At 38.9% G+C, this 288358-nt stretch overlaps 8 protein-coding genes, 1 long non-coding RNA gene and 4 pseudogenes across 16 annotated transcripts; 6 read left to right on the top strand and 7 right to left on the bottom strand.

Annotated features, from left to right (window-relative positions):
* Positions 1-63074: 63074 nt before the first annotated feature.
* ndufa8 (NADH:ubiquinone oxidoreductase subunit A8) lies at positions 63075-69846 on the bottom strand. Its single transcript, XM_088356026.1, has 4 exons — positions 69647-69846; positions 66659-66822; positions 64985-65150; positions 63075-63386 (listed from the first exon to the last, which is right to left on the bottom strand). The coding sequence occupies exons 1-4, from the start codon at positions 69689-69691 to the stop codon at positions 63249-63251; spliced, it is 513 nt and encodes a 170-aa protein (XP_088212152.1). The 5' UTR covers positions 69692-69846; the 3' UTR covers positions 63075-63248.
* A 226-nt stretch (positions 69847-70072) lies between these two features.
* On the top strand, positions 70073-91336 carry morn5 (MORN repeat containing 5). Of its 2 annotated transcripts, none has more exons than XM_088319623.1 (5): positions 70073-70305; positions 72182-72329; positions 73126-73237; positions 75297-75424; positions 91097-91336. In XM_088319623.1, the coding sequence occupies exons 1-5, from the start codon at positions 70259-70261 to the stop codon at positions 91310-91312; spliced, it is 651 nt and encodes a 216-aa protein (XP_088175749.1). In that variant the 5' UTR covers positions 70073-70258; the 3' UTR covers positions 91313-91336. The 2 variants fall into 2 exon arrangements, with proteins under 2 accessions (XP_088175749.1, XP_088175750.1); XM_088319624.1 differs by having other exon boundaries at positions 75297-75428; positions 91097-91299.
* A 2519-nt stretch (positions 91337-93855) lies between these two features.
* lhx6a (LIM homeobox 6a) lies at positions 93856-130002 on the bottom strand. Of its 2 annotated transcripts, none has more exons than XM_088355959.1 (9): positions 129682-130002; positions 127959-128021; positions 126120-126302; positions 124568-124689; positions 102715-102935; positions 101037-101137; positions 98969-99064; positions 98715-98889; positions 93856-95394 (listed from the first exon to the last, which is right to left on the bottom strand). In XM_088355959.1, exons 1-9 carry the CDS (start codon positions 129748-129750, stop codon positions 95315-95317), a joined length of 1110 nt encoding a protein of 369 aa, XP_088212085.1. In that variant the 5' UTR covers positions 129751-130002; the 3' UTR covers positions 93856-95314. The 2 variants fall into 2 exon arrangements, with proteins under 2 accessions (XP_088212085.1, XP_088212086.1); XM_088355960.1 differs by having other exon boundaries at positions 102715-102932.
* A 2701-nt stretch (positions 130003-132703) lies between these two features.
* Positions 132704-152725, bottom strand: rbm18 (RNA binding motif protein 18). 2 transcript variants are annotated; one of them, XM_088355994.1, is made up of 5 exons: positions 152616-152725; positions 146327-146453; positions 143251-143337; positions 140386-140483; positions 132704-133172 (listed from the first exon to the last, which is right to left on the bottom strand). In XM_088355994.1, the coding sequence occupies exons 1-5, from the start codon at positions 152720-152722 to the stop codon at positions 133001-133003; spliced, it is 591 nt and encodes a 196-aa protein (XP_088212120.1). In that variant the 5' UTR covers positions 152723-152725; the 3' UTR covers positions 132704-133000. The 2 variants fall into 2 exon arrangements, with proteins under 2 accessions (XP_088212120.1, XP_088212121.1); XM_088355995.1 differs by having other exon boundaries at positions 143257-143337.
* Positions 152726-154197: 1472 nt separating this feature from the next.
* mrrf (mitochondrial ribosome recycling factor) lies at positions 154198-183757 on the top strand. 2 transcript variants are annotated; one of them, XM_088356002.1, is made up of 7 exons: positions 154198-154324; positions 159779-159958; positions 160023-160175; positions 167979-168097; positions 175932-176023; positions 181130-181289; positions 182475-183757. In XM_088356002.1, the coding sequence occupies exons 2-7, from the start codon at positions 159781-159783 to the stop codon at positions 182550-182552; spliced, it is 780 nt and encodes a 259-aa protein (XP_088212128.1). In that variant the 5' UTR covers positions 154198-154324; positions 159779-159780; the 3' UTR covers positions 182553-183757. The 2 variants fall into 2 exon arrangements, with proteins under 2 accessions (XP_088212128.1, XP_088212129.1); XM_088356003.1 differs by lacking the exon at positions 154198-154324 and adding an exon at positions 154390-154422.
* Positions 183758-189683: 5926 nt separating this feature from the next.
* LOC148350507 (U2 spliceosomal RNA) lies at positions 189684-189963 on the bottom strand (annotated as a pseudogene).
* Positions 189964-189998: 35 nt separating this feature from the next.
* On the bottom strand, positions 189999-190088 carry LOC148350506 (U2 spliceosomal RNA; annotated as a pseudogene).
* A 12711-nt stretch (positions 190089-202799) lies between these two features.
* On the top strand, positions 202800-210660 carry LOC148350505 (uncharacterized). The gene is made up of 4 exons (XR_015853045.1): positions 202800-202904; positions 205142-205238; positions 205327-205380; positions 209380-210660. It is a non-coding gene; the product is annotated as an uncharacterized LOC148350505 (long non-coding RNA).
* Positions 205870-219261, bottom strand: LOC148350504 (programmed cell death 1 ligand 1-like). Of its 3 annotated transcripts, none has more exons than XM_088356088.1 (7): positions 219180-219261; positions 216775-216835; positions 216436-216698; positions 212714-212810; positions 209415-209678; positions 208084-208191; positions 205870-206687 (listed from the first exon to the last, which is right to left on the bottom strand). In XM_088356088.1, the coding sequence occupies exons 2-7, from the start codon at positions 216827-216829 to the stop codon at positions 206608-206610; spliced, it is 867 nt and encodes a 288-aa protein (XP_088212214.1). In that variant the 5' UTR covers positions 216830-216835; positions 219180-219261; the 3' UTR covers positions 205870-206607. The 3 variants fall into 3 exon arrangements, with proteins under 3 accessions (XP_088212214.1, XP_088212213.1, XP_088212215.1); XM_088356087.1 differs by lacking the exon at positions 219180-219261 and adding an exon at positions 216955-217111; XM_088356089.1 differs by lacking the exons at positions 208084-208191; positions 219180-219261 and adding an exon at positions 216955-217111.
* Positions 219262-219340: 79 nt separating this feature from the next.
* On the top strand, positions 219341-236875 carry plgrkt (plasminogen receptor, C-terminal lysine transmembrane protein). The gene is made up of 5 exons (XM_088356260.1): positions 219341-219447; positions 220520-220621; positions 227327-227457; positions 227976-228085; positions 236438-236875. The coding sequence occupies exons 2-5, from the start codon at positions 220541-220543 to the stop codon at positions 236716-236718; spliced, it is 603 nt and encodes a 200-aa protein (XP_088212386.1). The 5' UTR covers positions 219341-219447; positions 220520-220540; the 3' UTR covers positions 236719-236875.
* On the top strand, positions 224296-224471 carry LOC148350503 (U2 spliceosomal RNA; annotated as a pseudogene).
* LOC148350502 (U2 spliceosomal RNA) lies at positions 224747-224922 on the top strand (annotated as a pseudogene).
* Positions 236876-241527: 4652 nt separating the features above from the next.
* Positions 241528-282489, bottom strand: LOC148350500 (tyrosine-protein kinase JAK2-like). Of its 2 annotated transcripts, none has more exons than XM_088355369.1 (24): positions 282224-282489; positions 270281-270545; positions 266541-266664; positions 266347-266467; positions 263540-263685; positions 263167-263458; positions 262886-263005; positions 257082-257239; positions 256903-257014; positions 254726-254912; positions 253218-253339; positions 252931-253065; positions 252762-252849; positions 249787-249914; positions 249572-249710; positions 249354-249505; positions 249102-249252; positions 247339-247472; positions 247088-247277; positions 246894-247018; positions 245416-245588; positions 245234-245351; positions 245038-245151; positions 241528-242223 (listed from the first exon to the last, which is right to left on the bottom strand). In XM_088355369.1, exons 2-24 carry the CDS (start codon positions 270519-270521, stop codon positions 242116-242118), a joined length of 3378 nt encoding a protein of 1125 aa, XP_088211495.1. In that variant the 5' UTR covers positions 270522-270545; positions 282224-282489; the 3' UTR covers positions 241528-242115. The 2 variants fall into 2 exon arrangements, with proteins under 2 accessions (XP_088211495.1, XP_088211496.1); XM_088355370.1 differs by having other exon boundaries at positions 263167-263434.
* Positions 282490-288358: the final 5869 nt, after the last annotated feature.

Below are 288358 nucleotides of genomic sequence, written 5' to 3'. Positions count from 1 at the left end.
TTTTTCATTTGTCATGTATTTTTTTATGTGTTGTGTATTTTGTTATGTTTATTGTCCAGTATTTTTTCGTGTATATTCTTTCATTTATTTTGCTGTGTATTCTGTTGTGTATTTTATTGTGTATTTTTCATTTATTTGTCTTGGATTTTGTCATGAATGTTGTCATTTATCATGTTGTTTATTCTGTTATTTGATTGTCGTGTATTGTGTCTCGTATATTCTTTCATTTATTTCGTTGTTTATTCTGTTGTGTATTTTGTCGTGTACTTTTTTCTTTATTTGTGTATTTTGTTATGAATTTTGTCATTTTTTATGTTGTTTATTTGGTTATTTATTTTCTTGTGTATTTTGTTGTCATTTATTTAAGTGTTCATTTATTTATATGGCATATATTTGAAGGTTTATTTCTCCTTATCTTTATGTCTACATATGGCAGGATTAGTCCTCTATATGCTTTCTCCTAGCTGAAAATAACAAATAGGTTCCTTCTCATGTGTCACGGCTATCAATTCCACCCCTGTAACTTGAACTTCTTTTTGTAAATTATTTAACCAAGGAAACAATAATAGGAAAAGCAAGGAGTGAGAATAGATGAGCACATGGGCACAACAAACACTTCAACCCAATTCAACCCAAGCACCCCCAAAAATCATTTAAACAATTTTTAAAACTCAGTTTTCCTCAATAAAGGACAGAATAGGCTTTCATAAAATGATAAAAAGGCTCGATAAAATTTAAATAAAGTAAAACAAAACAAAAGTGTAAGCAACGCAGCTTCAGAAATACTCCACTGTCTTGAATTGGTTCAGTCCGTTTGATTCCTAACACTGTTATCACCCCCTCTCCCCGCTCCCCTTTCGCTCGGCTAGTATCACTTGCGGCATAGTGGCGTAGTCTGTGGAGGCTCCCGTGTATTACTGTGAGAGTATGTTACTATAGAAGTCGATTGTGTCATAATTCAATTAAAAAAAGGAGCAATCAATTAATAAAAACGGCCTTAAAACAATATTTAAAAGAATAAGAACGGCTTTTTAAAATACATGAATGTAATTTACGTGAATCCATGAAAAACATCTTCCATTTCCCACAAAGATTGGGAAACAGTACGAGAAGTTTATAAGTGTAAATGGAGGGAATTAGATCCATGCAAATGAGCTCAGCATTGAAGCAAGGAGCTCATTTGCGAGAGATTACAATTTCAATGAGATGCAAATATGCCGCTTCCATCATTTGCGTCATGACCCTAATCATGGCAGCAATTTTCCCTTTTTTTTTTTTTGCATGCGACACGTAAAAACAGGTTTCTCTCGACTGATTTTTCCCCCTCGCGATGGACATACAAAGAATTGATGACAAAATTAAAAACAATTAAATAAATAGGTAAAAGTACACATTAAAAAGGACATAATTCGAAATAAAAATTGAAGTGCGAAAAGTCAAAATTAAAATACCTCCCTTCAGCTTAAGATGTGATTTTAAGGTTCTGTTGGTAGTATACAAAATCCTGCATTGACTTGCTCCCTCATATCTTTCAGATATAATTTCCCCCTATGTTGCGGTCCGGAGCCTTCGCTTTGAAAATGCTGGTCTACGAGTGATCCCAAGAGCCAAGAAGAAATCCGCAGGTTCCAGAGCGTTCTCCATTTGGGCCCCGGTGCTGTGGAATGCTCTTCCCCCTGAGATTCGCTCTGCAACCTCCGTGGAAATGTTTAAATCTAAGCTTAAAACACACTTATATTCTATAGCTTTAGATGAACTGTATTTTAATGCTACATCCATTGCAACCTGGTCATCCTATAGGGGCGGGACTACCTCATGTGCGGTCCCTTCTCAAGGTTTCTTCATTTTCCTCATTTTGAGGCTTTTAAGTTTTTCCTTGCCCTCATGTATGTTTTAGATCAATAGTCTGTGGTTTGCAATAATCGGTGGTCTGTGCAGCCCTTTGAGACTCCTCGTGATTAAGGGGCTATACAAATAAACTTGACTTGACTTTTTGAATGGGTGACAAAATTCAAGTGAAAACCAAATACATTTATTTGACATTTATTTATGTGTGAATATGTAAAAAAAATAAGTTGTGGATTTTATTTTCAGGTGTATTTGTTTGTGTTTAATTTCTAAATTGTATTTTGATATACGTTTTAATTTCCATTTACTGTTATTTGAATGTTCTATCTATCTATCTGTCTATCCATCTATCTATCTATCTATCTATCTATCTATCTATCTATCTATCTATCTATCTATCTATCTATCTATCTATCTATCTATCTATCTATCTATCTATCTATCTATCTATCTATCTATCTATCTATCTATCTATCTATCTATGATATTAACCCTATTCTAATTTCATCGTATTTCTCTCCAAATTAAATAGAATTATCAATCAATGAAATAAAAATAAAATGAGACATCTCATTGAAAAAAAAAACCCATTTAATTTCTTAAAATGAAGATACAGTATAGTGCAGTCTGTACAGTCTGTGTAAACCAGTAAATTCATTATGACATCATATCAGCAGTATTCCCTTTCTGCCAGAAGAGGGTAGCAATATTCCTTTTTGAAAATGGTTGCCAACCTTGCAAATTATATTCACTACATAAATACGGTACAAACGTATACTGTGCAATGCATTCACATGTGTACATGATTGTAATTATGTACATCTCTAGTAATGATTAGAAATGATTAATATGTTGTATCAGATAATATATTCTAAATCTCAGTCTTAAAAAACATTGTTTCAAGAAATCAATACCACTAATATATTATCAAAATACAAATTTCAGCACACTCTATGAATGGATGTACTATTCTACACATACGTCATTTAATTTAGTCATAAACACAATAGGATGGATTTTTATTAAACAAAATAGCGAAATAACGTCAATTCCCATCCTGGATTAGCCCACCCGACTATCAAATGATCCACAATAGCCTTCCTTGCAGTGGTATGCAAGATACATTTATATTTATATTTAGTGGTCATACTACGCTTGTTACTGTTACTTGTTACTGATTTAGACCAATGTTTCCAAAAACAAAGACCGGAAAAATAAAACTGAAAATGAATCAAGGATAGGAAGAAAGAAAGAAAGAAACAAAGAAAGCAAGAAAGCAAGAAAGCAAGAAAGCAAAAAAGCAAGAAAGAAAGAAAGAAAGAAAGAAAGAAGTAAAGAAAGAACTAAAGAAAAGAAAGAAAGAAAAAAGAAAGAAAGATAAAATGAAGGAAGGTAGGCAGTAAAAAATAAGTAAAGAAGTAAAGAAAGAAAGAAGTAAACAAAGAAGTAAAGAAGTAAGAAAGATATACAGAAAAGAAATAAAGAAAGAAAGAAAGAAAGAAAAAAGAAAGAAAGAAAGAAAGAAAGAAAGAAAGAAAGAAAGAAAGAAAATGATACAGAGAGAAAAGGACAAAGAAAAAGAGAAAAAGGACAAAGAAAGAAAGAAAGAAAGAAAGAAAGAAAGAAAGAAAGAAAGAAAGAAAGAAGTAAACAAAGACGTAAAGAAGTAAAAAAAAGACATAAAGAAAAGAAAGAAAAAAGAAAGAAAGACTTTTTCGGGAAAAAATATTGAAAAGTTTTGTACCTGTTCATGCCTACCCAATCTGATGTCATAGCCCGTTCACCGTCAAATCCCTTATTTATTTTTATTTATTTTTTATTTTAAAGCAGTACGAGAACTGAGGCAAGCATCTCTTTATTCACAGCTCTCGCTTGAGTTTTTTTTATGTTTGTGACGTTTGTGGTGAGTTGGTTCGGATGTAATACTGCATTTAATCCACTGTTTTAAATAAACAAATTGTGAAGACATTAAATTCCGTATTTTTTCTGTTGTTTGCGATTGAAACTATTGTGCTTTGAAAATACCCCTTATCATCCGTGATTATAGTTCGTTCTGTAGGTTGAATGATAAAGCATAGTAGCTAAATATTTGGTGTTGATATTTTTCACTGATCCGCCCCACCTGAGAACAGTAAACCTGGATCCCAAGCCAAACTGAGTCTAACATGTACGCTCAAGGCCAAATATTGCACAAATTAGTGGAATAAAACAATAATAACGTACTGTTATGTTAGAATACTCCTTTTTTATGAAGACCTCAATTTCAAAATAAGATAAATGAATCGGTCAGTTATGTTTTAAGAGCCAAGAATATTTTTGATGCGTCGAAATAAAAGGACTTTCTCCCTCTCTCCCGAGGTGAGGTCAAACCAAAACTCGCGTTTATCCCCTAACTTTGACTTCCTGCCTTTCTCGCGTCTCCCTCCGACGGAGTTTAGACAAATAAACGAGTGATTAAGCGAGCAGGACGCCAGGATACTCCTTCTGACCCCACTTGACTCCCCGTGGCCCCTGTCAAAAGCCATCTTGTGATCCCTTCGTGGCGCATGCCACTTGACACCAAGGGGCCACGCTGAAAACGTTGACAATCGGGTCACGTCCATCCAAAAAAGAGAAAAAAAAAAGAGAAAAAAAATAATTGAACGGGATTTGCAGGAACGGAGCTTGAGGGAAGCTTCTCGATACCTTCTGGAGTGATTACTTCCTGTTTGAGTTCGGGTGCTGCCTTTCGCTTTCTCTCGTGGACAAACGTGAAAACTCATTGGCAGGAGTGAAAGGTCTTCCTCAATTAACATTACGAGTATCAGTCGTTTCTTATATTCTTTAAACCCCATTGATAAGTTTATACATTAGTAGACACTCGATATAAAGAGAGAAGACATCAATGGATTTTGAACTTCTAAGGAGGGGAAGATAAGTGTTCAGTTAAGGAATTCTAACCCCTTCTAGAGGACCCACCTGAGCCCTTCCTTTTTATTACATAGTCTAGGTTAAAAAAGCATATCCGCCCTTAGAAGATGTGGTTATCAAAGAATTGCAATTGTCATGAACCGGAACAGGATCAGGACCCAAATGCGTGTTGTTGCTCACACAAGCCCTTTATTTTATGGGAAATGGCGAGTCATGTACATTAGGCAGCAGTTTGGCGTGGAATGATAGGAAGCCACAGGCCGACAAGATCGATACCAATTGCCCGAGCAGATATCGGCCTGATGGGGTCGATACCGGACAGGATGGGACGGATAGGATTGATATCAAAACAGGATAACGAAAATAAACAGGACAAACTAGACCGGAACGAAACTGGAAACCGATATTAAACAACAGGACAGACAGGATAGATATCAAAACAGGATATCAAAATTAAACAGGACAAACTAGACGGGAGCGAAACAGGAAACCAATATTAAACAGGACAAAATAAACGGGAACAATGCCGGACAGGAAACAGGAACGAGTCAAAACCCACGTCTTGCGGGGCAGAGGTTCGTATATATATATAAATATATATGTATATATATATATATATATATATATATATATATATATATATATATATATATATATATATATATATATATATATATATATATATATATATATATATGTGTATTCACTGATCCCCTACCCACAAGGCTTGTCGACACATCACATTCTATGGTGTGTCTTGGGCAAGTACAGCCTGGCGGGGCCCATCCCCTCCAGGCAGTTTTTTAGGGGGTTGGGGTTTGCTCCCTCACATGAAACAGATAAACAGTACTGATTTCCATGTTTACCAGTAGCAGGAGAAGCTTCCTGATCTGACTCAGATACAGCACCTTCATCATTTGGTCGCCGTTGTTCTTCAGTGCAAAGCACCATTCTCCTCAGAAATGTGAGAATACTAATGTGGTGGTGGTGCTGCTGGATCCTGTAGACCTATTGTACAGGAACTATATCAGCTTTTATTATAAATGGATTTTTTCAATGCAAACTAGAAGTTCGAACTAATGTTAGGAACTTCAGCCTGGTGTCAAGAGACCACATGCAGAAAACTAAAGTTGTGGTTTTCTGTTGACCAATACAACGCCCCAAATAAGTGAACTGAAACCTGAAGAATTGGCTGATAACACAAACATGTGCAAACAGGTGGCAGCTGAAGTTGCAGTTCCCTGTTGACCTATACAACGCCAAAAAAAGGTATAAAAATCTTGCTTCAAAATCTCACAGAGGCGACTGCTTAGATTGTCAAGTTTAATAATTGTATTGTGGTGGTCTCCAGAATATATTCTGTCAATAAAAACTTCTCGAGAAGCAGTTCATCTTACGGCCATTAAATTTACTCATCACCCAAAATTCAAGATCAGAATACACAATCCTTCGATCCCTTAACTACTAGGATCGTAGGGGCACCATTTCCTGTGGTGTGTCTTGGGCAAATACAGCCTGGTGGCACCCATCCCTCTCCAGGCAAACAAATGTTTCCACCCGGTCTCAAACCGAGATCCTTTTTGCGTGGTAGAATGTGCTAACCACTGCACTACGGAAACATTAATACTAGATCGTAAATCACTGGGGAAAAACATTTGGGTATCATACGCATTGCATGACTTTTGACTTTGTGACAATGAGGTCCCTTTAAAGGCTCTTAGTTTCTTAATTTTGGGCTTTCACACTCAGTAAAGTCGTTTTGTTTGATATATTTTTGTATTTTAAAAGATGTTTTTAAATGATTAAATAAATAGCTGGATAAATAAAATAAAATTAAAGGAATCAATGATTGAAAATGTCTGTGTTTTGTTTGTTAAAGCTACATCCATTGCAACCTGGTGATCCTTTTTATTTTATTTTTACTTTTGTATTCTATTTTATAACTATTTCTTATTTTATTTTTAATTTTACTGTTTGATAACATCCGTTTTGGCCTGGTCATCCTGGAAGGGGGATTACCTCATGTGTTGGGGTTAGGGTTCCCTTCTCAAGGTTTTTCATTTTCCTCATGCTGAGGTTTATGAGTTTTTCCTTGCCGTCATGTAGGTCTTAGATCAGGGGATGGTGTAATAATAGTCCGTAGCCTGTATAGCCCTTTGAGACTCTTTGTGATTAAGGACTATACAAATAAATATAACTTGACTTGACTTTAAAATAAGTCCCTTCAAATGTCAAATAAGCTCCATTTGTCACGGTTGCCATGCTGCAGCTCGTTGACATATTGGCTTCCCTGCTATTTAAACCCAGTCCTATCACTCTCCTGTTGTCAGTCCGTCTGAGAATTTCCGTGTATACTAGGCAAGCCTTTTTCGACCCTGACTCCCGCCGGTCCCGTTTTTTTGCTCCCGTTTGTTTCCGGCTACGACCTGTTTTGATCCTGACCACGTCTGCTCTCCCGTCCCAGCTTACGACCCCATTTTGTTCCCGACTAAACTCTACTCTCACGCTCTGGCTCACGACTCGTTTCTGACCCAGACCACGTCTTGCTCTCCCAGTTCCGGTTTCCGACCAGTTTTCTGCCCCTGACACCGCCATCGCTCGCTACGGAACATCCACTTCCGTGTTCGGATCACAATCCGGGCACGAGAGCGACTTGCTCCCCACGCCCAGTGAACACCAGATCGTGGGCGCAGCCCCTCCTCTCTCTTTCAATGAAACTTGTGGTAAACATCACGCAAGTGGGTCCTGTTTCCGTTCTGATCCTGACACCATTGAAACATACATAATTCCATGAACTGGCTCCATTAAAAATACAGAAAAAAATCAATATATAAATATCAATGAGAACAGAAGAACAAAAAAAACATATTTACTCTGTGTGTGTGTGTGTGTGTGTGTGTGTTTTTCCATTTGTTTTCAGACTTCAGACGGATGGTTTCCAGGGCCCCTATGCACATTTTTGCCCACCAGCTATTTTCTGATAAGATACAAATCAGTGGGCAAGGAAAAAAGCGCTTAAAACAACATATGTTAGGCACTCTTAAAATCCTCCCCTGCCTCCCTCTGTAGCCTGAGTGCTGTTTCTGCGTTTGAGACGGTTTCCAAAGCGATATTTCAGATATGCATCTATAAGTCGAGACGTTGAGTGGATGAGAAGTTGAAAGGAAAAAGTGATGTTGCGTGTGTACCTTCTGTTTAAACAGGGATTTGGCAAAGTACCCAGCACCTTCCTCATCTTGAGTGAGCCGATGCCTTGCCCAAGAGCACACCTCCCCTCGACTTCCTCAATTCCCCACAAAAATCATTTAAATCAGGAAGCACGAAACTTTGGATGGTCTCATTATTTTTTTATGAATGTGCAAAACTCTTTTTTCAAAACATAATTACCGTATTTTCCGTTCTGTCAGCCACGTTGAATTATGAGGTGTAAAAAAATAGTATTTTGTGCTGTGACGGGCCGTGAGGGTCTGCAAAACCTTTTCCGCTGGCCTACAAATATCTGAATCATATGAAGTTATTATTGAGGAAGATTCACAACATCTCTTCTTTAGCATAAAGGGAGTCAATAGATTAATCCATGGTCTCAACTTGAAGCATGTTAAAGGGTGCCTAATCCATGCTATAATGAAACAAAGTAAATATATATGCATTGTTTAATGCTAATATTAGCTGGCTGAGGTAAAGAAAGTGTGTAAAAGTAAATTGTTGGGATGTCACAGAGAAGTCAGCAGTCTTTAAGGTTACTGATACAAAGCATCGTCAAATTTTCTGTGGCAATCGGCATTAATTGACCGACTATTGTGTGTTATTTTTAGAAAGGCTTTAGTCTCTTGCTGGCTTCACTTTGTAAAAAGATATTCTTAGAATATTTTATGGAGAAAAAAATATGTCACGGGGAAAAAAACCGTTTGTTCTTTGTCTAAATTGTCCCTCAGTTTTGACCATAATGTTATTTAGTGAGTATTTGTTTTCTAAATGTGTCAATAATATATACAAAATTCCAGTGAACCCAAGAATTGTGAGTTATACCCGGAATAATACGGTAGTCGTGATTTGGAGTTAGCGGAGGAGACATAGAAGACTGTAATGACATGGCTAATGCGATTATTAGATGTTTGTTTGGAGGAGACGCTCGGCTTTCCTTCCTATGGGGCCACTAAGGAGCTGGCAGCCGGCTTGTTTTTGCCTTGTTGCCCAAACCGGCCCCTTTTCATATTCATGCAAAATGCGCTGCAGCTTCTACTCAACATGTTTATGTGCGTGTACTCGTTTTTGTTAACTTCTTAGAGGCATTTGCAGGATTTTGACGATCATTGTGTTGACCGAAAGTCCTTGTTGGGACATTTTGCTGGTCCTGATGTGAATAGAATCCTTTTTCAGTAATTAAAACTTAAATAATTGAAAAAATGAATGTGTCACGATTACCCATTGCCCTCACTTGTGCCCGTTCGTTTGGCGCCAGCTGCTCCTCGTTGCCTGATTGGTTCCCCTCCTGTTTAAACTCAACGCTTCCATTCACTTCTTGTCGGTCAGTCAACGAACCTCCGCACATGCAAGGCAAGCACTATTTGACTCTGGCTCCCGTCCTTACCTGTATCATGCTCGTCTGTCCCGATCGTCTCCAGCTCCCTGACTTTTTCCTCGCTTCGACCACGTTCTGATCTCCCGTCCCAGCTACTTGACTCAGATCTGCCCATCGACTACACTCCGATCGCCCAACCCGGCTACTCAACTCATTTCTGCCCATCGACCACGCTTCGATCGCCCGTCCCGGCTACTCAACTCGTTTCCGCCTTCTGACCACGCTCCGATCCCGTGAGCTCCCTGCTCCTCCTGCCCAGTGATCGCTTGCTTTCCCATACCTGACTTCTCAGCTTCCGCAGTAATTTTGGTTGTGAAACGTTACGCTTTTGGGTCTATTATCTGGTTCTGGTTCTGACAGAATGTATGTATTATGACAACAATAGTTCTCTTGGGTGCTCATGGTGAAACTGACTGCTATGTGGTGTGTGTTGTCCGTCATGCAAGTATCTTTGGACCTGCTACCTCAGGGGGTCCTCTCCGAGGCAGCATGACCACCCATTCTTTGGTGTCCTGATCCATGCATTAAAAAGACAAGGTACGGGAGCTTGAGCCAGATGCCTCCGGCATCAAGCTCCCACTTGTCTGCCCTAACTATGAGAGGTGCAGTCTATGTCGTTTTGTGTTCTTTTTAAGATATATAAATACTATATGTGATTGTATCACCATTTATTTAGTTTTTGTTTGTTTTTCACCATCCTCACCGACTTATCTATTTATTCATCTCATAGTTTTTTGTTCATAAATATAAATCCAGATTGTGATAGATTTGCATAATATGATGGTGACAGTTATATAATAGCATATGAACAATAGCATGTCATGGTTGCCAATTGCCCTTACTTGGGCCCGCCCGTTTGGCGCCAGCTGCTGCTCGTTGCCTGGTTGGCTTCCCTCCTATTTAAACTCAATGCTCTCATTCACTCCTGGTCAGTCTGTCATGAACCTCTGCACTTGCCAGACTTGTATTTTGAGGGGGGACGGAATCCATTGTGTGGATCTTTCACTGTGCAACACTCAAAGGCGAGACTGTATAAAAATTTAAATATTTTATATTTATGTGTCTGCTGAGGTTTCTCCAACCAAAATCATTGACGGGTTTTTTTCAAGAGTTGACGTGAAGATTTAAGGCTGTCTGTCATTTTGACGGCTTAGAATTTGGACCATAAACCACAACAGCGGTACGCACATAAAACAAAGAAAAAGAAACAAAGGAAACTGATGGGTGGATTAAAAAAACATTATTATAAAAATATCAATATATTAGGCCACTCCATAAGCATTGTGGTGCAATCTTTGCTTCTTGTACCAGCTCAGTAGCCTAGATGGTAGGGCGCCCGCTTTGAGACTGGGAGGTCGCTGGTTCGCGCCTCGGCCGAGTCATACCTAAGACTTATAACATTGGTTAAATGGCGGCGCCCTCTGTTGGCTGCGGCTGCATCGGCTCGCTACAACGGGTCAGGTGTATCGACATTTCGTTCTGTGTACATTGTTACAAAGAATGACAATACAAAGGAAATTATTATTATTATTATTTATCCTGACAGTATTTTCTTTAGTACATGTTTACACTGGAGTGCCATGTCTAATTTCATTGCATAAAATATATCGCAACATTGATATCAATGACAATAAAGACAAGTCAATTCAATTCCATGCGCCTTATACTCCAGTGCGCTTTATATACAATAGAGGAGAAAACTAGTTTTTGGGGTTGTGCCTTATAATCTGGTGGGCCTTATTTTGCGGCAAATACGCTAGCTCAAAAGTCGTTAATATGAATCTGCAAATTTGGTAAAACAATCACTATTATTTTTTTTACATTACGTTGTTTCTTGCCTGCCGAAGTTGTCAATCAAAACGGCCTCAGAGTGATGAATATGCACAGGGCGTCTTCCTCCTCGGCGGCGGCGATGGCTGCGGAGGCCCGGTAATTGCCGGTCGTCAGGGGTGGCAGGAACGGTAATTTGCATCTCGGGGATCCTGCAATCAGACTTCTATTCATTAGCGCGCCTGCCGCTTCATCTGCTGGCCACTCAGAGCTGCCAATCTCCAAAGCCGGTGCAGGAGGGGGGGCAGGCGGCAAATGGGGAAAAGTTTCAATTACAAGCCGCGGCCGCGCCGAGTGGTGTAACACGTCTCACACCCTATATTTAGGCGGGGTTTTATGCAGGTGATTGACTGCCGGCGCTTTGTGGAAGGAGAATTGGATGAAGAAAGCTCAATGAAAGCGTATAATGGCATGAATGTTCAATCACCGAGCGAGGGAGCGTGAAGAGGGGCGGCGACGGCCGAGACAAGACACGGACGATTGTCACTCAAGGCTATTGTCTCGTGGAGATGACACTAGATTTGATTTGCTCGCTTTGTCGCTACGCCGCGCTAACTGCTACGTACGACTCGCCGTTTTAATTCCGTAGACGCCCGTCAAAGGGCCCCAGGCATCGAACCGAAAGTCCAACGATATCACGGTGCGGTACGCGGTACTGCCCTATGCCCAGTCTGGAGGGCATTGCCAGCTCTTGCTACCTCAGCAGAGCTTAACACATCCTGAAGGACCCCTTACACCCCAGCAACCATTTTTTCGAACCGTTACCATCGGGCCGACGGTTCAAATCCTACCAGGCCATAGCGAACAGTCTGAGAAATATCAGAACATGAAACCACAAGAAACATAGGACATGTGGAACACAGTTTTCAGTGCAATACAGTGTCCCAGTTATTTATAGTTTGTATTTTAAATGTGTTATATATTAGATATGAGTTATATCCGAGGTCAAGACTTTTAATTTTTGTATTTATCATATCTTGAATTTGTATATTTCCCCAACTCTAATTTCATTGTAGCTACACAATGATAATAAAGGTGTCATGAACCGGAACAGGATCAGGACCCAAATCCGTGACGTTTCTCACACAAGCTTTTATTTTACGGGAAATGGGGAGTCATGCACGTTAGGCAGCGGTCTGGCGTGGAAAGACAGGAGGCCAGAGACCGACGAGATTGATACCAATTGCCCGAGCAGATATCGGACAGATGGGGTCGATACCGGACAGGACAGGACGGACAGGATTGATATTGAAACAGGATATCGAAATTAAACAGGACAAACTAGACGGGAACGAAAATTGGAGAGAATGATAAACAGGACAAAAACAGACGGGAACGAAACTGGAGACCGACATTAAACAGGACAAACAGGAACAATACCGGACAGGAAACAGGACCGAGTCAGAACCCCCGTCTTGCGAGGCAGAGGTTTGTTGACGGACTGACAACCGGAGAGTGACAGGACTGGGTTTAAAAAGCAGGGAAGCCAATCTGACAAAGAGCCGCAGCTGGCGCCATGGCAACCGCCACAAAAGGTGATTCCGATTCTGATATAATGTTCAAAAAATGTTCTGGTTTCGTGCACATTCGTTGGCTCTTACATTTCACTTGTTTAAAAATCTATCTTTAACATACAAAGCTTTTTTTTTATCTGGATTACAAGCTATCCTAAAATTCAAACTTTAAGTTGCGACTTTTTTTCCAAGCTTTCGACCCTGCGGCTTATGCTATGATGCGGCTAATTTATGCATTTTTTTAACGGCCGCTAGGGGCACCCGAGCAAGGTAAGAGTGAGACCGGTGGAATATATGTTCTGAGATAGTTTAATGTAACTTTGCGCTTCGTGCATGACTAAAACTAGCATGAACCGACCCTCATCATGGAAAAGGTGTCAATCAAAAGGGGAGGACTAACTACCAGATTGGGAATAATTGTATGAGTCTGAATACTTGTACATGGAAATAATGTGGCAAAACAAACGGATTACAAGAAGCAACGTCCAACAAAGCAGAAATGTTTAAGGCGGACTTCTATTTATCTGTTGGCATTATCATGGAGTAAATACTTTACATGGTTGGATTATTTGGATTGTCCTTGATGTAACGAAGCCATTTTTGTGGACATTCAACGAAGTTAAAGACGGCCAGGGGACGTAATGGCGAGTTAAAAGGGTTTTATAGTATCTTGTTTGAGACAGATCGTGATGTTTCTCTGATGAGTATATTTTAAAATAGTCATCATATCTTGAATCCCAAGTGTTCAAGCTTTTAAACGATATATGGCATGACGAATTTCAGTGACTGGTGACATTATAAAACATGTATTTGTTTATTAAAAGTCTGTCCGGAGGGTCGTCGGAACGTTAAGGGGTTAGGGTACTGTATATTATTAAAACTCTGTGTACCTTTCTTTATAAATATCTCATGTCTCAATGTGGGCACATGCGGCCTATAGTCAGGTTATATTTGTACAAAATGGTTTTCCTTTAAAAATGTGCTGGGTGCGGCTTATAATCAAGTGCGCCTTATAGTCCGTCGTACTTTTTTGCTACATTTTGCTGCGACTGATTTTGTTGCGGGGGTTGCATTCCAAAAAGGACATACAATAGTCAAAATCCCACCACTGCATAACGCGCGATCAGGGATGTCAAACTCAGTTACTCACACTCTAAAATTTCTGTTCTGAGGCAGGCCGGATCAGAATCTCCAAATATTTAGCTTTGCTTTCCAGTATAAGGCTTTGTCGTTCACACTACATTAGTAATGTACCCTAAATATGACAGTCACTGATGATACAGTATATTTTATATACACAACACATTTTTCACAAATAGTGGTGAAAAAATATTTTCATGTTTGGCATTAATTGTTTAACTAGTTAATTTCAATGGTTGAATGAAGTTTTATACATGGACCAACTAGCTTTGCTTTATAAACTCAATACTGCCTTCTAGCAGCCGGAGAGAGTATTTGGTTTGTGTGTCGAGGAGTCCATATTTTTTGGCAATAGAAAGCATTTTCCTGTGTTTCGGTGATTTTATCGTTCCAGAGTGTTTTGCTGACATGATGGCTTTAAGAGGAAATTAAAATGAGATTGATTAAGCTGTTTTATGTATGTACACATCTTAGACTGCAACATTATAGACGCACAGACGGACACAGGTCAGTTTGTAGCCAATCAGAAGAGAAAACACAATGTGCGATGAAAATTCGCCAAATAGGAAACCGTGAAAAGTAAACAATGGTGGCATCTCTTTTCTAAAAAACATGCATCCTAAATACAAAACACCAGGGTGACATCTGGAAACGTTCATGACAACCTTTAAAGGATAAATAGTTTCTTATATGTATTATAACACCATAAAAGGAACATAACAGGGTGTTTAACAGTACTCCATTTAATATTTACGAGGTACTCTCAGTATTTTTCAGCCACAAATCAAGCTTCTCCTTTTTTTTGATGATTATTATTAAGTCACAGATGCAGCTGCCCGAGGCTCTCTTACCCCTACAAACCTTCATCCCTCCTTGCACTTATTATTTAAAGTTATGTTATGTTGGCTGTAAGTTGCTGCTAAGCCTAATCTCATGCACTGCTACTTATTGGTTTAAGAGAAAGATTAGTCATGTTAGCTGTGTTAAAATTGTAATATATTTACTGTAAAATGTATGAGTTGCTGCTGAGCCTAATTTGAATTCCTGCATGGTTAGTTATTTGATTAGTCATGTTGGTTGTGTTGAAATTCTGATTTATTTACTGTAAAATGATTCAGATTTTAAAGTTTCATTTAAACTTTTAAGGAATGTTCTTTGTTTAAGAAAAAGACATTGCTGTCAAGACCAGAACAGGAGGAGGACCCAGATGCGTTACGTTAACTCACAAGTGTATTGAGATAAAAAGGAAAAACAAGCGCCAGCAATCCAGTGCTTGCTGGACGAGGGAAGCAAGCGGTTCACGGGATCAGGGTGTGTTCGGAAAGCGGAAGTGAATCTTTCGGAGCGGGAACACGTTGCGTGGTCAAACGGGGAAAAAACGGGTCGTTAGCCGGGACAGGAGATCAGACCGTGGTCGGGGTCAAAAAACGTGTCGTTAGCCGGAGACAAACGGGGAAATCAGGAACAGACGAGTGGAAAACGGGTGACAAAACGGGACCGATCACTATTCATCAGCATATTCAGAGCGAAGGCTTCGTACCGGACACTTGTTACATACACTTACCCAATAAACTGCCCCACATGTCCTATGTGTAGAATAGTTCTTCTTCTCTTTGCGAAAACAAAATGTATTCACCCTGATTTTTGATTGACAATGCACGAGCGGTTTTGTGTTTCAAATATGTCAATGTTAGTATTGCTATGACAAGGTCAATCAAAGAGGTTACATCTAGTTCCCACCCGTGTTGGAACATATAAACCTGCGTTTTCTTTTACGGTTTTCATCCAAGATTCCTAATATTGTGACTGTTGAGGCCATGAACCGCAGGATTTCTGGAGCTTGCTGGTGCAGACGCGTAAATATAAACCTGTAATCAATGCAAGGCAAAATTTGTGACGGCATTGTAGAATAATAGCCTATGCTTATTAAGTACAGTATAATTACACTGATTAAAGACAACACATCAATGTATTAGTCTTTTCACAGCATGGGCGGGAATAACTAAGGTTTCATGATTTGTTTTATCGAATGCATTTCCATCAGGTTGGTTGGATTAGGGAAAATGTCCCTTAACGCATTCAGCAGTCCTACTTTTGTGAATTTGCAATATTTTTTGTCCCCTGCCCACTACCCGAAGATGGCAGGGATGGGCTCCAGTACCCCCACCCCCCTACTGAGGATAAACAGTGCAGATAATGGATGGATGTTTGCTAATATAGAGCAGATTTCTTTTTTTTTTTAAAGGGGAAAGAAGAGAAAGAAGCATGCTCTCTGAAATATAAAGATACTATTAAACATGTTCATGCAAATTACAATACTATAATCATGTGTATTCTGTTTATTTTTTTCGGCGTATGTCAAGTCATGTATATTTGTATAGGCCTTAATCACAAGAAGTCTCAAAGGGCTGCACAGACCACAGACTACTACAGACTATCATACAAAATTATAAATAAACATGCATATATCGTTATCAGACCAATAACATTGACATAAGAATATAGATAACATAAACAATAGATAAAATAAATTCAACAATAAAAATAAATGCACAAAAATACAATTAACAATTAATGAACGTTGATGTTTTCCAATCGAAAAAAAAAATCAAAGTGTTGACAAATGATGTAACATTTGAATCCATTCAATAAGATAGTATTTTGGACCTCGATTCCAACTCGGAATACGAAAAAATGGACTATAACCCTGGAACTGGTCACTATGAAACCCAATTGATGTGCCTTTAAACAAAACTTAAGACATTAAAACAGGGGTCGGGAAAATTTTGGACTCAAATATTCGAATGTTATTTTATTTAAGAGAAATTGTTTAATTTTTCATATAAGTTTTTTTTATTTGATAATCCCAGCACTCTAATAATAATAATAATAATGCATTTTATTTAAAAGCGCCTTTCAGGCCACCCAAGGACACTGTACAAACAATGAAAGAAAAAAAAATACAATTTAAAAAGTTGTAAACGAAATAATAAATAAAAACAAGACATAAAATCATAAAAACATAAGAAATGGAGAAGCTATGTGTTGTAGGCAGTCCTGAACAGGTGTGTTTTTAGACGGGACTTAAAAGTGGAGAGAGGTGTGCAGTTTTGGAGGTCCGGAGGTAGATTGTTCCAAAGCTCTACTGTGTTGCTTTTTCTCTGATGACCATCCAAGAACCCCATAATAAGTGAATCCCCGCATTTTCGCTAGTGTTACATCTCTTCGAAGAAAGTGTCGTTTTAAGTGAATAGATTTTTGCACTTTATTTATTGTATTCCAATTCAATTGTTTTTAATAAAAATAGTTGATTGAATGCTAGAAAAATGCTAACCAGGGAAGTACTTCACAGTAGACTGTTTTGGTGCAGGAGCAACTAATATTTCAATTCGAGCATGCTATGAAAATAATTCCTGATCATTTAAATGTGTTGAGTGTTTTAAAACTGTTTATGGATCAATGATTTTATTATTGCTACCGAACTTTTTCTGCTTTTCCTGTTTTCCAAGACTGCGAGGGCTTGTGTCAACAATGTCCCTTTTTTTCTTTTCTGTGTTTCAATTTTTCCTTGTCAGGTAAATAAATGTAGCTTAGTATCAAACACGTGCCTTATTTGTTTGTGTGCCCCTACTATTTAACTTCTGGAATGATAAAACATTTTCCATATCAATGACCTGAAAAATCGACAATTTAAAACTAAAATTAAAATAAGTTTAGAGTATTGCTTCCTTCATGAATTAATTCGGGTTGGAAACTGTGAGCACAACCTGCTGGCCTATTCGGTAACCACCGAATTATATTCAAAATTAAATAAATATGATTTAAAGCAATTTACTCAAGAGTATCATAATCAAAGATCTGTTTGCCAACTCAGCCAGTCTAGCATTGCTATTCCAAAAATAATGAACTTAGTTAATTGCTTCAAACGAAAAATGCAACATCTCTCCTGCAAGCTGCAGCGCAGTGCAGTGGTGCCACCAGAGGTTGGCCGGGGCGGCCAGGGGTGGCCATGGCTACCCCCTATAAATGTGTTGGCCACCCCACTAGCCACCCCACTTGTCAGTATATGATTAGATTGTTGTAGCATCAGTTATGCATTTCATCCCAAATGCACACCTGGAGAGCAAATTGGGCTATGCACATTAAAACATTAGCTCTTGAAATCATTATTAACAATATTCGTTCGTTGTTCGTTGGGGTTGTCCATCGATTCGATGATGACCATCTTCTTTTATTTGTGAGTCTGCTGATGTTTGAACAGTCCGATCCTGGATTGAGACTCAGGTAAAAGAGGATACCTGCGCAATGACGGTTTTTAAAGTGGCGTAAGGGGTGCGCTTTCCCCAACGCCACTATCTTGATTGTAAAGAAGATGGTTCCAGTGGCAAGGGAGACCCTAGACGACCGGCATCTTTCTACAACTGCAGGCGGCTAACGGGATCCATGTCTGTAGGAAACTGCCTCAAAGCGTGCCGCCACCAGCTTTTGGGATCACTCTTAGTCTGGACTCTACCCTTCGACTTGTTCGGCTTGGGTAACCCTACCAGGAGTACGAGACTCCCGCCGACATAGCTGTAGGGGTCATGGAGACGCTCAAAGTGCCCCACCACGATAAGGTGGTGATCCGTCGGGACACATTAACAATATTACACAATACACAAAGGTACATCAGTAGCCTTGTCATTAAGTCTTTCTGATAGTTTTCCACTGATTGTCTTACTTCAAGAACCAGAAATACTTAGATTCTGTGTGTCACCCCAAAATTTTAAATGGCCCAATCTGGCCACCCCTTCGAAAGATTTCTAGAGGCGCCACTGGAGTAGTGATTTGGAAAACTTCAAAATTGTTGCCTCAGAGCTGAAGATGCAACAGAAGGCATGCATGCAGCTTGACACTGCGCTACATATAGCAGATTGAGACTTCCAAGACTTTGTTTCACTGGAACCAGGCATCACATTCACGTGCTACACTTTTCGAGGACAGTGCTGAGGTTAATTCACTGGCATTAAAAAAAAGTACTGTTTCACCTGAACTTTTTGGGACTGGAAGATGAGATTTTAAGGATACAAGCTGTGACATTGAGCTGAAGTCCAGGGCTCATGGACAGTTCTGGGACTTTCTCACAGAAGACGAGTACTACAACATGAGGAAATGTGCAACCTCCTTGACTGCATTATTTGGCTCCACATATAAATGTGAGTCAGCCTTTTCCCATATGAAGATTATTAAGTCCAAATACCGTTCCACTAAGTGTAATGGTCATTTGGAAATGTGCTTGAGGTTAGCTAAGAGAACCTACTGTCCAGGCTCTACATCACTGGCTGACTCCATTCAGTGCAAGTCTGAGGTAAGATCTCGGGCGCGAGCCCCAACCTGGCTTAAAAAGTCAATCATTAAACTGGGCTGGGCCTGGCTTTCCTTTCACCGTTTTTTTTTTCTCTTTTCTATTTTCCGAAATACACAATTCGGCGTTGAAGGTTTAATTTCGGTGCTGCATTTCGAAGTGCACACTTGATTTGAGGGACTCTGCCTGAAGTAAACTGCGTACTTCAGCTGAAACGCACACTTTGGCGTCAAAACCAAAGTTAAGCTTTGGGTTTACTCCATGTTCGGTCCCTCAAATCTAATCATCCGGTCAGTTTCGGAAGGGTTTGGACAGTTAGGAAATAAACTATTAAAAGTGTATTGTTTACCAAATTGTTCGAATTAGTTATCTGACTCCATTAACCAAACAACATGCTTGTTTCTTTATGGAAAAATGAACAAGATACCGGTTTTTCCACTCGGGGGCAGATTTAATTTCTTAAACAATAAACTAAGTGAATTCCATCGAATTAGCTGAATTGGCCGAATTAGTGTCGCTCTTCGTCGAGCCTTTCTCTCTCTCGATTGGCCCTCTTGATCTTCTGATGTTCTTCCGGCCCACGCCTTTTTCCCAACCTGGCGTATTTGCACCTCCCATGGGCGTGCTGACTCCTCCCATGGGAATGCCGACTACTCCCATGGGCGCATCAGGAAAAAAAAACCCACGTGGGCTCCACGGCTCCTCGAAACTCAAAACAACAACAAGTGTTTATCAAAACAATGCCTGACATCCTTCGTCAGCGCCCTGTTATCAAAATTCCCCAGACAAAACACTCCGCACTTGGAACGGCGTGACCTGTCATCGAACTTAAGCCTTCTCTGTGAAAAATCTTCATTGCGTTCAATAAATGTAACTTGTATAAAATCCTTTATAGTAAAATGTATAAAATATAAAATCCTTCAGGACTTATATACCTGCGGGCCGTGTCAAGTCCTGCAGGAATGTTTAGGCCCGATCTTATGTACTGGACTACACATTCTAAAGAAGAAAACAGCACCATCTGGTGGCTGCCTCCCTCTCCACAAGTGGCACCAAATGACCACAATCCCATCCCAACTTGACCCCGAGATGAACTTAGGCAAGCTGAAGGGGGGAAATGCCCCAATTCCCCACCGGACTGAGCTCGCTTGATCTCAAATCACGGCTCATTCCTTCACACATGAGCACATTTCCTCCTCTGGCTCCTGACAGCCTTTTATTGCCTTTGCACGGCACCTTTCCCAGAAACAACATTTTTTTTTAAAAAACGACTTTGACGGGCCCCTGTCAAATTATTAAGGACGCCGCTCTGATGATCCTTGCAACTGGACTCCGGGCGAGCCTTCTCCAGATGACTGCAATAACACTATTACATTAGCCATCATCATGTCAAAACAGCACCCGCTGTCAGCTGTCAGAATCCCCCCCACGCACCCTTTTTTTTTTAACCGCTCGGCTGTGTAAAGACAAGAGAGCAAACGGTTGGGATGGAGTTGAATTCCTGTGAAACGTTTGGAAGCTGCTGCAACACCTTGACACGCACCTGTCAGGAACCCCGAGCGGCGCGTGTGCACGTGGGTGGGGGGATCTCGGTGGGTGGCAAAGGAGAGCGATGGCTGCTTCTGACAGGAGCTATTTGGCTAATCCAAAACAACAGCTGTAAAGAAGGAAAGGGGGAAGAAAAGGATAAAAAGAATAGCTCCTCTATGTAAAAAGGATGACCGTATAACTCAAGGTTTCTTAGTAGTATTTTACCGCATTTGTGCAATTTCTGATTCCACATATCGCTGACCACAAACGCAAAACATTGAAAGCAACGGGAATCGAACCCGGGTCGAGGCTCACCGACAAATCCTAATCTATTGACCACCAGCGTTATAGTTCAGTGTTTTCGTAACTGGTGGGCAGGGTTGGGTAGGGTTACTTTAACTTGATCACTTTCAATTACTTTTGGATTACTCCGATACCAAATATGCTAATAAAAGACAACAGAAACTAAATATGAATAAAATGATGACTCACAACACGTGGTAAGCTTTCTCTCCTGGCTTTGATCTCTTTGATCTCCGGCAAAACTGACATAAAATGCAACAGAAACAAAATAAAAATAAATCCAAACAGCTTCCCAACATCATTTTTGCCGTTCCATGTATTCCGTTACTCCCCAAGCCTGCACAAAATTGAGTCATTTTGTTCATATTTAGTTTCTTTTGTCTTTTATTAGCATACTTGGTATTGGAGTAATCCAAAAGTAACTGAAAGTAATCAAGTAAAAGTAACCCAACCCAACCCTGCTGGTGGGTTAACGTGTAGTGGGGTTTAGCCTTGGCGAAAAAATTCGGAGAAAAAAAAAGTCAATGACACTCCTCAACAATAGATGGCGATAATGCCCTGCTTGATCTCTTCTTCCTGTCAATCGGTGCCGTCCCGGTTGTGTTTGAGCGGGCCCACGTCAAATCACACTTTCTTCCCAACCAGAGAAGATTGGTGACGCTGGAAAGACTGATGACCTCCAGGAAACTCTCACACGGGTATGTGAGGTCAGAAACGCCACTTGCATGAGGGCACCAACCATTGCCAAAGAACTGAACAATGAGCAATACCCCCAGAATGGGGGTGGGTGGGGGTGGATGAGAGACTCTGGAGAATGGATTTAACGGCAACGGCTATGGCAAGAACACAGACGACCCAGACGCCTTACCCAAACCACACTAGCTGGGGGATGTGTGAGGAGCCACTGCGGGAAAATCTGCAAAAACGCCAGGGGACTCATGATACATCAACCCAGGAGCATCTGTGGGGAAGGGGAAAACAGATGCAGTGCATGGTAGAAACACTCAGTAAGACGTAGGAGGACCGCAGTCAGGAAGCACCCCACAGTACAGGAGACCTCCCCGCATCTACCGCACCCCTCGACCACAGAGTCCCATCTCACACAACCCTGGCAGGGGAAGCCGGCTCTGGGTTAGGAGGGAGCAGTTTAGCTGGGGACCAGGAGAAGATAGGCAGTGACTGGACATCACTGCCGGCCCATCAACTTGAGGGCCTTGTGGTTCAGGGTCGAAACGCCCAGTGACAGTCGGACACCACCTGACAGAGCCGGCCCAAGGCATGCGAGGGAAGGGGGGCGGGGGAGACAAAGAGGGGATGTGAGAAAGAGAGGACGAGAGAGAGAGAGATAGAGAGGATGTGAGAGAGAGGGGACGTGGGATAGAAAGACAGGATGTGTGAGAGAGAGGACGAGGGAAAGAAAAAGATGATATGAGAGAGAGGGGATGAGGGAGAGAAAGAGAGGATGAGAGAGAGAGCGGAAAAGAGCGAGAGAGAGATGATGTGAGAGAAAGGGGACAAGGGAGAGAAAGAGAGGATGTGTGAGAGAGGACTAGAGCGAGAAAAAAATGACATGAGAGCGAGGGGACAAGGAAGAGAAAGAGATGATGTGAGAGAGAGGGGACGAGAGCGAGAAAGAGATGATGTGTGAGAGACGGGATGAGAGTGAGAAAGAGATGATGCGAGAGACAGGGGAGGAGAGCGATAAAGAGAGAAAGTGAGAGAGAGGGGGCAAGAGCGAGAAAGAGAGGATGTGCGAGAGGACAAGAGAGAGAAAGAGAAAATTAGAGAGAGAGAGGACAAGAATGATAGAGAATATGTGAGAGAGAAAGGAAGAGGGAAAGAAAGATATGATGTGAGAGAGAGAGATGAGGGAGAGAAAGAGGGAATGTGAGAGAGAGAGGACGAGAGTGAGAAAGAGAGGATGTGAGAGAGAAGGGACAATGGAGAGAAAGAGAGGATGTAAGAGAGAGAGGACAAGGGCGAGAAAGAGAGGATTTGAGAGAGAGAAAGAGAGAGGATCAGAGCGAGAAAAAGAGGATATGGGAGAAAGGGGATGAGGGAGAGAAAGAAAGGATGTGGGAGAAAGAGGAGAGAGACATTGAGAGCGAGAAAGAGATGATGTGAGAGAGAGAGAGAGAGAGAGAGAGAGAGAGAGAGAGAGAGAGAGAGAGAGAGAGAGAGAGAGAGAGAAAGAGAGGACAAGAGCGAGAAAGAGAGGATGTGAGTGAGAGAAGGGATGAGGGAGAAAAAGAGAGGATGGGAGAGAGAGGACGAGAGCAAGAAAGAAAGGGTGTGGGAGAAGGGGATGAGGGAGAGACAGAGAGGAACTGAGAGAGAGAGAAACAATTGCGGTTAATTTTCTACTCACGAGCCATAAGTTTCCGACCCCCGGTTCAGCTGTTTAACACCAAGCCGATTCCTCATTATCATCCGCCGACTTTCAGGTCTTCCCCTCCTCTTAAAGCGACAACGTCACAATCCTGCCGTGTCATACGGAGGACGGCGATCCCGGGTGAGGTCACGTCGTCGGTGGGAGGTGCGTTCGAGGACGGGCGGTCTTTCGGGACTCGGGGCCCATTAGCGTCCCGGAGGCAGGTGAGAACGATTACGCGCGGTACGGTCACGCATGTACTGGCCTTCATTAAACATCTGGTTGAGTTTTGACCGAGGGGGAAGCCGCGTTTAGGGTGGTCCTCTCCCCTCCGACACATCAGCCCCGTTAACGCGGGCCAGGTCAGGCGTCTTAACATGTCCTCCGTTGCCGCGAAGAGACCACTGCTCGCCCCGTGACTGCATCATTAGGGCCACATAGTGGGGTGCACTGCGGGTCGACCATGCGGCCTGAGGGCCAGTTTAGGCCCGCCAAGGGTTTTAATCTGGCCCACGAGACGACACCGAGAGAAGTGCGAACGAAAAATGAGCGGTGGTTTTTAATATGTCCATTGGATGCGACTCACAAGAGAACTGGAGTTGTATTTTCTCTTTCTTTTTATTTTTCTCTCTCTATTTTCCCCTTGCCTTCTTTTTCTTTCTTTCGCTTTTATTTTTCCCTTTCTCTCTTTCTTTTTCTTTTTTTCTCTCTCTCTCTCTTTCAACCCTTCTCTCTTTCTTTGTCTCTCTTTTTTTTCTCTATGACCATGTCATTTTTTCTTTATCTCCTTTATAATCCCCCTCTCTTTTTTCTCTTTCTTTCCCTATTTCTCTCTCTCTCTCACTTCTTCTATTTTTTTCTCTTTCTCTCTCCTTTAATCCCTCTCTCTTTATCCATCTCTCTGTTTTCTTTCTCTTGTGGAATTTGATCTCATTTTTTTCTTTCTCTCTTTTCTAATTCCTCTCTCTTTCTATCTCTTATCTCTCTCTCTCTCTCTCTCTCTCTCTCTCTCCCTCACTTACTCCTCTCTCTATTTACGGATCTGGTAAGATGAAAATGTGTGACGGCCGACTGTTCAGCCTGGCATTCTTTGAACAGTCTTTAATAAATTCACCTTCCGTAAAGGTTTGCAGTGCTTGGCGATCAGGGTCCCAACCTCGTAGCTCGCCTTTCCAGCCTTTTCGTTTGACCTGCAGGGTCCTGTGAAAATGCACTGGTGTGCCGTTAAAACAGCTTCCAGTTGCTTCACCTTTTCACAGTGTTCGTTTTCAGTTGGCTTTTTCTGGTCAGCATGTTTCAATTTTCACTTGTCATGGAAACAGCGGCATTCACAGTCAACTTTCCTTTTTTATTGAGAGTGGCCCTGTCGGAAATGGGATGTGCTATAATTCTCACAGAAAGCCAAGGGCAAGGTGGCCAATGGACTACTGCCATCATCTGGTAAAATTGAGTTTTTTTATATTAAAAAAAAATTCCCCAATTTATTGTGTACTGTCGTCAACATAACTGGCGGGCCACATATCATTAATTTTACGACAGAGGCTGCGGGCCAGTAAAAATTTAAACACAGGCCGTAACTGGCTCCCGGGCTACACTTTGGACAAGGCTGATCCAGAGATTATGGACAGTTTTTGGTCTCTTTTGAAAGGTGAGACTCTGAAATTATGTTCCAAACTAAAATAATCACTGCAGTGCTACTAACAAATAAGAATCCAAGTTGGAACACACAGAAGTAGTTTTTGTTTTCGCCTGAATTTGGTTTTCACAATTAAACACTTGCATATGAGTGTAGCTTTGGCATATTAGCTGGAAAACAGGTTAGACAATAGCTTGAAGCCTTACCTGGTACCTTGTCGAATTGGATCATAATCTGAAAAACTAAACATTGTGTTTTACTCATTTTTCTAAGGGTTGGTTTAGGGGTTTCCAAAAGTGGTCATTTGAAGACAACCAGTTTACAACATTAAATCTTTTGCAAATGTGTACTTCCCTTTGGAACTGTTTAAATCTAGGCTTAAATTACTCTTATATTCTATAGCTTTTGAATGACCTATATTTCAGGTTGACAATATCTGTGTATTATTTGTTATTGCAACGTCAGGTGCAGCCTGGTCATCTAGGAAGGGGGATTACTTTATGTGCGGTCCCTTCTCAAGGTTTCTTCATTTACCTCATGTTCAGGTTTTTGAGTTTTTCCTTCCCCTCATGTAGGTTTTAGATCAGGGGATGGTGTAATAATCGGCTGTAGTCCGTACAGCCCTTTGAGACTTCTTGTGATTAAGAGCTATACAAACAAAAATGACTTGACTTTAGCCATGTTTTTAGACATTGTGAAAGTGTTGTAAATGTTTGACTTCTCTTTTCCAGAAGTCAAATTGATGATTGTGCGTAGTAAAGGTGCGTAAAAATTAATCACAAAATGCTTTGCACACGTTTAATATACGGCTCTGATTTGAATACACACCGAAAAATTGTATGTTAGAATTTTTATTAGCTAACAAATGTGTCAATCCTCATTCAAATCCGTTACTACTGGCTGACGATATTAAGACCTACAGGAGGCAAAGTCTATAGGATCTGTCCTCTTTATTTAAAGATCCTAATTTATAGTGTTTGAACAGTTTCGGCCCCCTGCATGAACACACACTCACACAACACACCAACACACTTAACTTCCCATATTAATCCATGAGCTCTAACCTGGGGTCTTCTTTAAAGTCACTTTAGGAACTTTAAACATGCTTTCATGTCTGATTGGCCCTGAGTTCTTTAGCCTGAGTGTATTACGCATCCATGAGCGTGTGTCTTTGCGTTTGTGTATATGCGTGTGTGTGTTTGTATGCCTAAGTAGCAACAGATGCCGCTTGTGACCTCAGAGGCTTCCTGGAAATTCAAATTTGTCAAAACGAAGCAGGAATAAGAGAGAAAGAGCGGCACTTTAGGTAAATGTAACTTAGAGGACACACACAAAAGCACGGGCGAAAACGCACACTGTGAACCGAGCTTTTTGGGTTGTGTTACATGACCTAAGAATTCAAAGATTGTACACATGCAGCGTCGTCGAGATGATAAAATGACACTGGGGAAGTTATTTTGCAATGATAGCCCCCTCGTTCAGTTTTTTTCACTCCTGTTTTTTTTCGATCAAAACAATGGTACAATGCAATATCCAGTTCATTGTATTTAAATGAAAACGCTATTCTACGCTCCCCTACTTACGACAATTCGACTTACAAAAAACGGTAGGTACAAACATTGTTTTCGGGATGTCGACAAATATCCGGACATTGCTGTAAGTTAGATTTTGTATTGTGTGCACCTTTTTCTGAATATAGGACAGTACTGTAGTGCTTCTTTCCGCCACTACCGGCGTGTGGTGGCGCTGTGAAAGGTCACCCAGCATGCAACCTGAAGAAGAAATCCGTTTCCTCTTCCTACTTCGTCTGTAAACACTCTATACTGTATCTCCAGCGCGCTAAGAACTTTGACATTTGTAACGTTATATATCTCGTGCATCCATTCAATATGGTTGGTGTAAGGTTTAAAGAAGAGGCAAGCCGTTTCTTTTGAAATGAAAGTGGAATAAAGAAGCTTGATGCGGTTGAGAAAATGGTCAGAATGCTTTTTTTTCGGCCACTTTTTATCGCTTAACTCTTGAAGCTCATCTTCCAAAAGTTAGTTAACTTTATTTCTCTTCATAGAGCATATTATTTTATTTTTATCTTTTAGTGCAAAAAATGATACAGGTTACTTATACAAGCCTTTAACATACTTATATAAACTTTAAGATATTTATTTAAACCTTAAACATACATTCAATACAAAATATAGCTGTGAGAGTATTACTGCATATTCTAGTGCACCTTATATAACAGAAAATACAGTGTATAAAATTAGAAATGCATTTTTACAATTCATTGAAACTGCATACGATAACTGTTCTGCCTTTGAGGAACATGTAGTCTTTGAGTGCCCTTTGGTGGTTAACATGTTAAATGTTTGTGGCTGTAATTAATCAATTATTTTGATTGTAAATTATGGATTTATCTTTTTTTGCAATCGTAGATCTTACTATAATTTTACTTCCATACACTTTATAGTGCAAAAATTACGGTACTACAGTGGTACGTCTTTTTATGAGTTGAATTCATTCTAGGGTCGTGCTTCTAGCAAAAATTGCTCGTGTAACAAGCAAATTTTCCTGATATGAAATAATAAAAGGCTAATCGGCTAACTCTCAAAAGCATCAAAGTGAACGCTAAATCGCTTTAAACCACATACTCGTGATCACTAAAACGCATTCAAAAAGTAATTAAACAGAAAAAATACAATAATAAGATAAATAAGATGATGTTAACGAAAAAAATGCGAGTTTATTATGAGCCCAGTGGGGGGTGCAGTTTCAAGGGGTCACAGAGATCGCAAACCATGTTTTACGTATTCTTTTACCATCATTTTACAAGAATATATATATTTTTGAATACCGATCTTGTTTTGCCCATTTCGACTCTCATTGGATCGCCTCTCTCACTGGTAGCAGACAACAACGTGATCGTAGATTGCTATTATTATCGCGTTGTTCTACATAGTCTGTCCTGCTGTGAGTAAATAGGTGCCGTGTTACATTCGCAATCATTGATAAAGGGAGAGAGACTGTTGATAATACGTCAGAACTTACTCTGCACTTACAATTAAAGTTACTGTACCTTTAAACCAACATACACACCAAAAACGTAAACGTACACACAGTTTTTATCATCTCTTTTTCTTTTGCCTGTAATAGTTTGCATGTGCAAACTGTACAAGCTGATGTCGGAGGTAAGCAGTCACTGACAGTGAGTGGTCTCGAGTGGTCTTTAACGTTAGCCTCTGCGACTGCTAGTGAACTGCGTTTTCCTACATACAGCGAGCAATATTTTTCTCTAACAAAAAAAAAACAACCCTCGTATACCAAAATTATAGTGTTTAGAGCAGTGGTGTCAACTTGTTTTAGCTGGGGGCCACAAATGCGATTAAAAAAATCTCACGGGGGCCGGACTAGTACGTTTTAGAGAAAAAAAGAGGGAGAAAAAGAGAGAAAGAGGGGGAAGGAAAGAGAGAGCGATAAACAGATAGGGAGAACAAGGGAGACAGAGTAACAGTAAGAGAAGAGCAGAATTGAGATATGAATGGAGAAATAAAGAAAAAGAAAGAAATGAAGAGAGAAAGAAAAAAAGAAAGATAAAAATAATAAGAAAAGTGAAACGACAGAGGAAGAAAGCAAAAGAGTTAGCAGGGGGAAAAGAGAGACAGGGAGAGAGAGAGATCAAAAAGGGGAGAGAAAGAGGGTGAGAAGGAAAGAGAAAAAAAGAAAGAAAGACTATGACAGCGTAATTTTCAGAGAGAGGAAATAGAAAGAGAAAGAGTTTGAGAGTGAGAGAGAACTAGAGAAAAGAGAGAAAAAAGAAAGAGAGAAAAAGAGAGAGTGAACTTGAGAAAGCGAGAGAGAAAGAGAGTGAGAAAAAAATAATAAAGAAGAGAGTGAGATATAGAGAAATACTACCACAGCTGTTTTGCAAGTGTTAACTGGCTTGGGTGACATCCGGTGGAAATATCTAAAACGACAGCTCATTTTTCTCTTTCGCTTCTCTCACTGTTGTCTTACGGGCCGGATTTAAACCATTGGCCCGCGGGCCACCAGTTTGACAGCTGTGGTTTAGATGTACCACTGCAGGTGATGATGAAGAGACTCTATTAAATGTGACGCGGGATAAAAAAACAAGGAAAAAGGAAACCTATGCTATGTTACATCATGGGAAAATAATAAGAAGGCCTGCCGTGGAATTGTTACTTTAAGTCCCTTTTGATGAGGGACAATTTCCCGCCGATTTAATGACAGCCTATTAAAAAAATAAGTTGCAAAAAAAATGACTTTGGGCCCTATCTAGCGGCGAGGCCCCGAAAAAGTACGATCGGTCACAGTGATATCACCTCTTTAAGAAAACAAGCGGAAACGCGTGCCATTCGCTCTCATATGCGACCAATTATTTCACAGGGACGGGGGGGGGGGTCGCACCTTTTCAGCCATTAGCCTTTTAGCGTCGGGATCATACTGAGGGTAATAGTGACTAAACACTGAATAAACACATTTGGCTAATAGGTCATTCCGACCTGAGGCGGCAAAGACGATTGGTTAATGTGGGCGTTCAGAGCTTTTGGAAAAGATGAGACAAAATAGAAGGTATTTACATCAAAAACTGAATCATTTAAAAGACAGAGAGTATGATTTAGCGCCTCCTATTGATATATGGGCGTACAAAAACTTTCTCATACTCGCTGTGGGCCTACACTATTTCTTAAAGGGACAGTGTGTGTTAATCGGGGCTTCCTGGTGTTAAAAAAAATCCTCAACACATGATTGTCGGCCATCTTGTGGTTAGGGATAACACCCAAAAAACAAAAACCTCATGAAAGACTGGGTGAAAAAATGGCAATTTTGTCACCTTGAGTCTTTGTAGTTGAGTTTGTTATCTTCCTTGTGCCTTGTAGCACTTGTTTTCGGTTGCACTGCACAAATAGTGGGGCGGGCACGGGCACGTTTGACTTCGGGGTAAAATCTCTCCAGCTGATCCTTATGTTGTGTAAAATAGAAATTTCTCAACCTACAAATATTGAAAGATTTAGTTTATATGATTGTATATTCTCATCTCATTAGCCGTACCGCTTATCCTCATTAGGGTCGCGGGGGGGCTGGAGCCCATCCCAGCCATCTCCGGGCAGTGGGCAGGGGACACCCTGAACTGCTTGCCAGCCAATTGCAGGGCACACAGGGGCAGACAACTCATTTGCTCATTCACACCTAGGGACAATTTGGACCGGCCAATTCACCTGAAATGCATGTTTTTGGATTGTATATAATTTTCCTTTTTATTTAAATCAATCTTGTCTGTTTTCATTTTACCACTAAGAGGCGCTAAATGATACACAATGTCCCTTAGAATGAAAAAATGGTTCCTTTGTTGAGGTTTTTGAGTTTTTCCTTGCCCCCATGCAGGTTTTAGATCAGGGGATGTTGTATTAATAGTCTGCACTCTGTAATAGTCTATTCAGCCCTTTGAGACTCATGGTGATTAAGTTATATACAAATAAACATGACTTGACTTTAGCCATTTTTTGAAATTGTGAAAGTGTTGTAAATGTTTGACTTTTCTTCTCCAGAAGTCAAATCAATGATTGTGCGTAATAAAGGTGCATAAAAATTAATCCCAAAATGTTTTGCATACTAATTAATTTCGGGTCTGATTCGAACATTTGTAAAAAAAAAACTCATTCATTAAATTAAATCCAATATTGATTTGTTAATAAGCAAACATGCGTTTTTGTAAAAAGTCAAGAAATTAGCCTTTATTTTAAATGAGCCTCACCAAAAGGCAGTTGACATATTTGCCCTCCATTTTGCTGCTACGGGTACCCAAAGAACTCAAAAATGAGTGTGGCTTGGTCACTTTACTAAGCGTTTTATTATATAAAGAGTCAAGTCAAGTCAAGTCATTTTTATTTGTATAGCCCTAAATCACGAAGAGGCTCAAAGAGTGGTGTACAAATACAGATGCTGCCCTACTTGCGAACGAGATAGGTTCCGAATGATCATTCGTAAGTTGAATTTGTTCGTAAGTTGCTTCAGTGCTATATTTTGTATGTTTAAGGTTTATATAAGTATGTTTAAGGCTTGTATAAGTAACCTGTATTGTTTTGTACTAAAAAATAAACATTTCATAAAATAATATGCTCTATAAAGATAAATATAATTGAGTTTAACCTACTTTTGGAAGATGCGCTTCACGAGGTCCCCCTTCATGGTAAAAAGAGGCCAAAAAACAGTGTTCCGACAATTTTCTCAACTGCATCAAGCTTTCTTATTTACTTCAATTTCAAACTAAAAATTAAAGAATTCATAAAATAATATGCTTTAGAAAGATAAATAAAATTTAGTTTCACTTACTTTTGGAAGATGCACTTCACAAGGTCCCCCTCCCCTCCGTGGTAAAAAGAGGCAGAAAAAAAGCATTCCAACCATTTTTTCAACCGCATCAAGCTTTCTTATTCCACTTTCATTTTGAATGAAACGGCTCGCCTCTTCTTTACACTTTACACCAATGGATGGACGAGGAATGAAATGAAATGAAATGATCTGCATTTATATAGCGCTTTCAAGTCAATGACTTCCCAAAGCGCTTTACAATGTGCTCCACATTTCCCAATAGCGGCCTTGTATTGCAGTCATGTAAGACGCTAACCTGCTTATTGGAAGTATTAGGGGTTCAGTGTCTTACCCAAGGACACTTCGACATGTAACACGGACGAGCCGGGATTCAAACTGGGATCCCTTGATCCCAAGACGAGCGCTCTACCTCCTGAGCTACTGCCGCCCCTAACGAGATATTAAACACTAAAAACGTCAAACTTCTCAGCGTGCTAGAGATACAGTGCAGTGTGTATACACACAAACCAGGAAGTAGAAGCCGGATTTCTTCTTCGGGCGGATGCTTGGTGACCTCTCACAGCGCCACCACACGCCGGCTCTACAGTACTGTCCTCTACTCGGATAAAGGTGCACACAATACAAAATTGAACTTACAGCAATATTTTTCGACATCCCGAAAAAAAATGTTCGTATGTGCCGCTGTTTGTAACTCGAATGTTCGTAAGTAGGGAAGCGTCTGTACTCTTTTTTTTTTTTTTTTACTGAAGGAACCAAGTACCAAGTATAATTTGGAATTTTCCACGTGCAGCAAGTTGCACAAAATTCCAAATTTAAGTTACTCAAATAACGGGTTCTTCTTTGAGCTTCGAAAGGCACCGCACTGCTCAATAGAACAACAAAAATAGCAACCTTGAGAAGGAAAAAATGATACTACTTTTAGTTCAGTGTTGTTTTTGATTATAGCTTTTCAGTGTTGGATGCTGTGAACTGTTTTTTCCCTTTCTCCCATTATCCCTTTTTTTTTGCCCAGGGGTGGGCAACTATTTGGAGTGGCGGGCCGCATCGGGGTAAAAATATAACCAAGGGGCCGATCTTGGGGACCTTTCCAATCGATTTCATTTGTGAACAAATATAAATGCAGATATCTACATGTGATATTTCTTCATTTCCGTTTTTAAATAGATTAGTTTCATCAAATTGGTTTTGAAACACAATGAAAGCAATTTGATATTTAGTTTTGTACTATTACTGCAGTAGTATTTTTAAAGTGTTTCTGCAGTCGGGATTTTGTAGTATTACTGTAGTGTTTCCTTTTGTAATATATTAGGAGTATCTACACAGTAGTATTTTTTTAATATTTCCATATTTGTATTGTTGTAGTATAGCTTTAGTATTTCTGTACATTAGTATTACTGAAGTTGCATTTTTGTAGTATTTCTGCCGTAATACTTCTGTTGTAGTATTTTTTGGTATTTCTGTCACAAGATTTCGGTAGTCATATTTTTTATCACAGTACTACTGTACTGATGTTTTCAAGGTTTTTTTTGTAGAAATAATTTTCAAGTATTTCTATGTACTATTTTGGTAGTATTTATTCTTGTATTTCGATAGTTTTTGTTGCACTTCTTTGTTATTTTTTTTCATATTGCTGTATTTTTGTAGTATTTCTGGTGTAATATTTCAAAAGTAGTATTTTGGTATTGTAATATTACTTTAGTAGTATTTTTGTAATATTTATATAGTATTTTTTTCTTTTCAGAATAGCAAATTATGTATTATTGTTTCCTGTTCAGGCACTAAATTTGGTGTATAGTTTTGCTGTAATTTTGTAGTATTTTTGTAGTATTTCTGGTGTCGCATTTCTAAAGCAGTATTTTGGTATTATAATATTACTCTTGTAGTATTTTGTAATATTTATGTAGTAGTATTTTTCTTTTCAGAATGAAAGCAAAATTATACATTTGGTCCTTGTTTTAGTTACTAAATTTGACATGTAGTTTTGTACTATTACTGCAGTAGGATTTTTAAAGTGTTTCTGCAGTCGGAATTTTGTAGCAATACTGATTTTTCCTTTTGTAGTATATTAGGAGTTGCATGTTTGTCGTATTTCTGCCTCAAAACCTCTGTCGTAGTATTTGTTTGTATTCCTGTCATATTTTTTTCTATCATGGTATTATAGCAATGGTGTTTTTCTAGTATTTTTGCACAAGTATTTTTCAAGCATTTCCATAGTATTATTCCATAGTTGTTTTTGTTGCTGTATTTACGTAGTAGTACTATTGTAGTATTGCTCTATTATTTATGTCCTATTACTGTAGTTGTATTTTTGTAGTATTTCTGGTGTAATATTTCTGAAGTAGTATTATGGTATTATAGTATTACTCTAGTAGTTTTTTGTAAAATTTATATAGTATTTTTTTTCTTTTCAGAGTGAAAGCAAAATAATATATTCGGTCCCTATTTTAAGCACTAAATGTGATATTTAGTTTTGCAGTAATTTAGTACTTTTTTGTAGTATTTCTGGTGTAAATTTTTTTTTTAAAAAGTTGTATTTGGGTACTATAGTATAACTCTAGTAGTATTTTTGTTAAATTTACATAGTATTTTTCTTCTTTTCAGAATGAAAGCAAAATAATATATTCGGTCCCTGTTTCAAGCACTCATTTTGATATTTAGTTTCCATAATTTTGTTGTATTTTTGTAGTATTTTCGGTGTCATATTTCTAAATTGGTATATTGGTATCATAGTATTACTGTAGTAGTATTTTTGTAATATTTATACAGTATTTATTTTTCTTTTCAGAATGAAAAGAAAATAATATATTAAGTCCCCGTTTTAAGCACTCAATTTGATATTTGGTTTTGCCGTAATTTTGTCGTATTTTGGTATTATAGTATCACTGTAGAAGTATTGTTGTAATATTTATATGCTATTTTCTTTTTTCTTTTTTCAGAATCGAAGCAACATAATATATTCGGTCCTTGTTCAGGCACTCAATTTGGTATTTCGTTTTGCAGTCATTTTGTAGTATTTTTGTAGTATATCTGTTGCAATATTAAGTCGTATTTTGGTATTAGAGTATCACTGTCGTAGTATTTTTTAATATTTATATGCTTTTTTCTTTTTTTTTTCAGACTGAAAGCAACATAATATATTTGGTCCCTAAGCACTAAATCTGATATTTAGGTTAGCAGTCATTTTGTAGTGTTTCTGTAGTATTTCTGGTGTAATATTTCTAAAGTAGTATTTTGGTATTAGAGTATTACTCTAGTAGTATTTCATGTTTATATCGTATTTTTTTTTCTTTACATAATGAGGCAAAATTATATATTCAGTCCCTGTTCAGGCACTAAATATGGTATTTAGTTTTGCAGTCATTTTGTAGTGTTTTATAGTATGGTGTAATATTTCTAAAGTAGTATTTTGGTATTATAATATTACTCTAGTAGTATTTCATGTTTATATCGTATTTTTTTTTCTTTACATAATGAGGCAAAATTATATATTCAGTCCCTTTTCAGGCACTAAAAATGGTATTTAGTTTTGCAGTAATTTTATACTTAGTTTTTCTGTAGATGTATTTTTGTTGTAGAAATACATGGACAGTGGGCATAAAGATGGCACCTAAAAACATTTTTAATGATTTAATATTATGTAAATTTCCATTATATTTAACCATTTTCAGTCCGTACTTTACCCACCCCAGCTCCAGCCAGAAAGCTACCGCTGTTTTATTTAATTTCTGAAAATTTCCACGAGATGGGTAAATAATGAATGATGTTTTGTGGAACTTCGGTCCGGCTGAACAGCGGTGAGACATGTTGTAAAACTGCTTGAAAAAACCCAAAAACCCCTCCAAACTCAAACATGCATTTTGCGTCTCTCGGCAGTGTTGTTTACTTTCCGCTGGCGGAACTATCTGGAAGCGTTTGTCCGGGGTTCTGCGCTCACTGGGAAGGATCAAGCGATCCCCGTTTTAAACTATTTTGATATCGGGCCCCTGTGGAGAGTCGCTCTTTCCTTGAGAACACGACTTGCCTTTGCGCTTTGGGGCCGGCTTTGGGCCCCGGTCGATAAACACGCTCTGAGATCTCAGTCCGTGTTGTGGATTGACAAGTGGAGAAACTGCGGTTGGGGGGGGGATAACCCCTGCCCGAGATCTCACGACTGTGGAGGATTCCAGGGAGGAGTTCTGTAAAGATGAGTGCTGAAGGGAAAAACATATACAGTAATCCCCTCACTGTATCGAGGTTTACTTTTCGGGTTCCGTATTCTGATTGGCTTAACAGTCGCCCCCTCCCATTTTCTGCCTGTGTCTGTTGCACTCTAGATAGATAGATAGATAGATAGATGGATAGATAGTTAGATAGATACTTTATTCATCCCAGCAGGGAAATTCACACTTCCAGCAGCATCCCTGCGCTGAGAACAATACAATAATAAAGCAAAAAGAATACAATATACAAATACCCAATGTGACGTGCTAATACCCAGTGTAGCGTGTTATATAGAGTATCCAGATAGTGCTACACAGAATACATATTGCAATACAATTCGGTAATATGCAATGTAGGGGGTGTGGTTTAATGTGGGCCTTTACTCTGCCGGGTGGAGTTAAAGAGCCTCATGGCATGAGGAAGAAAATATCTCTTCAGTCTGTCCGTGGTACAAGACAGTGACAGCAGTCTGTCGCTGAAGCTGCTCTTCTGTCTCGATCTAAGCTGTACACATATAAGTCTTTGATAAACCTACAGCACGTGCAAATATTTTTCAATTTCTCTAAAGCTATCATGGTAACAAAACTCTCTGGACCAACTGCAACCAGGCCTAAAAGGCAGAGGAAGATACTTTCTATTGCCAACAAAGTTGGACTATAGAACCCCTATGGATCAAAAAAGCAATAAAAGCAAGATTTTTTTTTAATTTGTTTTGAGAGACCCAAACCATCTATTTTAGGACAACATGCAACAAAACCTCCAAACTGCTATCCAGACAAAAACTAATTATTCATCACAGCTTATTACACTGTGTGACATTTGATGATTTCATAAAATCTACGAAATAATAATAATGCCAGAACCAGAGCCTGTGTCCCATATCAATATAAATATACCACTTAACGTTTGTCTCCCTCCCACAGTTACTCAAGAGTGTTGAGGCTCATTTTGACCATCATTTTTTTGTCTTAAATTATAGTTTTTAGGTGCGAACAAAGTTGTTTCGTGAAAATGTCACAAAATACTGCAAACAAGGATATTAAGGTTGTTACCTATGGTGCAGACAGCGCTGGGCAAGGGGGAGGAGGGTGCCCACTGTGCGTATAGCTCTGCCCGGTCCTAAACCTCACTCACTCAAATTGTTCTGGGTGCTTTACCAGAGTTTTTGGGTGTTTACAATTTTTTGTGGGTTTTTATCATGAAGTTCCTCAACAGTGAACATACATTGTTCAATACAAATATTAAGGATTCTTAAGCGACCGAGAGCTCAAACAGGGTCTGTTGGTGTGACACCTTGATGGTAAATTGTATTTAAGACTGTGCCCTATACTTTATATACTGGACCGAATTTTAAGAACAATCAATGGTGCGATATAGTAGCAAGATTATTTTTTATGTTAGAATTTGGAAGTACAGGAATTATTGGTAAAAATAAATGTTTATAAAGTTCATAGATTCCCTAACCACTGGGGTCATAGGGGCACCAGTTCCTGTAGTGAGTCTTGGGCAAGTACAGCCTGGTGGCTGCCATCCCGCAGTACTTTTATTAGTTGTTTGCAATATTACTTTTACAACACTTTTTACTGTTTACGTAATGCATTGGGTCTTAAATCAATACAGTAGTGCGATAAAAAGGCAAAATTATCTTAAAAATTACAATTTGACAGTGTAGAAGATATTTGTAAAGAAAAAACACTTTATAAAGTTTAGTAGATAGATAGATAGATAGATGGATACTTTATTCATCCCCGTAGGAAAATTCACACTTCCAGCAGTCTACCCTGTTGTTTATTAACAGATTAACATGATGCCCTAGGGGTGCTTGTAGCAGATTGGATGACGTCACACGCTAGTCCAAAAGTTCGACATCCCTGCGGCAGATGGAAATATTTTCTTTGTGTCCAGGGATGCACCACCTCGTGTTAGCAAGTCCGCCTCCTCTCTGATTCCCGCAGGCTTTCATGTCTCTGTATAGCGGCGCTGAAGCCGGATAGCTCCGGGTGGCTACACGTTAGCATCCGGAATGCTAAACGTGAGCCACGTTTCCGCAAAACACAGCAACTGCGCTCCCTGTGCGCTTCGATGTTTTCCACCAGCACTCGTTGGTCTTATTTGGTAGTGAGTTCACATTTACCATGATTACGGATGGTACTGAAGACTTATAACGCCGCTAGCCACTTAGCTAGCTCCGGCTCTTCTTCTTCCACGATAGGCCCCTTCATCACGCCGGCACGAGAATTCTTCAGGGCAAGGAGTTGATTCCTTGAATAAACGCATTTTGTGCGCTAAAACCCATGTCCATAGGATAGAAAGTAATCCAAAGTGTAGTTGTCAAAACGGGAAGAAAAACGCCGAAGATAGAAGCAGACAATAAAACAACAAATCACAAAAAGTGAGAGATAACAGGGGAGCTGCTGTAAAGGCAGCCGCTCGGTGGCGGCGCCGCTTTGAAGATGAGTACTTTTATTTGTTAAAAATGCTTGAGTTTGTAAATTGGGTTTGTTCTTTTGTTTCTATGTATAATAGATTATTTAATAAATAAATCAATGTAGGTTGTCTAGTGTGCCGCAGGAAATTGTCCAATTTTAGCTTTGCAATAAAGCATGACATTGTTTAAGATCTTTTTTTCAGTAATCAACAGAGTAACTGTAATATTCATCCATATCGGTAGGTGGCAGCAGATTATTATTCTTCTCTTTCTATATACTCATTATCTGCTCATCAACTAGTACAGGGAAATGTATTTCATATTTTATGTTGCTTGATGATGCTGTTTAGGATAAAACCTGACAAAAAATGCACTTCATAACCCCAAATGTTGATTATGCCCTGCAAATGCGAGTTGAAGATCTTCTGTTTTTTAAAAAAAAATACATTTGAGAAGTGGATTTTATTACCCATTATTCAGGTCACAAATTGTATTTAAGGTAGTAAAGAGGATCCTGAAGTCGAACCAGTTGAGAACCATTCCACTAGTTCACTAGGGTTCTAGACGACATATGATTAGGATAAGGTAATACTCATGGTTCCACATTGTGTAATGCTGTTTTGGCTTAACTATTTCCCATAATGCTCCATTACGCTGTGGTCCCACGAGGAAAAATAGTGTGATGATGAGATAAAATATAATTCTCTTTACTTTGCCATCTATAATCTTACTGGTTAAGCGGTTAGGATTTGGTGCTCTCATCTCTGCAATTCCAGGTTCGATTCCTGTCACAGTCAGTGATATTTCAAGTCAGGTCAAGTCACATTTATTTATATAGCCCTTAATCACAAAAATGTCTCAAAGGACTGCACAGGATTACAATTACACAATTACCTGATCTTAAACCAACATGCGGGCAAGGAAAAACCCAAAACCTCAGCGTGAGGAAAAAGAAAAACCTTGAGAAAGGACCTCACAAGTGGTAATCCCCCTTCCAGGATGACCAGGGTGAATCACAATTAGCATTACTATACACAAGAATAGTAAACACTAGGTAACTTGTTGAAAATTTGTCCGGAAAGTGCATGACAGCAGCGACGCCCCCAGCCTGTAAACTAGTCCAGAAAGTCTATGACGGCCACGACGCAGTTTCCCATCTCTGCCAGCTGGTCCATGCAGGCGTTCACATGCTTCAGGTCAAACGCTGGTCCGCTGACTCATCTCCAAATCGTCCTTCTCCTTCGTATCACCACCATACAGGCAGTCAGAAAAATACAGGAGAATACAGAATATGAGGTGGGCATCAATCATAAGCTTTGGAATAGAAGTGTGTCTTAAGCCTCGATTTAAAAACTTCTATTGAGGTTACAGATCTTATCTCCGGAGGCAGGGCATTCCATAACACAGGGGCATGGATGGAGAACGCTCTCGAGCCCGCAGACTTCTTGGCTCTCGGAGTCACAAGTAGACCGGCATTTTCCGAGCGCAGACTCCGTGCAGGAACATAGGGGGAAATCAAATCAGAGAGGTAAGAGGGTGCAAGTCCATGCAAACATTTATATGTTAATAAGAGAACCTTAAAGTCACATCTTAAGTGGACTGGGAGCCAGTGCAAGTTGGCCAATACAGGAGTAATATGCTCAAACTTTTTGTACCATACTTTTGGCATAACGTGCATCTCACCTTTTAGGGTAATAATAATAATAAATAAGGTGTAAGCAACAAATAAGGCAAATTTATATTCTTACTGGCGGTTGCCGACCACCGCAAATAATATATAAAATGGCGTCGGTGGGGGGGCCACTCATCAACTGATCAGGCAGGCCACATCTGCTATACAACTTTCAACAACGCAACTTAGTAAAACGACATTAAAGTGATCAATTATCAACACTATCGACGCTCATTTATAAGAGAAAGGAGCGCTAATTCGTCTGCGTGTCCTTTCGGCGAGTTTCTGCTCCCTCCTATTTATTTTTTCGCTCTGTGTTGTTTTCTCAGCGTTGCAATGCATCACTTGACATTACCCAAGCAAGTTTGAGATGCGGCGCATCAGCTGAAAGCAATTTTGGTCCCGAGCGCAGCTGCCAGCCGGATAAGACTTTCCTTCTTTCGTTTACTTTGAAATGTTCCTTTTCTCTCTCCCCCCCTCTAAACTTCCAAAATACACAAGGCGGCCAAATTGCTGACATATGTGAGATGAGGTAGGGGGGTGTAGCAGGGCTCCTGCATTTTTTCATCATGCCCCCACTACGAAAAAGTCCACCTTGTTTATTTAAAGAAGGCTGAACACTTTAGCGCTATTAAGCAGCATGTCATATAGTAAACTAAAGGTTTCCTCTTAGGAAAAATCCCTGACGGTTTATTTTGCTTCAACAAAAAGTTGGTTTTGACTCCATGAGCAAGTAAGCAACAGCTCTGTGAAGCGAATGACACCAAAGCCAAAAAGTCAACCTGGAAGTGTTGTGTCTGTTGTGGGTTGTCTCCCGTGGAGAAACCGTCCTGCCATAAGTAGAAATACATGTATGAATGAACCAATCAATGCCTACCTACGGTTTGGTAAAACATACACTACGGAAAAACATAATGTCATGGCTCTCTTGAGGTTCCAGTTATTTCTACAACTCTGATTTTTCTCTGATAGAGTGATTGGAACAGATAGTTCTTTGTCACAAAAGACATTTATGAGGTTTGGTTATTTTACGACTGTATTATGGGTTAACATCTGCTGGGTCAAAAACATACATACAGCAGCGATAATATTTGGTGGCATGTCCAGTGTTCATTTTACCTCTGAAAAGTGATGGGTCCCGGGGACTCGCATGCTCAAAAATCTATGGGTCCCAACAGAGATCTATGGGTCCCCAAAATTTAGTGTTGTCGTGGTTGAAATCGTAAATCTGCGACAAATCTCATCTCATCTCATTAGCTGCACCGCTTATCCTCAGTAGGGTCACGGGGGTGCTGGAGCCCATCCCAGCAATCATCGGGCAGTGGGCAGGGGACACCCTGAACTGGTTGCCAGCCAATCGCAGGGCACACAGGGACAGACAACTCATTTGCACAGTCACACCTAGGGACAATTTGGACCGGCCAATCCACCTGAAATGCATGTCTTTTGAATGTTGGAGGAAACCGGAGTGCCCGGAGGAAACCCACGCAAGCACAGGGAGAACATACAAACAGGAAGTCCGGTAGCTAGATTTGAACCCACACAGGAGGTTCCCAAGATCTTAGAACTGTGCCGCACACGCCCTAACCACTGCACCCCCGTGCTGCCCTCGGCGACAAATATATAATATGAATCCATATATTCATTCAGTTTTAATCATCAAATTATTAATTCATTTTCTGCATCAAATTATTGTTGGTAATATACCGATTAAAGGGATAACCACAAACCTGTCTTTTTTTAAATTTTCTCCTTTTATACTTCCTTTTTTTCTTAACTTCTTTATACAACATAATTCGTAATATCGATCATCAAAGCAAGTGAGCCGTTTGAGAGCCGGCTCTTTTTAATGAGTTGAGCCAAAATAGCCGGTTCTCTAAAAAAAGACGGACTTCCTTTTACTACATAACGAGATCTCGTCAGCCGAGATCGGCGTGCAGACGAAAACTCGAACCGCGAGACCAAAACAACATCTGCCGGATCTGCCTGACGAAAAGTTTGGAGTGCAGTAAATCTTTGTTAAAAAAAAGTAATCGGGTAATAATGACAATTTCGTGGCAAAAAAGTTGCGTCCCGGGGACGCACGTCGATTTGAGACGATGCGTCCTCAGCAAAAATGATGCGTCTAGGACCCAGGGACGCGGGCAAACGAGAACACTGTATGTCCCTTGGCCATCTTCACTTCAATTAGGTGCTTTTGGTAGCCATCCACGAACTTCTTGCAAGCTTTTGGTTGAATCTTTGACACCTCCTCTTGACAGAATTGGTGCAGTTCAGTTTTTGTTTTTTTTTCCAAGATGGCGGCGCGTATGTACGCAGTGGCTTCACGTGTCTCTCCAGTTGGTATGGACTTGTTTCTTCAGCACTGTCCACAAGTTATCAATGGGGTTTAAGTCAGGCCATTCTAAAATCTTGATTTTAGCCTGATTTAGCCATTACATTCCCACTTTTGATGTTTGTCCTGTTGGAACACCCAACTGCGCCCAAGACCAAATCTTTGGGCTGGTGACTTCAGGTTATCTTGAAGAATTTAAAGGTAATACTTCTTTTTCCTTATCCCAATGACTCTCTAAAGCACCAGTTCCATTTGTAGCAAAACATTTTTCATGTATTTTGTCAAGTATACTGACACAACAAAATGCTCTACTGTAGTGTATTGTGTCTTGTATAATCAGGGTTGGGTAGGGTTACTTTAACTTTTTTTCTTGTAATATTTTCCGCATAGTCGGTCGCATTTGTGTCGTGTATTTGTCGTGTATTTTGAAGTGTATTTGTTGTGTATTTTTTCCAGCATTGTATCGTGTATTTTTCATGTATTACGACTCATTTTTGATCCCAACCACGTTTGTTCTCCTGTCCCGGCTTACGACTCGTTTTTGATCCCGACAATGTTTTGCTCTCCCGTCCCGGCTATCGACCTGTTTTTTCCGTCTTCGACACCACGATCTCCCGCTCCGGAAGATCAACTTACGCATTCGGAATACGCTCCGATTCCGTGAGCGGCTTGCTTCCCGCGTCCAGCGAGCGCCGAATCGCTGGCGCTGCCGTTCCTCTTTATCTCAATAAACTTGAGAGAAACGTTACGCGATTCTGTCCACCCTTTGTGCTGGTCGTGACAATACTGACACAACAAAATGCTACATTCAATTTTTTTAGATTCATCACGTATTTTGTCGTGCATTGTGTCCCGTACAATTTTGTGTATTTTGTTTTGTATTTTTTGGTGTACCTTCCCGTATATTTTGCTGCATATTTTGTCGCCTATTAGGTTGCGTGCGTATATTGTTTCATCTGTTGTCATCCATTTTGTCATGTTTTTTGTCGTTTATGTTGTCGAGTATTTTATTGCGTACTTCCTCGTGTAATTTGTCGCATATTGTTGAGTATTTTGTCACGTAATTTGTCGTGTATTGTGTTATTTATAACATGTATTCCCCCGTGTAACTTTTTGCGTAGTTGGTCGCATTTTTGTTGCGTATTTGTTGTGTATTTTGAAGTGTATTTTGTCGTGTATTTTTTCCTGCATTCTATCACGTATTTTTTCACGTATTTTGTCAGGTATATTGTCAAAACAAAATGTTATATGACCAAAATAAGCAACATTTTTAAAAGAGAAGAGATCTTTTAACTATGTAATTTTTCAACTATATAAAACAAATGCTTTATATAGACAACATCAACATCTTATTTTAAAAAAAAAATTCAATTAAAAAAGGTGCCAAAAAGAGAAACATTTTTTAAAGATGGAGGACTTTGAAAAATATTTGAATTTTTTTTAAAGATTTGTAGTAATAATGCTTAAAATATGCAACATTTTTCAAAGCGTTTTTAACTATATTTCTGTTTTCATATGAATTTTTATTTTAAAAAGCAGCATTTTCAAAGAGTAAGGATTTTTTTAAATAGATTTGTATTTGTTTTCTAGTAAAGTGCTAAAAATAATCTTTTAACTGATATTTTTTCTCAAATATATTTGCTAGTGAAAAGAAAAAAAGGACTTGAGATAAACAACATCCATTTTCTTTTATGTTACTATTATGATTTTTTTTTGCATGTTCTTTCTAGTAAAATGACAAAAAAACGTTTAAATAAAAAAGAATAGCTCTTACTCAGAGATACAAACTTATACTGTATAGGCTATTACTTTACCATTTGGGAAATGAAAAAAAAACTTTGTGCATGAAATGTAATGATGTGATACTAAAAATTTCGGAACGAAAATCGTTTTCCCCAGTGATTTAGTGTCATGTCCAGCATGGTCGCCGTGGCGACCGGCTGGCCCCGCCCCCTTGGCACCGGCTGTAGCAGATTTTCTAATTTGCGTGTGTGCTTCTTAAGGGATTGCCGGTTGCGGGTTCATTGCATTACTTTGCATTATTCTGTTCTGTTTGACTTGAGGAAACCTGTACTTGCCCGTTCTGAGTAAAAGCCTGTTTTGTGAGTATTCCTAGACTGAGTTCCTGTTTGCCTGTAAGCCTGTTTTTGTTTTTGTCCCTGAGTGTTGGACGACTTTTATTTCCTTAATAAAAGTAACTGATCGTTAACGCGAATGAGTTCACTCTTCCTGCCTCCTGCCTCCGATCTGGTCCGGTCCCGTGACATTTAGGATCTAAGCATCAGTATTGTCACACATTTCTGCACATCAATGCTGTTCATCTATGAAAAGCTGGATGACGCTTAACATCGAAAAACAACAATGACCAAATGATGAAGGTGCTGTATCTGAGTCAGATCAGGAGGCTCCTCCTGCTATCTGTAACCATGGAAACGATCACTATCTGTTTTATGTGGTGGAGTGAACCTGTACCCAAAAAAAAGGGATAGGCACCTTCAGGATGTACTTCCCCAAGACACACCTCCAAAGGTGGTGCCCCTACGACCTTGGTGGTTAAGAGATCCGTGCACCGAGCCGTGCGTGCCTGACATTGGGACAAGATTTGTTTTTTTGTGAAGTGATTGTAATTATCGGTTGGTTGGATCCCTTAACCACTAGAGTCTTAGGGCACCATTTCCTGTGGTGCGTCTTGGGCAAGTACACCCTGGTGGCACCCATCCCAATACTGTATATCTTTTCTGAGAAACATCTTATATGAAATGTAATATTTCACAATATGTTGGTGGGTTTCACCATTTCTCGAGGCAAGAATTTGACACGGCACAGAAATGCAAATAATTAATACCATGTAGCCCACCCAAGGACTCCCAAAAATGTCAGTAACGATAAAAGATCAGAGAGCACAGAAAGGCAGAACAAATACTTACACAAATGATGATGAAGGCAGGAATTTTAAAAATGATACAGTGGAATTATAGGTGAATATATGGCCTCCAATAATTTGCTGGTCACATTATGCACATACAGTGAAGAAAATAAGTATTTGAACACACTGCTATTTTGCTTCTTCTCCTTAAAAATCATGGAGGGGTCTGAAATTTTTATCGTAGGTGCATGTCAGCTGTGAGAGAGATAAACTAAAAAGAAAAATCCAGAAATAACAATGCATGATTTTTTAACAATGTATTTGTGTCGTTTGCCGTTAGTCCGCTTATTAGAAGTCCACCTGCACTCCATGTATCATCCTGAATCAGATCCACCCCATACATTCAGTAAGACTTGAACTTGCAACATGGCGAAGACCAGAGACACTAGAGAAAAAATTGAACACCTCCACGAAGCTGGAAAGGGCTACGGAGGAAATGCCAAGCAGCTTGGTGAAAAAAAGAAATCATTAGAAAATGGAAGAAGCTAAACATGACGGTCAATCTCAATCAAAGTGGAGACCCATGCAATATATCACCTTGTGGGGTCTCAATGACTCCAAGAAAGGTGAGAAATCAGCCCGGAACTACACGACAGGAGTTGGTTGATGACCTGAAAAGAGCTGGGACCACCGTTTCCAATGTTACTGTAGTCAATACACTAAGACGTCATGATTTGAAAGCATGCATAGCACGAAAGATTCCCCTGCTTAAACAAGCACATGTCAAAACCCGTCTTAAAATTGCATATGACCATTTGGATGATACAGAAGAGTCATGGAAGAAGGTTCTGTGGTCCGATGAAACCAAAATAGAACTTTTTGGTCATGATTCCACTAAGCGTGCTTGGAGAAAGAAGAATGAAGAGTACAATCCGAAGAACACCATCCCTACTGTGAGGAATGGGGGTGGTAGTATCATGTTTTGGGGGTGTTTTTCTGCACATGGGACAGGACAAGGTCACTGCATTGGATGGTGAAAACTGCATGAGTACAATACAGTGCCTTGAGAGCGTGTGCCACGATGTCTTTTTAACAAAGTGCATACACTTTAAATCTCTTTGAATGAGTACAAATTATATAACAAACAGTTGTCAATCCTTCAACATGGATGGAGATGCATTGGCCTTGCAACAGTCATGTCTACTGTATACTACGAGATCGCAAAACCAGAAGAGACGTGGGAAACCCTGTAGTAGTATTAACTATGACTCAAAGCTCAAATAAACCTAAAATATTTATGTAGAACCCTTCTTCATGAATTTGTATCCATTTTTAGCCTTATACTAAACTTAAAGGTGTGGTGCATAGTTTGAGGTGCCCTTAAAAAGTTTAAAATCAATTATTTTCCCTATTGGAATAGAACAGAATAGAATATACTTTTATTGTAATTGTTACAACATGGGATATATTGTGAATACGAAATTGGACGTGGCACTCCAGGTCCACATTTTACAGTAAGGATATAAGGAAAACAAAGAGATAAAGGAACAAAGAAGATGTTTGTACTGTCCTTGTTGTTAAGTATTAAGACTATTAAGTATGTCTTAACACCTGAGTTCAAAGAGCCATTATATATTTCATCCAGCATGTCTATCTGCCTTTATCTTACATTTAACCTCGGTGTTCACTGGAGAAAAAGGGGTGGGGGGAAGAATGTGATTTTTACACACGTGCTCGCGGTTTTCTTTTATTCTAGGATGTAAATGGTGAAAGTAAGAAAAGGACTGTTTCAAATACAGTCCAAATGCCAACCCTAACCCCCAAAAATGAGAACGAAAGAGCTGAGTTGAGCATTTCAGAAATTTCACATACTTGCACGCGCAACAAAAAGAGATTAACAGCGGCTGCAATGATGATTTCAGCCTGAAGACGGCGCCAGCAAGTAGAATAACGAAATAAAAAATATAAATGATATAAATAAAATATTATAAATGATTTATTAAAGAAAAACAATTGCCTTAAGGGCAACACACAACCCGCCTGGCTTCGTAAGCCACTATACCTGACTAAATCTTGCAAGTGGGAGACACAGCGCCCACTAGTGAGGTTTTTGGAAGCTTAAGAGGGTAAAACAGTACTCGGGAAAACAAAGACAACAGCCTGTTCTGCGTCATCTGAGGGGCGTGGAGGGAAGGAAAGAGGACTTCTCCAGGGGCGGTTGGTGGGGAAGCAGAGAGGGAAGGTTCCTATGACTGATGTTGGGAAGCGACTAATATACCTTGACATGCGTAGGAAACCCAAAACTGGGTGTCCGATAGGAACCACCCAGAGGAGTTTGTAGCCCGAGCCGCCGCGTGTCCTCTCTAACTAGTACTGTTTACACGAGTCCCCGGCCGAGGAATGCAAAATATACCTTGAAGAAACCGCAAGCACAACAGCATTAACGGCGCATCGGCAATGGAAAACAGTCAACTCCTCTAAGCTAGCAACAACTTGGATGCAATTTTGTAACCAGACCCTTTTTACAATTATAGCATTTTGGGAGTACAGTATTTCTCTAGCCATAATGTTGTAGTGTTGCTGATTATTGTAGTTTTGGTTTTGTAGTATTTTTTGTAGTATTTCTGCAGTTCAAGTTTTGTTGTATCACCATAATATTTTTGTAGTACTACTTGAGTTGCATTTTTGTGGTATTTATGAAAATGCATTTTGTAGTATATTTATAGTATTGCTGTAATATATCTGTAGTGTTTTTGTAGTATTACTTGAGTTGTATTTTTGTGGTATTTATGAAATTAGATTTTTTTGAGTATTTCTGTACTATTTTTATAGTATTGCTTTACTTTTATTTCATAGTATTTTGTAGTATTTGTACAGTAGTCTTTTTGTCGTATTTACCATACATATGTTTGTAGTATAACTGTAGATTTTATGTAGTATTAATGTAGTTTTATTATTTCCATTGTAAAATCTTTGTAGTATATCCGTAGTATTTTTTTTTGTATTACTTGAGTTGCATTTTTGTGGTATTTATGAAATTAGAATTTTGGAGTATTTCTGTAGTATTTTTTTATAGTATTGCTTTACTTTTATTTTATAGTATTTTGTAGTTTTTTGTAGCATTTGTACAGTTGTCTTTTTGTAGTATTTCCCATTTATATTTTTGTAGTATGACTGTAGATTTTGAGTGGTATTAATTTAGTTGTGGTATTTCCATAGTAGAATCTTTGTAGTACATCTGTAGTATGTTGTAGTGTTACTTGAGTTGTGTTTTTGTGGTATGGTTGTAGTATTTATGCAATTACATTTTTTGGTAGCATTTCTGTAGTATTTTATAGTATTATTGTACTCTATTTTGTAGTATTTTGTAGTATTTCCAAAATATAGTTTTGTAGTATAACTGTAGATATTTTGTATTATTACTGTAGTTGTATTTTGTAGTATTTTGTCGACATATTTCTGTAAAAGTATAGTTACAGTATTTCTCTATCTATATAGCAGTATTTTTTAACAATAGTGTTACTGAAGTGGTACCTTGGAAGTATTTCTGCAGAGGTATTTTGAAGTATTCCCATACTATTATTTTTATAGTATTACTTTAGTCATAATGCTGTAGTGTTAGTGTAGTATTACTGAAGTTTTTGTTTTTAGTATTACTGCAGTTGTAGTTTTGTATTATTTTCCATAGAAAAATATTTTTAGTATATCTGTAGTATCTTTAGTATTACTTGAGCAGTATTTGTGTGGTATTTTTGTAGTATTTATGGAATTAGATTTTTTGTAGTATTTTATAGTATTATTGTACTCTATTTTGTAGCTTTTTGTAGTATTTACCATGTATATTTTTTGTAGTATATCTGTAGAAATGTGAATTTCCCTGCGGGGATGAATAAAGTATCTATCTATCTATCCATCTATCTAGAATTCTTGTAGTTGTTGTTGTTCTGTATAATTATTTTTATAGCACTTCTCTTGAATATCTATGTAGCAGTATTTTTGTATGATAGTGTTACTGTAGTGGTACTTTTTAAATATTTCTATAGAAGTATATTAAAGTATTTCCATATTTTTGTATTTTTTCCCAAGTATTTTTTATGTTACTGTTGTTGTATTTTGTAGGATTTCTGTAGAAGTATTTTAAAGTATTTCCATATTAGCATTACTGTACTTAATTTTGTTGTATTTTGAAGTATCTGTGCAGTAGTCTTATTTTAGTATATCCCATATATATTTTTGTAGTATATCTGTAGAATTTTTGTAGTATTACTGTTGTTGTATTTTGTTGTATTTCCGTTGTTATATTGCTGTTGAATTAATTTTAAAATACTTCTCTTGAATATCTATGTCGCAGTATTTTTGTATTATAGTGTCACTGTAGTGGTACTTTTGTAGTATTTCTGTAAGAGTATTTTAAAGTATTTCCATATTTTTGTAGTATTTCTTAAGTATTTTTATATTACTGTATTTGTATTTTCTAGTATTTCTGTAAAAGTGTTTTAAAGTATTTCCATATTTGTAGTATTTCTGTTGTAAAATTTCTGCAATAGTATTTTTGTACATTATCATAGTTTTACTGTCGTAGTATTGTCGTATTATTTTTTGTAATCAGAATGAAAACAACATACTACGTACGTCATCCCCTGTTTTTTGAGCACTAAATTTGCCATTTAGTATTGTAGTAATTTTGTAATATTTTGTAGTAATTTTGCTGTAATATTGTAAGCTACCGCTTAATGGGAAATGAAAAGGGCAAAGTGACTCCTATGTGGATTTGAGTCAGGGCTGATTTTCAGAAAGTAGCGCCGCTGACGAGATGGGAAAGGACAGTTGGGAAACAGGAAAAAAGTTACTCCATTGACAGCCAAAATACTTTGTTTTTACAATCTGTATGACCAAACCAAATACTTACGACTTAAACTGTTGGTACTTAACTTTTATAAAGAGATGTTTTTAATGTAGGCCCGATAAAATACTTTTTCTGGCATAAGGAGAACAAACCGTTTTTGTTAGGTAGAGCTAAAAGCAGGGGTCTGGAACCTTTTCGACCTAAAGAGCCATAATAACAAAATATTTTATATTTTTCTGAGATAGAGAGAGAGAGACATATATAACGACCCTCAAGGTTTCACAGTCACTCGGTTTATTGCCTGCATTCTGTAAACAAAACAATACAAAAGTCAGGGCATCTGTTCACGACTGCAAAAATCTAAAACATTAAAAATACAAAAACGGGACACCACTCAAGAGGCCGCACCTCATGGCGCGTTTGCATCAAAACATGTTGCATCATCGTTTCAAGCTGCATTACTTTACTTTTAATTTAGTGCTTTTTTTAATATACGTCAGTGAGCGCAACTTATATATCTTTATATACAAAAATAATTTGTGAAAGCAGCTCTTATATCTAGCAAAATATGCATTTTTTATCAAACTGATATTGGGAACATCTTACCTTCAGCGCAACACAAATTAGCTGAAGCTACGGCAAGCGCTGAAGCCCATAAAGTGCCAAACGAAAAAGACAGACGCAGACGCCCATGACTTAACAATTGAATGAGGTACCGGAATATTACCAGTAATACGCGACCCTAATGAGGATAAGCGGTACGGCTAATGAGATGAGATGAGATGAGACAACAAAAACACAGATTTTGTGAGAATTCAAAAAAAAAATCTAAATAATCAAATTTCAACTCTGTTACACATACAATGTACTTTTATACCCATTTTATCAAAAACACCAAATCTGCACTCCAGACACTCAAATATATTAGCGTATTTTACTTCACTGTGTGATGTAGATGATTTAAAACATTTATGAAATAATCCGCCATACCCCCAAGGCCACCAGCTCCCCGAAACTGGGAGGTTGTGGTTCAAGCCAAGTCATACCTAAGACTTAAACATTGGTACCCGTTGCCTCCCTGCTTGGCGTTCAGCATTAGGGGTTGGAATTGGGGGGTTGGGTCACCTAATGACTCCCAACACCTCAGTTGGGTTGAACGAGGGGGCTGGGAATCCCCTCCTCTGTATCAATCTCCCAAAAAAGAGTCAGAAATGACTCGAGCCACCTCCCAATAGGGGGATATGGCTGTGGTATATATATATATATATAAAATGAAATAAGAATGTAAGAGCTAATCATATTCAGTTAATTGTGTATTTCTCTGTCTACTATGTTACAAATAATCCTGATGAGTTTGACCTGTATTACAATTCATTTTCTTCTTTTATGTACTATTTTTTATCCGAAAGACATGTATGACGTCATCGGTCATTCCTGCGCATGTGCGAACTTTGAACCGTAGATGTATGTGTGACGTCATTGATACTTTCTGCGCATGCGCACGCTTTTGAACAAAACTTTGCTGCACCGCGGGAAACTTGTGAGACGGTGAGATTTTTTGAATCCGTCTGCCCACTGCGCAGTGAAATAAATTCTAAAACTACATTTGCCTCTCTTACTAATCACTCCAGTTTAACCTATTACGAAAATAATAACCCCAACAAAGAATAATGCAACCTCCCCGTGTGGAGTTTGCATGTTCTCCCTGTGCTTCCAAGGGTTTCCTCCGGGCACTCTGGTTTCCTCCCACATTCCAAAAACATGCATTTTAGGTCAATTGGCCGGTCCCAATTGTCCCTGGGTGTGAATGAGCGAGTGAGTTGTCTGTCTCTGTGTGCCCTGCAACTGGCTGGCAACCAGTTCAGGATGTCCCCTGGATGGGCTCAAGCACCCCGTGGCCCTACTGAGGATAAGCGGTGCAGATAATGGATGGACCGATTTATTTATTAGGCTCCTTGCAGTGAGGTCAGGATACTCCCGTTTTACAGACCACATTGTCGATTTCCCTGACAAGGCAGCCTGTGTGTGTAAAACCCCAAAAAATGAAGCGAAGGAAAGAATGACGCCAAGTTGCAGCTGGCTAAGGTCTGTTTTGTCCGACGAGATAAAGCCGAGGGGATGACAGCGTGAAGGCAAATTGGTTCTGACTTAGAGCAAGAAAAAAAGGGGGGATCGGATGTTGGCACGCAAGGAAAACGAGCGTGCGGTCGATTCGTACATGGCCGCGGGGACAGAAGGGATGGGCGGGACGGAGCTATCGGTAGAAAAGCGATGAAGGTCCTGGAGTGGAGCCAACGTAAACACGTCGACCCTCGAGGAACCGCGCGCACAAATGAGCTTGTATGTACAAACATGTAAACACTTAAAGCTGCGCATTGGAAACGCAATGCAGAAAGTAGAAGGCGAGCTCCCGAACCGCAAACTTTCGAGTGTTAATCCTCGTGTCGTTTCGTTTCATCGCGTACTTCACGTGAGTCTTCTTTGCAGTAATACCGAGAAATAAACATGAAGCCTCCCGGAAAGAAAGGGAAAAAATGGACTGATAGATTTTTACACATGTGAAATAAACAAACCGGGAGATTTGGTGGCGCCCTGCTGGAAATGAATCCAACTGGTGATCTCACGAATTCAGGGGTTTCTACCATGCACCCCGTGGAACAGATGAGGTCTGCCAGGGGTTTTCATCAGGCCTGTGACACCGTGCTGAGAGAAGCGCAAGAGAAGAATGAGCCGCAGTTATGAAAATGTCCACTGGATGTTGCCAAAGCCAGGCGCCACTCACAAGGCAACTGTAGCTGTATTATCTCTCTTTTTTCCCCTTCTCTCTCTCTTTCTTTCTTCCTCTTGTTCTCTCTCTCTCCCATTCTCTTTTTCTCACTCTTTTTTTCTTCATCTTGTTGTCTCTTTTTTTTCTTGATCTCTTCCTTTCTCTCCTTTTCTCATTTTGTCTTTCACTATTCCCTCTACCCCTGTCTATCTTTCTCTCTCTCTCTCTTTCCCTCGGTATCTTTTTCTCTCTGTATCTCTATTTTATTCTTTATATCTCCCTTCCTCTCACTTTCTCTCTTGTTTTCACTTTTTTCTTTCTCACCTTCTCTGTCTCTTTCTCTCTTTTTTGCCCCCTCTATCTTTTCCTACTTTTTCTCTGGCTTTCTTTCTCGCTTTCTGTTTAATCTACTAATCCGGCCCAGTGAGAATGTTTTTTCTACCAACCTTGAATGAATTTGACACCCCTGCACCTACTGTTAAGGGTGGGCGGATTGATCCAAATATCGATATAAGTACTTGGATTGGATCGATACTACTGTCCTGGGATCAGTACTGTCTTCCCACTTTAACAAGCACCAACATAATCTTGTTAAAGGACATTGAGGTTATACATACATTATAACGTTCATATTGGGTCCTATTGCTGACTTTACTTTCCATATATCGGAAAATCGAGGGTATTTCAGTCGTGTTGTTGACATCGTCCAACAGTGTTTGCATTTACGTTGCATTGATGCTTTTTTCTGACTGTCTTGACTTTTTTTCTAATTGTTGTAATATAAATAATTATTTTAAAACTTTTGTATTATTGCTATTTAATAAAAGTTAAAACTTTTAGTGCCAAAAATCTTTGTGTTGTGCTTTTGTAATTATAAACTAATGCGAGGGGGTTAAATTACTCAATGATTATGAAATTTCCAAGGAAAAAGTATTGGCGTCTGTATCAATCGATACTACCTTGTGTTTACTCGGAACAGATCGATACCAAAATTCCAGTATTGACCACCCCTACTAACTGTATTTGAAAAAAAAAAACGAAATTCCCATCACAAATGCTGAGATACTCCAGTAAATGTGTTTTCCTTCTCCCGCGTGTTTGTTTGATTCCGGGTAGTGAGAACATAAGTCTTCAAAATAAAGGCTAAAAAGGATTAGCAGTTCCTTTGAAAGTTTTATTTACAGAATATTCTGAGCATGCATGAGCTACAGTCAATGGCTGTAGGAATTCAATGCAATGATGATGCTAATTACGCTTAGGCTAAAGCTAATGACCCATCATAGATTAGTTTAAGAAAGCGTGTAAACTGTAATTGGGGGCTAGCTGAGCTCCTGGCAGCTTTGACGTCATCATCCCTCAACATCTTCTCTCAAAATGGCCGTCCTCAGAGAGGGATTGAACTCATATTCTACAGTAACAGATGAGTGATGGCCTGATATTTCTGGGAGGGGGGTGACTTCCTCTAAATATCGAAAGGAAAGAGGGTGTGTGACGTCTCCATTAATGTGTAATCGAGCGTAGCTGGCGTGCAAAACGAGCGCCCTCCTTCTCAGCCAAGGTGGACTCGGTGTTTTCTTAAGCGAAGAATTCAAAAGTGTTTGGCGAAACTTTACGGGCAAACAGCGTCTGCCAAGCGTGTCCGCCTGGAATGCAAAACATGAGTCACGGCCCCCAAACTAACACCTCTGCAAGCATTTTGGAATGGCAAGACTGAGATATTTGTATTCCTTTCATTCCTACTGGGTTAAAATAAATCATATTGTTTGCAAAATTGACATTGTTTCCACATTCAACTTCAACAATAAGTCTCGAAGGGCTGTTAACAATAGAAAAAAAGAAAAAAAAGGAAAGAAGAAACCTAAAGAAAAGAAAAAGAAAGCTAAAGAAAGATAAATAAAAAGAAAGAGAAAAAGAAAGAGAAAAAGAAAGAGAGGGATAAAGAAATTGAGGGATAGAGAAAAAGAATCACAGAAGAGAAAAAGAGACAAAAGGAGAGCATGTATTTATAAAAATAAACTGGCAACGCTTGAAAAAGATAAAGTAAATAAAATCACTTTAATATAGTTTAATGTAGATTTCTTGTGAATTATTTTTCTCTTTGTACCTTTGGGCTCCATGGCCGATCACACACTCGCCGGTTTGCTTCAAAACAAATGCCTACATAAAGAAATCCATGCATAATATAACCAGTTCTGCTACATTGGAACCCGCCTGCTCTCTTCCTTGTGCGAGTGGTGGGTTGTGGAGGTGATGGTACTTGTTTGGCTTCATAAGAACCCCCGGCATGGTAGTTCAAAGCCAAGTGCAAAGGGGACATGAAAGTAGCACACAAGATCACAAAGGCCAAATGGCAAGGAGTGTAAACAGATAAAACACTCCTCCATTTTAGGCTCCGGCCTCAAGTGTACCCTTAGTGGGGGCTCTCAGCGTTATGGATTTCGTCTCTTTCCCTTTGCGGAGCAACATCTGCCAGCCTACACCGTTTGGCGCCCATCACCAATCCAAACATTGATTTAATTGCAGCGGGGGTGACACGAGACATTGGGAATATTGACAGGCGTGTTACAAAGCGGCTGGCATGTTTGAGTATTTTAGCGTGTGCGGCTCCCAGGCGGGCTGTTGCTTTGTGAAAGCCCCATATTGTATTTCTTTCCTGTGCCGGAGCGCGTTTCCTGTGGCGCTGGTGTGTCAAACGACGATGACCCGCCGCTTCCTGCAAGACGCATGGAGGCCAGGACTTGCCACGAGCCCCGGGGGCGTCTCGGCCAGCCGCCCGACATGGAAAGACCCCCTCTGCTGCTGTAAGAACCCTTCCAAGGGATCCCCCCCAATTTGTCAACAATATTGTGAGCAGTGTTCCCTCTAAGCTGCGCGCGTGCGCAATTGCGCACCGCTCGCATATTCTCAGCGCACAAGAAAATCTAGCCAGCGCACAAAAATGACTAATTAAGAAGCGACTCAAGTCAAAGTTACAGTGCATGAAAGTAAAAATACAAGGGTTCCCCTGACGTTGTGTCCTAAATGCGGTATTTTGAAGTCGAGTCGAAGGAGAACGAAGTTGAGTAAAGTTAGTAGAGTTTGTCGAGAACCGGCTTCTTCGGCTCGGCTCACTGAAAGGAACCGGCTCTTTCGGGTCATAAACGGCTCTTTGGGTTGTTTTTGCTTCTTTAATCCCAACATGACCAAATATTATGTAAAATGATGCACAAAATGTCTTAAAGGAAGGGGGGAATAAAACAAAAAAGAAAAAAATACCAAAATGAAAAAGTAGTGAAAAGCTTAGAAAAAAAGAAACAAAAGAAAGAGAAAAAAGAAGGAAAAATTTAGAAAAAAGCCAGAAAAAAAGAAAAGAAAGAAATGTAGGAAAAAAAGTAAACAGAGAACAAAAAGTAAGAGCTCGGAAAAAATAGACACAATGAGATATTTTTTAAAGGAATTTAAAAAAAAAGTAGAAAAAAAACACGGAAAAAGAAGAAAAAGTTTGTGTTGCATTCAAATAATTTCCAATTATATCAAGTGAATCTTGTTGCCAACATTGTACTTCCACTAAAAAATGTGATTAAGTACAGTTCTGTATCTTGCAACCGACTAAATAAGCCCCCAAAAATGTTAATATTATGCCACAAAATATATCAGGAAATAAAAAGAAATGGATATCTTGTGAAAGAATTGTAAGAACAAACGACGTTTGTAGGCCGTACAACCTTTCTAATAGAACATGAGTCAATTCATTCAAAAGGGAAAAATAAATTTGCATTGCCGGAAACTCAGCAAAATGTAACTTGATGTCGAGTTTTGGACATGTTTGATAATTAATTGTCTTGCCACACTTATTATGGTAGCTCACTGTTGTTTCAAGCGCTGCTCACCAGCTTTGTGTGAACGCTCAGACCCGTGATTAGAGGGAACATTGATTGTGAGTAACGCGTTACAAATGACTGCTTTCTATAACACGTACTGTAACGCTTAGCTTAACTGTCGTTACAACATACCTGTCAACCTGTACGGTTTTGCCGTACAAAGTACGTTAATTATGCATTTTATGACGTGTAGGTACGAGAAAATCTGTACGGAAAGACACAAATTTGTCAATTATGGGTACCATCCGGTATACACCGACTATCACGAAACGGCAAATCAATCAAGTCTAACGAGTTCGCCGCGGAAGCCTCTATCTCGGTATCATTTTTTTCCGTTGCAAACGAAGCGAGCTGTTTGATGTAGTGAAAGGAAGTCCGTCTCTTTTTAGAGAACCGGCTTTTTCGGCTCAATTCATTAAAGAGAGCCGGCTCTCAGACGGCTCACTTGCTTTGATGCATTATATTACGAATCGTTATTGTTGTATAAAGTTGAGAAAAAAAGGAAGTATAAAAGGAGAAAATGAAAAAAGACAGGTTTGTGGTGATCCCTTTTAATCAGTATATTACCAACAATAATTTAATGCAGAAAATGAATAAATAATTTGAATAAGAAAATGTATTATTCTACTGAAATATATTTGCATGTATTTTTTCCTTCTACAGTGAACGTCCAAGCGACCTAATTTTTGAACTTTTTTTTAATAATAAACCTCATTCGTGTCGAGCAACTCGGGATCGCACAACAAAATGTTAATTAACAATATATATGATATAATGAAACACATGTACAATATAACATGTTAAACTACATAAAAAAACACATTTGAAAAAAATATATGGTGTAAGATTATTTCTTATACTGTAAAAGAAAATATGACAGTCTGTAAAGGCATGGAACCCTGGAGCTTGACAGGTATGTTACAATGTGGAGCGTTACTTCGCTACTTCTTAAAACCAAATCACAATGTTTTCTGTTCTTTAACTGTTCCTTTATAGCGTTCGAAGCAGCATGAGACCCTCAATGCACCAGCAACACAACGCTAATCACTATAGATTCACCTGAAACTCAACCTGGTTCTTTTATCTTAAACGCTCGCTATACTAGAAACAAAAAGCAGGAGACTCTGTCTTCTATTTTAACTATTTATTGGATGCCAGAATAATTCAAGACACAGCTTTGTTGCATTTTTTTCAGCATGATGAGGAAGATGTCTGTCTTGTCTAAGATAGTTCCTAGTCTTATTCTGTCGTCTGAGATTCGATCTGCAACCTCAGTGGAACAGTTTAAATCTAAGAGTATGTTCTATAGCCTATGAATGAACTATGTTTCATGTTGACAATATCTATGTAGTCTGCTAATGCTAAGTCCGTTGCAACCTGTTTATCCTTTTGATTTTATTTCTATTTTCTATTATACTTAAATAATTTTTTACATATTTTTCAATTTTATTGTTTGTGCATGCAACATTCATTGCAGCCTGGTCATCCTGGAAGGGGGATTACCTCATGTGCGGTACCTTCTCAAGGCTTCTTTATTTTCCTCATGTTGAGGTTTTTGAGTTTTTCCTTGCCCTCGTGTAGGTTTTAGATCAGGGGATGGTGTAATAAGTCTGTAGTCTGCATTTTGAGACTCCTTTTGATTAAGGGCTATACAAATAAACGTGACCTTGACTATGTGAGACTCAATGGTGGTAACTAGTCCAAACTGTATAATGTGTGCAAGAGTACATTTAAGATAGTAAGACACCAGGCAAGGACAGTCACAGCAACCTAGCCGGTTAGCTCAAGTCTTCTATCCAATATCTGATAGGCCTACTCTAACAATCAAGTCTTTCATTGAGGGTTTCTGTGTTTAAAGAAAGGAACAAAATACAGTACCTGTGGTGCTATCTCAAGTAATAAGTACGAGGGACACTGAATTTCTCCCTACTGATATTCTCTCTACCGTTTATACTGTACTCGCATTCAAGCCATATTTATTTCTATAAAATACTGAAATCAGAGGGCGAAGTTTATATGCACATATTTGGCTGTGTCATCAGTAGCGAATGGTCATCAATGCGTGGGGAGGGGGCGCGGCTTATACAGGAACAACAATATCAATGGGGCAGACGGGAGCACAAAATTAACGTTAGGAGTGCCTGATTTTGGTCTTTTTATTTATAAATTATCTTGGCAATCCACCGTGCCTGGACATGACACAGAAATTGAGAAGGAATTCTTCAGGAGGCTTAAAGACAAACAACAAATGGATATGGAGTGTCTCGGTTGTGTTACTTTGCAAGCTCTCGAGTTGCACAAGTCAAGAAATGTGAAGGGTTCACCGTTTCCACAGGTAAGTATACAGATGTATTTCCATTTTCAATGTGACTTTTTAAGCAGTTTTATGGGGGTCGGCTTCAGTGTGAATGTAATTTGTAGTAGATAATTCCTTTCAGAGTATAGCGCTACTTTTGGGTGTCAGTAATCTGGGGTGGTAACACACTTACTGTTTAAATTAAGTAATCAACAATTGTAACTACCGGCAATTACTTTTTTTAAGTAATGCACTCAAGACTGCTTGCCAGTGCCACATCTAACTTTTCTTGCCTTCGCCCTCTATACCTCCCCCACTCGTTCTTGCTGCCCTCCATCCACACCTCTTTTCCTCTTTGGATTCAATCTTCCCTGCCTGGGTCATAAGAGGTTCTGTCAGACATTTCCCGTGCACGTTGTCGATCCAGACCACACCTTGTCAAGGGGATTTTTTTTTCAAGAGTCACGCTCAATGCCCACATGGGAGCAAATAATCGGGAATAATTTTGAAAAGGAGGCTGTGCCTCCCCTGTCATCATGCGAATATAATTTATATAAAATATATTCAATGGTTATATTCAATCAGTGGGAAAGTTCTTTGTCATCTAAGTTGAATGAAAGAATAAAACTTTATTTTGAACATTACTAGAACAAAAACATGTAAACTAAACAAATAAACAATGTTAACGAAAAATGTCCGAAAAGGAATATGCTTATTTAATCCTACCCCCCCGACTTCCTTAATCATTGTGTCTTACAGCTATATCTCTTGTGTATTTAAATTTAACAACCACCTCATGATTAGACATATTTACATAAGCAGTCACTTGATCATCATCACTATTTTCACTGTCATCGTTAGCATCATTGCCATCTCTGTACATTTTCAGCATACGATATTATAAAAGTATTATGATAACAAAAGTTCTCATTGGTGCTCATGGTGACAACTTACTATTTCTTGGTGTGTGTTGTCCATCAGTCTTTTCTGACCTGCTGCAAGAGAGGGTCCGGCCCCAGGCAGCAGGACCAAGAGTTCTAAACTGTGGATTAAAAAGATAAGACATGGGAGCTTGAGCCAGATGCCTCCAGCATCGAGCTCCCACTTGTCTGCCCTAACTATGGGTTGCGCAGGGAATTTTGGGATTTTCTTTTTCAAAATTGCTTTGTTCACAATATGAGTATTGTTAATAAAATAGTGGTACCTCTACTTACAAATGTAAATTGTTTTGGAAGTAGCTTTGTAACCAGAAATCTTCGTAAGGAGACACTTTTAAATGTAAATGGGCTAACCTGTTCCAAGCACAGCTAAAGTAGTTTTTTTTAAATAAATTATAAAAGACCATAAGAACCTGTAACAATTAGACATAGATTACTGTGGAATAAACATAAAACTGAGGCATAATGTAAAAAGAAACAAACGTTAAAGGAAATAATCCAAATATACGTTTACCTTTTTGGCTCACGTTTCTTGAGAAACTGATCTAATTACGTCTGCTTTTGCCGCCTTTTGCCAATCCGTTGGAAATCAGCGAGGCAGACATCATAATGAATGATAGCCTGACTTTTCAACACTTTTTCTGGGTGATTCCTTTCCACAAATGACCAAAGAAGTTTTGTCTTTCATCCGGGTTGATTGAATGGTAGCTTCGTCCTCCACCTTGTCTCTGAACTGACGGTGACATGAAGAGCAATGTGGGATCCACGCAGCCAGTTTGTTTACCTTCGGGAAACTCTTGGAGCACCCCACCCCTAGTTTTAGATCCTTTCATATGAAAAAAATCTATACATTTTATATTCGAGATAAAAAATAGAGATTGTTCTTTAGCTCTAATAAATCAATGAGGGACAATTTAGATACCAAACTTACACATAAGAGATTAAACTAAAAATGTCTTTTACATGAGAGCGACAAGCACACTTTCTACAGTGGACATCTGAAAAAATTGTCCCCTAACAGAAAAAAAGGGATTAAAGGAAAAACACTTTGATTTCTTCTCCTCCACATTGATCAAATATTCCCAAATGTAAACTGGGCCTCACCTAAGTTCTTTAGCCAGAATCCACACCTTGTACAGGTCACCTGAATACAGTGCTCACTTGGATGTACCCAAACATATCTCAAATAAACTGATAATTTAGTCTACTCAGCACATTTAGTGCCATTGACGGTCATAGACGTCAAACTTTCACTTTTCGTCTCACAGTCCTATTTCCAAAAGCAGAAATTGTTTCAAAATCCACCGAGGTCACCGACAGTTGAAAAAGTGAACCCTGCACTACTTGATATGGAAATTTTCAACGAGTATGCATGTGTTTATTTTGATCCAGCGATGAAGTCATAAGGACTACGAGTGCGTTGCTGCAGAGCCTTCAACAGTCTGCATTACAGAGACATCTCCAAGTAAACACCTGTGAGCCTTGCGTATTCAGCTGCCAATTGGAGGGTTGCGATCATTCCCTGTAGAAATCAAAAACACGGCAGAGGTTAAAGAGTTAATGGGAACGATGACTTGGAGCTCGGGGGAGATTTCGCTCACATTTGTTGTTCAGGTCAGGCTTTCGATCGGCTTCTTTTCCCCATTTCATTTCGAGGTTGTGCCTTTGGGCCTGTGAGCCCGGGACACAAAACAAGTTCTCGGCACATCTCCTTGGTCAGGGTTCTCAAACTCAACTGACTTAGGAACCGCCAGAGCTAGGGTCTGGTTGAAACTGGGCCAAATTGCGTTTTCCACCCAAAATAGCTCGGATAAAAACATTCAACTGTTCTCAAATAGATTGATTTATCAATTACTTCAAATAAGATCTAAAAATGAAAAAAAAACATTGACAATTAATATAAAAAGAAAACAAGTAATAGATGAATCCATATTTTGTATTGGCTCCACTTACCTGAAAGGGATAGTGTGTATTTGTTAGACCATTAGATGTCGCTGTATGCACTACATTATACAGGAGTTGGCAACCCAAAATAATGAAAGAGCCAAATGTGATCAAACAAAACCACAAAAAGGTTTTATATAAGCCTTTTATATAAAGGAACTCAACACATACTATATATATCTATATTCTTTGGAAAACATTAAGAATGTTTGTGCCATTTATGTCCTACAGAAACCATATCATTTTCCATTTTTAAACGTTTTTGCACATGGGCCGGGGAGCGCCCAAGAACCGCATGCTGCTCCAGAGTCGCTTGTTGCTGACCCTTATTGTAGTTTAACAGAATATTTGTTTTAAAATGCACGAGGAAGAAACTACTGACCCAAATGAAATAAACCACAATATTTTTTTCTCTTTTTGCCTGGCCATTTACAAACACAAAAGGGAAGCAAATGGGAAAATAAGAAAGGGAATAAAAAAAATAAAATATGAAGGCAAAAAAAGGAAAGAAAAAAAAAGAAAAATTAGACTAAAGAAAAATAGAAAAAAATAAAGAAAAAAACTGAAAAGGAAAGAGAAAATGAAGCAAAAGAAACAAAAGAAATGAAAAAGCAAGAAAAAAAGGGGGAAGACAGGGGAAAAATAAAAAAGGAAATGCAAAGGAAGAAGAAAAAAATTAAAGGAACAATAGAAAGAAAAAGGAGAAAAATAAAAGTGACAAGAAAGTGTGAAAAAAAATTAAAATAAATAAAGGAAATAAAGGAAAGAAATGTTTTTGTAGTTATCCGTGGTAGCAAGATGGTTGAAAATTATGTCAGGTCCCTTTAAGTCGGGCTCACGTTGTTTAAAATAAAAGAAAACTTCTCAATCTACAAGTATTGTATTCATGCTTTTTTTAGATCAATATTTTTTATGATTTTTTTTTTACAAATAAGAGGTATTAAATAATACTTGTTATCCCTTCAAACCAAGGCTCCCCACTCTCCAATGGTGGTACCCACAGGCACCAGGGAGCCGACTAAGAAGACCTGAGTAGCTAGAGGACAGGTCCTGGAAATGGCTTACCACAGATGGGTCATTGTGATTCTCTAAGAAATCAGAATTCTAAATGGCGTAATAATTTAGTGGTCGACTGAGCTTTTTTTAACTTCTAATAGACACAACCTGGTAATAACATATTAACAACATAAGATGTTATTTTAGTACTGTATGCCATAGTGGCAGCATTTCAAGATCATCAATAACAAAAACTAGCCTGCAGATTCAAACATTGGTGACCCCTGCTTTAAACATTTGTATTGAGGCGGGAGCCTCAAATGGTCATACCGTGGGCCACAATTGGCCCCCTTAGCTTCCAGTTTGAGGCCCCTGTCTTAAGTGCTTCTTTTTTTGCACTCGGGGTCAGGGGCCAGGAAGTGAGTCGATAGAAAAGAAGGAAGCAGAAGCGGCGCTGTGTGGTAGTCGCCCTTGGTCGTGACCTTCAGCCCGGCTCTTTATCAGACTGACAGCGGGCGATCGCGCGAAGCGCAGTGACGTGAGCCAGCGCAGAAGTTCAAAAACACATCAAAATTCCTCTAAATTGACATTTTTTTATTTGGTGACATTTACAGACCTGGGCAGGAAAGCCGTATGAATCACGCAGCTTTCCTTCCATGAAAAGATATTTTACGGCGACGGTGGATCAAACAGGGGACAGAGTGCTGGTGTCAGCACACTCGGCTGTTTTTGAAGGGGATTCTGACCTCACCAGGGCCAGAAGAACAAACGGCTTCCATATTTGGAGGGCTCCAGTTTGCCCTCGATGGTCGGGTTGGGCTCCGGGCGCGGGCGGGAGTAGTACGGGTTCTCGGGTATGGGCCTCGAGGTAGAAACCTTGGTCACCTAAAAAAGAAAATCAAAAAATAATCGGTGAACATTCCTTTTTCATGTCGGTGATTATATGGATATGCCCTCCTTCACCAAAGACACATTTGAGTGTTTCTTCCAAGTCTATAAACTACTTCAAGGTTTCTGCAGCTAAGGAAAGATGAATCAATAATTTTAATGCTGTTTGAAATTAAATTGAAGAGAAAGTCGAAACAAAAAAACCACACAATTGAAAAAAAAAGCACCACGCAAGTAAGGGGCAATTTTAAACAAGTGTTTAGCGAGTTTAAAATATTTACAAAGGTGCCTCGTACACACCACCTGGCGCAACTTTTAGTCATGGCAAAAAACTTTTGTCAGACACTCTCTTCTCATTAAATAGACAATTTTCTAAGGTCCAAAGTAAACGTCTCTGTCCAAAGTTTTTAAGTGTACAGACGCTGCCTTACTTAACAACGAGATAGGTTCCAGGCGATCGTTCGTAAGTTGAATTTGTACGTAAGTTGCTTCATAGCTATATTTTGTATGTTTAAGGTTTATTTAAGTGTGTTTAAGGCTTGTATAAGTAACCTGCATTGTTTTATACAACTAAAAAAAATATTTCATAAAATAATATGCTCTATAAAGATAAAGATTAGTTTAACTTACTTTTGGAAGATGGGCTTCAAGAGGTCCTCCCCCGTGGTATAAAGCGACCAGTTTCTCAACCGCATTAATATTTCTTATTTCACTTTCATTAAAAAAAAAAAAAAACCACCTCTCCTCTTCTTTACACTTTACACCAACCATATTGAATGAATGCACGAGATATTAAACAATAAAAACGTCAAAGTTTTTAGCGCGCTAGAGATGCAGTACTGTAAGTATACACACAAACTAGGAAGAGGAACCGGATTTCTTCTGAATGCTGGGTGACCACTCACAGCGCTACCACACGTCAGTAGCGGCAGTAGGGCGCACTACAGTAATGTCCCCTACTCGGAAAAAGGTGCACATGATACAAAAAACTAACTTAAAGCAATGTCGGGATATTTTTCAACATCCCAAAAAAATGTTCGTATCTACCATTTTACAGAAGTCGAATGGTCATAAGACATGCGTCTACTCTGAAAGGGCTGACTGAAACCACATCACTGTGTTCATAGTTCTGTCATTGTGTTCACCAAAAAAATAGTAATCTGCTGCCACATACTGGTATGGATGAATGTTTAAAAAATTGGGCAGTTTCCCACAGCAAGTACACTAGTTGAAAAACACTGGTTTAGAGAATTGTTATATTGGAAGGTGCCACATTCTAAATATTTTACAGAAAAAAATCCCACTAATTCCTGATAAATATAGAATTGTTTTTTTCTCTGTAAACTGAAACAACTTCCTGAGCAAGCCAAGAAAGTCACAGCAATCACGAGTTAGACTTCTGTCATTTTCTACTTCAGCTTTCTTAAGCGTTGCGAACAAATGCATCGACTGACCCAGGAAAGAAAGTCAGAGTGGCAAAGAGGACAAAAATGTGTGATTTTATGAAAAGTGCAGCTAGGCAGATGCAATCAGAGGCTCCTCCAATCAAGGCAAATGCCGAGCGTTTAACGGGAGCGCTTGTTAACCGGGCTCACCTTGGACAAGTCTCCCAGTTCAGGTCGCTCCCATCCCAGTTTGTCCAGGACGCAACTATCGAAGGCTTTCTGTTGCGGACGGCAGCGGCGCAGCTCCGTCAGATCGGTGTAGTCCAGACAGGTCCAGTACTCGGTGAAGGACTCGGCGCAGTTGCCTTTGATTTGCCTGATGAAAAACGTGGAAATAACTGACGGCTTTCACTCCGTCCGTTCCGGAAAGAAGTGATACACTCGGTGACTAATAGAAAATAAAAACCTTTTAAACAAACAGGACTCTACTTTGGATTGATCTCTTCAACAATCAAAATAAAGCAAACTTTTTAAGATTGTGTATTTGGCCATTGAAACCAACAAAAGATTGAAGATTTGCAGAAGACTTGCTACACGTCTAACAAATTTGAATCTTTTTTCAAAAAGCAAAAATATTTCAGCACTACTTTCTGGGACCATTTCTAGGTATAAGAATTGCAACAATAGAAGGGATTCAAACTCCTCTTATGAGAGGAGACTCAACAAGCAAAACATTTTTGAGGCAATTTATTTGCCAGCCAAGCAAGTGAGTTAGTGGAAAGCAGGGAAGCAAGAGAGCAAATAATTTATAGAGAAACACTGTAGAGTTAAATAGTGAGTCCTGTTTTTTTCCCTCATAAAATCGGAATGATACATAATTTAATTAGTTAAAAAGGGTGAAATACACCATTTATTTGTTAACGGGGACTATTTTAAGTGATTACATTCAAACGAAAAAATTATTTAAAAGAAAAAAATGCATATTCCTAACATTTGGATCAAGCAAAACCTGATGCTACAAAATTAAATTAGGAACCTTAATAATTAATCCTCATCCATCCATCTATCTATCTACCCTGGTCATAACACCCGACAGGGGCGACCGACAGCAAGACAAACACATACACAAAAACAAAGAAAAGAAAAAAGGAAAAAAGTAGCAAAAACACAAAAAAATTGACCACAGCCAACCCAAATGCCCAAACACCCACTCTTCTGTTCAATAGAAGGGCCCAATAGCTTTCACTGGTTTACCCCTGCCGCATCATACAGGTGCCCTGCCCGTCCCTTAGAACAGTGATTTTCAACCACTGTGCCACGACACACTAGTGTGCCGTGAGAGATCGTCAGGTTTGCCGTGAGAAATTATCCAATGTCACTTTTTAAAAATTACAATTTTATAAAACATTTATGAATCATTTTCTGCAAATATGTCATTGTCAAGTGCTGTAAAAACTGGGGGTATTTACAATTATATGGTAATCAAACATATTGTTCAGTGTAATTTTATAACATTTTTGGTTAGTGGTTTGCCGCAAATGTTTTCTAATGTAAAAAACATACCCTGGCTCAAAAAAGGTTGAAAAACGCTGCCTTAGAACACGTCCAACATCCCACTATCCTTTCACAACATCTCTCCACTCATTTCTATCACCAACAAGAGCTCTAGCTTCACTACATTTAGAATTCATCCCTAATATGTATTAAAAAAACAAATGGGAAGCCAGACGATACTTGATACAAGACTAGGAGAAAAATACGGAGATTTGGGTAAAAGTATAAGAGGGTTTTGACAGAGATCAATATATCATATCTTTTTGTTTCTGCATACAAGACAAATATCATTATCAGATTGGGACGCCAACGCTGTCGTGCAAAACGTACCTGAAAAAGTTGAGCGCACATTCGTTGACTTTCCGCCCTTCTTGGAGACATTTGCGAGGGTCCTTTTCTTCCCAGCGACAGAGCATGAACTCTTTGTTGGGTTTGTCACATTGGGAACCATAATGGTGCGCGGCCCCCTTTAGCACCGCTGTGGAGACGGTGATCTGGTCGCGCATACAAAGGTGTGTGATATAAATTTAACGTCCGCCTGAGTTATACATGCTCATATCTACCTATTCATTGATAACGTGCATACCAAATATGCGTGGGGGTTAAAAAATCCAGAAAACACTGCCAGGAATCTGAGATTGATCAGTATTTTACAATGCAGCTAAGTAACTATAATGTCAATCTGAACCAGGGGTGTCAAACTTAATTGCACAGAGGGCCAAAACTCAAACCAGGATAAATATTTATTGAATACACTAAAGCTAGACTTTGTTTTAAAACAAATGTGAATTGAAAAAAGACAAGAATATTATTCCAGAATAAAGAAATTTGTACATTGAATAACTTAAAATATTTTTCCCTCCATAAATATATCTCCTGTCAAACATATAAAAACTCAAAATATATATTAAAAAATGTAAATGTAAATAAAATTTCCGCTTCAAACCAAAAGTTAGTGCTTTTAACATAAATATGGATTTAAAACAGATAGAATTGTTATTCCAAATAAACAAAGTTAAAAATTAAATAAGTTTGCTCTCAATAAAACTATCTCCTGTCAAAACCATTAAAAAAAGAGAATGAAAATATAATTTTTTTTGCTTTGGTGCAAAATATATGCTGGATCCTCATATTCTTTTTCAACTTTTCAACTGTTTACTTGTCTGTATCTTCTGCTCCACATTCAAGTTTTTCAGCTTACCCTGATGTTATGTCTTAAGGTGCCGTTAAACATCAAATTCTTTAATTGCGGCCTTATTAGCTCCACCAAGAAGACACACGGGATGACCAGCAATGTCAGCAAACACATTCAGCCTCCCATCTGTTTTGAAAGGCTGTTTTACGAATCAACCTGTTTGCGGCCATTGTGAGGGTTTAGCATCCGTGTAATCCACAGCAACATTAACGTCACCCTGCTTTTCCATTTAGCCTTCCATTACATCATGATAGATAATGTAGAAGCTTTTCCCTGGGCATTTTGTCTCCTCTTCCCGCCACTTAAGACTCCCTATTAATGCACCTATTGGTCTTATTTTTCAAGTGGCTGACGTTTTGTTTGTCAGTAAATAATTTTAAAACTGTCTGCGCTTGTCAGGCTACAGCTACAGTATGTCACAAAAGTGAGTACACCCGTCACATTTCTGAAGTGAATGCATCGTTATGTTTAATTGAACAACACTTAAGAAACATCTCTTTGACGCAATGGAAGGTAGTCTGTGTTAAGCTTATGTAGCAGCGTAAACTTATTTCCCCCCTCAATAAACTCAAAATATAGCCATTAGAAGCTAAACCCCTGGTAACAGAAGTGAGTCCACCCTTATGTGCGTAGCCACCATGGTTTTGCTGAACCACTTTAATCTTCCTGGTCATGGATTTAACCAGAACCTCACAAATTGCCACTGGAAAGCTCTTTCACTCCTCCATGACAACATGACTGAGCTGGGGGATATTCAAGATCCTGTGCTTCTCCACCTTCCGCTTGAAGATGTTCTATTGGGTTTAGATCTGGAAACATGCTTGGCAAGTCCACCCCCTCTACCCGTGAGCCCTTTAGAAAAGCCTTGGTCATCTTAGAAGTGTATTTGGAGTATTGTCAGACATTGCCCTGTGACCCAGTATCTGGGAGATGGGGATCATTCTCTGCTTCAGTTTTCCACAACACATACTTGAGTTTTAGTTTCCCTTAATGAAATGCAACCTCCCAATTCCAGTCGCACTCATCCAGCCCCAAACCATGACATTCCCAACACCATGGTTGACTTCATACCTGGTTGTTGCCACACATGCTTCACACCATCTGAGCCAAATAAATTAATCTTTGTCCCATCAGACCAGATAATATTTTTCCAGTAAGAAATGACCTTTGTATCAAATTGATGTTTCTTGTGATGTTCCATTAAACATTATAATAAAATATCTGTAGAAATGTCAGGTGTGTACTCACTTTTGTGACATAATGTAACTTGATTGAGGCGGGAGTGTTTCATAGAGCCGGGCCATTATAGTAGATGTATATAAAATGATTTCACGGGCCGGATATAATTGTAAGATCCAAACCAAATTCCACCTTTAAGTAGGGGTCAACACCTTGGTGAGAGAAGGTACCAGGTAGTCCGCTATCACACGAGTAGCTCGAAAATCTGTTATGAAAACAGCTCAACCGTGATGGGTCACTGCCATTTTCTCAGAAATTTAATGTTTACCCTGCACAATAAATCAACGCCATGATCAGTCTTTTTAAATACGTGATCAATTCTTCCAATATTATTTTAAAGTTAGCCTATGATGTATACATGTTAATCAGTCAGTGCCCAGAGGTGTTTTATTGGTTGACTGAACCTATTTCAACTTTACTCCTAATCATCACAACCTGGTAATACCATGATAATATCAGTAATTACAGTCAATGTAGGTTATTTTAGAACTGCATATCAAATTGGTAGCCCTTGGCCATAATTAATAACATAAGCTCTCCACTGCTTTAAAGGTTAAGAAGACAAACTTCCAATAAAATGCATAACGTCTCATTAGTTGAGCCATGCTAGAATAAATTCTACAGCATGCATACTTTTTCAAAAGTGAAGTTTATTTAAATGCACGATTGCGATGACATATTTCAGAGCTATTTTCTATTTGCAGGAAGACGGTTTGAACGATTGCACAGTATAATTTAGTCACTATATTTCGAAGGTCAATGACAAATCCGTTTTGTACTGTTGACTCTAGCAAGTTTGGGACATTTAGTGTCGGGTGTTAGCCGCATTGCTAAAATGCTAGCTTCGTGTACCCGTTTAAATTTCACTCCACACCGTCGCTTACCTCGTCCACCTTCAGCTCCTGCAAAGTAGGGATTTCGACCGACATGGCTGCATGCGTGTGTGACAAAACACACGCGGAGGAACCGACAACGGGGACGGAACTTTCAAGGTCTCCCCGTCTGGCTCAGGACGAGCGACGGAACCGAATAGAAGGTCAGCTTTCTCTTCAAAAGTCCATTGACTCGGCGGCGCGTTTGGATGACGTCGAACAAGCGACAAGGCACGGATTGGCGCATGCGTGGTTGTGATACGAGTAGGAAAACGGTTTTGTTTTTTAAAAATATATATTTATCTAAAATTAATTTGGTTACATGTAAGGATAAAAATTTGCTCAGAAAAAAAGTTACAATAAATTAAAAATATCACTGGAAGATTTCTTTCTTCATTTCACATAACACTGACTTTGGATAGTATGTTGCCATGGTAACAACATACACTGACAACCTTGTGACAACCCTTTGGAATTGTTGAATGTTTGAGGCATTTATGCACAACATTGCAACTATTTTCTGCATTCTTTCTTTTAAGTAGAAGCACTGGTTTTAAATCATTTGTGTCGATGAAAGTAAAATAACGTTTAAGGAGATTGGCCATTGGAAGAGGAAGAAAAAAAATGGAGCTGACGGGAAGCAGTTATGATGGTCCGACTCTAAATAGCAGGTAAGTAAGCAAATTATTGATGGCCATAGTGTGGGTGATTGTGATTAGCATTAAATAATTATTGTGTGTCCCATTTTGGAAAAATGTGGCTTCTAATGTCATGGCATTACTTTTCATTGTACTGTTATTTTAATGCACTTACTACATAGGCCAGGCTACAAGCCTTACACTGTAGATATTTGCCTATTTATCCCGACATTTTTATTTTTCTCATATTTATTATTTTTCTTAGGGTTTTAAATATTTATCCAGGAGTGTTACATCTAATCTTGTTGTAAACAATGGTCTCTACATTCCTGTCAATGACAACAAAATATTTATGATAGATAGATGGATGGATGTAAGGTTGGATGGAAGGAATTATGGATGGAATGAAAGGAAGGATGATAAAAGGAATAATGGAAGAAATGCTCGGTGGATGGGTGGAAGGATGGAAGGATGGATGGATGGATGGAGAAATTGAGTTATGGAGCAATGGAGCAATAAAAGGAACACAGGAACTATGGAACAGACGAACAGAGGAAGGAAGAAAAGAAGGAAATAAAGAAAGAAGGCAAGAAGGAGAGAAGGACAGATGGAAAAGAGGAAAGAATGAAAGAAGGAAAAGATGAAAGAAAAAAAAAGGAAAAAATTAGGAAGGAAAGAAGGAAAGAAGAAAAGAAGGTAGGAAAGGAGTGCAGTTATAGAATGAGGGGGGAGGAAGTTAGCAAGGTTGGAAGAAAGAATGGAAGGAAGGAAAGTAGGTAGGAAGGAAGGAAAGAAGAAAGGGTGCAAAGAAGACAGGAAGGATGGAAGGATGGAAGGATGGAAGGATGAAAGGATGGAAGGATGGAAGGATGGAAGGATGGAAGGATGGATGAATGGATGGATAAATGGATGGAGCAATGGAGGTATGGAGCGATGGGAGGAACACTGGAACAAAGGAACGGAGTAACAGGGGAAGGAAGGAAAGAAGGAAAGAAGGAAAGTGGTAAAGAAGGAAAAAAGGAAAGGAATGAGTGCAGTTATAGAGTGAGGGAGGGAGAAAATTAGGGAGGTTGGAAGGAAGAACGGAAGGAGGGAAAGTAGGAAGGAAAGAAGGAAAGAAGGAAAGAAGGAAAGAAGGAAAGAAGGAAAGAAGGAAAGAAGGAAAGAAGGAAAGAAGGAAAGAAGGAAAGAAGGAAAGAAGGAAAGAAGGAAAGAAGGAAAGAAGGAAAGAAGGAAAGAAGGAATGAAGGAATGAAGGAAAGAAATAAGGAAGGGTTGAAAAGAAGGCAAGAAGGGTGGAAAGGAAGGCAGGAAGGAAGAGAAAAAGAAGGCAGGAAGGAAGAAAGGAAGAAAGGAAAGAAGGAAAGAAGGAAAGAAGGATGGATTTAGGAAGGATGAATTTAAGGAATTATGGATAGAGAAATGAAATGATCTGATCTGCATTTTATATAGCGCTTTTCAAGTCAATGACTTCCCAAAGCGCTTTACATTGTGCTTCACATTTCCCAATAGCGGCCGTGATCTCTGCAGCCATGTAAGGCGCTAACCTGCTTATTGGGGGTATTGGGGGTTCAGTGTCTTACCCAAGGACACTTCGGCATGTAACACGGACAAGCCGGGATTCGAACTGGGATCCCTTAATCCTAAAACGATCGCTCTACCTCCTGAGCTACTGCCGCCCCAAGAGGAAGAAATGTAGAAGGATGAAGAAATGATAAATGGATAAATGGCAGGATGGAGGGAGGGAGATTTGGTGGGAGCGGGTAAGTGAGTGAGTGATTAACTTTCAATGATTGTGATGTATTATTCAGAACTATTGTGATAAATTAACCTCTAGTACAAAATGAATAAAGTTCAGTAATACTACATGCTCTCCATTCCTGAATATATGTCATTTTCTTGTTGGCAGGATGGAAGGAGAAGGGGAATATACCTTTCCATCCGAAACAAGGTACGTAGGTCAGATGAAGGATGGTATGTTCCATGGCGCGGGGGTGCTGCACTTTCCCAATGGAAGTAAATATGAGGCCACCTGGGAGAATGGCATTGCGACACAGGTGTGTGTTTTGGAACGTGCGTGTTTGTGTGCCCGCAACTGATGTTTCGCATCCGTCATACTTTAATATCACATCTGCTACATGTTATAGCAATCACTCATCATTCTTCCAGCGCCGATTAGGTTTCCCTGTCTTTCGCTCGCCCAAGGTGTATTGTGGCTCTCATGCGTTTACAGCAGCAATCATTGCAATTATTATCATCAATTCCGACGAGGGTCACCTCAAATGATAGTCACGGTGAACCGTGACTAAACTTAGCCAAGACTTCCCTGCACCTGCAATGATGCAACTGTGCTAACCCCAAAATTCAACACGGTGAACCTGGGATATGTAATGCAGATTCAGTCCAACCTGGATACCCTTACTTAAAAAAAAACTGGAAAAAAATAATTGATTTAATTAGGAAATAAGACAAATCACCCCAAAAAACACACAAATTTCTTGATCAGTGAGCACAAATATTGTCACAAGTGAGTAAAAAAATTACTCTTCAAAAGCCCTATTCAATTTTTTAAAACTCATTGATGAATGGATGGATCTACATGTTGATTTTATTATAATCGGTTGCAATTTTCATTATATATGTCAGGACCAGAAAGGAGACAGGACCCACTTGCGTTACGTTTCTCTCAGTTTTATTGGAAGAAAGGAAATGTTGCACCCACGATACGGTGTTGCGCAACTATTTATCATAATTTTCCACGTCAAAAGTACTTGTACATATCAAAAAATTGAATCAAATAAATGCTCATCTGTTTGAAGTTTGATCAAACCTTGTCATTCCTTACCAAATAAGGGTGCGTTCACCTTTGCTGACGGGCTGCCGTACCAGGAGAAGGACTGGGATTACTGTGACGGAAACGATAGACGCTTCTACACTGAGAGATGCAACGGCCTTCGACCTGCAGGTTCACCTTTTCTTATTTTACCAGACATTAAAATTGGAAGTTATATTATGCCTTCCAACAAGTCAAAACTCGGTATTTACACCATCCGATGGTTCGTAAAATCGAATTCAGTAACACAATTAGGGATTTTTGATACTGTATCATATTTTTTCTTTTACCAATACCGATATCAAAATTTTGAGTTGTAATCTAAACAAATACCATATACAAATTTAGTACCATTAGTACATAGAATTAATTTCCCCTTTGAAAAAAATACCTTCCACAGCATTTTTCTTTTATATTTACCATTCCTTCACAGTAAAATATCGAATGTTGACTTAACACTCTCGTAGATTCACCGAAGTTGACTTTTTAAGTGTAAAATCATACTTACTCAGTACCTTTAAACAAACAATGGAAAATGAACACTTGAAGAGTCAACATATGGTCTTTATTTAAAGAATTAAACTGGTGAATTTACTGCTTCCAGGGTCTCAAAATAGTCCAGTTGCAGGTCATGAATGCAGTCTTTAGTGTTCTGGAAGTAAATGTGTCCAAATAGGGAACCACAGTTCTGTCTCCAAAAAGACACAGTATCTGTGATTTCAAGAATTTTCCCATAAGAGAGAAATTTTGGAATATTGCCACAAAGCAGGACGGCACGCAGCGCAGTGGTTAGTGCGTATGCAGCACAGTTCTGAGTCATGTGATCAAATCCAGCTATCAGCCTTCCTGTGCGGAGTTTGCATGTTCTCCACATGCATGCGTGGGTTTCCTCCCACATTCCAAAAACATGCATGTCAGGTTACTTGGCAGGTCCAAATTGTCCCTAGGTGTGAATGAGCGAGAGAGTTGTCTGTCTCTGTGTGCCCTGCGACTGGCTGGCAACCAGTTCAGGGTGTCCCCTGCCCACTGCCCGAAGATAGCTGGAATGGGCTCCAGCACCCCCGTGACCCTACTTAGGATAATCGGTGCAGATAATGAATGGATGCCACAAAGCATTTATTGTGGTTCCTTTCTAATTTCTACACTTCAAAATGTCACGGACCAGGAACGGAGACGGGACCAAATTGCGTTTGTTTTACTCAGTTTTATTAAGAAAGAGAACAGGGCTTGCATCCACGATCCGATGATCGTCGGTCGAGCGAGGGTAGTCGTTGGCAGCGAGAAAAACAGGTCGATGGCCGGGGCGGAGGAGCAAAAACAGAAACAGGTCCAGAAAAGAGGTCGGCAACAGGTATCAGGCAGGAAACAGGGCAGGATGGTGTCGGAGAGAACAAAAGCTTGCCTAGCTGAGAGCATAGATTTGCAGACGGTCTGATGGGTTATTTTCGAAAGAAGGGAGTTTAAAAAGAGTCCAACAGCCAATCAGGTACCGTGGCTGTTGGCGGCAACGGGGCTGCCACAGGTGCCCCGAGTCAGTAATCATGACACAAAATAAATCAACCTTAAGAAGTTTCACTATGAAAATTTTCATGGAGTGTAATAATATTTGTTGATTATTTCATATTGGATACATTTAATTCTAGCTTATTTTACATAATTCCCTGTCCTGGAAAGAATCCTCTCCCATGCTTTCTTCTCCAAGGTACAGGATGGGTTCTTTTACCATGCCAGTTTGAAAACTGTGAGTTAAAAAATATTCTCAAACTTAAATGTCCACAAGAAGGCCGACAACATTGTGAGTAACGATACCAATACCTGGCATGAGTACTCACCCATCCCTAATCGAAAACCACTTTTAATGAGATCACAATTGTATCATAGCTGCTCAGTCCAATTACAGCTATGGTACAGATTATAACTGACTGGTCATTAGCTAAAATACCCGCCACCCGGAGATAGTTGAAAGTTTCCCTTCTTATCTTCCACTAAGACACTTAATGAAAATGCTGAATTTGATAGGCCAACACAACATATTGTTTTGGCTGACTTCAGCTTTTAAATCAAAGGGCTAGCTAGAACTCTTAACAGCTAAGCTTTTGAACCACACTCGACTGCTAAAAGATAATAAAGTTGACTTCACTTTGAAGATTGTATGATGTCATGTTTTTGTGTGCTTGTTTTTTCGTAAAAGGTGAATCCCAGCTGACAGACCTGCATCCTCCTCGTGTCATCCCTGACGGATGTTATGACTGTGGAGATGGTTTCTATGATCCGACTACTAGAAACATCACTGCCTATGACGGCACCTTCCTCAGAACAGTAGGTGGGACTAAAATGAAGACGAACTGTGTGTAATTAATGTGTTATAACTAGGTCATTCTGTAATTTAATTTGAGATTATTTTACACCAATTTTATGAGAGCCACCTCTAAAAGAGTCAGCATGTCAGTTTAGGGATATTTGATACCACTTTGTTTTCTCACCGATACGAGTGTGTCACGACCGGTAGGCACGACAGGCAGGGGACCAAAATGCGTAACGTTTCACACAATGCTTTATTAAGGGATCGGGGAAATCGGGGCAAGAGGAAAAAGGGAGCAATCTGGTGCTCGCTGGGCAGGAGAAGAGGGAAGCCCTCGCGAACAAAGCGTGGTCGGAGATCAGAACAATTCGGGTAGCCGGGACAGGAGAACGGAGCTTGGATCGGGGATCGATACAGGAAACAGGTCGGGATCAAAACGGGAGCCAGAGTTAAAAGTGCTTGCCTTGCATGCGGTGAGGTTCGCAGACGGAGCGACCAGGAGTGAACGAGAATGACGTGTTTAAATAAGAGGAGGACTAATTAGGGAACGAGTGGCAGTCGGGGCTGAACAAGTGAGCACAGGTGAGGGCAATTGGCAAATCATGTCAGAGTGTTAGTGTATTCAATTCAATGGTAGTCACTTTGGAGAAAACAACGACAAATACCACTAATACTTTTGATTTATAGTCAATACCAGAAACAACTGTAATTTAAGAAAGGCCAATATATGGTAGTTATTGACTAATATGATTTTTAAAAAAAATACTGTTTACCAATCCTTAGATAATCCCTCAAAGGAAGTCGCAAAGTGTGATAACAAGGAGGCCGCATTTCAATCTGTTAGTCTATATTACTGCATCGGGATTAATTGTTTTTGATAAAAAAAAAATCTGTTCTCATCCATAAACTGAAACTTATCAAATAATGGGCTCGCGCTTGTATTCATAATGCTCTTGTGCATGGGACACCAGTACAATTTTCATTTAGTTATTAACTCCAAAATATCGAATTGGCAAGGGATCAGTATCAATGGATCTGCACAACTGAAATATCGGTATCTGTATCAGAACGTAAAAATGGGGTATTTATCCTTAACCTTGAGGGAAGGCCAGGTATTGGCTCTATGGGCCGAACTGGTGGGTGGAGGGGATGGTTAAAGTATCAATCAATCTATCTATCTATCTATCTATCTATCTATCTATCAATCTATCGATCTATCTATCTATCTATCTATCTATCTATCTATCTATCTATCTATCTATCTATCTATCTATCTATCTATCTATCTATCTATCTATCTATCTATCTATCTATCTATCTATCTATCTATCTATCTGTCTGTCTGTCTGTCTGTCTCTCTGTCTGTCTGTCTGTCTGTCTGTCTGTCTGTCTGTCTGTCTGTCTGTCTGTCTGTCTGTCTGTCTATCTATCTATCTATCTATCTATCTGTCTGTCTGTCTGTCTGTCTGTCTGTCTGTCTGTCTGTCTGTCTGTCTGTCTATCTATCTATTTATCTATCTATCTATCTATCTATCTATCTATCTATCTATCTATCTATCTATCTATCTATCTAATTCATACCAAAATAGCTAATAGCCTAATGCCTCTTTTATGAGTCCACACTACACAAAAATGTGTGATTATCTTTAAAATGTTTGACCTTTAAGGAACAAATTGATACTACAATAAAAGCTATAAAATAGATTAACAGTTATTGTCCCTGGCATTGACTCTGTTCTTTCTTCTTTATTTGCCTTTGCTTTCATTGAACGAGTGTAGACTGGCATAATGTTTTAGTGGTTGACTGAGCCAATTTTAACCTTAATTCTTCTACCTAAAGCCTGGTAATAACAAGTCATGTCATGTCAAGTCAAGTCATATTTATTTGTATAGCCCTTAATCACAAGGAGTCTGAAAGGGCTGCACGGACTACAGACTATTGCAAAGTACAGACTATTATTACAACATCCCCTGATCTAAAACCGACATGAGGGCAAGAAAAAACTCAAAAATCTCAACATGAGGAAAATGAAGAAACCTTGAGAGGGACCACACATGAGAAAATTCCCCTTCCAGGATGATAATAACAAATAATACACAGATATTGTCAACGTGAAATATAGGTTATATAAAACTATAGAATAGAAGTGTGTTTTAAGCCTGGGTTTAAGCAGTTCCACTGAGGTTGTAAATCGAATCTCAGAGGGCAGAGTATTCCACAGCACCGGGGCCTGAATGGAGTACACTCTCGAACCTGCGGATCTCTTCTTGGCTCTTAGGATTCTTAGTAGACCAAATCTGAAATAATAACATACTAACAATGTACTAATGACATGACATGTTGTTATTTTAATAGTGCATATCAAACTGGTAGTATTTTGCGCAAATCAGTAACAAAAAAGTTGCTGACCCTTGATTTAGAGGGCTGCTTCCCTTCACTGCCTGATGTACATATAACTCCTTCTCTCTTTCTTTTTACAACCTTCTTTTTCTCTTTATTTTTGTAAGCAGGGATGCTCCTATATCCTGTACATATTTATTTTCCAACCCGAGGAAGTGTAGGGGCATTTGTCAGTGCACGTGTAAAAGCTGGATTTATTGCTTTGTGGTTTCCTGTCCAGGATGCAATGATGACTGGACACGGGTAAGAAAACCCCCCCATTCCAACGCGGGGAACATCTCAAGTAAAAGAAAAAGAAAAAGGAGAAAAGGAGCTTGTACAATTTGCTGCTGAACGGGTGTAGGTAGTTAATATTAGCTCTATTTACCCTTTCTACCTGAACAAATTTGATGAAATAAGCACCCCACAAAAAAACTTGATCCATTTCACAACTCCTCTGCCGCCTTGGTTACCGTTACTAACACGGGCAAACATTCCCGCCTGGCACCTTGCCAAAATCCAGAACAATAGGATCAGCAGGCAATATTCCCCTAAGAGGTTGCAGGTTATTTTCGGAGTAGACTCTCAGAGGAGACGGTAAAGTTGGAGAAAGTCCCATGTGCGAGTCATAATAGGTTCTTGAGTCTTTACCTCCGAGTTCTACTTGAGTCCTAAGTGACTCTGACAAAAGTCATTATCTGAGCTGTTAACAAGTCACTGCACTGAGTTGTTGATTATTACATGGGTCTGTCATTTGTTTCCAAAATCAGTGCATGAAAAAATGGTGATTTCCTCTAACCAGTATTCTGCTCATGTATATTATCTTTGAAATGTAAATATTAGCCATTTAATTTATTTATTGAATAACAAATTAGAAATTGCTTCAGTGACAAGAGGCTTCAGGCGTCATTGCTGTCACACACTTTCTGGACAAATTTCAACATATTACCTATTGTTTTCTTTTATTGATGTTCATGTTTTGTGTGCTGTTACCCAATGCTAAATCTATTGCAGCCTGGTCATCCTGGAAGGGGGATTACCACTTGTGAGGCCCCTTCTCAAGGTTTCTTAATTTCCTGGTTGCTGAGGTTTTGAGTTTTTCCTTGCCCACATGTTGGTTTAGGATCAGGGGATGGTGTGATTTTAATTTGTGCAGTCTTTAGAGACATTTTGTGATTAAGGGCTATATACTGTAGATAAAAACGTGACTTGACTTGATGTGAGGTTTGCGTCTGGTGAGGCACAGTCAGATTTAGAAATGATTGAACATACATCTGCTGCTCTGTTGACTAAATATGTCAATAGATAGGTAATCGTCCATTATGAAGAAAAAGTCTGTGCAAAGAGAAGAAAATGACTTGATAACTTCATTTGCTGTTAACTTGCTTATACTTAACTAATTCTGTTGTTTCGGGCTGAGGTGTACATCTAATCAGATTCCTTTGTCATGCTATTGCTAACTGACATGAGGCAAGATAATTGCGTGCCTCACTCTGCATCTGCAGACACTAAGCACAGCAATAGATACTAATTTTATTCATACAATGTATAAAGGGAAAATTCAGCTATTTTTAAAAGAAAATTGAAAAATTGTGAAGTTGAATGAGAAAGAACTTAAACATGGTTTTTATTTTACATTACCATGATGAATGCAGCACAGCGGAAGAGTGGTTAATGCGTCCGTGGCACACTTCTGAGGTCATGGGATCGAATCTACTGTGCAGAGTTTGCATGTTCTCCCCGTGGTTGCATGGGTTTCCTCTAGGCACTATGGTTTCTCCCCACTTTCCGAGAACATGCATGTCAGGTTGATTGGCCGGTCCAAATTGTCCCTAGGTGTGATTGAGCAAGCGAATTGTCTGTCCCTGTGTGCCCTGCGACTGGCTGGCAACCAGTTCAGAGTGTCCCCTGCCCACTGCCCGGAGATGGCTGGGATGGGCTCCAGCACCCCGGTGACCCTATTGAGGATAAGCGGTGCCTCACCTGTTTCCCCTCCCTGTACGTAACTGCTCCGTATTGACTTACTATTCTTATTTGACCGAAAACCATGGCCTCTGTGTCGAGTAGAAAGTTGAAAAAGTTAGAATCAAAATCACTCAAAACCTTTAGTGAGACAGTTTCAAATGAGCCCATTGTGAAGTAATATTGATCATCAATCAAACATTGTCAAAGCAGAAAGTGGAACAGAATGTTTTCAATAGTTTAAAATATTTTTAGTTATGTAAGTGTTTTGATGAGCAATTTCCTTATCATTTTACTCATTTCAGTTCAAATAATTTATACCTTTACAGTGTTCATTTTACCTCTGAAAAGTGATGGGTCCCAACAGAGATCTATGGGTCCCCAATATTTAGTGTGCTCCATGCCCTTACAAACTGTCGTATTTTCCCTTACAAAATACAAAAAAAAAATCTTTTTTTTTTTCAAACATGTTTATTTATGTAGTTTAACATGTTATATTGTACATGTGTTTCCTTGCATCATATATATTGTTATTGAACATTTTGTTGTGAGACACTGAGTTGCTCGACATGAATGAGGTTTATTATAAAAAAAAGTTCAAAAATGAAGTCGCTTGGACTCTTCACTGTAGAAGGAAAAAATACATGCAAATATAATTAAGTAGAATAATACATTTTCTTATTCAAATTATTAATTCATTTTCTGCATTAAATTATTGTTGGTAATATACTGATTAAAAGGGATCACCACAAACCTGTCTTTTTTCATTTTCTCCTTTTATACTTCCTTTTTTTCTTAACTTCTTTATACAACATAATCATTCGTAATATAATGCATCAAAGCAAGTGAGCCGTTTGAGAGCCGGCTCTTTAACGAGTTGAGCCGAAAAAGCCAGTTCTCTAAAAAGAGACGGACTTTCACTACACAACTCGAACTCGAGATCGGCGTGCAGACGAAAACTCGAACCGCGAGACCAAAACAACAATGACGGATCTGCCTGACAAAAAGTTTGGAGTGCGGTAAATCTTTGCTAAAAAATGATACTGACAATTTTGTGTCAAAAAAGTTGCGTCCCGGGAACGCACGTTGATTTGACACGGTGCGTCCCCAGCAAAAATAATGCGTCTAGGACGCAGGGACGCGGGCAAACGAGAACACTGGCCCTTAAATGTGCATTTTTAAGAAGACTGAGGGTTGTTCATGGGAATTCTTTAGGATATGCAACAGACCATTTAAAAATAGATGGCAGCCGCAAGTGGCCCCCTGGTCTTACTTTATACACCCTTGGTTTAAATTTTAGGCAAGACTGAAGGCCATCTGCGAATTGATTAAGATTCATTAATCTTTGTCAACTGTGCTGTTTTAAAAATGTTTCAAATTAAAAGCGAAAAATCGTTTACTTTTAAAAAAAGATTATGGAAGAGTTGAATTTCTATCCTATAATCTGGTGACGAACTCAAAGACTCCTTCATTTTTTTGGCGTTTGCTCGCATGACTGAAAAGCAAATTAAAGGTTTGGACCAGTTTCTCTTTTTTTTTTTTTTTGGGCCAACATGTCAAAGTGGCTTTTAACAGACGCCTCAAACTACTACGCAAATAAATGAGCTCCGTACCGTCAAATCTAACTGGGCCACTCTGTTTGGCCTCAGAGAACAAACTGCACCTACTAACTGATGAGTGGTCGGCAGCGGGTAGCAAATATTGACATCGGCTTTGTCTCTTGAAAGCGACAAGCTACAACAGCAGCGACTTATACTGATATACAGTAAATAAATGAAACAAGTGTCAATGTCAGATTTGTTTGAGTGAATAGAAGCCTTTATGACTATGGAAGATTGGATTGGGCTGCTCGGAGTGGTCGGGAGCTGCAGTACACAATTTGGCTGCAAGAGGGTGTTGGAGACCCCGCAAAAGCAGACCACGTGAAAGATAATATTTATCGATTTTGTTGGTGTACATTGGGGGGAATTGACAGGAAACCTAGCTAAAGAGACTTGCGGAGGCCTAAAGTACAACAACAATTGGTTTAGGAGCCTATAAGTCACATACAAAAGACACACTCACACACACAAATACATCAGTGTATATAAAGTAATTTACACCAGACGTATTTAGATAGATTAGATATAAAAAGACATGAGATGAATGTCATATACTGTTGTGTATTTCAACTAGTGTGCCCACACTAGTGTGCCACAAGACCATGTCTAGTGTGCTGCTGGAAGATGCCCTTATTTATCTTTAAAAACATGTCATTGTTCCGTATCTTTGCTTTCTTCCAGTGATCAGCCATCATACTGTATCATTCATCAATCTCATGGCAGGCGACAGCTATTATTTTCATTTTTATATCGTAATTATCTGCTCATAAGGTAGTACAAGAAAATATAGATGCTGATTTTGTATACAGTGGTAACTCTACCGACAAATTTAGTTCATTCTGGGAGAAGCTTCGTAACCTGAAAACTGCCTATATATTCTTTATTTCAAAATATTTTTTCTTGGCTCGAAAAAGGTTGAGAAACACTGAGATCCTGCATTCAGTTTTTATTTACTTCCCCTGCCTGCATTGTTAAGTCATCTTTAATGTCCTAGTGCTGAGGTTTTGAGTTTTCCTTGCCCGCATGTTGGTTTAAGATCAGGGGATGGTGTGATTGTAATCTGTGCAGTCCTTTGAGACATTTTGTGCTTAAGGGCCGTACAAATAAATGTGACTTGACTTGACTCGTCTATAGCTGAATATATAAGTGAATAGTTATATCTAAAGCCCCACTGTGTATTATACAGTATAGCACTCCCTAGTGGGGAAAAAATTCAAGTCATTTTAAGTTACTATGTTTTTTTTTTTTTTTTGAAAGAGCACAAACACATGTGAATGGTGGGTTGGTGGGTAGATCCCTTAACTGCTAGGGTCGTAGAGGCACCATTTCCTGTGGTGAGTCTTGGGTAAGTACAGCCTGGTGGCGCCCATCCTTCTCCAAGCCAACAAACGTTTCTACCCGGTCTCAAACCGGGGACCTTTCGCACCATCATACTCACAAGGATTTTTTTAAAAATACTCTTAGGTTTAGAAATGTGTATTTAGAATTAAATTGCTTGAGACACTTAAAAAAAAAAAAGAAGAAGAAGTTGACATGTTTTAGCGGCGTATTTGTACAGTGCATGTGGAATTTTGCGGGGTTAAGTTGTCAGATGTAGGCATCAGCTACTTGTCATCTTCTACTATGTTATTTTTAACCTTTTTTTAAGGGAGCCACTGCTAGCCACTTGACTGCAGTCTGTGGCTGTCCACAGTCAGATGGAGGCAGGTTAGACTGTGCCTCACCTGTCTGTATGGAAATTCAAGATTAAAAATATAATGATTATATAAATGTATTCTCTGCTAAAAAATGTTTCTCATTTAACTTCACAATTTTGGATTTTCCTTTTCTAAATTGCTTAATTTCCACATTATATCATGACTATTATTATTGCAATTAAGATGTAACCTGCAGATGCAGAGTGAGGCAAGCAAATCTCTTGTCTCATGGCTGAGGGCAATAGTGAGACCTAATATTCTGATTTGGCACACACCTCAGCAACAAACAATAGAAATAATGATAGTCTTGGCAAGATAACAGCAAGTCAAGCCATCCAGTAATTGTTTTTTTTGTTGCATGGACTTTTTTACATAATGAAGGATTACCTATCTATTGGTGCTTTTATTCAAAAGGAGCAGCACATTGACTTTATTTACAGTATAAGTTAAGGGTAAGACATAATTGTGACGATGCAAATTGTGCGTAACACCATCAGGGGGCACATTGGACAATACGAAGAACTGTTGTCAGCTGTGCGCAGATGAAAAACTCGAGTGGTAGAGTCATGTCAAAAGATCATCGGGACTGTCCAAGATGATTCTTCAGGGCACGGTCTTAGGGGGCAGGAAGAGAGAGAGATCGAGAAAGAACTGGGCCGACATCATTAAGGAATGGACTGGTGCCGACTCTGTCACAACCCAAAAACAGGCCAGGAACCGTCAACAGTGGAGAAAGCTGTCCAGAGTTGAGTCCTCATTGGTGCCCCGACAACCTGGTTAAGGAATATCTGAATCGAGAACCGTGAAGAAAATAATGTTTTTTTTCTATGTTACAGTTTATATATTGCTTTCTTTTTCTGCCGATCAAATGATGAATTAGATGTTGGTTGGTTGGCGTTTAGTTGGTTGGTTGGTTGGTTGGTTGCTTGCTTGGTTGTTGGATGGTTGGTTGGTTGGTTGGTTGGTTAATTGGTTGAATCGATCCCATGACGACAAGAGTCATAGGGGCACCATTTCCTGTGGTGTGCCTTGTGCAAGTATAGCCTGGTGGCACGATCCGTCTTTAGGCTAGAATAAGATGGACTCTTGGTTAAGTTTTTTGTAAATCTGACTGTGCCTCACCAGACACAGACCTCACCGCATGTCACTGCTCTCCGCTAGCTGCTGTTGTCATGATTAGCTTTTTCAGGTTAAGAAAACTCACTTCGTCTTACTGAGTTACTCGCCTTCCACAGCTTTAAGTTTAAGCTTTGGAACTGGTTTAGTGCAAGTTGAGACTAATCTGAAAACAGATGTCAACAAACTCTTTTGGTAGCAGCATCTCAGGCAGCTGGATGGCTACCATATTGTTTGGCGCACTTTCCTGTTTCTGGAATAAGCCCTTCCCTTAGAAAGGCCTTCCCTGTGAAAAGCATTCCATTGCCAACAAAAACACCTCTGGTGACTTAACCAAAGGCCCTCCCTTTGTCTGAGGTGTTCCGTGGACAGATAACATCAACTTAGGCCTTCAGAAGTGGAATATTTGAAAAGCTGGCTATACATCTGCGGACGTAAAACACAATTTGGACAGAATCCAAAGAGCGGTCGTGCATGGATGATCATTTCAAAGATGTGTATCAGAGCAGACGTGCTTTTGTTGTGCGATATGATCATCGAGGCGAATTCGGTACAGATGACTTACACATGTACTGTTTCATTACGCGTGTTGACGTTCAGTTTCCACGATAAGATTCGGAGAGTTAAAACACGGAAGCACATGTCTCTGTTTATTGTAAACTGAATAAAATCAAACTTCTTCAATATTTTCAGGTGTAAAACATCATTTTTATTTTGACTTTTCCAAAGTTAAATCTTTGTTTAGTGACTAGAAGCAAACCATAGTCTGTGTACAATGTATTTGTCGTTTTTTGGTCTGTCATACGCCATATGTCATCAGCCCTACAGCCGTTTTGTATGTGAATGGCAGACAAAATTTAATCCTTGGCCAGTTGTTTTGTGTCGTTCAATTTGAACAAAATATCTGTCGTCTCTGTATCACCGGATCTTAGTATACTATTGGTATTCTGTCAGAAAGTTCTCTTAGGGTCTAATAACAATTGAAGATATTGGAGTAAGAGATTTTGGTTTAACAGCAAAATCCTGTTGACTCACTCAATCTGAGCATTTAAGGCATTTCTTTTTAAGTTTTAAGTACAAATTGTGTTGATTTGAATTAAAGCCTAAAAGCTTTGACTATAAGTTAAATCTAACTTTAATGCAAGCTTTAAATCAGGTTTAAAGCATTAACTGTTAAAACCAGCTTTGAGGTTTTAGTTAGACAGCTAAGCTTTAATGCTATAACTGAAAAATAAAGCTACTTTGAAGCTGGCACTCAGCGGTTAAAGCAACTCTAAAGCTTTAAACCAACAGCTAAAGCAGTACTAAAGTTTGAATTTAACAGCTTAAACAGCTTTAAAACTGTCTCAACAGCTAAAGAACATTTACAGCTTTAGATTAACAGCTAAAGCTGTTTGTTGCTTTGTTGTCTGAGTTAAAGTCAAGTTAAGTCATGTTTATTTGTATAGCCTTTAATCACAAGGAGTCTCAAAGGGCTGTACAGACTATTATTGCACCATCTCCTGATCCAAAACATACATGAGGGCAAGGAAAAACTCAAAACCTCAGCATGAGGAAATAAAGAAACCTTTTGAAGGGGCCGCACATGAGGTAATCCCCTTACCAGGATGACCAGGGTTTAATTTATGTTGCATGGGAATCAACAAACAATACACTGACATTATCAACGTAAAATATAGTTCGTTTTTATACTATACAATATAAGTGAGGTTACAGATCGAGTCCCATGGGCAGAGCATTCCAAAGCACCGGGGCCCAAATGGAGAATGCTCTTGAACCTGCGGATTTCTTCTTGGCTCTTGGGATTACTAGTGGACTAGAATTTTCTGAGCAGGAACATTGGGGGAAATGAAATCATCTTCTGAGTTAAAGCATCAAAGCTTTGTCTTTGACACAGCTAAGCTGTGTCACTATGTAATACTATCTCTTTCAAGCACAAAGCTATAAATCTTTGACAAATTTACAGTTTCTATGTGTCCTGAATATTTTCCTGTCAGCTGTGTCCTCAATTTAAAGTCCACCATACTATTAGAGCACAGGTGTCAAACAGGCGGCCCGCGGGCCAGATCAGGCTCACTAATGGATTGAAACCGGCCCGCGAGACAACACTCAGAGAAGCGCAAGAGAAAAACAAGCTGCAGGTTGAAATATGTCAACTTGATGTTGCCAAAGCCAGGTGCCTCGAACAAAGACACTGTACTTGTATTTATTTCTCTCTCTCTTTCTGTCTCTCTCTCTCTCTCTCTCTCTCTCTTTCTATTTCTATTTTCCACCCCTTTTCTCCCACTCTCTGTCTCTCTCTTTCACTCTCTGTGTCTCTCTTTTTCTCTTCCTTTGTTGCTCTTTGTCTCTCTGTTTTTTTAACTTATTTTGCTCTAACTTCCTTTTCTCCTTTTCTCTTTCTCTTTTCCTACCCTTCACACTTTCTTTTCTCTTTTCTCTCCTTCTGTCTTTCTATTTCTCTGTGGATTTCTTTCTTCCTCTCCCTTTCTTTTCCCCCTCTCTCATGACTTTTTATCTTTTGTTTCTCACGCTCTCTCCCTCTCTCTCTTTTTCTTTCTTTCTCCCGCCCTCTCTCCTTTACCTTCCCTCTTTCTCTTATTTCTTTATCTCTCTTTTTCTTTCTCTTTAATCCGGCCCCCGACAGAATGTTTGTTCTATCGTGAGGCCCCCGAGTTAAAATGAGTTTGACACCCCTGTATTAGAGGAAAGGACCATTAATGTATCTATTTGTCTATAACGCGAATTATCTTTTTACTAAAAGAATAAGTCAAAGTTTGAGTCCGCGTTATTCACGAGGTTTTATATTAGTATAATGCAATAAATGTGCAATGATAGATCCGCCGACTGTTTCAGTTTCATGGCATTTTTCTTAGACTATCTTAACTCTTAAGGGCACTAATGATGCTCGAAAAATTCAAAGAATGATGAACATGAGATTGATCAAAAGTAAAACTGCCCTAAATCTGAGATCAATAACTCAGAGAGCTTTAACTTCCTAGTTAACAGAGGTTTACAGCTGTAAAGTTATGGAGTTTGAACTTTAAAGTTAAATTCTAAAGCAATAATCATCGTTGACATTTATGTGAAGCAAGAAAACGTGAATACTTCCTAGCCACCTGTGTCCCCAATTTAAGCCAACCTAAATCGCCACCATCTAATCTGAAGAGGTACGATTACTGAAGACGAGAACGGGGGTCAATCTAATCATCATTAATGCCGGTTTTAGGGGTCTCCTCTTGACCCGGTGACGAGGTACATGCAGGCCATGGTGATTACAGTTCGCAGCCACAAAGACGGACGGAAAATGTTTGCAGCTGCTGATAAGTCCAATTGGCCAAGCCCACCCCAAAATCTTTCCCCTCCTGATCAGGTAGGAAGAAGATTGGGGGAGTTTTGTGCTTCAAGTGGCTGTTAGCGTTGACGCCCGTCGCTTGCAAATTACACACAATCAGTCGTCAACCGGGACCTGCTCCCCCTGCAAGCCGCCACAATGAAGCAGCACCCCCCCACCCCATCTTGAAACCTCACACGCGCTGCAACCTTTCGGGGTGAGGCCCGCGTGGCGTTCAAGTGCATGCAGCTGCACGCGCTCCAGAGAAGGGTGACTTCCCCTGCAATTAGCTCCACATTTCACTTGTAACAATCGACGAACTGCAGCATTATCTGCTCCTCTGGCAGTCCTCCTTTGGCAGAAGACAAAAAAAAACAGCAAAAGAAGGGGCAGACAATTTTCTGGGGGGTTATTGTTTATGGGTGTCTGAAGTGGCTGTGAGAAGTTATTTTCTCTTAATTGTGAGGCTTATCTTGATTTGACAAAATTTACCGGTGACCTGAATGGCACTTCACTGTTCAAGCTGCCTTTTACACACAAAGTGACCTGCGTTTTTAATTTCCAGGCTCGGTCGCCATTATGCTTCCTTTCATGCCGCGTGTGATTACGATTCAATTTACCGGCCGATAGATTTTTAAACGGCGGTCAAGCGGAAAACGTTTTTCGGGAGGCCCCGCCAAGCTTAATTTCATGTACAGTCAGCGAACCCCCCGGCAGATGCGGGGGATACATTGTAGGCCCACCTGCTGTATACGTGAAACTGCGATTGAATATCCGGCATCACATCGTTTTTTTTTGTAACTTGCTTTTAATGATTCCCTTTTCCTTTTTGGAGATACGACAAACAAAAGGGAACAAAGGCGAACTTGTTGCGGTGTTAGGGAAAATCAACCAAGTCCTTTTCAAATTTCAGTCTTCCTTGTTCGGAGGTGATGGCCTTCCATATTTTACAGTCCATCCATCTGTCCCATTTGTCCTTGAATTGGGTCTCCTGTATTCTTATCCAAAATGTCGTCCTCTCCATTGCTAATCATTCTTCCACAGTGTACACCCTTTGCTCCACCGTTGGGAACTCTTGTTAATATTATCTCATCTCATTAGCTACACCGCTTATCCTCAGTAGGGTCGCGGGGGTGCTGGAGCCCATTCCAGCAATCACCGGGCAGTGGGCAGGGGACACCCTGAACTGGTTGCAGCCAATCGCAGGGCACACGGGGACAGACAACTCACTCGCTCATTCACATCTAGGGACAATTTGGACCGGCCAATTCACCTGACATGCATGTTTTTGTAATGTGGGAGGAAACCAGAGTGCCCGGAGGAAACCCACGCAAGCACGGGGAGAACATGCAAACCCCGCACAGGAAGTCTGGAGCTGGATTTGAACCCACGCAGGAGGTTCCCAAGACATGAACTGTGCCACACATGCGCTAACCACTGCGCCGCTGTGCTGCCCTGTTAATATTCTTGTTATTACTTTGTTTTTGTTTTTTTTTTGCTACCGGTACCACCAACGATAAAATCTTGCCTCAAGTGACCAATCCCGATAACATATATTTCTTATTCACAGCTGGTGCAAAACTGCTAGCTTCATAGCTTCTGCCTAACCACAATTTTGCCACTTATTTTTCCTTGCATCCGTGTAGGTTTTAGATCTGGGGATGGTGTAATGAAACTGTAGTCTGTATAGCCCTTTGAGACTTCCTGTAATTAAGGGCTATACAGATGCCACATATTAAAAGTTGAATTTGTTCGTAAGTTGCTTCAGTGCTACATTCTGTATGTTTAAGGTTTATATAAGTATGTTGAAGGTTTGTATAAGTAACTTGTATTGTTTTGTACTAAAAAGTAAGCATTTCATGAAATAATATGCTTGATAAAGATAAATAAAGTTAAGTGTAACTTACTTTTGGTAGATAAGCTTCAAGAAGTCCTCCTCAGTGTAAGGGAGTGGACGAAAAAAACGATCAAACCATTTTATCAACCGCATCAAGCTTTCTTATTCCACTTTCGTTTCAAAAGAAACGGCTCTCCTCTTCTTTACACTTTACACCAACCATATTCAATGGATGCACAAGATATTAAACAGTAAAACTGTCAAAGTTCTTAGCGTGCTAGAGATACAGAGCAGTGTGCATACACACGAACTGGGAAGTAGAAACTGGATTTCTTCTTCGGGGTGGATGCTGGGTGACCTCTCACAGTGCCACACGCCGGTAGCTGCGGAAAGAAGCACTACAGTAATGTCCTGTACTCGGAAAAAGGTGCACACAATACAGCAATGTCCAGATATTTTTCGACATCCTGAAAAAAATGTTTGTATCTACCCTTTAGCGTAAGTCGAATGGTCGTAAGTAGCGGCGCGTCCATACAAATAAACATGACTTGATTTGACTTGCAGAATTTATATTCGTATACTTTGGTTTAGAGTATCCTTATACAGCTTCGGTAACTGTCTCCGAAAAATAATGTTCGAAACTAGAGCATTACAGTTCATATTTACTTTTTTCATCAATAATAACAAAAAAGTCTGTAATAACAAGACTTTGTAATGAAAACCATAATACTGGCTTTACAGAGACATCATCACAGTCCAGAAAATCATTGGCTGCTCTTCGCCCAGTCTGGCAGACATTGCTGGCTTGTGACATGGCAGCAGAGCCAACAACCTCATAAAGGACTCCTTTACCCTGGCTATCACTTATTTGACTTGGTGCCTTTTGTTAGATGCTACAGGTCCCTTAAACCCAGTATTAACAGGCCACCCTAAATAAGCACACAAGACTGGAAGTTATACAGCTTGCCTAAGTATAGAAAAATGAGTGTTCATATTTTATTTATTGACTTATTTTGGAAATATGTTGCTGCTAAATTTCATACTTTTCATTGCACTATTTTTATGATGCCTTTTCATTTTTTTTCTTATCTTATTTTCCTCTATGAAGCACCATCGTGTAATATTTAATGGCACTGTCTAACATGAACGAAAACCAGTGCCACATAAAAACAAGTTGCCAGACAAACATGGCAGCGACTTTAGGTAGGAATTCCACTATACAAAATAAATTAAAATTTCTTGACCTATGACATTTTTAATCAAAATTGACATTGGTATGATAGTATTTTTGTCTCGTATTCCAATCCGTGTTTTTTTTAATTGATTGGCATTTCTTGTACTAAATGTTGCACACTGCCCTTTTAAGGCTTGTTTATCCGTCTAATTTTTCTGTAAACAATGTTCCCTAGCTGGTTTTCAATGAGAATTAAGACACTCCTATTTTTATTATAAATATCCCAGAAAGTGCATATGTATATGTTAAAGGGTGTGTTCATTATGTCAAAATATGCCACTTAACATTATACAGAGTTTCAAAACTTTAATTACAGTATTTTCCAGGCTATAAGGCGGACCCTCAAAATATTCCTTTATGAGATATTTTTTGACATATATAGAGAGCAATGGAATACAGTAAAAAAAGAAAACCTACATATTAACAAATCTTGATTCAGAATTAAATTGTGGGTCTTTCGTTGTGTGACTGGAATTCAGACGTATTGTTAACAAAAACAAAACAATGCCTTTTTTTTCCCTTTTAAAGATGATTCAGAACACGAGTGGATCGTGGGAACCTGTCGAGTGGCAGAAGATCCGATTCCCGAGCTCTTCCTGGAAGAGGATTACTATGTTTTCGACATGGAAAACAACGAAACAGAAAACTTGGATGAAACCAACATGGCATGAATACGGTAGAACCAACATTGTAATTAAAGACTTTTTTGTGAAATACAAACTTGTTACACAGCTTTTTTTCTAGTTCTCCATGCGAGTTTATGTCTGACAGCAATCTTTCGTAGTTCTCATTGAAGAGTTAATGATATATTGCTCTCTGGCTTTACTTTCTATTTTTCCAGTTTCAGGAGAAAAGTGTTCACAATTCTAAACCGATTACTTACGTCCACAGTGACTTGTTGCCAGGAACATTTCGATTAGACCCCTAGATTCCAATGAAAAGAATGTTGGGTTTGTATTCATTTGGATTGAGCCAGTGTTTTTTAACTGGTGTGTCGGGACCCATTTTCAGTCGGTCGTGACCCTAAGCTTTGGCAAAATAATGCTAAGAAGAAAAAAACACAGATGGTCAATAACACTCCTTAACAGTAGATGAAAATAATGCCTTGCTTTGTTTCTTCTACCTCTTTAGTCAATTTGCATGTTTGGGAGGGACCACATCTCATTTTTCAGTGAGTTTGTTGGTTGTATTTCCTTTTTTCTGCCCATAACAACGGGTCCCAAGAAACTAGTGATAAGGGGAAGAAAAAGTTGAAAACAGTGACAGGAGGAAAAGATTGCAAAATGGGAAAATGGTGCACAGGTGTCTGCCATTGAAGCACTGCTGGAAGATACAGTGAATGGTTTATAGATGTTGTATTTTAAGCTTTTTAACCAATATAATTGTCTTTTTTAACTACATAATTATGAATGATCAATGTTTGGGTATACACTTTGTCAATATTTGGATTCACTTTTAATATGTGGCTAGTTTAAAGCAGTTTAATGGGTCGCTTATATGCGAATATTTACAGTCCTTGCGGTCATTTAGATTTTGCTTGTCACTATGTTTTTTGGAGAAAAAAAAAAGAAGGTAAATATATTCTACTCTTTTTCTTTTAAAGTGCACAATCATTTCATTGGATACAATCGAGAAGTGGAATTTCTTTCTCGATTTGGGTTGTCGTTAGGTTGGAAGGGTTGGTCCTGAAACGAGTTGAGAACCAATGCTCTAAACAGTCTTATACAAGAAAAGAGTAAAAAAAAAAAAAATGTGAAGACCATGTATTTATTAAATACTGTCGAAAACACTATGTACAGAGTCTTTTTAACTTTAGATTTTGGAGCAAATCTAATCAGTCTTATTATTATTATTATTAGACATTATTTTGTCCAAACATAGACATCTTGTATTGTGTATTTCTGATCGCATCCTATACGCTCAAAGTTTAGTCAAAAATCGTAGTCATTGTAGTATTTACCGTGTCCATTGTTGTCCAAATGTAGTCACTATCTTTAATATAATTTCCTAAAGATGTGTTTTCAACACTTTCAGAAAGATTTTTTTTTTTTTAATGTCCACATTCCAACCAAATACACACCTTTTTGGGCAAAATTTGGAATCTTTACGTGCGCCATTTGAGTATGTGTATAGTGAACATGTGGCAACATTTACTATCAATCTAGATTTGTTCGAATGACACGGCGGCAGCAAGTTGGACAAGTGGTAAGTAATTACCTCATATAGCATTATAATGTTGTGGGAGGGCCTTGCCACCAGGGGGAGTATAATGCAGCAATGCGAGCTGAAGAAGAATGTCAAAGTAAGTAAAAAAAAAAATAAAAAAAAAAAATAAGTAATTAAAACATTTCAATGACAATGACAATGGTCTGCATTTATATAACACTTTTCAGGTCACTGAAGACCTCCCAAAGTGCTTTACAATGTGCTTTACACTTACCCATTCACAAACACACTCACACACCGATAGCGGCAACAGCAACCTTCTTATCGGGGGCATTAGGTGTTCATAGATTCGTTCATGGTTTATCAAAGGGTCTATAGCAGGGATCTTAAACTCACCAGGATGACACAAATTAAGGCGGAGGCCTCAAACTAAGTTAAAGGGACAGTGTTTATTATTTGTCGTGCCACCAAAAACGAGTGCTAAAAAGCACAATGGAAGAAGCCAATATACAGAGACTCAAAGTCACCAAATTACACCTTATTACTTTTGAAATAGAATGAATAAAAAAGAAAAAAGAAAGAAAAAAGGACTAAAAAATAAAAAAATTAAAATCCAGAAAAAAAGGAAAAATAAATAAAATAAAAGAGAAAAATGTTTTTTTTTTGTTTTTGTCTATTTTCCTCTTTCATTCCTTTATTTTCCTTCTTTCCTTTTTCACTTTTTTTTACCCTACTTTGCTTTTTAATTCCCGTTTTCTCCTTTTGCCTCTTTTTTATTTCATTTTTAATTCCTTTTTGGGAAAAATCTTTTTCCCTTTTCATTGTCTCCTTTTAGTGAAAGGCTGGGTATGAAAATTGGGGAGAAAGAGGTGTTTTTTGCTCACCTTCAGTCTCCGGAGTTATTAGTCTTCCTTGTGTGGGAATGTATTCTTGGTCTACGTGTTTGATATTAGCCTCATTATTACAATTGACTCACTTAAAAATAGTGAAGTAAACAAATTGTTTTTAAGTTCCTCCAATTCGCCCAAGATGAGAGTAGCCTCTAGAAAAGAAACAAGCCAAGGCTAATAAAAAGATGTACTTCAACAAAAACTGTATTTCCCAGAGATTGACCACAAAAGTATCACATTCTGTTTTATTGCATTCGCTCACACAAAACATCATCCATGTCTATCAAATAAACTGTGTTTCCGTTTCATTGATGTTTTTTTTTTCATTTTATTATACAAAAATCAAACAAAAAGTGCTTTACAGGGATTTTTTTTTCATCTTAATAAATACAAGAACATTGAGGTTGACGTTGGATCTGTTTCTTTACACCAGTGGTGTCCAAACTCTTTCATCGAAGGGGTCACGTACATATAAGTGCCAAATTTAACAAACACATCAAATACCATGGGTGTGTTCTCATTCAATATCCTTATTTAAATTTTAATACACAGAAAAAAGACAGTGTGTGTTATGTAACACCTTATTTTATATAAAAAAATATTGATTCAAATAATAAGCAAAAAATCATGAACTATCCTGTAGTTGTGAATTCCTTAAAAAAATCCTCAAAATATTTGCCTTTAATTTACATAGAATGAGGCTCACATAGAGGGAGCAGACATAATTGTCCATTTAGCTGCTATGGGTGCCTCCAAAACCAAAAATCTAGCAAAAACATGAGAAAAAAAATAGAAGAAAAACATTATGTTTGGTACTTTGAGTCTCGTAGTCTGTATTCTTCCTTATGCTTTTTGGCACTCGTTTTTTTGTTGCACTAAAAAATACAGCGACATCTAGTGGTCAAATAATACACACTGTCCCTTAAAAGATTAGATTAAAATGTAAGAAAAAACATAAGAAGTAATTTTTGGAGTAATTTTAAAAATATTCTATTCTTAATTTTTACTATAGGCTGTAGGTCGCTGAAAATTTTTGGGCGGACCATAAATTGCCCCCAGACTTTAGTTTGGACACCCCGCTTCACATGACGGTCATGGTACAAGAGTACATGATGCACAGAATATCCCCAACACACGCACACTCGCACAAAAAGTCACATCTTACTAATAAGTTCCATTTTTGTCCGTTTTGTACCAATACTGTTGCACTCCAAGCAAAACACGGCCATTTTTTTTCCACTTTTAGTTTAAAGAGTATGCAGTCTGTTTGCAGAAACCTGGAATTTCCATACCAGTCTGTTTTTGTGCTTTGCGATTATCCTTCATTTTTCGGTCTTTACATCTCGACGCAAACAAAGTTTTCTGATGCAACGAGGTTTTGTTTCCGTGAGTCATTCTGCGTCGATTTCGTGTCCTCTAACTTCAGTTTGAATCCCCAAAAAGGACTAACCTCCCCCTTCCCCTGACCCCCAAAACTGGACCCTCCAATGGCCTCAGTAGTTCTTCTTGAGTCACATCCACGCTTCCAATCTCCGGTGGTACGCGTATGATCAAACGTGACGTATATGGGGAAGGGGAAAGGATTCTTTTTCACTCTCTGATGCACTGCACGGGCATTGCTGATTGAGGGTCAAAGGTCAGGGGGCGCAGGTTTGCGTTTTCCTGAAAGGTCGGGGTCTTCGGCTGTGTGTTAGCGGCTGAGGGGAAGTTGGGGCAGTGTCATTGCTTGATGGGGGAGACTCTGCGAGGTCAACACGGAGAAAGGGTGACCTGAAAAACACACAAAACTACTTTAAATTTGTGATACACTGACAAATGAACAAGGGTTTTATTTACCGAATATTCCGGAGCATAATAAGCACCTCAAAACCTCAAATTGGCCATACATTTAAAAGGGCACTTTATAATCTGGAGCATCTTACATACTGGAAAATACAATGCATAAAACTGGAAATACATATTTAAAATTGAAATATACTGCATATGGTAACTGTTCTGCCTTTGAGAAACACAGTGGTTTTCCAGTGTCCTCTTGTGGTTATCATGTTAATTGTTTGTTGCTAAAAGGAAAGCGCACAACTTTGACAATAGCCAGGACGCCCACTTTCAACGTTTCGTACAGAATTATGTCCTTTGTTTGAACTGTTGTTAGCATGTCTTAACTTAGCCTCGTTTAGAAAATATCTGTATGGTTAGCAAGCTAATGGGACTTTTTGTACTTTGTTTTTAGTTTTATGGTGACCTTATAACAGGGCCATTGCTAGCTATTTGGGTGCCCCAAGCACAAATGCTTCATGGTTCCCCCCACCACAAAAAAAATAATTGAATTTCTCAGTGCAATTTATTTATTTCCATAACACTGTCAACAAACACGAGAATTAAATAAGTAATTTCCTTTTGTTTGTTTGGATTAATTAGGTGAGGACGTTTTAATTTGTTGTTTTGGCAAAATATTCTTTTTACATGCTTTGTATTAACAATTTACTGCTGTAAAAAGAATATTTTACATAGACAACAAATTCATTGGTACTCACCTTATCGGTCCAAAACTTTCACTGACAGTCTGAACCTGAGAGTTAAAGCATGCCTCCCAGTGACACTTTTCACTATCTGCCCAACACTATCAACCACTATCTGAGTTTGAGGGCTTTCTTTAAAAAAATGCGATTACCAAAATGTTTGGTCTTTCTTTTTTACAATTTTGTTGTATTCGAAGCAAGGACAGTGCGCCCTTTAAAACAGTGCACCAAATGGGTGTAGAAATACTGTACAATAATGAGCTTTTCTATTTTAAAATTGACTACCGGCAAGCGATGCATGAGCTTCATTTTGTTTCTTCTTTTTCTTTTTTCTCAGCTCCAGACTTTAGTTGCCATTTCAAGGCCATGTTCGCACAGGTGTTCACTAAATTGCAAATGAGCCATAATCGAAAATACCACTGGGAGGGGAGCGGGGCACCCTGAGACTGGAGATGGGCCGGGGCACAGAGCACATTCACCTCTTTTCTCTGGAAATTTGGTTTATGCTGCTTTTGTATTGTTTAACCATATTAGCGCATATTATTAACACTTTTAACACTTTACACTTTTTTTCCACGACCCTAATTTCTTTTGGTGCACTCCTGGGTACTTGATGCCTTATGTGCGTTTCCGGGGCTACGGCCCTGCCTTACAAGGCCAATGGTCGCCATTGTTTGGATTGCCAGCAAATCAACTAAAGGAAGATTGGTTCTTTAGGACATCATTCACTAGCTGTCTAGCTGTCAAAAAGGTGGATACTTCGGAATGACACCCCCTAAGCATGATGTTACCACCCCCATACTTCACAGTAGGGATGGTGTCTTCAGATTGTACTTTTCGTTATTCTTCCTACAAATACGCTTAGTGGAAATATGACCAAAATGTTCTATTTTGGTCTCATCTGACCAAACTACCACACAGTAATTTTAGGATGAATTCATTTTAGTAATGAAACCAGATGTCATAATGTTAATCATTGTTCTATGTAATAAATTATTTCAATTCAAATGTATATATTTCATTTTTTATGCATTCCTGGTTCCTACTCTAGTTTAAATTCCATTCACCTGATAGTCAAGGGTGCTTTATATATTGTAATACTGTGTATCACAGAATACTTTTTTTTTTCAATTTATATTTGGTGCTTCTTAGAGTGCAGAAAACATGGTATATGTAATTTTAATAATATCATCATAAATAATTTCAATTTCTACATTAGTCAGTACTATTTTCATGCATTTGTTGTCAAAATTAGACAAGTTCAGTTCTTCTTAATTCCAAACTTAAGTACCGGTAATCACCGACACTGACAAAGACTACTGGTACCATTAATACTTCATTTTTTTAAATAAAAACTTAAAAATTGTACAAGTTAGCATTGTATAGTTTTTGCAATTTTTATATTCAGAATCCTAATCACATAATTGCCACGAGAGGACAGTCAATACTGGTATCAGCTACAATCACAAGTAATGATAGCTAAAAGTCAGATATCATGCTGATATTGATACCATTTGAAATCAAAATGTTCTTTAACCCCTTTAATTTGTTTTTATTTGCACAATGTGAATCATATGTATTATTATTATTATTATTATTATTATTATTATTATTATTAATATTATTATTATTGATAATATTATTTTTCTTATTTCTGATATAATATTGGACACCTGCAAAAGAGACTGCATTGGATAGAGTGTACGTTAATTAAGACTATTTGACATGATTACCGATATGCATCACCTGTGCCCGCTCCTTTGGCGCCAACTGCCTTGGACTCTGATTGGCTCCCTGTCCCTATTTAAACCCACTCTTGTCTGTCGCCTTTTGTCAGTCCGTCTGCGAACCTCAGTTAACACTAGGCAAGCCTTTTTCGACCCTGACTCCCACCTGTTTTTTGCTTCTGTCTGTCCCCCGGCTTCGACCCGTTTTTGATCCTGACCACGTCTACTCTCCCGTCCCGGCTTTTGACATCTTTTGTCCCAGACCACGTCTACTCTCCTTTCCAGGCTTACGGCTCGCTTACGACCCCGACCACGTTTTTGCTCTCTTGTCCCGGCTACTGACCTATTTTCCGTTCCCGACACCACCATCGCTCGCCACGGAAGATCCACTTCCACGTTCAGAGCGACCTGCTTCCCGTGCCCAGCAATCACCGGATCGTGGACGCAACCCTTTCTCTTTCTTCCAATAAAACTTGTGAGAAACGCAATGCGAGTGGGTCCTGTCTCCGTTCTGGTCCTGACACTATTATTGCTCATTGTTTGTTATTTTGACTATTATTCCTCACAGTTATTTGAAATTTTGACTATTATCTACTGTTTACATCATGTCGCTATATGATATAAGGTTCCTGTTCTTTTTTTCCACATCCTTTTGGGCGGATCTGCTTTTGGGAACCAGGAAGATTTACTAAAAAATAAGGGCTCAGGAAAGGAACTTTTAAACAGATTGGAATTTTCCTATACGAGGGTTGGTTTGTACAGTCCTCTCCTGTTCTCCTTGCAAGATGTCTCTCTGTTTTGACTGTTGTTTGGAAATTGCAAGTGAAAATGTCAAACAACGTACTGTCGATGTATCCATGTAGGGCGACCATTCGCGCCCGGTCAGGACTGCCGAAGGGGGAGTAATGAAGTTCATCGGGCAGCGACGAGGGGATCCTGGAGTGGGGGTGACCCTGGGGCCCTCCGCTGTTCTGGGGTGTGTGCTTTTTGTGTCTTGCTCTGCAGTTTTGAAACCACACCTATGAAGAACGATGCAGCCGGATATTACGAATCACGCTTTCACAAAACTGTCTTTTTTTTCCTGTATCGGGTACTCACTTGTATAACTCGTCTGCTGAGTCCCGTCATGTCGGCTAGTTTTTGTAACGTTTGGGCATCTGGGTTGTTGTCTTGGGCGAACTGGGCCTGCATGATCTGTAAAGAACATAAGGCGGCAATTGAATGTAGCACTAATACAATTATATATGTCAAGGGATGTTCGATAGCACAATTTTGGGGGGACATACCGAAAGAACATAAAGTTCCTGGATAATGATAAATTATATTTATAAAGAAATTGCTTTATCCTTCCCCATTTAGGTTTTTGATGGTCAAATGGCCACCAGGTGGCGGTTATCACTAGTGTAAGCCTCAATGGCAACTACAAATACCTTTAAAAAAAGTGCTAGTATCTACACCAGGGGTCTCCAACGCGGTGCGCGCGAGCACTAGGGCGCCCCCTTAGGACAGCATAGGTGCCCGCGGACTTGTGTTAAAATTAGCTCACCAGTGCAAGGTCATGGTGATTTTATTAGTAAAATGATTTTTTTAGTGGTTGACTGAGTCAATTTTACCCTACTTCCATATATTATCCTGGTAATAACATAGTAACAACATAGTAATAACATTATAAGTTGTTACTATACAAATGCAGATCAAAACGGGTGCCCTTTGTGCTAATAAGTAACAAAAAGTAGCTCTCAGCTTAAAAAAAGTAATAGATCCCTGATCTACTCCATTACTAATAACCTATCAGTACAGATCCAGGGGACATATCTTTGTGAAATATTGCAAAAAAAAAATGGGAAAGATTATGGGAAATTTGAGACCACTGTAATGTTATCATTCTTCTTAAAAAAAACAAAAAAAAACAATACAGACGCTCCCCTACTTAGGAACCATTCGACTTACGTAAAAACAGTAGATACGATCATTTTTTTTCGGGATGTCAAAGTATACAGACATTGCTGTAAGTTAGATTTTGTATTGTGGACCTTTTTCCAAGTACAGCACAGTACTGTACTGCTTCTTTCCGCCGCTACCGGTGTGTGGCAATGTGAGAGGCCACCCAACATCCACCCGAAGAAGAAATCCGCTTCCTCTTCCTAGTTTGTGTGTAAACATTCTATACTGTATCTCCAGCGCGCTAAGAAGTTTAATGTTTTTATTATTTAATATCTCGTGCATCCATTCAATATGGTTGGTGTGAAGTGTAAACGAAAGCGGAATAAGAAAGCTTGGTGGGGTTGAGAAAATGGTCGGAATGCTTTTTTCGGCCACTTTTTAACACGGACGGGGACCTCTTGAAGCGCATCTTCCAAAAGTAATTTAAACTCAGTTTTATTCAGCTTTATAATCCATATTACTTTATAAAAGGTTTATTTTTTACTAAAAAAACATACAGGTTACTTATATTGTTGTATGAACCTTAAACATACATTCCATAGAAAATATAGCACTGAAGCAACTTACGAACAAATTCAACTTACGAACGATCGTCCGGAACTCGTTTGTAAGTCTGTAATACTTTAAATTGTTCAATATAATATTTTGTATGTTTCATTAATTTTTCTTATTTTTATTTAGTTATCTGGCGGCACTTAGATGGTGGTTAGCGTGCAGCCCCACGGTGCAGAGGTCCAGGGTTTACTTCCAGCTACTGCAGCCTCCCCGTGCGGGGTTTGAATGTTCTCCCCGTGTCTGCATGGGTTTCCTCCAAGCACTCGGGTTTCCTCCCACATTCCAAAAACATGCATGTCAAGTTAATTGGCCGATCCAAATTGTCCCTAGGTGTGAATGAGCGAGTGAGTTGTATGTGTCGGTGTGCCCTACGACTGGCTGGCAACCAGTTCAGGGTGTCCCCCTGCCCACTGCCCAAAGATAGCTGGGATGGGCTCCAGCACCCCCGCAACCCTACTGAGGATAAGCGGTGCAGATAATGGATGGATGGATTGAATTGGACAGCAAACCTAAGGCAACACAAAAGGTGGGCCGTGGTCAGCCCTCAGGCCATACTTTCTATCTTACTCTAGACTCCCTGATACAATCTTATGAAACATTTAATTTGTTATTTCTGTTTTGTTCCTTAATAAATGACAATACAAAGTAAAGGAAAAATTTGCCTTACCTGTAGCTGCTCAGCAGTGAACGATGTCCGGGCCCTTTTGGCCGGTTTGGGTTGATTGTCCTGTTCCGTCGGAACTGCTCCTTCTAGTGTAATACCGTTGCCTGAAAAAGATGATAAAAAGCAGAAAAATGGTTAAGTACAGTACCAGTAGCCCCAAAAGTAAGCTTCGGTCACAGTCCATGTTTTTTCTTTTGACTGATCCTGTTTTATCCCCACTCCAAATAATTACAACCCAAGAATGAAAAAAAATAAAGTGAAAGAAAGAAATGACAGAGAGAAAAAAAAAGAAAAGATAGAGAAGAAAAAGAGCAAGTAAGAAAAAAACCGAGAGAGAAGTAGGATGTAGGGTTAAATAGACTCAGTCGTGGAGTGGTTAGCACATTTGCCTAACACACAAAATGTCCTGGTTCGAGACCAGGTTGAAACATTTGTTGGCCTGGAGAGGGATGGGCGCCACCAGGCAGTACTTGCCCAAGAAACACCACAGGAAGTGGTGCCCCTACGACCCTAGTGGCTAAGGTATCCAACCCAAAATTCAGCAGAAGGACCTAGACATATGGATACATTTGATTAAATCTGATACCTCTTTAGGTCTCTCTCTCTCTCTCTCTCTCTCTCTCTCTCTCTCTCTCTCTCTCTCTCTCTCTCTCTCTCTCTCACTCTCTCTCTCTCTCTCTCTCTCTCTCTCTCTCTCTCTCTCTCTCTCTCTCTCTCTCTCTCTCTCTCTCTCTCTCACTCTTGACCTTTGTTTTTTTTTGGGCCACACACTTATAGGTTCAACGGTAAATGGTCTGCATTTACATAGCGCTATTCATGCCACTGAACACCCCCAAAAACGCTTTACAATATGCTTCACACTTACCCATTCAGACACAAAATTAATATTGAAGAAATATTGCAAAAATCAAACTACAGGAATACTCCAAAAATTCTACAGAACTACAACAGAGATTGACTGCAGAAATTCTACAAAAGACAAAAAATATTAAACTTCAGTCATACTACAAAAAAAATATCAAACGTATTTCAAATTAGCGACCTAATATATCATTTTGCTCTAATTGTGACTGTTTCAAAACCAATTTGATGAAACTAGATGACTATTATATGATTATGATAATGAGATAAAAATCGAATGTTCATTACACACGAATAAATACAGAACTCTTGCCTGCACAAACTCCGCTTATTTTAATTCAAATGCGCCACATTGACAATACTGCCCTCCCTCACCACAGTTGTAGTCATTTGTTTTGATTTCCCCAGTTATTCATCCCATCACAACTAGTCCTCTTCCCTTTATTATTATTGTCTCCCCCTTGGTTCTTTGCTAGTTTGTTGTCTCCCCCGTCACATTCCAAGCACACTTCTATTGAATTCCTGCCTGCTTGTCTGGATTAAGAGTACCCACTGATAAACTGTTGGACTGTCGCTCTCACTGCTTGGATTTACTGGGACACCAACCCATCGCCTGTCTCCTGGATCTTGAATGTCGCCTCGGGTGTTCTGGATACTGTTGCCTCGCTACCTGACATTCTAGGTACCAAACCCTTTCCGCATAAAAGACCACCGTTTTTGCACTGCGGACACCAGCCCAAGTGGCCTGATTAAAAAGCCTGTCAGGCTAAAATTTTAAAAATCATCAGCTTTGCTGTTGACAGTCATTCCATCTACTCACCGCTCTCAGCCGCCCGCTTGAGGTTCTCCAGCATGGTGTCGTAGTGGATCCGGCACAGGACCTTTTCCTCCACCAGGCCAAACTCCTCCCCGGTGGACAGTTGCCTCTTGCAGGAGAAGCACGCGAAGCAGGCCAAGTGGTAAGCGTTGCCCCTGGCACGTCGCACCCAATCACTGGCGTAGATCTGACGCCCGCAGCGGGCGCACTTAGTACCAAACCTACTGTGAGGGACACAAGAAATGAAGCGCTGAGGCACGGTAAACACCGAAAATCTGGCACGATTATTATTATTCATTTATGTCTTCATACCTGTCAACCTGTACGCTTTTGCCGTACAAAGCACGTTTATTATGCATTTTAAGACGTGTACGACGTACGGAAAAACGCAAATTTGCCAATTATGGGTACCATCCGCTATACACCGACTGTCACGAAACGGCAAATCAATCAAGTCAAACGAGTTCGCAGCGGAAGCTTCTATCTCGGTATCGTTTTTTTTTCATTGCAAACAAAGCGAGTGGTTTTATATAGTGGAAGGAAGTCCGTCTCTTTTTAGAGAACCGGCTTTTTCGGCTCAACTCATTAAAGAGAGCCGTCTCTCAAACGGCTCACTTGCTTTGATGCATTATATTACGAATGATTATGTTGTATAAAGAAGTTAAGAAAAAAAGGAGGTTAAAAGGAGAAAATGAAAAAAGACAGATTTGTGGTTATCCCTTTAATCAGTATATAACCAACAATAATTTAATGCAGAAAATGAAATAATAATTTGAATAAGAAAATCTACTTAATTATATTTGCATGTATTTTTCCTTCTATAGTGAACGTCCAAGCTACTTAATTTTTGAACTTTTTTTATAATAAACCTCATTCATGACGAGCAACTCAGGATCTCACAACAAAATGTTAATTAACAATATATATGATATAACGAAACACATGAACAATATAACATGTTAAACTACATAAATAAACACGTTTGAAAAAAAAAATATGGAGTAAGATTATTTTGTATTTTGTAAGGGAAAATACGACAGCTTGTAAGGGCATGGAGCCATGGAGGTTGACAGGTATGTGTCTTGGTTGTTTTTTAATTGTATTTCAGATTTTGAAACTAGTCATTAATTAACAATCAGTTACTTTAAGAAAATTTTGATTTTTTTTTTTATACCAGTTTGGTTTCCAACTGATACCGAAACCTTGTGTCGATATCATCAACACTTTCAATACCTCTCCCAAAATAAATCCCTCTAAAGTTGACGTTAGTCAAATACGACAATATTGGTAGACGTTGCCAAAATGATACCACAAATTGTTGCCATGTATTAGTCCAATATCAATGCTGGGTATCGGTGCTCACCTTTATCTAAACTTAATATGTTCTATAGAGAATCTAATTCAATAACCGTTTAGTATGTAGTGCTGCATTGATATCAGTTACTATAGTATCATTTTATTTTACCATGCTCAATCTTTGTTGTAAGAGTCCAAAAAAAGGAGATATCAGATATAAGAATCAATGAAACATGAAAACTTAAAGGGACACCCTGTATTATTTGACCACAGGATGTCGCTGTGTGTGTAGTGTAACCAAAAACGAGTACTAAAAACACAAAGAAGATTACAAGTGTTCTTCTCATTATCTTGCTCATCCCTTTCAGGTAGCAGCAAGATGACCAACAAATATGTCAGCTCCCTCTTGGTGAGGCTCATGATATGTAAAATGAATGTAAATTTCTCGACCTATGAGTATTTTTTTTCATGTTCTTTCATATGATAATTCATGTGTTTTTTCTTATTATTCCAAACAATATTGCGTTTTATTGAATTAAGCTTCTTTATCTCTAGGGGGTGCTAAATGAAGTCAATTAATGTATCAGCATTGATTGATTTGGCAAAGTCGTCATTAATATTGCATCAAAATTTCAAGTCAAGTCATGTTTATTTGTATAGTCCTTTATCACAAGGAGTCTCATAGGGATGCACACACCACAGACCATTGCAAACTACAGACTATTATTGCACCATCCCCTGATCTAAAACCTCCATGAGGGCAAGGAAAAACTCAAAAACCTCAGCATGAGGAAAATGAAGAAACCTTGAAAGGACTGAACATGAGGTAATCCCCCTTCCAGGATGACCAGGCTGCAACGAATGTTGCATTAACAAACAATAGAATACAAAATAAATAAAGTATAATGTAAAATAAAATAAAAAATACAAATATCATGCTCCTTTAGAAAATGTACGACTTTCTAGCATTATATAACAATATTTTCTTGACAAAACTCCTCAATGTGTGATTAAAATTTCTTGACATCACATTTAAACACATAAATGGCAACACATGATAATCGTTGATATTCTCACACACACAGTTGGCATGAAGGACACCATTATTAGCTATGAGAGGGTCACAACCAAATTGTGACCAGAGCGTACTGTCATGATTGCCGATTCAAGGCAACTGTGACTGCCCAATTGGCGCCAACAGCCCTGAGAGCTGATTGGCTAAGAGACTCCTCTTAAACCCCCGGCTTTCAAGAAGACGCCGTCAGATTGTTGCGAACCGATGCTCCCAGCTAGGCAAGCTCACACTTTCAGACATTTTTCCTGCCCTGTTTTCCTCTGCCCGTTGCCGACCTGTTTCTGGACCTGATTCTGCCCTGTTCTGCCATCCCGTCATCCGACCTGTTTTGCCTGACACCTGTTGCCGACCTCGTTTCCGAAGTCGATACCGTCCTTGCTCTCCCGCTCCGGCTAACGACTAGTATTCCTGCAAATCTACGACACAGAAATGCCACTTCCGCGTTCCCAGCCACCTGCTAACCTTGTCCGTCAACCATTAGATCGTGGAAGCAAGCTCTACTCTCCCTCTTTATCAATAAAACTGAGTAAACAAACGCTACTAGGTCCGGTCTCTGTTTCTGGTTCGTGACACGTACTACACGTAATACCTGAAGACCTGCTTTTTTTTCTTTACCGAACTTTGACATGTTAGTATATAATTTAAGTCAAGTCATGTTTATTTGTATAGCCCTTAATCACAAAGAGTCTCAAAGGGCTGCACAGACCACAGATTATTGAAAACTACAGCCAATTTTACACCCTCCCCTGACCTAAAACCTACATGAGGGCAAGGAAAAACTCAAAAACCTCAATTTAGTATTTTTTCTTGAACTCAGAACAGGAATAGAGCGATGTCTGAGAATACAGAACAAAATAAATGACATCACAGCGGGTCTGTAACTGATAGCAACACTGAGGTCAGGCGGCATTATACAGGAAGCATTTGTATACAGTATTATATGTATATTAGATCGTTTTGTGCACAAAGTTTTCGGAAAGAGAACGTCAACATGGCAAAGAGGACAACAAGAGATTAACTGAGGACGAAGCTTCAACGAGCCGTTCATATCTCATGTAAACACGAGCTCTCGAAGCCGTAAATGCGTGTGAGGACAGAAGTTGACAAACACGGTGGTGACGGAGACAGAGCGGATTGCGCTTTCGTGGTTTTAGAGACGCCAAAGTACAGAACACGTTTTATACGTTAATGGGGAAAGCTGTTGTGCAGAGGTCTCCAACGTTGTGCCAGCGGGCACCCAGGTGCCCCCCAAGGAGAGCTGACCTGTTCTGAAAATAGTTCACCTGGTCATTTTGATTTTCTAGTAGAATGTATTTCTATTTTTTAGTTTGACTGAGTCTCTTTAACCCAATGAACAGTAATTTATATATAATTACCTGGCAATAACATATGAGCAACATAATAACATTATTCTACTAGTTGAATCCCAAAATTAATTCTACTAGTGATCCCAAGAGCCAAGAAGAGATCTTCAGGTTCGAGAGTGTTCTTCATTCGGGACCTGGTGCTGTGGAATGCTCTGCCCTTTGAGATTCCATCTGCAACCTCAGAGGAACTGTTTAAATCTAGGCTTAGACACACTTCTATTCTACAGCATATCAATGACCGATATATTTTTTTGACAATATCTGTGTATTATTTGTTAATTCTACATCCATTGCAACCTTATCCTTTCAATTTTATTTTTTATTTTATATTATACTTTAATTATTTTATACTTTATTTGTAATCTAATTGTTTTGTTACTGCAACATCCATTGCAGCCTCATCATCCATGTGCTTCTCAAGGTTTCTTCATTTTCTTCATGCTGAGGTTTTTGAGATTTTCCTTGCCCTCATGTAGGTTTTAGATCAGGGGATGGTGTAATAATAATCTGTAATAGTCTATGGTCTGTGCCGCCCTTTGAGACTCCTTGTGATTAAGGGCTGTACAAATGAACATGAACTTGACTTGAATTGTCACGATACGTTTTTTTAGTAACGAATAGTAGCTGCTGAGACCCCTGCTGTAGTGTTTTCTGCAGTGCAACCGAAAACGAGTGCTAAAAAGCACAAGAAACAATACAAACTACAGAGACTCAAAGTGACCATAACACATTTGTTTCTTTCTGCATATCACTCCCATTTCACAATGCTGGTTTATACAGTATTGGTTTTAAATATACTGTTCAGTGAAAATATGCCCACCTGAAGTCGAGCTACTTCATAGCCGACTACAAGAAAAAAAATCGGAAATCCTTTAATTTATTTGACTTCCCCATCCAAGATAAACAGATCCCACAATGGCAACTTGACACATAGCTTTTGTAGATGACACGAAAATCAAGGCTCATAGTACCCACTCCTGCTACTCGAGATAAAACAGCAGCGAAGGACACAAAAAGCATCGAAAAGCTAGGACGGCTTATGAGACAAAAGCCGAGTGAAGGAAAGGGTGAATTACAGATGGCGAGGCTTGTCTGGGAGGGGGTTGCGGTGGGAGGGAGTACGAGGGCCGCCACTCGAGTGGGTTTTGGCAGAGAACCAGCCCACTCAAGTCCACTCTGTCTGGGATGAAAGCCCGCTGTTGTGCCCTGGATCCTCACAAGGATTTTTTTTTCGTGGCTTTTTTTTTTGAGTGCTCCATCCATCCATAGAACCTTTATATAAATGACCTTAGCGTGCTTTGAAGGTCATACTCATTTCCTGAGGGGTGGGAATGTCATGTGGCCGTATCAGGTGGAAAATCTGAATAGATAAGGAATTTGCAATGTCCAATAGAGTGAAATCGTTTTGGGGGATTCAAATCCTGTAGTTATTTATCTGCACTTTGGGAATGTACATTCAGTACATTTTCTGAGTTCATGGTTGACGGATCACTGAACCACCAGGGTGGTCGGGGACCCACTTTCACGTGGTGTGTCTTGGGCAAGTAGAGTCTGTCGGCGCCCATCCCTCTCCAGGCCGTTTTTGGGGGGTACGGATTTGCTCCCCCACATGAAACATTTATTACTGGTTCCCATGGTTACCAGTAGCAGAAGAAGCATCCTGGGCAATGGCCTATAACATAGTGACCTTGCGGACTTGTTCCATGACTTATGAGTACAGCCATTATGATTTTCTTGGAATGCTGTTGGAAGTGTATCTTTTCCAAATTGTAAATTGGAAAGGCGTATGTAAAATTAAATGTTGTACATTACTATATCAATCTGTTTTATTGTGTTTGTTGATCAATACTGTGAGAACTCAAAAACAGTATTCACATAAATGGATATTATGAATTATTCTTGAGATTTTGTGTGTATATGTGTTGTGAATTAAATATATAGGCGATTATGTCAACTTATATATCTGCTTCATCAATTATTTCATATCTAGTTCACTTACAGTACGATATCATTTTATTCAACTAATATTCATGTGTTTATTATATTTTCCCCCCAATATCGAGCAATCATTGTTTTGTCCCCACCAATATTATCTGATTACTTAAAGAAAAATGCGCTATGTCCCCACCAATGCCAAACCTACACCCATGATATAATATAGCCCTAAATTTGGATTTCCATGATGTCAGGTGAGGCACAGCCTCCCCTAACTGCACGTCACTGATAAATTGGTACCAGGGTAGCTTTTAATATTTGAAATGTGGTAATCTAATCTTAGTGTGAAAAAATCATATGAAATGATATACCAGGTAACAATGAATAAATAATTTCACACATAAGTCTCACCAAAGTATAAGTCACTCCCCCGGCTATACTTTGAGAAGAACCTGCGACTTATAATGTTAAAAATAGGGTAATTCGATTCTATGGCCCCTGAGACACATGTCAAGTCAAGTCATGTTTATCTGTATAGCCCTTAATCACAGGGAGTCTTAAAGGGCTGCACAGACCACAGATTATTGCAAACCACAGTCTATTTTTACACCATCCTCTGATCTACAACCTACATGAGGGCAAGGGAAAACTCAAAAACATCAACCTTAGGAAAATGACACCTTAAGAAGGGACCGCACATGAGATAGTCCCCTTTACAGGATGACCAGTCTGCAATGGATGTACACAGATATCATAACATGAAACATAGGTCATTCATAAGCTATAGAATATAAATGTGTTTCAGGCCTAGATTTAAACAGTTCCACTGAGGTTGCAGATTGAATCTCAGGGGGAAGAGCATTCCACAACATCGAAGGCTCCGGACCAGAACATCGTTTTTTACATTTTATAACCTAGAAATCGGTTACTCAAGACCCTAACACCACATAAGAGTTAAACTGTACTTGAATCTACCACCCCATCTTACAATCAAATAATTGGATGGAAATGTCTTTATTGTCATTGATTTCAATGTTGTGAAAAATTGTATGCAACAAGATTAGACATGGTACTCCAAGGTAAACGTGTAATAAAGACTTAAAAGATTAAAAAATGACTGTCGGGATAGATGGACAAAGATATTTACTACATAGTGGCAGTGCTTAGGAACCGGTGCAATGAAAGAATACTGCAATCCTAAACAATGCTGCAATCAAAAATGGTGCAATAACATTTAGGAGCAACAAAATTTCCCCAAAAAGTCTTTCCATGAATAAGTACTACAACTCCAGGTCATGTTAACAAGCCCCTGTGGTGACATTGAAATAATTTGAACCAATTTGCCAATGTCACTGCTGATTTTTTCCAATAAAGCAATTCTGAATACAATTGGACTTTGTGGTTTATGCTCCCGCTTGCTGGAGTATTCTTTGCGATTGTTATGGAGTTCTGCAGGGGTCTGGAACCCACGGCTTACCAGCCATATTTGGCTCTTTTCATGAGTACATATGGCTCGGAGATAAAATAGGACTTGTGTAATATGTATTTTACTGCTTCATGCTTAGTCAATTGTCAAATATGCAAAGCAGAATTGGTGGTCCAGTGGTAGAATTCTTGGGTGCCACGCAGGGGGCCCGGCTTCGATTACCGGCCAATGCACATAGTCTTTTGAGAAAAGTATCTATCGATCTATCGATCTATCGATCTATCGGAAACAGAACCACCTGTAGAAAAGGGTTTGGTCCATGTTTAACTACAGTTTCCAGTCAGGGTGTCACATCAACTGACCCTGTTTGAGCTGCAAATCGCTAAATAATCCTTTATATTGAAGCTCATTAAACAATTTAGGTTCACTGTTAAGACACTTAATGATGAAAATCCACAAAATCATCTTTAACACAAAACAAACATTTTACACTGAAGCAGTAACAAAGCACCAAGAGCAATTTGATTGGGTGAGCAGTAGGAATGGGCAAAGCTATAAACAGGACACGATGCACGCACACTTTCTCCTTTGCCCAGCGCCGTCTGCACTAAATACGTTGGTTTCGTCGTTTGCAGTATTTTGTGACATTTTTAGAAAATAACTTTGCTTGCATCTTGTTTTAAAACCATTATTTAGGAAAAATGAGCCTCAACACTCTTAAGTACAGACGCTCCCCTACTTACGAACATTAGAGTTATGAAAAACGGTAGATACGAACGAGTTTTTGGGACGTTGAAAAAAACTTGGACATTACATTAAAGTTAGATTTTGTATCTGCACCTTTTTCCGAGTACAGGACATTACTGTAGTGCTTCTTTCCACCACTACCTACGTGTGATGGCACTGTAAGAGGTCACCCAGCATCCACCCCAAAAAATAAATCCGGCTTTGACTTACTGGTTCGTGTGTAATCATAACAACGTGTACTGTATCGTTAGCGTGGTAAGAACTTTGACGTTTTTATTGCGTTACATCTCGTGCATCCATTCAATATGGTTGGTGTAAAGTGTCAAGAAGAGGCGAGACGTTTCTTCTGAAATGAAAGTGGAATAAGAAAGCCTGATGCGGTTGAGAATATGATTGGATCGCTTTTTTTCTGCCACTTTTTACAACAGAGGAGGAAGTCACCTAACTGTTAAAGCTCATATTCCAAAAGTAGGTTAAACTTAACTTTATCTTTATAGAGCATATTATTTTAGGAAATGTTTATTTCTTTAGTACAAAACAATACAGGTTATTCATACAAGCCTTACACATACTTATATAAACCTTAAACGTACAAAATATAGCACTGAGGCAACTTACAAACAAATTCAACTTACAAACAAACGTGCGGAATCTCATCCGTAAGTAGGGCACCACCTGTGACTGCAGGAGGGAGTCGAATTTTAAGTGGTATATTTATATTGATAAGGGAGACAGCCTCTGGTATTATTACTTTTACATAGATTTTACAAAACCATAAAACGTCACACAGTGAAATAAAATGCCCTGAAGAATTAGCTTTGGTCCAGAGAGCTGGTTTGGCAGTTTGTTGAATTTCGTCTTAAAATACATGGCGTGTCTGTCTCTCTCTCTCTCTCTCTTCAAAAAAATAGAAAATCAAAATATTTTTGCTCTTATGGCGCTTTGGATCAAAAAGACTCCCGACCCATAGTGTACAGTAAAAAGCAAAACATTGAGGGAGTGAGTGACTAATCTATTATGACAGCTTGTCAGCTCCATACTCTGTCGACAACATCCAGGGAAGGCTGCTCGTCATCACTCGTTTCAAGCCCCCCCTTGCTTCCTTTATCTTCATCTCCGTATGCACCTCCCCAAACACAGCCACCTTTTTAACTCATTTAAGATCTCGGGGATAAGGTCGGATTTGTGTTAACACTCTTTAATACCGTGTGCATGATGCTCTGTACAACTGCCACTGTGAATACAGCTGTATTTATTATATATAATTAACATATTATTGTTTTAATGTTTTTTTAATGCATTTTACCTTTTTCATTCGTTTTATTGCATTGCAAGCAATTTCGTCAAACTTGTTTAATAACAATAAAGGCTTTTTATTTCATTAAGTGAGTAGGCAGAAGAAATGACACTGAACAATGACAATTGAATACGTGAGTGATGAGGATTTTTTAACATACCAACATTTTTATCAATTATTTTTGTTTTGTTTTTTTAGTAGTAGTAGTAGTAGTAGTAGTAGGAGGAGGAGTAGTAGTAGTAGTAGTAGGAGTAGTAGTAGTAGTAGTAGTAGTAGTAGTGTCATAATTATTGTCAAGTTAAAATTTTGAAGTTGCTTGACTACTTAAAGCAATACTGTTTAACCGCACCAAGAATTCATTGTTTTTAGTTATCCCCCATGTCTTCTACTATTTATTTATTCATTTATTTATTCATTTATTTATTCATTTATTTATTCATTTATTTATTCATTCATTTATGTCATGATTACTCATTGCCCTCACCTGTGCCCGCTCATTTGGCGCCAGCTGCTGCTAGTTGCCTGATTGATTCCCCTTACTATTTAAACCCAGTACTCCAGTCACTCCTGGTCAGTCCGTCAGCGAACCTCTGCATACGCAAGGCAAGCACTTCGACCCTGGCTCCCGTCTTTCTCTGAATCCTACTCGTCTGTTCCTGATTTCCCGTTTGTCCCCGGCTAACGACTCGTTTTTGACCACCGACCACGCTCAGGACTCTGGCGTTTGTTTCCGCATTATCCCAATAGACTTTTGAGTGAAGCGTTATACGTTTGGGTCTACCATTTGTCCTGGTTCCGACAATTTATTCATTTATTTATTTATTTAATTGAAAATAAAATTTAAATTATTTACCCCCTCGTTTTAATTTTTTTGGGGGGGAGTAAGGTTTAAACCTTTGACAACAATAGTTATTCGTAGTGGTATGTATAGAAGTAGCAGTAGAAGTAGGAGTGGTAGTAGTAGGCGTAGTAGTAGTGTCAAAGTTATTTTTTTCATCCTTTGAGTTAAATTGTGAGTTAATGGAGCAAATTTAAAGTTGTAATTATTATTATTTTTGTGTATTTTGGTCTCCTGTGGCTTTGGAGGAAGAATGTGTATTATTTGACCACTGGAAGTCGCTGTATTGTGTAGTGCCATTGAAAACAAGTGCTAAAAATCCCAAGGAAAAATGCAAACCAGAGACTCTAAGTGACCAAACTGCACCATTTTTCTTCCCCAAATTTTTTTTACTCAGCCTTTCAATTTTTAGTTTTTCTGGGTACCTTAGGAGCAATATTGCGTACATTTATGTCAGGTCCCCCTGGGTAAGCCTCACGTTATGTAAACTAAATACATTTTTATGATCTAAGGGTATTTCAAAAATGTATGTTTTTGTGAGTTGCATTTATTTTTGCTTATTATTCAAATCAATGTTTCTATAATGGATTACGTTTTTAACCACTGGGAGGCGGTGATTTATACACAATGTCACTTTAAGAATATTTTTGTGTCATATCTTAACACTATACTAAACTCTGACAGACCGATTCTTTTTTGTAGCATGTAGCTTTGTGTCAATCTACAAAAGCTGGAGCTTGATAAATAATCATTTCAATCAGGCGCAGCATTAATGCGGGAAGTGTGGAATAATTGAGTCTTTGCATGACAGATGTCTTATTATCATCTTTGATTAATTCCGTCCTTTAAAAGAAAAACAACTTGCGGTTTCTGCATGGTGCTTGTTGCTATGGCAACCCCATCACCTAACCAGAGGTGGGTTGGTGAGTAATTACTGCGACAACGTAACCGCACGTTTGGCTTAACAAAGCTCGCTCCGGGTAGTGTACGGGCACCCCGATGCGCTACTGATTGCAACAAAAACGAGACTTCCTGAGTGTGCGTGTGTGTCCTTGTACGTGCAGACCTGAAATCTAGGTTTGAGTGGCTTCTGTCCTGCTCTCCTATAGCCACGTGGATTTATATGAGAACCCCTTTAAGAAGTAAATCACACTTGCTCTAACACAAGGGTGTCAAACAGGCGGTCCGCGGGCCAGATCAGGCCCGCTAAGGGATTGAATCCGGCCCGTGAGACAACACTCAGAGAAGCGCAAGAGAAAAACAAGCTGCAGGTTGAAATATGTCAGCTTGATTTTGCCAAAGAAAGGTGCCTCGAACAAAGACACTGTACTTGTATTTCTTTTTCTCTCTCTCTCTCTCTCTCTCTCTCTCTCTCTCTCTCTCTCTCTCTCTCTCTCTCTCTCTCTCTCTCTCTCTCTCTCTCTCTCTCTTTTCCACCCCTTTTCTCCCACTCTCTGTCTGTCTCTTTCACTCTCTGTGTCTCTCTTTTGCTCCTCCTTTGTTGCTCCTTTGTCTCTTTCTTTCTCTGTGTCTTTATAACTTTTTTTGCTCTAACTTTCTATTTTCCTTTTCTCGCTTATCTCTTTCTCTCTTCCTACCATTCGCGCTTTCTTTTCTCTTTTCTCTCCTTCTGTCTTTCTATTTCTCTTTGGATTTCTTTCTTCCACTCCCTTTCTTTCCCCCTCTTTCACAACTTCTCTTTTTATCTTTTGTTTCTCACGCTCTCTCCCTCTTTTTCTTTCTTCGTCCCGCCCTCTCTCCTTTTCCCTCCCTCTTTCTCTTATTTCTTTATCTCTCTTTTTCTTTCTCTTTAATCTACTATTCCGGCCACCGACAGAATGTTTGTTCTATCGTGTGGCCCCCGAGTTAAAATTAGTTTTGCACCCCTGCTCTAACATATAACTCTCACACATGCACAACTATACTCTCACACGGACACAGTCATCCCTATCCACAAACTTTTCTATACTGTCTAATAATAAACTGTCGTAGACAATGCTATACTCTCTCACACATATAACTATACTCTCATACACGCAGTATTGTACTCATTCACACATACCACTCACTCTCGTACAAACACTACTATACTCTCTCACACAGGTTACCTTACTGTCATTTACACTAATATATTCTCTAACTGGTATCTCTACTTACAAAGGTCTCTTCATATAAAAGTCCAGGTTACAAAGTATTTAAACGGGAAAATATTGCCTCTAGTTACAAAGGCGTTTCAGGATACAACGTCAAAAATACAGTACAGTACGCGCTGACATTTGCCGAGTTCTATCTGGTTCGAATTTGTGAACCCCCGCATGCTCTTCGTGTCCCGTATTTTCGACAGATTGTCAAAAGCCGGCAAAAGCAGACGTCATGGGATCCATTTTTAAGAAACGCAAAGCAAAAAAAAAAAAGCTGAGGACCAGTAAAAAGCTAAATTCATAGTTTTATTATTTCCATTATTCTTTGTTTTTGTTTTTATTACATTATGTGCCTCTCGTTTTACGTTTATTGTGTGATAATCTAATATTTATACATATTTGTTTCATGTTCTAATGCTCTTTTACTATTTATTAAAAAAACAAATCATACTTTTGTCGGGCTTGGGCTGGATTAGCGCATTTACATTCAAAATGCGTCTTGACTTACAAATGTTCCAGAGTGGATTCAATTCTTTGAGGTACTACTGTACTGTTGCATTAACACACTACTCTTCACTACCTTTTGCTTTACTTTGCCTTTTTGGTCACTTCCTCCTTGGCTGTAATTTCCACATGGACCTCATGTCACTTGCACTGATTGCTTCCTAATCACCTCTTCTGCTCACTATTTGAGCACTCCTGTTTTTAGGCTCTGTGCTAGTTCATTGCCTCTTTCACCACGTTCCAAGCCTTCCTGTCAGAGCTTTATGTATTTCATGTGAACCAAATCCTTGCCTCCTTTCTTAAACCCGACTGCTGCTCCTGGTGTTCTAGATACTGCTGCCTTGACGCCTGATTCACTGTGAGAGATAAAAACCATTGTACTATCTGTGTCTTTGCATTGTGCTTCTACACCTCCCTGTGCGGGTCCCTGACACTATGCTCTCACACATATTACTATACTTTCATACACACACTACTGTTCTGTCTCTTACATACTAATATACTCTCATGCATACTACTACTATTACTCTGTCACACTGACAATTATACTCTTATACTTACACAATACAATTTTCTCTCACAAATATAATCATACTTTCATACACACACTATGCTCTCTCACACATATTAGTAAACCCATACACACAGTACTATATTGTCTCAAACATACTAATATACTCTCATACACACTGCTATAATGTCATACACATGCTACTCTACTCTCTAGCATATAGTACCATACTCTCACACAAATTACTATACTACTATACATACACTACTACACTCATATTACTATATTTTAATGCAAACGCTACCTTGCTCTCTCACATGTGACTATACCGTCATACACACTACCATACTCACTCATACACACTCCTACACACACAAATTTATTCTCGCACACATGCAACTATAGTCTCATGAAAACTACTGTACTCTTACACTCATATTACTATACCTTCATACACACCCTACTATACTATTGCACACATATTACTATACTCTCATACAAAAACTGCTATACTGTCACACACATGCAACTCTACTCTTTAACATACACTACTATACTCTCACACATACTTTAAAGTCGAACTGTACTACATATGCATACAGACTAGTCTGCATTGCCTCGGTTAACAAATGTGACCAAAATAAAACAACACTGATTGGTGAGGTGATCATTACAATATAATTATAGCTAGAGAAAGAATAGAAGGATGTGTGTGAGATTATAATAGTGTGTGTGAGATTATAATAGTGTGTGTTAGATTATAATAGTGTGTGTGGGAGTATAGTATTATATGTGTAAAAGAATAGTAGTGCATGTATAAGAGTATAGTAGTGTGTGTATAAGGGTACAGTAGTATGTGGGTGAAGGTATGGTGGTATCTGTGAGAGTATAGGAGTGTGTTTCAAAGTGTTGTAGTATGTGTGAGAGAATATAGGTGTGTGTATTAGGGTAAAGTAGTATTTATAAGAGAGTACAGTAGTGTTAATGCATGGGTATGACAGTGTCCGTATGAGAATATAGTTTTGCATGTATGAGAGTTTGATGTTATATGTGAGATCTAGTATGAAATCCTTGTCAAAAGCCCTTTGATAAATATATGCATCTAACCCATCTCCACAAAAACACACTGACATTGAGAAGGAGAGTCGCACCGATTTCCTTCTATTACGTCCCATTAAAGAAACTGTCAGTCCAAAACCAAATGAGAGAGTGACACAGATGAGAAAACATCTCCAGGGGTTTTGAACGGTGGCCAAAACATCTCACATTGTTTTAAGTTTTGTTTTTCTTATATTTGCGGCAATCATCTGTTTTTTTTCATAATTTTTTTTTTTTTCATTCTTGACTTTCAGGAGGATCTCCAAAGAAAGGAAAACTCTAACATAGTTGTTGTATTTTGACTTAACTAGTGTCGCTTCAATTTCATGGTAACTGATGTAAAGTACCTAGGAAGTGTAAATTGATAGACAATAGAATGGTGGTAGGATAGGTTCCCCCGCCTACCACGCCCCCGTTGGCCCTCTCCATCAACGTCCCAGATTTCTTTGGTGTACATTAAAGTAAAATATCAGAAAGTATTCGAAAGCGTTTGGGATATTTTAATTTGTTTTTCAAGTCGCAAGGGTAGAACAATTAAGCATAAGCTTATTCCTATTCCATTTCATACATGTTACGTTCAAATTGTTTTTGTTTTAGATTTGTTCTTTCGTTTGTTTTTTGTTTTTCTCTTGTTCGAAATATCTGTCGATCTATCTACCCTGGTCGTATCCCTCAAGAGGGGTGACTGACAGCAAGACAAAGACATACAAAAACAAGGAAAATTTAAAAAAAAGGGAAAAAGTAGCAAAAAACACGCACAAAATTTTTGGGACCATGGCCAATCCAAATGCCTAAATACCCAAACAAGTTAAGCACCCCGGCACCCAAGTTGGTCATGCTTTCGTCCCTCCAGATGAAACGGGACACAAGAAAGCGGCCATGTCACTCGGGTCAGGGTGACACAACACACTCTTCTGTTCAACAGCAGGGCCCGACAGCTTTCACTGGTTTACCCCTGCCACATCATAGAGGTGCCCTGCCCATCCCTTAGAACACGTCTAAACATACCACTATCCTTTCACAGCACCTCTCCACTCATTCCTATCACCAACAAGGGCTCTAGCTTCCACTAGATTTCTACTCATAACACCATCCATCCACGCCAATCGCGGCCTTCCTCTTGGTCTCCTTCCATTTACTTCTGCTCTGTAGCTCCTCTTCATACAGTTTTATTTAACTATTCATTCAACTAAAATGATAAAAAAAGTATACGTATCCAAACAACATGATCTTACATAGCAGATTATTTTCTTAGTGTGAGAATTTAGTATTAGATCAGATAGTTTTGCTTTTTTTAAAGTATGATTTTCCATTTTTGATTTGAGAAATAAGGAAAAATTCCCTTAAAATACAAAAATAAAAACCTTAACATTCTGCCAATGAGTTCAAAATGATTGTTTGCAGTGTAAGGACCGGAAATTATCCAGACTTATGAAGAAGTACAAATGTTCAAAATTAAACAATACTGTCTTACTGAACAACTTGAAGCTTTGAGTAAATTTGTTTAAAGGATGTGGAAACGCTTAAACTTTAGTAGCACGGACTCCAACTTCCATCTAAAATAATAAACTTAAATAAGCAACATTATCTTGTCTAGTATTTTTTCTCAATTTTGGCAGAAACTATTGATCAAAATGGGCCAAACTATCTAGGTAAGATAATTTACTTGATTTAAAGAATGATTTTTTTTCCTTATCATTTTGGGAAATATGATAGCATATTGCTAATTACACATAAAATGGGGGAAACATTCGGCAAATGATTGAAAAGAATTTGTCTGCAGTGAACAGAATGGAAATTTCTGACAGTTCTGTAAAATATACATACGTTAAAAAAATTGACTCTACTGTTCTAAACAACTGCAGCTTTTTTATATGGAAGTGGAAAAGCTAAACCACTTGTAGCATAGACTCCAATTGTGATTTTATATAATTGAAGCGTTGTAAACCTGATGTTACTGTCACGGTTGCCATGGCGCCCAATTGGCCCCGCCAGTGTGGCGCCAGCTGCGGCTCGTTGACAGATTGGCTGTCCGTCTGTTTAAGCTCAGTGCTCCCACTCTTCCTTTGTCAGTCCGTCAACGAACCTCTGCCCAGCAAGACGTGGGTTTTTGACTCGGTCCTGTTTCCTGTTGGTATTTCCTGTCCGGTATTGTTCCCGTTTATTTTGTCCTGTTTAATTTCGATATCCTGTTTGGATATCAATCCTGTCTGTCCCGTTGTTTAATATCAGTTTACAGTTTTGTTCCAGCCTAGTTGGTCCTGTTTAATTTCGATATCCTGTTTTGATATCAATCCTGTCTGTCCTTTCCGGTATCGACCCCATCTGTCCGATATCAACTCGGGCAATTGGTATTGATCTCGTCGGCCTCTGGCTTCCTATCATTTCACACCAGACTGCTGCCTAACGTGCATGGCTCCCCATTTTCCGTACAATAAAAGGCTTGTGTGAGTAACGTCACGCGTTTGGGTCCTGATCCTATTCTGGTTCATGACAGTTATATGCAAATTTCAGTGCCTCTCACTGCTTACGGTTGTGGACCCATAAACGTTTTGTAGTTTGAATCCAAAACTGAAGTTTTGTGCATGAGTCACACACAGGTAACCAAATACGGTAGCTTAGCCTTGGAGTTAAGTGTGTGGCACTAGAGAACTGCGTGTTCTTCTTTCTAAAATACGCAACGATACGAGATACCCTTACACACTTGAACCTTGAACTGATACATTTTCAAAAACCAAATGCAATGACTGCGCTAGCCTGACACTTGATAGTTTTTAAATTGTTAGATTATGTGTCACTGAATATGGAGTCACTATTGCATATTGAGTTTTCCAGCTATGAGTTTTTCTTTTATCAACAAATTGTTATTTTGAATATCGCATTTTTCATTTAGTTGTTATAAATGCAGTTTATGTTTATCCACATATTTGAATGTATTTAATTGCTGTATTCATGTGCTGTTTCAATGCATCCTTTCATTCAGTACTTTATGTACCAATGTGTCTAAGTGGTGTTCTGATAAGTCTGCCATAATCTTATTATACCATCCATCCATCCATTTTCTTCCGCTTATCCGGGGTGAGGGCAGCAGCCTCAGCAGGGAAGCCCAGACCTCCCTATCTCCAGCCACTTCCTCCAGGTTATCCAAGGGTGTCCCCAGGCCAGTATAGAGACGTTGTCTCTCCAGTGTGTCCTGGGTCGTTCCCGGAACCCCTCCCGAGGGAGGCGTCTAGGAGGCAACCTTATCAGATGCCTGAGCCACCTAAGCTGGTTCCTCTCAATGCGGAGGAGAAGCAACTCTACACTAAGTCCATCCTGGGTGATTGAGCTTCTCCCCTTAAGGAGAGCACAGCCACCCTGTGGAGAAAACTCTATTCAGCCACTTGTATCAGGATCCTGTTCTTTCGATCATCTTATCATACCGCCTGCAAAATCCAGTTTTAACAAAGGTTTTTTTGTGATCTCGTATCTTATTTGCTTTGGCCTGAAAAATCCCATTTCAGTTGACTTTCATTTTCCAGTGTAATTTTTGTCAATCCATACCCCTTTCCTATAAAAAAGGGTCAGCCATTTGTCGATTGTTAGGGAGGACTTTGCCTTGATCAACTACCGTATTTTCCGCACTATAAGGCGCACCTAAAATCTGTTATTTTTTTTTAAAAAAAAGCTGACTATGCGCCTTATAATCCGGTGCACCTTATATATGGATCAATATTGAGCCGCGACAGGTCTTGCAACTTACGGTAAGCAGCCACCGACTCCATTTTTTTGCGTAGAAGAAGAAGTGCGCTGTGCTTACCGGGAAATATTAAACAACGATTCTCTTTTATTTGTGCGTTTGTATAAAGACCCTGAAATGGCTCCTATTAAGAGACACACTTACAACGCAGAGTTTAAACTCAAGGCGATCAGTCAGGCAGTAGAACACGGAAATAGAGCAGCAGCAATTCGAACACTGCAGAAGAAGAATTCGAGGGATTCGTAGATGAGGAGCTGATAGAGTGAGCTTTATGTTTTACTTTTGTGTGTTTACGTTTTACATTTTACAGTTATTATGTTATTGCTTTATTGTTATTGTTTTTGCACATTACGAGTGTCACTATATTGCGATTGCACTAACATTTAATTTACCATAACAGTATCAGACGTTTTTTTTGCGTGTTGACTAAATGGAGGAAAAATAAAATGTTATGCCTTGCTGTTGTTCAAAGATGTTAAAGATGTGTCACAAAAATGCTTCACCTCAGAGAAAATAATAAAACAGCTGTTTATTCATTTTGGGAGTGAATGGAGTTGTGGAAAGCTTGTTTGTTATCTACTAATAAAGTTTGACTGACCTATCCGACTGTTTTGTTGACATTCCCTTTAGCGCGGCACCATCTAATGGTTGCATAACGTAACTAAAGCCTCTACTGTAGCGCCTTATAATGCGGTGCGCCTTATGTTTGGAAAAAGTTTTCAAATATATCATTCATTGAAGGTGCGCCTTATAACACGGTGCGCATTATAGTGCGGAAAATACGGTACTTAGAATGTTCTGTTAATTTCTTATGTTGTTTTTTTCTAACAACAGTCCTCAACTTAACTACTCACAGCTCCTTTTTCTACGTACAAATACTTGGTCCGAATCCTGGAAGTTAAACTGAAACCGCGGAAGGACACAGGTATTGTTGATTCTTACAGAATTAAAAAAAAATATGCATTCAAAATACAAACTAAGATGTAGAGAGAGGGATCACAGAACGGCTAGTAATTGAGTTAACGGATTTACTCTCCAGTTCATTGGTGATAATGGCATAACATGTGACAGCCATTTGTACCTTTTCCCGACCGCTTATCCAAGCAAGACGCTCGCATACACTTAATGTCTATTTTACATATGAAATAATGGCTCACAGTTTTGGGGCGCGAGGGGTGACCGCCAAGGGGTGTTTAACCGGAAAGGGGTCAGTTTGAGTATTAGTGCGAACCTGGCAGTGCAAACAAAAATTTGTGTTGTGAAAATAATAAAAAGCGGATGATTGACAGCTGCTGGGCCTGCATAAATAAACACAAACCCCGGGGTGTTTTTGTGCAGAGGGCGAGCTGATATACAGTACATTTGTACAACACACACAAAAAGTGTGTTAAAAGGAGAATATTTCAGTGAGTTTGGGATACGAAACGCTTTCAGATCACACACAAAAAAAGTGACCAGGCAATCGGGGAGGTCTAATTGCTGGTCTGGAGGTCTGGGGCGGAGGACGACTAATTGCTGGTGATTAGAAACCTCAGCAGAGGTTTTGTGTCAGGTTTCGGTCACATTTGGGTCCTGACGCCAGCTTGTTCAAGACATGTTAGGGGAAATAAAGACTCTAAGTGTGATTGTCTAAACCAGGGGTCCCCAAATGTTTTCCTGTGAGGGCCACATGATTTTTCCATTCTTGAGGTCAGTTTGTCACAGAAAAAGTGTCACGACTGAAGGAGTGCCTAAATGTAAAAACGTTAAAAAAAATCCGATGTTTTTGTGAGATCGCTGACAACTAAATGCGGCTTATATGTGTCCTGCATGTGTAGAAGAGGAGCTGTTTCCCCCCCCCTCCCCGTTGTTAGACTGTAATTGAAGCATGTTTTTCGAAATAAATCTTGGTTAATTTTGTATTTTTGCGTCTTAAACTTAAACGCATTTAACTATAAAAAAAAAACACTGGAGTTATTTAAATAGTGGTGCTAAATAGGCTTTACACAAGTTTTTATTAACTACGAACTCCTCAGTGTTAAATGTTATCATTTTAAAAAAAACTTTAACACTCTTTAGTGCAGAGTAGTATAAAATAATAACTCCTATCAGACTAAAAATAATTCTACATTCGGCGTACATTTTACACCCTGGAAATATGTATTTTTACAGGAGTGGAGTTAAGATTAACTCTGTATGTGTTAAATTGGTTATTTTACTGTGTAGATATATTATATTAAAACTGATTTTCCAACCCCAAGCAAAAATAGAGCCACCCTTTCGCTTTTTATCCTTATGTTTTCTGCCAGGACTTCATACCTGGACATATGGACACGCGTATATCACACACACGCGCGTTTTGTAGCTATGCAAGTCTTGTTTTTGTAACAGTCTCTCTCCCACGATCATCTGCCTCCTCATCATCCCCCGAGAAGAAAATGTGACAACATCCTGGCTGCAATTGCATCATGCACGTGAATTCGGGCCATTTCTGCACCCTTCATGTCTTTAGGCATGTTAGAAACAGGCCTCGTAAAATATTAAAAAGGGGTTTCAGTGCATAAATGAATTAATTGTGGAGCTAATAGTTAGCAGCAGCTTTCATTTCATCACATCTTAAACCAGTCTCCGATAGTAATACCTTTTAAATAATTTTAATATATATCCTGACATTCCTTTCTCTTTTAAGTTATTATTACGTGTTCATCCTGCAGGGTTAAGTCTAACTTCGTGACGTCAATAATGAAAATACAGACAATTTAACTTCTAACCGGTGTTTTGCTTGAATTAAACAAACTCTTAACAAAAAAAATATTTCTAATTATAAAACTCTAGCTATTATATAACAAGCATTTTCACTGATGCGTTCTATGCGCGTATTCGATAAAATAGGGATTTCAAATTTATATTTCAAAACGTGTATTCGCAATTAAAATATGACAAGAATTATTCTGTTTTCTCATCTCTGTAACAAATTTGTTTAATAATCCGTTTACATGCATACAATTTCGAATAAACTGTAAACAAAACTCACGGATCGAGCGGAAAAAAAATGTGTATTCTGCGTTAATAAACAATATCTCAAAATTAAAATCTTCTTCATAGTCGTTGAACACAACGTAGTGAACATTGTTTTCATCTTGATTAGAAATGTCACTCCAGGATAAACACGCCATAAATACTTAAAAGACTAAATCAAGATAAAATAATTTCTAAATTAAAAGGCACACTTTCACAAGGTAGTGCTTGTAATGTGGCCTAAGTTGTAAATGCACCAGAACAAAAACACATTAGCAACATCCTATTTCCAAAATGAGGGCCAAGAAATTAAATGAGACAAAATAAGAAAATTCTACATAATCGAGCAGAATTATAAGACAATATGACTGGATTTTAAAAACCAAATTGACATTTAAATCTATTTGTAAAACACTCTGTTATGAATTAAATATTATATTTAGAAATTATATATTCTTTTATATATGTATACATTTATGTTTGTGGCATATACATGTTTGCAACTATAGTTTGATTACATTTTCAAATTCAGAATTTTTAAACGAAATTAACAGACTAAACAATGACAATAAGCGTTTCATAATAATGATCGAATCTTCAGTAATTAGTGCATTCATTTTGCGCAAACGTATCAAATATATACATTGCGTTAAATTTGATCCGTTCGTGTTAATTAGAAACAAAAAATGAGTATTTTCGAAATTATTATCTTGAAAATGAACCATTTCACAACGCAGTTTTCCAAGCAGGGTTTTTTTTTCAATATAAAAAAGGCGTTTTTAAATATGAGAAGTTCAAGTATTTAAAGCATGTGTGGATACATGTTCAGGAGAAGAGAGCATGCTTCTATTTTGCAAATAAACGTATATACAAAACTTACCCTACCTGAAATAATCCATTTTGCAGAAAATCTCTTTATTTTTGATGTAGCAGCTACTGTGTTGACGTAACGACGTCCTGCAAACAGAACATTCCAGGCATCGCACATGCCAGATCAAGTTGTTTACCTGAACACAGAAAAACACAAACATACATCATACATCAACTCATTAAAAAACAAATCCTGTTAAAAACAATTACAAGTAGTAAAAATTGAGCGATTGGAAATGTCTCCGTTTTCAATACTGTATTTAGATTAAGTTAAGAGGACCATTTACTTATTTTCGTTTGTATAATTTGTACACGGATGATTTGGGCAAATGAAAAATGTACACTATTGAATTTAATTGGGAAAATATATTTACACGTACCTTCTTTATTATTTTCGGAATTGTGTCCAAATTATTATTCTTTAAAAAATGTATAAGCTCATTTTGAGTATTTTAAAATACGCTATTAAGAGCAACCTGTAAAATGCGTGAAAGTCATATACAGAGAGTGAGAAAAAAAGAAAGAATAAGTCAGGCATATTCAGGAAAATAGGCCTTTATATAGAAAACGTAAGAAATAGTCGTTTATTCGTAGTAGTATATCGATAATTTAGGCGTATTAGGGAGTCAAAACAGAACGGTTGCCCCTTGGAAATGGGTTAAATATATTGTTTAAAATAATTAAAGATATACAAAATAATTTTGACCGATGGTTAGTCTAATTTGTTAGTGGCTATTTTTTATCACGGACAAAAACATCAAAAAATGATTTAACAAAAACATAATGATTATCGTCAATCAGATGAACGATAGTATAATACTATACATTGTCAATATTATGGTTTATGGTAAGAACCATATGAAGTAATGTATACATTTGAATCTTGTATAACTTTATATTTTTGTGAGGTTGAAATTTGCTAAAATTATAAAAATTAATACAAACAAATAAAAACACATGCAAACATATATTTTAGTGTTTTAATATCAATCTAAAAAGAAATACATATCTGTAAATTACTTTATTTTCCCCGTATTTTATACGTGTTTTCATTATTGTAAATTGTGTACGCCGTATAGCAATTTTTATAACATAGAAATACTTTGTACCATACGTGATTTATTTATTTTTTTGATTAAAAAAAATCGAAACCGATCTCATCTTTTCCATTTCCGCTCTCATCTCTAATTTTCTACATCTAATACACAACACTAAATCAACTGCAAGTGGGGAAATAACTAAGCAATAAGCTGAAATAATTGTTTGTGTTATTTGTCTGGTAAATAAAATAAACATGTTGACACAAATTGACGTATTGTCTGTCTTGCGATGAGTAAATAGGCGCTGCGTTATGTTAGTAAGGTTTATTATCGCTTGATAAGGTGAATTGCCGTCATTAATAAGGGAAGCAATCGGCTGAGGTTGACAAATCTGCCAATGAAACCTTGAATATTTCGTTTTTTACACTTGCCGCATTCAAGCCATTATTTCAAGTCGCCATGTTTGTAGTTTTATTCAGACGCGCGGCCCCGCGATGAAAATAGCGCTATCTCCCAGCGTGTCTCACCTTGAGCAGGTATCGATCCAGTATCTCCAGGCCGCAGCTGGCGCACAGGTTCTTCCCCGTGGAGTGGACGGAGCTGGCCGTGGAAGTGGGCGAGCACACGGAAGGCGTGGACGGCGTGCTCGGGGACGAGCGCGTGTCCTCACGCTCCATCGTGGACCGCTGGGACTCCGCGTCCGACTGAGACTGCGTGGACGGGGGTGGGAGCGTGGGTAAAAGGGGGTGGGGGGGACATCCACGAATCAGAACTGAATGTCACTCGCGCGCACGATCGCTTTCAGGTCACGTGGACGACATATTAAAAACAAAAATGTGTTGGTTTTTATGTTTTCCTCGTTAAAAACAATTTGATTTGATAAAATGGTTTCTTTATATATTTTGTTATTTTTTTAGATATATTTTACTACAATATTGTCATATTTTGTACCATACAATATTATATAAGTTATTTATTTTTTAAATGATGACCATAAAAAACTTAAATTAATTATATTAATTCCCATTTTAACAATCACTAAAATCAAGTTGTTAGCGGGCCGAAAGATTATTACATACACACATAAATATTAACATAAATAGGGTATTTTTTGTTGAATACCCAGGATTTTAAGTTGCAATTTCGTGCATGAAAAATGCTATATAACAACATTTTGATATTATTTGATCGTTTAAAAAACATGTACAATATGTATTATAGATAATTATACTTTTAGAAAATTCTGTTGTCTTATTTCAATTTTTACTTTTTTCCTTTGTCGGGTAAGTTCTGTTTTCTGGTTTTAATTTTGAATATGTCTTCCCTGCAAGGTAAACATGAAATAGGGGTGCGCACTTGAAAGCTTCAGCCTAAACTCTTATAAGGCTCGTGTTTATGTATTGTGAGCAAATAATTGATTGTTTTCTTTTGTCAATTATCGATTTATGGTGTTTTTGAGCTTTGTCTAAATACAAAAAAATACATTTCTTTGCTATATATCTATCGACATTTTGTCTTTTGATTATGTATGTTATTATTTATCATATTGTCCCCCACTTAGAAATACTTTGTACTATTATTTTCTAAAGGAAAAACATTTATTTTTTGTGATGAATGTTATTTTTTTCCAATATTAAATTCAAAATCCGAGAACTGAGCTAAAAGAATGTGTGGTCCATAAACAGAACGATAATGTTTGTTCAACAAATTAAGTCTTATTTTGAAAAAAAAAAAAAACCTTTCACAATAACTCCCCACCTTTTAATGTTATAAAGATATTTTTATTACGCATGCATTGGGAAATACGCATATACACATTTATACTTTAGAAATCCAAGCATATTTCCAATTGTTTGTGGCTTTACATTTATAGGAACAGCATCAACCACTATTGAACGAAAGGAAAATACAAAAAACTGTATATTTGCGCATAAAACCGCACTAAAATACAATACTATAATCCATAAAAATGTGAATGTTTTAAGATTTTAAGTATCAACTCTTATTCCATTTCCATATATCGGGACAGGCACCTAAAAGGCTTCAGCCTACTCCCATTGGGCAAATGTTTATGTATTGTATTATTGTATTATACAGCTCTTCTTTAAGAAAATAGTTTGGTTGTAAATAATTATTTCTGTTTTTTTCTTATTATAAAAACCACATATTTTAATTATTGTTCTATCAACATTTTGTCTTTTGATGATGTGGGTTATTATTTAAATTTAAATTAATTAAACAATACAAATGATTTCCCTGTGCAATTCTAAAGATGTTGGGAAACACAAATATACATCCAATGCACGTTTTTAAATACACACCACTTACTGTATATAATATATAGTATAGTATATAATTGCCCCTACCATTTGCGAGTGTTTGGAGTCCACGCTGCAGCCCGCGGTACTTTGACGCTCACTGCAGATCACCTGGCAGAAAACAGCAATCCAAAAGCGACATCTTCATATTTCCATGGTTGTCATTCTGCACGTCACTCGCTTGAATAAACTTCCATATAGCTCCCTAAGCCTTCTCCCGTCACTTTCTTCTCCTTCGATGATAAAGAGCGCAAATTGTCTTTCCTGAATATTAGCGTTTTTTCTCTACTTTCCTCTCGTGGGGATGAAACATGGAGGGGGGGCGAATTGTCCCGATTTAAACTACCTGTGATTACAAATAGCTGGCGCACAAGGGGCTGCACGAGGGTCTATTTCACGTGTCAATCAAAAGGCGAGGCGGGTAGAGCAAATGTGATTTTGTTTTCCTTCCAACCCTGCACTTATGTTTATAATTGAAATCCGTTTTAATATAACAAGATTTGGAATTGTTTGTAAGAGGGGTGGGCAACCTTTATGAGTCGCGTTGGGTTGAATTGGTAAAAGAACTAGGGTCTGGATTTATGTTTTGTATCTAGCGATATAGTCTCAATAAATGAGGGGGGGGGACATAATGTGGGCCTGTGCAATTTCTCATATCGTCGCTGCCATTGCAAATTAAATCTCTATTTTAAGCATTTAAAAAATCTAAAGATTCCATTCTTGCGAAAAAAAATAACGAATAAGTGGAGACATTTTTTAGAATAGCAGCGACGATATGCATTTTATATTTCACTTTTGTCCTTCGAGAGAAAATGTAATCAAATTGGTTTTGAAACACTCAGAATTAATGTAAAGTCTATATTCAAGCACTAAATTCTATAAACCTCCAAATTTAGAATGCAATAGAATAGCAGTGACAATATGAAACTATGAATTAAATGAACAGGCAGAGGTTTACATGCCCATTTAATATTTTATTTTTGCTCCATCAAGAGAAAATGTAATCATATTAGTTTTTCAACACTTGGAATTGAAGCATATTAATATCTTACGCCCCCTTTAAGAACAAATGTTGATCATATGCATTGGAGAAAACTCAAAATGCAATATCCAGTGTTTTTTCCGTTACATTTGATGAATGTATTGATCAATACATTTCTATTTAGTACTCCCCGGTTTATTTTTACCCCTTCGATCAGTTTAAAACAAAAGAAAAAAAAAGGATGAGAGGTTGAAGCCAAAGGCTTATAAGAGACCCTTCCTCAAATAACTTTGGACGGTTCTTCTATCAACAATAGAAAAATATCAATATTTACCTCGTTATAATTATCCTTTGTGAGTGTATTAAGAAATGATCACATTGTTTGAATCACGACATTTATCTTACAGTTTCTGAGTTAGTTTTTTTTAATCTCATCCTTCTCTTTTCTCTCTAACGATATAATATGTAAAACCTGAAACAGCAGTAGCAAATAAAGGAAAATAATCCAATCTGATAGCACAAGGGAGTGAAAAGGGGGAAATCTGGAGTAAGTACATAATAAAAATAGCAAGTAAATAAAAATCTAGGCTGCTGTTTAAATGTTGGAGACAAAAGTGGCACAAATACCATTTTTTAAAAAATGATACTTTTAATAATTTAATATTAATGTAATAATAACATTTAGCGCGCCAGATTAAAAAGCCTGAAGGTCTGAAGTTTGCCCACTCCTTCTTTAAAACATGATTATAAACAACAGTTGTATTTATTAAAGTGGCAAAAGAGGCTTACCTGTTTCGTGGTGGACAAAACCGTGTTACCCTCTGAAAGAGGGGACGAAACTTCATTTTTCCAGTACATGAATCCCTCGGATTTTAAAGAGATTTAAGCCGGGCGCAAGTCGTCAACGAGCGGGTAGTTACGCTTCCACCATCCGATGTCTTCTCTGTTGTTTTTCCTCTGTTAAAGTTCCGAAATTTAGTGTGGGGGGGTTTGGAACCCGCTGCTCCTGGTGTGCACTGATGCCCAAAAGTGCGTTTGGATTTGGCGTGTCTGTGCGCATTTACGCGTAAGATGTCACCAAATGTACTGTAGGTCGCCCCTCGCCGGTGGGATGCAATTGCGACTTTACGCGAATTTCAACTTGCATGGGGCTTCTTATTTCGAGTGATGCGTCGTTGGCGAACGTAACGGCTCTTGGAAATGAACGACGGGAGTCGGCTCTTCACCAATAAAGAGTCGGTTCGGAGTTCGGGACGTGGTTTTTTTCTTGTGTTTGGTCATTATGCTTGTTTATTATTATTTTTACTTATTTCTTCTCCCCCCTAAGGTTTTTACTACTTTCCATTATTTTTATCCTTTATCTTCTGTTTTTTTCCCCGAGCTTTTTACTTTTTCCCTATAGCTTTAATTTTAGATTTGGCGTATTTCTTATTTTATTTCTTGATTTTTTCTTCTTTTTACTACTTCTGTTCATTTTTCTCTACCTTTTATACTTCTTTTTTTGCATTTTTTTTCTTTTTTGTGGTTAATTTCTTTTCTTTCCATGTTTTTTCCTTTTTAGCATTTCCTCTGGCATTTTACTTTTTTCTTCTTTTTTCTCCCTTGTTCTCCAATTTCTTTTTCTTTTTTCCCAAGCTTAACTTTTTCTTTTTTTCCTAACTACTAACGTTTATTTTGCCCTTTCTCTTTTCAGTTTTATTTTTCTTCTTTTATCTATTTTTCCCTCTGAGCGTTTCCCCTTTTCTTGCCTTTTCTCACTCTTTGTCCCTATTTCTTCTTTTCGATTTGTATTTACCTAGCTTTCTTTTTTCCTTTTTCAGTTTTTTCCCTTCCTTTTTGTCTCTTTCATTTTGTTTGCTTTATTGTTTATTTGGAAAATAATATTACATACTTATTCATACTATATGGATTAAATGAACAAAAACAATTATAAAAGCCGTTCGGGGGACGAAAGAGTCATTTCTTTTTAGCAAGCCGAGTCGAAAGAGCCTGCTCTCGAAAAAGAGCCAGATTTCCCAGCACTATACTTATTCCTCTTTGCAAGGCGCAAATGTGGAGGGGGGCTTTTTTAGGTGGGGTGGGGCACGCGCGTGTAGATTTGCATAAAGCCAATGCGACTTCAGGGTACAAGCAAATTAAAAACGACAGGCGTTACATAGAATAAATGCATACTAGGGTATTAAAAATGCATGGTTTGTTTAATTGAGCTGGTTTATGAAAAAATGTACCATGGGAAAATCATTAAACAGCAAAAGTCTTAGTTACCAAAAGAAATTATTTATATACTTAAAGCAAAAATAAAACAACACACAATTCCTTAAAATTGCACACTCAATTCATAACAAGCGCGCTCGCATTTGACATTTAAGGTACAAATATATTGAGAATGCATTGCTCATAAAAAATGAGTATATAGGACAGAAATCGGTTTATCATAAGGCTCACCACGCTATCCTCGGTTTATTTTGCATATAGCCGAAATATGCATGCAAGTATGACGTACAATATACGGAAACGAGAATGTTCGTTATCTCTCGTGTTTAACTACACCGTGTTTTTGTTCTAAATTGAGTGTTCGTTAGTTAAAACCAACATTTATCCATAAAATAAACGCGTTACTATGTTTATATCTAAAACAAATAGATGTTCTTTTTTCATGATTAAATAATAAAAAAACATTTAATTCAACTATAAACTGATCTGAATCATTTGAATCACAACAACAATACCATTTAAAAGGTTGAGGGGTTTCGTTTTTTTATGCACACGTATCCGGATTGAGTATAAATCTTTGAGGCCTTAGATGTTTTGAAAATCATACTTAAAATTAACAATAAAATGCAACAATACAAAAAAGGAGCAATTTTCCCTCCTGTGTTTTTTTCCCTAACAGGCTTGAACACACTTTAAATTAGGATGCTGGTCAAATAATTTAAGGTACACTACATAATTGACAGCTTCTAATTTTCTTAGGGGGTGCAGTGGGGGCCTGTTTGGCTAAAGAAATAAAAAAATAACTACATAAATAAAAAGCTGTCCAAAACTGTTGAGATGTTCGCAAGTCTCTTTAACACTGTTGCACTTGAAAAGGTTTCGTTCCTCGGAACAATGCAAAACCGATACTAAACAGAAACACACACACTTTAAAAACGTTTGGGGAAAATGAAAAATCTGGAATGGGAAAAATGAACAGATACATGACTTGGATCATTGTATCTATTGTTTTGTATAAAACAACCCACTCTTTTGGGTCGTTCAACACAAATTCATGTAATTCGCGTTTGCCCGTTTATTTTCTACAAATATGACAATTTCAGAGGCTTGTAATATAGGAAGGACAATTCTTTATGTACAAATATTCCGTTTAGGAGGTTGTTTTATGCAAGATGACCCATTTTTTAAAACGTTTTTTCATTAAAGTTACAGTGTGTAGCATTTGACTAGATGTAGCTGCATTGTGATGTGCAACTGAAGATGAGTGATATGAAGCACAAAGAAGAATATAAACTACGAAGAATCATTGTGACCAAAAAGCAAGATGTATTTCTCATTTTTTACCCGGCAAGGTATTAGGTTAACAGTAGCAGCAAGATGGCGTATACTCGAGGTGAGGGTGATAAATGCAAATTTCTTTACTTACGAGCATTTAAAAACTTGAACGTTTATGATAGTTTGTCTTTTAAATATTTAATGAATTTCTTTCGACCACTGGGTGGCACTAATACACACTGTCCCTTTGACAAAACAACCAAATTGGGGGGAGTTCATTTAAACGTACAGAGTCGTTTTAAATTAAAGGCAAAAAAACAACCAAATTTAAGGTCTTTATGTTTTTCCTTTTTCATAACAACCCAAGAAATTGGGTCAAATTGACACAAAAGAAAGATAAGTCCACGCCTGGCCCAAATTGGGTTGTTTGACCCAAATGTTTCTAGAGTGTTCACACACACAAACACACACTCACACAATTGAATAAAATGCAACAACAAAATGTGTTATTCATCCACCAGTGTCCATTTTAAAAAGTCTGTTAGGCGGCCTGAGGAGTAGAGAAGGGGAGTGGGGAGCTGAGTTTGGAGGGTTGTCTTGATAAGTGGGGGGTCTTGGGTCATCTCCTAAATCTTCGGAAGGGCCGGCTGTGTGATTTGGAGTAGGGCTCCCAACGTTTTTTCTCGGGTGGCTTGTTGTAGATGTAAGCTGACGGGCCGGAGTACTCCTCATCTGGATTCTTCTCCATCATCTGGAGCTTGGCCTCGATGGCGCGGATCTTAGCGCTCGTGCTGGAAGACACACACACGCAAACACGTAGGAAGACATAAATACCATATTTTCCGGACTACAAGACACACCTAAAAACCCTATTTTAGCCAAAAATGTGAGTGTGCCTTATAACCTGGTGCACCTTATATACAGACGCTCCCCTACTTACGATCATTGGACTTACGCAAAACGTTAGATACGAACAGTTTTTTCGGAATATCGAAAAATATCCGGACATTGCTGTATGTTGGATTTGGTATTGTGTGCACCTTTTTCCGAGTACAGGCCATTACAGTAGTGCTTCTTTCCACCACTGTCACCGTGTGGCGCTGTGGGAGGTCTCCCAGCATCCACCCCGAAGAAGAAATCCAACTTCCTCTTCCTAGTTCATATGTAAACATTCGGTACTGCATCTCCAGCGCGCTAAGAACTTCAACATTTAATTGTTTAATATCTGGTGCATCCATTCAATATCGTTCGTTTAAAGTTTAAAGAAGAGGCGAGCCGTTTCTTTCAAAAAGAAAGTGGAATAAGAAAGCTTGGTGCGGTTGAGAAAATGATTGGAATGCTATTTTTGCGGCCACTTTTTACCACGGAGGAGGACTTCTTGAAGCGCATCTCCCAAAAGTAAGTTGAACACCACTTTCTCTTTAGAGAGCATATCATCTTATGAAATGTTTATTTTTTAGTACAAAACAATACATGTTATTTATACAAGCCTTAAAAATACAAAATATAGCACTGAGGCAACTTACGAACAAATTCAACTTACGAACGATTGCCCGGAACCTAACTCGTTCATAGGCAGCGTTTGTACCGCAAATTAAGTTGAATAAGATTGGAAATGCATACAGTAATTATAGGAATGTGTTGCGGTACAAGGTTTTATATACAGCATTTTACTGTATATCACAGGGTTTGAACAACTTTTTCATGGCCAAATTCAAGCAAGTCAAGTTAAGTAAGTCATGTTTATTTGTGACGACCTTGATCACAAGGAGTCTCAAAGGGCTGCAAAGAACACAGACTAATGCAAACCACAGACTATGATTTCACCATACGCGATCTAAAACCTACATGAGGGCAAGGGGAAAAAAAAACAAAGCCTTAGCATACAGAAATTAAGAAACCTTGAAGGGACCACACATAAGGTATTCCCCCTTCCTGGACGACCAGGCTGCAACTGATGTTGTAATAACAAATAATACACAGATATTGTCAACATGAATTATAGGTCATTCATAAGCTAGAGAATAGAAGTGTGTTTTAAGTTTAGATTTAAACATTTCTACTGAGGTTGCAGATCGAATCTCAGGAGCATTCCACAACACCAGGGCCCGAATGGAGAACGCTCTCGAACCTGTGGATCTCTTCTTGGCTCTTGGGATCACTTGTAGACCAGTATTTTCAGAGCGAAGGCTCCTTCAAGCACTATTAGAGTATGAAATCTGGTGTGAATCATGTATTTTGTAGATCTACAAATATAGCTGCGATTGACATACGCGATTTTTAGTATGTGTTCATTTATCAAGACATATGGTTTTTAGATCTTGAGTGAATAGTGAATACATTCATTTTTGAGACAAATCTAATTTCCCATAGTAATAATGGGTAGAAATGATATACATTTTCAGTTGCATAAAGTCTTTCCCATTAAAATTTACCACTAGAAAACGCTACCTTAATTTTTTGCAGTGCCCACAATACATGATCACAATTGATATGCAATATTTGCACTAATGCACAATTTCACAGGTGTAGCGTGCTTCATTGGACAATGCCCTACAAAGCAATGCCATCTGCCGTTAATTACTAGGGAAAAAGAAGTACAATGGCAAAGCAAAGCCACCAAAGAGCAGTGCAGTCTAGATTTGTAAGCAGACTTGTTGAGAAACATCGCAATAATTTCAAGCATTTCACCCAAAATTCAAGCACTTTTTAATCTTTGAAAACACATATTCAAGCATTTTCAAGGATTTCCATCACCCATACAAACCTGATTATACCATATTTGAGCCATAAATGGGCAATGATTGACCAAATGGGTATGCTCGGAAATCAAAACCGAGTAGTGACGGTGAGAGCGCCTATACTTTAGCACTAGACTACCAGTGTTACAAATGACATACGGCAAGGCATTAACTAATTTTCACACTATTTTTATGTACGTACCAGCAACACTGATTTGCATAGAGCATTCCGATAGGTTAAACAGTGTTTCCACTTCTTCACCAATTAATGCTAGAGGATGGGGAAAACAAAGTCTTGGAACAAAATACTATACAAGCTCTTTTACATACGCATACATATGAAACAGAGAGGTTATTGATGTACTGGGGAAGAAGTGGAGAAATTGTTTAATCAGAATGCACTATGCAACTCAGTGTTGCTGGTAGTGTGAGTAAAAATAGAGTGACAATGGGATGAAGTCAAATACCTTTTTTTGTATGTCATCCATACCACTGGTGTTCTAGTGGAAAAGTGTTGGCATTCTCAATGTCACTACTCAAGTTCGATTCCCATTGCATACTATGTTTTGCAATTGTGGTCAGCGACACTTATCAAGTGAACAATGATTACATTATTGTATTACTGCAGTATGTCTCAAAATGTGTACACTTCTCACATTTCTGCAGAGGTTTCATTATAGAGTTCGTATAACAACACCGAAGAAACATCGCTTTGACACAATGAAAGGTAGTCTGTGTAAAGCTTTTATAGCAGTGTAAATTTATTTCAACCCTCAAAAAACTCAAAATTTAGCCATCAATAACTAAACCTTTTTGAAACAAAAGTGAGTACACCGTAAAGTGAAAGTTGCTGAAGTGTATGGTTTGAGTACTTCCAGGCTGACCCCCCCACTTCTCCAACCTCTGCAGCAATGCTGACAGCACTTTGTGCTGATCTTTCTTGGATAGCATTTGGATGTAATGATGTGCACGTTCACTCAGCTTCTTTGGACATCCAACACGAGCCCTGCTGTGAGTGCATTCTGATTTTTTTTTTAAACGCTGGAGGTCATTGGCCAATACACTGCAGCTCAACTTTAGGGTTTTGGCAATCATCTTATAGGCTTGGGCAGCCTTATGTAGTGCCACAATTCATTTGTTAAGGTCCCCAGAGATTTCCTTGCCATGGTGTGCAATCCTGGGAGTTTCAGTGACCAGTATGACAGAGTTTACTACAAATTGAACACACCTGCTCCCAATTCATACAAGATACCTAGTAAGAGTAACAAATCACATGGTATTTTAAAGGGAAAAGGATAAGCAGTGCTTTGTTTGGACATATAGGGGTGTAGTCTTTGGGGTGTACTCACTTTTGTTGCAAATGGTTTAGTGATTGATGGCTATATTTTGAGTTTTTTTGAGGGAAAATAAATTTACTCTGCTTAACATACTTATTTTCATTGTGTCAAAGTTTCTTCTAAGTTGTTCTATTAAACATTATAATTTAATCTCTGCAGAAATGCGGGAGGTGTAATCACTTTTCTGACATCTTGTAAATACAGTAAGTGTATAAAGAGGATAACTTTTAGACATGAATACAGTAGCTCTCACTGTAGTCTTGATTTCATGCGTATTGGAGTCCTGAGGACCTTAAGTGTTAAAAAAATGACAGAAGACTATTTTTTGGGGGACACCACCTTATAATATGGTGCACCTTAGAGTGCAAAAAAATATGGAAAATTGAAGTGACCAGGGATTAGAGGTAAATAGAAATTTTAGAGCGGAAAAGGGTATTAGACATGGAGGTCTACCCTGCAGGTGAGAGGAAGAAAACAAGGAAAGATGATGTACAGGAAGACAGTGTGTTTATTTCCTCTCGTGTCTCAAGTCCACACTAGAGTCTTGAGTACACGGTCGGTCTCCAAAAGGGCTCTCAAGACGGCATCCCGCGCTCAGGGAAGCAGTCTACGGCTGAGGGTCCTCACTTGGTTTTATTCATGGCGCCGATGAAAGAGGCGCTCCCGAAATTTGATGTATGTAAAGGCAGACGGTCAACTACGTGGGTTGCGGCCATCTCATTTTCTAAATGGGCTGCTCCTACATAAAGATGTGTTCTCATCGGGGTCAAATTGAACCTCGTGAAAATCCGGCTGCTATTGAGAAAATAGATACATATTCACCTGCAGAAAAATGCAGAGGCCTGCTTGTAAACATTCTGTATTGACTGAAAAAAAAATCTTACCCCGGTAGCAGGCAGTTCTATAATGTTTCCTATTTATATTTCTAGTAAAATGGAAAAAACGTAAAATTTGCATAATTATTAGAAAAAATAATTTATTAAAATAATATCACTGCCTATGTATAATTATATAATAATTTTAAAAAAAAATTATCAATTGTTTTTTTGTTACAATTTCTTGACAGACATTCCTGCTGAAATGTATGTTCATTTTTCACCCGTGTGTGGCTTTTAATTTCGGCAAAGCACAAAAAAACAATATCTCATCTCATCTCATCAGCCGTACCGCTTATCCTCATTAGGGTCGCGGGGGGGCTGGAGCCCATCCCAGCCATCTCCGGGCAGTGGGCAGGGGACACCCTGAACTGGTTGCCAGCCAATCGCAGGGCACACAGGGACAGACAACTCATTCGCTCATTCACACCTAGGGACAATTTGGACCGGCCAATCCACCTGAAATGCATGTTTTTTGGAATGTGGGAGGAAACCGGAGTGCCCGGAGGAAACCCACGCAAGCACGGGGAGAACATACAAACTCCGCACAGGAAGTCTGGAGCTGGATTTGAACCCACGACAGGTTCCCATGACATGAACTGTGCCGCACAAGCGCTAACCACTGCGCCGCCGTGCTGCCCCCAAAAAAACAATATAAAACCACTAATTGTAAAAAACAAAACATGCACCTAAAAACAGTTGTGCAATACAATGATGTAATGTATATACATGTGCCTATAGGGAATAGGCTAAAGCCGAGGCTTTTAAGTGCACTTACAATTGTGTCACTGGCAACTCCTATAACATATAATACCCTAAGAAGCTTTAGATATATAAATCTTCTTTAGCATAGATTTCTAAAATATATATAGTATATAATTTAAGTACTATATTTAGATTTTTTTATTAACAAAATAGTATCAAATTATACTAAAATCGGACTGAATAAAACAAATACATTATAAATTAAAATTGCATTTGATTCAGTATTAATAATATTTACAAACTAACCATCATTTATTTAAATCCTGAATTTTTTTGGGAAATTAAAGTAAAATGAATTGTAAAACAATTACATTGGCTGATAATTCAGCTCAGTTATGTAAAATGTCTTCATTTTATTTCTCTGCTAATGTCATTCAACTATCTATAATGCAATTACAACTTACACTAGGTCTGTCTCCACGAACTTCCCTGTAAATATTTGCCCATTTGGATAGCTAGATAGATGCATAGTTATAGAGCTAGATAGATACTAAATAGATAGCTAGCTTTGTAGATCTACTTTATTTGGCGATCTTGTACACATGTATACAGAAAGAAATGTCGATATCTGACCCACATTTTCAGAAAATATTTAAATAATACAAATAAAGTTAAAATAAGTATCTAGTAAATGTTGGCATCTCTTAAAAAAGGTAATGACGTACAATGGTTCAAAAGTCATAGTTATGAGTAGTGCACAGTGGTGCAAAAGTGCAAGAGGAGCAGCTGAACCGATGTGCAAAGTGGGCACTAAGGTAAACATTTTTACTATACAGGGACAATAGAATTTAAAAAATAACAAATAACAATTTTTTTAAAAATTTTAGAAAATTTAATTACCGTATTTCTAAGTATTATTTATGCTGACGAGCTTTTTTTTGATTGAAATATTTGAGAATATGTTTATCCGGGAGTTTATTCTCATAAACAAGGTTGACTAACTTTTTATAAATTACACTTTCAGATTTAATTTCTCCCAATGTTCCAGACCGGAGCCTTCTGAAAATGCTGGTCTACCAGTGATCCCAATAGCCAAGAAGCGAACCACAGATTCCAGGGCATTCTCCATTCGGGTCCCGGTGCTATGGAATGCTCTTCCCCATGAGATTCGAACTGCAATGTCAGTGGAAATGTTTAAATCCAGGCTGAAACTTCTATTCTATAGCTTATGGATGACCTGTATTTAATGCTACATCCATTGCAACCTGGTCATTCTAAAGGGAGGGACTACCTCATGTGCGGTCCCTTCTCAAGGTTTCTTCATTTTCCTCATGTTGAGGTTTTTGACTTTTTCCTTGCCCTAATGTAGGTTTTAGATCAGGGGATGGTGTCATAATAGTCTGTAGTTTGCAATAGCATGTGGAGGATTTTGAGACTCCTTTTGATTAAGGGCTATAAAAATAAACATGACTTGACACGGAAGACAATTGTAACTCTAATTTTGTATTTTTCTAACCTATTACCTAGACAAGAACAAAAGTACTGAAACAAGGTTTTGTGCTCATAGGCCAAGAGGTTTGGTGTGTGAAATATATATAAACCCCAACCAGTTCAGGGTGTCCCCTGCCCACTGCCCGATGATAGCTGGGATGGGCTCCAGCACCCCCGTGACCCTAATGAGGATAAGCGGTGGAGATAACGGATAAATGGATATATAAACCTATTGAGATCAAACTAGTTTCAGATTTACCGTAACGCTGAAGATGCTACATAAAATTAAATACGTGCCTGTGACAAAGTGTAGTTTTAAAACTTTTTAAAATGTTTGATTGAATAATGATATAAAAAAAAATGAAAAAAATACAATGCTTTATTTTCTATTGCGATCGATTTTAAAACAGTTACAATCCCAAATCAGTTCAGCTCATTTTGTTCTCTAGAGGCAATAGCCAAGCTGAAAACAGACCTCTTATGTGGTACAGTATTGTACTTTTAAGTGATATACATATAACTTAAGGAATAGTCAACAATATCAATTTTTCTATTTTAAACCTATTATGAAGTGAAGAGAAATGGATAACATTTAAAAGTGCTTTGAGTAGTTTGTCACTGTACTCATGTCTGCCACTTGTGGCCTAGAGCATAACTGCAGCAATTGTGCATTTCAAGTTTCAAATTTGCGCAATGCAACTTTAGGGTTTCTAGAGTTGGAACTTTGAGTAATGAGCTTTTTCAACCAAAATCAAATCTCCGTGTATAAAAGTGGATCCAGCCGATCATTAAAATTGACGTGAATAAAGAACTAAAGATGTTGATCAGAAATGTGTTTGCGCATGCTCAAACAACCTGAGGTGGTTCATGGTCAAGGCTCCCTCGGCGTCACCGCTGCTGGACGGCTCCAAACTGGAAGGCATCGGCTTGTCGTGACGGAAACCTTCGAACCTCTGCACATGATGACAGAGGCGAAAAAAACGAGGTTTATGACAGAAAATTTGCTTTAAATTCAGTTAATTGTAAGGAAAAAAAATCATACACACATACCTCTTCTTACTGTATAAGCTTAGTTCGTTTCAGAATCATGCTCGTAGCTCGAAATGCTCGTGTAACGAGCCAATTTTCCCAACATGAAATCATTTAAACTATCGAATTTTACAGACTACAAGTCTCAGTTTTTTTCATCGTTTGGCTGGGGGTGCGACTTATACAGTGTTATCTCTACTCATGAATTCAATTGGCTTCAGCAGTGATGTTGTGTAATGAAACACTTGTAAATAGAAACATGTTTTTCCATTGAAACAAATAGAAATGGGAATAATGTGTTCCAAGGTCATCAAATGCAACCAAACTCCCATTAAATCAACTGCAACTGCCCTGGAGGTACATTAATGTTCAGTCAATCTTCATAAATATACCGTTTTTTCAGACTATAAGTTGCAGTGTTTATCATTGTGTGGCTGGGGGTGCAACTTATACTCCGGTGCAACTTATATATGATTTTTCCATCTTAATTATGCATTTTTTGTCTTACGCGATTTATAATCCTGAGCAATTTATAGTCAGGAAACTACGGTTATTCGTCCGCTCCCATTCTCCCAAAAGTATTCAAGTAAAACCTAAATAGCTATAAAACAAATCTTCCTGATCACTAAAAGCACATGCAAATAGTAACTTAAGATAAAAAATGATGGTGATATTAACGAAATATAATGCGAAGTTATTATAAGTGCCCTAACGTATGTGTGCGCGCAGAAGAAAGAAGAGAGGGCGGTTTGCAAAGATGAGTCACAGAGATGGCAATAAGGAGGATTCGATCATTACTAAAGGGAGCAATTGGCAGAGGTTGACAGGTAGGAGACGAGAGACCATTGATAATACTATTGATAATACGTAAGCACTCACTGTCCCCTTAAATATTACTGTAACTTTATCGAAAGAAATGACGGAACAAGTTTTTATTTCAATGCTTTCAGAGGTTTGTATGCGCAAACTGGACAAGCGGATGCTGATGGTAAGCAGTCACGGGCAGTGAGCGGTCTCTAGTGGTAACTTCTAGGACTGCTCTCAAGTTGGATTTTCCTTCGTAAAGCGAGCAAGAGTTTTGTTTGGAAAAAAAAAAAAAAAAAAAAAAAAAAAAACTCATACCACAATTATAATGTTAAGAGGTGCTAGTATTAAGCGGTATCACTGTATATGTAACTGAATTTATTTTCAAATGATTTGGTCAGTCATTGTCTTTTTGGGGATGAAATTTAAAACAAAATGACTATTAATTAAGCTAATGGATTCGAAACGTTGTTGTAATCTAATATATATATATATATATATATATATAAATATACACAGACGCTGCCCTACTTATGGAGGAGATTGCTCGTAAGTTGAATTTGTTCGTAAGTTGCTTCAGTGCTTTATTTTGTATGTTTAAGGGTTGTACAAGTAACCTGTATTGTTTTGTACAAAAAATAAACATTTAATAAAAATAAATGTTCTATAAAGATAAATAAAGTTAAGTTTAACTTACTTTTGGAAAATGGGCTTCAAGAGTAAAAAGTGGCCGAAAAGAAGCGATTCAACCATTTTCTCAACCGCATCAAGCTTTCCTATTCCACTTTCATTTAAAAAGAAACGGCTCGCCTTTTCTTTACACTCTACACCTAACATAGTAATTAATTGTGTGCACAAAATATTTAACAGTAAAAATGTCAAAGTTCAGATACAGTATAGAATGTTTACACACAAACTAGGAAGAGGAAGCGGATTTCTTCGGGGTGAATGCTGGGTGACCTCTCACAGCGCCACCACACGCCGGTAGCGGTGGAAAGAAGTACTACAGTAATGCACTCTACTCGTAAAAAGGTGCACACAATACAAAATCTAACTTACAGCGATGTCCAGATATTTTTCGACATCCCCAAAAAATGTTCTCATCTACTGTTTTTCGTAAGTCAAATGGTCGTAAGTAGGGGAGCGTCTGTATATATATCATAATTGCCGATACAAGCCCAAAACAATCTGTATCGGACTTCAGTGGATTTGATATTTAGCATTTACAAGCAGTACATTGGGCATTCATTAGGGAAACATCCAATGCTACAAAAATGAAATAAAGGAATCAAATGTAAACCAAGGCATTTCCTTAAAAAATAATAAAATGCTAAAGTTAAGAAGCAGAGTAAAATAGAGGAACCACAATTGTCAATACTGATATGATGGTGAGCCTTATTTGTGTTGTACCAAAAAAAGAATAACTGGAGGAGGCGCAAAATAACATGAGGTCCCCTCAACACATTTCAAAGTATTCCGTTTTTTTTTACACTGAAGCTAAAACACGCTATAACATTAACATCGACACTTTTCAGTTGAAAAAATACGTTGAAAATCTGTAACACTATCGGCTTTTACTCCACGGGGAGATTTTCTCTTCCAAGTGGTGGTAATTGTTAAAATAAATAAGCAGAATCGGGCCAAGGTGATGAAACGTGACACTAAGTGTGTGTGCGACATCGAAGAGTGATTCATCTCCAAACAGGACTTCCTTCACTACTTGCCAGCAAGCGGCCTATTGTTAAGAAACACGAGTTCTACAGAAATCCAACCGCTCTCTCTGTAAACCAGCCACTTGAGATAAAACATGAAGAACGGCAAACTATCCAATTTTAGATATCTGACAGGGTGAAAACGCCACTTGGCGTGATCGTGAGTGACACTTACCCTTACCTGTGCGTGTGCCCACCGCACAACCAGTTTTTTAGACAGCGCCAGCTTGCCATTCAGGCACTGGATGGCTCTTTCGGCTTCCTGCAAATGATAAGGAAGGTATGGTATTACCGCAAATTCCGGACTACAAGCCGCTACTTTCGTTTTTTTTTTCGTTTTAAACTGTTGTTTACATTACAATGCGGATTGTTTTTTTCAGTAGGCGGATGGTGTTGACGGCAACTTTGAACATGTGCAGGGCCCTCACCTATGTCAGTGCCTAGTAGCTGGCTTAGAACTGGTGCTGATCAGGGAATCTGATTGTTTAATTAATGACGCTATTTGATTTCTGCTCAGCGCTCTAAATGTCAAAGTAAGGAAAATCAATGAAGTGCGGGTAAATGGCAAGAGTAGCTAATACTCCTTTAGGTAGCCAAATATTTTGTCATTTAATTACTGAAGCGCATTAATGGATGAACAAGATTCCCCCTGTCCCTATGGAATAAGATCAGCAGAATCAGCGGGGGGTAATTTTAGTAAGGAAAACACCCTGTGCCGCAATTAAGACACTCATTTGCAGACTCTGTCCACAGCAACATATCGGCAGGAGTATGACAAAAATACTCACAAAACAAAACTCAATGTACAGTACTGACTAAGATTCAGAAAACCGATTAGATTTTTTTCAAGTAGAAGTAGCAATACTTGTTCTCTCATATCACTTTGTCATCTACACAAAGGATGGAAGAGATTAAGCTCATGAGGCTCGAACATTAAAAAAACAATAATTGGGGTTCTGAATTAAACTCCATACTGTACATTTGAGTTTTGTTCTGAGAAAGTTTTTGTTGCACACGCGTGTATATGTTAATACCAATTTAACTCCTATTGAGAGCTGCCCTAGTTGATACAGTCCGCAAAGGAGTGTTGCAATTGCGACACAATTTGTTACTTTTGTGTTCTTGACATTTCCCCACTGATTTGCAAATGACTCCAATGGCTGTTTTAGCGTACAACTAAAAAGCTTTTACTAAAAAAGCGCATTTGTGGATGCGGCGTTTAATCAGGTGTGCTGTCTAGTATGGAATTTACAGTAACAGTAAAGGTAAATTTAACTTAACTAGAGTCAATTCCGGTTTACAAATTCCGGTTGGGTGTCTTCGCAGCAAACCAAGGACCCCACAAATTAATGAGGCACTTCAACTGGGAGTGTGAGTAAGTGTGTAAGAGTGGAGAAGATAAACACACACTTCCTTTGTATAACTCTTCAGGGAGGACTTCATAGCCCCACTGATAGACACTGGCTGTGAAACTAGATGCTTATCGGGATCCCTCCCGGCTCATTCGAAAAAACAAATACGAGCCGGGCGGCAAGTCAGGTTAGTGGGGGGTTCTCTTCTCTAGTGCTTTGAAACCGCCGCAGAATTCAACATAGCGACGAACGCTACTATGTTGATTACACCATGACAATTAACAGCAAAGCCTCAAGAGAGAATAAGAAAACAACACATTTGGACAAATAATCTTTTGGCTTTATTTTAAGATTTATGTACAGCATATAAATACAATAATGGTCTTGTTTTACTGATTGTGCTCCAAACAAATACCATATTTATTTCTGTATAATGCGCAATTTTTTTACACCAAAAAAAAAACCTCAAGGGTTGTGTGCGCATTGTACACGAGGTTTTACAGTCCTATACTACCGAATTTTGTCAATGATTGATCAGTCGATAATATCGCTGACCAGAATTGCAAAACATTGGCTACAATGTACTGTTACCCAATGTTAAATCTATGGCACCCTGGTCATCCTGGAGGGGTATTACCACTTGTGAAGCCCCTTCTCAAGGTTTCTTTTTTCCTCATGCTGAGGTTTTGAGTTTTTCCTTGCCTGCATGTTGGTTTAAGATCAGGGCATGGTGTAATTGTAATCCTGTGCAGTCCTTTGAGACATCTTGTGATTAAGGGCATCACAAATAAATGTGACTTGACTTGAGAATGAAACCCGGGTCGCGGCGGTGAAAGATGATTTACGCAACGGATTTACATTTTAACTCATTATAACACAATTTTCATTCACTGTATCAGAGACGCATGTTGGGGAATGGAGAAAACACAAAGTCGTCCTGAAAGATATAAATAACCACAAAAATCCACGACGGGGGAAACAACTCTTTGGTGTATCTGATGAAGAGTTAGACTTTGAAGAATATTTAAGAAATTCATTGTAAATCTGTGTTCATAGTTTACGTTGCCAATAAATGATGTGAATGATGGCTGCATTCATTCAATGTTTGTTACTTGCTTAGTTTGAGCTGAAAAGAATTAGACAAAATTTTACACTGATTTTTAATTTAAACAAATAAAAATAAGGGTGCGCGTAAAAGTGTGCATTTATACGGGTAAATACAGTAATAAAAATTGAGAAATTATGCAGTACGAAAATTAGATAAATAATTAAAATCATGATAAAAATACATAAGTATTATTTGACTTTTTTGCTGTGGACATTTTATAATAAATCAGCAGTCTTTGATGGGGGTCACTCAAACGAACAGTGTGTATTATTTAGGGGCTCCTAGCGGTAAAATAAACCTATAATATTTTTTTTTTAAAAGTATTTAAATATGTGCAAAGATGAATTAAGGAACAAAGAAACATATTTTTAGGAGACAGAGCGCCTGTCTTGGGACCAAGAGGTCGCAGGTTCGATAACCAGCTTCTCAAGGTTAAATGTCGAAGTATCTTTGGAAAAGACGATGAACTTCTAATGAGTGTTTTTAAGTACAAAACGAGACAGGTTATTTACACAAGCCTTAAACATACTTGTATAAACCCTGAACATATAAAATATAGAATTGGAGCAACTTAAAAACAAATTCAACTTACGAACGATCGTGAGTAGGGCAGCGTCTATATTGCTCAAAATATTGTGTTTTGACCAAAAGGTGTTTTTGTTGCCAGGGCCTTAAATAATATCACCCTTTTCTTTTTCAAATTTGTTCTATGAAATATGTGTATGAATGTGAGAGGTGCACTTATTTTTCTAGGATAATGTACATAATGTTGATTATGATTTTGTATGTACCTCTTTGGTGTTGAAGTTGACAAAACAGTAGCCTCTTGGTTGCCCTTCCAGAGGACCAGATTTATGAAACAGGAAGTCAAACTGTTTGACGTGGCCAAACTTTTCTAAAAGCTTCACCAAGTGATACCTGCCGGGAGAGGAAACATGGGACAGAGCAAACACATCAATAACAAAAAAAAGCACAGGGGTGCAAAATAAGTATGTGATTTATCATTATTTATTCAGTTAAAAACAAAACAAAAAGGAAGCCAGCTTTTGTCTCAACATCAGAAGGACTGTCATCCTGCAGGCCGCCCACTGTACAGTGTGAATCTGTCAAGTTGAGGGATAATGAGAACGGCAGCTTCCCCTCCCCACCCCTGCCTGACACCTTTTTAGCAGCGGGCCAGCTGTTGTGGCACGCCTGAGACTGTAAATCTTTTATTGAGACAATGCCGAGGATACGGTAGCAGGACAATGAGGGAATAAAACAAAGGAAACCCCCCTCCCCCCTCCCGTGAGGTCCCCACTCTGCACAAACAAACATCCAGCGGGCCACTGAACTTGGATTCTCCTTTGCGGAAGACCACGACGATGTGCTCCCTTTGCAATTGTGGGTACGGCTGGGATCTTAGCGGCATGGGAAAAATGCGTCTTCAGGGAAAAGAGGCCGGACAATGAGACCTGCGTCACCTGCAGACATCCAGGCTCGACTATGACCATGTTTTTTTGGGTGGGGGATGACAATGACATTTAAGTAGTATTTTTGATTTACGAAAGAAGGAAGTGGAACACATATGAAGTATTTATTTTCCATCCATTATCTGAAGCGCTTATCCTCGGTAGGGTGCTGGAGCCCATCCCAGCTATTTTTGGGCAGCGGACACCCTGAACGCGTTGCCAGCCAGTCGCTGGGCACACGTAGACAGACACCTCGCTCATTTACACCTAGGGACAATTTGGACCAGCAAATTAAACTGACATGCATGTTTTTGAATGTGGGAGATAAGCGGAGGGCCCAAAGAAAACCCATGCAAGCACGGGGAGAACATGCAAACTCTGCACAGGAAGGCTGGTAGCTGGATTTGCTACCATGACCTCAGAACTGTGCCGTGGACACACTAACCACTCATCCGTCGTGCCGTCATTGTTTTTTTTCTTATTCTCGTGCTGGGGTGAAATTATTCATTCCAATGGCTTTTGTGTGTTTTATTTTGATATAGTCCGGACTCTGAAGCGGAAGTCGTTTTCCCTCCAGCCAACCACAGAGAGCATGGCATGTCATTGAGAGCTTATAGGGGCATTCAACTAGCCCATCCATTCAATTTTCCTCGCCTTATCACTTATTAATCAGGGGTCGGCTCCCATACACATTTGTACGACTGTCGCGACGATAGTTCTAGGCAACCGATGTGTTTCAACACTGGTGGTTAGGAGTCATTAAGTGACCAACCCCCCTCAATTCCAACCCCTAAATGCCCAATACCAAGCAGGGAGGGAATAGGTACCAATGTTGTAAGTCTTGAGTATGACTCGGCCGAAGCTCAAACCAGCGACCTCCCAGTCTCGGGGGCGAGTCGCCTACTGAGCGCATTTGTCTATAGTGTTCGAAGAATTCCGAAAAAAAAGGAAAAGGGGAAAATTTCAAAACTATAAAGCTAATCGTAATGGTGAGTGTCAGGTTTTACATTGACTAGATGCAGATCAATCTAAAATGCTATTTTATTATATTTTAACTATTTTCATGTACTAAAAAAGACTATTTATGCCAAAAGTAAACACTGATTGTCTCATATAGAAGATAATTAGTTTGCTCGTTGCAAAATGGAAAAATAATCCTCAAAATAAGCAAAATTATTTGCTGATAGGTTCACTAACCACTGGGGTCATAGGGGGCAACATTTCCAGTGGTGTGTCTTGGGCAAGTACAGCTCGATCTGACTCAGATACAACACCTTCATCTTCTGGTCGCCATTGTTTTCCGGTATAGTGTTATTCTGTTCTTCTGAGCCGGCCGGACCTCAGCAGCGGCATTGCATCATTTATAGCTTTAATAGGGCAAGATTTTATTGTTTTTCGTCCCCATTGTAGCAGTAACCTTTAAATGATTTGTTTAAGTTGTGATAAGTTTCGGCTACGGGACAGCAAGAGTCGCCAAAAAACAATGTCAACTTTTGCCAGACCACAGGTAATTCCAGGTCAAATACTGTTTTGAGTTGTTACACTTGCCTATTATTGTTTTGTTGTGGTTACTTCAACTCTCAGGAAGGTCCATGCGTATGCATGGCGCTGCCAGGATAGCTGCATGACAATTGTGTAGTGCGTGTGGGAGCGGGTATGGGATGTGGATTGCGACTTTCCAGATTGCGGTACAGTTGTACATTTGTACAGCTCCCTTGAGAGCTTTAGACCACAAATGAATTCTGCTTTTCCCAGACAACACCCTGCAAACAGATCTAACCACAAGCTGTTAATAAGCAAATCGGAGGCGTATAAGTTCATGATATGATCATATATTTTTTTCCCATATACAGTACTAAAAACACATATACCCCATCAATGCCTTAAAAAAAGAAACATTTGTATCAGTGGTAAAAATACAATACAAACACAGGCAGACTGTTAAAAATACAATGCAAACGCTCCAAGAACGTTTTTGGATACTAGCAACAGAACCACAATGAACTGCGCCTCGTGGGAGCCGTAAAAACTGCCGGAGGAAGGGGAGGAGGCTGGGGGAGGAGGAAAGGGTGGGAGAACCTGCAGAGAGTGAGAGTAAAGTTCAGAATGGCAACACGTACGACGGGGTGAAAGGTGGAGGCGGGAGGATGCTGCTGCGAAGGAAGTGAGGTGCGAAGACAGGTAGTGGGAGGAACAAGGAAAGGGAAAAGGAGGAGATTAGTTTTGTTCCGACAAGTTGTGATCTTACTGAACAAGAAAGGATTTTTAAATACAGTCATCCCTCGCTACTTCACGCTTAGGTTATCGCTGGCTCACTGCTTTGCAGATTTTGAATTGAATTGCCTATATTGTCATTGATATCGACATATCAACGTATCGTGCATTGTGTTCTGCGGCAGACAGCAGAAAGCAAATGCTAATACAAGGGAGTGTTCTATGTGTGTGTGTGTGTGTGTACCAGGTGGCCGTGACTGTGATAGGGCGGTGTATGCAGTCAGTCCAAAAGCAGGGCGGGCGCTCAAGTCCATGGGTCAACCCAAAACACACGGTGACAGCTTAATTTTAGAGCCTTGTTATATCATAAATTACATTACACTCTAGGTAAAGTCAGAAGACCTCAAAGAAATGGTGATTACCAGCAGGTGAAGCGGCCATAGAAGGAAATAACAGAGCTGCAGGTCCAGCCTACTGCTAACGGCTCCGTAACAATTCTCACCAGCTACCCTTGCTGAGCCTGTATTTCACCAACGCCAGATTCATTACACATGAAAACATATAACCTGGAGCAACAAATTGTGGGAAACAGCTACATTTGGGACAGCTGATCTTGACCACTGCAGACACTGGGCACAATCAGAGGATACCCCGTACTAGCATCAGCTAGCCAGCCGCTTTCTAAATTGCTTTTTTACACTGAAAGCCGTCCAATTTTGTTGTACTTTTGTATGATGACAATAAAGACCAGTCATTCAACTGCAAATCTGTGGTCTGTGTTTTTGTTTTTAGATCTATACTTGTTATTTTGTAACATTTGTATACTCTCAGTCGGTAAGGACGCCGTCACAGGGTAAGATTGAACCATCCATCCATCTTCTTCCTTCGGGGTCGGGTCTCGGGGGCAGCAGCAAAGCCCAGATGTCCCTATTCCCAGACACATCATCCAACGGGATCCAAAGTGTTCCCAGGCCAGCCTAAAGACGTAGTCTCTCCAGCATTTCCTGGGTCATCCACAGGGCCCGCTGCCGGTGGGACATGCCTGGAACACCTTCCGAGGGATGCGTCCAGAAGGCATCCGTATCAGAGGCCTGAACCACCTCAGATGGCTCTTCTCAAAGCGGAGGAACAGCGGCTCTACCCTGGGTCCTTCCCGGATGACTGAGCTTCTCGCCTTATCTCTAAGGGAGAGCCCAGCCACCCAGCGGAGGGAGCTAATTTCAGCCGCTTGTATCCAGGATCTTGTTTTTTTCAGTCATAGCCATAGGTGAGGGTGGGAACAAAGATTGACCAGTAAATCGAGAGCTTTGCCTGTCGGCTCAGCTTGACCCTTGGGGCCATTTATCAAGGGGTGTCGCTAGTTCGCAGATTTTCACATTTCACAGGGGGTTTTGGTCCCCATCAACCATGATAACCAAGGGATGTTATGATTAGATGGCCAAGTAAATTTAAATATGCTGTATTAATCTCACCTACACTGTATAAAAATACTTTTAAAAACTGCTGACCTTTCAATAGTCTGCCTTCCTTTTCAGATGGACCCAGGCACCGCCAATGCCAGCAAAGAGTCAATTAATTTTCCCAAGCGGCTGCATATTTTCTCTTCATACGGTTTGCTTGTAGCGCTATTTAAACAGAAGTAAAGCAGGGCATAGGAAGGGAAGGAAACGTCTGTCTAGACGCCCACCAAAGCAGCAATGCATATATTCTGGAGAAGGACCCAAATGCTCATGCACAAACAATCTCAGAGCACAGAAAAAATGACCTTCCCCAGCAGCATTGTGCTTGGAGCTAATCTCACACTCACACACTGTTATTCACAGTCAGAACCATTTGATTCATCTGTTCTGAAAAGTTGATTTTGTTTTTGATATTGTACACCTGCAAAGGGGATTGCATCGGATGCCGGTTTGTTATTTTGACTATTATTGCACACTGTTGTTTGTTGCTTTGACTTTTTTAACTGCTCACGTTGTTGTCACAACCGACTAATTATGTTGCTGTTCTTTGATTTCTACACCCTTAAGGGTGGATCTGATTTTTATAACCCTGAAGAGTTAAAAAAAAAGAAGATAGGACCCAAGTGAGGGCCTTTAGATTGGAATTTCTTACCAGAGGTTTTGCAATCCCCTCTTCTCCATGCAAGTTCAAAATTCATTAATGTCATCCCTCCTTATTTTGATCGTCCACTAAACATTAAACTTGTAAAATTCCAAAGCAAAAATACTCCAATTTTTGGTAGAATATCAGTATATATGAATACAGACTCGATCCAGTACGACGGTATCACTATTAAAAAGAAGCATGAATTTAAAAAAAAAAAATCAGTTCTTGACTATTTGTCACTTACAATGGAAATAAATAAAATATTGTCCATTTACAGAATTCTTTGCATTGCGAATAAAGAAAATATACATTTAATTGTACTTTTTGAAAATCTTATTTTTTTTTAAGGAAAAAATTTAAAAAAAATCACAAAACTGGCAGACAATTTGGTTACTTAAAATATAATTCGAATGCAAGCTGGGCATTAAAAAATATAAGGTTTTAGTTGTTATCTCGGTCACCCCTCTCGAGGGATATGACCAGGGTAGATAGATAGTTGTTATAATTATTTTTTTTAACAATTACTGCAGTGCCTAAGAGCCACAGTGAATCACTTGTTGGTGAGGATAATTGACTTGAAGAAAAAAGAAAAATTGTTTTACCTGGGCTGCGTAAATAAAAACTAGTAAAAACACAAGCATCACAATAATGTTTTGCACATCCAGTCATGGATTTTTTTTATCACTTCTGTGGAGAATTCCAAACAGAAGGAAAGCAAACAGAAAACAACAAGATTTTGGAAGTTTTTGGAAGAGCTGTTATTCACAGGTTTCAGTTACAACCAAGTTTATGGAATGGATCAAACTTGTAAACCAAGGCCACACGGCATAATGAAAAAAAATGTTGCAACTTCAACCATACAGGCAGCTGACTGGTTCAGATTGGGTTTTATGAATGGACCAAGAAGAAGAAATGCACACACAGACACAAGTCCAGGTCAACAAAGCGAGTGTAAACAGGGCAGGTGAGTGAGGAATGAAGGCTGCCGCTTTGGCTGAGCAACTCCACGCTTCAGTGGCACTGTTTCACACAACCGAGCCCCTGTCTGCTCAGTCTCAGCCTGCAACACACTGTTCATCAATCACGCCTGTGCACACAAAGCAGTGCCTCTATCTGGGAAGCAGACGTAAGAAGCCGCAGAGGGAAACATTTAGGATTTATAGAATCTACCACCAAACATCAGTCTTTTGTTGAATGCATTGATAATCCCTGAGAGTATAAAGCTTCAAGTGTGTTAGTTTGTGTGAAAAGTGATTTGTAAATAGAACCAAAGTAGAAACCTGCATAGTAGTAGGTATTAGAAACTCACTCTGTGATTTTAGGATCGATGTTGCCTATCCACAGGCGGTTTCCATCATTGGCTGCACTGTCTGAAAAGATGGAGGCATTTTCCAAAGTCTCCGCTGCAGACGACATGTGTCCACTAACAAGACAAAGCAAAAGAACCTTATTTTCACATTATAGAATCATAATTCAGTAAATATATGCAGGGATTTTCCTGCATACATGTCAAGGTACTGTATACGTTTTCTTGAATTTTACATGTAATAGATCATTTGAAATATATAAATATTTAAAGGTGGAGTGTGTAGTTTGAGGTGTCCTTAAAATGTTTAAAATGAAATTTTTTTCTCTATTATTTGTTTACAATGCCCAACTGAGATTTAAGAGCCTTTATATATTTTTTCACCTCACCCATCTGCTTTGATCTTACTTTTACCCTAGTTGTTCCGGCCACAGAGGGCTGGAGAAAGGGAAGCAGGGGGATGAGGGGAGGAGAATGATTTTACACGCGTGCTCGAGGTTTTTCTTTCATTCGAGGATGAAAATGGTGAAAGTCAGAAAAAGATAATACAGTCCAAATGCCAATCCAAACCACCCAAAAAGATGAAAAAGGAAAAGTGTATTTGAGTACTCAGAAGAGACACGTACGTGCGCCCGCCATACAAGCAGAGGCTGCAATGATGATTTCAGCCAGAAGATGGCGTCAGCAAGTAGAATATTTTGAAGTTACGGACACAACCTTTATATGTTCACTCCTACATATAATAACAAAGCAACACTAAAGTTACTGCAAGGGGGAAATAACTAAGAAATATGCTGGAAGAATTGTATTATGGTTTATTTAGAAAATAAACTTGTTTCCATGAATTAGATTTTTTTTAATTCTACAGAGTCTGTTATAATCGCTAAATAAGGGGAATTGCAATCATTATTATTATTATTATTATTAATAATAAGGGGAGCATTTGTGTGAGCTACTGCGTTAATGAATTGTAGCATGTAAGGAAACATCGTGCAACTAGCTGCTTTATATTTGAGTGATCAATAGGTTTTGTAACAGAATGAATAATATTGTTCAAAGATTGACCTAAAGGCGTAAATACATCTCAGCTTGCTTTTTGTATTCAAAATAACAAAACACTAGGTAGTTTCGTGCGACAGACTAGAAGCCAGCGCGTTAGAATTCTCATCATTCTCTATTATGGCAGTTTGATCACCCAGTAATATTCATTGTGCACAAAATTATACAGATTGGATGTTTAGTAATTGCAAATTGATCTTTCTTTAATTATCCTTTGATCGGTAAGTACCAATTAGCATGTTTAGCGCTCACCTCTTCCTCGGGTTAGATTTGCTCAGACCGCGACTTGTTTTCCGATAGGATTTCCTTATGATCCCGCTTTTGGGATGTGTTGAATATGTCAAATATGAATTAAACTCATCCTAAATCCATTGAAGAATAAACTGATTTGTGTCAGATGTTTTGAGGGCGAGGCAGGAGGTTTTGTGACATCCAAAACTCTTGCGCACGATGATGTCGTAAGACTTTGGCTGAAAAGCGCTCGTTTGTTATCCTCAATGTCCCAATCCCACACAAGCGCGGTACATAGCCAGGGTCTCCGCTCAATCGGTGTGCAGAGTTAACATTTTCAAGCGCAACCGTCTCACATATCCGTCGAGGGAAGATGACGTAGGCGTGTCAAGCAGTCCTTCCCTGTAACAAGCATTGCTAAAGTAAGTAAGCTTTTTGGGAAAATTTCACTATTTATACGTTATTTTAGCAAAAGTGTTGCTTTTTTTGTTTTGCCGCTTTGCCTTTCTTTGTACTATTGGTGAGTTTCAGACGTGTTTATTTTCGAAACAACGGGATAATTTCTCCACACGCCGACCTTCACAATTATATATTTACTATATTTACATCACCAGACTGTTCTTTTATTTCTAAATTCGTTCATTGATGTATTCACTGTTTATCCAGTTATCTGAACCAATGTTTGTCTCTTTTTGTTTTAAATGATGTACGCCCGGAAAAACATTTTATGCAAAGCCTATTTGGCTGGAGAATGCTTATAATCAAAACACACATTTTATCCATCCATTATCTGCACCACTTATGCCCAGTAGGGTCGCGGGGGTGGTGGAGCCCATTCTAGCTATCTTCAGGCAGTGGGCAGGGGACACCCTGAACTGGTTGCCAGGGCATCGTTCATTCTCACCTCGGGACAATTTCGACTGGCCAATTAACCTGACATGAATGTTTTTGGAATATGGTAGGAAATTGTAGTGCCCGGAGAACACCCATCCAAGCAAAGGGAGAACATGCAAACTCTGCACAGGAAGGCTGGTAGCTTGATTTGATCCCATGACCTCAGAACTGTAGAGTGGACGCGCTAACTGTGCGCCCTGCAACTAACTGACAACCAGTTCAGGATGTCCCCTGCCCACTGCCTGAAGATAGCTGGGATGGGCTCCAATACCTCCCGAGCCTACTGGGGATAAGCGGTGCAGATAATGGACGGAAATATATATTATTATATTATATTTCATTATATTTAAAATTGGTTTTAAATCCCAAATACCCTTATTTGAGAACCAGATCTAAAATATGTGTACAGAAGGTCATCTTTAGCTCAGTTTTTTTATCATAGTTATGATTAAATACAGGGCAGCACGGCGGCGCAGTGGTTAGCGCTTGTGCGGCACAGTTCATGTCATGGGAACCTGTCGTGGGTTCAAATCCAGCTCCAGACTTTCTGTGCGGAGTTTGTATGTTCTCCCCGTCCCGGCACTCCGGTTTCCTCCCACGTTCCAAAAACATGCATTTCAGGTGAATTGGCCGGTCCAAATTATCCATAGGTGTGAATGAGCGAATGAGTTGTCTGTCCGTGTGTGCCCTGCGATTGGCTGGCAACCAGTTCAGGGTGTCTCCTGCCCACTGCCCGGAGTTGGCTGGGATGGGCTCTAGCCCCCCCCCGCGATCCTAATGAGGATAAGCGGTACGGCTAATGAGATGAGATGATTAAATACTGTGCAGCCTTTGAAACTTTTGTGATTAAGGGCTATACATATAAATAGGACTTGACTATTATTATAACTCAAATTTAACCCCCATTTGTACCTGTAAAATTCGTCAAAACCCCAATCCAATACGTACCTAACTTACCTACCTTAACTTTTCGGGGAATATGGACAGTTATGGTCTCTTTTGAAAGGTGATATATTGACGTTTTGTCCCAAACTGAAATAATCTGTGCAAGTGCTCATAACATCGAGTAATCCTGTAGTTGGAACACACAGGAATAGAAGGTGTTTTTTTTCTCGCCTATTTTTTTTTTTTTTTTTTTTTTGCAATTAAATACCTGCAGATGAGTGTAGCATGGGAATTTTATCTGGGAAACAAGTGAGACAATAGCTAGAAGCCTTAACTGGTATATTTGTCCAATTTGATTACAATCTGAAAAAGTAAACTTTGTATTTTACACTTTTGGATACGACCAGTTTACAACACTAAAACCTAAATTTGTATTTTACTTTGGACAATTTTTAGACATCGTGAAAGAGTTGCCAATGTTCGACTTCTCTTTCTACAAGTCAAATCAATGAATGTGCTCACTTGTGCGTAACAATGGAGCGTTAAAAATGAATCATGAAATGCTTTGCGCACGTTCAATTTTGTTTCCGATTTAAATACACATAGAAAAAATGTATACATTCATGTTGGAACCTTGGAATTGGCTAACCAATGTGTCAATTATCATTCAGATCGGTTACTACTGGCTAAAGATATTCAGACTTACTGGAGACGATCTCCCTTTTAACAGACCCGATAGGCTAATTTGGGCTTTGGACAGTGAAAAGATGCCTGTTATTGGCTGAGAAAGATGTCAATCTAAAGGTCAGAGGCTAACTACCATATTGGCAATAATTTTAGTGTACTTATTTTAGTAAACATTTATTTTTCAGTACTACACATAGCAGGTTACTGATACAAGGCGAGTTTTGTTGGTAGCAGGAACTTCAAACTATGAAAACATGCTTTAAGGCGGAATTCTTTTTATCTATCGGCTTTATTGTGTGTTTTTCAAGGAAATATTTTACACAGATTAATTCTACGGATTGTCTCGGATGTATCAAAGCCATTTTTTGCATACATTCAACGAATATCGTGACAGCCAGGGGACGTAGATGTTGAGTCACGCCGGCTTTATAGTTCACGGTTATCTGGTTTCAGACTGATCGTGATTCTTCTGTGATGAGTATGTTTTGAAATGGTTATCATATCTTGAATCCCAAAAGTTTAACCTTACCAATTATATGTGACATGACGTATTTCAGTGACTGGTGACATCATACAGTAGCGTATTTGTTTATCACAAGTCCGACGAGCTGTCGGAAAGTTAGGGGGTTAACGTTTTAAAATATTCTTACCTGTGCAGTTGGAATCATCCGTCCATCCATCCATTATCTGCACCGCTTATCCTCAGTTGGGTCGCGGGGGTGCTGGAGCCCATCCCAGCTATCTTCAGGCAGTGGGCAGGGGACACCCCTAACTAGTTGCCAGCCAGTCGCAGGGCACACAGAGACGGACAACTCACTCGCTCATTCACACCTAGGGACAATTTGGAGAGGCCAATTAACCTGAACTGCATGTTTTTGGAATGTGGGAGGAAACCGGAGTGCTCGGAGGAAACTCACGCAAGCACGGAGAGAATATGCAAACTCCACACAGGAAGGTTCGATCTTATGACCACAGAACTGTGCCGCACACGCGCTAGCCACTGTGCCGCCGTGCTGCCCCAGTTGGAATCAAATCTGTGATATTTGTCAGTATTGTCAAATAAATGCAAACTTTTCAATCGTCATCGGTTTTTAAAGTCAACTAAATATGTACTAAACATGCATATGTGACCTATAAGCTGTCTTTCCAAGGCATTAATGTGTCTGGTTGTCACTCTTTAAAGGAGGGGTCTCAAACGTGGTTCCCGAGGGCAAGCGAGGTGCCCGCGGACCTGTTCTGAAAATCTCCCACCAGCGCTAGATCATTGTGATTATTGATGATAATTTGTTATTTTAAAAATGCATATCAAACTGGGTGCCCCATGTGCTAATTAGTAACAAAAAGTAGCTTTCATCTTGAAAAAGGCTGGAGACCCTTGATTTAGAGTTTAACAACAGCGTACAGCATCATGGCGGACCAATTATACTGCATTGCAAATAATTATTTGGTGGAGGGAAATGAGACTAAACAAAGAAGATCGCCAGATATTTTCTTTACAGTACTCCATAGTGTACAAATGAGATCTCATACGAGCCCAGCTACTGTGACGCATTATAGCGCAGCTGCATCTGCAGGATGTAAAGTTACAGTATCTCACTGACCACCTGTGTTCCACTTTTTCTGCTTGACTTCCCCTCCAAGAACCTCCGTCATCGTCTCTCATTGGAGCTGATCCGCTCTACCACAGTCGGGTCAGATCGTATCACCTTGTCGGGAAAATCTGCTTGCCAGGTTTTGAGAGCCTCTGAGCATTTGGATATCTGTTCATCTCTGGACGTGTGCCTAAGAGACTTTTTTGGTGATTTTTTTTATAGCAGTAATGAGTTTGTCTGCTGCCAAACAGATCCTCTAAAACAAAAAACACCACAATTTTTGGGCGGTTATCTGTGTACCACTGACTTATATTCTTCATTTATCAAAGCCACATTCTATTTTTGTTCCAGCACCACGGTATGTTTCTCCCCTACAGGCTCATGCTCTTCACAGCCAGTGACATTGAAAGACGGGATTTGGTGTGTTTGTGTCTGCGGTCCTTTGTTACTGCCGACTTTGTCTGTACTTGTGTGTACCGTGCGGTTCAGCATCACGGTTCACTGTCTGCAAGGTGGGAGTTGCTGATGCCATAATACAGTCAGAGGTGCTGCTGTGGTGTGTTCATTACATGGAATGGGGGGTTCCCCTTTGAGAAATCCCTAAACATCAGAACTGAATGAGTGTTTCAATGGGAGACATGACTGTGCTTGTTAAGTGCTTGTACAAGATGTATGCCTACCTCCTACTGGCTGATTTGAGATATTACCGCTTTCTATAACAAGAAACGGGTGCAGTCACATTAACTCAAGGCTGGACCAAGGTCATACTTGACATCTTTAGTACATTATTTCTGTTTGAACCACCCAAAAATTTTGTTTTTATTTAATAAGCAGTATAGGTTTTTTCCTTCTCATTTTGGGGTCATTTTTTTGTGGAAAAGGGGGCTCAAACAATTTATATAGGTAACCTTTTGTGACTAAAATAGATTTTATAATAAATACGAACAAAATATTTTAATGGAATCCCCCTAAATATAAGAAATTAAGCAAAAAACGTATTTGAAGATAAAATATTTTTCTTAAAAATGGGAGAACATTTCTGTTTCATTGATGACTCTACAGATCATTTTCATCTGACGTGCTAAGAATATTACAATTTCCAGATACAAAGTATTGTTTGAAATATAGAACGTTGTCTGAGTATTAAAAATACATTTTGGGATTGGAACCTTATTTCGAATTAAACTTTTCCAATTTTTTGCAGAAATTGTGTTCCGAGTACAGGGTTGAAAAACAAGTAACAGAAAATGCTTCTGATTTGGATATCTGAAATGTTCATCCGTTCATATTTTTTCCCGATGCCTCCTCATATATCCATATGACTGTGTATTTGTATATATTGGATATTTCCTATCCTTTCAATTTCTTTATAATTGAAAAAACATCATTTGCATGAATGCTAACAATTAACTATTTATTTTGATTAATTCAACATTTTAATTTTATTAGGGGTTTTGTGGGGTGAGAGTTTATTTTCTTATTTTGATTTTAATTATGTCTTTTTTAGCAAGGAAAAAAAATAGACTTAAAACCTTGGGCTTCAGCCTGCTCTCCTTGGGAATATTTTTATGTTTTATGTTATTGTATTGTACAGCTGTTTTTTGTGTGAAACTATTTTGTGGTTTGTATTTGTTAATTAGTGGTTGATGTTATTTTTTTGTGCTGTGCCTAAATAAAAAAAAAACACAAACCAAAAAACATGAGCTAAATCAAGAGAAAGAACTTTATTTTATTTTTAATTACTCACAGTTTGTGCTAATTATTATTGTATTGTGCACAATTTAAATTGTGCTTCTGTGTGTATTTTTGTAATTTTAGTCATGGCAGTGAGCTATTTGACTCGCCTTCATCCGCTCTTGTTCCGCACCTTGATTCAGCCGCTCAGATGTGCGCCCCCAGTTCCCTCAAATCGCAGCGGCAGTGCCCAGATTTCGTTGCCCAGAGGCTTGTTCCACCCTGATACATGCATCCGACTCTATGCCACCAAGAAGGCGAAAGGTCTGTAGGGAATCATTTGTGGATTGAATCACTTGCTGACTGGTCTTCTTGAATGACTTGATAGCCAAAATAAAGGGCCAAGCAGCCAAGGTGAATATCAGCTCTGCTTTGGTGGAAGACATCATCAGTTTGGACGAAGTTAAGGAAGATATGACGGCTGTCGTCGATGCGCTTATAGAAGACTTCACTCGCAATCTCAGCATCAGAACATCACCTGGTATTTGCCTATTCATTTGAAACTTCCATCCATTATCTGCACCGTTTATCCTCAGTAGGGTCGGGGGGGTGCTGGATCCCATCCTAGCCATCTTCGGGCAGTGGGCAGGGGACACCCTGAACTGGTTGCTAGCCGGTCGCAGGGCTCATTTGAAACTTACACAGAATATATATATATATATATATATATATATATATATATATATATATATATATACGCTTAAAGGTGGGGTGCATGATTTGAGTTGTCCTTAAAAGGTACAAAGTTTAATATTTTCTCTATTAAGTATGTGTTAAGAATGCCCAAATGAGTTCAAAGAGTACTTGTGTTGTTTCTTTCCCACGGCGCCTATCTGCTTTTAGCTTACGTTTAACAAAGCTGTTTGGGGCGGAACTCAGGACGAAGGAGGTAAGAGGGGACTGGGGGGGAAGTAGTGGGGAAAGACGTCATGCTCCCCCTGTGTTTATTTCCATCCATCCATTATCTGTACCGCTTATCCTCAGTAGGATCCCAGGGGTGCTGGAGCCCATCCCAGCTATCTTCAGGCAGTGGGCAGGGGACACCCTAAACTTGTTGCCAGCCAGTCGCCTTGCACACTGAGACAGACAACTCACTTGCTTATTCACACCTAGGGACAATTTGGACCTGCCGATTCACCTGACATGCATGTTTATGGAATGTGGGAGGAAACCGGAGTGCCCGGGGGAAACCCACGCAAGCACGGGGAGAACATGAAAACTCCACACAGGAAAGTTCGATCTCATGACCTCAGAACTCTGCCGCACATGCGCTAACTGTGTTTATTTTTTTATTATTTCTAAATGTTAGTGTACAAGGGATGATTCATTATTTTCCCTACATTTGCTCGAAAGGGTAAGGTATTCAGAAACATTAAGCATTAGAAAATAACAAAAAGTACCACGTCAGGCTGTCAGCTTATAAGGAGACATTGGCAGTTGTGTACTGTTTTGCAGTTTGCTCACTTCCATTATGTGAATGTTGAAGCAGTAGAAAAACAATAATTTAGAGAAAAACAATACGGTTAATTGCTGTAAGCAGTACCTAATACACACCCCAGCAGTGCAGTTACACAGGCATCATTACCTTTGATGCACCCACCAACGTTATGGAGTGAAAAGGACAAAAAAAAAAAAAAAAGTGATTTAAATAACAAGACAGGAGATTTCCAATTAATACTTGCTAGGTTCCAACTGGCCATGGAACTTAGTATCAATCTTGCTATATATCCAAAGGTATCCAGAATTATCCAAAATTTGCCAAGTTACCGGATCGATGCACGTTTGGTTAGGCAACTTAGTCTCCCTGTTGCATTAATCACGATAAGTATCCCTTGTAAGTTGTCATTATTTTGCTCTCGCATTCCTGACCATTTTTATTTTAATTCAACTATACGTGCTTGACAGAGGCAGCAATGATGACACAAGCCAGAGGTGGCAGCTGTGAGCAAAAAAAGTTAAAAATTTCGTTCAGCTCCTTTAAGATTAACAAGCAACTATATAACACAGTTTCTTTGGATCATGAATTGCTCTATATGACCTTACTTTGACCCTAGTTTGCCCATCATTTCCTCAACTACATCCAGGTCGTGACCTGCAGCCTCCGGCATGCAAAGATTTGAGCTCGGTCAGGGATGAAGGTCGTAGGGAGATGAAATTGACAGCTTAACGGGCGGAAAGAGACAATTCTATTAAGGGTCACGTGTATATCTGATCGAATAGTGAACAAGTCTGCCTCTCAGGTCTGAGATACAGGGTCAGGACTCTTGGGTCCTGGTTACCTTTGTTGAGTTTATACCTTTATAGCAGGGGTTGGGCTTTTCTCTTGGCTCTTTTCATGAGTGTATATATGGCTGAGATAAAATTCAGATCAACCAAACCTTTCTCTTATCATTCCTATTTTAAGTCTGAGTTTGTAAATTTAATGTTGTTTTATTAAATTACCGTACTTTCCGGTCTTTGAAGTGCACTTGAAAAACCAAAAAAATGCCAGAAATTGGAAATTGCGCCTTATAATGCAGTGAACCTTTTAGACCGGAAAGTACAGCGAATTAAAATCTGAAATAAATAATTGCAATGAAATACAATACTTACATTTGGTATCCAATTATGAAAAACAAAAATTTCGGCGTGAAACCAGCTATTCTAATACAGTGAACCCTAGATTATCTTGGGGGTTACGTTCCCGTGAAGTACAAAGCTTTTATTTATTTTTTTTACAATTATTACACAATTAAATACTCTATTAGTCATTCAAATCAAAGAATAAACCCTTTTAACATTCTGCAGTTCTGTAAACTGTACCTGTAGCTTTTTTTTCCCAGAAAGAAACAAGATGATGAAAGGTGAGCATGTCATAGTGAGGGATTACTATATTTATGTTCTATAAAAAAAGGAAATATATATATATATATATATATATATATATACACAGACGCTCCCCTACTCACAAACGGGATAGGTTCCGGACGATTGTAAGTTGCTTCAGTGCTATATTTTGTATGAAATGTATGTTTAAGGTTTATATAAGTATGTTTAATGCTTGTATAAGTAACTTGCTATGTTTAGTACTGAAAAATAAACATTTACTAAAATAATATGCTCTATAAAGATAGATAAAGTTAATTTTAACTTACTTGTGAAAGATGGGCTTCAAGAGTTAGGCTACTTCCTCCTACGTGGTAGCAAGTGGCCGAAAAAAAGCGATCTAACAATTTTCTCGACCGCATTAAGCTTTCTTATTCCACTTTCATTTCAAATGACACGTCTCACCTCTTCTTTACACTTTACATCAACCATATTGAATAGATGTACGAGATATTACACAGTAAAAATCTCAAAGTTCTTAGTGCAGTGGAGATACAGTATAAAATGTTTACACATGAACTGGGATTTTCTCTTCGGGGTGGATGCTTGGTGACCTCTCACAGCGCTACACACCGGTAGAGGCGGAAAAAAGCACTACAGTACTTTCCTGTATTCGGGAAAAGGTGCACACAATACAAAATTTAACTTACAGCAATGTGCGGATATTTTTCAAAATCCCGAAAAAAATGTTCCTATCTACTGTTTTTCGTAACTCGAATGTTCGTAAGTAGGGGAGCGTCTGTACACATATAAATAAAATCATCATACAGTAGTTTAATTTCATGTGTCTTATAGTCCAGTGAGCCTTATCTATGAAAAGAAATACATCACAAAAGATTATTTTGGGTAAGTGCGCCTTAAAATGAGGCACACCTTGTATCAAAGGAAATACGTTTTTTTTTAAATTATATCAATTAATATGCACATTACAGTGCCTCATATTGCTTGTTTGTGATATTCAGTAGCAAAAGAAAAAAATATGCTTCTATGGCAACTCATCATTCTTTGTCTAACCTCCTTGTCCTTTTTGGGACACTTTTATTTAAGCTCATATGACACGTTCGATCAAAGCACAAGAAATATCACTTTGCATCCATCCCCAATTCCATCTGTCCGTCCGCCTCTCCTTTGTCCAGCTGTAATGTAATCGGTTGAGGCATCAAGACTTGGGGCTGAAAGCGAGGATGAGGTGGTGGAACAGAATGGAATGACGTCAGTTCTCCAGGCGAGCAAGCGTGCGTGTGTTCGCGCGCCCTTGCGCCGGTTCCCAACAAAGTTTTCATCTGGACTTAATCAGGAGTAAGTGTGGATGTAACTGTATGAAAGTGTGCAGAAAGCCGGAGATAGATGGAGAGCGAACATCCGAGGGGTTGTTGTGGTCATAGTCGGGTTGCCAAGGAAACTTGCACGCAGCATCGCTACTTTGAAGGATTGCTTTGACCTGGAGGCAAATGCTTGTGTTTGTAGCAGTCATCCATCAGTCAGTCGCAAAGCTTCAAAAAAAAATGTGAAAAACACTGGATTACTTGTTTAGGTTTTTTTTTTTCAAATATAACTTTTCCCTGCTTGTGACTCATTTTGTGGCTGTTTCTCACAGTTTAGACATTTTGTTTAAGTGACAGCTTAATTTATTTGGTTTTGTGCTGTCCACTCCCAGGATTTTTAACGTAGCATACACACCAATCTTTGCTCGTCTCCCCCCGTGGTGACAGTGAAGTTTTACGTACGCTTTGTCAAACTTCTTTGTCGTAGCTTTCAGGATGAGACTTGTTTGTCTCTTTACCCTGTCTCTCTTGGCCTGTCCCCACATCCGTGTTAAGTTTTTTTTTTTCGTGGGGTCACTTAAGGGTCCGTTACACTTCGTGCCAATACTTCATACTCAATGCTTATACTAATGCAAAGCGTAGAAGCTAAATGCAAACAAAACCCGCTGCCAAAGTGAACACCACTGTTACCTAGTGTAGTGGAGGTGCAATTGCACTTTATTCTGGGAAATTAAAAAAATAGAAAGTTCCCTAAAGTCGCACCCGCGCCCCCTTTGACGGAGGTTGGGGACCAATGAAATACAGTATTGTATCACCGACTTGCATAGTCTTTACTAAGTGCACGAGATCTTAAACATAATATAGAGAAAGGCATTGTGGAAAATAATTCGGCCACTCTGAAAGATAAATAAAAGTTCAGGCGTACGTATTCAACGTTTGTTACTTACAATGCTCAGTTTTAGGTCATTTCTCTATCATTTGTACAGTAGGTCACAAAAGTTATTACACCCTCACATTTCGACAAGAGATTTATTATAATTTTAAATAGAACATCACTAAAGAAACATCACTTTGACACAATGAAAAAAAGTCTGTCAACAAAGGTTCACGGAAAAAGTATTGTCTGGTCTGATGAGACAAAGATTATTTTTTCTGGCTCAGATAGTGTGAAGCATATGTGGCGGCAACAAGGTCAGGAGTACAAACATTTTTGTGTCGTGCCCAAAGTCAAGCATGGTGTTAGGAATGTCCTGGTTTGGGGCTGCATGAGTGCAACTGTAGAGTTGCATTTCATTAAGGGAAACACAAATTCATGAATGTTATATGAGATACTGTATTAAGGAATGATCCACTCCCTCCAGAAACTTGGTCGCAGGGCAATGTTCTATCCTGACAATGACCTTAAATACACCTCCAAAATGACCAAGGCTTTTCTAAAGGGGCCAAGGGTAAAGGGGATGGACTGGCTAAGCATATCTCCAGATCTAAACCCAATAGAACTTCTTTGGGACATCCTCAAGCGGAAGGTAGAGAAGCATGTGACCTCAAGTATCCCCCATATTTTAGGTTTTTAAGGGGAAAATACAGTTACACTGCTATATAAGCTTTAAAATGACTTCCTTTCATTGTATCACTGAGAAACTGATGAAATCTCTGCAGAAATGTGAGGGGTGTACTTATTTTGTGACTTACGGTCTCTTACGGTACCGTGACTAAAAATGATGTCAAATTGAGATGAGGATTATTGCCTTTTCTCTCATCTTTTATGTCACTAGTTGCCTAGTGGTTGGCTTTCTGTGCTCTTATTGATGCTATCCGTTGTCACCATTGTCATGCAATTTTGGACAGCGACAAATGTTGACCTATTTTGTTACAATTCTACACGGCTGCACCGGATCATGAGTGGCATGTTCGAATTTCTGGCTAATTTCAGGTTTATGGTTGCGGCTGGAAAATTTAGTTCTAGGATTGGGCACTGATGCAAGGTATACAAGTCTTGTTTCAAGGTATCATTTACAAGTAACATCCGACTTGGGCCCACCTGTACAACCCCAGCCAGCAGATGCTCAATTTTCCCAGCTGAAATTCATTTTTTTAATTCATTGTCCGGGACCACAGCGTGTAGCATCCCAGAAACCTGTACGACAATTTCGACAGCCAGGTGGCACAGAAATCTACCACTACACTCAATAACTAGACACAGTTTGACAGAAGATTGAACCATTGTAAAGGATTTACAAAACCAATCCTGGTCATAAGTAGGATGTTACCTGTACTTGCTTCAGCCCTCGATGAAAAGGTCTTGTCAAAAACTACAGACAGCCATGGAGATTTACCTTAGTACTTTTCGAATTTATATTTATTGATTTGATTGTCAGGTTTGTGTGTGTTTGTTGTACACAGAGTATACAATCAAAATATGGAGTAACGTCCTTTTGTTTGTTTTGTAGGTTAATTATTTGTGTCTTTTCCCTTTCTTTTTGTCTTTCTGTCCTACTTTGTCATTGTTTTCCTATTTCTTTTTTTCAATACATTTCTAGGTGCAATCTTGACAAATTGTTATTATTACTGTTATTATTATTGTTATTATCATCATCCTTATTGTTTGTTGTTCTTTCTGTCTTTTTTGTCTTTCTGTTCTATGTCTTTTTTTCTCACCTTATTTCTTTCCGTATTTTCTGAATGTATTATTTCTTTCAAATTATTTACTTGGTGCAATATAAGTTATTATTTTTATTATTGTTATTATTGTAATTATCAATGTTATTGATACATTGACATAATTCAGTCATACTAATAAATTATTTAAAATGAGTGAATTTACCAAAATGCTCTGTTTAATTGGCCTTCGCCCCAAGAAATCATTAATAAAATACGTTATAATAAAAACACTGAACGTTTATTTGAAGAAAAAACAGTAAAAGTTGTAGAATAAAAATTCAGTTTTTAAATCTGTGGTAAATGTGATGAATAAATAAAAAAGTTCTAAATTTCTTCATTAAATGCGTTCATTAAAATCTTTTTCAGGTAATCGTTTTTGTTAAATCATCAATATTTTGATCCTTTTCTTAATCTTTCCAACGTTATTCTTTTAAGGTAATGACATTTTTCCTTATGAGATAAGATCTAATTGTCAATTCCAATGTCTAAACTTATTGCAAATAATGCTCACTATGTTGTAATCGATGACAATAAAAATAATTATATTCTTAATTCTACTAATCTTCTATCATCATCATCATCATGTAGAATTATCTTTTTGCTTACATCGTGTGTCTATGATTTTACTTGAGGAAACAGTTTTCCCCATTTTGTTTGCTTTAGTTTTATTTGATTATATATGAAAAAACAATCTGTTTTCTATGAAAGAATCAAGGGAATGGGTAATATTTTTACCAAAATTAGAGCTTGTATCGACGATAGCTGAAACTGAAATCAATATGGTGCATTTAAATTGATAAATGCGTAAAGGAGAATCTTAGCTTTCCAATATTCTTCCAGCCAACTCTCTTACAGCTCCTTCCTCTGGTAAAAAAAAATGTCCGCCTTTCTGGCTGGCAGTAAATGCTACCAGATGTTGAGGTGCGCATCAGGAAGGAACAACTCAGAAAGAAGGACGGATTGCAAAACTATGTGACCATTTTTTGGGCACGGCATATTTTATGTGTTTGACCCTCGAAACAAAAATCAGGAAAATGGCTCTTATTTTCCTTTCAAATGCAAACCAACAGCACTGTCATGCATCGCAACCTCCACAGCCTAAGCAGCCCCAGAGTGATGTAAGGCAGAGGTTGAGGAGAAGGAAACCCGTGCGTCTGAGGTTAGCCAGATGCAAAGATAGGGGCATGGGGGGTCGAGGTCAACACACCTTTGCTTCTCTCATCGTCGAAGGCGAGGTGCTCGTAAAAATAGCCCGAATACATTTTCTTGAGTTTCTTTACTGAGCAGATGATGAATTGCCTTGTTGCACGGAATAGATGGACTCGTGCCAAAATAATTGATGAATGCCTTCTTTTTCTTACGTTTCGCAAACTTATCTGACTTTCTGTTTTAAATGTGGTCATATTCACTCTTTTTAACTAAAACAATTTTAAAAGGTGTAATATTAGCATTGAAAAGGTTATCACTATGTATCCACATGCCCTGTTTTGTAGGAGCTTTGGACCACATTGTAGTGTCAACCCTGGATGGGAAATTTCCTCTCAACCAGCTGGGTCAGGTCTCAATGAAGTCCCCTCAGCTCATTATGGTCAATATGGGCAGCTATCCCGAGGTAGGACTCTTATATACACATATCGGAATGTTTTTTTATTTTTTTTTCCAATTATTACGTTTGGGGGCTGTTCAACGATTAAAATGTGACAGCTTGACATTTTTCGGGGCATGAAGTCAGCAGTAGTCAGCCAGTTATGGGTTCCCTTTTTGTCTTTTTTAGTCTGTTTTTATACGACATACTTTCGTTTTTACAACAAACACAATGTAAGGATTAGACCAATTCTCCTTTCAGTGCAAACATAAAAAAATATAAAAATAAATAAATATATATATATATATATATATATATATATATATATATATATGGTATGTAGATATACTGAACTGTATAACGTGTGTGCTTCTGAGGAGTCCAAATAGCGGCATTTATGGTAGCATTAGTACAGCCGCTGCCCTACTTACGAACGAGATTCCGGACGATCATTCATAAGTGAATTTGTTTGTAAGGTGCTTCAGTGCTATATTTTGTATGTTTAAGGTTTATATAAGTATGCATAAGGCTTGTATAAGTAACCTGTATTGTTTTGAAACAGAAAAATAAACTTTGTTAAAAAATAATATGCTTTATAATATTACAAAGCAAACCGAATGATAAAGCATAGTACTGAACAACAAAGCTACATATTAGGCATTGACATTCTGTGGTCTGTGAAGCCCTTTGAGACAACTTGTGATTAAGACCTATACAAATAAACATGACTTGACTTAAGCTTAACTTTATTTAACTTATTAAACAGTAAAAATGTCGAAGTTCTTAGCGTGCTAGAGATACAGTGCAATGTGCATTCACACGAACTGGGAAGTAGAAGTCTGATTTATTTTTTGGAGTGGATGCTGGGTGACCTCTCACAGCACCACGTTGTGGAAAGAAGCACTCTAGTACTGTCCTCTACTCCGAAAAAGGAGCACACAATACAAAATCTAACTTACAGCAATGTCTGGATATTTTTCGACATACCGTGAAAAATGTTTGTATCTACCGTTTTGCGTAAGTCGAATGTTGGTAAATAGGGGAGCGTCTGTATAGAACAATTTCACATGTTCAATATCTGAAATAATTAAGATAAATGCCTTAATGTCTCAAGCCTTAATGTTTTGCTTTCTTATTTTCAATAGACAATTTTGGACTCAAACTTGAAAATTGTAACTGAAAAGGTAATTTTGACAGTTTGGGCAATTAACATTGAGAAGTGTGCTCCAGAGGGATTTATACGTGAAAAAATATATAATTTCACGCGCCATTTCTAACTATTCTGTGCCGAAAACTGACTAAAATAGCTTTTTAATGAGAATAATAATAATACATTGTATTTCGAAGCGCTTTTTAGGACACCCAAAGTCGCTGTACATATGCGTAGGACACAACAATAAACGAAGAGTAAAACAAGAGTAGCTTCTTATATAACAAAAATAGCACCATTGTCTAAAGCACTGAAAGCCATAGTTTTATACACCATAAATTGGCAGCGTCCTCTTTTGGCCACGTATTGAATAAATTGTTACATTAGCATAAAACATCACAAACACAAGGGAGTAGTTCTCTAGTACTTCTTATTTATTCCACCTAATTATGCATTTTCAGCCTGGTTCGACTTATACTAAGGAGGAACTTAAATACACATCAAGCTAACTAGCATGTTTTCTGGTAAATTACGTGACTTCACGTTTGTAATTAAATTTAAAAATAAATTATTTATCTGTAGGTTTGTGGGAAATGACAGTTTTGACAATGTATATTGGTCAGTTACAATGGATTGTAAAAATAAATCCTAACAAGCAGTATTGTATTACATTTATTTTTTGGGGGGTATTTTAGCTCTTCAAACCTGTTGTTTTCCTTAATTTTCTCAAAGTACATGTGCTAGCTTCTCGGAATTAGTGCACAACCCTGCTGACTAAAAAACAACTGGACTTGTTTTATTCGTACGTGACGAAGGTAATAAACGGAGGTTTGAAGTCGAGCCAGAGCAGACACAAATGAAATCCGACCTTAGAGTCTAGCGCCAACATGGTCTCATATGCTAATTGATGGATCGCTCGAGGAGCCCTTTGTTGTGGAGTGAAAAATAGCACCGAGAACTTGAACTCTGTGTGTGCGCCGATATGTAGATCCGTCTGTGTGTACGTTGACACCGAATAGGAAATGACCTCATTTTACCCCCAGGTTAGGAAGGATTGGATTATTTGTCTTTTTTTTTTTATACTCTCCTTTCCTTTTTCTTCAATACAACACTGAACTAATCACAGCTTTAGTTCATTCAGTAGGCTTATAGTGTCCAGACTTTTCCAGACTGGTGGTCTGGAAAGTCAAAATGCTTTTTTTTTAACTTACAATTAGGACATTATGCAATCATGTGTTGCCTTTTTTCTACAATTACCACATGAAACTCATGACCTGTTATGAATTTCAACAGTAAATTCACAACTAAACTCACGTATCATGGATAAGCATGATTTTATTTCGACTGGAGCCTCTTTGAAATTGTTTTATTCGAGATAAGTTCCATTGGACATGTACTGTACTTTAACGTGACTTGGACTCTTTGTGATTGAACACGTTTATCCATTTGGATTTCAACTAGTCCATCCATTATCTGCACTGCATATCCTCAGTAGGGTCGCGGGGGTGCTGGAGCCCATCCCAGCTATCTTCGGGCAGTGGGCAGGGGACACCCTGAACTGGTTGCCAGCCAGTCACAGGGCACATAAAGACAGACAATTCGCTTGCTCATTGCACCTAGAGACAATTTGAACCGGCCAATTAACCTGAAATGCATGTTTTTAGACTGTGGGAGGAAACCGGAGTGCCCGGAGGAAACCCACGCAAGCACGGGGAGAACATGCAAACTCCACACAGGAGGTTCGATCTCATGAACTCAGAACTGTGCCGCACACGCGCTAACCACTGCGCCGGTGTGCTGCCTGGATTTCAACTAGTATTCTAATTATTACGTTTTTATATGTTGATTTAAGCCTGTTTCTTGCATGTAGTACATATTTGTAGATGGGTGTATGTTCAAGATGTTTGTGTACAACTTAGACTGCAAATTGATTGACGTACAGGCAGAAAAGTTGGAGGACGACTGTTTAGACATTTAGAATGCAGAACAAAATGCACGATAGAAAAATGCGAAGTAGCGAAACCGTGTAAACCGTGATAGAGCCAGGGATTATGGTAATACCGAATAAGTATCAATTCATTGGCATAGTGTTTGGGTATTACTTTATAACGTCAAAAACATCAGAACCCTGACCTAAAACCAAAAGTGGCTAGTAATGTGTTACATGTATTCCGTCACATTTCCTTGAGTAAGTTTTGTACTTATGGCAGTATTTTTAAGTCACTATACTTTTTACTGTTACTTGAGTATATTTGTAAAGAAGAAACTGTACTCTTACTCCGCTACATTATGCCACATTAAAGCCGTAACTAGGTATTTTAAATCCCCTCTATGTAAGTACGCGCATATTTCCGAGTGCTTTTTTTATCTGCGGTGAGAGCCACTGTGCAGCCCAAGCCCCACCCCTTTTTTAAAGACAGGTGGTTGTTTTAAAGCAAACTGGCCGGTGTGTGATCGGCCATGGAGCTCAAAGGTGAAAAGGAAAAAATAACGCTACAGAAATAAAACTTAAACTGTGTTAATGTGATTTTATTTACATTTTTCAAAAGGTTGCTATTGTATTTCAATAAATGCATGCTAAGTTTTATTGCACTCTTTTTGTTGGCCAGATAATGAGCACATTATACTTGTTGTTTTTTCCAATTTTCAAAATACAAATGACATAAAATGTTGGATTTTTTAATTGCATTAATTTAATTGTATCAAAACAATTAAACATTCCGTAATTCATTAAGAAACTTGAGGCAGTATCATACAAAAGAGTAGTCACGGCATTCCCTACAGGATTTGATGCATCCAAATTAGTCATTTTGACAATAAGCTATAGAGATACATGTGTTGCTTTCATTATAAGGCATATATAAGGCTTTTATTATTTTTTTAACGCTGATCATTTTTTGTTTTGTTTTTTGGTCCAATTTGGCTCTTTCTACAGAGTCTGTTAAAAAAGGTACTTGGGATTTTAATGTGCTTCTTGTGCCTAATTTATTTCTTTGATTTATACTATTATACTTTTATTGTTTATTTTAGTGCTTGAATTGACCTTGATTATTTTAATCTATTATTAAATGAAATGAATTGTTTAGATGGATTTAGATTTTTTAATGATCTCATTGAGAGCAGTATGGCAGCGCAGTGGTTAGCGTGCGGCACAGTTCTGAGGTCATAGGATCAAATCTTCCTGTGTGGAGTTTGCATGTTCTCCCCGTGCTTGCGTGTCCCCTGCCCACTGCCCGAAGATAGCTGGGATGGGCTCCAGCACCCTCCGCGACCCTACTGAGGATAAGCGGTGCAGATAATGGATGGATGGACGATCTCATTGAATAGTTGTTTAAGAGTTTGTTTGTTTGTTTTTATAAATAAGATGCTGCTACATTTACTCAGTACTTGAGTAATCTTTTTTTTTCACCAAGTACTTTTTTCCTTAAGTAATTATTTAGATGACTACTTGGGTAATATTATTCTGATGTAACAGTATTTTTACGCGAGTAAAATTTTTGGCTACTCCACCTGCCTCTGCCTAAAACCCACCCAACACTAACACAGTTCCAAATCCAAGGGGATAGGATGCCAAATAATGAAGATGGGAATTGAATTTTCAGTCAGCCTTTTATTTGCAGGCTGTTTTTTTTTAGCCACAAGTCCCCCAAGGCAGCCGTCTTCTGGTAAGTGTTTCTTATAGCAGTGACTCAAACCGCAGACCACACGCACGCCCCGAGCGGACACACAACACATGCGCTGCCCTTGCGTAGGTGAGGCCGCCATGCCCGGAGCTAATAGGCTTATAATGATGCCTATCCATTACCAGGCCTTCCACATGCCCTTCAATTGTTTTGCAGCCATTTATTAACAAGTAGCAGGCCCGCAGTTTTCACGTAGGTGAGCAATACCAGCATTTCTTTATGCTCACTTCTCTGCTTGCACTGGGAGCCGCCTCCGTTTGATGTGAACTTCAGCATAAACTCTCCACCATCTTGCCCCCTGCTTACATATTAACAAGAACCTGACCTGAAAGATTCCGGTTTGTATTTCTTTTACGAGTACGAAAAAAAAGTGGCAGTCACGAGATCGGAAGCGATGATGAATATGATGCCGAGAGCACTCAGACTTCGGTACGAGCGGAATCGATCACCAGTCGCTCTCAGGGAGCACGCAGAGGTCTGCGCTCTGTGGACGATTTCAGGCAGAGAAAAAGAGCGGAAAGAATTCATTTAATGTGCACAATTAGGTTTGTTTAATCTCAGTGCTATTTCTTTCTCCCTGTGGAAAACACCAGAAGGAACTGTCTTGAAAATGAAAGAAAGGGGAGGGTGAGAAAAAAAATATGCACATTTTAAATGCATTCTTGTTCTTAAGTTCAACATCTGGTTAGATGTTTACAATCTTTTGTATCCAAATGATCATTGTCAAGATTACATTCACCTTCTAATGTTGAGGACCATGCCAGATTTTAAGGCTATGATGTCCAATCAGTCTGACAATAATATCCCGTGAAAATCGGGATCTTTCTTTTTCTGCAGTTTAAGTCATAAAGGTAATCAGCCGAATAGCTCGCCGTCTTGGAAACAGCATTCTCAGGTGCATCATTGGTGGTTGGCAATAATGCAACTGCAACAGGTAGACCGGAATAGGCAACAAGAGCCTGAAATGATATCATAAACTCAGAGTTCACATGACCATGACTTGATTTGCGTGCAAAGAATTCTCTTGCAAGCTTATTAAGACGTGGTGGGAAATGACATATATTCTGGCCACATTTACGGTAACCTCAAACAGTGCATGGGATTAGGATACCAAAACAGGTCATATTTTAGAAAGAAAAGAAACAATTCAGAAAAAAATTGAAAACATTGTAATGTAAAATCTAATTTTCAAAATAATTTCGAGGGAAAATTACAATTATTTTTGAATAGACTGAAATGAAATAAATTTGATCTATTTTATTAAACTTCTCCAAAAAAAAAATGAAACGGGGACAGAAAGAGACTTTTACAGTGCTACCAAATACTACAAATATTCCGTCGTTTACTACGCCAGTTTATGGCAAATGACAAAATAGCATTTTCAATGAAAACTACAAAAAACAAAAATAAAAAAGGCAATACTCATTTTTGCTTTGACATTGTTGACTGTTCCTTTGTTATATATGGTGCATGACAGCCATCTGCTGGACAGTTATAGTAAAAGCAGGTTTAGTTTGCGGTTTCTTTTTAAGTGACAAGATTGTCTAAAAACAGCTTTCGACTTAAAAATGGTACTCTCAAATGCTACTACAAAAAATAATAAAAAATCTCAAAGATCTCTGTCCATTCTGAAATCTCATTTTCAATTTTGCTCTGGAAATGTATTGCATTCGATTTATTTTACTTCACTCTTCAAAATAAAATAAATAAAAGGGGGAAAGATCGAAGACCTAACATTTGACCCAATGAATGATAACAGCAGTCAATATATTTTATACATAGTCACTAATCGAATAATTAGGGTTGTAATTATGCAATTTTTGACAAATAAGCTATATGTTGTCATTGAGCCTTTTTTTTTGTTGGATTTTTCCCGATCTTTAGTCATTAGGTGACCAAGCCCCCCAATTTCAACCCCTAATGCCGAGCACCAAGCAGGGAGGCAATGGCTACCAATGTTGTAAGTCTTAGGTATGACTCAGCCGAGGCAGGAACCAGCAACCTCTCAGTCTCTAGCTGGGCGCTCTACCCCAAGGCCACCGAGCAGGTCAAGACGCTAATTTTTAAAGCAAACTGAACAGGATGGATTTTCTCAATGTTCTATGGTTGACTAATGGTAGTCAGCAAATAGAGATATCCTTCGGTCAATCGGGACCAGAACCACCCGCGAAAAGGGAAAATCCGTGAAGTAGCGCCGCACCTTCACAAAATCCCTCAAGAGTCAAATTTACATTGAGATGACATCCTCACTGACTGAACGTATACAACAGTTACAAAATAACGACCATAGATTTACAATCACACAATAAATCGTTAAAAAATATGCATTGCGATTTCTGGATTTTATTTTTAGTTTATCTTTCCCACAGTGGACATGCACCTACGATAAAAATTTTGGACCCCTCCATGATTTCTAAGTGGGAGAAATAGCAAAATAAAAGTGTGTTCAAATACGTATTTTCTTCACTGTAATACAGTAACATTTAGTGGCCAAATATTTCACGGAGTACCTTGTAGCAATTTTTTTATGGTAATATAGTCTTAGTTTATGAGAATCCTTTTTTTGGGGTAGTATCATTAGCTACATCAATAATTTCATTGTGTGGAGATATTCATAAATCGTTATTCTTATCAAGGAAAACATACCCTTTAGGACAACATTGGTTTCCTCCTCGTTTTGCTTTTTTGTGTGTGTGTGTTGTTTGTACACTTACTTTTGTGTGTAAGTCTGTTGGTATCGCAAGCAGACTCACTTTAAGGGTCACTGGGGGTTAACACCCTGCCCTGCAAGCTCTCAGTCCTGTCCCACAGGACTTGGCGCTGACAGTGGCCCAAGGCACTTCCACAGTGTACGGGCAACCACACACACACATGTATGCATGCATGCATGCAAGTTTCCTACCCAACCAAACATAGCAGACAGAACACCTTAATGACTGCCAGCTGGAAAAAGACCCCTACCTGCCGTTACAGGCAGCAGCTTTGATTTTTGTTTTAATCCATTCTTCCTTTTTTGTGTCGGCCCCAGGCTACAGCAGCAGCTGCCCGCGCCCTTAGGGAGAGTAGCATGAACCTCAACCCCGAGGTGGACGGGACAATCATCAAGGTGCCTGTTCCCAAGTGAGTCTTGCATGCACCAATGCAAACTTGCCCTGTTGTTTCACTTGTTTTCTGCCATCCATCTGCTCTTCCTCCAGGAAAAACGTCCACTAAAAACATAGATGCAAACAAACTTTGCAAGAAAGTTTGAACTCCACTAACTGCCACTAAAGTAGAACTTAAGGCCCGGTCACACAGCCTTTCATCGAGGCTGAATCACGGCCAGAAATTTCTGCCCGTGAAGCAGATGCTGTTGGACGCTTTGAGATCGCCATATAGACGAGATACAGCAGTGCTTTACTCGCGGTCAGAAATTCACACGCGGTTGGCCGCGCGAAAAAGTTTTGCGCTGCTCAAAACTTTAGACCACGGGTAACCGCGGGCGGCACAGCGATACAGCCGCGGTTACCAGCGATAAGGACGCGGAACAGTCGCCGGCCAATTTTGCACATTTTCCACCGCGGGCAACCACGGGCAAAAAAACAAATCGCAAAATTTTACCCGCGATACAGACGCAAAAGGCTGTGTGACCAGGCCTTTAGACATATAGATAGCCGTTGAGGGTAGTGAATGAGAGAAAAATATATAAAATAATATGAGACTAAACATTGCACAATCACGTATAGACCTGTAACTGTTTGAAGTTATCTGAATAAAATGAGAAAAAAAGTAAGTATCCTATTTTTAAAAGTAGGGTGCGTGATTTGAGGTTTCCTTAAAAAGTCCCAAATTAAATATTTTCTCTATCAAGTATGTGTAAAGCCCCACTGTGTAATATTTGGGGCGGCATTAGCTCAGGATGTAGAGCGCTCGTCTGGGGATCAAGAGATCGCAGGTTCGAATCCCGGCTCCTCCGTGTTACATGTCGAAGTGTCCTTGGGTAAGACACTGAACCCCTAATGCCCCCAATAAGCAGGTTAGCGCCTTACATGGCTGCACGGCCGCTATTGGTAAATGTGAAGCACATTGTAAAGCGCTTTGGGAAGTCTTCATTGACTCGAAAAGCGCTATATAAATGCAGATCATTTCATTTCATATTTGACCACTAGATGGCACTGTCTAATGCGAACAAAAACCAGTGCAACTAAGCACAGCATATCAGCAAGATGACAGACAAACATGGCAGAGACCTTATGTGGGGATTATTTGATGTAAAACAAATACAAATGTCTCCACCTATGAGGGATTTCAAGCGTGTGGTCGCGGTTTTCTTTTATTTCAGGATGAAAATGGTGAAAGTAAGAGAAGGACTGTTTCAAATACAGTCCAAATGCCCCCCCAAACCCCCAAAAAGAGGTTATTTGAGCGCCTCTAAGATTTTCACATATTTGCACACTCAACAAAAAGGGTTTGACAAAGCCTACGATGATGAGTAACATGTAATCCTACTGTACAAGCACATTTGCATAGGTCACACGCATGATGTGCTTTCGTGTTTCCATGCAAAAAGCGGCATCAGCAGCAGGTGTTTGTGTGATGGAGCAGGGACACACTCATTGGACCGCTCCTCCAAAACTCAACCACCCGCCCCCTCCAATCAGGCTCGGCACGCTCCCGAGCCTCCATTTGCATTTGCAAGGAGACGAAGAAGACGCCCGTTGATATGCGGCGAAATCAGCAATTAGAGCGTATTGTTTGCGGTAAATAGATGCTACTCGTGGATTGTTTGCAAATAGTCCGTCAGGCTAGAAAACTGCAATTAAGGACAAAGAAGCCCGATGAGGCGGCGAGTCCAATTTTGCGAGTGATTAAAACAAGCGAGGTGATTGCCGAAGTTGGCCGGGTTGATGAATCTTTCAGTTGAAAGACTCGGGGAGTGATTGTTTGAGAAATAGCGGCTACAAACTTTCAACAAATACTGGCTTGATTTGAGCAACGTTGTTCTGGGTTTGTTTTAAAGGAGCGAGGAAAGGTGAAGCAGGTTGGATGCACGTTTGGTTTGTGTGATGCAACTCGTTAATTAAACAATTGAGAAAGTAATTAAAAGTGATATATTATCATTCAGTTGTTTTTTTCTCCACCTCTTAGCCATTACTTTTTTCACATGCATTTAACCTAGGTTACGGTGTGACTAAATTATTGGGAAAGACGATGCTATTCTATGTTTTGGTGCAATAAATTCACCCTACCGTATTTTCACTCTCATTAGGCGCTCTGTGTTACAATTACGATTTCCAAACTCAAGTTGTCTGGTCTGTGGGCTGGGTAACTTAGGCAGAAAAGCCTGTTCGAATGAATGTCCTCAATTATTCCGATCAAAATATAGATCCCGTTCCTTTGAGATACAGAGGCTGCCCTACTTACGAACGACATAGGTTCCGGACGATCGTTCGTAAGTTGAAGTTGCTTCAGTTCTATATTTTGTGTGTTTAAGGTTTGTATACGTATGTTTACGGCTTGTATAAGTAACCTGTATTGTTTTGTCCTAAAAAATAAACATTTAATAAAATGATATGTTCTATAAAGATAAAGTTAAGTTTAACTTACCGTATTTTTCGCACTATAGGGTGCACCGGGTTATAGGGCGCACCCCCAAAAAATAGTTTTTGGTCCTATATCTTCCATAGATAAGGCGCACCGGATTATAAGGCGCTACAATGGGAACGTCGACAAAACAGTCAGATGATTCAGTCAAACTGATTACCCCCTTAACATTCCCAAAGCTTGCAAAGAAGCAAATACGTGTCGTAGACACGTGCGGATGCGGTGTCCGTTCGATGTCACTTAAATGCGTCATTTAAAATATCATTCGGAAGGTTAAAGTCTTGGAATTCAAGAAATGCCAACCATTCCTTACTTTCTATTTTCTTTTTCGCTCGCAACTTTACTGTGCATTTGACAATAAACACTTGGAATTGAGTTTAATTCACTCAACTCATCACAGCAACATCAAGATCGTTCTAAAACAAGATACCGGGAAAATATAAAGCCGCATAACTCACCTAAGTTCTCACGTTCAATAATGATACGCAATCATGGTCTTCTTACAACCGTGAGTGTAGTAAATCCAGGAGAGTAAAATATTTACAAATACAGACTAATGAAACATGTTTTTTTATGGCGTAGTTTAGCAAGCTTGCTATTCAGTCATCTTTTTCGGCCATTTGCAGGGTTTGTTTTGGCCCTCTAGCGTATCCGAGGCTCCGAATAACTTCAGCCAATAGCGATCGATTTAACGGATGATTGACACATCTTTTTCGGCCAATTGCAGGGTTTGTTTTGGCCCTCTAGCCAATCCGAGGCTCCGAATAACATTAGCCAATAGCGATCGATTCAAATAATGATTGACACATTGGTTAGCCAATGAAACGCCGGTATATAAATCCCAGCATACACCGCGGACTACTCCACGTTTGGGGGAAAATCGAGTCGCCGGCTATTGCGTTTGTTGCGAGACCTTTGCGAATTTAATATTGAGCCATATATAAGGCGCACTGTATTATAAGGCGCATGGTCAGCTTTTGAAAAAAATTAAGACTTTTAGGTGCGCCTTATAGTGCGGAAAATACGGTACTTTTGGAAGATGGGCTTCAAAAGGTCCTCCTGCGTGGTAAAAAGCGGACAAAAAAGCGTTCCGACCATTTTCTCAACCGCAACAAGTTTTCTTCTTCCACTTTCTTTTCTAAAGAAACGTCTCACCTCTTTACACTTTACAACTATCATATCGAATGGATGCACAAGATTCATCCATTCATTATCGGCACCGCTTATCTTCAGTAGGGTCGCGGGGGTGCTGGATCCCATCCCAGCTGTCTTCGGGCAGTGGGCAGGGGACACCCTGAACTGGTTACCAGCCAGTCGCAGGGCACACAGAGACAGACAACCCGCTCGCTCATTCAGACTTAGGGACAATTTGGAATGGCTAATTTAACCGGACATGCATGTTTTTGGAATGTGGGAGGAAACCCACGCAAGCACGGGGAGAACTTGCAAACTCCACACAGTAAGGTTCAATCTCATGACCTCAGAACTGTGCCGCACACGCACTAACCACTGCGCCGCTGTGTTCCCCTTGTACGAATAACTTTTTATAAAATAAAATGCTCTATAAAGATGAATAAAGTAAGGTTTAACTTACTTTTGGGAGATGTGCATCAAGAGTTCCTCCTCCGTGGTAAAAAGTGGCCGAAAAAAAGCGTTCGGACCATTTTCTCAACCACATCAAGCTTTCTTATTCCACTTTCGTTTCAAAAGAAATGGCTCACCTTTTATTTACACTTTACACCTGCCATAATGAATGGATGCACGAGATATTAAACAATAAAAACATCAAAGTTCTTTGCGCTAGAGATACAGTACATGTAGTACTTTATGTTTACACACGAACTAGGAAGTAGAAGCCGGATTTCTTCTCCGGGGTGGATGCTGGGTGAGCCCTCACAGCGCCACCATACGCCGGTAGCGGCGGAAAGAAGCTCTACAGTAATGTCCTGTACTCGGAAAAAGGTGCGCACAATACAAAATATAACGTACAGCAATGTCCGGATATTTTTCGACATCCCCAAAAAAATGTTGGTATCTACCATTATACGTAAGTCGAATGGTCGTGAATAGGGGAGCGTTACCCTTATTTTGTTAGTGCTTAAGTCAGTGAGCCAATGGCTTATTCCCTTCCCCCTTTCATGTGCAAGATACTTGCCATTGGCTAATTCCCTCTCCCCCTTTTGGTTTTTCTGTCGTTCCATCTATTCCCAATAACGATTGATTTCATCACACCCCAATTGTGCCTGAATCCAATGTTTGTTTTTCTTTCTTTCATTTTGATTCCATGTTGAATAAATCCTCGTTTTTGTGTTGGATTTAACAGCGTGTGCTTTCAGTTTCATTCTTTTTGTATGGTTGATTCTTATCCACAATTCATGTACTGTAAACATTTAAGTTAAATAAGGTAGTGAGTTTGCCTTCTGATTACTAGACTGATCCAAATAAACTTTATAGTGAAACCCTGCCGCCTTTTATTGGCAAATTTGGCAACTGCTATGAATAAAGAACAGTTCTTTCTAAGAGCGGAATAGATACGAATTAAAGTTAACTCCTGACACACTTCTATAAAGTTTAATCAGAAACTCGAGGATTAGAGTTTGCTGTTTGTTTTGCTCACACTTTTTTGGCTCTACTTCTGCGCAGAGTCACACGTGAACACAGAGAAAACCTCGCCAAGACGGCCAAGCAGTTCAGCAACAAGGCCAAAGACTCTCTAAGGAGAGTCCGATCCAATGCCATGGCGCAAGTCAAAAAAGCAAAGGCGGCACACTCCGAAGACACCATTCGACTCGTTGAGAAGCAGGTACCAAAAAAACATGATCTTGACAGTTTTTTGTGTTTTTTTTCTCTTAAAAATCTTTATTGCATGTTACCCTAGAATGTTTAATCTTGTTGCAGGCAATGGTTCACTACCTTGTTCTCAATGGCAATGAAAGTCGTGATAAAAATGTGGGCGTGGTTTTCCACTCTGAACTAAATTCTATTCCAATTATCAAAAATGTAGCTAAAATTGGATTTTATCTTCTCAAAAATATAGCCAGAGTCTGCGCAGTGCTCTCCGAGGCAAACATGGAGGTGCTGATGCATGCTTTTATATCTTCTTGTTTAGATTATATTAATGCCCTGCTCTCCGGTCTTCCCAAAAAGAACATCGCCAGCTTGCAGGTACGACAAAAGTCAGCAGTAAAAGTAAAAGTCTTACGCAACTCGGAGGAGGAATCACATTACACTAGTTTTTAAATCTGTGTTTTGGCTCCCTGTGCGTTTCAGGATCAATTTTAAGTTGCTTTTAAGAGTTTTTTATGTCGTTGGGACGTCCTATCTGTCTGATTTGCTTTTATTATATCAGCCTTCTCGGTCCTTGAGGTCCTCTGGGAGCAGTATGTTGACAGTTCCTAGGGTGAGGACCTAAACCTATGGTGAAGCAGCGTTCAGCCACTTTGGTCCTTACCGATAGAATAGTCTTCCGGAGAACATCAAGCCTGCGGGGACCCATGATGTTTTTAAGAGGAGGCTCAAAACCCACTTTAAATATGGCTTTTGATTAATAATTTTGTATTGGTTTTCAGTTGTTAAACTTCTTATCTTTTACTGTATCATACTTTACTTTTTATATCACATTTTTATGCCCACACTAGTAGGGGGTTGGTAAATAGCTGAACATTTTGAGGCCATCTGCTGCCATCCCTATCAGTGTGGACAAGCCTCCCTCAGGTCCCTTTCCTCACATGGTTAGCCTGTGCTTTGCAATATTTTATTTGTATTACTATTTATTGTGTTTTTATTCTATTTCAACTGTTGTGTACGTTTGTGTATGAAGTGTTTCGGGTTGTTGGGTAAGGATAGAGGAGCAAATTCTATTGTCTTATTGTATGCTGATTGTGTATATACAGAACTTTGAGCGGCAACTTATTGCCTGAAAAGTGCTTTAGAAATAAACTTGATTTGATTTTCATTTAACCGCTAACTATCGCCTTTTTTCCTTCAGATTCAGCAGATGGTCGACAACATAACAGCCGACATCGACAAACAACTCGCAGCCAAGACCAAAGAGCTTCTCGGTTGAACATGAGGAAACACACGTGCATCGATTAGTATCCATACCTAATTCAGCATTTTGTTGTAGCCACACCTAAAGGCGGACATGTTTAGTACTGTTAGGTCTATTACCTTACATCTGTGAATAAAACACACCATAAAAAACAAGGGACATTAAATATTTCTCATGAGGAGATGGATTCAGTTCTCAGCCTGATTCTCATTTAACATAGCAAGAGAACACCATCGTAAAACAAACATCAAACGGACCTGGAAAAAATAAACACGACATTGCAGCTGCTTCCCTTCTCAGGCGAATGGTTGAGTGGTTCACAAGATGATAAAACTCTTAAGTAAGGAAATCATTTTACTCAATTGTAGGAACCCTATATTATTGGGCCAATACTAATTCTAATTCTAACATTATAGTAAATCAATAAGAAATGTATTTACAATTATGCCATTCAGTACGGATTGTGTTGATAAGTCGATCGCATAGAGTATACATTTTGGAATATTGTGCACTGTGTTTGCAGGGGTAAAGATGGATAACAACAGTATTACTATGGAATTCCTATTCAACCATCTAATAGATACATGGTGTTGGTGTTTTAACATTTAAAATGAAAAGATAATGTGGACACTTAAATGTTTGACGAAAATCTGGTTAAACATGCAACAATATTTGTTCACTTGCACATTTTAATTGTAGTGTTTAATGGAGGTTGCCTGACACCAGGTATTTTTTTTTAATAACATTGGTACTCGACAGCATCCAACAGAATCATCTGTCATCCTCTAAATCAGTGGTTAGGAACCTTATAGAGCCCAAAAAGCAAATAAAAAAGACAAACGATCATTCTCCAGCACATTTAATTTTACTGTGTTTCCTTTGAGGATTTGATTAAATCTATGAAATGATAATAATGCCCGAGTGTGTGTCGCATATCAATATAAATGTACCACTTAAAATTTGTCTTCCTCCCACGGTCACTTTGGAGTGCTCTGGCTTATCATTTTTGTCCTAAACGTATTTACCCTCAGTGCAGATGCAGTGGACTGTGTGTACAGTGCCGCTTATTCCTATTGCTCACCTGATCAACTTGCACTGAGTGTCTTGCTGGAGTTTTGGGGTGTTTACAGTTTGGTCTGTGGGTTTTTATCATAAAGCGTCTCAACAGTGAACATCGATTGTTTAATGACTCCATATAAACGATTGTTTTGCAATGAACAGCCTATACAGGGTCTGTTTGTGTGACCTTTGCACATGCTCAAAGCCTTTGCTTGCAGTGAATATTGTGCATGTTAAATTTGATCTCAAAACAAGATGTGCTCATGAAAAGAGCTATACGTCTCTAGTGAGCCATAGGTTCTCCTCCCCTGCTATAAATGATTCAAAATCAGGAATTAAAAGATTATGTTTAGTTTATTCCATACTATTTTAATAAAATACATTGCTTTTTTTTATTTGTAGAATCATTTTAGGATTTTAAGTGACTTTTTATTCAGTGGTTGGCAGTCTGAAACAAAGCCCATTCTGTAGAGACTAAAATGTAAAAAAAATGAAAAAAAATTCACAATATCCCAGACAGCCACAAGAAGGCACGCTGGACTTATTTTGAAGTGGAGGTTGCTCTTTGTTTTACGTCGTCTTTCGTTTTCAGGAATAAAGAATGAAGTAAAAAATGTCGGCTGAACATTACTTGCAAATATTTTCGAAACTTGACAGATTATCTTTACAAGTTGTATGGCAAAACATATTAAGAATGCTAATTATCGATTTTTGGCCGGCTGGACTTGTAGTTCAGGAAATGTTGAAGGTCTCATAAGGTATTTTGGAGGGAAAGTCGTGATAGCTAATGTACTTGCAGTATTAGTACTTAGTATCACAACAAGTTTAGTAACAAACATGACAAATAATTCGGTGAAATGCCTTAAATGGACTATTTACTTTAGGTGAATTTTACAGAAACATTAAGTGGTTACTAACTATTATGTAACTACTATGTTGTTACTGTGTTATTACTGTTAATAATACGTTATTTTTTGGAATGGCGCTCAAATAGGCTCAATCAATGGTAAAACCTTCTTCCATAAAGGGCACTTCATTGATTGGCTAAAATGAGTTCAGAGCTTTTATTAAAAAATGATCATGTATGTAAAGACACTGATCATGTTAGTGATTTCTTTTGTGTGTTAAAAAGCAAACAATATATGTCCTTACCATAAATCCTTTCAATTGTTTACATTAGCAAATCCCTGGGCTATCTAGAGTTGGTGATCATTTTTTGGCCTAATAAATCAAAACCTCATCAAAGCACTCAGCCCAACTTTCTTTTAATACCTAATGAACGCTTGGGTACCCTCACACCAGTTTGTTTGTAAGGCCCCTGGCATACCCTAAAAAATGTACTATAAAGATAAATTCCAAACTACAGGAATGAAAAAGCAGGCTATACTCATGGTTTCCCTGCCATTCATACAAGCTGACTAAAACGAGCGATTTCAAAGATAAAACCAAGACTAAAAGCCTCCCCTTTTCACCCCAGTGGACCATTGTGGTGCCGACCAGCAGATCCACGCACGCAGGAAAAGTCCAATATCTCTCAAGTTAATGCAGGAGGAGATGGAGCGGTTGGGTAAGACATCAAACTGAAAATACAGAAAAAGAAAATAAGAGACATCACACACACACACACACACAATTCATACTACAAAGTGACTTGGCTTGAATAGAGTCCATCAGTAATCATTTAAAGGGAAAGTGTTGTCAGCGGAAGACATGCAAGCGCATTTCCAGTCTTGAACGTGAGGGGAACGTTTAGCAACTCGTTGACGATGTTATTTGCTTCTGCCATATAAGCAGTTAACATCCAGATGAGGAAGCCCGCAAATCCTATTAAAAAGCAATTCCTTTCTCAACGCTGAATTTATTTAGAGACTGTAGAAGTGGAGAGGTAAGAGGCTTGCGAGTTTTTTCCTCTTTTGTGACATTTTCCGCAGTGATGTGCAACAAATACCATATTTTCCGCACTATAAGGCGCACCTAAAAGCCTTTATTTTTTTCAAAAGCTGACCATGCGCCTTATAATACAGTGCGCCTTATTTATGGATCAACATTAAGTCGCAAAGTCTTACAACTAACTTGCAGCCGCCGACTAGATTTTCCCCCGAACGCCAAGTAGTCCGCGGTGTATGCTGGGATTTATTTACCGGCGTTTCATTGGCTAACCAATGTGTCAATCATCATTTGAATCGATCACTATTGGCTAAAGTTATTCAGAGGTAAAGGGGGCGGATCCTTTTTATCATTTACAGGCTGGCATAGGCTTAAACGGCAAAACAAAGCCTGCAATTGGCCGAAAAAGATGAATGTGTATAGCACGTGGTTGACGGCATACATTTCACTATTCTGTATTTGTAAATATTTTATTCTCCTGGATTTACTACACTCACAGATATAAGAGGACATTGGCTGCACATTATTATGAACACAACGACTTCGTTGAGCTACTCCGGCTATTTATTATCCCTGTATCTTGTTTCAGACTGAACTCGATGTTTCTGTGATAAGCGGTGCAGATAATGGATGGAATGGAGTGTCTATTTTTAAATTAAACTCCATTCCAAGTGTTTATTGTCATATGCACAGTAAAGTTGCGAGCGAAAAAGAAAATAGATACTAAGGGATGGTTGGCATTTCTTGAATCCCAAGACTTTAACCTTCCGAATGATGAATCGATGCATTTGAGTGACATTGTACGGACATCACATCCGCGCGTGTTCTCGACACGTATTTGTGTCTTTGCAAGCTTTGGGAATGTTAAGGGGGTAATAAGTTTGACTGAACTATCTGACTGTTTTGTCGACGTTCCCATTGTAGCGCCTTATAATCCGGTGCATCTTATGTATGTCAAAAATAGGACCAAAAACTATTTTTTCGGGGTGCGCCCTATAACCCGGTGCGCCTTATAGTGCGGAAAATACGGTATTTAGGATGTTATAGGATGGCGGCAAAACATGGTAGAAATGATCCACTATGGAAGCGGTCAGTAAGCTATAGCCGTTGAGCCAGATATGGCTCTTTTCATGAGTACATATGGCTTGGAGATCAAATTTTACTCCGTCAACATCTCTTTGCATCATTTCGATGGTGTGACAAGGCAACACTAGATTAGTTTGGCACAGTCAAGTTGTCACACCAACAGACCCGTTTTCACTTTGTCCTAAGGAATCCTATATATGGGAGCTCATTAATCATTAACGTTTAAAGTACAATTCGCCTAAAATCCAAGTCGTACCCAAATTAAATTGAATGCTGCTCTAGAACCCTTTGGAGAATAAGGACAGTTATGGTCTCTTTTGAAGGATACCATACTGACATTTTTTAATCACTGCAAGGGCTACTAACATTGTTTGTTTCAACTTCGATTACTCAAAGAAAGAAGGTTTTTATTCTCGCTTGATTTTTTTTCACAATGAAATGCCTGCAGATGAGTGTAGCATGGACATCTTAGCTGGAAAACAGGTGAGACACTAGCTTGAAGCCTCACCTTGTCACTGTTGCCATGGCGCCCAATTGGCCTCTCCCGTGTGGCGCCAGCCTTTGTAACGGTTGCCAGGGCGCCCAATTGGCCCCGCTCATGGACACCAGCTGAAACTCATTGACAGATTGCTCCCTGTGACTACTGAAACGCCCTTTGTCGGAGCGTCTGTGAAACTCTGTTTTGACACGTCAAGCCCTGAGAATCTCCGTTTTTCCTGTGTTTTTGCTCTTGTTTTGCCAAGCCCTGTGAATCTCCGTTTTTTTCCTGTGTTTTTGCTCTTGTTTTGCCAAGCCCTGTGAATCTCCGTTTTTTTTTCCCTGTGTTTTTGCTCCTGTTTTGCTCTCGCCACGATCTGTTTGATTTTGACCACTTCTGCATTCCGAGCAATCTACTTTCCGCGACCAACGATCTCCGGATCGAGTGTGCGCCCCTTTCTCTTCTCCCCAATAAACTGTGAGTAACGTATCCTGTCATGGTACTGACACACCTGGTACCTTGTCAAATTTGATCACAATTTTAAAAACTAAATATTTTATTTCACGATCGGCATCGTTGGCTAGTGAGTTTTTAGCCTAGCTGTTAGCTTTGCCTTCCGACGCAGCCTCAAACTGGTGATCAGCTTTTCTTTGCGCTTTTATGACTTTCTTCAGAGTCTGATTTAATTAATAAATATTTTTAATGTAACTAGCTACAAAAGCTACAAGCTGCGGCATTTGTCTGGGTGACCATTTGTATTAGGGCTGTTTGACTGACTGGTAGCTTACACCAGCCTATCAAAGTCGTGCTTGCATGTCTTGCATACTTTACCTCGCCTTTATTGGTTGGTGCCGTTAAAACCTGCTTCTGATTGGCTGGCGCTTTTAAACCACGAAAGGTGACAATTCTTGTTTGCCAAACACTCCGTCACTCAAATAACAAACTGGAACTCTGAATCCTTGAATAAACTGCTTAGTACTGCTTACTACGTCACATTGCGATATCCATTAGATTTCGGTTATCCGTACAGCCATAGTGCTGACCTTCTCAAAATAAAATTGTACTCCCACTCATTTATGAGGGTGTCACATTTGCACTTATCAATAACAAAGTTGTTGCTCATAGCCTTAAAAAGCTTAACCCCGCAGGTTAAACAGCGGAGAATATTTGGGTAAACAAAGTGTTTAACGAAGGAGTGTCCGTATTGGCGAAACAGGCGGTCCGGCATGGAAACGGCAGCGTTCTCCCGGCCCGATCCGTGTCCAGATGTCAGCAATTTCGGGGGCATTGTGTACCTTGGCCTACAACAGAGGCTTCATGATCGATGGAGGACTGAAAATCTCCCAAGTCTCTGGCGCAACAAACGCAGGCCAAGCGAGAGGAAATTGCTTTCAGCTGATGGCTTCATTTCGCTTGACATTTATCAAGAAGACTGGTTCTTATTCTTGTTGTTGTTTTTAGGTCCGAAATGAATGTTTTTTGCGTGAAAACAACACACCGCCTTCTCGGTTGGTGTATGCACATGCACTTTCCATCTTTTCAAGTTGCATCGTGTCCTTTAGTGTTTCCGTAGAAAATATTTAACGATAGAAATTAGTTCGATAAGCTTTCAGGAGATTTGATAGGACTGTCGTTTTATTTGCTTTTGGTGCACGGAAGGAAAGATAATCACATGTGTGCCGGGATTGTTGTGACGTGCAAATCATGGACAGAGAAAAAAGAAATCACATAAATATAAGGGGACAGTTTAAGTAGAACACCTGCACAATGTGAAAAAAACCTATTTTATTTTTCCTTACTCATGCACATTTCCCTATCAAAAGTGTACATTAATATACTATTGTAGAGGACTCAACTTTAGGACTGTTTTGTTCTTTCAGGCAGATAATAACCAGCCGCCCCCCTTCACCTCCACCTTGCTCTCCCTCTCTTTCTCCTTCAACCGGAATGCAATGATGAAACACTTCAGCTGATTCCACACACGAGCAGAAGTTATTGGAATATACCCGTTGCAATGTCAGTGTCAAAACATGTGTATTAAATACTGTCTTTTAATCTAAATACACTGATTTAATTATCTGGCAGCTACTGGGTGAATGTGGGGTGGTGGGGCGTTATTTCGTGAATCAAAGGTTGCTGTGACAATTTCTCCCCAGGGGGCCGGTCAGACCGGACACGTGAGGAGACGCCTGATGCCTCGCAATTCAGCTCTTTTGGAGCCAGCAAGGAGGCAAGTGGTTTAGCTTACAGGAGGCCAAAATAGTTATTTTTGATCCACAGAGAGGCAAGATATTTGGCTTAAAAGAGCTCTCTGAAGTCAGCAAGCCAGATTCAAGCTAAACAAGCAGAACAGGACCAAATCCTGGCCCGTAAGCAACCAAACAGGTTTGACCATGTCCCAATCTGAGAACCATGTTTGACAAGCCTGATAAAACCAGCGGCCTAACCGGTGGGACACAGCCAGCGACCTCAAAGAAGCTTCAAGACACCATCAGTAATTTTGTAAGGTTTATTGTTCTATATTCTTTATCAATTATCCATTATCTGTTATTGGTCATATCACAATACGCTACAAAGCCGAGGGGCCGAGACTCTTGCTCTCAGCCAAGAGGCTGAGTCAAGGTCCCAGCAATCAGTGCAAATGCACCGTTCCCGGAGGTACTGCTGTATCGGGCCGACTGCAATACCGGGCCGATGCATGGAATGGACAGAGCAAGCTCTTATCCCATCTCCTGATTGCAAAAATCAAAGATAGTGCACAAATCCAGATTTACAGTTGGGGGGGGGATTTTTTTTAAGGGTTATTGTTCTGTCTTCTTTATTCATTATCCATTATCCGTTATCGGTCAGTTCATAATACGCTGCAAAGCCTAGGAGCCAGGACTCTTACTCTCAGCCAAAAGGCCAAGCTAAGGTCCTAGCCTTAAAGCCTTGCTGCGATCATTGCGAATGCACCGTTCCCGGAGGTACTGCAATACCGGGCCGATGCGTGGAGTGGACAGAGCAAGCTCTTATTCCATCTCCGGATTGCAAAAATCAATGGTCATGTCAGTTTCGCATTTGTGACTTCATAGATGGTTCACAAATATCCCTAGGAGTATAGTTCCTTCATTAAAGTCCAGAGTCCAAAAATCACAGCCGGCAAAATGAACGGAAAATAATACCGGTACTTAAGGTTTGATGCAGACCTGCAGAGTCCAGGTCCAGTTGAAAGTAATCCAAGGAAAAAAGTGTATATATCCAAAGGTACCGGTAAGTGTGGGAAAAATATATCAGATGAACACATTTACTCACGCAACTCCTTTTTCTTTAATCAACTTTGACCCCCTCTTCTTTCCTTGTTTGTCCCTCACCTTTAGCTGTCCCCACTTAAACTCGGCACCCCGCGTTTGTTCCGCCCCTCATTTTTCGTTCATCTGTGCAAAACATTTCAGAAAAAGTGTCTAAAATAAATACAAATAAATACATTACAAAAATATAGAGTTGCAAATACACATTACACATGGGTTACACATATTTACAAAGAAAGACGGTATACCGAGAGAGTCATCAAAGCTTTAATAATAATAATATAGCTTTGACAGGGCAGTTAATGGTCGCAACACTCGAGCGCCACTAGCAGCCGTTAGAAAAATTACATAAATTGGCCGCATCACTGAATAAGCCGCAGGGTTGAAAGTTAGGGAAAAAAGTAGCGGCTTATAGTCCGGAATTTACGGTAAGTACTTTTAAGTCCATTTTAAAACAAAGTAACACTCGGCTGATGGCCAAAGAAAGCAATTTGAAGGAATATTTTGTATTATTTAGCGCCACCTAGTGGTAAAAAATAACTCGGTTCATTAAAATAAAGCAATATTTATTCAAAAAATAAGCAAATGAACATGAACAATCATATAAACCCAATTTTTTAAAATTACTTGTTGGTCGAGTATTTGCGTTATATTGCATTTGTTTGACATAACATGAGCCTCACCTAGAGGGAACTGACATGATTGTCATCTTGCTGCTACGGGTACCCCCAAAAACCTTGTGATAGGGTGAGCGCCTTGGTCACTTTTGAGTCTTTTTTTGTTCATTTTAACACAAGGGCTGATTCTTGGGTATATCATATATCCTTTGTACATTGGGAATGTATATTGTATTTAAATATTTAAATCAAAAAACAAATTTATTGACAAAAAACACAACAAAAAGTTTAAAATGTTTCGGTTGCACTACACCAGGAGTCTCCAACCTTTTTTGAAGCTCAGAGCTCATTTTTGTTATTAGTTTGATATGCATTTTTATTATAACTTACTGTGTTATTACTATGTTTGTCAGGACCAGAACGGAAACAGGACCCACTCGCGTAGCGTTTCTCACAAGTTTTATTAGAAGACAGTAAAAGGGTTGCGCCCACGATCCGTGGATTGCTGGACGCGGAAAGCAGGTCGCTCTGAACGCGGAAGTGGGACTTCCGTGGCGAGCGATGGCGGTGTCGGTTACGGAAAAACGGGTCAGTAGCCGGGGTAGAAGAGCAAAAACGTGGTCGGGATCGGAAACAAGTCGAAAGCTAGGAGAGGAGGGTAGACGTGGTCGAGATCAAAAGCGGATCGTTATTCGGGACGGGAGAACAGACGTGGTCGAGATCCAAACAGGTTGTAATCCGGGACGGGAGAGCAGACGTGGTCGAGATCAAAATAGATTGTAGCGGGAGACAAACAGGAGCAAAAAACGGGACAGGCGAAAAAGGGCTGGCCGTGTAAAAACAGAGATTCGCAGAGGGACCGACAAAACGGGACTGACAGGACAGAGTTTAAAAAATGACAGGGAGGCAATCTGTCAACAAGCTGCAGCTGGCGCCACACGGGCGGAGCCAATTGGGCGCCGTGGCGACCATGACAATGTTAAAATTGTTATTACCACGTTATTGGAAGAAGGGTTATATAGATTCTAGTCTACCACTAAAAGAAAATAGTTTTACTAAAAATGACAATGACTAAACACTGGTATGCTATTTTCAAAACAGGTCCGGGGGCACCCGTGTGCACGAAATTGGAGACCCCTGCAATACACAATACAGCAGTATACGGCTCATGGTAAAATATTACATATTCCCCCTTAACCTGAGTCACTGGATTAATTTATTATTTGGTAACAAGCTTTGTAAAATAAACACACATTTAGATTTAACTTGTAATTTAAAGAGTTTTGGATTGCAGCAAATCACAATAGCTAAATAAGGTCTTTGATCATCAAAGTTCTTGGTTTAAGATGGGTTCATAGTTAGCTTTATACAGTATTTATTTCTAAATACGAAGAAAGAAAGCTCTCACTGTGACAAATACTGAACATTTTGTTCTCCCAAATGATCCTGTGGTGTCACTACTCTGCACGCGACGTGTAAGATGGATAAATATCAAGTTAAAATGCAAGTAGACACATAATAAAAGGCAATTTGCACTTGTTCTGTGACCGCAACCGCCTCCCATCATTGTCTCCCCCGTACTTCTTTATGCTGATTTCCGTACGACTTATCTACGAGTGGCACGACTAGCCGCGAGCACACAAAATGCGGCCTTTCGACTCCCCTCATCACCTCTAGAGTGCAAAAGATTGCGCCCAGCCACCCTGAAGATGTCATCCAGGCGCCCGTTAGTGCATGAATATGAAACCAATCTCTCCACGTAAAAGGCTGCTTATGCAAATTCAATTGAAAAGAATCGGGTCTTCTTAAGAGCATCGCTGACCTTTTCTTGCTCTCTATTAATATTCATGGTAGTACAGTGGAACCTCGGTTCTCGTCCATAATCCGTTCCAGAACCCTGTTCGAAAACCGATTTGTTCGATCACCGAAATCATTTTTCCCATTAAAGATAATGTAAATCGTTTTAATCTGTTCCAACACCCTGAATGTTTACCGTGAATGTTTAACGTAAACATAAAGCTAACCCAGGCTAATCGTACGTTCGCGTTATCGTAATCTTCCGTACGAAAGATTACGCCAACATGAACGTACGCACTCAGGCATTACCGGCGTTCGAACTCCGATTTTTTTGACCGAACAGCAAAGCAAGAATTTCTCGAAATTTTTGGTCGGACTCCGATTTGTTCGAACTGAGAGGCGTTCGAAAACCGAGGTTCCACTGTAATTGGCTGAGCATGGGTGAGGCCTTGTTTTGGTCTTTGTTGGATGCATTACTGAAAAGAAGTAGTTGGTAACAGCCCTTAGCTACTTCATTTAAAAAGGAATTTTGTTACACCCGTATCCAAAAGTAGTGCGTTACTCTGTTTGTAACTATTGTCATGATTACAGATGTGAGGCACCTTTGGCGCCAACTGCCTCGGACTCTGATTGGCTCCCTGTCACTATGTAAACCCTCGTCTATCTGTCACCTGTTGTCAGTCGGTCTGCGAACCTCAGCTTATGCTAGGCAAGCTTTTCGACCCTGACTCACTCCTGTTCTGGCTCCCGTCTGTTTCCCGGCTTCGACCCATTTTCTGATCCCGACCACGAATTTTGTTCCCCTGTCCCGGCTACTGACCTGTTTCTTCCGCTCCCGACACCGCCCGCCACGGAAATACCACTTCCTTTTCTGAGCAACCTGCTCCCCGCGACCAACGATCTCCGGATCGTGTGTGCAATCCTTTCCCTTCTTCCCAATAAAACTGAGAGAAACGTACGCGAGTGGGTCCTGTCTATGTTCTGGTCCTGACAACTATGTAGTTACAAATTACCGTATATACTCGCTTTAAGGCTGACCCCTTAAATTGCTTAAAAATAAACTGAAGATAATGTGTACCTGTGGAAGCGGTGAACCCTTCATAGTTCTTGGCAATCTTGAGAGCTTGCAAACTAACAGTTGAGACAATCCATACTAGGGCTGCACTGTTTTGGGAAACCTGATTGAAAATTTTCAGGCCAGTACAGTGGAACCTCGGTTCTGACCATAATCCGTTCCAGAACCCTGTTCGAAAACCGATTTGGTCGATCACGGAAAATCGTTTTTCCCATTAAAAGTAATGTAAAATCATTTTAATCCGTTCCAACACCCTGAATATTTAGCAAGAACGTAAACATGAAGCCAACCCAGGCTAATCGTACGTTCGCGTTAGCGTAATCTTCCGTACGAAAGATTACGCTAACACAGGGGTCGGGAACCTTTTTGACTCAAAGAGCCATAAAAGCAAAAAATATTAATTTTATTTTGGGAAAGAGCCACACCATATATTATGAGACAAATTTACAAAATTGCTAAACCCGCACCCCAGACAAAAGCTTAGTCTTCAGCACATTTATTTTTGATGATTTGATAAAAAATATGAAAAGAGAATAATGCCAGAGCCCCTGTCCCAAAATCAACAAACATACCACTTTAAACTTGTCTCTTTCTTGCAATTACTCAAGATCGGTTAAACTCCTTTTGACCCTTTTTTTTCATACATATTGGTTTCAAAACCAGATGCAAGCAGTTATTGTGTAAAAACGTCACAACATTCTGCAAATAGGGAGCCTGATGAGCTCACTTTTGGCGCAGATGGCGTAGGGCGAGAGATGGGAGGGCTCCACCCATCCCTCCCACTCACCCAATCAAAAGACTAAGTTCTCTTCCGGTGTTTTGGCGTATTTACAGTGTGTTCTGTGGATTCATCATAAGGTATCTGAACACTGAACACAGATCATATAGTGAACTTTTATATAAAGGATTCTTTAGCGTTGTACAGCCAAAACGAGTTTTTCCCCCCTTTTTTGTGTGACACCTTGACTGTAAATTGTAGTGAAAAACGTGCCCTATATATACTGCAAAGTAACGTTGGGTGCTTAGCTTTGGTTTGGATTTGCGTGTACCTGAATAGGATGAACAACTCAAGTTTCGAACAAGATGGAGAAATTTTGCATGCAATCAAATTTGTCTCTGAGCCATAGATATTCATAGAAAGAGCCATATATGGCTCGCGAGCCATAGGTTCCCGACCCCTGCGCTAACATAAACGTGTAAAAATTTAAAAAAAGGATTATGAATAGCAATCACCGGATCCTGGGCGCGACCCCTTCTCTTTCTTCCAATAAAATTTGTGAGAAACGCAAGTGGGTCCTCTCTCTGTTCCGGTTTTGACATTGTCAACATAAAATATAGGTAGAGGAAAATAAGAAACCTTGAGAACGGGCTTCACAAGTGGTAATCCCCCCCTTCCATTTTTTTCTTTTAATGGTACCAGAGAGATTAAAAAAAATGGCTATGAGGTGCTTGAAATCGGCCATGAAAAATATGTATAAACCCTATAATAAGGAGCACGCCAGTTGAGTTCCTATGCAACGCGTTAATCCATACAATGCTAAAATATCCCACCTACCCCCTCTGCAGGTGGACATTGTTATTTTCTGCGGCTTACTGACATTATCTAAGGGGGAAGTTGGATATCCTAATAATCAGACAAACCTAATAGCGGAAAGTGTTTCCTTCCTCCACACTCGGCACGTCAGTCGTAGCCATTCGGATGGAGCGGAACGTACGGAATCTAAGTGAGATCCCTTTTTTTGTATAATGGAGGTCCTACACCCCCCCACCCCCTTCTTCTTCAATGGGCTGGCTTTCACTCACCTCCTGCATGGTGGATGTGAACAAAGCCTTCCTCAGTCTAAAGTGGCCCAATCTTAAATGATTAGCGGCATGGGAGGAATTACATATTTAGCTTTACGTCCGTCACCGTTTCCTCCCTGCGGCCTGATGCGAAGTGACTGGGGAACGGCGCCCTCCATGGTGCTATCTCCGTGAAGCTGGAAATAAAACCCCCACCTACAAGTGTAATCAAGGGCTTCCAGAAGGGCAACCAGGGTGGACACTGATGTCAGTGGACGCAATGGCTATTATGGATGTTATTATGTCCTAAACCAGGTGGGGGGGATTGTTTTTGTCTCTATCAGGAGTTTTTTTCTGTTTTTCTAAAGAGCTCCTGCAAGCCTCACATTAAATTTATACTAACTGTCAGAGACCAGGACGGAGACAGGACCCACTTCCGTTGCGTTTCCCACAAGTCTTATTGGAGGATAGAGAAAGGGCTGCACCCATGATCCGGTGTTCGGTGGACGCGGGAAGCAAGTAGCTCTGGTACTCGGATTGCGCTCTGAACGCGGAAGGAGGTCTTTTTTGGCAAGCAATGGCGGTGTCAGGGACGGAAAAAGCGGGTTGGTAGCCGGGACAGGAGATCAAAAACGTGGTCAGGGTCAGAAGCAAGTCGTAAGCCAGAATAGGAGAGAAGACGTAGTCGGGGACAAAAAAAGGTCGAAAGCCGGGAAGGGAGAGCAGACGTGGTCAGGATCAAAAACGGACAGACGGGAGCAAAAAAGGGGGCAGGTGGGAGTCAGGGTCGAAAGAGGCTTGCCTAGAGTTCAGTGAAGTTCGCAGACGGACTGACAAAAGAGGACAACTTACATATGTTTTTTCTTTCTCAATTCTGTGTTTTTTAGCTGTTGCGACTCACAATCCGGAGCGATTTCTAATCACAAAAATACGGAAAAAACGTTGGCGGACCTGATTTGACACTCCTGCCGTCAGCTCCGCCTGAAAAACAAAGCAGAAGAACAGCGGCAAAGTCTTCTGACAGGACGCCTGTTCATCTGCAATCCAATCCGGGCCGAGTCGAGAACGAAACCCGGCTCGGGCGGACTGAACCCGACCTGCCAGGAAGGAAGCGGAGAACTCAGGAAGCGGCCATCCCGCCTTTCAGCACTCATATCCATCACCGCGTGTGTGCGCGTCGTATCCATCACGCGGCCAGCAGAGTCATTAGAGGGGCCGGCCCGCGTTTTAACTAAACATCTTCTTCCATCAAATAAATGCTTCCAGGTTAGCCCGGGTCCCGGAGAAGCCGGGTCGCCCGGCGTTTTCTGCCACTCATCTGATGTCAATTACCGGGCGGCGCCGGGTCACGGCCCGCTCGGATGCACGCCTGCAAAAGACGACCTCGCAAGCGTGCCTTTCTCTTTTGCTCGCAGTTGACGCGTTGCCACCCTGGCGTGAACCGGGTCTTGGACAAGCGTGAAACTCGGAGGCGTTGTCAAAAACAAAGACCCCCTGAGGGTAATACTGGAATTATGGATCGCTACAAATGTCTGAAGCAGGGGTGGGACGACCATTTGCATACTTGTCAACCTCTAGGGCTCCGTGCCCTTACAAAATGTTGTATTTTCCCTTACAAAATACTAAATAATCTTACACCATATTTTTTTTTCAAACGCGTTTATTTATGTAGTTTAACATGTTATGTTGTACATGTGTTTCGTTTTATCAAATATATTGTTAATTAACATATTGTTGTGAGCAGGGTTGGGTAGGGTTACTTTAACTCGAAAACTTTTAATAACTTTTGGATTACTCCAATACCAAATATGCTAATAAAAGACAAAAGAAACTAAATATGAATAAAATTACTAAATTTTGTGCAGGCTTGGGGAGTAACAAAATACATGGAACGGCAAAAATGATGTTGGCAAGCTGTTTGGATTTATTTTCATTTTGTTTCTGTTAGTTTTGCCGGAGATCAAAGAGATCAAAGCCAGGAGAGAAAGCTTACCACGTGTTGTGAGTCATCATTTTATTCATATTTAGTTTCTTTTGTCTTTTAATAGCATATTTGGTATTGGAGTAATCCAAAAGTAATTGAAAGTAATCCAGTTAAAGTAACCCCACCCAACCCTGGTTGTGAGATACTGAGTTGTTCGACATGAATGAGGTTTATTATAAAAAAAAGTTCAAAAAAGAAGTCGCTTGGACGTTCACTGTAGAAGGAAAAAATACATGCAAATATATTTATTTTCTTATTCAAATTATTAGTTCATTTTCCTGCATTAAATTATTGCTGGTAATATGCTATTTAAAGGGATAACCACAAACCTGTCTTTTTTCATTTTCCCCTTTTATACTTCCTTTTTTTTTTCTTAACTTCTTTATACAACATCATAATTCGTAATACAATGCATCAAAGCAAGTGAGCCGTTTGAGAGCCGGCTCTCTTTATTGAGTTGAGCCAAAAAAGTCGGTTGTCTAAAAAGAGACGGACTTTTCACTACACAACTCGAAGTCAAGTCAAGTCAAGTCATGTTTATTTGCCTTTAATCACAAAGAGTCTCAAAAGGATGCACAGATCAAAGACTATTGCAAACTATTATTACAGATTATTAACCTACATGATACACATAAACTCGTTTGACTTGATTGATTTGCCGTTTTTCGCAATAGTCGGTGTATACCGGATGGAACCCATAATTGACAAATTTGCGTTTTTCCGTACAGATTTTCTTGTACGTCGTACACGTCTTAAAATGCACAATAAACGTATTTTGCACGGCAAAAACGTACAGGTTGATGAGTATGCATTTGAGTCCCAGGCAGTGCTGGCTTAATTTATTTATTTTGGTGTTTATATTGTCATATATTACATCGTGTATTTTGCTGTGTATTTTGTTATTTATTCTGTTATTTTTTTCGGGTATTTTGTATTGTTTTTCATGTATTTTTCATTGTCTTTTGTTTGGTATTTGATGTGTACTTTCCCATTTTCTGGTACATTTCGGCACGTATTTTGTTGTTTACTTTGTTATATCTTGTGTTTTGTCCGGTACTCTGTCGTGTATTTTTTGTGTATTTTGTCTTGTATTTTTTCTTGTAGTTGTCATTTATTTTGGCGTAAATTTTTGTCATGTATTTTGTTTTTATGTTGAGTATTTTTTCACGTGTTTTGTTTTGTGCTTTGTTTTATATTGTGTTTTGTCCTGTACTCAGTCGTGTATTTTGTCTTTTTTTTTGTATCTGTCAGGTATTTTGCCGTAAATTGTGTTATTTTGTAGTGCCTTTTGTTTTTTATGTTGAGTATTTTTTCAAGTGTTTTGTTGTGTACTTTGTTTCATTTGTTGCATTTCTTCCTGTACACTGTCGTGTATTTTGTCTTTTTTTTGTATTTGTCATGTATTTTGTCAAGAATCGTGTTACTTTGTCAAGTGTTAAGTGTTTTTTTATGTTGTGTTTTGTCTTATAATTGATGTGTATTTTGTTATTTTGTTGTGCATTTTGTCATGGATTTTGTTGTGTACCTTGTATTTTGTCCTCTACTTTGTTGTGTATTTTGTCTTTTTTTCCTGTATTTTTTTCATTCATTTTGTTTTTTATGTTGTGTATTTTTTCAAGTGTTTTGTCTTGTAATTGATGTGTATTTTGTTATTTTGTTATGTACTTTGTTATTTTTTTGTGTATTTTTTGTGTATTTTCTATTTTGTCATGTACTAAGTTATGTATTTTGTTGTGTACCTTGTTATTTTATTTTGTTATTTCAACATGTATTTTGTTATTGTGTATTTTGTCGTGTATTTTGTAGTGTATTTTGTTATTTTGTCATGTACTTTGTTATTTTTTCCGTGTATTTTGTATCGTTTTTCATGTATTTGTCATATTTTGTCTTATATTTGTCATGTATTTTGTCTTGTGTTTGTTCTACTATTTGTCATGAATTTTGTTATTTTTTCACGTCTTTTGTCGTGTAATTGACGTGTATTTTGTTGTGTATTTTGTCATTTATGTTGTCATTTTTTCTTTATTTGGTTGTGTACTTTATTATTTTGTCATGTATTTTGTTTTAGTTTTTTGTTGTGTATTCCTTTTCATGAGTATTTGTCCTGTAATTTGTCAAGTATTTTGGTTTCTTGTCGTGTATTTAATTGTCTACTTTTTCTTGTGTATATATATTTATGTGTGTGTGTGTGTGTGTGAGTTGGGGACACTGGGGACAATACTTTCATCTTTTTATCATTTTAGAAATGTGTATCTACTTCTAAAATATGTACATTTGGAATTTGACCAGCCTTTGCTAAAATTACGTAAAGTCCTCATGACTACAATGTCAAATACGTGTACACAACCCATTAAAGGGATAATGATCAATCTGTACACTTTGTAATCCCTCGTTTGCAATTTTCATATTCAATTCTAAAATCGAATAAACCAAATTCATATGATTTTGAGCCCGTCTTCGTAATGTGCTTTTTGAAGAGGACAGCGAAGTCAAGTGGTGTGGAATGGACGCAATCGGAGCAAGAATTCATCATGGCGTCGCCTCCTATATGCTGCATAAGCCGGCGATCCTTCTGCTGCATTTACATCTTCACATCATCGAGGGATAATTGCTTCCTCGTGCTTTCCCTTCTTCTTCCCTCCACCAATATTAATTACCAGAAGATGAAACCAGGGCCTTTGCTCTGCAAGGTTGAGGTCGAAAGAGGAAATGGAGGAGGGGGGACTTGTGTGCGTGTATGTGTTAGTGTGTGTTTGTGTGTAAGAACACAAAAAAACGACATACAAGTTGAGAAGGAGCAAAGTTCCATGGAGATTTTCAGTCAATTCATTTCAGAAATGGATAGCTATTTTTTGTTTTTGTTTGACCGTTGTTACTTTCTTACAAGTGAGGTCAAATCCTGTTTATTTGTATAGCTCTTAATTTCACAAGAAGTCTCAAAGGGCTGAACAGAGCACAGACTATTAAGACACCATCCCCTGATCTAAAACCTACATGAGGGCAAGGAAAAACCTCAACATGAGGAGAATGAAGAAACCTGAGAAGGGACTGCACAGGATGACCAGGCTGCAACTGACGTTGCAATAACAAACAATACACAGATATTGTCAACATGAAATATTAGTCATTCATAAGCAGGGTTGGGTAGGGTTACTTTAACTTGATTACTTTCAATTACTTTTGGATTACTCCAATACCAAATATGCTAATACAAGACAAAATAAACTAAATATGAATACAATTACTAAATTTTGTCCAGGCTTGGGGAGTAACAGAATACATGGAACGACAAAAATGATGTTGGCAAGCTGTTTGGATTTATTTTCATTTTGTTTCTGTCACATTTAATCTTAGTTTTGCAAAGAGATCAAAGCCAGGAGAGAAAGCTTACCACGTGTTGTGAGTCATCATTTTATTCATATTTAGTTTCTTTTGTCTTTTATTAGCATATTTGGTATTGGAGTAATCCAAAAGTAATTGAAAGTAATCAAGTTAAAGTAACCCTACCCAACCCTGTTCATAAGCTATTGAATAGAAGCGGGTTATAAGCCTAAATTCATAACAGTCTCGAACCTGCGTATTTCTTCTTGGCTCTTGGGATAACTAGTAGACCAGCATTTTCAGAGCGAAAGCCCAAACTGGAACATAGGGTTTTACACTGCCCTGTTCCTCTTCAAGAAAGACCATATTTTTTGTGTTTAATGTGTAACCCTAATTTTTGCTTGAAATCAGTATAAAATTTAGTTTCACTTTTTCTCAGCTCAAACTAAGCATTGTAAGTGACAAATGTTGTTGAATGCGTGCGGCCATTATTAAAATTGTTTATTGATAACTTCCCAGGTTCAAGACCGGGTGGAAACATTTTTCGACCTGGAAATGGATGGGCGCCACCAGGCTGTACTTGCCCAGGACACACCACAGGAAAGGGTGCCCCTACTACCCCAGTGGTTAAGGGATCCACAAGCTCACCCACCAAAGTTTGAACATAATACCAACATGCAATATTCAATGTATTTGTTTCATGTTTTTCAAAGTCTGATTCATCATCGGATACATCAAAGAGTTATGATTCAGGGATGCGTGAACTGAACCATAATGATTAACTTATCCATCACTAATTTCAGATATTTTTTTTACATTAAATGTTTCACATTAATTTTGATTTTTATATCTTACCTAGAGCACTTGCGGATGTTAACGGATTACTTCTTGTGGTGTGTCTTGGGCAAGTACAGCCTGGCGGCGCCCAACCCTCCTTAGGCTGTTTTTTAAGCTAAGGATTTTGACCCCCACATAAAACAGAGAGTACTGGTTTCCCTGGTTAAAAGTAGCAAGAAAAGCCTCTTGATCTGACTCATATACAGCACCTTCAGCATCTGTCACTGTAGTTTTTCGGTGTTGACAGCATCCGACTCTTAATAAGCCGGGCCGCTGCATTGACGGTACATTCTTTTGCAACATATTCAATGCTTTTTGTTTCATATATTTTGTATTTTATATCTAAATTCAAATTATTTGTGTATGTACATGAACTAAAATAACTAAATAAAGAAAATGATTCCATCAACAAATAAACAAATGATCTAAAATAAGTTCCATACAATTTCCAATAAGTCCCCTAAATACATAAATAATTCAATAAAATGGCTCCATTAAAAATAAATATCTTAAAAAATGATGACGTAATGAAAGAAAAATGCCCCCCCACAAATAACAATATTAATGAATTGTTTCTTGTGCTTACTTTAAAAGCAACTTATATTCAATCCACATTAAGATGTATTCACATTTTTATTCCATTGTTGACACCCCCTTCATTATAATGAACCTAAAAAAAAAGTAAATTAATCTAATCAAGATATTTATTTGTTTAGCTTCTGCCTTTAAAGTCGAGTTTTTGTGTCGTACGAAATTAAAGACAAATGTGTTCGTTATAGTTGATTAAAATGAGCGCAATCGATGATTATTAACGTCTACATTTCTATTTTTCTAACAATGTAGAGACTGTAAGGATATAAAGTTTGGTAATGTCAGTCTCAGTTAGGTCATGTGTGGGCAGTAATATAGCGCTATCTAGCGTTTGTTTGAAGACTGCAGAGGAAAACAACCTGTAGAGGGGGCTAAACCTCCACAAAACCGGTTTGATTCCCATTTGTGAAATAACCAATGTGCTCAATTGCTGTATATTTCTTTCTGTGTTTGTAATGGCCGCCTTCACCATGCTGGTTGAAAATGATATCTGATGCCATCTGCTTTTTTTACTCAGTCAAATATGCCGCAAGTGTGTTTTATTATACTCCACATACCCATAGGTAACTATAGTGATGTTTATTTTTTTCGCAAACCTTCATTTTGAAGAGTTTAGTGTACTTTGTATAGTCTTAGCAATGATGCTACATGCTAGTACGTTAAACTATCGGTACAATTTCCACCATTTGCTAATGAAGGCAGTTAAAAGCCCCCCCCAAAACGTATATCTAATATTCGTTTTTATTCTGGAAAATGAAAACAACTACTTTACCACCCAAAATCATTTTTTGAAGCCTTACCTGGTCCCTTGAGAAATTGTATCATAATGTGAAAAACTAAACATTGTATTTTCACATTTTTCTAAAAGTGACCGTTTGGAGATGACTACTTTACCAGTGTTCATTTTAGCTCTGAAAAGTTATGGGTCCCGGGGACTCGCCTGCTCAAAAATCTATGGGTCCCAACAGAGATCTATGGGTCCCCAAAATGTAGTGTTATCGAGGTTGAAATCGTAAATCGGCGACAAATATATAATATAAATCTATATATTTGTTCAATTTTAATCATCAAATTATTAAATCATTTTCTGCATCAAATTATTGTTGGTAATATACCGATCAAAGGGATAACCACAAACCTGTCTTTTTTAATTTTCTCCTTTTGTACTTCCTTTTTTTCTTAACTTCTTTATACAACATAATTTGTAATAACAATCATCAAAGCAAGTGAGCCGTTTGAGAGCCGGCTCTTTTTAATGAGTTGAGCCAAAAAAGCCGGTTCTCTAAAGAAAGACGGACTTCCTTTCACTACACAACGAGATCTCGTTGGCCGAGATCGGCGTGCAGACAAAAACTTGAACCGCGAGACCAAAACAACAATGCCGGATCTGCCTGAAGAAAAGTATGGAGTGCAGTAAATCTTTGTTAAAAAAAAAGTAATCGTGCAATAATCACAATTTTGTGGCAAAAAGGTTGCGTCCCGGGGACGCACGTTGATTTGAGACTATGCGGCAAACGAGAACACTGCTTTACTACACCAGAACTTTTGCAAATTTGTATTTTACTCCGACCAATTTTTTCATCGTAAATGAGTTGTAAATGTTTGATGTCGCTTTTCAGAACTCAAATCAATGATTGCGCATACTTGCGCGTAATGATGGTGCGCAAAAATGAATCACAAATTGCTTTGCGCACATCTAATTTCGGCTCTGATTTGAAGACAAATAGAAAAATTGTGTACAGACGCTGCCCGACTTACGAACAAAGTTCCGGACGATTGTTCGTAAGTTGAATTTGTTCATAAGTTGCTTCAGTGCTATATTTTGTATTTTTAAGGTTTATTTAAGTTTGTTTAAGCCTTGTAAAAGTAACCTGTATTGTTTTGTATTAAAAAAAAAATCAACATTTCATACAATATGCCTTATAAACATAGAGTTAAGTGTTACTTACTTTTGGAAGATGTGCTCCAAGAGGTCCTCCTCCATGGTAAAAAGTGGCAGAAAAAAAAGCGTTCAGACCATTTTCTCAACCGCATCAAGCTTTCTTATTCCACTTTAATTTCAAAAGAAACGGCTCGCCTCTCTTTAGACTCTACACCAACCATATTGAATGGATGCACGAGATATTTAACTATAAAAATGTCGAAGTTCTGCGCGCGCTGGAGATTCATTACACGTACCACTGTACTGTATGTTTACATATGAACTAGAGAGAGGAAGCGGATTTTTTTACTTCTGGGATGATGCTGGGTGACCTCTCACAGCGCAACAAGCCGGTAGCGGCGGAAAGAAGCACTACAATAATGTCCTGTTATCGAAAAAACTTGCTCACAATACAAAATCAAACGTACAGCAATGTCCGGATATTTTTCGACATCCTGAAAAAAATGTTCGTATCTACCGTTTTACGTAAGTCGAATGGTCGTAAGTAGGGTAGAGGCTGTACATTTTGTTGGAAATTTCATTGGCTAACCAATGTGTCAATTATTATTCGAATCGGTTACTACTGGCTGAAGATTTTCGGACCTATTGTAGGCGATATCAGTTTTTTTAAACAGGCCTATATAGGCTAATGCAGGGTATGGATCATGAAAAAAAGCCTGCTATTGGCAGAGAAAGATGTTAATCGAAAGGGGAGGGGCTAACTACCATATTGGGAATAATTCTATGAATCTATTAACTTTTAAAGGGGAGTTTTGGAGCAAAAAGATTGAATTTCAAGAAGCAAATGTCGAATGAAGCAGACATGCTTTTGGGTGGATTTCTATTCATCTGTCGGAATTATTGTGTATTTTGGAGTAGATATTTTATACGGTTGGATTCCATGGATTGTTCTTGATGTAACCAAGCCGTTTTCGTAGACATTCAAAGAAGTTGAAGGCGGCCAGGTGACGTGATGGTGGGTTACTTCAGCTTTATTGTTTTCAGGCATCATGTTTCAGACTGATTGTGATGTTTCTCTGATGAGTCATATCTTGAATCCCAAGAGTTCAAGCTTCAAGCAACCCACCAGTGGGCCGCTGCATCGTTAAGGGGTTAAGGTACTGTATATTATTAACTCTTTCTGTGTTCGTCTTTCTTTGTAAATATCTCATGTTTTGATGTAGGTACATGTGGCTTATAGTCAGGTGCGGCTTATGTATGAACAAAATGTTTTTTTCTTTAAAAAATGTACTGGGCGCGGCTTATAATCAGGTGCGCTCTCAAGTCCTGAATTAACAGTATATTATACAAATCCAGGATATGTTGAATTAAAAAATAATATTAAGAAGATTCTGACCTGCTGCTAGGCTCATCCGTCTCTTCAGGGGTTAATGGATTTAATAATGGTAACTGTAGTCGATTACTGGCCAAAGAGCCATTGAGCCTTTAATACAGCGCCTTATCAATAATCGGTGGTCTATGCAGCCCTTTGAGACTCCTTGTGATTAAGGGCTCAACAAATAAACATGACTTGACTTCTCACACTAAATACATCCATATTATTGTAAACATTCAGTTTATTACAAAACCCTTTCAGTGATAGGAAATCACGATGTCTCGATTCGACACGGATGATCCACAAGATACAATGTACTAAACTTGGAAATAAATTACATGCATTTTGTAATAAATAAACAAATAAAAAAATAATTGCTGCACACTTAGTTACTTCATGACATTGTCACCAAGTCTGAAATGCATTTTTTACAAACCCTAGCTGTCATGTGATTATTATTATTTTTTTTTCATTTTTGCAATTGTTACATTGTAAACATTCACAGTTCTGAGGTCATGAGATCGAACTTTCCTGTGTGGAATTTGCATGTTCTCCCCGAGGTTGCGTGGGTTTCCCCCGGGCACTCGCACATTCCAAAAACATGCATGTCAGGTTAATTGGCCTGTCCAAATTGTCCCTAGGTGTGAATGCGCGAGCAAATTGTCTGTCCCTGTGTGCCCTGAGACTGGCTGGCAACCAGTTCAGGGTGTCCCCTGCCCACTGCCTGAAGATGGCTGGGATGGGCTCCAGCGCCCCTGTGACCCTACTGAAGATAAGCGGTGTAGATAATGGATGGATGGCTATCATTTCCAGTATGGTGATGGCCACTAAAATAAGGTGGTCGGGCAACACATGGCCCCCAGAATGTAGTTTTTCCAGTAATTTAGACACTGACCCTAATCAAATACTCGCCTCAACTGTTCTGTAAAATATGAACTAAATAGCCAACTTATATTCTGAAGGTAAATAAAATCTCTTGTCTTCAACAATACTAATTGTACTACAGAAATCAATTGCCTTCGGTGAGAACAGTAATGACTTCTTCCTCCGTATCCTCGTCAGCTGTCGCTCTTTCCTTCCTAAAAAGACCTGGAAGAGATTGATACGCAAAAATGCTATTACGATGACAAGTCATACACTCAAAATTGATTCACTTGGATTATATTAACCAAAATAATTATTAGTAGAAAATCAGAGTGAAGATATGAACTATAACCTAACATCCCCTTTTTCTTTTAAACATAAACAATCACATACACCTAGGCTGAATCCAGTGACGTGCAGTCAGGGGAGGCAGGTGAGTCTGGGCCTCAACTGTTGTGGAAATATCAAATGAAGAATATATTAAATTGTTCGATTTTTTAGTGTTTGAGTTTTTAATTTAACTTGAACAATCGCTGAATTTATATTATGAATATTATAAATACAATAAGTAACTTATCACTGTGCTAAGCGTCAGAAAAGGCAGAGTGAGGAACCAATTCTTTTGCCTCACAGCAGAGGGTGATGGTGAAAATTGCAATTTGGTGCACACCTCAGCCCCAAACAACAGAATTAGTGATAGTATTAGCAAGCTATCTGCAATTCAAGCCATCCAGTATTTTTTTTTCTCGTGCAGAGTATCTGCAGCTGCAGAATGAGGCATGTAAATTCTCTTGCCTGATGGCAGAGGGCGATAGAGAGACCAAAGATTCTGATTTGGCGCACATCTACTGTAAGCCCCTAAGAGTCGAATTTGTCTAAGAATTAGCAAGGTAACAGCAAATCAAGCAATCCAGTATTTTTTTTATTGTGCAGAGCGTCTGCAGATGCAGAGTGAGGCACACAATTATCTTGCCTAATGGCAGAGGGCATAAGTGAGGCTACCGATTCTGTTTTGGGGCAACCCCAAGGCCCAAACAATAAAATGAGTGATAGTAGTAGCAAGTTGACAGAAAGTTCAGCCATCCAGTAATTTCCTTTTCTCGTGTCGAGCAGCTGCAGAATGAGGTGTGCAATTCTCTTGCCTGATGGCAGAGGGCGATAGAGAGACCAAAGATTCTGATTTGGCGCACATCTAAGCCCCTAAGAATCGAATTTGTCTAAGAATTAGCAAGGTAACAGCAAATCAAGCAATCCAGTATTTTTGTTCTTGTGCTGATCATCTGCAAATGCAGATTGAGGCAAACAATTATCTTGCCTCCAGGCATTTTTCCATAATCGAGGATTAATTATCTATTGATGCTATTATTAAAAGGAAAGATCAGTGCATTAATTTATAAGTTAAGGTAAGACAATAAAATGTTTTTTTTTCTATGCCACCGTTCAGTGATGCATTATTGCGCTTCCAATCAAATGATGAAGAAGATTCATTTATTTGTAAATTTGAATGTGCCTTACCAGTCACAAACCTTATTGCACGTCACTGGCTGAAACAGCCAGTGTGAATTTTTAGTTATGTCATAATAGAAGAAGTAGAAAATAATGTAGTTTTTTTCTTCTTTACCTCTTTCGCGCTGTATATAAAGTACTGAAATTGCAGTAGTCAGCAGTATTGCAATCGAGGCAACAATTAAAACAGTGTAATTGTTTTCTCTCTGGGGCGGTATCTCATCTGAGGGAGGTGGGGAGGAAAAGTAAAACAAAAAACTGAAATGCAATGATTTTCATAAAATAGAAACAATGAAAAACCCAAAAATGCATTGTTATGGTTTAACTATGAAGACAATCCTGAAATGCACAGAATTGCTATAAATACATTCCTTTGATAGATTACATTGTGTAGTATTTACTGTTCATGCCTAAGAATCCTCTGAGTATTTTTGTGCCAGTATTACATGGAAAACTTGTTTTTGGTGATGAAACAATCTAGTACAGCGAGTTTCATCAAAAGGTTCATCCTGAATATTTATTGTTACACTTGAATTACTACTCTAATAATAGTATTGACATTATTTTACTTACATTGTAAATTTGTTTTGGGAATCATCATTTATTTTATTTCAGTATAACAAGGACTCATTTTGTTACAGTGAATCTGCTATGATAGGTTATTAAATCCAAAACTATTTCTTTGTAAATGTTCAAATACATTTTGACAAAAGTTAGAAAAACAAATAACTAAAACAATAAATATGAATCACTTGCGATAAGCAGAACTGCAAAGAATTGATTCAAAGATTTGTAACTGTGTGGTTAATAGAATGCTGTTTATCCTCAAAGAGTCTTAAACAAACTCCTCTACCAGTATATATATTTTTAAACACTTCACTTTTATTGTATTTTTCATGTATATTTTATTTTTGCATTAATGTATTTTGAAAAACGAAGTCTGAAAATAAGCTGTTTCAATGCTTTTTAGTTGAATTCATAAAACAAATGTTGATAAGTAATAAAACATTTGGTATACTCATTTGGTTTTTCAATAAAAATCGAGTATTATCAAACTTGTAAATAATCAATTATCATTAAAAGAGATTAAAAAAGGCTGTTCAGTGTAAAGTACCGGAAATTAACAATTGTTAAAAGAGTGTTCCTATTGTGAAATTGCAATGTCTGTATATATAATATACCGTGTATATGTGTATATAATATACCGTGTATATGTGTATATATATATATATATATATATATATATATATATATATATATATATATATATATCCCCCCGAGCCAGATTTACTCATGAAAAGAGCCATATATGGCTCGCGAGCCATAGGTTCCCGACACCTGTCCTACAGAAAGTTGTAGTAAAAGATGGCATTTGCACTGTATAATATTATCTGCTTTTTGGCATTTCTAGGATCCTGTTCAAATAGTGCTGAATCTTACGCTCACCTGGCATGACAAACGTGGCGGAGAAGCCACCACCAAAGCTGCAAGTGTAGTTGCTTTTCTGCAATGAATTCACACGAATCTGAGTTGTGATTTGGTAAAGTTGCTCCTCAGTTTGCACAAAGGCGATGCTGGCATTGAGATCCTGCCCGTTGCCGTCCTGCCAGGCCACTGTTGGCATCGGGTAGCCTTCAGACTGGCAGTTCAACACGTGGGCTTCCCCGCCCGCCTCCTCGAAAATGTTTTTGGTGATAGTTTTGTAAGGTGCTGCACGAAAGAGAAAATGATCGATGTTAACTTGATGTTGACCACTTCTAGTTTAAAAAAAAAAAGGTGCAGTAGTAGTCCGACTGTAACATCTGGATGTCAGAACCAGACCAGGAGAAGGATCCAGATACGTCATGAAGTAGTTAGACAGAAGTCCGGCGTGGAAAAACAAGAAGCCAGAGGCAGACGAGATCGATACCAGATACACGAGCAGATACCGGACAGACAGGATCGATACCGCACAGGACGGGACAGCCAGGATCAATACTAAACAATGGAGACTGGAGTCAGATATCAGACAGGACGAGACAGATGGAATCGATACGGATACTGAAGACTGGAGCAAGATATTGGACAGGATAAGACAGGCGGAATCGATACCGGACACCGGAGACTGAAGTCAGATATCAAAAAGGACGAGATAGACGGAATAGATACCCGATACTGGAGACTGGTGTCAGATATCAGACAGGACGAGACAGACGGGATCGATACCGGGTAGGATACACAAGCAGAAAATTGGTCGGAGTCAAAACACACGTCTTGCGGGTGCATAGGTTCGTTGACAGACTGACAAGGGATAAGTGAGAGCACTGAGCTTAAATAGGAGGGAAGCCAATCAGGCAACGAGCCGCAGCTGGCGCCAAACGGGCGAGGCCAAGTGAGGGCAATCGTGACACTGGAGCCGCTTTCAAGCAAAATCTGAAGGATTCCATAACCCTGTTAAAACCTTGTTAGAAATGAATAAATAAAAGGATAATTTGATTTTAAAATTTGATTGTAAACACACTGTAGTAAATAGGAGAATACATAACTAAATCATTGAATGAAAAAATATATTTTTAACCAGCAAACAATTTTGAAAAAATATATTTTTAACCAGCAAACCATTTTTTTTTAGTCCATGTTTCGTGTTTCAAAGACATAGGAAGAACTATGCGGGCACATCAGCATAGACAATAGACAGGACCTGATTTATCAATAGCAATATCTCTCCTTTTCTCCAATTTGACTTCACCCAGTGACAGTCTGATATACAATGAATGAAAACCAATTCAAATGAGTTTTGGCCAGGCTTTTTTCCCTCCCAGGGAATTCCGAGGACGAGTAGAAATCTTGGTGATCTGTGTGGCGAGCCCCGACTGTCATGAACCGGAAAAGGATCAGGACCCAAATGCGTGATGTTTCTCACACAAGCCTTTTATTTTACGGGAAATGGGGAGTCATGCACGTTAGGCAGCAGTCTGGCGCGGAATGACAGGAAGCCAAAGGCCAACGATATCGATACTAATTGCCCGAGCAGATATCGGACAGATGGGGTCGATACCGGACAGGACGAGACAGACAGGATTGATATCAAAAGAGGATATTGGATATAAACAGGACTAACTAGACAGGAACGAAACTGGAAACCGATATTAAACAACGGGACAGACAGGATTGATATCAAAACAGGATATCGCAATTAAACAGGACAAAACTATACGGGAACGAAACTGGAAATTAATATTAAACAGGACGAAATAAACGGGAACAATACCGGACAGGATACCAACAGGCAACAGGACCGAGTCAGAACCCACGTCTTGCGGGGCAGAGGTTCGTCGATGGAATGAAAAAAGAAGAGTGAGAGCACTGAGATTAAATAGACGAAAAGTCAATCTGTCAACGAGCCGCAGCTGGCGCCACACAGGCGGGGCCAATTGGGCGCCATGACAACGTGGCACAGACCAAGAATCCAGTCAGGATCTGATTCATCATAGAGCTCTGCATCAAGGTCGCGGTAGGAATTGGATTATTTCTTTGATTTTGACAGCAGACTCGTGAACTTTGAGAAACCAGCGATGCCCATGGATTTAGGATTACTTGAATTGGAAAACATTTGAATTCTGTTTTCTTCTGGTCATTCATTTGAACTGTCATTGAAATTTGAAGTGGTTTATTTCATGACTTTAACATCTGACATGAAAACTGATTAAAGTTGATTCAAACATCCTATCAGTGTGCATAAAAATACATTTTGCCACTAATAATAGGATTATTAGCCAAAACTACAGTAGATGACCGGTCATTAACCTGAAATTTAAAAAACAGGGTTAGTAAATCTTTATTAACCAAAATTAGGATTTCGCATTCAACACTTAGAACCAATTCAAAGTGTTCTTGTACTATAATTTATGTTAAGTGGTTTCTGTTTATTGTTCATTAAATTGCCAGCTTTTGTTCAAATTAATTTTGACTCCTGTAATACCTAAATATATAAAAGAAATGTATTTGTTTTGTTGTGGATTTTGTCATTTAATTGTCACAAATGTTATTCAAATAAGAGGGCAAGTCAAACTGGCTAAGCTTTTCACCTATGGTCAGATTATTTCATCGCAGGCGACCTAATATGTTAAAAGCTTAGGCAACTGGGCCACCTCAATTGTATAACATTTTGTTAGGACAAAATAAACGTGTTATGGTGGCCATGGCGCCCAATTGGCCCCGGTCGTGTGGCGCCAGCTGCGGCTCATTGACAGATTGGCTTTCCGTCTTTTTAAGATCAGTGCTCTCATTTTTCCCTCATCAGTCCGTCAACAAAGCTCTGCCCCACAAGACGTGGGTTCTGACTCGATCCTGTTTTCCTGCTGGTGTTTCCTCTCCGGTATTGTTCCCGTTTATTTTGTCCTGTTAAATATTGGTTTCCAGTTTTGTTCCCGTCTATTTTTGTCCTTTTTATTATTCTCTCCAGTTTTTGTTTACGTCTAGTTTGTCCTGTTTATTTCAATATCCTGTTTCATTGTCAATCCTGTCTGTCCCGTCCTATCCGGTATCGATCCCATCCGTCCGATATCTGCTCGGGCAATTGGAATCAATCTCGTCGGTCTCTGGCTTCCCGGCTTTCCATGCCAGACTGCTGCGTTAGGGTCCTGATCCTGTTCCGGTTCATGACAAAACGGAAAAATACACAATAAAATGCATGACAAAATGCATTGGACAGGATACTCCCACAGTATTGGGGTGAAAGTGAGGCGCAAAGAGCAGTTGCGTACCAGTAACAGATAACTTGACGTTTTTATAGTCGCCACCGTTTGTTGTCCGTATCACACACTGGTAGGTCCCCGTGTCGTTGATGTGAAGTCTAGAAACCTGTGAAAATACATTTAGCTTAGATAGTGTGCGTATATACACCCTATTTTCCACACCGGGATCTAAGCTGCACTCCCAAAAAGTAGCATTTTATCATCTCTTTTTCAGGTATAAGGCTATATGGTGCATGGAATTAAAACTTAAATAAGAGCTACCGTTATTCATGTATAACTGTTGCGCATTTTATACACTTACGGTATGGATTAGTACGATAATGTCACGGTTGCCATGGCATCCAATTGGCCCCCCACTGTGTGGCGTCAGCTTCTGTCACGGTTGCCATGGCGCCCAATTGGCCCCGCCCTTGGGGGTCAGCTGAAACTCTTTGACGGATTGCTCTCTGTCACTACCTAAACGATGTCCTGTGAGTCGCCTCTGGTCGTTGCGTCTGAGAATCTCCGTTTTTCCTGTGGTTTTGCTCCTGTTTTGCTCCTGCCACGATCCGTTTGATTTTGACTTTTTCCATTCCCGACACCGTCATCGCTAGCCATGGACGTCCCACTTTCGCGGCTGAGCAACCTACTCCCCGCGACCAACGATCCCGGATCAAGTGTGCGCTCCTTTCCCCTTTACCCAATAAAACTGTGAGTAATGTTACGCGAGTGGGTCCTGTTTCCTGTTCTGGTCCTGACAGATGATTGATCAGTCGAAATGCTGCTGACAAAAATCACAAAACCTCAAATGTACCAGGGCTCAAACTCAGGTTGCTTTGGTAAGATCACCCAAACCTAACTACTAGACCACTAATAATACAGATGATGTACAAAAAGGCCTTAAGTTTTATCTCACTATCACACTATTTTAATTCACAGTGCCAGAAATTAATCTTAGAGAATGAACACAAAAAAAGCACGACAAAGGAAAGAACTCTTTGGTGTATGTAAAGATGAATCGGACTGTTTATCGACAGTGCTGCTCAAAATAATAGCAGTGCAATGTGACTAACTAGAATATCCCCAGTTTGCAGTATATGTTTTCTTGTTCCATGCTGGACAAGTTACCAGTAGGTGCAGTAGATTCTCAGATAACAAACAAGACCCACCATTCATAATAGACACGCTCCGAAAGCAATTAATAAGCAATAATTCAGCAAATAGTTCAAAGTGGTGTGTTAAAAAAAAAATAGCAGCGTGGCAACCAGTCTCTGAGCTCATAAATTTTGCGTTACAAATAAAACAGCTGTGAATCAGGTGGCGCCTATTTAAGGTTTGAACATGCATTTGAGCAAAATGGGTTGTTCAAGATACTGCTTCGAAGAACGTGTTTTTTGATTAAAAAGTTGATTGGAAAGGTAAGAACCTATAAAGATTTGCAAAAAGGTGTCATGAACCGGAACAGGATCAGGACCCAAATGTGTGACGTTCTCACACAAGCTTTTATTTACGGGAAATGGGGAGTTATGCACGTTAGGCAGCAGGTCTGGTGTGGAAAGACAAGAAGCCAGAGGCCGACACCAATTGACCGAGCAGATATTGGACAGATGGGGTCGATACTGGACAGGAGGGGACAGACAGGATTGATATAGAAATAGGATATCGAACTTAAATAGACGGGAACAAAACTGGAAACAGATATTAAACAGGACAAAATAAACAGGAACAATACCGGACAGGAGATACCAACAGGCAACAGGACCGAGTCAGAACCCACGTCTTGCGGGGCAGAGGTTCGTCGACAGACTGACAAACGGAGAGTGAGAACACTGAACTTAAATAGTAGGGAAGCCAATCTTTCAATGAGCCGCAGCTGGCGCCACACGGGCGGGTCAATTGGGCGCCATGGCAACCGTGACAAAAATGATCTCCAATAACGTAAGGTAGGTAGAAAAAACAGGGACACGTAAAAGAAAGAACACAACAACTATTAAAATGGACCGGAGAATAACCAGAATGGCAAAGGCTAAGCCAGGACGATCAAACACAATCTGCAGTTACCTGTAAGTGCTGTGACAGAAGACGTCTGTGTGAAGCAAATTTATTTTCAAGAATTCCACACAAAGTACCACTGTTTAAAAAGGCATGCTCAAAAGAGGTTACAATTTACCTAAGAATACATCAATTGACCTAAAGAAAAATTGAGGAACATATTGTGGACTGATGAAAGTAAAATTCTCCTTTTTGTGTCCAGGGGCCACAGACCGTGTTGGAGATGACGCCCAAACTCTGAATTCAAACCTCAGTAAATATTGAAGACAGTGAAGCATGGGGGTGCAAGTATCATTGTCTGGGCATGTTTCTCCTACTCTGGTGTTGGGCCCATTTATCGCGTACCAGGGATGATGGATCAGTCCATGTATGTCAAGATACTTGAGGAGGTTATGTTGCCTTATGCTGAAGAGGACATTCCCTTGAAATGGGTGTTTCAAGAAGACTGTGACCCTAAACACACCAGTACACGAGCAAAGTATTTTCCTGACCAACAAAATAAATGTTATGGAGTGGCCAGCCTGATCCCCAGATCTCAATCCAATTGAGAACATGTGGGGTGATAACAAAAATGCTGTTTGTGAGGCAAAACGTAAGAAATGTAAATGGGATTAGGTATGTTGTTAAGAAATCATGGAGTGAAATAATGACTGAAATGTGCCGCAAGTTGACTTTATGTCACATGTACCTGGGATATTCTGGTTAATCACTTTGCACTGCAATTATTTCGAACAGAACTGTATATCTTTCAGGAGGAAATTTCCGTTCCCTCCATTTTTTAACATTTGTTTCTGGCACCATGCGTAGGAATAGTGTGAGAATGAGATCAAATAGAAAGCCTCTCTATATGTCTATCTGTATCACTGGTGGTCTTGTGAGAAAGTGACGACGCTGTCACTGCTGATCAATTTGGGTTGCAATCAATGTTTTGTGACTATGGTCGGCAATGTTTTTCGATTATTCATTGCACAAATACGGTAGTATACCGTTAAATGCATGTATGAATAATTTATGCATTTCCAATTGTATTTTGCGGTATATGAAGGCGCACTGGGTTCAAACAGACCATCGTAAAACAGGAAACATCAAACAAAACATTGTAAAACAAGAAACATCTCAACAAACAGAGAAAAATAAACATGACAATGCAGCAGCTTCTCTTCTCAGGCCAATGGTTGAGAGGTTCACAAGGTAGTCAAGTCAAGTCAAATTTATTTATATAGCCCTTAATCACAAAAATGTCTCAAAGGACTGCACAGGATTACAGTTACAAAATTACACAATTACCTGATCTTAAACCAGCAGTAAAACTCTTTGAAGCAAGGAAAACATTTTACTTAACTGTTAGAACCCTTTATAATTCTACAATTGCAATTCTAATAGTAATATTATAGTAAATGATTAATAAATGTATTTACAACTATCCCACTGCGATTGGCTGGCAACCAGTTCAGGGTGTCCCCTGCCCACTGCCCGATGATTGCTGGGATAGGCTCCAGCACCCCCGCAACCCTACTGAGGATAAGCGGTGCAGCTAATGAGATGAGATGAGACAACTATCCCATCAGGGTTATGATTCGCACTTTCAAATTTCTGGCCAGTTTGGAGTTTTTAGGTGCGCCTTATATTCCAGAAAATATGGTGTATTGTACAAATCCATGATATGTTGAAATAATAAGTACAATCTAGAAGGGTCCAACCTGCAGTTTGGCCCATCCGTCTTTAGTCTCTTCAGTAAGTAGCCTGGCGCGACCCCTGAAGTCAGGATGCTGGTGGGAATCCTCCTCTCGCCCATGGTCCATTCGGCAAACTTGGCGATATCCTTCCGGTGAAATCCAGTGCCAGGCCACCATCAAGTCCTCACTGGGATATGGCGACAAAGGGTTGAACCGGCAACCCATGACCACGTCACCTCCAAACTCTCCAATGTATGAGACCTGCTCCACAGTGGCGGTTAACCAAACTGCCCGAGAATAAGCCGGGTTAAAAAAATCAAATACTGTAAGGCGATTTACTAATTGTGCTTTCATCTTAAATACCTGGAAAACATGGTTGGAAAAAGACTTGTAAAATGATAATGATGCACCAGTTCATTTGAAACTATAACGGGGGAAAAAAGAAAAAGATACCTTAGCAATGGGAAAATGATGTAAATTCCGAAATACTTTCTTCTACAATTTAAAAATGTGGCTTATAATAAATAGTTTTGGTTCAATCACCGAGGCCATCTGCTGCCATCCATATATGTGTAACCGCGGTGTACGTGTCCCACCAAAGATCCACATTCACGCTGGACTGGATGATGAGGTTTTTATTATTACAGTTTCTGCAAATGGATGAGTCACAACATTAGCTTTTCTGCTGGCTCTGATCTCTTTGATCTCATTGCAGTTCTCTCTGGTAAGACTGCCAACAAAGCATATCAAAGAGCTTTCTTTTCACTTTACAAAAAATACATTTTAGAATATCACAATACATTTTCACATCTTTACATTTTAACAAGATACTTTTAACAAGAGATCGTATAGTGGATTTTTAACGTTTACAATGGATTCAACATATTTTTCTTTCGTCTGAATTTTTAACCAACATCATCCTTTTTTAATATATATGAGAAAATAGAAATAAAAACAATAATGAGTATAAAAACGGGTACAAGTTACCTGCAAATGGATGAGTCACAACATTAGCTTTTCTGCTGGCTCTGATCTCTTTGATCTCTACAAGGGGAATTCATATTTTAGTAAAACGGAAACAAAACGAAAATAAACCTAAACAGCTTGACAATATCAATCACACTGTGCATGTTGAGAGATTTGTCAGCTGGGGTTATAATGTTTAAAATTAACTTATTTTGTGGAACACCAAAAGATGTGTCTTACCATTGCAGTTCTCTCTGGTAAGACTGCCAACAAACCCCGCCTCCCGGTCACATGTCAGAAGCCAAAACCAAACCCCACCCCATACCAGCAGATGGCACTGTTGGACTCATCATTGCAGGACATTTACCAAAAACTATACACATATTTCAGCAGGAATTTCAATAAAACAAAAGTTATTATTACAGCCGTTACATATGTGTAGATAAGCCTCCCTCAGGTCCCTAACTAATTCCACCATTCATTTCTCGCCGGACAACCGACGCTTTAAACTCAACGGTCATGAACGGCGACATCTTGTGACGATCACTACAAAGACTTCAGCTAAGTCAAATGATTCAGCAAAGCTAAAATTTGGTCTTTTAAATATTAGATCGCTTGCTCCTAAAGCTTTACTTGTTGATAACATGATTTGTGATTATAAACTTAACTGTATCGGTCTTTGTGAAACTTGGTTACGCCCGGATGAGTTTTTGCCGCTAAATTAGGGATTCATGGCTAACCACTCTACTGAGACACCTCTGATCAAGGTAACAAATGATATCCTACTGGCAATGGATTCTGGCGCTTCATCACTTTTGCTGCTGCTGGATCTTAGTGCTGCTTTTGACACAGTGCCCCACAATTTCCTACTAGAACGGTTGGAAAAATGGACTGGTCTCTCAGGAACCGTCCTCTCATGGTTCAGATCCTACCTCTCAGACAGGACGCACTGTGTTAAATATGGCGAAATGACATCTGAGCCGTTTAATGTTAACTGTGGTGTTCCGCAGGGTTCAGTGCTTGGCCCCCTTCTTTTCAGCATTTACATGCTTCCATACAAATAACCTTCTCTTCTCGTCGGCTCCAGAGCAGGGGAATGTATAATAATATTCTGAAAAATAGTCTGTGTAATATAGTGTAATAATCTGTGAAGCCCTTTGAGACTCTTCGTGATTTAGGGCTATACAAATAAAAATGACATGACTTTCCTGACATGGTTAGTCTGTGCCTTGCCATAATTATTTTTGTCTTACTATTTCTATTGTTTTGGGAGTATTTTAACCGTGTGCGTCTTATGTATGAAGTGTTTCGGGTTGGGAGAAAAGGAGGGGATTTTATTGACTTATTATTTTACGCTGAATGTTTTATACATTACTTTGATTGACAATGTATTGCCTGAAATGGGTTTACGAATTGATTTGATTAAATATCCAATTTAACAACAACGAAAACAACAAATTATATTTGAAAACGTCCTACAGTACTTGGAACGTGTCAGAAGAATAGTTTATATGGCAGTTCAAGTCGGGGTTAATTCATATGGTTACTATAAAAACCAGTACGTGTTATACAAGCTTTAGAGCGATTTTAACTGGACAAATGTAGAAGAACGGTCAAAATGGTGGAAAAACTACGTTCGTAGGCTAAATATTTAAACGTTTTGCAACCGTACTAGCCCTCTGACTGGCTATCGCTGAAATGCTCGCCAAGTAGAAGTACATTAAGATGTAAAACAATATGGAGCACTTTAAAAGCAGCAGGTAGTCTATGAACGAGAAAGTAGACATTGAAATAAATCTTACCTTTGATGTGAGACAACGAAACCTTTGATGTCTAAAGTCTCAGAATGGAATTCGTCGTCTTTATATCTCAGTATGTCCCGCCTCATTTATTTGGTTTTAGCCTTAAATATTTTATTTTGAAACGACAACCGGATACGCAAACACTACATCTAACTTGTAATCTTTAAAACCCGGAAGCGCACATTGATATTTTTTTCTCTCAAGGACGTATTAGGATCCACATTTATTTCTTAAAAACAAATTAACTTAAAAAAGTATCTAAAACCCGGTACGTATCTGAAATATTATATTCCAAGGTCAAAGACGAAGCTTGTATTGAACGTAATGCGTTGTTTTATTTTTTCGAACAACGTTTAAAAACTATTGCTGCTGCACGGTTGTTCTGGGCTCACTTGGAAGTTTTAACATGTTATTGAAAAAATGTGAAAAAGGTCCAATTCTGAATTGTTGTGAGAAAGATGAAGTTAGTGTTGGTTAAAAAAATACTACATTTCTAAACCAAGGGTCTCCAACCTTTTTCAAGCCGCGAGCTACATTTTGTTACTAAGCGACAAGGGCAGCCAGTGTGATATGCATTTCTAAGATAAAACCTTATCATGGTAGTAATATTTTATTGGCATGATAAGTCAAGTCATGTTTATTTGTATAGCACTTAATCACAAAGAGTCTCAAAGGGCTGCACAGACCATTGCAAACCACAGACTATTACGACACCATCACCTGATCTAAAACCTACATTAGGGCAAGGAAAAACTTAAAAACCTCAACGTGAGGAAAATGAAGATTGTCAGAAGTAGGATTAAATAGACTTGGTCATCCATCCATCCAACCATTATCTGCACCGCTTATCCTCAGTAGAGGTGGATGCTGTAGCTCATTCAGGGGACGTCCTGAACTGGTTGCCAGATGGTCGCATGGCACACATAAACAGAGAACTCTCTTGCTCATTCACACCTAGGACCAATTAACCTTGACATGCATATTTTTGGAATGTGGGAGGAAACCCACGGAAGCGGGGAGAGAACATGCAAACTCTGCACAGGAAATCTGGTAGCTGGATTTGATACCATAACCTCAATTAACCTGACATGCATGTTTTTGGAATGTGGGAGAAAACCGGAATGCCCGGAGGAAACCCACGCAAGTGCAGGGAGATCATGCAAACTAAGCACAGAAAGGCTGGTAGCTGGATTTGATCCTGTGACCTCAGATCTGTTCCACGGACGCGCTAACCACTCAGCTAGAAATCAGCTGCCCCTTGGGTACCACGTTGGAGATCCCTGGTCTGAACACGTTAACCGAGCATTTTTGCCTGATTTTAGTGTTTGGGTTTGTTGCAGCTCAGCGGTAGTATCGACACGATGGGCTTTCTCCTCTCCAAGTCAATGGATGCAAACTTAAAAAAGCAGCAAGAATTCATGCTGCACAACTCAAGGTTACAGGTGAGTAACTGTGGCGGTATGAAATGACTTCATAAGGTCATTTTAGTGTGCCTAACCTTGTGGTGGAGACACTGCCCTGAAACTGGGAGGTTGGGCGCCGATCGCTGACTGAGTCACACCTTGAGCCGCAAATGTCTTATTTGCAGAAGTTTTACCCATTATTGCCTACCTGCTCAAAGGGTTTCCGCAGATCCTTGAAAAGTCCATTAAGGCATTGAATTTGTTATTCTAAAAATAAGGCTTGAATTGGCATTGAAATATCTCGAATCCAAATTTCAAATGTCTTAAAAATGTTAACACATAAGATTTATATTTGTTTGAGTTGAAAAGGTTTGGTAACATTTATCTATGTCTTTTTTAATAATTCACCAATTAACTTTGGTGGCAACGTTGCCAGACTACAATAAGCCTGCCCAGCCATAAAGTTGCCTGCCCCATTTTTCACAACTTGAAACAAATTAAGCCCCTAAGAATCGAATTTGTCTAAGAATTAGCAAGGTAACAGCAAATCAAGCAATCCAGTATTTTTGTTCTTGTGCCGATCATCTGCAAATGCAGATTGAGGCAAACAATTATCTTGCCTCCAGGCATTTTTCCATAATCAAGGATTAATTATCCATTGATGCTATTATTAAAAGGAAAGATCAGTGCATTAATTTATAAGTTAAGGTAAGACAATAAAATGTTTTTTTTTTCTATGCCACCGTTCAGTGATGCATTATTGCGCTTCCAATCAAATGATGAAGAAGATTCATTTATTTGTAAATTTGAATGTGCCTCACCAGTCACAAACCTTATTGCACGTCACTGGCTGAAACAGCCAGTGTGAATTTTAGTTATGTCATAATAGAAGAAGTAGAAAATAATGTAGTTTTTTTCTTCTTTACCTCTTTCGCGCTGTATATAAAGTACTGAAATTGCAGTAGTCAGCAGTATTGCAATCGAGGCAACAATTAAAACAGTGTAATTGTTTTCTCTCTGGGGCGGTATCTCATCTGAGGGAGGTGGGGAGGAAAAGTAAAACAAAAAACTGAAATGCAATGATTTTCATATAATGTTGTTTACAATAGAAACAATGAAAAACCCAAAAATGCATTGTTATGGTTTAACTATGCAGACAATCCTGAAATGCACAGAATTGCTATAAATACATTTCTTTGATAGATTACATTGTGTAGTATGCCTAAGAATCCTGTGAGTATTTTTGTGCCAGTATTACATGGAAAACTTGTTTTTGGTGATGTAACAATCTAGCACAGCGAGTTTCATCAAAAGGTTCATTGTAAATATTTATTGTTACACTTGAATTACTACTCTAATAATAGCATTGACATTATATTGCTTACGGTACATTGTAAATTTGTTTTGGGAATCATTTATTTTATTTCAGTGTTAACAAGGACTCATTTTGTTACAGTGAATCTGCTATGATAGGTTATTAAATCCAAAACTATTTCTTTGTAAATGTTCAAATACATTTTGACAAAAGTTAGAAAAACAAATAACTAAAACAATAAATATGAATCACTTGCGATAAGCAGAACTGCAAAGAATTGATTCAAAGATTTGTAACTGTGTGGTTAATAGAATGCTGTTTATCCTCAAAGACTCCTAAACAAACTCCTATACCAGTATATATATTTCTAAACACTTCACTTTTATTGTATTTTTCATGTATATTTTATTTTTGCATTAATGTATTATGAAAAACAAAGTCTGAAAATAAGCTGTTTCAATGCTTTTTAGTTGAATTCATAAAACAAATGTTGATAAGTAATAAAGCATTTGGTATATTCATTTGCTTTTTCAATAAAAATCGAGTATTATTAAACTTGTAATCAATTATCATTAAAAGAGATTAAAAAAGGCTGTTCAGTGTAAAGTACAGGAATTTAACAATTGTTAAAAGAGTGTTCTTATTGTGAAATTGCAATGTCTGTATATATAATATACTGTGTGTATATATATTTATATATACACAGTGGAACCTCGGTTTTCGAACAGCTCTCTGTTCGAACAAATAGGAGTCTGACCAAAAATTTTGAGAAATTCTTGCTTCGCTGTTCGGTCAAAAAATTGGAGTTCAAACGCCGGTAATGCGTGAGTGCGTACGCTAGGATGCGATGCTGAGCGGCGTACGGGTGTTTATCGCTCTTTTCGTGACTAACTGTTATCGCGTGCGGACGTGCTTCGTTTTACTTCGTTTTGCTTTCGCTTTTAATATAGGTGTACGAAGGTTTTTAGCCCCTAATTATGCCTCCGAAGAAAGTCAGTGCAAGCAGCTTTGCTACAGGTGAAAAAAGAAAAGTAGTTCGTACAACTATTGCTGATCTTGCAAATCACATGAGATTTGGAAAAGTAGCTGTTTGATAAAGCAAATCATTTCAATGTTAAAACGAGACGTCGGCTTTTGAATGAACGGGACATTTCGACTTCAAACGGATAAAAGCTTTCGATATCAACTGACGTACGATGTACTATTGGTAAAAGAAAAACGTGAATTCATTGTGAGTCATTGAACGATTCATCGAAAGGACGTACTTAGGGTCTGTGACTTGATTGTGTTCTCAAGAACCGTTGCATTGCGGTTTACTTGGCCCTTGACGTCATCAAAGTCGAGGCGTTTTTGATCGGAGGCCGTTCAAATCCACATGGGATCGCAGTTACCATATTTGTCTGCGCTAATATTTGCCATACTTTTCCTTCATTATTGTTTTATTCTCAACACAAGGATACTGCTGGAAGTGTGAATTTCCCTATGGGTATGAATAAAGTATCTATCTATCTCTCTATCTCTGTCTATCTCTCTCTCCATTTATATCTATCTCTATTTGTGTATATATCTATGTAACTCTATCTCTCTATCTCTGTCTATCTCTCTCTCTATCCATGTCTCTATATCAATCTCTATCTATCTCTGTATTTATATCTCTAACTCTCTCTCTCTCTCTCTCTCTCTCTCTATATGTATATGTCTATGTATCTATCTATCTACTTACCTACTTACTTACCGTAAATTCCGGACTATAGAGCGCACCTGATTATGCGCACCTGTATATAAAAAAAACACAAAATTAATCCAAAACAAACTTCAAGTACTGCGATTGAAACTAAATGTCCTTCAATGAAGCACGCAGTCTAAAAATCACAGCCGCCAAAATGATATGGGTAGTTAAAATTTGTTGCAGACCTGCAGATTCTAGGTGCCCGTTGATAGTAATCCAAGGAAAAAAAGTGTATATTTCCAAAGGTAAGGGTGGGAAAAATATATATCCATTATTGTCCGCCGTGTCCACAAAAACTCACCTTTACCGGTCCCCACTTTCCCATCAGCCCGCGTTTGCTCCGCCCCTCTTTTTTTAATTTGCTCGTGCAGAATAAATGTCTCAAATAAATACATTACAAAAATATACAGTTGCAAATACATATTACACATATTTACAAAGAAAGACTGTACATCGAGAGAGTTTTCAAAGCTTTAATAATAATAATATAACTTTCATCCTAAGCCGTGCCTTTGGGAGGTAGCCTTACGCTACTAAGAACACGCTCGCATATCATCAAATTAGTCTGTTAAGGAAATAAATGCCTTATTCGTCAGAATCACGTCGGTGCTAGGACCTTAACTTGGCCTGTGATGTCGTCGTCATGGCGAACAAGGCTGTGAAGCCAGGACCTTAACTTGGCCTTTTGGCCGAGAGTAAGAGTCACCCTGTGGTTAGGACTCAACATAGCTTGGCCTTTGCCATGATCTTTGATTTTTGCAATCCGGAGATGGAATAAGAGCTTGTTCTGTCCACTCCACGCATCGGCCCGGTATTGCAGTACCTCCGGGAACGGTGCATTCGCAATGATCGCAGCAAGGCTTTAGGGCTAGGACCTTAGTTTGGCCTTTTGGCTGAGAGTAAGTGTCCCGGCTCCTAGGCTTTGTAGCGTATTATGAACTGACCGATAACGGATAATGGATAATGAATAACGAAGATAGATCAATAACCCTTAAAAACCCCAAAACCCCCCCCCCCGGCATAGTGGTCTAGTCACTAGACTGTGTCGTTGCTGTCGGTGCTAGGACCTTAACTTGGCCTGTGATGTCGTCGTCATGGCGAACAAGGCTGTGAAGCCAGGACCTTAACTTGGCCTTTTGGCCGAGAGTAAGAGTCACCCTGTGGTTAGGACTCAACATAGCTTGGCCTTTGCCATGATCTTTGATTTTTGCAATCCGGAGATGGAATAAGAGCTTGCTCTGTCCACTCCACGCATCGGCCCGGTATTGCAGTACCTCCGGGAACGGTGCATTCGCAATGATCGCAGCAAGGCTTTAGGGCTAGGACCTTAGCTTGGCCTTTTGGCTGAGAGTAAGTGTCCCGGCTCCTAGGCTTTGTAGCGTATCATGAACTGACCGTTAATGGATAATGAATAACGAAGATAGAACAATAACCCTTAAAAACCCCAAAACCCCATCACGGCATACCATCCGCTTCTTCCTCGCTTCCTCCCTGATAATGACATCTAATTAATATTAATTAATCTTTCTCAGTATCGGAAAAGAAACTTAATCATGATGACGTCGTCCCACGCCTCCTTACGTCAATACATCCCAGCAGTAAGCCTGTTTGCTTTTAAGCTGGAAGCTGTGTCATGAGCCGTTTCTTGCGCAATTTGCACGATGAAGGTAGGTTTACGCTCAGTAGTTGTGATCTTCCTCGGCGCATATATTCCACCGGTCTAAATCTTACCCTTTATACACGAGCGCCGCTGGCAGCCGTTAAAAAAATTACATAAACTGGCCGCATCTCTGAATAGGCCGCAGGGTTGAAAATTTGGGAAAAAGGGAGCGGCTTATAGTCCGGAATTTACGGTACTTACTTTAATACGAGCAGTGTTTCCCATACCATTGAAAGTCTCTGGTGGGCCACCAGAGTCTCATAAACTTGAAATATAATATTTTTCACCTAATATAAATGGGAAGTGTATTCAAATAACTTGAAAAAGATCTATCTATGTACCCAAAAAAATTGCACTAACCCCATGGATTGCTCGCTTAGACCCTTATTTGTCCTCCTACTCTCTTTCAGTTCATTGTTTAAATGGTTAATATGTGTGGTTTGGTCTCTGTCCCTGTGCTAATTTGTTTGCTAAGCAGAGTGTGTTTGGGGAGGGGGCAGTTGCACAAGTGAGCACAGGAACGGGTCAAGAAAAGAGAGAGTAATCTTCAATTCAGATGACCAATATTCAGTAGTGACAAATAATTTTTTTAAAAAAATAAATTTTAATAAATATTTTTGCGAGATCTGTGTAAAATGGACACAATTGTCTTCCAGAGGGCATACCCTCGTAACCTTTACAACACAGGTTTTAAACACACGGTTCGCAGGCCGGATCCAGCCCTCCAAGGGTTTTTATCCGACTTGCGAGAAAGCGCTGAGCGGAGCACAAGAGGAAAACAAGCTGCTGTTTTAGATGTCTCCACTCATTTTGACCAAAGCCAGGTGCACCTCAAAAAGCAACTGGAAATGGGTTTCTTTCTCTTGCTTTTCTCTTTTCCTCTCTCTTGCTCTCTCACTTTCTTTTGCTCTTTTCTTTTTTGTCTCTCTTTTTCTGTTCTTTTCTTCTCACTATCTTTTTTTCTCACGCTCTTTCTGTTCTTTTCTTCTCACTATCTTTCTATCTCACTCTCTCTTTTTGTCTATATCTTTTTTCTTACTTTCATTTTTTTCTTTCTATATTTTCTTTTGCACTACTTTTTTGCTTTCCCTCAATCATTTTCACTTATTATTTCTTACTTTTTCTTTCTCACTCTTTGCCCTCTCTTTCTCATGCTCACTCTTTTCTATTTCTCTTCTGTCATTCATATCTCTATTATGCCCCCTCTTTCTCTCTCTCTCTCCCTCATTGTCTCTCTCTCTTTATATCTTTCTCCCTCTCTCTTTCTGTTATTTTTTTCTCTTCCCCTGTCATTTTAGGTCCTCTTTTCTCTATATTCCTTCTCTCTTACTCTGTCTTCCCTGTCTCTTTCTTTCTGTCTTTCTTTCCCTTTCTTTTAAATCTAGTTGCTAATTGCTCTCCAGCACTTTTTCTATGTCTTCCAGTTTTCCTATCTTTATTTTCCCCTTTGGATACATGCTCGGCCAAAAATGCATACCGTCTTCAGGAGCTCATTGACCTGGAACTGAGGCTGGATTTTAACTCTTATTCGATCCGGGCCTGTAGAAGATTGTATTCGGCTGCTTGGAGTGGTCGGTGGTCTGGAGCTGCAGCACCCAATTTGGCCACCAGGGGACATTAGAGAAAGCAAACCCCCATGATAAAAGAAGATGATCGAGTTTAATTTCTATTTATTTAATGTTATTATATATTTGCTATTTAAAGACATTTGCGTACATATTCAAGATGAATCGGCTCTGCCGTTTCGGAGTTTGTAAGTCATACGAACAAACAGACAAACATAATTTGATAGTACAGAAGTTATAGGGGGAAAAAGGAACCTTTATAAAGTATGGTACTAATATTTGTTGCTAATCCTTGAGCCTGTAAATTGAGTTTGTTTTTTGGTGTATTAAATCAATAAGTATCCCGGTCCTTTTGGAACTCAAACTAAAGCCAAAAACTAGGGATTACTGTATTGTGTCTGGGTGAGACAAGAATTGATTTAATTGATTATCGTTCCGCCACAAAGGGAATTGACACGCGTGCATATTTGTACAGCTGGAACGTCAGATGGCGATGCAGAACCAGATGAGGGAGCGGCAAATGGCCATGCAGATGGCCTGGTCCAGAGAGTTCCTCAAGTACTTCGGCACGTTCTTCGCCGTGGCCTCCACCGGCCTCGCCGTCGGGTGAGTTTCACGCCTCCTCTCCGTTTCACAACTCCGCATCAGTTGTCCAGTGGCCTTTTAACGTCACTACAATCCTATAATGTCATTTTTATGACTGGCTAGGTTTTCTGTCAGGAAGCAGAAATACACAAATCTGCACCGGTTATCCTCACTAGGGTTTGCAGGGATATTGGAGCCCCTCTCAGCTATCTTCAGGCAGTGGACACCCTGAACAGGTTGCCAGCCAGTCGCTGGGAACACAGAGACAGACAAGCATTCATATGCTCACTCATAATTAGGGACAATTTGGAGTCACCACTTACAACACATGTTTTTGGAATGTGGGAGAAAACCAGCGTGCTCTGACGAAACGGGGAGAACATGCAAACTCTGCACAGGAAGGCTGGTCGCTAGATTTGAACCCATGACCTCAGAACTGTGCCCCAGACGCGCTAACCACTCCGCCGCAGTGTGCATATATCATTTTCTGGTTCCATTTGAATTAAAAGACAAAACAATCATCACATTTCTTTTTTTAGGGCTTTGAAAAGAAATAAACCAGCGCTACTGGCCCCTGTATTACCACTCAGCTTCATTTTGGCGTATCAGATGGACAGCGCCTATGGGACGCTCATTCATCGAATTCGAGGTAAACCAGCCTCTTGTCATAAATTTCTGTTATTCTATTATTAGTATGATTGGCAGGGTTCACCAATGTCAGGCAGGCTGCTGAGTTGCCTCTAGACAGGTTTTAGAAAGAACTCACCAGTTATAAATATTTAAATTGTATTTCCTGTGTTTTTCAGTGTTTGTGTTTATAGAAAAATGTAAGATTTTTTCTTTTCTTCTCTTTTCTTTTCCATTTGTTACTGTGTATTTTAAAGAAGTCCGTAGTCTGTACATGGCTATGCACTGTAAAAACAAACCTGACTTGACATGACTTAATGGGTCATTCGGACTTTCTTGGAGATTTTACTTCTAACTGACATGAGAAATCAGTGACATCATCAGTGGTTTTAAATACATTCGAATTTTTTTTTTTTAAATGAGCTTATACCTTAAATTCCGGACTATAAAGCACACCTGATTATAAGCCGCACCCACCACTTTTTAGGCGATTTGCCACTTTTGTACTTGCACAAGCCACACCCATGTATAAGCTGCATGCGCCCGCATTAAAACTCGTGGTACAATCACAAGCTTAACTCAGATCAGGGAAGGGATTTTTAAGGGTTATTGATCTATCTTCGTTATTCATTAGCAATTATTTGTTATCGGTCAGTTCATAATACGCTACAAAACCAAAGCGCCAGGACACTTACTCTCAGCCAAAAGGCCGAGCTAAGGGCCTAGCCCCAAAGCCTTGCTGGGATCATTAGAGCTGGAGGTCAGGCACCCTTTCCACAACATGTGCGGTATGTTTTTTTCTTACAGACCCAGGCTTAGCCTAGATGGTAAGGCGCCCGCTTTGAGACTGGTAGGTCGGTGGTTCGCGCCTCGGCGGGTCATTCCTAAGACTTAAAAAAGTGGTTGGCGGCGCCCTCTGTTGGCTGCGGCTGCATCGGCTCGCTACAACGGGTCAGGTGTAATCGACATTTCGTTCTGTGTACATTGTTACACAGAATGACAATACAAGGACATTATTATTATTATTATTATTTAAGTTCCACGATTGTAACTACCTATATAGTACACCGGCCTAACAATCCAAGCTCCGTAAATAACGTATGATGCAGACTTGTAAAGTCCGGGTCCCGTTGAAAGTTAATCCAAGGAAACAAAATGTATATTTCCAAAGTTAAGGGTGGGAAAAATATATATCCACTATTGTCCGCTTTACCCTATTTCCCATCAGCCCGCGTTTGCTCCGCCCCTTCTTATTGATTCGTCCGTACAACACACAACAGTATAAATCTCTAAAATAAATACATTACAAAAATATAAATCTGCAAATTAATATTATACATGGTTACACATATTTACGAAGAAAGACGGCACACCAAGATCGTTTTCATAGCTTTAATAATAATTGTATAACTTTCATTCCAAACTGTGCCTTTGAAAGGTACCAACACGCTAGTTAGGATCACGCTCGTAATGTATCAAGCATGCCTGTCAAAAAAAAAGCGTCCCGTAATTGTGAGAGATGGAATAAGAGCTTGCTCTGTCCACTCCACGCACTGGCCCGGTATTGCAGTACCTCCGGGAACGGTACATTCGCAATGATCGCAGCAAGGCTTTAGGGCTAGGACCTTAGCTTAGCCTTTTGGCTGAGAGTAAGTGTCCCGGCTCCTAGGCTTTGTAGCGTATAATGAACTGACCGATAACGGATAATGGATAATGAATATTGAAGATAGAACAATAACCTTTAAAAACCCCAAAATCCCTCTCAGTAAATCGTCCTCAACTTCCTCCTCATAACTATCGCCATCAAGTGCGTCTTCCTCATTATCGGAACGTATCTAAACTTTACAGACAATGTATGCTTAAACTTAGAGGTTGCAGTCTTTCTTGGCGCACATATTCAACTGGTCTTACTCTTACCTTTTATACTCCAGCGCCCTGGTAGCATTTAGAAAAATTCCATAAATTGGCTGCTTCACCGAATAAGCCGCAGGGATGAACATTTGGGGAAAAAAGTAGCGGTTCATAGTCCGGAATTTATGGTAGTTTGTTTATTTAAATCGCCCTTTGTAGGAGGACAAACTTTCTTCTGTGTTGCGAGATAAGGCAGGTAAAAACACGAGATGAGTTAAAACAAACAATGGAGGAGCAGTCCTGTTTTATTTTTTTAATTAAAGAAAAATAAAAAGAAGAATATTCTGGGCCTGTGAGTACAGAACAAGGCTGTGTGATTTCACAAATGCATTGTCAAAATTGGCTGACAAACATTTATATACCATAGGTGGGGGCTCTGACGTAAACAAGACTTAAGTCGGTGGAAAATCCCCCAAATTCCAGCTCCACACCAGTCCTTTGTCCAACTTCACCCAGACCCTAGAACCATCAGACCCTAAGTAAACAGTTTTTGAGACTACTGTTTTAAAGAGTCAAATGTACACAGAAATATGGATCCGCCCACTTATCCAGAATCAAGAGAATCCACTCTGATTAATTGTGTGTCTATAACGTTGTTCCTAAATTCTACTTGTATGAATTGAAGACTTTAAAAGAGCTAAATAGGACAACTTTCTCTTGTCCTGCCATTGCTCCCCAGGGGAGGCCGAGTCTATCATGGAGTGGGAAAATGACCGCCTGGAATTGCCTCGTGGGGTTCCCACCTTCGAGAGCATCGAAAAGGCCCGACGCGCAAAGAATAGCCTAGCCTCCCTCTTGGAGAGAGACTAATTGTACTCCAAAAAGACAATTTAACGGTATAAACGTCAATTTGCGCTTGTCAGAGAGAAGGTAGGAAAAACACGCATGCATTTTCTTGCTCTCTGGTCATGTTATGTATGGAATCTTACATTTTGTAATCATCGATAGGCAAGGTATTCTCGAAAGAAATTGTTATGTGCAACCAAAAAAAAAACCTGGTGCTAAACTTTCAAGTTTGTTTCCGTAACTGATAAATTTAAATTCCATCAACGGCAGCCGGCAGTTTTGGGAAAGTTGAGTTCAATTCTACAGGCCACACCCAGAATTGATTGCCACCACCTCTAGTGAATCAAAAAATCACTTGGGTAAGACAAAGTGAAGTAGGCTACAAAATCTTAACAAGATTGACCTGCTCAATCCCAAAAATGATTGGAATCCATCAGTCTGGGAAACGTCACCAAGCCATTTCCAAGGCTGTAAAGCTCCAGCGAACCACTGTCAGTCTCATTATTCACAAACTGGCAAGGAGTAGTGGATCAACTAAGACTGCTCATCTCACAAGAGAACCTCGAAAAAATATTGAAGGAACTCCAGGCCTTGCTGGCCCAGTGAAGGTCAATGTTACAAACCACTATAGGAAAGACATTGGCCAAAAATGGCGTCCAAGGGAGAGTTGCCTGGCGTAAACCACTGCTGTCACCAAAAAAAACACCCCACAAAGAGTCATCTCACAGGAGGTAGAGCGCTCGTCTTGGGATCAAGTTCGAATCCCGGCTTGTCCGTGTTACATGTCGAAGTGTCCTTGGGTAAGACACTGAACCCCTAATACCCCTAATAAGTAGGTTAGCGTCTTACATGGCTGCAATACAAGGCCGCTATTGGGAAATGTGGAGCACATTGTAAAGCGCTTTGGGAAGTCATTGACTTGAAAAGCGCTATATAAATGCAGATCATTTCATTTGCCAAAAAGCATCTTGATTATCCTCAACACATTTGGGGAAACATTATGTGGACCGATGAGTCAAAAATGGAACTTTTCGAAGGTGTGCAGCCCGTTACATCTGCCGTAAGAATGGCTCAGCATTTGACAAGAAGAATATGAAGCCAACTGTAAAGCATGGTAGTGGCAGTGTGATGGTCTGGGGATGCTTGGCTGCCTCAGGACCAGGATAACTTGCTTTGGAAGACTGAATAATGAATTCTAGTGTTTACCAGAAGATCCTGAAGGAGAACATCAGTCCATCAGTTCGTGCCCTCAAACTCAAGCGCTCTTGGATCATGCAGCAGGACAACGATCCGAAACACAGCAGCAAGTCCACCTTTAAATGGCTCCAAAAATTAAATGGTAAATGGTCTGCATTTATATAGCACTTTTCAAGTCTTTGACGACCTCCTAAAGCGCTTTATAATGTGCTTCACACTTACCTATTCACACACACTCACACACCAATAGGCAGTCAGCCATGCAAGTCGCCAACCTGCTTATTGGGGGCATTAGGGATTCAGTGTCTTGCCCAAGGACACTTCGACATATAACACGGAGAAGCTGGGAATCAAATCTGCGACCTCTTGATCCCGAGACGAACGCTCTACCTCCTGAGCTAATGCCGCCATTAAAAAAATGAAGGTTCTGGGGTGGCCAAGTCAAACTTCGGATTTAAATCTAATTGAAATAATGTGGTGTGACATTAAATGTGCCATTCATGTCAAAAGAAAACCTTCAATATGGCAGATTTTAAACCATTTTGCAAAGAAGAGTGGGCCAAAATTCCTCCACAGCACTGTTGTTGCTGCCAAAAGGTGGCCCAACTCACTATTAAGTTCAGGGGGTAATTACTTTTTCTCATAGGGCCAGATAGACTTCGATGTTTTTTATGTGCCTTGATAACCGGAATCTGCATTTCAATACGGCTTTCTGTATTCCTTGGGATTTCTCTGTGTGATAATAAAATCGGTTTGATGATCTGAAACCTTTGTGAGTGATAAATATACAAAAAACACAGAAATCAGGAAGGGGGCAAATACGTCTTCACAGCACTGAATATTTAAAAAATGTATATTTTCAAGAAGTTTACTAGACCCTGGCAGCTCACCAGAGACTTTATAAAGTATAGGAAACACGGAAATCTTAGTCACTTAAGTACATTTTAAATGGAGTAACAGGAACTACATAAAGATCAAAGCAGCTCCGTGTTAATTTGCACTTTTGGTGATTTATTGTTTTTATTGTCTGCTTCTATCTTCGGTGTTTTTCGTCCCGTTTGACAACCACACTATGGATTACTGTCTATCCTATGGACATGGATTTTAATGCACAAAAATGCGTTTATTCGAGGAATCAACTCCTTGCCCTGAAGAATTCTCGTGCCGGCATGATGAGGGGGCACTATTGTAGATGGAGAGCCGGAGCTAGCTAAGCGGCTAGCGGTGTTATAAGTCTTCGGTACCGTCCGTAATCATGGTAAATGTGAACTCTCTACCAAACAAGACTGACGAACTGGCTGTGCTGGTAAAAAACATCAAAGCGCACAGGGAGTGCAGTTTGCTGTGTTTTACGGAAACAGGGCTCACGTCGAGCATCCTGGACACTAACGTGGAACTACCAGGAGCTATCTGGCTTCAGCGCTGTTAGACAGAGACACGAAAGCCTGCGGGAAGCGGAGAGGAGGTGGACTCGCTAACACGAGGTGGTGTATCCCTGGGCACAAAGATTTTCATCTGCTGCATGGACGTCACTTTTGGACTAGCGTGTGACGCCATCCTCTCCGCTTTGGCTAAACTACAACAAAGCACCACGAGGGCATCCTTTAATCTGTTAAAAAAACAACAAAGGAGACTGCTAGAAGGGTAAATTTCCCTACGGGGATGAATAAAGTATCTATCTATCCATCTGTCTAAATAAGGGGTGTCAAACTCATTTTAACTCTGGGGGCCATACGATAGAACAAACATTCTGTCAGGGGCCGGACTAGTAGATTAAAGAAAAATAAAAAGAGATAAAGAAATAAGAGAAAGAGGGAGGGAAAAGGAGAGAGGGCAGGACAAAGAAAGAAAAAGAGAGAGAGGGAGAGAGTGTGAGAAACAAAAGTTAAAAAGTCGTGAGCGAGGGGGAAAAGAAAGGGAGAGGAAGAAAGAATTCCAAAGAGGAATAGAAAGACAAGGAAAGAAAAGAGAAAAGAAAGTGTAAAGGGTATGAAGAGAGACAGAGAAAAGAGAAAAGGAAAAAAGAAAGTGAGTTAGAAATATATAACATTGGCAACATTAAGTTGACATTTCAACCTGCAGCTTGTTTTTCTCTTGCGCTTCTCTGAGTGTTGTCTCGCGGGCCGGATTCAATCCCTTAGCGGGCCTGGTTTGGCACCTGTGGTCTAAACACTGCACCGAACAGAGGCCCCCACCAATGCCGAGACCAAACCTTGCGTCAATGTACAGTAAGCGGCACATTTAGCAGTTAACCACTTGAACACAAGTACTGACAAGTACTCAATCTCCTAACCTCACCCAATGCAAGAAAACCCCGCTGCGCTTTTGTAGTCCGTGGTAATGACGTGTGCGGCCGAGAGGGGAGGGCAAAAAACAACGAGCGCACGCGTTAAATCGAGAAGTATAAAAGATGTCGTTCGCTCGAGAGAGAAGAATCTCTTGGGAAGCGTCAAAGGGAGGGAAATTCAAAAATACCATGTTTTTGAGAGCTGCGGTGTGCGTTCTCCTGGTGGCGCTGTTGGCAGGGGTCGGGGTGCAGGCTCACACCGTCGGCAAAACGTTCTTGTCCAGGGAATCCAGAGTCAAGCTGTGCGGGAGGGAGTTCGTACGAGCCGTCATTTTTACCTGCGGAGGCTCACAGTGGAAACGGATCAGCCAGGACGACAATGGTGGGTGGACTCTGTCTTGGTTTTGATCTCTTTGAGAGTTGGGGTACTGTGTTTGTACTTGCTTGCCATCTCCTATTCGTGTTGAAATATAAAGTGTGCTTTTATCATTATCATTGAAATTAAGATGAAAGGGTTTCTGTAAACTAATTCAATGCCAGCCTTAGTGAGAAGGATTTTGACATCTATAATCTTCAACGGCAGCCTAGCTAAAATGGATCCTTGACATCTCTAGCCATCAATGGCAGGCTAGCTAAAAATGGATCCTTGACATCTCTAGCTAAAATGAATCTTTTACATCTACAGTCGTCATTGGTAACCTGGCTTGAAAGGATCTTTGACATCTATTGTTGTCAACGGCAGCCTAGCTAAAATGGGCCTTTCACGTCTATAGCCGTCAATGGCAGCCTAGCTAAAATGGATCTTTGAATTCAATGGCTGGCAATAGCAGCTTGGCTAAATAGAACTTTGACATCTATAGCCATCAATGGCAGCCTAGTTAAAATGGATCTTTGACATTGAGGGCCATCAAAAGCAGCCTGTCTAAAATGGAACTTTGAAATCTATGGCCGTCAATGGCAGCCTAGCTAAAATGGATCTTTGACATTGAGGGCCATCAAAAGCAGCCTGTCTAAAATGGAACTTTGAAATCTACGGCCGTCAATGGCAGCCTAGCTAAAATGGATCTTTGACATTGTGAGGGCCATCAAAAGCAGCCTGTCTAAAATGGAACTTTGAAATCTACGGCCGTCAATGGCAGCCTAGTTAAAATGGATCTTTGACATCTAGGGTCATCAAAGGCAGCTTGGCTAAACTGGATCTTTGACATCTATGGCCTTCAATGGCAGCCTAGCGAAACAGATATCTGACATCCCTTTTTGCCGATGGGAGTCTAGCTAAAATGGATCTTTGACATCTATAGCCTTCAATGGCAGCCTAGCTAAAATGGATCTTTAACATCTACAGCCGTCATTGGTAACCTGGCTTGAATGGACGCTTGACATCTATATCCGTCACTGGTAACCCAATCAAAATATATACCGTAAATTCCGGACTATAGAGCGCACCTGATTATAAGCCGCACCCACCACATTTTAAGAGGAAAACCTATTTTGTACGTACACAAGCCGCACCTGTATATAAGCCGCATGCGCCCACATTAAAAAATGTAACACAAACACAAATTAACCCAAACCTGACTTTAAGTCCCGCGATTGAAACTGAATGTCCTTCATTAAAGTACACAGCCGGCAAAATGAACGGAAAATGATACCGGTACTTAAAGTTTGATGCAGACCTGCGGAGTCCGGGTCCCGTTGAAAGTCCCAAGAAAAAAAGTGTATATTTCCAAAGGTAAGGGTGTGAAAAATATATATCCACTATTGTCCGCCGCGTCCACAAACACGTCTCACGTTTACTCCACTTCCCGTCAGCCCCCGTTGTCATTGTGGTCATGCGATGAATAGAGCGAATTATTACTGAATCTTTCACATTTTTAAGACTTTCGAAAATTGTATTGAAGACATTTTAATGCCTATTCAGACCTTATTTTTTGAATAAGGAATTCAATGCTTTTTAAGACTTTTCAAGGATCTGTAGGAACACCGTACTAATGTAGGCTGAATGATCAAACATACAAAATCAAAGCTAGACATTTGGAGTTGACATTCTTTACTGATCCGGCCTGCCTTAAAACAGAAGGTCAGGATCCAGCCCATGAGCCAAACTGAGGCTGGCATCCCCCCACCCTAGATTAGAATAACTATTTTTTTTAACAAACTGACTTTGAATGTTTAAACGAATCTTTTCTACAGAAACCTTCCACAACAATGACGTGGAAAGAAACATTGAGGAGCCTACCTCCTTCAAAGGCAACCTTCTCCCCCGGCATACGTCCTCCTCCTTTTCTCTGAAGTTGAGCCTTCATTCGTCAGCGACGAAGAGAAACAAGCGAAGGCCCTCCGAATTTTTCCCCGTTAGAGAGGAAGCGTGGCCTGGGAACAGCGGGAGGCATCAGCGCCATATTTCCGGAGGAGTTGCTGGGTTTTGCTGCAGCCGAGGCTGCACCAGGAATGATATCGGACGCTTGTGTTGACAGCGGTTCTGCGACTAACGTGTAAGAAAAGGAACACGGCCCTGGAATGCATTTTTAGGTATGGCGTACTGTAACGCGTTGTTAATAAAGTTTTGTAACTCAACTGTGGTTTTGCCATGGTGCGTTACCCCGCTATCTATTAAATACTGATTGTGGATTACATTGTCCTCTGATTGCCAACTTCTCTCATGATGTAATCATACATGCCAACAAGACCACTTTACACCTTAACTCATTCAACTCCAGAGCTTTTTCTCAAATTAGGGGAGCCGGTGTCAAGGTTAAAATTTGAGATTGTAGTAGAAAGAAAAAAATAACACACTCTAAGTCAGAGATTTAGGTTTTTGATAGCCCCTTCCATCGGAGGTGTGTTTTTCCAGGATCGGCTCTAGGAAGACCACCCTCCTCCTTTTTCAGGAGGCTTATTTATTGTAAAATACACGAGGGAAATGACACATCTGATTTATATAAACACAGGAAATGAATCTGATTGGTTTAGACAGCCATCACATATTTAAATGCAGTGTATAATGTTGGTCGCTAGATGGCGTGTGAGTATAATAAATGACCAATAGGGATAGTGAAACTTTGTAAACACAATGCGTCTCTGTGAGAAGAAATGCAAGCTTTCTAGCAGCTTGGAATGGTGGATTGTCAAGGTCATCTTGATTAGCCAGCTAGCAGGCCTCAAAGTGGCCTTCAAGTTGTAGCTTTTTTAATCAGAGGCACATCTTTTGGTGCCTGAGAACTCATACTCCTGACCATGAAGGTGTTTGTGAAATCGTAAAACCACATACTTATTGAGCACTGTATAATGATATAAGAGTATAAAAGTATACATTGGGTATAAGAGTGTATGGGAAGTTATGGTCTAAGTGCCTTTAAACCCAATATATACTTCTTAGGTTTATATATCTTTATATATTTCTATATTGTACTCAAAACCAGTTAAGTGTTCAAGTTGTTCTCAGAAGCAAGCAGCTTCAAGGTCAGGACAAAAAGGTTCCCAAGCAAAAAAGAATAGTCTAATTAAAAGCTATAATTCAGACACTCACTCGTAGACTTATATCTGTTATCAAACCGGTGCACAGAACTCGTTTGCTAACCCATCTACTACTTGAAGGCCACTGGGTATTTTCTCAAGACTCCTATCTATTCTCTAACAATGAACTGCTGTAGTGTATCACATGAATCATTCAAAGGAATTTGTTAGAAAAAGGTACAGCCTTCAAGTATATTGTTATGTTAGCTTGCGCTCCAGTGGAAGAGTGTACTAAATTCTTTCCGTGTTAATTTTTAGGTTAGAGTGCCCTTTAGTGGCCAGCCATGTATATTACACCATGTAACCAAAGAAATCGGAATCCTTTTACGTACACGTGGGTTTTTCCATCCTCCAATCAGAATCCACGGGAATCCATTAAAAAGGAGGCTCACACTTAAATCTGCGGAAGTGTTTCATTTCAATGTAAGAACACAATTTTGCCTTGTTTCAATGAGCTTGCTTTTCTTTAAATAAACATGTTTGATTGTGACATCCGGACATTGTTTTTAACCTGAGTATAGAATATCGTATAAAAGGATCACTTAAACCATAATTTCTCTTACAGCTGATTTTAAAGTAGGCTTAAACGTATTTGCTCAAAAATGTGTATTTCTGATCAGTGGTGGCCCTTTTTTACGTTACCTAGTTTTCCTGTCTTTGTTTTTAAATGTACTGTTCCAGGGGAGGGATGGTAAATTGTCTTTGTCTCAGTCCTCTTCCACCCTTGTGACTTCAATAAGACACGAAGGTAGAAAGTGGGAGGGTCAGAAAGAGTTGGGCTAGCGAGCTGAAAGCAGGTAAAATTGCTTGCTCCTCTGACCTTCTTTCTTTCTCCAATTGCAATTGTTAAGAAAACTGAACAAGTCTCATGCCTGGTGTATTTTCTATCGTTAGCCGACTTTTAAAAGCTCTTCCACAAGTAAGTGGTATGTTTTAGACCCAACATGGTGCCAACCAATTTTTGCCATATTCACCAACTTTTACCAATTTTTAAAGGCCTACAGGAATTTTGTTCTGTAGCTATATAGGCATAGGCAGGGTTGGGGAGTAACGGAATACGGGTTTATGTACTCAGGATACGAATAAATGTAATTGTATTCCATTACAGTTACAGAGAAAAAACATTTAATCAAATTTCAAGTATATTTAGTTAAGATGGATTACAATTTTATTTAATCATATTTACAGAGATAATTCCCTGAACGACGAATTGTGTCATAATTCCAATCACTGACACAAGAGAGACTGAGAGAGATTTGGTTTACACACGATGTGCGCGAGTCAGTGATGCGTTCAAGGACATTTAGTAAATTTGATCATCTTCTTATTGTATTTTGCAGTTAATTGTTGTTCAAAATCCACTATTTGATCACTGTGTTTTTATGTTGTGAACACAATTAACGTCCTCATAAATTTTGAATTCTTTCAAGAGGTTTGGCTTCCCAAATTCAAACAAGTAAAAAGTTTTGGGGAAATTTAAAAAGCGAAGAATTGGTTTGTTTAAAACAAAATTGAGTTTTTAATGTAGACTAAAATGGAGGGTATCTAGTCTGCCACGTGAAACCTGTGGCTTTCCAGTCTTATGGGCGGGTGTCCTAAAACCACCAAGATAGTCTCTGGCTGCTGCTTACATGAGACACAAGACGCACTCCACTGCTCTATAGGGCGCGCTGCACAATTAGAAGAAAATCTGAAACTTTTATGTGCGCTTTATGGTTGCAGAAATACGGTAAGTGATATTTTTGCTTTATTTTCCCCCTTTTTAAGGCATCCATAATGATAACTAATAAATGGTAATATACTGTATATTAAACAACAGAAAACCTGAAGAGCGTTGGGGAACCAAAAGAGTCAGCTCTTTTTTGTGAGCCAAGCCATTAAGCTGGTTCTCCAAAAAGAGTCGGAATTCCCATCTCTACAACGGACCATTCGTCTCCTCGAAGATAAAAGTAAATCCTAATCAAAGACGTGTTGCGTATTGACACAGCTTGCGTCAAGTTGCGGTTTTGCTCGCTCCCCTGCACACTTGAAGAATTTGGCGACCAAGTGCCAAAAAATTCAAACCTGTTTGATACACGGAGCCACCGGTGCGGCGCTGTTTTCACCCAAAAGGTGCCTACGTACACCTGATGCCAGAAGCAAAATGTCAATCGTCATTGGCATCATACGCGGTCGGGCGCCAGGTGTGCGCAGGGCTTTATGTAAAAAGAGCTTTTCGTGAAAATCGGTGCTTTTTTGTGCATTTGTGATACCTCTAATATCTAAACAATGCTTTCCATAAACACAAAGGCACTTTGCCTGTAAAAAAATCATTTTATTACAAGAACAGTGAATTTATTCATGAATTTTTCAGTCACCATGGCGATTGCGTTCCCTTAGTCGGACGCATTTTTTGCGTACGTGCACTAAACGTTATCCCTCTCCGAGCATCTTTTTTGAAAGGAATTAGCTCTGTTGAAGACTTCACTGCCTATGACTATTTGTCCATAACTTGCGACTGTCACCAAAGTGCTTGCCATATGGTGCCTTCTACACACACTCATTCTCCAGACACAGGAAGTAAAAGTAGGAAGTCAGGCATCCTTGATGTTTATACAAATTGATTGATGAAAGCCACTCCCTGCTCTCTTATGGTGATTCTCATATTGAAAGTATTGATACTTACCAATGAGCAGCGCCAAACCCTGAATAGGATACATATATATATATATATATATATATATATATATATATATATATATTTATATATATTATATATGCAGTATATATAAAATATTTTAAAGACAAGAGAAAGTTTTTTTTATGTTTTGGCCCTCAGGAACAATATTTCTGAAAGCATATTTCTATGTGACATTTATTACGTTTAAAACACCTAAAACTTTGTAAACAATATTTTGCTATTTCAAATTAAAAGAAAAAATATAATCTTAACTCAAGACTAGTATTTTAGTCTATGGCTTCTTTATTTTGTCTTTGTGGGTAAATCATAACTGTCAAGTTTCCTCTGTATTTTATACGTATTTTTTTTAATCCTTTTAAATTGTAAATGCTGTATAACAATTTTCAGCCGCTAATTTATTTTTTTTGTTAAAATAAAAAAAATGTTTTTCGTTAGCTCGATCTTCGTGACTGACGGCATACACCAGCCTATCACGGTCGCGCACACAGTCACGCCCACACGACCTGCCCTTGTGAAAGCATTATCTGTCTGCTGTATGCGCAGAACACAATACACGATACGTTGATATCAATTAAATTCACCAAGCGTCGAATAGTGATAACCAAAGCAAAAGTAGCGAGGGATTACTGTATTCGTTTTTATGTTGCGTGCAAAAAATGGACGATTATTTTATCCCAGTGTTGATTTTTGACAATATGACTTGCACAGTAATGGAATAAAAGTTACACTGATGGAAATACTTTGTTTTAAGACTATTATGTGTAATTTAAAGAATAATCTGAGCGAAGTTATCTACACTTGTAAAATTTGCTTATTTCGTTGTAGGTATTCCATCTCTGATTTTGCTTTATTTTTTCTTCAGGTAAACTAAAAAATAATTGTTAGAAAGGGTCACATTTTGTGATATGGCACATCATAATTATCATTTTAAGAATTATTTTGTACACTTTAAGATATTTTAAAATATAATTTTGATCATTTTGAGTACAGTTTCATCTTGTTTCACAGGAAAAAAGTTATAAAAAATAGTAGGATAAAAAAAATAACACTTCCAATTCAAAACCAATGGTTAGAAACGTACGGCACCTTGCCAAAGAGGTTCTGCTTTAATCAGGTGGAGTTTTAAAACATAGTTTTTGTTCTTGAGAGTCATTTATAACCAAGCGTAGCGGTGAAGGTAGAGAAATTAGTTATCTAAAAGTCACAAACAGTATTGAACAAACATACATATTAGGGCTGCAGGATTCTGGTCTTGCAATTTGCATGAGATTTTCGGTTTAAAAAGAAAAGTGTTTTTTGTGAGTGCTTAATCATATTGATATGCTTTAACCTTATGGAAACAGCGCCCTCTCCTGGAGAGCTTTGTTGGGGTTTCTGTCTACTCACACGAGGCTCTCATGTGGACGTGTGACATAGCGTGCTGCTTGCAAACTTTGCCTCGTCTTTATTGATCGGCGAAGTTAAAATTCCAACTGTGACTACTCTTAGATTACGGTTTATCGTGAAGCCCTAATACATACAGAAATATCGTATAAAAAGTACTGCTTTGAAAATATATTAACAACCACTTGTATAAAAGCAATAGTCAAAAGTATTGGGAAATGTTGTTCGGAGTCCTGTAGTGTTTGTGATTTCTCTGACAATTGTTCATTCGAAGGGGAATGACGAGGGCACCTTATACTTCCATGTTGTCTCGTGCCGTCTCGACGCTTTGGATCAGCATTCGGAATGTGGGCCTCTCTCCCGGATCGCTGCTCCAGCACTCGGTCATCATTCGGTCAATCTGAGGAATGCAAAGCTGTCTTAGAAGCCTGGACTAGTAACTCATTTGATAGATATAGACACCAATGCTTCATTTGTACTGTAAAGTTCAATAGGTTTTTTCTAATTAGAGCTTAGGCTGCAGACTAAAGGTTCACCAAATACAGTGGTACCTCTTCATACGAGCTGAATACGTTCCAGGATCGTGCTCGTAGCTCGGATTGCTCGTGTAACAAGCGAATTTTCTCGATATGAAATAATTTAAAACTAATTGGTTTGGCCCCTTTCCCACCTCCCAAAAGGATCACAACCAACCTTAAAGAGCTAACACATTTTCCCGATCACCACAAACATATTCAAATAGTAATTGAACATTTAAAAAAAAAGAAGATAAATAAAACAAGATTAATTTATTCAATGCTAGACGTGTTTCCCAAATTGGAACCCGTGCGAGCTAATCTTTGCCATTATGACTCATTTTTAAAGGTCTACAGAAAATGTAGTTCTATATTTATATACCCATAGGAATTATCAAAAGGAAACTTCATCTCGCATCTTTTAAAAGAACAAAAGTATGTTTGTAATTGTGCGGCACAGCCCATGGTGGGACCAGGGTTCAATTCCAGCTGCCGGCCTCCCCGTGCAGACTTTGCATGTACTCCCTGTGCCTGCGTGGGTTTCCTCCAACATTCTAAAAACATGCATGTCAGGTCAATTGGTGACTCCAAATTGTCTGTAAGAATGAAAGAGGTTTTTGATGGTTGTATATCTCCATGTGCCCTGCGACTGGGTAACAACCAGTTCAGGGTGTCCCCGTCCCACTGCCTGAAGAGTCCCCCCAGGACCTTTGTGCGGATAAGCAGTGCAGAAAATGGAAATGGATGTTTCTAGCTTTTACCATTGTTTAGTAAACAACAGTTGAATATTGCCAAGTTTCTTCCAAATACTTGTTTGCAAGGCTTTTTGTGAAAGGATGCATTTCAAGCATAACTTTCGTTTCGTTGCTTTTTTCTTTGCATTTGTATTACCTCCAACATCTAAAGAATGCTTTCCACAAACACAAGGGCACTTTTCTTGCAAGAACACTGAACTTATGCATGAATGATGTATGAACTAGGCAAGAACTTTTCAGCGCCTGATGTTTCCAGTGACGTGATCACACAATTTTGGTCACCATGGTGTTCACGTTCCTGCAAATGTGCATGAAACATCATCCTTCTCTGCCCCGACAATGACGAAGGGACTTGGTACTCTTTTTACAAAGAAAAAAGCTTGAAGCGTTAAATGTCTGGACTTATACATATATTCGCTACTCTAACCACACTGCTTCACTAAGCCTAAACTTGCCACTTCAATCGCTGTGTACAGGAAGCAACACTAAGAAGTGGGGGCTATCTCGATGTATCGACCAAGATCTGATCAATGCTACTCCCGCTATCTGATGATCATCTATCATACAGAAAACATTCCCAGAGACTGGAAACTTACTGATTAGCGTGCCAAATCCTTTATAGTAGTTTTTTAAAAATAAAACAAAGAAAACATGATTTTACGTTTTGGCACTGAATGAGTTAACGAAACAAAACAAGTTTTTCATAAAAAAAGTGTGCGAGTAGGATTGGGAGTAGTGGCGGCTTACGACTTTTGATATACAAGCACATATTGTACACTTAAAATTAAAGTTACTGTAACTTTAAAATTAACGCGAACACAATTTTTTTGGGGGCCGTATCAGTTCTGATTCATGACTTTCTTTTGCCCTTTTAGATGGACTCGCAACAGGTTTTTTGGGAGAAAAACTAAACATATCCAAGGAGATTGGTCTATACCTCTCCTTCGAAATGTTATTGAAATGCGGAAGGCCATTGTTAGAGAGAGCAGGTTTACATCGTTCGTGATCATAATTAAAACAAAACTAAGACATTGGACGGGGCTGCCGGAGCACAAAAAAGACTCCTTGCAATGGATTTGTAACTTAATAAATGCAACAGGGAGACCGGATTTCCCAACCAAACGTGCATTGATGTGGTGACGAATTTCTCATTCAGGATAATTGTGGAAATACTTGGGCAACTTGCAGGTCTGCTAGTTACCAGGTCAGGCAGACTTAAGCATTTAATGGATATCCTACCGATAAGGTATTTTGTATCCTCGTTATGAAATCACTATTTTTTATCGACATTTTCGCTTGCTGCACATGTAACTACAGTGTTGCTTTACGTGTTTTTTAAGTCGTGCTTACAGGAATATACTATCTACCATATTATTTTTTTAAAGTTTTTTTACTGAAAACTGCTAAACTATTCATAACTGCCAATGTTATTTTGATAGCTAACAGCTTGGTGTTGTATGTGTTGTTATTTTCTAGTGCGTTTCAAAATACCTTACCTTTTAGGCAAATGGTGAATCATCTGTCATACACTGACAAATAAACGTAAAAAAAAAACTGGGATGAAAATGACGTCATTCTCTACAGCTCACCCCATGCCTTCTACGTAACGTGCTGAACCGAACAGCTTTCTTAAAAGTAAGACAAAACAGATAAGTGCAGCAGGGGAAACAAGGGGCTCTTTCAACACAGTTGGGCATTGTTAACAAATACTAAATAAAGAAAATATATAACTTTCAAATTTTTTAAGGACACCTCAAACGACGCACCCTACCTTTTTAGATTTAAATGTGGGAAGGACCTCTATTTGCTCAATGACCACTCCCACTTCGCCCTTGAAATCGGAATACTCCCAAACCCCATGTATTATGATTTCTCCAAAAATCTAACTTGTGATCCCAGTCAGACTATTGCCTGCATGAAAACGTGGTTCCTGATCATGCTGACCTCTTCGGGGCAATTTTCAGGCACGGGTAAGCGATATCCTTGTTTCAGCAGGTCGATCAAGTGATAAACGATCATCTGTCCTTGTTTGTCATTCCCCATCTGCTCCAGAAATACCTAAGACAAAATAAGTTGTGATTAATAAGAATTAGAGACTTCTGATTTTCGGATGTGATTCAAAATTTGTGAGAGAATGTACCGCAGGCGGGCTATAACTTTTGTCACAGTAGGTGAAAAGTTCATAAAGGACAACCCCAAAACTCCAAACATCTGAGGCCACTGAAAATTTGCTTTCCGTGAGGGACTCTGGAGAATACCTTCAAAATAAAAAAACATTCAAACACTTTGTGGTCTCTCTGTGAGACATTAGGTACGCCTTACCAAAAAATGGGACTTTCCCCGGGCTCCCTCACGGTGTAATATTCTTTGTCCTGGGGCAGCACCTTGGTCAGACCAAAGTCTCCAATTTTGACCCTCGTGTCGCTCTCCACCAGGATATTTCTGGTTGCCAAGTCTCTGTGGATGTAACGCTTTGTGGAGAGGTAGTCCATACCCTGGGACAAAATAAACACAAATTATATGCGATCATAGACTGAATTGTTCATCAGGAATGTTTGCTTCCACACTGAGCCCATTTTAAAATGACGCTAATCAAAATAGCGACTCCCACAGTCTTGCATGCTGTTAGATCTTAATGCACAATTAAATAAGTTCATGTGGAGAATTTGTTGATGACTCGCCTCTCAGCACACTCTTAACACCCTCGCTCTGCAGTATTGTGGGAAGGAGAACGAGCAATTTAAGGAACTTTTAAAAGCCAGAGAGAACTTTCTCAAAATGTGGCGTCATATTTGATTACGTGGGATTTATGTCGTGGAGGAATAGTTTTGTACTGGAAGTTGATTGTTATCCTATTCTTTTTTATTAAGATTGGAGCACAACAAACATACACAGTTTTAATTTTTTTTTAAACATTATACCTGAGGTTACATTTTGAACAAGAGTCTGAGTATGGATGTTAAGAAAGGACCGTATGAGAGTGTGATTGTGCCGACTGTGTTCTATGGTGCGGAGAAATGGAGCCTGAATGCAAATTTGAGAAGGAAATTAAATATTTTTGAGTTGTCCAGTATCGTTCCCGTCTATTTTTGTCCTGTTTAATATCGATCTCCAGTTTCGTTCCCGGCTTTTTTGTTCTGTTTGTTATCGATCTCCAGTGTCTGGTAGCGTTTCCATCTATCTAGCCCTGCTTGTTATCGGACTACAGTCTCCAGTGCCTGAAATCAATCCTGTCTGTCCCGTCCTGTCCGGTATCGACCCCATCCGTCCGATATCTGCTTGTGCAATTGGTATCGATCTCGTCGGCCTCTGGCTTTCTGTCATTCCACGCCAAACTGCTGCCTTACGTCTTCCGCTCAACAATCGCCGAATCACTGGCATTTTGGGATCACGTGCATGACTGCCCCATTTCCCATAAAATAAAGTTTGTGTGACAAACGTCACGCATCTGGGTCCTTCTCCAGTTCTGGTTCTTGACAAGTTTAAAACATATTAGGATAATAATCATATACTTATTTCATTATATTTTTAGTACTAATAGATTTTACCTTTACAATATCATTTAAAAAAAAAATCATGTATTTGAATAAATTAAGTTATTTAAAGTTTTAGATTTTACTAGTGAGGCGGGGAATATATAGAAAGCAATACAATTAACACATAAAAATTAGCTATGTTAAGAGGAGCTAGAACGAATTTCTGAAGCGTAATTAAAATGATTCAATAGCTGAAAAAATAAATGCTTGTTAAGTTACAATATTGAGTGCTCAGTTGCACGTTGCAAAAATAGAGAATGTCACCTTGCAAATCTGTAGCGCATAGAGAAGCAGCTTCTTGAAGTCAAAATGGACTTTGTGTTTGAGAAGATAGTCCCTCAAACTGCCGTAGGGAAGATATTCCATTATCAGGCGTAGGTTTTTCCGTCCTGAACGAGGATGTAAACACATGAAAAAGCTAGGAAATCAATTTACATTCTATCCGTCTCTGTCCATACCTGCACTGTAGCACACTCCTTTATATTTAACGATGTTTTCGTGATGGAGAGACTTGAGGATCTCGATCTCGCGCTCGAAGTCCCTGATGTGCTCCGCCGTGCTGTGCTGAAGTTTCTTGACAGCCACCACCTCGCCTGTGCTGTCTTGCAGGGGGTCGTAGCGACACATCTCCACGCTGCCAAAATTCCCCTGCAAGGAGGGAGGCCAACATAAAAGTATATTATTGGAGTGCGTGTGTGTCCGCACTCACTTTGCCCAGCTGCTTGAGGAAGATGAGGTGTCGCTCCTCAAACTGAGCGGGTTCTTGACTCTCGGAGGTCCACGGGAATCCGGGACCTCGCAGCTTGGCGGGCACCATGTCGCTTTCCACCAGCAGCTCATAATCTGCATCACAAAATGAGGGAGGTGAGGAAAACTCAGTTGACAATATTGTACTGCACTGTGGTAGTAAATTGAAGTGAACATTTTTTTTTGTGTACAGTTCCTTGAAAAAGTATTTGCCCCCTTCCTGATTTCTGCGTTTTTTGCATATCGCAATGGTTAAAAGCTAAAAGCAAGATGTATTGTGTGTGTGCAAGACATTTTTGTCATTTTTTGTTTTGTTTGTTTCAATAGTGTAGTTTTTTTTCGGTCGACTTAAGTCTTAAATTTAAATTTCAAAAGGTATTACAAATGTCTTAACAAGTTTTGAATTTAACCTGACTTAAGCTGCAGGAACCTTGGGAACCTAATTTATATACAATTTTTAACATTTGTATTTTACCAATCTTACAAAAAAAAATTCTTTACATTCTTTACATTTCTTGCCATATCAATTTGAGTGTTATTTTTTTATATTTCAATATTTAAACATTTTCGGGGTAAGTAATAAAAGCATACTTTTAAAATCATCAAAAGTTAAAAATATTTTCAATATATAATTTTGAAATCCGATAAATAGTATAATAAAAATATATTATTTAAAAAAAAACATATTTTTTTTATTGAGGAAATCATGTAAAACTTAAGAAGAATAAACTCATTGAAATATTGAGAAGTATCTGCTTAATTGGACAATTTTGCTCACTTAAAGCGACAATGTGTAATATTAAGTGCCTCCTTGTGGTACAAAAAACCTTTCATAAAGTTAAAAAAAACAAAAAACATTGATTTGAATAATAGGCAATACACGAACCAGTTATTTTTCAATAATATTCATGGGTCGAGAAATTAGTATTTCTTTTACATAGCGGAATCCATTCCTAGTAATCGCCGCCATGTTTGTCCGACATCTTGATGCTACGCTGTGCTTATTTGGCACTGCTTTTCATTGGCATTAGATAATACAGTAATATCTAGTGGTCAAATATTACACAACTTTTAAGGATTCTTTTTAATTTTAACTACACCTTCAACTTGTTGTTCAAGGAAAATAAGAAATTATATCCTTAAAATAAAAGGCACATTTTCAGAATTATTATTTTTATTTTATTAAATTGTATCTTATTTATTTATAGGAAAATAAGAAAAGTAATTATCAAAATTTTCAGGAGAGGAATTTAATCAAAATATCGAAAATCTAAAAAAATACAGTTACGTATGCAAATATATCAAAAAATCAAGAGAAATTATTTTCAAAATAAAAATGAAATTAGTATTTTGTCTCATTTTACAAGATAACTCAAATAAAAGCATAGTAAGATAACAAAAAAATGGGCAAGAGTCTGCTAATTGGACACTGGCAGTGCCAAATATAATATATATACTATACGTAACAAAATAATGCAAACAAATGCAAGGCGGTAAACCGCTTTATGTTCCTTTTGAAATACTAAGAATAGAAATCATAAAGTTTCGTGTGATACCAGTTAAGTAAAACTCAAATCCAAATTATATGTGATAACTAAAACCTCCACAGTCCAGGAGAATTGGGAACAACATCTTTGAGGGAAGTTACAAGGACACCGGGTTTATAAATGATGCTTCACATTTGAAAATATTGTCTGTGATATGATCTGAGTGCCGTAATCCTACCTGGGGTAAAAAGACTGTTCAGGTCTCTGATGACAGTCCTGAACGAGGGTCGATGAGAAGGCTCATAGTCCATACAGTTGTTAATCAGATTGGCCAGTTCGGTCCATTTGGGAGCAGGTAACTGATGCCTGTCCTCATAAAACATCATCTTCTGCAGCAGACAGCACAAACGCAAGCCAGGTATGAATAGTTGGTTACATAAATTATTACACATCCTCCCCCAATATAAGGTCTTGCACTGGCCTTCCTCACCTTGCAGCAGTCGAGGGTGCCGAGCGGTTTATCCCCACCGCTGCAGATCTCCCACAAGGTGGTGCCAAAGCCCCACTTATCCGTGGCTAAAGTCAGATTTTGCTGATTTTCGATGCATTCAGGGGCCACCCAAGGGATTCTCTCCACCAGAACTGCAAATTAAAAGGTGGAGAACGTTGCTTGGTTTTGTCCAGCGAATGTGGAGTTGTTTTCAATACCTTCTTTGGGTAACACAGTGACTCCTATGCCAGGGTCACTCAGCTTGATAAAAGGCAGACTGCCTGTCTTCCGGTCCTCCTTTCGTATTACCAGCACGTTTTTGCCGCACACATTCCCGTGGATTACGTTTTTGTCTTCCTGTGGGTGCAAATAGACTTGCCATTCTTAATCTATTGTCCAGGCAACAGTCTAGAGAATGAATTAAAAATCTTACCAAGTAATGCATGGCCCAGGCCAGTTGCTTGGCGACCTCCAGCTTCCATGTGATATTGATGCTTTTTTTGTTCTTTTTCAAATATGTGTCCAAGGAGCCATATTTACCAAACTCCTGAACCATGATGTCTGAAACAAATACAAAGTAGCATACTGTTTTACTCAGTTTCCTTAATCAGCGGTTCACAAATACAACACCAGGTGCTTTGGGGGTACTTGAAGTCACTTCAAAGGGTATGTTTAAATAAAAAATATATAACTTAGAGCGTAACATTAAAAAATTCCAATAAAGGTAAACAAATGGAAAAAAAATTAACTTAACATTCGTTTTAGATTTTTCCTTTTTTACTAGTGAACAAATAAAAAGTAAAATAGAAAAAATATTCCCTTTTGACATTTCTTATTTCACTATACAGTATTTTCTATTTTGTTTTTCAAAATGTTGTAGTCTTTTATATAAATAGAATATTGAGCTTCACCTTACTTTAATTAATAGATCCAACAGAGAGCGCTAAGCCACGCCCACCATAGTTACGCTATCCATGTATCATACGCGGACCAAGTAGGGCAGGTGAAACAACAGAGAGTGACTCTTAAGTTGCTATTGCTGATAGCATAGCCGTAGCATTTCTTCCTTATTATGCAAACTTATCTCAAAAGTCAGTAGAAAAGGGTCTCAATTATTACACAGAGTTATATTCATGGCATAAAGGAGTCCAAATCTGCTTATTAACATTGTAAGACGAACGCAAAATGTTGGCAATCTATGAGGAAGTCAGAAGACCTGTACCAACAACACATGGAAATATATTCAGATTCGTAAAAGATAATGGTAGAAAGAGGATATACAAATGGGTGACCCAGCACATCAAATTCGCGAGAGTGGTGCCATCTCCACCAGTTCTGATTCTCCGGCAAACAACATATGTAAACTACATCACCAGCCTAATAAACCCGATACACCGGATCACGAACGGCACATCCTATCTATCCCATAATTTACAAGTTTTTACTTTAATAAAGAAACACCACCTTTGCTTGTATTTGTTTTTAAAATATGCTAACAAGGTATGCTAATGAGGGCGCAGTAAAGAAGTGAAAGTAAAGCGGCCGCAGTAACTTACAAACTACTCCCACTGACAACTAACAGACCCAAAAGCAGTGTAATAAAAATAAAACACTTATTGTAGAACAAATAACTTTGTGTCTGATCCCATCCATCCTATGCACGTTAAGTTGATGGTGAAACTGCTAGCATGCCATGCATTGTGTGGGATACAAAAGGGGCAGGGCTGTCGTCTGCCTCGCTTTCTGATTGGCTGAAAACAAGCACTGTTCTATTAAAAAAACACAAAAAACTATTGTTTTTTTCCTGCTTTAAATTGTTTTCATTTTGCTTTAGGTAAAATTGTCACGGTTGCCATAGCGCCCAATTGGCCCTGCGCCTGTGGTGCCAGCTTCATTGACAGATTGGCTTTCCGTCTTTTTAAGCTAAGTGCTCTGATTTTTCCTCTGTCAGTCGGTTGACAAACCTCTGCCCCGCAGGACGTGTGTTCTGACTCGGTCCTATTTTCCTGTTGGTATTTCCAGTCCAGTTTATTTTCCGTCTATTTTTGTCCTGTTTATTATTCTCTTCAGTTTTTGTTCCCATCTTGTTTGTCCTGTTTATTTTCGATTTCCTGTTTCATTATCAATCCTGTCTGACCGTCCTATCCGGTATCGACCCCATCCGTCCGATATCTACTCGGGCAATTGGTATCGATCTCGTCGGCCTCTGGCTTCCTATTATTTCACGCCAGACTACTGCCTAACGTGCATGACTCCCCATTTCCCGTAAATAAAAGCCTGTGTGAGAACGTCACGCATTTGGGTCCTGATCCTGTTCCGGTTCATGACAATTTTAGCTTAAACGCCAACACCTTTTTGCAAATCTTTATAGGTTCTTACCTCTCCAATCAACTTTTTAATCAAAGAACACGTTCTTCGGAGCATTGTCTTGAACGACCCATTTTCCTCAAATGCATGTTCAAACCTTAAATAGGAGACACCTGATTCACAGCTGTTTTATTTATTACGAAAAATTTATGAGCTCAGAGACTGGTTGCCTCACTGCTATTTTTTTGAACACACCACTTTGAACTATTTGCTTAATTGCACAGCGTTTGGAGCGTGTCTATTATGAATGCTGGGTCGTTACACGTTTGGGTCCTGATCCTGTTCTGGTTCTTGACAAAAATAAAAACTTAATTTGGGTATTGTTTATCCCATCTTACTAGAAAAACCAAGCCAATATTAAAGCAGGCTTTTTATTTTAATAGAAAAATAAGATAACATAGATTTATTCATGGCAGCACGGCGGCGCAGTGGTTAGCGCGTGTGCGGCACAGTTCTAAGGTCTTGGGAACCTCCTGTGTGGGTTCAAATCCAGCTACCGGACTTCCTGTGTTGAGTTTGTATGTTCTCCCCGTGCTTGCATGGGTTTCCTCCGGGCACTCCGGTTTCCTCCCACATTCCAAAGACATGCATTTCAGGTGGATTGGCCGGTCCAAATTGTCCCTAGGTGTGAATGAGCGAGCGAGTTGTCTGTCCCTGTGTGCCCTGCGATTAGCTGGCAACCAGTTCAGGGTGTCCCCTGCCCACTGCCCATTGATTGCCGGGATGGGCTGCAGCACCCCCGCGACCCTACTGAGGATACGTGGTGCAGCTAATGAGAGATGAAAGAGAGATGAGAGATTTATTCATATATGTAAATTGATGGAAATGATGACCAAAACTAATTTCCCATTGAAAGAAAAAAGTTTTTTAGGCACTGTTCAATGGCAAAGATCCTCCATCAAGCCCTGTTTAGGGAGTGCTTGGCTGAAATATAAGCATTACCGTTGGTACACGAACAAATGAAGTTGTGAAACATTAATCTATCTAAATCATTAATTTATTCACTAGATTTAATCACATCTGTGCGTGAGTTGTACTTACGCTCGTCTCCAAAAACACACACCCCATAATTGAAAAGCAAATGCTTATGAGAAAGCTGGCTCAGCATGCTCGCAGCTTCAAAGAAAGACTGAGGGACAAGAATTGTCAGAAAACGAGGATCAATATCTGTTACTCGGTCGATAAGTAAAAATAATAAAAAGAAGCTGACCTCCGAGTAGCATCGGTGAGCCTTGTCCAAGATTTTGATAGCCACGTCGATCTGATGAATCTCTCCATAGTCTCCGAGTTCCTTCCTCACGCCAGAGAAAAGCTTGGTGAACGTACCCTGGCCAAGACTCTCATTCTGAAACAATAAGTGAGTACATGCTTAAAACATATCATTCAATGAGACACAGGTTATAAGTCTAAACAACAATGAGTATTACAGTATTGCTGACGCAATCACAAAATGACAAATCACCCAGTCTTTAGGCCAACAGTAATGTTTTGTCTTACTATGACCAGGTCCTCTTTTCGAATCTTGTGAAAAACCATTTGGCTGATGCTTCTTTGTAGCGAGGGAGACAGTAGATCCTCTGATCCTTGATTAGTTCGACAAACCAGAAGATTGGATTTGTCTGGAGGAGGGTGGAGACACGCGTTTGGCAAATTCCATCACCAAATTTAAATATAAACAAATTACAAAGTACTGTATTTTCCGGACTATAAGGCACACTGAATATAAAGAACACCTCCTTTGTGATATATATACCGGTATATAATATATATATATATATATATATATATATTTTTTTTTTTTTAAATAAGGCGCACAGAATAAAAACTACGTTAAGGGGAAGTGTTGCAAAAAATGAAAAAGTTCAGTATTTGCGCATATGTTGGTCGGCCGGAATCTATCACTGATCACACTGCAATTGCATAACAGTAGATGCAATGGTAATGAAACCAAGATCTTGGTGTGGAGTAAGCCAGATCCCATCCACTAGAACAGTAGGGACACAAACCACACAGGAAAGGCTTTATATCTCATCACATCATCTCATTTTTCTTTTGGTCACAGTACCAAATTGTTATTGTTATAATTGGGCTGGGCCGCGAAGATATTGTGAGACATTAAACGGGACTGTTGTACAGCAGACTCACAAAGTAATTATGAAGCGCTATTCTAAACTGCATATGAATAAGGACATTGTGGGAAGTAATTTGGTTCTTCTGCACTGAATGAAGAGAACAGCTTTGTGAAAAGTCATTCGGTTGTCTTGGAATATATTGAAAAAAAATGCATGACCGCACACATTCGAAGCATTTTTAACTTTTAATTCTTGGTTTGAGTTGAGAAAAAGTGAAAAAAAATTCGCTCTACTCTAAAACTTTTGGTACTTTGACTAGAAATAGTGTGACAATGAGATAAGACCTATTTCCTATTCATGTGCCGTCTGTATCCTAAGAGGTCTAGTGGATAGAATTTGGTGCCTTGCCCCCCACGTTTCGAGTTCAATTCCCGTTGCATTCAATCTTATTCATTTGTGAACAACCATTCATGTCCCTAGCAGCCTGTTGGTCTTTTGATCCCCGTAGCCGCCATTGTTATGCTTAGTGCAATAGAGATAAGACTTATTGCCTATTGTGTGACGTTTTGTCTGCCTAGTGGTGTAGTGGCTAGAAATTTGTGCTCCCCTTGCTGCGGTACGTGTTTGATTCCCATTGCATTATGCTATTGTGAACAAACAGCCACATACATAGCGACCTGTTGTTGGTCAGGAATCGATGCTCTTACCATCGCTATCTGGTTTAAGGATCGATGTAACCATAATATGCAATTGGGGTCAGCGATAACATGTATTGAGTGAGCAACAATTGGACTCATTTCAAATGTTGTCCGCAGATAAGGAGCACGTTCAAATTTCTGGCCAATTTGGGATTTTTGTGTGCACCTTATAGTCAAAAATATGGTAAATAGAGAGACAAACTCAGGTAACTTGCAAGCTATGACTATGACTGACGTTTTGGGCTGGGCGGGCAACACTTGGTCAGCTGGAACGTGTATCCGTCTGAGCGAAGTTCTTCCTTTTGGTAGCAGTTGAGAAGTTCCCCAAGTGTGTCGAAGCTCCTCTTGGCACCGCTCAGAATGTATTCTCCTGACTCGCTCCTTGAAATTTGACAGTGCTTGTAGACTATCATGGAGTCAAACTGAAGGGCAAAAGTAACAGAGCACGCCATTTTATAGGTGAATTCATTTTCTGGTCACTCCATACCAAATAACTCAGCAAGTAGAACCAAGCAGCTATTTGAAAGAAACCTGGTGTATTTATTGACAGTGATGGGCTAAACCAAGGATGTTAACCTCAGCTTGGCTCCAGACGTTATGTTTTGAGGCGGGCCGGATCATCAAAAGAATATCAAATATTAAAAGAAGATCAAGAATACCTTTTCATGTTTCATTTTGAATGTCTTAACCGGTTGATTGAAACAGTTGAGTGAATGCAGTTTTACACCTGAACCAAATCACATCGCTATACAAAGTCAACACTGCCCTCTTGCGGCCGGAGAGATTCTTTGGTTTTCATTTATTTAAAAACATCCTAACTTTTAAAATAAATGACCTTAAATAATCAGAAATTTATGGCAAGCCACATTAAACCATTCAATAGAACCGTGGGCGGTATGTTTAAAATGCCTGGGCTAAACTGAATTTCAGTAGTACAAAAAAAGTTAAGAAATGGGCAGGGATATTTATTTTTAATGTTTAATGACTACATTTTTAGAACATTTTTCTTTTATCCTATTTTATCTATTTATTTTATTTATTATTCATAGATCAATGGGGGGACATTCTAAAACAACAGAAAATCTTTTTTTTGAACAGTTACAGATTTGTTGAGTTCAATTTACATCAACATCTGTTTTATGAATATTGAAGCAAATGTTTTTGAGATAAAACGGTTCAAATGAAAATGTCGCACCTTTATTTGAACATTTTGACTGTTTGAATTAAGATTTAAATTGTGTAGGTGAAAAATTAGTTCTGGGGAAATTTGAAAGACAAAATTAATATAAATTTCTTTTTTTAAACTTTAAATTACCAAATGCACACACACACACACACACACACACACACACACACACATAAAATATTGTCCGGGTTTTATTTTCTTTTAGAGACAGAGACCCAAAACTTCTCGATAAGGATTAAAATTGGACAAAAATTGTATAATTAAAAACTCAGGTCAAAAAAGTTGGTTTGTTTTTGATATGTAGGTCTTTCACTGGCATTGATGGATATTTATATTTCTAGAATAAAATATATCATTATATTTACTTCATAGGCTGCTGAAAAATTTTCTTTGGGCCGCAATTGCCCCATGCCATAGTTTAAGCCTTGTTATACAGACGCTTTCCTACTCACGACCATTCGACTTGCGTAAAACGGTAGACACGAACATTTTTTCCAAGATTTCGAAAAATATCCGGACATTGCTGTAAGTATTTTGTATTGTGTGCACTTTTTTCCGAGTACCAGGACATTACTATCGTGCTTCTTTCCCGCGCTACCTGCGTGTGGCGCTGTGAGAGGTTACCCAGCATCCACCCCGAAGAAGAAATCCGCTTCCTCTTCTTAGTACATGTGTAAACATTCTATACCGTATCTCCAGCGCGCTAAGAACTTTGACATTTTTATTGTTTAATAGCTTGTGCATCCATTTAATATGGCTGGTGTAAAGTGTAAAGAAGAGGAGAGCGGTTTCTTTTGAAACGAAAGTGGAATAAGAAAGCTTGATGCGATTGAGAAAATGGTCGGAACGCTTTGTTTCAGCCACTTTTTACCATGGAGGAGGACCTCTTGAAGGCATCTTCCAAAAGTAAGTTAACCTCAACTTTATTTATCTTTATAGAGCATATTTTTTATGAATACAATACAGGTTACTTATACAAGCCTTAAACATACTTACATAAACCTTAAACATTCAAAATATTGCACTGAAGCAACTTCTGAATGAATCAAACTTACGAACGATTGTCCAAATATCGTTCGTAAGTAGGGCAACGTCTGAACAATAAAGAATGAATTTTTATTTTTTAATCAGAACAGACAAGACGAGAATTCCCCATATAATGCATCACCTGATAACTCAAGCATATGGTGAGCAAACTTGCTGTACACTGACCAACAACTACATACCCCCACCACGTAGGACATAAAAATCTTGTCGTAATCTCTGGGACTGCGGCGCAGCATGTATAGTCCTTGACGATTGCCGGCGCGACGCAGCTTAGCGATGGTGAACTCCATCCTGAGACCAGACAATTGCGATATACGAGATTGTGTGAAATTACAGACCGCGTCTGTGTTCTACTTACGACACAGGGCCGTGACAGTGGCTCAGAATGTCTTCCAGAAGCCTTGGAGGGGCCACTTCTTTGCAAAGATACTGATGTGCGTCTGCAACAAGTCTGTAATAGCCGTCCACTAATGACACAAACGACAGTGCCTCTGAGAAAGAATGAAATTCCACCTCCTAAATAATAATAGAAAAAAACAACAACACAAGTTTGAATTATACAGTACAATAAAAGTGGATCATTGCTAATGAAGGAAATACACATCAGTTTTTTATTTACCATATTTTCTGGACAATGTTTGAGGACAAAATTGGAAATTTGTTAATTGTCCAGTCATTGATGGTTGGATATGTTTTATTACTGACCCAATTGCATATTAAGGGGTTGCAACAGTGCCTGAACAGCTGTACATACGTTGGGTAGGAAACAATTGGAAATGCATATCAGTGTAATAAGACTGCACGATCAACCGAAATCTAAATGACATTGTGATGTTACGTAGTGCGATTATGCAATCGAACAACCCCGCGTTTTTTTTCAAGGATTTACAGACTCCCCATGAGAGGGCGCTTTTTACATATATATCACTTTTTAATTATCCTGTAATATTCACCAAAATCTCCATCCAAGACGTACCCAAAGTAAATTGAATGCTGTTGTTGAACTATGTGGAGAATCAGGATGGTTTTTGTCTCTTTTAAAAGAAAACACAGTTTTGTCCCCAACTGAAATAATCACTGCAAGTACTATTACGTTTAGTAATACAAGTAACAACAAACAGAAATAGTAGGTTTTTATTCTCGACTTTTGTTTTGTTTTTTATCCCAATCACATGCAATGTGAGTGTAGCATAAGCATTTTAGCTGAAAAACAGCCGGTCCCAGGTCAAATTTGATCACAATCTGGAAAGCTAAACATTAGTATTTTGCACATTTTCCAAGGGTATGTCTATGTATTTCCAAAAGTGGCCATTTGGAGACTCTAAAAAGACCAGTGACTGGTGACATCATACAGACTGTTTGCTGACAGCCCAAAGGCAGGTTAAAGCATGTCACTAGTACAAACCCTTGGATGCATAATTGGGATTAAAAAATTACTCCGTGGGTTATTATTCTTAAAAATAATCAAAAATAAAAAAGTTGTAATACTGTTATATTTTAAGTATTTCCAATAAAACATGTGTGTGACATGATGCCATGAGTATTTTTATTTTTTCCCCACTAATCATCGACCCCAATCATTGAAAAGTGTGAGTACTGGTAGGTCATGCATCCAAGAGTTCACACACAAAAAAAAAAACTAACACAGAAAATACACTTTCCTTTTAAAATCCAAAATCGCATCGTAATTGCAATACTGGTCTGAAAAATCGCAATTACCGTAAATTCCGGACTATAAGCCGCTACTTTTTCCCCAAACTTTCAACCCTGCGGCTTAATCAGTGATGCGGCCAGCGGCGCTTGAGTACAAAAGGTAAGATTTAGACCGGTTAAAAATATGCGCCGAGGAAGACTGCAACTTCTTGGCTTGACTGGCGCGAGAAATCTTTCACTAAAACCGGCCGCATGCGAAAGGCAACTTTTTCGCAAGTCTGCCAGTGGAACATGACAGCGTGGGGCAGCATCAACAAATCCACCATCACCAACGGGTTCCGAAAAGCCGGTCTGCTGCGTGACGGAGAGGAGGGCACAGAATCAGGAGTGGATGGCAGTGTGGGACGACGTCTATATGACAGTTTCTTTCCGACACTGAGGAAGACGACTTTGATGGCTTCAGTTCTGAGGAGGAAGATGAGGACGGTTTACCATGATTTTTACAAGTACATTATGTTTTTTTAACAGACCCGTTTACTGTGTTGCGAGCGTGTTGCTAGCGTGTTGCTAGCATGTTGCTACCATCAACTGCCCGGATGAAAGTTATATTATTATTATTTAAGCTTTGAAAACTCTCTCGGTGTTCCGTCTTTCTTTGTAAATATGTGTAACCATGTATAATATGTATTTGCAACTGTATATTTTTGTAATGTATACATTTGCATTTATTTTGGACACTTATTCTGATATGTTTTGGACAGGCGAATTAAAAAGAAGGGGCGTAACATACGCGGGCTGACGGGAAGAGGGGACCGGTAAAGGTGAGTGTTTGTGGACACGGCGGACAATAGTGGATATATATTTTTCCCACCCTTACCTTTGGAAATATACACTTTTTTCATTGGATTACTTTCAACGGGACTCTGCAGGTCTGCATCAAACCTTAAGTATCGTTATCATTTTCCATTCATTTTGCCGGCTGTGATTTTTGGACTGTGTACTTTAATGAAGGATATTGCAGCGCTGCCGAGGACCTGTGGACAATGGCCGACCACCTAGGAAAATTCCCGGACTTGCCAGCAGGGGAGGTCCCTGACGCACAGTACGTGCTTTACGGGGTGAGTCGGTCGAGGAGGTCACGGAACGACTTTGCCAGGGACTGGCTCACTATCGCCACCATCAAAGACACCATCTGGACCTCCAGAAACCTGCTGGTATGGAGGTGCAGGCAGATCCCCACCGTGGCTGTGCTCCAAATGGCTGCAGATACCATACAATCTGCGAGCGGCGGGCCTAGGACGCAGCCATAAAGAAGAATCGTTTGCGCCCACCCGGAGGGGGGAACCGGAGATACACTGTGGGGGTCCCGGCAGCAACGGCCTGGTTGTGGAAAGTAGAAGTAAGAAAGGAGAGGACCTACACAGAGGACTGGAGGATGCTGCTTGGGAGGGTGGGATGGCAGAGCTATGCCCTTGCACAATAGTATTGCCCTTTACACGTTGTTTAACTACTGATAAAAGATAATAACTCTGAAATTGTTTAATTGATGTTGAAAATGTCAGAAAAAAATGTTAAAACGTCATATTGTCACGCCATATTGTCAGTAATAACAAAATTGTGAATATGCTTGTTTGCTGTTGAGATTGTCGTGTTTGTTTGATGCTGTTAGTGTCGATGGATTTGTTCGGACCAAAAAACAATTGACTTTGGCCTGGACGGATCTATTGACACTAACAAAGATGTTACATAACGAAATTGTGAATATGCTTGATTGCTGTTAAGATTGTCGAGAAGGGTTGTTCAAACCTCACATTATTTGTTTGCTGTTACTAGTGTCAATAAATTTGTTCAAACCGAGCTATAAAAAAAGGTTAAAAATGTCAGAAAAAATTTTAAAACGTCATATTGCCAGACATAACGAAATTGTACATATATGCTTGATTGCTGTTAAGGTTGTCGAGAAGGGTTGTCCAAACCTCACATTGTTTGTTTGCTGTTATTAGTGTGAATAAATTTGTTCAAACCAAAAATTCAGTTACAATCGTGTGACTTAAAGTCGGGTCTGGGTTAATTTTGTGTTTGTGTTAGATATTTTTAATGTGGGCGCATGCGGCTTATATAATATATATATTATATATTGTGTAAGTAAAAAATCGGTTTTCCTCTTAAAATGTGGTGGCTGCGGCTTATAATCAGGTGCGCTCTATAGTCCGGAATTTACGGTAGGTTTTTTCCCAAAATCGTGCAGCCCTACAGCGTAATATCATATTTGTGCAATTTTCGATCAGTCAATCCTCTTGCATGACCACAATTCAAAGATCTGACAGTGCTGTTTTCAGCCAACAAGCACGCGAGGCAAATGACAGCCCGGCCCCTTTTGTATCACAGAAAATGCGTGGCCTGCTAGGGGCTTCACGATTAGCTCAACGTGCAGAGGATCGATGGGAACCGAAACAAAGGTATTTGTCCTACAGTAAGTAATTGTTTTTATTACGCTGCTGTTGGATCGCATAATTGTCAGTGAGAGAAGTTTGTATGTTACTGCAGCCACTTTGCTTGCACTTTCTTTGAGTATATCACTGCATATGACAAAAACAAACACAAAAGATGGTGGCGTTTCCTAATTAAAGTAAAAATAGAAAATTATGGGATAAATAGGATATGCAGTATATCAAAATTAGGAAAATTGAAGAGTCAGAACAGACCACTTGTTTTGATATCCTGGATTACTTGTTGTATATCCCCTATGTACCATTATCTCTCACAAATATGAATCTATTTCTATGTGTTGGTACGGGGCTTCTGACTTCCTCATAGTTCGCCAAAATTTTGCATCGACCCTTACAAGGTTACGACTTTGGACACCTTGATGCCAAGAATATAACTCTGCATCATATAATTAAGACCTTTTCTACTGATTTTGGAGATAAATTTGAATAATCCAAAAGAAATGATACGAATATGCTATCAGGAAAAAAGTCGCCCGCTGCTGTTTCCGCCGCCATGGATACAACAACTATGGTGGGCGTGGCTTAGCGCTCTCTGTCGAATCTATGAATTGTGGATAACAAAATCTTAACCAAAAGGCCACTAGGTACATAAATGTTGTAAAATTTTTAGTCATGATATCAAGATAGATATGTTAAAAATTAGCAAAAATAAATTCATTAATCATCTATATAAAATTTGGTTGTTCATATTTTAGCTCTAATAAAGCATTGTACTTACTAAAAATAGTGTGATCATGACATAAAACCTAATACTTTTTCATGTGTTTTCTGTATCCCTGGTAGTCTAATGTATGGGATCAGGCACTCTCCCTGCCGTGATCCGGGTTCGATTCCCGCTTTATCCCATTTTTGCAATTATTAACAGCAATATAACTCTGATAAACGATATATTACAACCGATTAATCAATGAACTAATATGGTACTTACTTATTTTTTTGTGGAACCCAAAGCTTTACTGTAGTTTTAATATTATGCGCCTTATATATGAAAAAATATCACAAAAGATTCACTTTTAGGGGTGCGCCTTATAATCTGATACGTCTTATAGTGCAGAAAATACAGTAATTATAATTATCAACGACTTAATGACTTAATTTTCAATGCCCCTGCGGAAGAGTTCGACTAAGACACAGGTGTCAAACAGGCGGCCCGCGGGCCAAATCAGGCCCGCTAAGGGATTGAATCCGGCCCGCGAGACAACTGTCAGAGAAGCGCAAGAGAAAAACAAGCTGCAGGTTAAAATATGTCAACTTAATGTTGCCAAAGCCAGGTGCCTCGAACAAAGACACTGTACTTGTATTTATTTCTCTCTCTCTTTCTCTCTCTCTCTCTCTCTCTTTCTCTTTCGTTTCCACCCCTTTTCTCCCACTCTGTCTCTGTCTCTTTCACTCTCTGTGTCTCTCTTTTTCTCTTCCTTTGTTGCTTTGTCTCTTTCTCTCTCTTTGTCTTAACCTCTTTTGCTCTAACTTACTTTTTTCCTTTTCTCTTTCTCTGTTCATACCCTTCGTGCTTTCCTTTCTCTTCTCTCTCCTTCTGTCTTTCTATTTCCCTTTGCATTTCTTTCTTCCTCTCCCTTTTCTTTCCCCTCTCTCAAGACATTTTTTTTGTTTTTCTCTCCCTATCTCTCTTTTTCTTTCTTTGTCCCGCCCTCTCTCCTTTTTTCTCCCTCTTTCTCTTATTTCTTTAACTCTTTTTCTTTCTCTTTAATCTACTAGTCCGGCCCCTGACAGAATTTTTGTTCTATCGTGTGGCCCCCGAGTTAAAATGAGTTTGACACCCCTGGACTAAGAGGACTTCAAGGGTGGAAATCAGAAAAACATGACCTGTTAGTGTCCCAGATGAATTTAAAAGATGTACTTTGAGATAATGCTGACAATGGAATAAGACATTCCTGATTGCAGCTAATCATATTTGCAGAGAAAATAGAAGACATACATGATTGTGTTTTGTGACTTTTCACGTTGCTGAACACATGAGGAAATGAACGGAGTTCTTTACCAGGATCTGGTGGTCTTGTCTTGTGAGTGTAACTATGCGACTCTCTGCTGAGCTTTCCTTATTAGCCTGTTTGATGCTGATGTCTATCACCTCTTGGAAATCGCAGTAAGTCTGCAGCTCCTAAAACACACGAATAATTCAAGAAACGTTTAAAAAGATTTCCTAATGACAATTTACTAAAGCTCCATTCACTTCCAAATGAGAGTGTGACACACAGCAAGTAACTTACATTATGCAAATTTTAAACATTACCATGGCAACACAAAAAACAACTTCCTTACCTCCTCTGCGCCTGCCATTTTCTCTTTTGACCATTGGATCCCCTTGTTGCCCGTGACAATGATGGTCACCTCGTGTGCAGACAGGCCTGTGACGTGGAAGCGTTCCGTGTAGAGCGATGGAAGCAGTGTCTCTAAGCTCATCAGATATTTGAGACGAAGTTTGCACGCTGTGGCTTTTGACTCGGTGAACTGCTGAATGAACCTCTTGAAACGGAATCGTATACGCTTCCGAGTCAAGATGTTGTACTTCTGTATGCAGCTTCGCATGCTGCTCGGTAGCAGAGATTTGTAGCTGAAACCGCAGGTTGTCATTCGTGCAAACGCTATCCAAATATTACCCATTAAGATGGCATGCAAGTGAGGTAGAACCTACCTGGTGTTATTGTAGATGCTGACAGGTGACTGACCGCTTTCTTTAGCCAAGCGCATCATGTCTAGTACTGCCATGCCCAGACACTCCTCTTGGACTTCGTAAGCCATGGGAATGACAACCCTGTCATTTAAAAAGTCACTGCGCCACTTGAGAGGGAAAAAAACAACAACATCCACTTTAGAAAATATATCGTTATGAGTAGAAAGTAGGGCTGCAACAAACTATTGTTTTATAACCCCTTAACCTCCCAGTAAAATCCGCCAAAATCCCAATCCAAGACGTACCCAGAATGAATTGAATGCTGTTCTCGAACCGTTTGGAGAATATTTACAGTTTTGGTCACTTTTGAAAGGAAAACTCACTAAGTTTTGCCTCAAACTGAAATAATCACTGCAAGTGCTACTAACATTGAGTAAGCGAAATTGGAACACACACAAATAGAAGGTTTTCATTGTCGCCTGATTTTTTTTTTTTGCAGTCACATGCTTGCAAAAGAGTGTAGCATTTGCATCTTAGCTGTAAAACTGCTGGGACAATATCATGAAGCCTTACCTGGTCCCAAGTCAAATTTCATCACAATCTGAAAAACTAAACACTGTATTTTACACAATATTCTAAAGGTAGCCAAAGCGTTTCCAAAAGTGGCTTTCTGGGGACAACCAGTTTACATCCCAAGAACCTTTGCAACTGTGTTTTTTAGACATTGTGAAAGAGTTGTAAATGTTTGGCTTCTCTTTCCAGAAGTCATTCACTGATTATGCACACATGTACGTGATAATCGCGCGTAAACATGGAATCTGAATGTTTCGGCAGAACACCGGCTTTTTCAGCTTGGCTCGCTAAAGGGAGCCTGCTCTTTCAGTTCCCAAGTGGCTTTCCAGGTTGTTTAATCCATTTATTACCATTCTTTGTGTATTATTATGAATGATTAAAAAGGTTAAAAAAATAAAGCAAGATTCAGAGATTTTAACCTTTTTTATACTCAACAAATTCAAAGTCAGCACAGGATCCCTGAAAAAAGGTATTTTGACCAATCCTAAGAGATTAATGACATCTCGAAGGGAATCAGCTCTCGATTGGTGGATAGACGGCCATAACTTTCTTTTGCGAACGACCCGAGTTGGTTGCCACATTCATCAATTCGCCTTTTCTTTTGTCACATTAGTTATTGTTATCTAACATTATGGTAGTCGCTATTTTGAATGGTGACATAATCCCAAAAGACACGACGTAACTGAAAACAGCGTCAGGGGTGCCAAGGGGGATACGCCGTGGTTGGCGTTCTCCAGCCAAAGTAAGACATCGCTTTTGACCGTCAGTGTCGATGAAAGCGTTGTAACAGTGGGAAAAGAAATTAGATTACCCCAATACTGAAATTTTTTTTATTACCGTTGCATAATGGTGTTACTTATAACAGAGTTATTCCCAACACTGCTCTTAAGTAAATGCGGGAGGGAGACAAACTTTAAGTGGTATATTTATGTGGGACACAGGCTCTGGCATTATTAATATGTCATACATTTGATCAAATCCTAAAACTTTACACAGTGAAATAAAATGTATGTAAATATATGGTTCTGTTTTTCCACCACCACAAAAAAAAAAACCAAATAATCAAAATATTTTAATTTTATGGCTCTTTGAGTCCTGGGCGAACCAATGAGCCAATCAATGTTTGAATTGGCCACTATTAGGTAAAACCTTTAGAGGCGGAAGTTGACATGTTCGTTATTGCAATACAGGCCATCATAGGCTATTACAGGCTAAGAACCGTGAAAATAGAAGCTTGCAATTGGACGAGAGTGGTGTTAATCAAAAGGTCAGAGCCGATACTAGAAAAGATCTGACGAGTGTTTATTTTTAAAGGGGAATTATGGAGCGAAACGAACCGATTACAACATCGATAGTCAACTATGCAGAAACGATTTTGCGAAGATTTTTTTTTTTTATCCATCGGCATTATCGTGTGTTTTGGAGTAAATATTTGACACGGTTGGATTCACTGGACGGTCCTGGATAACTCCATTTTTGCGAAGAACCAGCTGACAACAAAAGCACGTTATTGGTGAGTTTTTCCGGCTTTATAGTTTTCAGCTTTCTTGTTTCAGACTGACCATGATGTTTCTGTGTTAAGTATATTATATCTTGAATCCCAAGAGTTTAAGCTTTTTAATGATATGTGGCATGTGGCATCAGTAACTGCTGACGTCGTACGGACACGTATTTGTTCATTAAAAGTCCGCCGGAGCTTAAGGTATATTATCAAAACTCTTTCTGTGTACCTTAGTTCTTTAAAAATATCTCATGTTTCAAGGTGGGCACATGCGACCTATAGTCAGGTGCGGCATAAAATGTTTTTTTCCTTCGTAAAATTAATTGGGTGGGGCTTATAATCAATACAACTGGGCTTATTTTGGGGTGGTGAGTGACATAAAATAAATTGTCTTTTATTGACTGAGAAACTCGACTGACAAAAGGCCACGTCATGCTTTTGAATGGGAGAGTTAGATTCTAATCAATGGCATGTAAGCATAATTACCCCTTTTACACCGGTGAAAGGGTTATTCCAATTATGATTTTCCACTCTGATTTTGCCTGCATTTAAATGTAGTAATTGTTGACTATCAACTGCCTTGATGTTTTTCAAATCATAATGCAGCTTCCTGTGTAGAGCTTTAAGTGAAAACTGTAACAATTGTGCAACTGAGATGAAAGTATGATGGTGCACTTATAATTACAGATACCTTTCATCTAAGCTATTTGGCAACTGGAATTCGTCCTGAGTGTAACGTATGCAAAGAACCCACCTGGAAAAATTGGTATGCCATGACACACTCGTCCATCACAGGGCTCTCCACACTTTTGTTTAGCCCGCATCGGTGGGCATAGGAGGAACTGCCATTGTTGTACCAGCCAGGAAAGTAGTACCTGGTTTGAGTGAGAAAGTGTTTTAAACTCTTGTGAATGCTTGTAACGAATGCTAGTGAAAGCAGTCTCCTACCTTATTCTAAAACGGACCCGCTCGCAGGCCTCATTGTGCACCTTAAACACATGATTGGCTGGGAACCATAACCGGTCACTTTCCCTCATAAGGCTGAATAAATTAAAATACAATGGTGCAATACCTGAAAGTAAGCAGTAAGTCAAGAATTTAAATGGACGGACGGTGTTTAAAGTGTTACACTACAATACAAAAACCAACACACACACCAAACAAAATCTTTGTTATTCTGGCACTTCAGACTAACACAAGGATTAAATTAACCATGAAATCATTTCTTGACTGCTTGTGCCTTATTTTACATAAAGTGCCTATTGCCTAGGTTCTATTGTGTGAATGGCCATAAAAATATATCTATATACTAAGAATGATGCTTGGAATACTTTATGTATTTCATAAACCTAAGTGTATATCGCAATGCTGACTGTTTCTTAAATATCATTCCATACTGAGATCTCATGATGGTTCGTAGTACTATAGTCTATAGCCACTTATGATTATGATTATGACCCAACCGTGAAAACAAGGTGCAAAACAAGATAAAATCACAAAAACGTATTCAGAATGTATAAGAAAAGACAAATACACACAGGCATTCGAACAGATTTTTACTTCTACCGCTAGTACAATGGAACAAAGGAAGGGCTTTATCAAATTGAATACTTACAATTAGTCACTGTTATGACCAATGTTCCCTCTAAGCTGCGCGCGTGCGCAATCGCCCACACATTCTCAGCGCACAAGAAAATCTATCCAGCGCAATGTTCCCTCTAAGCTGCGTGTGTGCGCAATTGCGCACTACTCAGAGCTTTTCCGCGCACAAGAAAACCTAGCCAGCTCACAAAAATCAGGGCTCGAAATAGCTAATTAAGAAGCCAATTAAGTCAAAGTCACAGTGCATGAAGGCAAAAATACACGGGTTCCCCTGACGCTGTTTTCTAAATGCAGTATTTTGAAGTCAAAGTCGAAGTAGAACAAAGTTGAGTAAAGTCAGTCGAGTTTCTAGAGAACCGGCTTCTTCGGCTCGGCTCACTAAAATAACCGTCTCTTTCGGGTCCCAAACGGCTCTTCGGGTTGTTTTTGCTTCTATAATCCCTACACGACCAAATATTATGTAAAATTGTGCACAAAATGACTTAAAGGAAGGGGGGGGAAATAGAACAAAAAAGAAAAATATACCAAAATGAAAAAGTAGTGAAAAGCTGAGGAAAAAAAGAAACAAAAGGAAAAGAAAAAGGAAGGAAATTTTCAGAAAAAAGGCCAAAAAAAAGAAAAGAAAGAAACAAAGGAAAAAAAGTAAATAGAGATTGAAAAGAAAAAAGTAACAGCTAGGAAATAACAAACACAATGAGATTTTCTTTAAAGGAATAAAAAAAAAATAGAAAAAAACAGGGAAAAAGATGAAAAAATTTTGTGTTGCATTCAAATAATTTCCAATTATACCAAGTCAATCATTGTACTTCCGCTAAAAAATGTTATTAAATACAGTTGTGTATCGTGCAACCGACTCAATAAGCCCCCTAAATTGTTAGTACTATGCGACAAAAGATACCAGGAAAAAAAAGAAATGGAAATCTTGTGAAAGAATTGTAAAAACAAATGACGTTTGTAGGCCAAACAACCTTTGCAATAGTACATTAGTCAATTCCTTCTAAAGTGAAAAATAATTTTGCATTGCCGGAAACTCAGCAAAATGTAACGTGATGCCAAGTTTTGGACATGTTTGATAATGACTTAGTTGCCACACTTGGGATTGCTGTTGCTCACTGTTGTTTCAAGCGTTGCTCACCGACTTTGTGTGAACGCTCAGACCCTTGGAAAATTACAGGGAACATTTCATTTCATTTCAGTTCATTTTCAGTTATGACTCAGTAACTGAACAAGTACAGTAACTTTCTACTTTCTTTTTGCATCAATAGTGAGCATTTTACAGGCAATTGGGAAAGGTCATAAGACTTATATTGGTGTTCAGTGAATCCCCTGGCTTTATAGTGCTTTGTGAACTTACTCAATTTCAAGAACACCCTAAACCACCAAAAATGCAAAACAATATAAAAAAAAAGTTAACCAAGTAGTTTTTTTGAATGAAACAATAAAAATGCTGGTTTGTGTCACATTTGGATCATTGGCCTGGAAAGGGATTCAACTGGATTCTGCACAGTTCAGTATGTATATGTGATGAAATAAAATTAAAATCTGTGAAAATTAATTAGCAAAGTAGCAATGGACTACGATGTGTGTTTAAAGTGTTGTGATTCTAACATGCATCCGAGTGTAGAACAAGGCAGGAGTATCAAACTTATTTGAACTCAGGGGCCACATAGTCAAAAAAAACATTCTCACAAGGGCCACTAGTAAATTATTTCCGTAAAAAGTGTGCCTTAGCTGAAGGACTGTAGGTCTTTTCGGAGGCCCACAATTGAATCATTATTCAGACGTAAAATTTGATTATAAAATGATTATTGAGGGTTTTCTTTCCCTCAATATTTTTCCTTCACTAAGATTTAATCCCTTTAAGGCTTTATCAACTGTGCATTTGTTTAAAAAAAAGAAAAAGAAAAATAATTGAACAAATTTCCACTACAGTTAATTTAACTTGGGGGAAATCATGCGGACAGGAAAGTGAAGATAATAGCATATAAACACTAATTTAAATAACTGATTAAATTATTTAAAAGTCTAATTTTTATATGAAAATGTTTACCTGTATAGATTTCATATGTATTATAGAAATAAGCTAGGCAGTGGCTCTCAATTAGTCTGACTTCAGGACCCACCATTCACACCCTCAAGACAAGTTGCGACCCAAAAAAATGTCCAAACGTAACCTACGAAAGGATTGTGCAGTTTAAAGCAGCAATAGGATAACATATTCACCTTTTTTCAAAAATCAAAATGACCAACAAGAGAATAAATCACATAGCCTCACACTAAAATAATTTTGCACCCAAAATATTAATCAAATGTGTACTTAAACATCAATAATTATTAAATGATGTAGATCATAGGGATGAATAAAATGGTTGAAAAGCCAAAGATGTCCAATTTTCAAACCATTTACAGTACCTTCCAGCAACACTTCAATGGAAGACGCTCGTACACCATTTTTGTATTTCACAATCGTTTCCTTCTTTAATTTGATTGTTGTTGCTGTTTTACACTTTTCCTTTCCCTCATCACTAACCTTTTCGGTGACCCATTTTTATGGGCAGAAAAATGAAAGAAAACAAACAAAATCACAATAAGATGAGATGCGGTCCCTTTCAAACACAATTGTGATGGTCCTGGCTGATGAATTGGGAAAAAGAGATCAAGGAGGGCACTATCACCATTTATCTTTAAGAAGTGTATACGACTCTCGATTTTCCTTCTTCTGAGAATTATTTTGACAAGGCAAAGGTCCCCACCCACCAGTTGAGAAACACTGTTCTAAGGGATAAATGACAATCTTCACTGGAAGCACTCAGAGTAGTGGTGCAACAACCTGACTATGGGAGGAAGTGCTCTCGACCACAAGCGGAAGCCGAGGTACTTGTAGGATTGACCTACATATTAGTTCTTCCGTACATGATTCTTTAGTGTGAAAGACCACTATACTGTAGTATCAAAGTATGAACACATGGCATCCCTTTAATGTTCGTGTTGTCTTTTATTTATTTAAGAATTTGTGTCTTATGCCTACAGACCAACTATTCTCTACAAAAAAAATCAACGGCACAAACTTTTTCAGATGAACTCACCGCAAGTTTTGGCCGCGTGGATGCAAAGCTGCTCAGCTACGTACTCGCCAGGTGGGTAGGTGAGCACATGCTCCTCTCCTCCTTCCCCCTTTTCCACATAGTAAAGGTGGACACTCAAGCACGAGTTGTTCAGTTTTGACTCAGGTCCAGAAGGAGCCATGCAGTCCGGAGAAAGGCCGTTATGCTTTGCTGTGGAACACGTGGTAGATGGGTTCATGTTTTTCACCAGAAAACAGGCCATCTATGTATCACCGCCAACATCAACCTGGGAGAGGAAAAGGTCAAGTCAAGTCATGTTTATTTGTGTAGCCCTTGATCACAAGGAGTCTCAAAGGGCTGCCCAAACCACAGATGATTGCAGACCACAGACTATTGATACACCATCCCCTGATCTAAAACCGACATGAGGGCAAGGAAAAACTCAAAAACCTCAACATAAGGAAAATTAAAAAACACCATGAGAGAGTACTAAAAAAGTGTTGATTTTGCGGCATTCTTGTCTCAAGCATTCGCTGTTTTTCTTTACTTGCTATTTTTGATCATGTATTCATTTTATTTATCAAGAAATTTCTCTGATATAAAGGGGAAAAAGACTTCTGAGCTAGCCGTATTGCATTTTGAGTTTTTTAATGCATTTCATAAAATGTAGCTCTTAAAGAAAGGGACATAGTATATGACTATGAATAAATTCTTAGTGTTTCACAATCAATTATGAGATAAAAATATGTATAAAATGTACATCTAGATGTCTAATGTGCATTCACTCATAAATGCACATACTTTTCAATTTTTTTATTTGTAAGTTCAGTACAACATTTTCAATTCAGTATGTTTCTTTTCACAATTGTGTCGCACATTTGTTGATTCTTATATAATAATTTGAGGGGTTTTATCTATACGTTTAAAGCCTGAAATATGGCAATATGTCAAAAAGTTCTTGGGGGACAATACTTTTGAAAGCCACTGTATTTTGTCAATTGGTGCAAAACCCCACTGAGAAAAGTCACATCATAAAAAAGGAAGGTTCATGCATTTATAAATGCACATCATCACTTTTTTGGGAAAAAAGTAGTCGCCATTCTATGTCAGTCAAGTCAAGTCAAGTCATTTTTATTTGTATAGCCCTAAATCACGAAGAGTCTCAAAGGGCTTCACTGATTATTACACTATATTACACAGACTATTTTTCAGCCGACAAGAAGAGTAGGTTATTCATATGCTATGGAGTAGAAGTGAGTTTTAAGCTTAGATTTAAACATTTCCACTGAGGTTGCAGATCGGATCTCAGGGGGAAGAGCATTCCACAGCACCGGTGCCCTGATGGAGAACGCTCTCGAACCAGCAGAACACTTCTTTGCTCTTGGGATCACCAGAAGACCGGCACTCTCAGATCGTAGGCTTCGGACCGGGACATAGGGGCAAATCAGTCTATACTGTTTTTGCCTGAACGGATTTTTTAAATTAAAAAATGCGTTAAAAAAGAGATGTTTTTATGAAATCGCAGCGACAGTATGAGAAATTGTATAGAACGACATTAGCTTCTTCACTTAGGTATTTCCGAGGTATCAGATTTGAGACTGAATAATTTTGTTCCTCCTGGCCTTTCCATTTTGCCAAATTGTATTACCCCAAAGCGGCCCGCGACTCAAAAAGTTTGCCCACCCTTGTTCTGACCCATAATTCGTGCTTACAAACAATCACACTCATTTTAATGTTCTTATTATAATTTATAATATCTCTTTGTCAACCACACTGTGTAATGTACAAGAATCTAGCTATCCACGAGGGTAAATAAACAAGGTTTTGAGTATGATCGAGGCGGAAGGTGAGTGAGTTTATGTTAAATGAAGAACGCAGTCTGTCTGTGCATGTTTACACACCCAAAACAGTTATCATTCAGCGTGCAGGCAAGTTCCGTACTTGAGTCTTATCAGGGCCTCTCCAGCTCACTGCGTAGGGTTCCAGTTATCAGTCACAACACATTTTAACTTTTTGTTACACTGGAGTCTGTTGACATTTGGGCTTTTATTTTGTTTTCCGTATCTTGTAACAGCTGCTATTTTTGAGCAAAACAACTATTCAACAGTCGGTCGTAATTAATATTTCAAATTTTAATTTCCTCCGAGGGCAAGAAATAGTTTGAGGGGAAGGAAAAATCCTCTCTTCAATTGGGTACATCTTCTAGCCCAGGGTTCAGGAACAGACCTATGGTCAGAGACCTATGGCTCGCGAGCCACATATGGCTCTTTCCACGAGTAGATCTGGTTCGGAGATAAGATAATACCTTTGCAAAGCCGGGTCAGACCATCTGGTTTGGCAAGTAAGGATTTAATACAGTATATATAGGGTACTGTTTTAACTACAGCTTAAAATCCGGTGTCACACCAACATACATTGTACTGGTACATCGCTAGAAAATCTGTTATATCGAAGCTCATTATACAATTAATGCTCACTGTTAAGACACCCTCAGAACAAACTATAAACACCCATACACATACACACCAGGAAAGCACCTAGAGCAATTAGATTGGGAAAAGGGCAGAACTCTGCACACATAGTGCAATCACTCGCTTCGCCTGAATATGTTTGTATCCTTCACGTTTGCATTTTGTGACATTTTTACAATAGAATTTTGCTCCCACTTTGTTTTGAAACCATCATTTAGGACAAAAATTACTCTTTTAAGTTACTGTGGGAGGGAGACACATTTACGTGGTATATTTATATTGATATGGGACAGAGGCTCTGGCATTATTATCATTTCATAAATTTGATCAAATCATCAAACATCTAACAGTGAAATAAAATGCGCTGAGGTAGTCGCTGTGTCTGGAGAACAAGGTTTGCTACTTTTGTTGAATTTTGTCTCATAAAATATGGCGTGGGTCTCTCTTTCTCAAAAAAAAAAATCAAATTATTTGCTTTTATGGCTCTTTACGACAAAAAAAGTTACCGACCCGTGCTTTAAATGGAAGCTCAATAAAACAATCCATGGTCACTGCTGAGAGACCGTAAGATAAAAAGAACTGTGGAAAATGTAAACCAAGCATTGACTGATATAGGTTTTTCAGGGCCAATACCGATACCGGTTATTAGTATTAAGAGGAGGCAGATAACCAATATTTGGAGTCAATAATGATTTGCTGCAAAAGCTTAAAAATTGCCGTACGAAATATCAAATAACAAAAAAAAAAAAGAATATTTGATATAAATTCAAATAAAACCTTAAAAGCGCTCTGAAACCTTTTGTAGTAAATACATTCAAATTTCAACAGAACTAACATGACTTATCTTTTACTTTCACATGACGAATAACATAACTTAGTCAAGACCAGGGGTGGCGAACAAGTTAGACACAACGAGCCGAAATTTTTAACTGTGAGAGTCAAAGAGCCAAACCATGCACTGACCTGCCATGACAGACAGACACACACACACAAACACAATTAAAAACATATTATTTACCATAACACACTCATCTCCTTTCAATGCAACAAGTATTATTCTTGTGTTGATTTCAAGGAAAGTGTCCACCCTCAATACACACAAAAAAACCTAACATGAAACAAGGCAAAGAGCCACAGTATACAGAAAATATGATGATATGATGATTATTGGCCAAGCGCCGCATGCGGCTCTAGAGCCACGTGTTGCCACCCCTGGTCTAGACAAGATGGAATCAAAACAATAATATTATATCAAGCATAGGGTAACCCAATAAGCGTTCAAAAGCAATTTTAAATGTAACTAATGAGTGAGAAATAGGATATTATACTCTGACATCAATACAAAAAATAACCACGTCATTTGACCAAGGCAGAGAAATTGAGATTTATCGTTAAGATCTTTATCAAGTACACAACAAAGCGTTTCATTCAAATCAAACCCGACTGGTAAAACTCACTCTGTGATTTGACAGGAAATGACTTGACAAGGCCTTGAAACAAGTTAAGTTAAAGTTGCGTCATCATTAATACACAAGTATGCTTGAATTTTTTTTTTAAAGTTTAATGTACTCTCATCTTATTTTTATTTTTTGTGTGTGTGAGATACGCAGATATAGGAAAAGGCCAGGGAACAAACTGATAGATTGATTTTCTTGTTTTACTATCAAAAGCGTCAAATATGTAGTATTACAGTATAGTAAGTGGATACATTTGGTATGCACTAGAAAATTATATTAAATACATATAGTACAATAAGATTTATCCTCAAAATGAACAAAACTATATGTCACCGAAACTGCATTTTTACAAAGAATTTAGTATAATAATAGTGAAAAGAAGATCTTGACCCAGTATACGATATCAAACACTGATTTTGCGTGCAGAAAAATTATTTGAATTCGAACTTTGGTCGATTTTTGTGCATATCTAAAGCTGCGTCACTAAGATGCCTGTGTGCGATTGCACATATTCTTATAAAACAATGATCTACTATTGGCTTGCATCACGACAATTTGAATATGCCGATACACTGTTGGCTGAACTACCCCAGTGCCCTTCTCTTCATTTAGGAATAACCATGGAAACTTGATAACCATGGAAACAAAGCGTGCCTTTATTAAGAAATAGAAAGAAAGCACACAAATGGTTACCCCTGCCAAGTTACATAGCTGTAAATAATTAACAATAGGGACTATTATTAAAATTAAGGAGGCGATTCAAACAAGAAAATCTTCTAAGGGCATGGCAATCATTGCCACTGGAAGTTTTAAAATCAATTTCATTCATAATCACCCATTGTCATTGTCTCCTCCTCCTCTGCATCCGTCCACTAACTCCACTGTACCAGCTCAAGTCACGTCACACTAAAATAACTAACTATTGCAATTTCGATGCGTTTTTCGCTTTTAAAAGAAAAGTGCATTTTCTGCTGAAGATGTTTTTGGACTCAGGAATAAGAACATTTTCTACACTGATGGAGGCAGCAACATTGCTAAAAGAAATGGGGATCGAAGTGGAAGAGGACAACACGGAAACACTGCAAAAGATGTTGTCAAAGAACATTTGGACCACAGTGACCGGAATTGAGAGGAAGACAAAGGAACACCCCCATCATAGAAGGTGACTTACAAGCTCTCATGGAGCAAAACGAAGCCAAATTCGGATTTGGGGTGAAAGAGTAAGGACCATATCTGCCCTTTCTATTATAAATTCAACAAGTTAGAAGTAAGTAAAATACCAAGTAAAATTGTTATCTTTAAATTAAAACAATATATGTGTATTTATATATATATATTGGCATAGAGCTACGCTAAAATATTTAGTTAGTTATAACTATGGACGACGGTACAAAAGTTGTTCACGCACTGAGTGCATATTTCCAGGAGGGTAGCCACAACTCTCCGATTGGACTCTTGGAAGACATGGGTTTTTGTTTTTTGGGTGTGTTTTTTTTCTTTTTGGTGGGGAATTATGTGTGCTTGTCAATATGTTTGTTAGTAATTTGGTTTGTTTTTTCAATGGAGGTGTTAGTAATTAATGTAGTGTTTTTGTATGCTTCAAAAATCAGTGAGACTCAATACAAATCATGAGCAATCTAAATATTGTTTCATATAATGTACATGGGCTAAACCACCCCATCAAGAGAAAGAAGATATTGAATCAACTCAAGACATTGCAGAGCTCAATAGCCTTATTACAAGAGACACATTTGACAGAGATTGAACATAAGAAGCTAAAAAGAGAATGGGTGAACCAGGTGTTTTACGCATCCTATGGTAAAAGGAGGGGAGTAGCAATTTTACTTGGAAAAGGGGTGGCGTTTAAAGTCGAAAAAGAAGTGAAGGACAATCTGGGGCGATATATAATGATTATAGGGTCAATGGCCGGTTGGGAAATATCAATAATGAATGTTTATGCACCAATTGAGGAAAAGGGGACATTTTTTCAAGTATTAGCTAAAGTAATAACCAACTGTGCGAATGGAATGTTACTTATAGGAGGTGACTTTAACACTGTACAGAATTGCAAAGTGGACAAGTATCCTTCAGTACATGGAACAAATACAAAGAGGTCGAGGATGTTGAATAACATAACTAAAGAATTGGGATTGATAGATCCATGGAGAGAGAAGAATCCCCAAACTAAAGATTATACTTTCTATTCAAACCCGCATGGCAGCTATTCGAGAATTGATTACTTTTACATTTCAAGACAACATATGCATACAGTAGTAGAGTGTGGTATAGAGAATATTACTATAAGTGACCATTCTCCAATTACTTTTTAACTAAATTTAGACAATGAACCCCATTTTAGGTATTGGAGGATGAATGTATCTCTCCTCTCAGATAAAAACGTAGTACAGGAAATAAAACGGTGTATAAAAGAATATTTCCAAATCAATGACAACAATGAGGTTTCTCCATCAATACTATGGGAAGGAGGGAAAGCTGTAATAAGGGGGAAATTAATTGAAATATCGTCCCGACTGAAACGAATACGCTTAAAGAATCAGAAGGAATTGGAGGATAAGATTAAGGAACTAGAAGAAGAACATAAAAAAACACCAAATGAATCCAGATTACAGGTATTAAAAACAACCAGAAGCAAATTAGATGAACTTTTGACAAATAAAGCAGAAGGGGCTCTGCGCTTTGTGAACCAGAGATACTATGAAATGGGCAATAGAGCCAGTCGACTGCTAGCCTTCCAACTTAAAAAGGCCCAAACAGATAGAATTATATCACAAATAAAACATCCTATCTCTAAACAATGTTTAGCAAAACCCAAAGGTATAGCAGAAGCATTTGCAGATTATTATAAAGAATTATACAAGGACTCAGAAAATGACTTAGATAACTACACGGCACAAAACTTTTTAGGAAAACTACATTTACCAACACTAACAGGGGGGGATACATTAGAAATTATTCGCCCCATTACAAAACAGGAAATACAAGATACAATAAATAACTTAAAAATAAATAAATCACCAGGAACGGATGGATTCCCGGATGTGTTCTACAAAAGCTTTAAGGAAGAATTAACACCAGTACTGTATAAAGTATTTAACTATGCTCTAACAAAAGGAGATCCCCCCAAATCATGGTCGGAAGCCATCATAACAGTCTTGCACAAAGAAGGAAAAGACCCAATATTGTGTGAAAGCTATAGACCAGTTAGTTTACTTTGTAATGACCTAAAAATTCTTACAAGCATACTGGCAAAAAGAATGCAGAAATTTATAGCGAAATTAATTAGAAATGATCAAACAGGGTTTATTCCGGGAAGGCAGGGTGCAAACAATATTAGGAGGATACTAAACATAATTACGAGCACAAAATCTAAGACCCAACCCTCGATGTTACTGAGCTTGGATGCACAAAAAGCTTTCGATGGGGTGAAATGGGGCTTCTTACATCAATCACTTATAGCTTTTGGCTTCCCTCAAATATTTGTTGAATGGGTGAAAATAATCTATAAAAACCCTAAATCTCGTCTTAGAGTAAATGGTCACTGTTCAGATTTCTTTGATATCAAAAGAGGAGTCCGGCAAGGGGATTGTTTAAGCCCACTCTTGTTTGCAATAAGCATAGAACCACTCGCAGAATCAATTAGACAAAATGAGCAAATAAGGGGGATATTTGATGAAGGAGGAACAGAACATAAAATATCATTGTTTGCAGACGACCTGTTGGTAATGCTGAAGGAACCTTCGTTATCAATACCACCACTGTTGGAGAGCCTTAAAATATATAGAGAAGTAGCTGGGTATTCAAATAATGAGAGCAAATCAATAGCAATGATGATATCAGGAAAATGTCCAACAGAGGTGATTGAAAGATTTGATTTTAAATGGACAAATAAAGGGTTTAAATATTTGGGGGTGACCATTACACCACATTCCACACAGCTGTTTGATGCAAATTATGAAATGTTGATAAAAGAAATAAGGAAATATTTGGAAAAATGGGAAATTTTGCCCTTAAGTCTTATCGGAAGGATAGAAACAATTAGAATGAACATATTACCAAGACTATTATTTCTGTTTCAATCCCTTCCAATTCTGATTCCGGCATCCACATTTAAAATGTTAAATAAATTGATGACAAAATTCCTTTGGCAAAACAAGAAACCTAGAATAAAATACAAAACCCTGTTAGCTCCTAAAGAAAAAGGGGGCCTAGACCTACCCAATATTAAATATTACTATTGGGCGGCTCAAATTAAAGCACTCATCTTGTGGATTACTACAGACAAAGATACAATATGGGTGGACATGGAGCAGCGATCTTGTCCAAATATGCCTGTGGAATCGTTACCATACATATCAGTCACGAGGTGGAAGAAACTAAAGATCCAGAATGAATGGATTAAAGGAACTATTAAAACTTGGTCAACAATACAAAAAAAATTAAAAATATCAAGATCTGTGAATAGGGCTACCAAAATAGCGAAAAAGCCAGACTTTAAACCTGGGGTTATGGAGGTAGGGTTTCAAAAATGGGCCCAAAAAGAACTGATGTTGATTACCCAAGTATTGGAAGCACAGGCAATGAAATCATTCGAACAACTCCAACAAGAATTTGACCTACCCAGAAATGATTTTTACAAATATTTGCAACTAAGGCATTACCTCCAGAAACACGAGGAATGGGGGAAAATATGTAAGGAGCCAACTAAGGTAGAGGAATTATTAATATCATATACAAAAGGACAATCAATAAAGGGGGTTATATCAAAACTATATAAAGCCCTGAGAATGGATCTCAGTAATGAGGACATGGCAGTTAAGGAAAAATGGGAACAAGAAACTAATGTAGCGATAAAAGACAACGAATGGGAAAAAACATTGAAAGAGGGACACAAAATAACCAACAGCCCGACATGGAGGGAGTTTGAATGGAAAGTAAAAATGCGATTCTTCTATACACCCTCTATCACTTCAAAATATAAAAATACCTCAAATCTATGTTGGCGTAACTGTGGGGGGGTCGGAGACTTTACGCATATTTTCTGGAATTGCCCTGTAATATTAAATTTTTGGAGAAGTATCCAGAGAGAAATAAAATTAATTACTGGCTGGGAGTTGCGGTTGGACCCAAAGGCTTACATAATAGGAATTTTGCCAGAAGAATTACTATCTGGTCAACAGAAATATATACTAAGGGTAATGCTTCTGGTAGCAAAGAAAATGATCACAGTGTCCTGGCTGAAACCACAACCTCCTGACATAAAACAATGGAGAGACAAATTAAAGCAAATGTACATTATGGAAAAAATCACTGCAAGACTTCAACTGAAACTGGACCAATTCGAGAAAAGATGGAAGCCTATCACACAAATTTTACTTGATGTCTAATCACCTCCCCCTATTTATTATGTTTTTTTTTTTTGTTTTTTTTGGGGTGTATATTTTTATTTATTATTTTTTTATATATTTCTTTTTGTATGGATGTATTGTATGAACATTTATTCTTCTTTTCTATTAATAGTATTTTTTCTTCTTTATTGTTCCTTCTGTTATTTATGAGTGTGTCAAGTGTATATATTTTGTGTTGATGTAAGATGGTGGAATCAAACCTCTGTCAAAATTGGTGTGAGAAATAAAAAGTTAAAAAAAAAAGAAAAGAAAAGTGCATTTTCTGAGCTAGTTTTCTTTTTTATCATTAATCATAGTGAATAGTGTTTCCCAGAGAATTTTGTGAGACCCCTTGGGTGGACGGTCTCCCGTGGGCCAATTGCGGCCCGCGTGATCGTTTGACCTCACCACCGTATATGAAAGTTTAAAAAGGACAGTTGTACATTAACTGCCTCCTAGTGGTAGAAGAAAAGTCATTCATTAAAAAAACAATATTGATTTAAAAATAATCGAAAAATACCCAAACTGTAAAACAAACATGCACTTTTAAAAATAATCATTGTTCAAGAAATTTGCATCGATTTTACATAACATGAGCTAAATGTCAGCCATCTTGCTGCTAAAGGTAACTAAAAACCTCAAGAAAATGGGAGGTAAAATTATGCATTTTGGTCACTTTAGGTCTCCTTGGTTCTTATCTTGCTTTGCATTTGTTTTTGGTTGCACTACACAATACAGCAACATCTAGTGGTCAAATAATACGAATTGCCCCATTCATGTAAGTAAAGCCCATGCAAATTACAGATTCTTTTATACTTTCCCACATGAATTCGTTCATAGTTTCACATGAATTCTTAATGTTTTTATATCTTATTTTGTGTAGCAAATTCAAAAATATATTTGAGAGCAGTGGAATGTTTTTATTTAGAAGTTTTTGAGTGGAAAACCATATTTTGGCACAGTTTTACCCTAGCTCCAGAATAGTGCTAGGAATTAAATGAACTGGATAATTTCAAGGCAGTGGAGTATTTCCGACACTGCATTGTTCCCATTTTTGTTTTGCTTTCCTTTTTTATTTTTTATCTAGCGTTTTTCATCATCCATCCATCCAATATCTGCACTGCTTATCCTCAGCAGGAGCCCATCTTAACTGTCTTTGGGGACCTAAATTTGGACCAGCCAATTAACCTAACATGCATGTTTTTGGAATCTGGGAGGAAACCGGAGTGCCCGGAGGAAACCCACGCAAGCACGGGGAGAACATGCAAACTCCCCACAGGAGGCTCGATCTCATGACCTCAGAACTGTGCCGCACACGCTCTAACCACTGTGACCGCTGTGCTGCCCCGTTTTTCATCATATTTAAGCTTATCCTGTTCTTTATTAGGGAAAAGTGGGTTTTTAAAATGCTTTAAATTTTAGGGGTTCTTGGGTGGAATTTGATCACCCCCAAAATACAGGCTGGTTACTTTGTAAAAGTTCACCGTAGATTAAAAGATAACGCCATGGGAATTGCATCATTAAACTACTCCACCCCACTACTTCCCTCGCAGCAAGACAGTACCATATTTACCATCCAATCAATCATTCAGAAACATGTTCATTAACCAATAAATAGCGAGTGAAAGGACAAAAAAGACGCAGCAAGTGAAAACACCAGCGCGTTTTGCTCGATTGCATAGTTGGCCAAACACTCGCTCAATCAAAAAAATCTCTAAATAAATAAAAACGCAGTGTCTTACGATTACACAATTGCACTACGTCACATCACAATGTCGATAAGATTTTGTTTAATCATGCAGCCCTAGTTTTTATCATCTTATTAATCATATACATGCATATTACACGTGAGTAGTACTTATTATATACTATTGTGTTACTTTAAATGGACATTGCGTGTTATTTGAACACTAGATGTCACTGTATGTGTAGTGCCACCAAAAGTGAGTGCTAAAAAGCTCAATGAAGAATGCAAAGTCAGTGACAAATCCTCACCCTTTTTCTATTTTTTTTTTCTAGATTGTTTTTTTGCCTTTCAGCTCCCTCTAGGTTAGGCTCATGTTACGTCAAATAAATGCAGATTTCTTGAACAATGAGTATTTTAAAAATACATATTTGTATCATGGTTTATATTTTCATGTTTATTTTGTATAAATCTATATTGTTTTTTTTTTTTAGTTAGTTGCATTTTTACCAGTAGGGCATGTTAAATAATATACAATGTCCCTTTAAAAAAATATCTGGAGGGTACAGGGGATTCAGGACGCATTCACTTTGCATTAATATGTTTATATGCCCCGCCATACGGCAATTTCACTATGCAATTTCTACCTCAAAACGGATAAATGCTAGACTGGGGTTCACTGTTTTAATATAAAACCCGGAGCGTGTGACAGTGATATTAGGGCATAATAATTGTTTAATAATATGTCTATAATAAAAGAATATTTACTGACAAAAAAGTCCCGGATGTTGGACTGCATTGAGTTTCTTTTGGTGCATTTTACATTGTCCTTTCATTATAAATGAATAAAATTCATAAAGAAGTACCTGTCAACCGGACATAAAGTTATATCCCGATATCAAAATTTAAAATAAATGAATAATGAATTCTCTCAAAGCAAAACTTACTCTGTTGTATAAGAGTTGTCCACGTAACGGGTCCGTAGTATGCTAAAATGATGCTAATAATGTCCCTTTTTCGGTGTTAAACAGCTGCACCTCATCTTTGCCCAGGAACACGACGACAATGTCCACTTTAAACGCTGCCGTCCGGCCCAACTGTCAACTGTCGAGAAGGACAATTGGGACTCCGCCGGGACCCTCCAGTTGGGAGCAGAAAACGACAAATCTTGACTGCCCCCGCCCACCTCACGAGTTTTTGAGTGGATGGCAGTCCACGCGCGAAACGGATAATGACTTTTGTGAACAATGGCAAGAGCGTCCTCTAGAGGATAGTTTTCTCATTGCAAGCTATTTTAGGAAGCTCGCCATTTTAGCACAGTTTAATGTCTGTTAGAATTGTTAAAAAAATGTTACTTTAGGGTTACTTTAACTCGATTACTTTCAATTACTTTTGGATTACTCCAATACCAAATATGCTAATAAAAGACAAAAGAAACTAAATATTAATAAAATTATGAATCACAACACGTGGTAAGCTTTCTATCCTGGCTTTGATCACAACACGTGGTAAGCTTTCTATCCTGGCTTTGATCTCTTTGATCTCCGGCAAAACTAACATAAAATGCGACAGAAGCAAAATGAAAATAAATCCAAACAGCTTGCCAACATCATTTTTACCGTTCCATGTATTCCGTTACTCCCCAAGTCTGCACAAAATTGAGTCATTTTATTCATATTTAGTTTCTCATCTCATCTCATTAGCCGTACCGCTTATCCTCATTAGGGTCGCGGGGGGGCTGGAGCCCATCCCAGCCATCTCCAGGCAGTGGGCAGGGGACACCCTGAACTGGTTGCCAATCAATCGCAGGGCACACAGGGACAGACAACTCATTCGCTCATTCACACCTAGGGACAATTTGGACCGGCCAATTCACCTGAAATGCATGTTTTTGGAATGTGGGAGGAAACCGGAGTGGCCGGAGGAAACCCACGCAAGCACGGGGAGAACATACAAACTCCGCACAGGAATCCTGGAGCTGGATTTGAACCCACGACAGGTTCCCATGACATGAACTGTGCCACACAAGCGCTAACCACTGCGCCGCCGTGCTGCTTATTTAGTTTCTTTTATCTTTTATTAGCATATTTGGTATTGGAGTAATCCAAAAGTAATTGAAAGTAATCAAGTTAAAGTAACCCTACCCAACCCTGCCTATTACAGTACACATAGGCGTAATCAGCGCGTTTTTGAGGTGCTCAAACACCCCCCAAAATTAAAGCATTTTAAAAACTGTTTTCCAAAGTAAAGGACGAAATAGGCTTGCATATGATCAAAAAGGTAAGATGAAAAAAAGTAAAACCAAACAAAAATGTGCACAATGCGGTGTCGGAAGTACTCCACTGCCTTGAAATGGTTCAGTCCGTTTGACTCCTAGCACCGCTCTGCCCCCCCTACCCGCTCCTCTTTCAAGTGTGGTTTGAAATAAAAGCATAGAATTTTCCCCTTTAGTACGGGAATCACAGAAATATGCACAACTGTTTCTTTCTAATTTGCTATCTCACATCTATGCTTCATCTGTACCTTGTGAAAGAGTCATTTCGAAAGCATGTGAAATTCTCTGCGAAAAAAGAAACCGCCTGGGTCCAAAAACTTTGGAAAAACTATTGTTTTAAATAAAATTGAATACTTTCTTTATTTTACCTCCTTTTTTCACTTGTTGCAGAAGTACAAATAAACACATACCAATTCATGATACACTCTAACTCTGGGCAGCACGGCGGCGCAGTGGTTAGCGCTTGTGCGGCACAGTTCATGTCATGGGAACCTGTCGTGGGTTCAAATCCAGCTCCAGACATCCTGTGCGGAGTTTGTATGTTATCCCCGTGCTTGCGTCGGTTTCCTCCCACGTTCCAAAAACATGCATTTCAGGTGAATTGGCCGGTCCAAATTGTCCCTAGGTGTGAATGAGCGAATGAGTTGTCTGTCCCTGTGTGCCCTGCGATTGGCTGGCAACCAGTTCAGGGTGTCCCCTGCCCACTGCCCGGAGATGGCTGGGATGGGCTCCAGCCCCCCCGCGACCCTAATGAGGATAAGCGGTACGGCTGATGAGATGATGATGAGACTCTAACTCTGTGTTGGGAATAACGCCTTTATAAATAATACTATAATATTACGCCGTTATTTTTCCAGTAACGGGGAAATCTATTTCATCACTTTTTTCCGCCGTTACAGTTAATGACAGTCAAAAACGGTTCGTTACTTTGAATAACGCAATTTTCCGCTCTCTTCCAAGTTCGTTGTGTCACGTCTCTTGGGATCATGTCACCATTTCAAATAGCGTTAACCATATAGTATGATAGTCCATCCATCCATTATCTGCACTGCTTTTCCTCAGTAGGGTCGTGGGGGTGCTTGAGCCAATCCCAGCTAACAGGTGAAGGATTTTATACATTTGACTATAAAGGATTTTATACGATTGACTCATAATGCAATAAAGATTTTCACTGAGTAGGCTTTAGTTCAAAGACAGGTCAGGCTGTTCCAAATGCGGAATATTTTGTCTAGTTCTGTTGATAACAGGACTCTGACAGAGGACGGAAGGCGTTGTTATGAGAAACGCTCAGTGTTGTTTTGATTACCCCAGACATCGAGACGCTCTTCTCCGATATGGTGAAGGCCAGGGGGCTTCCTTGGCGCGCCCATGCGAGGAGTCGTCACGCCATTATGTGGGGAGAAGATGGCCAATAGGAGAAAGCTAAAGAACTTGAGAAAAAAGGCTTCCCAGAGACTCCAACGTCACTAATTCGGCCACTTTCAATGGAGTACACTTAGTTCTTTTGTTAGGGAAATTAAATCTGCCCCAGTGTGAAAATGTCGGCTTCCTGTTCATCTTTTCCCTCAAGAAACGAGCTTGCATAAATTGTTTGGTGAATGTAGGTTGTGTTTGGTTAATGGAGTCAGATAACTAATTTGAACAATTTGGTGAACGGTACATTTTGATATTTAATTCGCAACACAGGGGACACCGTGAACTGGTTCACAGCCAGTTGCAGGGCACACAGGGACAGACAATTCGCTCGTTCATTCACACCTAGGGACAATTTGAACCGGCCAATTAACCTGACATGCATATTTTTGGAATGCGGGAGTGCCCGGAGCAAACCCACGCAAGCACGGTGAGAACATGCAAACTCCACACAGGAAGGTTCAATCTCCTGAGCTCAGAACTGTGCCGCAGACACACCAACCACTCCTCCACCGTGCTCCCCTAGTAAGATAGTGATTACGAATATAGTAGTTACTAATCAGCTGAAAGAAAAGGCAAATGACGGCTGGTACGAAGCGGTTTTTTGAGCCTTCTCTTGGAAGTGGGAGCCGGCTACCTATCAACCGAGAGCCGTCTCCCTTCAAGACGCCATTTTTTTCTTGTGATTGGTCAAAGTGCATTTTTTTTCAGGGATTCTGTGCTGTTGACTTTTAATTTTTGGGGTATAAAAAGTTTATAATTGTTTTGTATATAATTGTTTTCTTTTTAGATTTGTAAATATTTTAATTTATGTTTTCCATGTTTTTCAGTGTTAACGATTAAGTGCTTTGTTTTCTCCCATTTTAAGATATTCATAATAATACATAATAAATGGTGGTATATGGATTAAACAACAAAAACAACCTGAAGAGACATTTGGGTGCCGAAAGAGCAGGGCTCTCTTTAGTGAGCTAAGCCGAAAAAGCCGGTTCTCTAAAAAGTGCCTAAAAATCCCATCTCTACAACAGACCATTAGAGTTTGATTTGATTTATTAAGCTCACTTTATGTTGTTCACTGCCGATTGTTATTTCATTATATTGATTACTGTTTCTTTTGGTTGCACTTCAAGTATAGGATAAATATGTTGCTTGCGATGTGCAATTCTCTTTCACTGCTTCAAATGACTGTTTTATGAAGTAGATTTTAAGCCGGGCGTGTTTTTCTGTGGTAGCTTTTTAGCATGGCGATTGTTGACTACGGTAATCACGCACGAGATATATGCATGCCAAACCTCGTTACGTGTCATAACTAAAATTTCTGTATGCAATAACTCTGAGATTCAGCGTTTCTAGTTTTACTTCATAAGAAATTAATCAAAGTACATTGTCAGATTAGCCTACAAAGGATGTCTTGTCAAGGTAGGACTTTCGGCGCAACACCGGTTCTCTAAAAAGAGTTGGAATTCCCATCTCTACAACGGACCATTCCAGTTAGATTTAATTTATTAAACTCACTTTATATAGTTTACTGCTGATAGTTATGTTTTATTGCTTGCTGTTTCTTTTTGTTGCACTTTAAGTATAGGATAAATCTGTTGCTGGGGTTGTGCAATAAATATTCCAAGGTTCTATTACACAATTAACTTTGTATTCTTCTCCATTCAACTGAATCAAATACTGGTCATAAAATTCAAATTATTTGACATGCAACTTCTTTTGTCTGGTAACTAGTTACTTTTACTCTAGGGTAATTTAGTTACTCAATCAGTTACTTTTTGGAAGAAGTAGTGAGTAACTATAACTATCACTTTTTTTAAAGTAACGTGTAAAGCACTGGTTACTCTTTTAATACCCTTTTCAAATCTTTTTTTGTATTCAGAGCGATTTACACAAGTCTGTTGTACCTTTTCTCTCCACATGATGACATAGTCGAGATAATGAATCATCTTGAAGCCCCAATGTGTGTGTGTGTGTGTGTGTGTGTGTGTGTGTGTGTGTGTGTGTGTGTGTGTGTGTGTGTGTGTGTGTGTGTGTGTGTGCATGGAGCATTTCCCTTGAGGGCTTCACTGCTTTATGGGGCTTCATTTTATCATCACTAGCATACCTGTCAATCAGCAGTTTTTGCCATATTCTGTAAGATTATTGCACCTTTTTAGATATGTACGGCGTACACAAATGTACGGGAAACACACAAATTGTTACCCCCCCCAATATAAATTGTTGACCGAAAATCTAACTTGCAATGAGACTAGAAGCAATGCTCTCTGAAGGCTTCAAACGATTAAAAAAAGATATTCATGCACCACACAAGCAACTTCTACTGAGACTAATTTACTTCCTGATTTTTCTTAATCACTGTGCAAAATGTAAAAGTCTACCAAACAGTCACGCTACTACCTAGCGGTCAAAACGTAAATTCCATCGACGTTAATTCCATATATGAAATGATCTGCATTTATATAGCGCTTTTCGGGGTCAATGAAGACTTCCCAAAGTGCTTTAGAATGTGCTTCACATTTACCCATTCACACACACTCACACACCAATAGCGGCCGTGCAGCCATGCAAGGCGCCAACCTGCTTTTTGGGGGCATTAGGGGTTCAGTGTCTTACCCAAGGACACTTTGACATGTAACACGGAGGAGCCGGGATTCGAACCTGTGATCTCTTTATCCCAAGATGAGCGCTCTACCTCATGAGCTAATCCCGCCCTGTTGTACAGCATTACTGGAGGCAAAACAGTTAGTAATGGCCCCACAATAACTGTTTTGTCGTTTTATCACATTTCAGGTTTCACCTGTGTCATATATCTTTAGATTTCAGTTTAAATGCACATACTCTGAGATGGGCTCAGAGGTCTTTGAAAGGAGACACTGGAGAACAGACAGCACAATGACAACAAGGCAAGTCTGGGATCAAGTTGAGGAAAATTTCAAAGTAGATTTGGGATACATAACTATTTTGTAACATTTAAATATCTCCCGGGGCACTGTACGAGCAATAATATCAAAATGGAGAGCGCATATATATATACCTCAAATATAAAAAACCTTACACCATTTTTTTTTTCAAACGTGTTTATTTTTGTAGTTTAACATGTTATATTGTACATGTGTTTCGTTATATCATATATATTGTTAACTAACATTTTGTTGTGAAATACTGAGTTGCTCGACATGAATGAGGTTTCTTATAAAAAAGGTTAAAAAATTAAGTCGCTTGGACGTTCATCGTAGAAGGAAAAAAATACATGCAAATATAATTAAGTAGAATAACATATTTTCTTTTTCAAATTATTAATTCATTTTCTGCATTAAATTATTTTTGGTAATATACTGATTAAAGGGATAACCACAAACCTGTCTTTTTTCATTTTCTCCTTTTATACTTCCTT

This window comes from Urocampus carinirostris, chromosome 16 (assembly GCF_059441175.1).
Source record: "Urocampus carinirostris isolate Australia breed hairy pipefish chromosome 16, RoL_Ucar_1.0, whole genome shotgun sequence".
Classification (NCBI taxonomy): domain Eukaryota; kingdom Metazoa; phylum Chordata; class Actinopteri; order Syngnathiformes; family Syngnathidae; genus Urocampus; species Urocampus carinirostris.
This window is presented reverse-complemented; position numbering and strand designations above follow the sequence as displayed.

Bases quoted from the DNA above. Each gene is read 5' to 3' on its own strand.
- ndufa8 (XM_088356026.1), bottom strand. From the start codon at position 69,691: ATGTCGGTCGAAATCCCTACTTTGCAGGAGCTGAAGGTGGACGAG. The intron at 65,151-66,658 runs GTACGTTTTGCA...GTTTTTCATCAG, and splicing joins TGTGCGCTCAACTTTTTCAG to GCAAATCAAAGGCAACTGCG. The intron at 63,387-64,984 runs GTGAGCCCGGTT...TTTCTTTTTTAG, and splicing joins AACTGGGAGACTTGTCCAAG to GTGACCAAGGTTTCTACCTC.
- morn5 (XM_088319623.1), top strand. From the start codon at position 70,259: ATGGAGCTGACGGGAAGCAGTTATGATGGTCCGACTCTAAATAGCAG. The intron at 73,238-75,296 runs GTTCACCTTTTC...TTTTCGTAAAAG, and splicing joins CAACGGCCTTCGACCTGCAG to GTGAATCCCAGCTGACAGAC. The intron at 75,425-91,096 runs GTAGGTGGGACT...TCCCTTTTAAAG, and splicing joins ACGGCACCTTCCTCAGAACA to ATGATTCAGAACACGAGTGG.
- lhx6a (XM_088355959.1), bottom strand. From the start codon at position 129,750: ATGTACTGGAAAAATGAAGTTTCGTCCCCTCTTTCAGAGGGTAACACG. The intron at 124,690-126,119 runs GTGAGACACGCT...TTCTGTGTTCAG, and splicing joins TGGATCGATACCTGCTCAAG to GTAAACAACTTGATCTGGCA. The intron at 95,395-98,714 runs GTACGTTGTTTG...TGTGTTTTTCAG, and splicing joins CCTACATGGATACATCGACA to GTCACCCTTTCTCCGTGTTG.
- rbm18 (XM_088355994.1), bottom strand. From the start codon at position 152,722: ATGTCGTCTGCAGCGGAGACTTTGGAAAATGCCTCCATCTTTTCAGAC. The intron at 143,338-146,326 runs GTACATACAAAA...TATCATTTGCAG, and splicing joins TCAACTTCAACACCAAAGAG to GAAGCCGAAAGAGCCATCCA. The intron at 133,173-140,385 runs GTTGTTTGAGCA...TGTGTCTTCCAG, and splicing joins TTGACCATGAACCACCTCAG to CACGAGCGCTAAGATCCGCG.
- mrrf (XM_088356002.1), top strand. From the start codon at position 159,781: ATGGCAGTGAGCTATTTGACTCGCCTTCATCCGCTCTTGTTCCGCACC. The intron at 160,176-167,978 runs GTATTTGCCTAT...CCTGTTTTGTAG, and splicing joins CAGCATCAGAACATCACCTG to GAGCTTTGGACCACATTGTA. The intron at 181,290-182,474 runs GTACCAAAAAAA...TTTTTCCTTCAG, and splicing joins TTCGACTCGTTGAGAAGCAG to ATTCAGCAGATGGTCGACAA.
- LOC148350504 (XM_088356087.1), bottom strand. From the start codon at position 217,020: ATGTGGATCTTTGGTGGGACACGTACACCGCGGTTACACATATATGGA. The intron at 209,679-212,713 runs GTACGCAACTGC...TCTTTCGTGCAG, and splicing joins CGTCAAGTTATCTGTTACTG to CACCTTACAAAACTATCACC. The intron at 208,192-209,414 runs GTGAGCGTAAGA...CACCTCCCTCAG, and splicing joins CGCCACGTTTGTCATGCCAG to ATGAGATACCGCCCCAGAGA.
- plgrkt (XM_088356260.1), top strand. From the start codon at position 220,541: ATGGGCTTTCTCCTCTCCAAGTCAATGGATGCAAACTTAAAAAAGCAG. The intron at 220,622-227,326 runs GTGAGTAACTGT...ATATTTGTACAG, and splicing joins TGCACAACTCAAGGTTACAG to CTGGAACGTCAGATGGCGAT. The intron at 228,086-236,437 runs GTAAACCAGCCT...TCTTTTCTACAG, and splicing joins GCTCATTCATCGAATTCGAG to AAACCTTCCACAACAATGAC.
- LOC148350500 (XM_088355369.1), bottom strand. From the start codon at position 270,521: ATGGCCTGTTTTCTGGTGAAAAACATGAACCCATCTACCACGTGTTCC. The intron at 254,913-256,902 runs GTATGTAGTTGT...TTTGCCCTTCAG, and splicing joins TTATGTCCTACGTGGTGGGG to TTTGACTCCATGATAGTCTA. The intron at 245,352-245,415 runs GTAAGGCGTACC...TTTATTTTGAAG, and splicing joins GGGGAAAGTCCCATTTTTTG to GTATTCTCCAGAGTCCCTCA.